This window comes from Pinus tabuliformis, chromosome 2_2 (assembly GCF_031772625.1).
Source record: "Pinus tabuliformis cultivar Carrire ecotype Pingquan chromosome 2_2, CPIR1, whole genome shotgun sequence".
In the NCBI taxonomy this organism is placed as follows: Eukaryota; Viridiplantae; Streptophyta; class Pinopsida; order Pinales; family Pinaceae; genus Pinus; species Pinus tabuliformis.
The window spans coordinates 1287734018-1288022375 of record NC_142300.1 but is presented as its reverse complement, the minus strand read 5'-3'; positions in this window follow the sequence as shown (position 1 = coordinate 1288022375).

Genomic DNA, 288358 nt, shown 5'->3' with positions numbered 1-288358 from the left:
GCAAATTGATATCCGGTATCACCATCTTCGAGACTGTGTGGTCAAGAGGATCATGTTGTTGTTGTATATTTCGACCAAGGAACATGATGCAGATATTTTGACTAAGGCATTGTCAAAATGCAAGTTCGAGTTCCACAGAGACAGGATTGGGATTACTGATAATCCCTTTCTTGTTGAGGGGGAGTGTTGAAAATAGCAACAAGAAATTCTAAATATAGAAGTGCTAAATTTAGTACTGCTATAAATAGCATTTCGGGATACCTTCCTATTTTAGTTAGTCCCTGAACTAAAATAAAGAAGTAAAAATTCGAATTTGATCTTAGCAGTTGTTTGTAAAATAATTAATTAATTCACCATGAGTTAATTACTTGTAGAAAATCAAACATGAAGTCTATGTGGGGACATGCAATAGTTTCTCCATTAATTGAGGAATTTATCCATCGGTTAAAGAGATAAGGATGAGTTGTAATTAGTTGGCTCAGTTAACTAAGTCAATTCAAGTTAGATTAATTCAAACAGTTTGTTGAATTAATTGTGAGTTCAGTTAGTTAATGCATGCATGCATGTAACTGCTGCACTTCAGATAACTGAATATTCTCTCATAAATAACTCATGCATGTTAGTTCAGACGAAGACCCAATTGAGATCAGATGGAGGGACAGTGTACTATCAGTTGCTAGAATACTCCATTGTGAATATCTCTTGCATGCAAAAGGAATTCTTTCCTTGAGGATTGCGCAGTTACTTCTTTAGTTTTTGTGAGTGTGATGAGGCCAATTCACACATGTAGCATCACTGGACCCCAAGAAAAATTGCGCAAGGAAATAGGAGGCTTGGAGGGCTGAGGAAAGGAATATATAGTGTCTACTCAGTTTGTGAGCTGTATTGTTTGATTGCAGAGAGAGCAGGGTAGCTTGAGAGCTGATTCTTTTTGTAACTCGAACATATTTCTACTTGTATGATAATACATAAATTGGGGTTTTAGGCTGAGGATTTCCCCGAGTTATTTCTTCTGTGTTATGTGTGATTGATTTCTCATTCTCAATTATATGTGTTCTAATTGATCTTGCTCATATTCGATTAAGCTTCCGCAAAGTTTGTTGTAGAAGTAGATCTTGTATTTTGCTTTAGTCTATTGCATAATATGTTGATCTACAGGGAGAATTTCTACAGACATTAATAAGTATCCATTCTCAACCTTAAAGGATGCCATGTTATCTGCTCTGCCTTATCAATGCCATATTACTCTAAGACCTTTGTCTTGGAATGTGATGCTTTAGGTACATAATTTAATGTGGTCTTGATGTAAGAACGAAATCTCTGGACATTCACTAATAAGTAGTTGTGTGATCACGATTTAGGAAAACTCACCCATGAGAAAGAGATGATGGCCATCCTCCATGCAATATAGAATTGGCAAATATTTCTTATCAAGAGGCATTTATAAATCAAATCCATCTATCATAATCTGAAATATTTTCTAGAAAAAATATTATCATCACTAGAGTAGCATAAGTCGGTCATTGAAATAGTTGGGTGTGATTATAATTTTATATATAACAAAGGTGAATACAATGTGTTCATTGATTATTTATCAAGGAATATGATGAGGAAGGATCTCCGTTTGCTTGATCCTTACACATTCTTGAATGATTAGAAGAATCTCATCAACAATGGCTAACAAAAGACATTATAACATCCAAAGGCTTCAAGAAAATACCAACCATCCTAAAGGTTATACATGGAAATAAGACACCTTGAAAGTATAAAGGGCATGATAGTATGGTAAAATATTTCTCCTTAAAGAAATCACTCTTAGAGGAGTTGCATTATTCTCATACAATATGTCAATTTGTCTTTCTTGATACCTATGAATGAAATAAGCACTCCCTTTGCGAAGGCTTGAAACCAAACATACATGATTTTTTAGCAACCTATGACACATGTAAAAGAAACAAGTGTGATTTAGTGAAGACAACTAAGGCATTACAACCACTACCAATTGTAATAAATGGTTTGGCTAACGTCTTTATGGATTTCATATAGGGTCTTCCATGGTGGTCGTCAACTACCTTTCCAAATATGCTCATTTTTGTGTTTTATCATACCTATTTACACCTTCCTTAGCTTCCTAAGTTTTTGTGGATCAAATTTTAAAGATAAATGGTATCCCTACCTCTATTGTATCAAATTGGTATCTCACATTCACTATTAAATTTTGGTATGAGTTGTGTAAAGTTTAGGATACCTAGTTGAATTTTAGCAATGTGTGCCATACTCAAAATGGAGTTCACACAAAAGTGATCAATAGGTGCCTAGAAACATATTTGCAATGCTTCGCTTCATCGAAGTAGCACTAATGGAAATAGTGTATACCCCTTGCAAAATTTTGTTATAATACCACTTATCATAGTACTACTAAAATGACTCCATATGAAGTTATCTATGGCTAAAATACTCTATCAATGACATTGTACTAATAGGCACCTCCAGAGTTCATGCAGTAGATAATATGCTTCATAATAGAGAACCATCCTATGGAAATTTAAGTAATGTTGAGTTTGTTGAGGAATATTCGGCGAAAATCACATAGAAAAACTTTTGTCGACGCGTTTCGAACCAACCAGTGTGGTTCATCGTCAGGACAAGTTGACAAAAGTTTTTCTATGTGATTTTCGCCGAAGATTCCTCAACAAATTGATATGGATCACAGAAGTCTCAATTCAATAATGTTGAGTTATGATTAAAAATAGAATGAAGCAACAAGTTGATCAACATTACTCCAAGCATTCTTACATAGAAATGGATTGGGTGTTTCTTCACCTTTAACCCTATAATCAAACCTCCACCATAAATAAAATCCGTAAGAAGCTAGAGCCAAAGTTTTGTGGACCTTCTAGGATCATACATATATTAGATAAGTAGCCTAAAAATTAGCTCTTACAGCCCACTCAAATATTCATCTAGTCTAGGCACGTGTCATGTTTGAAGAAGGTAGTGAGATCGAACTATAGGGTGCAAATTGACGTGTCAAAACTTGATGATGAAAGGTCCATTTGGCCCTACCAGAAAGAAATATTAGCCACCAGAATGTATCAATTGTGCCAATGCACAATTAAAGAGTTATTGATCCAATGGAAAAATATGTAACCCTAGATTCCACTTGGGAACTGACAATGATTTTGCAATAATTTCTAACGTCCAATCTTGAGGACAATGTTATTTTTTAAGAATAATGCATGTTAGGGTCCTACTTGATCCGGATTTAAACAGGAACATAACAAATTACAGAGATAACCATAAACACAAAGATGCAAAGGAAATAATACTTCATTTCATTAATGTAAAATACCGAGGTATGCTTACAAACAGAAAATGGAAATAAACAGCTAGGGCGTTGGTAGCTTATCTTTGAGAAGAGATGTGGTGGCGACATGCCTCTGAACTGTGTTACAACGAGGCGCGAAGGCCTATTTATTGTTGAGAAACAATAGAAAACCATTAACATCCCAAACCTAACCCTAGAAGTTGAAACGCCAAATTGTGGGCCCCGTTTGGGTAAATTGGTACATCAATTTCCCGGGGTCGTAACTTTGGCATACGATCTCCGTTTGACGCGTACAATAGCTCGTTAGAAAGATCTGTCCGATCACTACAACTTTGGGAAGGGAAACATCGGTCCATGGACCCATGTAGCCCCCATATTTCCCAAAAAACATCGTTTAGGGCCTCAAAATGGCTCCAGAAGTTCAGGACCCGAAAAACTGCTAAAAATAGTAAACTCTGCTACAATTTAGGAAACTGAAAAACTGAAAGAGACAGTTGTGTGGGTCCAAATGGGATAGGTTTGTGGCCACTAACATCCACCTAGATCACTACCCTTACCTCCCTAATTTAGGTTGCTTAGAAATTAGTCAAATAATGTATGCAACCATCTTCTTTGAATAAGGATCATTAGATAATAGTGGATAGTTTTTTATTGTAAAGGGATACATTTTATTGAACAATGTCCACTGGGTAGTTGGTACAAATTAATGAGAAGGCCACAAGTACTTAGGGTTTTGTTATGATAATCTATTGAAAGAGTTAGGAGGTTATTGAATATTTTTCGAGTCTTGTTGTATTGGTAGATTTGCTAATTGAAAGTTTACCCCACCTTAAGAGGCAAATGAGCACTATTGTCTTGCATCTAATAATTATTAGTATATGGGTATTTCGATATTTCATCCTATTTTTCTCTTGTATAAGGTTCTATATATTTATAATATATGTATACATAGTGGTCATGTTTCAAGTCAATGGTTAAGGAAAACTAGAAAGGGAGGAGAAAAAAGGTTCTATTATATGTAGAGATAACACAATAGTGAATCTATACCTTTCTTCTGTGATATGGATCCAAGCCTTTTCTTCATAGGGTTCATTTCTCATAAGACTCTTTCTATACAATTGCACTTTAAGTATTCCTCCCAATTCTTCACAATGGAATTGAGAAAATAGAGACAGTATTTTGTACCAAAGAAGATAATAATAATATCACAAGTTCAGTTCAATGTCAAACAAAAAAATCAAACATGGATGAGAATACTAGGTCCAATCCTCATTATGTCCAAATTCAAGATCAAGTCTCTTAACCTTATTTGGAGGAGGATTTTTCATGGGCTTCTTGTTCTTTCTATGGGTTTTCAATGAAAAATAACCCCATGTTAGAGAATTTTCCTAAAATAATTGTGCTCTAGGTGGTGCACCACATGAGATCAATATTGACCAAATCGACTTAATAAAATAAAATGATCATGTTTGACCCTGTGAGTAGGGGAAACACAAGCCCCAAGGGTTAGCTCAATTGGTCAAGCTCCCGTCGTTAAAATCACCTTGCTAATGGGAGGTCACGAGGTCAATTCTCCTCAATGCTCTTGGGGTTAGGCTCTGCTAATGATTCAACAAGAAGTGATCCCTTCAGGTGGATCTGCTCAGATATTTCCATGGACATAATGGCCACCAATCTCTGGTGTATGTGAATTACACTAAAAAAAAAGTAGGGGCAACACTTAATGCAAGAGTGTTATTAATTCTACTATAGGATATTAAGCACAAGCACAAGATCTAGTTGTGAAAAAATACTATATTAGCTATTGCAAGATAATAAGAGAGAAGAGAGAATGAAATAACACTTAAGTAGACTAAGTAATTGAAAGACCAATTCCAATTCACTTGTATTGCATTGCTTGACCTGGTTACAATTAAATAACACTCTCATAGAAAGGAATAATACACATTATGTGTCATTCCTTGTGCATACACAACCAATAGAAAAATAAATCTCCCTTAGTTCCAATTAATTAGGCCAAAAATGGACTTGTAAGGTCTAAGATAGTGTTAGAGTCAATAACAAAGTTGAATAAGGATATAATGAGGCATAAATAAGTGATAACTAAAAAAAATCACAAACTCCACTCCTAACTTTAGATATATAGAAACCCAGGAATATGACTAAAACTAAAAAGATAAGGTTTCCTAGAATAAAAGGATAAGTGAATAGAGTTTTGGATAAAGTTTGTCTCTAAAAATAAGAAGAAAGTCACATCTTTGAATCAGGTGATTAGAGATAAAGGATTCTACATTAACTGATAAGAAATAATAATGTCGATCACTTTTTCAATGCCTTATGGCCCACATATCATCTTACATAATAATCCCTCTTAGACTATTGATCCTTTGAAGATCATTTAAAAGGTAAAAATATAAAATAAATAAAGATAAGCTGAAAAGTAAAATAATATAAAATAAATAAAGATAAGCAACAATTTTCTAATCCCCTCTACTACTACTAATCCCCTCTGCTACTACTGATCCTTTGAATTTGTTTGTTGGCTTGGACCAACCATCATTAAGTCTCCATCCTCGGAAACCCTTCAGCTTAACCTACATTACATGGAGTCCATATATGTGGCTTTGAGTAGAAAATCAATTAAAAGGAAGCAATTTTCGAGATAGTTGCTTTGCATGTGAAGACATACAGAATTTGGGGAGCGGTTGGATGATGATAATATAAAACGATAATGCTTGTTTTTCTCTTTTTAATTTTAATTTTTCTATTAACTTAAACAAATCGAGAATCTATCCTGTCAACGATAATTTTTATTTTTCTCTTTTTAATATTTTTTAGTAATATTAAAATATTTGCACATGGGAATCCATCCCACTCTGTATTATAATTATTTTAAAACATTTATTTTATTACTATGTTTAAATTGAATCATGAACAATTTTATATGCACATGGTAAGCATGAACTCATTCAAATCTTGTTCACTACGAATTTTCAAGGCATGACATTGTTTATAATTACAAAGGGTTAGGTAATTAAATTCAAAGAAATTTAATGGTATGGGAAAATCAAATTCATTACCAATTATACCCTAATTGGTAATATGTTTTTAATTAATTAAAAGGGGATTGAATTCGGAAGTAAACATATGAGGATGTGAATCTAAATTTAAGTATTTGACCAAGTATTTATATTATTAGTAAAAATTCAACCTATCATATAGAATGTGAAATAGTGTAAATATAATAATTGTATGGTTCAAATTCCATATCAATGTGTGTAAGAATATGAAATTGTGTAATCTATAAGAATGGTACATGAGGCATTAATTGATTTAATTCAGAATTTTATTTTTATGGAACGAAAAAATATTTCTTAAATTTTCAAATTTATTATATATATATTTTTTAAATTATATATATATGGTTTTAATGGACGTTAACCATCATCTTCATTTTCATATATCATTTTGAAATTTTAAAATATTTGTATTATTATTTTTAAAAGTAAACTTAAATAAATTTATTGAGGTAGTTTAATTGGTGATTGTCCTGTTGTGAAGTATTATGTAAATCATGAAATTTATGGTTCAAATCCCTCATGGATCAAGTCAACAAAAATATAAAAAATAACTTTAAATAAATTTTCAAAAATAAATTTAAATAAAGCAAATAATACTAGCTTAAACTATTATATTAATCTATAATTGATTTAAAATGGATTTAAATAAGTAAATTGTAATAAGATTTAGATAAATTAAATAGAAAAGAAAAATAATAATAGGAGAGAAGACTAGGGAATGTAAAACCAAAGGTTATGCCCTTTAACATCCCCATTACCCAAACTCTTCTTATTTGTTGCTATACTTTCACTCTCTGTTATATACCTAGGGGGGATAAAATGGGGTACCTCCCTTGGTACCCCATATTATCCCCCTTAGGTATATAACATTCCACCCCCCTTAGCATGTTTCATCCCCGAAACATGGGAAGAACACAAATAATAAGATCTACTCAAAAGAGTAGTCCACTGGTACCATGCACGTGCATCTAACCATCCAAGAGAGAGGTGAACCCTCGGTCTCGTTGGTGCCTCGCTCGCTTGAGATGGAAGTTGACCGTGGTAGCTCTTCTGTGTTGATGTGTAGTAAGTGGATCTTCGATTCTCTCTATCTGTCCTGTGGGGGTTGTTGTTCGTGTGGCTAATTGGTTGCCATCTTGATGGTTGTCTTGCGGGGTGATGTGGGTGATGATATGTTGAAGTTTTAACCCACGATGGCTTTTTCTTTAATTCGCTCCTTACTGGAGCCTGACTGTTATGTTGTGGTGCCTTATCTTCCAATATTACTTCCACTACTGAGCCCTCATCTGATGTATCAGCACCTGTAACCTTTTCTGCTTCATCCTCTGTTTGTGTTTGATTGTCGACCATCAATTGCTCATCATCTGATATGTCAGTCCCTGGAACATCTTCTGCGTCAACTTGTTTATTGATGGAAATATCCTGTAATGTAATTTTCTTCTTTTTATACCAGAGCTTTAGGAATTTCTTTTGCACGTTAATATTTATAGTACCCACAGATTCCATCCAAGAATATCCTAAAACAACATCCATATTATCCATCTTTGAAGTATAAAAATCACCATGCAACACATACTTATCCATAGAAATCTTCAAATCCTTATACACTTGAACATCCTCATCATCCACCAATGTGTTTTCAATGTGTTTTGCAGGAACTTGCAATTTTTTTTCCAAATTAACATTGATGAAATTATGCTTGCAACTAGGATTTATAGAAACAATGATCTTCTCTTTCTGAATCAATCCATGAACCTGCAATAAGGAGATACCAGAAGAAAATAACCCTTTAGGTTCCTTGGTTTCCTTCTTTTCTATAAAATCTTTGTTAGGCTGTGTGTCTGGTGTGAGCTTATCCACAAGATTAGCTTTACGGTCAAAGTGGTCCATAAGATCTTTTGTGAATGTGTCCCAAGTCAAGGGCCTTCGATAGCAACATTGATGCCATTGCCACCATTGTCGTCTTTCATTGTCCAAGTACATTATTCCCACACTCAACTGAGTCTTATCATCCATGATGTAATTCAATCTAAAATATTTCTCCATTTGTGCTAGCCATTTGGCTGGATGAGAGCCATCAAATTTATACAAGTCCCTGAAATTCTGACCTAGGGCCGCCATCACAAAAAAAAATTTGGCGAAAATTTGAAATGGTCACAATTTAGTCAATATTGCTCAGAATTCGTATTATGACCTGTTTTTGGAAATGGAACAACCATTCTGCATCTGCCCATGTGATATAAATCCTGATCCAGACACTGGAATTTCAGATCTGCGCTGCTACTATCCCGTCGTCACCACAATTTCTACAAAAACGAACTGATTTTAAATTAGCGATATCTCCCTCATCCGGACTCCGATTCGACTGATTTTTTTTTTGAAATTGGGTATTTTTTCACAAAGAATCCAGATCTACAATTATATTTTGTAGATCTTGCACTAGGACATCCAGATATACGCTGAAAACGCGCTGCCCTGAAAAATTGTTTGCAACCCCACTGATTTTTAGATCAACGATATCTCCTTCATCCAGACTCCGATTCAACCGATTTGTTTTTTGAAGTCAGCTATTTTTTCACAAAGAATACAGATCTTCAATTATATTTTTTAGATCTTACACCAAAACATACATATCTGATTTTCAAAATCGCCGCCCCTGAAATCCTGCAAAAAATAAAAATAAAAAAAATTCCTCCACTTTTGCCCAAGAAAGTGCTCTGATACCACTTGTTATAGATCTAACCTGTAAATATTATAGATCTGATATGAAAATATAATACAATGCAAATAAATCCAGAAATAATATGAAATGATTCTTTATTGATCAAACCCTTAAGGTAGGGCAACACCATACATTCACTCCTTAAGGAAGGAGAGCACTCCATAAGCCATATGTCTATTCATACAATAATCCTTGACACAATTCCTTCACATGGAGTCTCTAGCCTCTATATAGACCTCATACATACAATACCATGGGTCATTACCATGGTTCCCTCATACCATCAACTAATACCATGGGCCCATTACATTATTACTAACTACTTGTGGTCCCTTACATGATATAGGTTAACCACCTTATTTATTACTATGGCCCATCCCATTATTACATTATTATCTTGGGTACCTCCCTTGGTACCCCATATTATCCCCCTTAGATATGTAACACTCTCAAATGGATTTTTCTTAGCAAAGAGAGGAGGAGGACTAGATAGAGCCACATACGACATTGTAAACTAGAAATTGTCGAAATAGGATAAGTAACCATTCAAAGTTGGTTTCCCCTTTGGATTTTCAAGGCTATATCCAAGAATATGCTATATAACCAATTTTGAAAAGATAATTTAGAGATCAAACTTCATTTATGTAAATAATTCACTTTGGTGAAGCGAGTGGGATATAAGTCCCTCATTTACAAATCATATGGTATCAAATCAGCTGAATCCTCAACCATGATGTAGCTATTAGTACTTTGAAGAAAAAGCATACTCAGATGAAAGTATCCTAGCGACCAAATGAAAAGGGAATTTACCAAAGGTGGAAATCATGGATGTGATTGCACTTGGAGACAATTTTGAATATTTGTTGAGAAATGTTGCAAGCCACTCTAGTATGTGCACCCAATATCACTCATTTTAACCCTCTTTTTACACCTTCACTAGTTCTTCTAGTGGATTCATGCCCTATTATTGAAATTTAAGCTATAGTTACATGTTGAGAGGAAGGACATTAGTTCTTTAGGATTGGTGATTTTATTTTTCATATTCACATTATGGTAAAATCCTTGTTATCAAAACAAATTAGATATAATTTTATCGCATTATTCCAATTTATTTCTACTTATTTTCTTTGAGTAGTCCATATTGATAAACTCTTTTGCAATTCCTCCCACTCACCACATATCTCCTAGAAAGTTGAGTAGCATAAGATATTCTCTAAGGCCTTGCCATTCTCGATGCTTTTAGGGTATCCCACCATTATTGGGAGTTGTTTATGGTATTAGTAGATCTCTTGTCATATCTCCTATGCAATCACCTCTAATGTAAGAACACACCCAATCCCCTTAAGGCATTTATGAGGGTACATAGAATAGAAACCCAACCTCCTAAGTCACTTTAAGGAAGTGGTTTTATCAAAATTTCTCTTCTTTTAATCACATTCAACCTCCTTTTTTATATCATCGTCGTTTTCTACTTGTCAATATCTTTCCAGTGATATACATTTCATCAAATCCTGAGATCTAGACTTAAAGCTATGTCCTTTAGAACATTCACCCATCTTAGAGCCACATTAGCATTTGTATCATTGGCATGTGGTAGTCCTCTAAAAAAATGTCACTGTATATTGCCACATCCACAATTGAACACGTCGACCTACCTAGCTCACATCTATATCCATATAAATTCATACGATTATGTCTACAAAAGTTCTGGATCATTGGATATCTAAATTTCCAACTTCTCCAAATTCATCTGGAAATACCAATTCTTACAAGTACATCTAGATCTAGGAAAAGTGTTAAGTCAATGGTCAACATATAGATATATAAATAATCATAAAACCCTTTATTTTCTAGAAGACTAGATCTTGAATTCCATGTCATCTTACCACTTCATATATGATGCAAGAGCATCCAGACTTAGCCACCAATGTGATTGTATGTTCACATGTTGTGGCTAACATGAGATGAATTTCATTGACCTGAGTGGTCAAAATCAGTTTTAGTAGAGAGGGTTGGATCTCTTGAATTGATCTTTACTTCAATTATTGTAATAATTAAATCATTGTATTATTTTTAGAATAGGAGATAAGTTTTAGGATAGGTGTGTATCAGAGCTTGAGAATAGGGATTTAATAGTTGAGCTGATAAAAATAGAGATTGAATTGTTAATGCTGTTAGGATATGATTTTATCCATAAAAGAAAGGAAAAAAAATGTAATGGGATATTTTTTTTGGATGGAATAGGAGAGTGAGTAAGCGAGAGATTGAGAGAGAGATAGGGTTTGCGAGTGAAACATAGGTCAGAAAAATTGTTGTAATCAAGTCGAGAGGGCCAAGACTTTGTAATTTCTATTTTATTGAAATAATTGATTAAGTGTGGTGTTGCATATTATTCTTGGTGTGAAATTCTCTCAAATTTGTGTATCAGCATTCTGGACCCTAATCGGGTATTATTTTCCATTTATGTGTTTCATTGATAATTATAGCCAAATAGCGTTAAGGGTTAATACCGAGATTAGGCGCTAAATCTTATTAAGTATATTTCTTAAAGGTTCTGTATTAAGCATGTGGGTAGTATTCAAAAAGCAGTAAGTGGTATATCGCGTGGAAAATAAATGGTAAATGGTATTTTTCCAAATTGCACGATTAACTTAAGCTAGTGACATGTAGCACAGGAAAACCACTTTTCTAGCATGCTCTCGACCTGATATCGATCGTGCTAGACAGTGCGCGATATTGCGGGGTAGCCATTGGATTAGACAGGATAGATCAACGGGGGAGATTGGTCAGGCTAGTTGGCACGCGATACATCGCGATATCCATAGGATTGGATAAACAAATCATCGATGCAGATTGAAGCGCTCGTGAGAGGAAAATTCAAAGGGGGACTAACAGTGATTGGTCAGCTTAGCATGACCCTCGGGAGGAAATACACATACATAATCTTATTAACGCGCAACTAATTGGTTTTTAAGTGAAGCATTAGTCTAATTGTAGACTACCACATCAATTTTGGTAACCATCCCCATCATTTGGTATCAGAGCGCAAGGATTAAGTCTGCTACAGTAAACATGCCACCTAAGAGAGGAGTTGGCATCGGTCGGGGGAGACCTATAGTGAATGCAGTTCTGTTGGAAGAGATTTGAAACCTGCGTACAAGGATGGAGACAATGAAAACTGCTCAAAGAAGAGCACCTGATGAAGGATCAGATGCCAGTGCTGCAGAAGAATCTTTTTGAGGAAGAAGAAGAGGATGAAAGTGAAGCTACCAAAGTTCTCAAAATGTTGGCCAAAGTAAGTGGAAAACCAAAGGGGGAAATACCTTTGTATGATGAGAATCTCAATGTAGAAGAGTTGATGGAATGGATCAGTTCATTGGACAAATATTTCGACTATGAGGAGGTTGATGACAAAGAAGGTGAAATTTGTTGTCACCATATTGAAGGGTCATGGAACTATCTGGTGGGATGAACTACAAACATCCAGAGAAAGAAAGGGGAAGCCCAAGATCAAACAATGGGATAAAATGGTGAGTAGGTTGAAAGGTAAATTCATGCCAAAAGATTATCAGTTAAATATTTTCAGACAGTTACAGAATTTGAGACAAAAGGGGATGACTGTCAAAGAATATATAGAAGAATTTTATAAGCTGAGCATTAGAGTAGGACATGCAGAGGATGACATAGAAAAGGTAGCCAGATACATCAATGGCTTGAGATATGACATACAGGATGAAATCAGCTTGCTGAGTCTGAAGACAATTGAAGATGCCTATCAAGCAATTTTGAAAGCAGAGGAGAAGATGTTGAGGAAGCAAAATTAGAGGAATAGAGGAAAAAGTTCAGCAACTACCCGATCAAGATTTCAAAACCCTCAGGGTGAAGCAAGAGGTTCAAGTAGTATACCACCACAGAGAGAGGACTTTAGTAGAGGAATATCTGTACCCAGAGGAAGAGGTCGATGAAGAGAAATTCAGTGTTATACATGTGGAGAATGGGGGCATGGATCATGGGACTATCCTCATAATAAAGCAACAAATCAACGGAATGTGAATGTGGCTGAGTCAAAGGAAGATAAACCTTAAATTGAAAATAAGGAAGAATCACCCGAAGTAGGAGAATCTTTGTTATTGAAAAGGGTATTGTTTAAAGCAGAGAAACAGACAGGAGATCCAACTCAGAGAAAGAGTTTATTCAGAACTACATGCAAGTTCAAAGGAAAATGTTGTAAACTGATAATTGGCAGTGGAAGCACTGATAACCTGGCTTCTATAGAAATGGTGGACACGTTGGGATTAGTGAAAACAGTACACCCTACTCCTTACAAAGTATCATGGTTGAAAAAGGGACATCAACTTATTGTGACAAAACAATGCAAAGTAGAAATCCAGATTGGTACTTATAAGGATGTGATATTATGTGATGTAATGTCAATGGATGTATGCGATGTATTGCTAGGAAGACCTTGGCGGTTTAATCAGAAAGCTATACATGATGGGAGAAGAAACACTTATACTCTAGAGAAGGATGGGAATAAACATACACTGCTTCCATTGAAGAATGAAGCAGACAAAGGAGCACCTGGAAATGGTGTTATGCTAATAAGTGGGAACGAATTGCTGCAAGAAGTCAAGAAGGATGAATAGATATATTTTTCTGTCATAAGGAGACCTAAGGTAATTTTGACTTCCACAAACTTAGATGATTTATCTGAAGAAATCAAAACTTTGTTGAATGATTTTGCTGATATTATTATGGATGAGCTACCAAATGCATTACCACCAATCAAGAGTATTAGTCATCACATTGATCTAATACCTAGAGCAAGTTTTCCAAATAAAGCAGCATATAGGTTAACTCAAGAAAATGCAAAATTTGGGAGACAAGTGCAAGAACTGATGGATAAGGGATTAATTAGAGAGAGTCTTAGTCCATGTGTTGTACCAACAATACTCAGTCCAAAGAAAGGAGGTGAATGGTGCATGTGTACTGATTCCAAAGCCATAAACAAGATTACTATCAGGTATAGATTTCCTTTACCATGCATGGATGATTTGATGGATTGTTTAAGTGGGTCAAAGTATTTTACTAAAATATATTTGAAGAGTGGATACCATCAAATAAGGATTAGAGAAGGAGATGAATGGAAGACTGCATTTAAAACAAACAGTGGGCTGTATGAGTGGTTAGTGATGCCTTTTGGACTCACTAATGCACCCAACACATTCATGAGATTGATGAACGAAGTCTTGAAGGAATATGCATGAAAGTTTGCCATTTTTTATCCTGATGATATTCTAGTTTTCAGTAGAAGCAATGAAAAACATCTGGATCATCTTAAGTTGGTTCTAAGAACTCTGCAGAAAGAGAAATTGCTGATAAATCTAAAGAAATGTAGTTTCATGAAAGAAGAATTAATATATGTAGGGTTTGTAGTCTCTAAAGAAGGTCTGAAAATGGATCCAGAGAAAGTCCAAGCGATTTCGAACTGGCCTATTCCAAGAAACATATTTGAGGTAAGAAGCTTTCATAGTCTTGCAAGTTTTTATAGAAAATTTATCAGAATTTTTAGTTAGATTTGTGCACCAATTATTGAAACAATCAAAGAGATTAATCAACCATTCAAGTGGATAGAAGCAGTAGACTGAAATTTTAAGTTGCTGAAGAAGAAAATTACAGAAAAACCAGTTTTAGCTTTGCCTGATTTTGGAAAAGTTTTCAAGTTGAAACTAATGCTAGTGGAGTTGCAATTGGAGCAGTTTTAAGTCAAGAACAGATACCAATAACATACTTTAGTAAGAAACTAAATGAAGCTAAGAAGAAATATTCTTCTTATGATAAAGAATTTTATGCTATTGTGCAAGATTTAAAAAAATGGAGACATTATTTACTACCAAAAGAGTTTGTATTGTATTATGATAATCATGCATTACATTTCATAAACAACCAACCAAAATTAAACCAGAAGCATGCCAAGTGGGTAGAATTTTTGTAGAGTTTCACTTTGGTGATAAAACATACAAGTGGTAAGTTGAACAAAGTTGCTGATGCTCTAAGCAGGGTAAATTTCATTGTGCAATAATTAAGAGTTGGTGTTGTAGGATTTGAAGAAATGGTTGATATGTATAAAGATGATGCAAAATTTAAAGATATTTATGCAGTTGTACAAAATCTAGTAGTTCATAATAGAAGCCAGTGGTTGGATTATCTTATCCAAGGAGGTTTACTGTTTAAAAGTAACAAACTATGCATTCCCAAATGTTCTATGAGGGAAAACATAATCAAGGAGAAACACAGTGGAGGGTTATCTGGACACTTTGGACAAGACAAAACCTTTGCTTAGGTAAATGCTTTTTACTACTGGCCAAAGATGCAAACTGATGTTAAGAAATTTGTTGAGAAGTGCAGGATCTGTCAGCATGCTAAGGGGAGAAGCCAAAATACAGGATTGTACCAGCCATTACCAATACCAGACCAACCATGGGATGCAGTTAGTATGGATTTTGTTTTGGGATTACCTAGAACTCAAAGAGGAAATGATTCCATTTATGTTGTGGTAGATAGATTTTCTAAAATGGCACATTTCATTGCATGTAAAAAGACTAGTGATGCAACACATATTGCTAATCTATTTTTTTCAGAAGTTGTAAGGTTACATGGATTGCCTATAAGTATTGTGTCTGATAGGGATACAAAGTTTATTGGGCATTTCTGGAGAACTCTTTGGAAGAAACTAGGTGCCAAACTTAGTTTCAGTTCAGCGTATCACCCTCAAACAAATGGATAGACCGAAGTGGTAAACAGAAGCTTGGGAAACATATTGAGAAGTTTAGTGTATCAAAATCCTAAGTAGTGGGATTTAGCACTTGCTCAAGTTGAGTTTTCTTATAATGACACTCCAAACTAAAGTACTGGGATGATTCCATTTCAGATTGTTTTTGGAATGAATCCAAGAGGTGTGTATGAGCTCAGAAATTTGGGCAAACATGATACAAGAGGTGCAAAGGCTGAAGAGTTTGAAGAGTTTGTCTGTGACGTTTCGAGGGTCGTAAAAAAACCCATTTGAGAAGAAATCGCACTGAACCTTGGGTCCGAATTTCAGAGCTTTTCGCGCGATATGTTCGGAGATATGATCTGAGGAAGTTGGCCTTTTTGCAGACTCCTGAATTACATTCAAAACAGGTGACCTGGGGAAAATCGTCATAACTTTCTCTCTGGGGATCGGATTGAAATTTTGTAAGAAGGTACATAAATCAGACGGACCTTAGTTTCTTGTGTGTGTGTTTCAGATTCAAAGGTTGAAACAGTGACTCGTGGCACGTCGTACAAGTTCGCTCTACTGAACCAGTCTAAAAACAAGTCACTGTGGGAGATTTCACATAACTCTTCCTTGGAGAATCCAATTTGGCTCAGACTTGTGGCATTGGAAAGAGGACGTAGAAGGCCACTACAGGTAGCAATTTCAGAATTGGATGATCTGAAAATACAGAGATACATCAGATTCAATATCAGGCTTCTATAAAGTGAAAAAAGGTGTGTAGTTTTTTTTAATTTTTGTGTAAGCTTGGTTTAACGGAATTCAAAGGGCATAGTAAAGCATTATTATCGGTAAATGATGCCCTGAGGAAATAAAATTCAAACACCCAGTAAGGAACCTGAAAGCTCTAGCATGACCCATGAAGAAGAGGAAGAAATGCTACATGATCTATCAAAATTAAAAGAACAAGTGCAACAAATGTCACGCTCACAAAAGCTAACAGAAGCTAAGATAAGTGGCGTGGAATCTAAGATAAATGGCATGGAATCTAAGATAAAGGGCATGGAAGCTAAGATGGATGATTCAAAGACAGATTTGAAGAGAGACATGGCAGATTTGAAGATAGATATGAAGACAGACATGGAAGAATTGAAGAAGTTGCTACAAGAAAGGATCACTAATGGTGAAAAGGTAGTAAAGGAAACTCATGATGAGAACAAAAGAAATGTTAATCATGATTCCATAGACGCTAATGTTGGATCGAAGAATCACCATATTCCAAAAATCGATATGAGGAAGTTTGATGCCAAGGATCCCGCCACATGGATATTACAGATGGAGCAATTCTTCGATCTCAATAATGTGCAAAACGCACAAAAGGTACGTATGGCAACTGTATATTTGGAACCAAATCAGTTTGTATGGTATCAATGGATTTTCTCTCGTAAACAATTTATCACTTGGGCAATTTTTACGGAAGAATTGATAGCACATTATGAAGATACAAAAAGCAACACTTTTTTTAGCCAATTGATAAGTCTCAAACAAAAGGGTTCAGTAATGGAGCACATTGAGGAGTTCCAAAAATTGAACATAAGGGTAAAAGATATTCCAGAGGAGCATAGGATTGATGTGTTCATAGGGTCTTTAAAGGATAATATCCAACATGATGTTCGCCTTTGGGAACCTGATTCATTAGAGAAGGCATTCAGGTTAGCAAGAAAAATGGAAAGCAAAATTATGGCAACCAGGAAGCATACCACTCACAACTATAAAGACGGAAGTGTTGTTGCCCCTAGTCTTCCACAACCTATAAGGTTGACACCACAACAATTGGAAGAAAAAAGAGCAAAAGGGCTTTGTTACAGTTGTGATAGCAAATACACAAAAGGTCATAAGTGTGCTGAGAAGAAATTATTCTACATAGATTGTGAAGAGGAAGAAGAAAAGGAGCAAGAAAGGTCAAAAGAAGAAGATATACTTCAAGAACAAAGCCTAGATGAAGAACAAATAAATCCCACCATATCTTGTAATGCATTGGCGGGAATTACCACTCCTCAAACCATCAAGATAGAAGGACAAATCAAGAAGAAAAAGGTAATAGTGTTGATTGATTCAGGAAGCACCCACAATTTTATTCATTGTAGGGTAGCAAAAGAATTGAATTGCTTCCTATATCCAGCACCAGAGTGTCAAGTGATGATTGCAAATGGAGGAACAATAAATTGCTCTGGAAAGTGCCATAATATCAAGCTATCCATGGGAGAATATGTATTGACTAGCCCAATGCTTTCCATTCCAATGGGAGGTGTGGATGTTGTACTAGGAGTCCAATGGCTACAATCCTTGGGTACAATAGCTTTTAATTTTCAAGAATTTTCATCAAATTTTCTACGGAAGGAAAGGAAGTTGAATTAAGGGGTATTGCAGGGAAACCAGGAAAGATAATCAGCTCTAATGGTATGACAAAGCTTCTAAAAAAGGAGCAAAGAGGTGTAATTGCACAATTATGTTCGCTAGATGTTTCCACATTGGAATCATCTATTTCTCCAGATCTCCAAAAAGTCCTGGACAATCATTCCAAGGTATTTGAGACTCCCAAGGGTCTCCCACCTATGCGTGATCATGATCATGCTATTCATCTGATTCCAGGAAGTGTTCCTCCAAACATCAGGCCGTACAGATATCCCTATGTCCAAAAAAGTGAAATTGAACGTATGGTTGCAGAAATGCTAGAGGCTGGTATAATTCAACCGAGTCAAAGTTCTTTCTCAGCTCCAGTAGTATTGGTGCACAAGAAGGATGGATCATGGTGCATGTGTCCGGATTATAGGGAGCTCAACAAGCTCACTATTAAAGATAAGTTCCCCATTCCTGTTATTGATGAATTACTGGATGAATTGCATGGATCAATTTACTTCACCAAGTTGGATCTTCGTTCGGGATATCATCAAATCAGAATGAAGATTGAAGACATTCCGAAAACGGCATTTAGAACTCATGAGGGTCATTATGAATTTTTGGTCATGCCTTTTGGCCTTACCAATGCACCTTCAACATTTCAAGGTTTGATGAATTCAATTTTCAAACCATTCCTTAGAAAATTTGTGTTAGTATTTTTTGATGATATACTAATCTACAGCAAGTCTTGGAAGGATCATGTTGAACATGTTGACAGGGTGCTACAACTATTGGAGGAGAAACAATTATATGCAAAAAGATCCAAATGTTTCTTTGGAGTCCAGGAGGTGGAATATTTGGGTCATATTGTATCTCATGAAGGAGTTAAGGTAGACCCTAGCAAAATTAAAGCCATTAAGGAATGGAAAATCCCCACATCCATAAAGCATCTGCGAGGATTTCTTGGGTTGACAGGGTATTATCGCAAGTTTGTTAAGAATTATGGGAGAATAGCAGCACCTCTAACAACATTATTGAAGAAAGATTCATTTTCATGGACTCCGGAAGCAACAAAGGCCTTTGAACATCTTAAAGAGGCAATGTGCCAAGCACCGGTCTTAGCTACACCGGACTTCACAAAAACCTTTATTGTGGAATGTGATGCTTCAGGAAATGGAATTGGTGCTGTTCTAATGCAAGATGAAAGACCCATTGCTTTTGAAAGTCGTCCAATCAAGGGAAAGTTTTTAAGCAAAGCTATTTATGAGAAGGAAATGTTGGCAATACTCCATGCACTTAAGAAATGGCGACCCTACCTAATGGGAAGACACTTCAAGGTAAAAAAGGATCATGATAGCCTTAAATACTTTTTAGAACAAAGATTATCCTCTGAAGAGCAACAAAAGTGGGTCACAAAGATGTTGGGTTATGACTTTGAAATCATCTACAAAAAAGGGAAGCAAAATGTGGTGGCAGATGCACTCTCAAGAAAGGATGAGGATGTGGAAGCATTGTTGTGTGCCATTTCTATTATCCAACCAGATTGGATAAACGAAGCAAGGGAGGAATGGAAGAATGACGAAGAAGTGTGGGCACTTATTCGAAAGCTACAACAAGATTCCAGTACTTCTGATACATTTAGCTGGCAAAATGATTCGTTATGGTACAAAGATCGCTTATACCTCTGTAAGAATTCCCAGCTAAAACAAAAGATTCTTATGGAATTGCACACTTCTCCCTTAGGAGGGCACTCAGGATTTTTAAAAACTTACCACAGGGTTAAGAAGGAATTTTTTTGGGATGGCCTTAAATCAGATATTCAAAAGTTTGTGGCGGAATGTTTGGTTTGCCAGCAAAATAAAGTTGAAACAATTAAGACACCGGGTCTATTACAACCTTTATCCATTCCAAGCCAACGTTGGGAGGAGGTTTCAATGGATTTTATCACAGGTTTACCCAAGTCTGAGGGAAAGAGTGTCATCATGGTGGTAGTTGACAGACTTACCAAGTATGCACACTTTTGTGCATTATCACATCCATTTAAAGCCAGTACAGTTTCTACTGCATTTATGGAAACAGTTCAAAAGCTACATGGAAACCCAAAGATTATTGTAAGTGACAGAGATCCCATTTTCACTGGAAATTTTTGGACAGAATTATTTTCTTGTCTTGGTACTCAGTTAGCTCATAGCTCATCTTATCATCCTCAATCTGATGGGAAAACTGAGATAGTAAAAAAATGTTTGGAAGGATATCTTCGTTGCTTTGTATCTGATAAACAGACACAATGGGTCAAATGGTTGCCTCTGGCTGAATGGTGGTATAACACTTCCTTCCATACAATAACAAAAATGACCCCATTTATGGCACTTTATGGGTATCAACCACCATCCATCACATCATATTTAAGAGAAAATTCTAAGGTTCAGGCAGTGGAACATCACATCGAACATCAACAACAAGTCCTCCAACTCTTAAAGGATAACCTCGTGTTGGCACAAAATAGAATGAAACAACAGGCAGATCAACATCGCAGTGAAAGAAGTTTTGATGTAGGTGATTGGGTATTCCTACGGCTACAACCATATAAGAAAATGTCCCTAAAGCAAGCTAAGAAGGATAATAAATTATCACCAAAGTATTATGGTCCGTACAAGGTGTTGCAAAAGATTGGTACTATGGCATACAAATTGGAGCTTCCTGCAGCTTCTCGATTGCACCCAGTTTTCCATGTTTCATGTTTAAAGAAGGTTATAGGTGACAAGCTCCCAATTCAAACAATATTGCCAGAACTTGACGAGGAAGGAAAAATTATATTGGAATCGGAAGCAGTCACAGAAACAAGAACTCGACAGCTACGAAATCGATCAATTTCAGAGTATCTTATCAAGTGGAAGAACTTATCCGCTGAAGATTCCACATGGGAGGATGAGAATTTTATGCAGAAGTATCCAGAACTACTCAAGCGTTGAGGACAACACTTTTTTGAAGGAGAGGGGCATGTTGGGTCCCTATAATACTAGTGATTACCCCATTACTATTGTATTTATACCCCTTATTTATATTGTTGTGCCCCTATTACCCCCATATTGTTATTTCTGTGCCCCATAGAATCCCTCTATTGTTATTTTGTGGCTTTATATTATTATTGTTAGGTCGACTGGATTATATTGTGACTCCCTAGACTCCTATATATAGAAAGGAGGTTTTGTCATTTTTATCATCCAAGAATTGTTCATTTATGTAATGTAAAGGAGGTTGCCCCCTCGAAGAGGCTGAATTCTAAGGCGTTGATCTATCTTTTCTATCTTTTCTTGAGCTGGTTTCATAACAATGTCAAAGACAGATTGCAGGAAAGTAGTGGAAAATACAAATAGAGAGTTGATATGAATAGGATAGAAAAATAATTCCAAGTGGGAGAACTAGTAATGGTACACTTGAGGAAAGAAAGATTTCCTATTGGGACTTATAATAAGCTAAAAATGAAAAATATAGGGCCATGCAGAATTGCGAGGAAGTTTTCAACTAATGCTTATGAAATTGAGTTGCCAGAAGGGATTGGAATATCACCTATCTTCAATGTTGAAGATTTATATTCATACAAGGAGATAGAGGCATAATTACAGAAGGAACCTACAGAAGATGAAATTCAGACTTTAAATTGGGAAGAACAAATACCAAAGACAGTCAAGAAAGAGGTGGAAGCTATTTTGGAGAAAAGAGTATCCAAAAGAACCAGAGGACAAGATTATTTTCAGTATCTAGTCAAATGGAAGGGACAACCAATGGAGGATGCCAGTTGGTTAACAACAGTAGAATTACAGAAGTACGGAGTCAATCCTGACACTTTGATGAATGATTCTTTTCTTCCTCGAAAGTCTGATGCAGGAGCATCTAGACTTAGCCAACAATGTCATTATATGTTCGCATGTTGTTGTGGCTAACATGAGATGAATATCATTGACCTGAGTGGTCAAAATTAGTTTTAGTAGAGAGAGTTGGATCTCTCGAATTGATCTTTACTTCAATTATTGTAATAATTAAATCATTGTATTATTTTTAGAATAGGAGATAAGTGTTAGGATAGGTGTGTATCAGAGCTTGAGAATAGGGATTTAATAGTTGAGTTGATAAAAATAGAGATTGAGTTGTCAATGTTGTTAGGATAGGATTTGATCCATAAAAGAAAGGAAAAAAATGTAATGGGAGATTTTTTGGATGGAATAGGAGAGTGAGTAAGCGAGATATTGAGAGAGAGATAGGGTTTGCGAGTGAAACAAAGGTCAGACAAATTGTTGTAATCAAGCCGAGAGGGCCAAGACTCTGTAATTTCTATTTTATTGAAATAATTGATTAAGTGTGGCGTTGCGTATTATTCCTGGTGTGAAATTCTCTCGAATCTGTGTATCGGCATTCTGGACCCTAATCAGGTATTATTTTCCATTTATGTGTTTCATTGATAATTACAACCAAATAGCATTAAGGGTTAATACCGAGATTAGGTGCTAAATCTTATTAAGTATATTTCTTAAAGGTTCTGTATTAAGAATATGGGTAGAATTCAGAAATCATTAAGTGGTATATCGCATGGAAAATAAATGGTAAATGGTATTTTTCCAAATTTCGCGATTAACCTAAGCTGGTGACACGTAGCACAGGAAAACCACTTTTCTCGCGCGTTCTCGACCTGATATCAATCGTGCTAGACAACACACGATATTGCGTGGTAGCTGTTGGATTAGACAAGATAGATCGACGGTGGAGATCGGCCAGGCTAGTTGGTACACGATACATCACGATATCCATAGGATTGGGTAAACAAATCAACGGTGCAGATTGAAGCACTCAGGAGAGAAAAAGTCAAAGTGGGACCGACGGTGATTGGTCAGCTTAGCGGGACCATTGGGAGGAAATACATGTACATAATCTTATTAACACGCAATTGATTGGTTTTTAAGTGAACCATTAGTCTAATTGTAGACTACCACATCAATTTTGGTAACCATCCCCTTCAATATACCACCTGGCCTCCACCTTAAATTTTCCATACTTAATTATACATCAGCAGTGTGCCATGCTAGGTAAATCAATGTAGTTCAATTTCCCCCTATCCGAACCATCTGAATCTGGAAAAACATAAAAGGATAATTTTTCAATTTTTTAGATCCCAAACATCTAGTCTCCATGTCACTTGCCATAGTGGTTGCCACATATTCCATTACCACACTACAATGCCACATCATTGAGACATATCCTTCTTGGTACATTAGTCTGACATGTTATCATGCCACATTATCAATGGCTTGGGTATCTTCCACAAGGACTCCATGTAACCACCATAGAGTATCATCCATCTCATTTCTAGATTTGGGTTTTCCACAAAAGACCATTTATTTCAAGTTTTGCATTCCTGGATATTCATATATCTAGATATATAGGATATCCAACTATCTTGAGTTTCCCACACTTGACAAAACTATGAATTCCAAAATATTTGTATATATAGTTATTAGAGACTTCCTAAATATATCGTACTTATGCCCTTTTTCCCCTTTCTTAGCTAGGCCAACATTCATGACCCCTATCAGCCCATATGTCTAGGGGTTTGGGCTAAAGACTCAAATCCCCAAAAGAACAAAATTACAGACTTGTGGATTTCTAAAGTGAATTGTGAGCTCTCTAATGGTTGAGTCCAACTCCAATAACATAGATACTTACCCAAAAGACTTTTGAAGATACATAATTCCTTCTCTACCTATAAGAGAATCCAAAATTCATTTACTACATAGTCATTAACCAAGTTTTTCCTCCAAATAGTGAAAAGGGAGGTCTAATGGCCAAATCCACCAAACTAAGTGAAATTCTTCTCACTCCTTTGAGCCTCAAAACACTAGGTTTATTACACTCAAAGTGGCCAATATTCTAGCTTATCTCTTAAAGAAACAAATTGTTCCCAAATCACTCTTATCAAAAAATAATTCAGATATACATGTGTACATGCATTTGTAAATTATATATTTAAGTAGAATTATGATATCCCATGGCTCTTATAAAATTTATAACAAAATTTAAACTAAAGTCAATAGGTGTCCAAACCAAGGAATTTACCAAAGCCTTTTAAGGTTTCAAATCAAGGGATAACCTCTAAGTCTTATCATCCCCAAACAGGGATAGAATACCATCGTTCAGACCCAAAGTTTGATTATTGTTGGGATGCACATGAGAAATAAATAACAAGTGTTGATTTAATTTCATTAAGATGATAGGCATATAAATAAAATAATCTTGACTATTGGACTCCTCTTCCAAGGTCCCTTGAAATCCTCATGATGGTTCATATTCCATACCATAACCCTTCTAGATTAGGTTTCTAACACTCCCCTCTTAATTCAAATGGGTGTATGTGAGAGATGAGGAAAATTGAAAAAGTTTAATATGGTCCCTAAATATATTAATTTAAGGAAGATCACAAACCAAATGGGTAGCAAAAGCTGAAGTCTTATATTGAATGTTGGTTTAAGGCTAACCAACAACTCTAGAGCTCAACTCCAATGCTCAGCATTGCTCGTAACATTCCAAATCATGTTATAATTTGATCCCTTGTGTTGATTAAAGGTGCTCACAAATGGTGATCTGAAGATGATCGCAAATTGTTGGAACTTGGCGCTAAGGCTCAGAAATTCCTAGAACATTTTCTAATTTATTAGAATTTGATGTCTTATACTAACTAGAAGTGCTCATGAATGGCGATTTGAAGATGGATGCAAAGTGAATCATGAGGCTTTAACTATAGCTACAACTCTCACTTTGGCTCAGGATTGAGGTTCTATTATCACTATGGATAAGACTTCCTTGTAAATGTTTAATTGATAGGGTTTCAAAACTAGAAGCCTCATTGTGTATCACTTATATTTTCCTCCCATTCTTGATTATAAAGTTAAATTGATATTTAAAATTATTAGGCTACACAATGATTCCAATACCATGGGATTCTACATCTAAATTTTATACAATAATAAGATAGTATTGTAAAGAAAATCATGGAAGATAACACAAAACACTAGCCTTCAACAAATTATCTTAGAGCTTTGATGAGACAATAGGAACTACAACACTCTAAAGGGAAGCATCAATTGTAGAAGAAGAAAATTCTAATTTACTACAATGTACTCCTGCATAATAATATAATGCAAAAAATCTCCAAATCATCTTCTAATGTGCATGTCTCTATGAGAGTTTTTGCCCCACAAATCAATATGTGATCCTCCTTATGCATATTATGGACCTCCATGTGCAGTATAGGCATAAAAGTAGAATCCTCCATTCTAATACTAAAATGCAAGAATCATATGGAGAATATGACCTTCAATAATGCCTTCTTAGAGAAACTGAGCCATCATGAGACTAAGAATGAGACTGAAAATGAGATCATTCATAATATGGAAAATGATGACAACCATATGTCAAGGTCATCATACTTGAGAAATGAATATTCCATTTGCATCGTGTATTTCTTCATGTGGGAATACAAGAAGGTGCCAAGAAAAGTTGTTTTTTATTTATGTTCATACTAAAACATTTAATGAGGATGAAAATTACCAAGATCTTGGCCGGAATACCATACATGAGACCACCCTAGCGTCAATAAAATTCGGCAAGTTAGAATTTGGTTTATATTTCTACAAATTGTTACTAATAACCATCTCCAACAAGAACCACATGATTATTGTATCATAACATCCTCCAACATGTGCATCAAGAAATGGATAGGCATGTGAGCATAGAGTGGGCATGCAAGAAAAATAAGAAGAAGGATCTCGATCTTCTTTCTTGCTGATTATTACAATTTCAAGCGTAAAATTCTCGAAGGTAATAACTCTAGTGATGAAATAATAATCTCCATATTGGTATGCATATTGACAATAAAGATTGCATCAAGATTGTGGAAGCACTTAATAGATGATATTATAATAGGGATCCTTACTAAATGTACTTAATTTGGAAGAATTGTAGATATAGCCCAATTGTTGTTGGAAATATTAAGGCGGGGGGGTGAATCAATATTTCGTTAATTTTAACAATTTTTCACTTAGTTAATATTGAAACTAAATTCACATCACATAATCAATCATTAACAATGTATGAACACAATGATCAAAGTTCAAGTCAAAACTTGAAAAAGAAACACTTCAAAACAATCTTCAATTTATTAAAACCATTCGAGAGGATACCATCCTCTATAAGCACCAACTTACAACATTTGCAAGCTCCAACTTGTCAAGGATATTAGATCACCAATCCTCAGTAATCACCAACTTACAACTTTTGTAGGCACCAACCCACAAAATATTTTAGTCCCTTATCTGGGCTCTAACTAAAAAACTTTGTAGGCACCAACCGATAGGAAACTCCAATATCCTTAGTTGAGAATCAACTCAGCAATTTGTAGGCACCAACGTACTCCTTCAATTTGTTCCTTGGACCTGTCAATAGAAATTATTGTTCCCTTTGTCCGATGTCTTGTTACCATGATTAAATATGTAGAACAATAGTCTTTGCACTACTCCTTAGTAGCTCCACAATACTATTATTCCACTTCACTGGTTACTCATTCCAACTGTCCACAAACTTATCCTATCTGCACATTGGTCTTCCACTCTTCCACCCTTTTAGACTTCAATATTTAATTACAAATGAATTCCAAATATACTTTCAAACTCCTCAAAAATAAATAACAAGTATTATTACAATGCTTAAAATGCTACTAAAACTTGGTCTCTAATCTCTCTTGGCTATGACCCTACATTTGCAAGGTGATCAATGTCATTACTAGAATCAGAATTCTTATACTTGGAAGTGTGTATGGTTACACATCGTATATGAATAGTGCAATCATCACTAGCAAATTCAAACATATGTGGATTCATAGGATTCACGACTAATAATAATAATTTGTATTTATTCATTATTTCCAGCTATTTATTAATTGTCTCTTTGTTATCTCTCTCTCTCTCTCTCTCTCTCTCTCTCTCTCTCTCTCTCTCTATATATATATATATATATATATATATATATATATATATATATAGATATATAATTCTTCAGTCAAAACTAGTCGTTTGTTCTAACTGCTAGTAAACATTTCTCTTCCTCTATTTAATTTGATGCCAAGATATGGTTCCTCATCTTTTCCTAAAGATCAACCACACTAGTTGGTTCAAAAAGCATCGACTAAAAGTCTCTTATGTGATTTTTACGGAAAGATATCTCAATATTCATGGATCACGAAAACCTAAATTCTAAGATTCACATAGATTACTACACTAGAGTGAATAGGAAAAAAAATAAGAAATCATCATTGCCTTAGTTCCAAATGTATATCTAGGAGTCTTCACAACATAATAGAAATTGGCCTCTTATAGGAATCAGCCTTGGTCTCCAAGATAGATATAATCCACCTTCAAATAGTTGCAACTTGGCCTAACCACGTCTATCACTGGGCCTAACTAGGTCTTTGACTTGTCTTAACTAGATCTGCAACCCACTCTAACCAATTATGCAATTACCTTAAAACGTGTGTTAGAAAAGGGGCCTCCAACATGGCTAGGGCACAATCTCCCTGACTACACTTGTCCTGAATAGTGTTATGCCTTAAGTAAGGCTGAAAACTCGACATGAAACTTAGCCTCAAAATAGAGTTGAACTCAACCTTTTATCACACCAAAACTTGACCTACTCTTCCTCCTAATTTCAATCTTCAACAAATTTTAAACTCAACCTCAAAAAAAATGAAACCTTTCCCAAACAAATATGCCAAAAACCCTCAACTTAGCTTCCTTCCTTAGTTCAGTTTTATGTCTATCTTAGAAATACACAAGTTTCGTTTCCTTCAAATAAGCCACAGTTGTGGTATATTATAATGTTTTGCATCATCTTTTAATGTACAATTTGTCTTGGGGCTAACTTGGTCTCTGGTAGGTAAATTAATATATGCATTTCAAAAATTCATATATCCTCAACAATGAGGAGTTAGAAGGCGCGTCATATTCCATTAGAAAGGTCTTGAAATGTACTATTTGATTATGTAATATTATCTTTCATTTGGATAACCTTTGGCATCAATAAAAACCATTTTCAACAATTGCTAATAACACTTACTATAAGATGTTATAGCTATTCAAAATCCCTATAATAAAAAATAAAAAATAAAAAATAAAAAATGTTATCAACAATAAAGAGGAGAGATGAAGGGGGACAAAATAAGAGAACATGTTGAAAAAAGAATATAAACACACTGGCATAAAAAAGAGGGTTTCAATTTATCATGAAAAGAAAAAACCTATTGAGACATGTCTAACATGCTTGGGACTACATAAGGAGTAGATCCTAGAGAGGCAGATAAGATTGGCTCAAAATGACAAAGGTGTTTCTAAGCCAAACCTACTCTAATACAATTTTTTGGATGAAAATGAGAAATAAAAAATAATATTTGATTTGATTTCATTAATATGATAGGCATATAAATACAATGTTCATGACCATTGGATTAATGTTCCAAAGTCTCTTGGACTCAGACGGCTCATATTCCACACCATGACCCTTTTAGATTAGATTTATAACACCTAGAAAAATTTGTTCCCAATTGTAGATGCAAGGAGCCTTAAATCCCAATTCAACTTATGAATTCTAACTCACAAAACAAAACATATCAATAATACTACTAGTAACATACTTTAGTAACCGCCTTTTTATATAGAGATCATTCTTATGAAAAATATAATCAATGACTATGCTCCAACTCATCATGACATACGTACTCAACAAATAGAAACAACATTCATGAAGCTAAGAATAAATAATGTCATTTCATTAAAGAGAATTAAATACACTTATGTGAATCACTTTAAGCTTTGCGAGAAACTAAATAAGGGAGATTCACTCTCCACCAAACCAGAGGTTCAATTACACTGTAGTTTTCTTGCAGGTAGCCAACCCTGATCTAGGTATAATGCCACAAGCGGAAGACTCACTTGAGCATTAAAAAATATCCAAATTGGATCATTATATTTTTTTCATCCATCTTGATGCATTTGGAGTGGGAAAAGTGGAGGAATCAGCTCACAAGATTGTTTTTACCGGCGGGACACAGTTTGGTGAAGTGGGGTATGAAACCTTCTGGGAGCGTTTTGAGGCATAAAATGACGTTTTTTGGGGGTAAAAATTTGTCTCTTAAGCACCACACTTTTTCATTCTATTCTACACACATATAGATTTCCAACAACATAAGAATCGCGTCAATCGGAGTCTGTATGAAAAAGTTATGCCACTCAGAAGTTGACCTTCCTGTTTTCACACCTATAGTTCAGGGGGATGCCACATCAGCACCCATTATTCATGGAAAAGGGGCTAGCCACATGTTTTTGATATAAAATACTCTAGATTATTCTATTTTGTAACTCTAGTTAAGAGTTGATGTATTCAAACTTAACCACTAGTAGGCTTTAGAGAAAGGTCTTCCGGATTAATCACATCGTAAGGATTGGGTCAACGTTTCGAACCAACTAATGTGGTTCATCCTCAGGACAAGGTGAGAAAGCAATCGATCTGAGAGAATAAATAGCATGGATGCATCATTGTCCAGTGTTAGCCATTTAAAATTAGCCGTTGGTGAAATAAAATCAATTGGTTAATTTTTAGTTGTTATGTAATAAATAATTATTTATTATCGAGAAAGTCACAACTTATTAATTAAATAATAATATAATCTAATAGAATAATATTAAAGGCAAGGGTTGACCTAGTCAATGGGACTTAGGAGGAAAACTAGCCGTTGAATAGTAATATTATGTAGGAAACTAGCCGTTATGATTAATTTATATAATAATAATATTAGGTAAAAACTCGTGTGATGAATAAGATGTTAAGTGATAAATATATTCAAGATTAAATTATAATATTAATAGTGAAAAACCATTGGTTATAATAAAAATAATTAATGTCTAAGGTAATAAAACTAGGTAGAAACTGGTTGTTATGTAAGGAATTAGATGTTGGGTAATAAATAAGTGGTGATAATATTACAATTAATTCATATAACAATTCAAATAATATACAAGGATAATTTATAATATTCATATTCATTTCAGATAATAATATTCAAGCATAATTTATAATATTAATAGTTAGAGACTAGTGGTTAGGATATAAATGGGTTATTGATTTATTAATTCAAATAGGTAATATACATTTTTTTATAATATTATGACCTAAACTAACTATTTAAAAAGATTAAAACCTATATTAGATCTAGATATATTTCATAACCTAAACTTTAAGAACTAAACTTTATCAAAACCACAAAGAGGGCTAAAAGTAAGAGGAAAGCTCCATTATTGAAGGGAGGAAAGCAAAGAAGGAAAAACCAACAGCAAGAGGAGAGAGAACACCAGAAACGAAGAAAGAAAAGGGGAAGGAGAGGGTGGAAGAGCTAAGGGGCGAGAGTTGGAATCCAGCTCCTACTTAATTTCCAGCCATCATCCCTATTAAGGTTTTTGGCATGCCTCTCAATCTCAATTGCTTCCCTGAGCTTCCTGTGGTGGAAATGACCAATTTTAGCAATGACCTTAGATTCTTCAATGCAGACATGGTGCTTTGATTTCTCAGCATGTTCTGCAAGGGCTGATGTGCGGGAGCGGTTGTGTCTGATGTCAGTTGCGTGCTCACTGATCCTTTGCTTAATAGATCTTCTAGTTTCTCCAATGTAGGGGATACCACAGGAGCAGGGAATGAGGTAGACCCCTTTTGAGTCTTTTGGGTCAATAGGGTCCTTAACTAATCTAAGAGAATTTTTAATGGTATTGAGAGGTTTGAAGGAAGAAGAGACATTAGTCTTCTTAAGAATATGGGCGATCCTATCAGTGGTTCCTTGGATATATGGGAGATAAACCTTAGAGATAGGATCAGAAAGGGCGTGTTTAACCCTAGGCTCTTTACTAGCTCTGAGAAAGGCCTTAAGGCTATGGGATCTGCTATACCCATTATTTTCAAAAACCTCAAGAAGATGAGATTTCTCCTGATCAAGATGGTCGTCATCGGAGATTCTTAGAGCACATGTAGTGAGAGTGCTAAGAACCCCGAATTTCTGAGCAGGGAAATGATGAGAGTTGGCATGGAGGTATTGTTCCATGTGAGTCTTCTTTCGAAAGACTTGGTGACAGACAGAACCATCCTCTCTCCTAGAAAGGAGGATGTCAAGAAAGGGAAGGCGACCATTCTCCTCAACTTCCATGGTGAATTTAATGGAATCTGATTGAGAATTTAGGTGCTTGAGAAACAAATCAAGTTTCTCTCGACCATGAGGCCAGATGACACAAGTGTCATCGACAAATCTCTTCCATTTTTTAGGATGGAATTTGGCAGTGGCAAGGGCCTTGGTCTCAAAATCTTCCATAAACAAGTTTGCGACAATGGGGGAGAGAGGGGAGCCCATCGCAACGCCACAGGTTTGTTCATAGAATTCACCTTGGAAACTAAAGAAAGTAGAGGTGAGGCAAAGTCCAACTAACTTGGCAGTGTCTTTATCAGTGACCTGATTAATGATATCAATGGCTTCTTGGATGGGGATTTTGGTGTATAAAGAGACGACATCAAAGCTCACTAATAAATCACCAAGATCTAGCTTGATATCTTTCCACTCTTGAATAAAGGAGGCAGAGTCTTTCACAAAAGAATCAGTGCAACCAACGAGAGGTTTGAGCTTCAATGCAAGGAACTTGGCAAGAGGGTAGGTTGGACTGCTTATGGTATTAATGATAGGTCTCAAGGGAGCACCAGATTTATGAATCTTCGGAAGGCCATAGATTCTGGGGGTAAGGGGGTTGCTCTCAATGAGTTTTCGAGACAGGGGATCTAGCTTGATATCTTTCCTTACATAACAACCAGTTTCTACCTAGTTTTATTACCTTAGACATTAATTATTTTTAATATAACCAATGGATTTTCACTATTAATATTATAATTTAATCTTGAATATATTTATCACTTAACATCTTATTCATCACACGAGTTTCTACCTAATATTATTATTACATAAATTAATCATAATGACTAGTTTTCCTCCTCAGTCCCATTGACTAGGTAAACCCTTGCCTTAAATTTTATTCTTTTAGATTATATTATTATTTAATTAATAAGTTGTGAATTTATCGATAATAAATAATTATTTATTACATAAAAGCTAAAAAAAATTAACCAATTGATTTTATTTCACCCACGGCTAATTTTAAATGGCTAACACTAGACAATGATGCATCTGTTGGCATTATGATGCATGTGTTGTACTTGATGGCAACCCACTTGTAGTAGAAAAACTCACTTGTATATGGTAACTAGATGAATCTACAGAAGAGATATCAGATGTGACAGAATGCATGGCAGTTGTGTTTACAGATGTGACAAAATGCAGGAATCAGTTCAGAAGTAATGTACAATGGCAACTCTCTCAGATGACAGTTCATAGTGCAACAGGTTAACAACAAAGAATTACATATCAGAATACAAAGAATGAAAAAATAGAGGTATACGCAGGTTCACCTTGACCAAGTTGTGTATACACGCAGGTTCACTGAACACAAGTAGTGTATTCGTACACACGCACTTTCATAGAAGGAAAAGCGCATATTTCTTGGAAAACTAACTTTTTGGTCTGAGGTATTTGGTCCATGGTATTTTGATCCATGCTATTGGTCCAAGGTATTTGGTCCGAGGTATTGACCCTAGGTATTTAGTCCAAGGTATTGGTCCGAAGTGGTTTTGGTCCAGGGTATTGAGAAAGGCCTAAAACTATAAAAGGAGGAGAAGATCATTAGGCCAAGTGTGTAAGTATCGAATATCTGATGAAGTGTGAGATCTAGTATGCAGGTTATTTGCTTATGGTGTTGTGCTTGATCTGAACCAAGGATGAACCTTAGCAATTGATGAAGGATAAGATCTAATGATGGTTTGGGATCTTAAGGCTTGAAATGAAGTATCATTATGTGGTTTGATCATGTATAGTCTAGATGTGAATACTGACGCATGTGTTATTCTATAAATATTATGATCTGGGTATAACTGAAGTTTGGAATAGCTGCATAATTATGAATTAATATTTACAGATGTATATGCTGGTTGGCTTTGAGAAAAGCACGTATACACGCAGGTTTGACACATGGAAGTAGCGTATACCTTATAAAGTATATTTCAATTGTTTCTGTTTGCTGTTGTAGAGTTCTGGGTTCTAGTTACTGTATTCTAGTGACAGTATTATGAATGATCAGATTGATTGTGGTTTAATGATGGGTTTTCAAAGTGATTACTTGATTCGGTTGTGGGTGATTCAGAAAGTGATGATTGAGTCTCAGTGATTGGTTGATTCAAATGTATTTGATGATTGAATTGCAGTTATGATGTAGTTGATGGATCCAGTCTGAAAATTTATGAAACGTGGTCCCTGGAGGAAGAAAGAAGGTCGTAGCCTTTGTAGGTCAGCTCCTACATACTAGTAAACATATCGGCTAGTACAGGAGCTAGGGGGTTCTAGCTCCCTTCCAATAGAAGTTGGAGAATGAGAGAAGGTTGTAACCTTCTGCAGGTAGAAGCCTGCGTACTGGTATGAGTTTGCCCAAGTACAATGTTGTGAATAGATTTTCTTATTATTAAAAGAAGACAGAGACGACAGCAGCAGGTGGTTTTCACCCACATTGGGTTTCCAAATTATATCTTGGTGTTCATGTGTGTTGCTTATGTGTGATGCTTTATTATGCCTTTACTGCACTGTCTAATAAATCTATGATATACTGGTTAAAGTTCGATGCATGATAAATAGGGTAAATCAAAAGTTCTCTGCATATATGCTGGTTGCTTTAAGTACAATCATGTATACACGCTACTTCACTTAGCTGAAGTAGCGCATACAAATCTGTTTGGGAAATTAAATTATTGATAATATTGATTCACCCTCCCTCTCAGTATTATTTCCAACAATTGGAATCAGAGCCGGTCCTTCAGAAGAAGCTTGATCACTTGAAGGGAGATCCATCATCATGAGTAATCAAGAAAGCGTGGGATCCATCAGACCGCCAATCTTTGATGGTAGTAACTTTGTTTATTGGAAGATAAGAACCACAACCTATCTACAATCACTTGGAACAGATGTCTGGGAAATCGTGGAAGGAGGATATATATTTCCATCAACAATTCCTACAGATACGGCAGGTAAAAAACAATATGAAACCAATGCCAGGGCTGTGAATACATTATTGGGAAGTCTGTCACAATCAGAGTTTGTCAAAGTTATGCAGCTCAAATCAGCCAAAGAAATATGGGGCAAAATCGTTCTAAGCTACTAAGGATACTCTCAGGTAAAATGTGCTAAACTGCAAACTCTCATAATTCAATATGAAACTCTTAAGATGCATAATGATGAAAGTATAGCTAGTTACTTCTTACGTATAGATGAGGTTGTTAATTGTATGAATAATCTAGGTGAAGAGATAAAGGAAGTTACCTTAGTTGAGAAAGTTTTAAGATCCTTGTCTGCTAAATTTGAATCAAAAGTATCTGCCATAGAAGAAAAACAGGATCTACAGACTATCACTATGACACAGCTGCACAGAATCTTAACTGCCTTTGAGATGAGAAAAGGAGGCCCATCAGATATGAGAGAAGCCACATTTAAAGCTTCAGCAAAAGGAAAGGAAGAACTCAATGAATCAGGACATATTTCAGAAGAAGAAGATGAAGTAAACTTTGTCAAGAAGCTTCAACGGGGTTCCAAAAGATTTAGAGGTAAACTACCCTTCAAATGTTTTGCCTGTGGTAGAGTCAGTCATTATGCTGCCAAATGTCCTCATAAAGATAAATATGATAAAGGGAAGGAATCTGCAAAATGGAATAGAAAACAAAGTGTAAGTAAAAAGAGTTACTATACTCATGAAGATAGCGATGGTTTATCAAATAGTGATGAAGATGAAAATAGTAATGATTATAGACTTCTAATGGCTTATGACGATGATAATTTTTGGGATGCTTTAGAGGAAGATGACCTTAATGAAGAAATATCTAAACTCAAAATCTATTTAGAAGAAAAGAATATGATTATAGATACCTTGACATACCAACTTGTTGAAAAAGAAAAACACAATGAAAAGCTAGAATGTGAAATTGTGGGTCTAAGAAAGGATCTTGAGAAAAAAAAAAAATCTCTCAATCTTAGATTTTCTAAAGGATCAGAAACCTTAAATGAAATTATCAAAGTGTAGCATTCTCCTCTGATTAAGACAGGTCTTGGATATACTAAAGAAGCATCTCAATCACAAAAGCCGTCAACCTCCACTAAAAGCTATCTTGATGCAATAAAGAACAATGAACAATATGACAATCGTCAGCAAAGGCATAAAGCAGATCACAGGATAAATCAAGCTCAATTTGCTTCAAGGATGAACAAAAGCCACAACCAACCTCAGGTAAATCATACTCAATTTTCTTCAAAGATGAATATCAATAGAAACTACAATCATCAGGTCAATAGATTCGATAATCGTAGGAACTTCTTTAATGGTCAATGTTTCTCATGTCATAATTTTGGACACAAAGCTGCTCAATGTGTTGCTTACAAAACCATCATGACTAGAGAAGCACGAAATCAAAGGAATGTGACAGGGATCAAGAAAAGTTCCTATAATAACTTTTCTCTTCTTGAAAATGAAATAGAATACTCAATCTCTAACAAATTTGGCCATGGAGAATCTGAATGCAAGAGAAAATTTCGGCAAACATCTCAAAAGGAGCAAACTCCATTAAATCCCAAGATATGGAGAAGGAAAGAACCTCAAACAAAAAGATGTGGTATAGCCTTGTATGTAGAAGGACAAGAAAATCAGTGGTACATCGACAATGGATGCTCAAAACGCATGACAAGTGACAAAGAAAAACTTCACTCATATAATTCCTTATAAAAGGAAAAGAATGTCTCATTTGGAAATGACACTCTTGTTGTCATAAAAGGTAAAGGCTCTGTTTTTTTGAAAGAAAAGGTTAAAGCTAGAAATGTAAGCATAACTTGTTGAGTGTCAGTCAAATGTGTGATCAAGGAAATGAAGTGGTGTTTCGATCAAATGGATGTGTTGTTCACGAGCTTGATACAGGAGAAACAATGATCAAAGGTACAAGAACTCCAAACAACTTATACATACTCAAGGGAGGACAACAACAGTTCTATCTAAGAAAAAATGATGAAAACTGGCTATGGCATAGAAGATTGGGACATCTAAGATTTTCTCAAATAAGAAAAGCATGCAAATTCCAGGCTGTTCGTGATATTCCAGATATTAGAATTCATGAAAATACAATATGCAAACCATGTCAATTCGTTAAGCAAACCTGATCTCACTTCATTGAAAAAGAAGGGTCAGCTAGTAAGCCCCTTGAACTTGTTCTATGTGGACCATCAAGGAAAAAGTCACCTCGTGGAGAAGAATACTTTATTTTGTTCATTGATGATTTTTCTAGAATTTGTTGGATAGGTCTTCTAAAGCATAAAGATGAAGCATTTGAAAATTTCATAGCCTTCAAAGCTTTGGTTGAAAATGAATCAGATCGCAAAATCAAATGCCTCAAATCTGATCGAGGAGGTGAATTCACCTCGAATGAATTCTTTGACTTTTGTGAACAACATGGAATAAAAAGGCTGTGCTCCACCACAAGGACTCCACAACAAAATGGAGTGGTAGAAAGAATGAACATAACTGTTCAACAAATGGCTGGAGCTATGCTAGATGAATTTGTAACTCCTGCAACCTTCTGGGGTGAAGCTGCATTCACCGCTGTAACTATTCTCAACCAAGCAAATGTTCAGGTAAACAGCACTCAAACTCCACATGAACTTTGGTATGGTAAGACTCCTACTGTAAAATACTTTAAATTTTTTGGAAGCAAATGTTATATCAAAAGGACTGATGAAAAACTTGGTAAGTTTGAGCCTAGAGAAAATGAAGGTATTCATCTTGGTTACTCTTCCCGAAGTAAAGGATATAAATGTTATAATAAAAGACTTGGGAAAATTGTTGAAAGTATTGATGTTGTAGTTGATGAAGCATGCAAAAATCCAAAACAAATAAAAACCGAAGATTATGACAATGAAGAAGATGGGGATTATTTTCCCACATCAAATCACAATGATTCTTATGAAGAAACCAATGAAGCACCAGAAGAAGAGATAACGGTAGAAGAAAATACTCCATCCAGGTATGTTCAGAAAAATCTTCCAGAAACTCAAATTTTAGGGGAAAAAGAGGAAGGTGTACAGACAAGAAGAACTATTACAGAAACCTTAAGCTATCTAGCATTACTGTCCTCCACTGAACCTGGAAATTTAAATGAAGCATGCAAAGATGAATGTTGGGTCAAGGCCATGAATGAAGAACTTGAACAAATTGAAAAGAATAATACTTGAGAATTAGTTCCTAGACCTCATGATAAAAATATCATAGGAACTAAATGGATATTCAAAAACAAGCTGAATGAAAATGGAGAAGTTATTAGAAATAAGGCTAGAATTGTTTGTAAAGGGTATGCTCAACAAGAAGGTATATATTTTGAAGAAACCTTTGCACCTGTTGCTAGACTTGAAGCCACAAGGATGCTTCTTGCTCTTTCTAGCTTTCAGAAATTCAAAGTATACCAAATGGATGTAAAATCTTCCTTCCTTAATGGAGATTTAGAAGAAGAAGTCTATATTGAACAACCAGAAGGATTCATTCTTGGAAATGATCCAAAACTTGTATGCAGACTCAGAAAGGCTGTCTATGGTCTAAAACAGGCTCCAAGAGCCTGGTATTACCACCTTGACAAATATCTACACCAATAGGGTTTTTCAAAAGGGTCAACAAATAGCAATCTATATACAAAGATTGACACGGATAAATTGCTAATAATTGTTGTTTATGTTGATGATATATCATTTTTGGTAGCAATGAAGAATCCATCAAGTTTACAAAAGATTCTTCGGCGAAGATCACATGAGACATCATTTGTCGATGCGTTTCGAACCAACCAGTGTGGTTCATCGTCAGGACAAGTTGAAGAAACAGATCCAGCTTAGCAGGTTAAATAGACAGAGCAAATCCTCCAACGACTAAAAAGACTAACAACTACTTTTGACTAGGTACCGGGATCAAAAACCTTATTTTATAAAAATGTTACCCTAGGGGGACCAGTCCTTTAAATAAAAATAATATTATGATAAAAAATATTAAAAATAATTAAACAGTTATGTTCAATTATTACCTAAAAATAATTCATGCTAATAGTTAGTTAAAGACAAATAATTAAAAGTTATATCTAAGGGGAAAAATTACCCTAGAGGGGGACCAGTCCTTTAAATAAAAATAATAATAAATAATTAAAATTTTTAAAAATAAATAAACAATTATGTTCAATTAGTAAAAATAATTCATGAAAATAGTTAGTTAGAGATAAATAATTAAATAAAATAAATAAAATAATTATGTGAAAATAATTATTTTTAATATTTTTTATCATAATATTATTTTTATTTAAAGGACTGGTCCCCCTAGGGTAACATTTTTATAAAATAAGGTTTTTGATCCTGGTACCTAGTCAAAAGTAGTTGTTAGTCTTTTTAGCCGTTGGAGGCTTTGCTCTGTCTATTTAACCTGCTAAGCTGGATCTGTTTCTTCAACTTGTCCTGACAATGAACCACACTGGTTGGTTCGAAACGCGTCGAAAAATGATGTCTCATGTGATCTTCGCCAAAAAATATTTTGTAAACTTGATATGGATCACAGAAGCCTAAACTCTACTAAAGAATCCATCAGTCATAATTTTCCTTCAGTAATGCAGCAAGATTTTGAAATGTCCTTGCTTGGTGAACTTACCTATTTTCTTGGTCTACAAGTTCAACAAAATAAAGATGGTATTTTTATTTCAAAAACCAAATATCTCAATCAGATCTTGAAAAAGTATGGCATGGAAGATTCTAAACCTGTATGTACCCCAATGGTAACATGATGCAGTCTCGGCTCAAATGATGAATCAACAGTACATCAACCAACTTACAGATCCATGATTGGCAGTCTGATTTATCTAACAGGTACCCGACCTGACATCATGCATGCAGTAGGAATAGTTGGAAGATTCCAAGCAAATCCAAAGGAATCACATCTTTAGGCGGTCAAAATGATTTTCAAATATCTTCAAGGAACACAAAAATTTGGTTTATGGTATCCTAGAGATACAGATCTTACTCTTCATGCATATACAGATGCAGATTGGGCAGGAAGTGTTGATGATATAAAAAGCACTAGTTGTGGTGCATTCTATATGGGTTCCAGGTTAGTGTCTTGGTTCAACAAGAAACAAAGTTCCATTGTGTTATCTACAGCTGAAGCAAAATATGTGGGTGCTACATCTTGCTGCACACAACTACTTTGGATGATGCAAACATTGCAAGACATTCATATCACATGCACTCCACCCATCTCCATTCTATGTGATAATACAAGTGTCATTAGTATTTCAAAGAATCCAGTCATGCACTCCAAGACCAAGCACATACCCATCAAATACCATTTTCTATGTGAACAAGTGCTTGAACAAAAGGTCAAATTGGAATATGTTCCCTCCAAAGAACAGGTTTCTGATATATTCACTAAACCACTGCCCAGAGAAACATTTGAATATCTCAGACAAAAGCTGGGAGTAGTTGCTACATCATCCTCCTATTAAATCAAACTTTTCAGAGAAATGTGATTATACGCATGTTTCCTAAAGTGAAGTCGCTTACACACGCGGGTTTTTGTGGGTCAATGAGAGTATATGTTTTTCAAGCAAGAAAAACAGTGGGACAGTCTCAGAAAAACTAATGTGATATGATTCAGACAATTATCAGTTATCTTTTCTGTCGTAGATGACTACAGTCTTGTAGCTTTTAACCATGTGCAGAAATTACTAGCATACGAATTCTAAAACATAGAAAATAAACAATGCGAGAGCATAACACATAAAACACATATACACAGAGATTTCCCCTGGATCCCAAAACCGGGACTACTAGCTTGATTTTTCATTATGTTCCTTTCAATGTTATAATACATATTTATACATGCCGAAGCATCCAATACCATGGACCGAAAACTATCGCGTCCAAAAACATGTGCGAAAATCATGCACAAAACCATAGGTGGGTCCTCCCAACCTAACATAAGGTCCAAAACCAAAATTTTCTAGGGCGCTGCCCCAGACACCATAAAGTGGGGTTGCGAGTATGCCTCAAACCCCTTGTGAACCCCCCCTGCTACACAATCATCACAACGAAGGGGGGCTCCCCCCTCTAACCCCCCGGTTAACTATTTGGGCTAGTCGTGGAAAGAATATAACAGAACCCAACATTCTCCCACTTGTTGTTTTCTTTCCATAGGGAGCCACAAGAGAGCTTAGTCATTTTTCCAGCCCTGAAATGCCCATTGTCTCTCTACACCAAGAGAACTTCTCAGAGCTCATAGATTTTGTCAATGCATCTGCAGTATTCTTCAAAGTGTCCACCTTTACTAGCAACACCTTTTTGTCTTCTATCATATCCCTCACAAAGTGATATTGAACATTAATGTTCTTTGTCTTTGAATGATATGCAGGGTTCTTTTCTAAGAAAATTGGCTGTCACAGTCTATCCTTATAGCTCCCTGTACTAACCCCATACTTGAACAAAATCTCTGCAACCAAACTGCTTCCTTGCTTGCATGAGTGGCTGCCATGTATTCTGCCTCTGTAGTTGATAGCCACTACATATTGTTTCTTACTCATCCAACTTACTACATCTCCAAATAGGTTAAACACATACCCACTTGTAGATCTTCTCTGATCCAGATCTCCAGCCTAGTCTGCATCAACAAAGCCATGAATATCCAACATTCTATCCATTCCTGATCTTCCTTGGTAGCACAAACCATAATCACTAGTGCCACGCAAATACCTGAAAACCTGCTTCACTACTGTCCAGTGCTCCTTCCTTGGTTTTGACATAAACCTGCTCAATACTCCCACTACATGTGCAATGTCTGGTCTCGTACAAACCATTGCATACATCAGGCTACTGACTGCACTTGTATATGGAACATGGGACACGTTCTCTTCCTCTTCTTGTGTCTTGGGACACTGTTCAACAAATAACCTCACACCTACAGGAATAGGAACCTTCACCGGTTTACTATCCTGCATATTAACCTCTGCAATATTGTCTCGACATACTTCCTCTAGTTTAACCAAAGCTTCCTCTTTGCTTGATCTCTTTTAATTTCCATGCCTAAAATATAGTTTGCAGCACCAAGATATTTCACGTCAAATTTGGAGGACAATTAGGTCTTCAAATCTTGGATAATTTCTTTGTCATTTCCAACCAGCAACATATCATCCACATACAAGACTAGATAAATAACACGATCACCAATTAATTTAAAATACACATAGTGATCTGCTTTGCTTCTAGTGAAGCCAAGTCCTCATATAAATGTATCAAAATTCTGATACCACATCCTTGGTGACTGTTTTAACCCATATAGAGACTTCTTTAATTTGCATACTAGTTCTTTCTTACCCTTCACCGTAAAGCCTTCAGGTTGCTTCATGTATATTTCCTCTTCCAGATCCCCGTGAAGAAATGTTGTCTTCACATCCATCTGTTCTACCTCAAAATCAAAAGCAGCAGCAATAGATAAAAGTAATCTAATAGAAGTTACCTTGGCAACAGGAGAAAAAATATCACCAAAATCAATTCTCGGCACCTGGGAATAACCTTTTGCTACCAACCGAGCTTTGTATTTTTCCACCTTTCCTTCTGCATTTGTCTTCTTCTTGAACACCCATTTGCTGCCAATGGGTTTCCTTCCAGCCGGCAACTCCACCAGATCCCAAGCGTCACTTTTGTGCAAAGATGCCATTGCATCAACCATGGCCTCTTTCCAGAGTTTGCCATCCTCTGAATCTACTGCTTCCTTCACAGTTCTGGGACCATCGTCAGTAATAGATAAGGCAAAATTTGAACAGAAAGCAGATGGACTATACCTTTCTGGCTGTCCTCTTTCTCGAACTGATCTTCTCGCACTCAAAGTTTGTGGCTCTTCATCTTCTGATTCCTCCTCTGCTGTAGAGTCTGATTCTTCCTCCTTTAGCTCAAAATCTATCTTCTCGGGTTCCTTTGGTTGGACTTCATGTTTAATAACATGTTTCACCTCTCTGAACACCACATCTCGGTTGTACACAACCTTCCTTGTTACTAGGTTCCAAAGCTTATAACCCTTTAAACCATCCTTATACACAATAAAGATGCACTTTTCAGATTTACTATCCAACTTAATTCATTTCTCCTTTGGAACATGTACATATGCATTACATCCAAATACCCTTAGATGTGAAAGAGAGGGTTTCTTACCAGTCCATACCTCTTATGGAGTCTTATCCTCCAACGCTGATGAAGGTGACCTGTTGACCAGGTAACATGCAGTATCCATCGCCTTTGCCCAGAATTCATGTCCTAACCCGACACCACTGAGCATGCTTCTTGCCCTTTCCATCAACGTCTTGTTCATTCTTTTTGTAACTCCATTTTGCTGAGGTGTATATGGAGTAGTCTTCTGCCGTGATATACCACACTTCTTACAGAATTCTTCAAATTCCTTGCTGTAAAACTCTCCACCATTATCTGTCCTCAATACCTTTATCTTCTTCTCTGTCTGATGTTCCACGAGAGCCTTAAATTCTTTAAACCTGTCAAAGACTTTAGATTTTTTCTTAAGGAAATATCTCCATGTATTCCTTGAGAAGTCATCTATAAATGATGCATAGTACACAGACTTACCCAGTGATGGAACCTTCACAGGTCCAAACACATCACTGTGCACAAGCTCTAATATTTGTTTCGTCCTTTTACCACCAGAGGGGAAACTCACCCGATTCTGCTTCCCATATACACAATTTTCACAGAAATCAAAATCCAGAGAGCTATTACTCATACCTTCTACCATACCTTTACCATGAAGTATTCGAAGGCCCTTCTCTCCAATATGTCCAAGCCTTTGATGCCACAACATGGTCTTCTCTCTAGAGACCACTAGATTTTCTACTCCACTTTCAGGAACCACAGAAATGTTGCACCTATCAATAACAATGCTATCTTGCAGCTTGTACAGAGTTCCAATCCAAACTCCCTGCATCAATACCAGTGCTCCCCAAACCATTTTTTAGGTATCCTTCTCGAACAATGTTTTTGCACCTGCATCATCCAGCTTGCTAACAGAAATCAGATTTTTGGCTAATGCAGGAATATGCAGAACACCTGGAAGTGTTGTAACCCTTCCACCATGCAGCTTCAACTTTACTTTTCCACGACCAATGATTCTAGCCTTCCTGTCATACCCTAAGAAGACATCACCACCATCATATTTCTCATACTCGCAGAACCACTCTCTATGGGGAGTGAAGTGAAAGGATGCACCTGAGTCAATAAACCATGCCTCATGATCTACATGTGTACTTGAAGAAGCCAAGTACACATCCCCACCTTCATCTGAGGTGGTTTTCGCCTCTGCAGAAGGAGCATCATCAGATCCCCTTCCTTTATCAGGAGCTTTAGATTTACAGTCCCTTTTGTAGTTTCCTTTCCGCATTTCCAGCACACCACCTTTACAGGTTTTCCTGGAGATTTAGATCTCCCTCTAGATTTAGATCTCCCACTTGATGACTTATTTTTGTTTCTGTTTTGGGACCGTCCTCGTACAGACAAGGCATCACCATTCTAGCTCTCCATATTTTTCCGTCTCATCTCCTCCGTTAGCAAGGATGAGACTATTTCATCAAACTGCAAGGTAGTTGCATTGCTACCTATTGCAATAACCATACTATCCCATGAATCTAGTAGAGAACACAACAAACTGATGCACTTATCTTCATCTAAAATTTCGATATCAACAGATGTTAACTGACTTACCACAGTATTAAACGTGTTCAGATGCTCTGTCACCGAGTCTCCATCTTTCATCCTCAGGTTATACAGCTTTTTCCTCAGGAACAGTTTATTCACCAGAGACTTAGATTGGTACAAAGTCCCTAACTTGTCCCACAAATCCTTCACCGTAGCTTCCCCTGATACATTCAGCAATACTAAACTTGAGACACACAACCATATTGTGCTCTTTGCCTTCCGATCCAACTTCTTCCATTCTTCATCGGACACTCCTGTTGGTTTAGTACCTAGATCTACCATGATCCACTAATATTTATCCACCAATAGATCCTCCATCTTGAGTTTCCACAACTCAAAACTCTGACCATTAAATTTCTCGATCTCTATCTTTCCACTGCTCGCCATCTTCTTTCACCACTAGAATCGATCTCGCAGATTTCCCACTAAACAGGGTCTACCACAGGCCTGAGCAAAACCCCTTAGCAACAAAGGCGTCCCCTTGAAGCCAAAACTGCTCTGATACCATATGTAGGTTTTAACCCTATGCAGAAATTACCTGCATACGAATTCTAAAACACAGAAAATAAACAATGCGAGAGCATAACACATAAAACACATATACATAGAGATTTTCCCCTAGATCCCAAAACCAGGACTACCGGCTTGATTTTTCATTATGTTCCTTTCAATGTTATAATACATATTTATACATTCCAAAGCATCCAATACCATGGACCGAAAACCATCGCGTCCAATGCCATGGACCAAAAACCATCACGTCCAAAAACATGTGCGAAAATCATGCACAAAACCATAGGTGGGTCTGCCCAACCTAACCTAGAGTCCAAAACCAAAATTTTCCAGGGCACTGACGTAGACCCCATAAAGTGGGGTTACAGGTACACCTCAAACCCCCTGTGAACCCCCCCCACTACATAATCAACGCAATGAAGGGGGGCTCCGCCCCCCTCTCTAATCCCCCGGTTAACTACGTGGGCTAGTCATGGAAAGAATATAACACAACCCAACAAGCCTGTGGATGTCATTTAGAAGTGTTTTGATCCTCACAAGTTATTGATAACTTGATGTATATCTAATTGATGATGATGCCTTGATACTTCTTACTGATATATGCAATGATCAGATCTAACAGTGAATAGGTGGAACAGGTTCAGGGGGAGAACATGCTATAAAAGCACTATTGGCATTATGATTAGAAGTCTTTGGTACCTAATCAATGATGATAATGCTTATATGGCTTGCTATGTTACAGTTATGAGTTTCCCATATAAAATCTCAGATGATATTTGGGATCACATAAGTTGGTATTCAGATCAAATTTATGGATGATTGTAAATGACTTTTGATGATACATATAGTGCATATATGTTGCTTACATGATTATCTTCATAAGGACAAGGAGAAGTACAAATATTGAGTACAAAACTTCATTATTTGATGATGAGCCATTTATTCAAAGATGCATAAAGTTCATATGGTGCAAATATGATGCAGGATTCCTATAGTTCTTGGCTCTCACATGGTTGAGGATTGTTGTTGTTGATGATATCAAAAAATCTTGACAAATGACCATGAGCTCATGATTTACTAGATACATATTGCTATATCTTTGATGGATATACAGTATGCTGGATACAAGGATGATTACTTAAGTTGCATATTTATAAATATTGTTGGTTGGCCAAGAGAATGGTGTTATCGTAGGTCACATGAAGACATAGCTATTTGAAGAATATTCAAAGACATGGCTTACCTAGACACATAATGATGATGAGTTCTTATCTTATGATGATAGGTTGATACTCACATATGTTGATTATCATGGTTGATGATGTGGGATGTTCCCCAGTGATGATATGATGAAGGTTCTTGTGGAAATATCATGTAGTTCTTGATAATGATGTTATGATCATAGATGATGTCTATGGTGTTTTCACATACATATGATATGATGTGAATGTTTTTGTGCTATCGCTTGGAGGCATGACATATGCTTAGTTGACTCATGGAAGGTTATGCCAAGGCTCTTTCTACTAAGGAAACGAAGCAAGTTGATCTTGATGAGATCAAGCGGATGAGTTGATATCTATATGCAGACATACTTTTTCACGGATTGATATCTTGGGAACTAATGATGGACATATATAGGTTGCTGGTCTGGATGCTGTTGACATATGCTTATGGAGCAGATCATACATGGTGTATGATAGTTACTGATGACTATCATGGTCTTGTTTAGATATTTGGTCTCTGTTATAAATGTCATATATATCATTCGATGTAAAGGTCATATAAAAACCCATGATGTAATAATTTGTCTTTGTCTGTTGTAGTCTTTTGATGAGTCCCTTTTTGATCATATGATGTAATTTGTAACCCCACTATGCATGGGAAGGATGATGTAATAATTGATATATTTCAGTCATGTATATCCCCACTTGGTTGGGAGGATGAGTCAAATTAAGTATATCCCCACTTGGTTGGGAGATTGATATATGTATGAGTCTTTGATGATAAGAAGGTCAAAGTCACTTAGTCAAGTGATAGAGTCATGTTATTCTTTTGAAAATATTTGCAAACTCTGCATGTGCTTAGGGGGAGCATGGATGATATAGTGCATCTCAACATGTACAAAGGGGGAGTTTAATCAGAAAATTCAGCATGTGCTTAGGGGGAGCATGATCAATGTTTATATTCAGTTGTTCAGATATGAAAATCTTATTTTTGGTCAGCCCTTTTCCCTTGATATCAAAGGGTGAGAATATCCTGGTCTGCCCTTTACCCTTGATGTCAAAGGGGGAGAGTATTTTGGTGTTGCTTGTTATCTCTAACAGTTTCTACAGCTTGCGGTAATCAACACCAACATGGTTGCCATCAAGTCCAAAGGGGGAGATTGTTGGCATTATGATGCATGTGTTGTACTTGATGGCAACCCACTTGTAGCAGAACAACTCACTTGTATATGGTAACTAGATGAATCTACAGAAGAGATATCAAATGTGACAGAATGCACGACAGCTGTGTTTACAAATGTGACAAAATGTAGGAATTAGTTCAGAAGTAATGTACAATGGCAACTCTCTCAGATGAAAGTTCATAGTGCAGTAGGTTAACAACAAAGAATTACAGATCAAACTACAAAGAATGAAGAAAGAGAGGTATACGCAGGTTCACCTTGACCAAGTTGTGTATACACACAGGTTCACTGAACACAAGTAGCGTATACATACACATGCACTTTCACAGAAGGAAAAGCGTGTATATCTTGGAAAACTAAGTTTTTGGTTTGAGGTATTTGGTCCATGGTATTTTGATCCATGATATTGATCCAAGGTATTTGGTCCGAGGTATTGACCCTAGGTATTTGGTCCAAGGTATTGGTCCAAAGTGGTTTTGGTCCATGGTATTGAAAAGGCCTAAAACTACAAAAGGAGGAGAAGATCATTAGGCCAAGTGTGTAAGTATCGAATATCTGATGAAGTGTGAGATCTAGTATGCAGGTTATTGGCTTATGGTGCTGTGCTTGATCTGAACCAAGGATGAACCTTAGCAGTTGATGAAGGATAACATCTAATGATGGTTCAGGATCTTAAGGCTTGAAATGAATTATCATTATGTGGTTTGATCATGTATAGTCTAGATTTGAATACTGACGCATGTGTTATGCTGTAAATATTATGATATGGGTATAACTGAAGTTTGGAATAGCTGCAGAATTATGAATTAATATTTACAAATGTATACACTGGTTGGATTTGAGAAAAGCGTGTATACACGCAGGTTCGACACATGGAAGTAGCTATACCTTATAAATTATGTTTCAGCTGTTTTTGTTTGTTGTTGCAGAGTTCTGTGTTCTGGTTACTGTATTCTGGTGACAGTATTCTGAATGATTAGATTGATTGTGGTTTAACGATGGGTTGTCAAAGTGATTGATTGATTCGGTTGTGGGTGATTTAGAAAGTGATGATTGAGTCTCAGTGATTGGTTGATGCAAATGTATTTGATGATTGAATTCCAGTTATGATGTAGTTGATGGATCCAGTCTGAAAATTTATGAAACGTGGTCCCTATAGGAAGAAATAAGGTCGTAGCCTTCTGTAGGTCAGCACCTACGTACTAGTAAACATATGGGTTAGTACAAGAGCTAGGGGGTTGTAGCTACCTTCTAGTAGAAGTTGGAGAATGAGAGAAGTTTGTAACCTTCTGCAGGTAGAAGCCTGCGTAATGGTATGAGTCTACACCAGTACAATGTTGTAAACAGATTTTCTTATTATTAAAAGAAGACAGAGATGACAATCGCAGGTGGTTTTCACCCACATTGGGTTTCCACCTTATATCTTGGTGTTCATGTGTGTTGCTTATGTGTGATGCTTTGTTCTACCTTTGCTGCACTGTCTAATAAATCTCTGATATACTAGTTAAAGTTCAATGCGTGATAATTTGGGTAAATCAAGATTTCTCTGCACATATGCTAGTTGCTTTAAGTACAGTCGCGTATACACGCTAGTTCACTTAGCTAAAGTAGTGTATACAAATCTGTTTGGGAAATTAAATTATTGATCTAATAATACTAATTCACCCCCCCTCTTAGTATTATTTCCAACAACATCCATGTTATTTATTCTCTCAGATTGATTGCTTTCTCACCTTGTCTTGAGGATGAACCACATTATTTAGTTCGAAACGTCGACCCAATCTTGACGATGTGATTAATCCGGAAGACCTTTCTCTAAATTGATGGATCACAAAAGTCTTAGATCTAACACTAGTAGACTATCGAGTTTTGTTATAACCGGGCCACTAGGAGGAAGAGGCATTCCATTCTTTCAAGAAAATATTGTTCCATAGCTGAGAAAAGATAGACAAAAGAGATAGGAGGTAGAGAAAACAGAGGGGAACTATTCACTATAGCAACCCACGGGCCACAGGCATTACCTCTTTGTATCTACAACCATATTTCCAGACAGAGAAAGAGAGCGAAGCAGCCTCACCTTCCAGTTGGGTTTTATCCCAAAAGGGTTTCCCAAAGAGCATATCTTGTGTATTATGTATGTGTGAGCTTATTTTTCATTCTCTAATTTTCTATTTGATTTAATTTTATATGCATGCACTAATTACAGTTAATTCTACAGATATAGAAATTAAATAAAATTGTAATAGTGTAGAATCTCATATTTTTAATATAATATTATCAGATTTGTTGTGACAAACTTTCTAGTGGAATATCCACAGCAGTTTACAAATCAAACAAGTTCAATTGTAGGGTAGAGACATGAAGGAAAATATCCTTCATACACATAAATATGTATATTTTCTTTCAACCTATTGATCTAAACCCTATTATCATTCATAGTTTGCCAAAATCGACTCACACAGAAATAAGGGAGACCTTCTCTAATACAATGGTCCCTCGTATGTCCCCTCTCTCATTGATTTTTCATCCTTAAAGAAAAACAATTATACAAAATATCTTTTCTCTCTAGCTCATTTGAATACTTCAACACTAAGTTCCATAATTGAAATAGGTAATTCATTGTTCAACATAGGTTGTTGTGTCTCTGAATATTTTTTGTCACCTTTTATTCTAATTCATAGCCTTAGAACCCTCACGTGTCTTAGTTTCAATTTCCATAAGTTTATCTTTGGTCCCAAGAAAAATTATCTCTATTCTCTATGATGTTTCCACAATAACAACACTTTGAAAAAATTACTATCCCTCACTCCCCCAACCAATTACTCTCCATGAGATTTTTGGAATGCCATACTTAGATTGCATGGTCAATTCCAGAGTCTCAATAATGGGAATGTTCACATACCTCTAGAGAATTTCTGTACCATTCCATTTCTTTCTCATAATTTCTCGCAGTTGATAATTCAACTATTAATCTGATTTTTGGTGATAAGGGAAACTACATTTAATTTAGGACAAGACAAAGAATTTCCAAATTCACCCTTGGAATTTACTCTTAGTCATCAGGATATGTGTAGGCTTATCTCTTCTTTAGCTTTTGGAAATACATTAAAATAAAATTCCTTACATTAAATAAAATTTTAGCAAGATATCCATGTTGCCCATTTCTAGCAATACAAGTCGTAATTATGATTACAAAATGTGGGATTGAAATGGATTGTTACAGCCCCATCCCCCTTGAAGGAACACCATCCTTAGTGTTTTGTTATCCATGGTAAGGAAAAAGTACAAAAAACAAAAACAGGTATGTCATTTTCATGGCATCCTCTAATTCCTATGTGGCCTCATCCACTCCAAGGTGCTTCCACTGCACCTTGTTTGTGCAATGGCTCAATTTTATAGTATTCCTTCTTTCCAAGTATGCATTTGGCTCAAATTATTCTTTGGGTTCCACCTACATCATTAGTATCATGTACATGTTTATTAAGAAAAGACACATGGAATACACTATGTTTGTTCATAGTAGGAGGTAAGACAAACCTATATGCCATTGGTCCCACCCTCTCTAAGATCTCTAAAGGTCCACAATATCATGTTGCCAACTTGGCACAAGCTCCCATTCTCAAACAAATTCTCTTAGTTTTGATCCTGAGATATGTATGTTCTCTTAATTCTAACTCCTTATGAGTTCTAGTCCTATTTGCGTAACATTTTTCATATCTTGTGCTACTTTTAAGTTTTTCTTGATTTTTTCCACTTCATGTTCCATCTCTTTTAGCATATCTAGGCTAGGTGTAATTAAATCCACTAGATTATCCCAACTAATTTGGACATTACATTTTTTCCATCTGATTCCTCAAAGGATCTCATCTTTAATAATTTTTTATGGCCATTATTGTTAAAATATTAAACCAAGGTTAAATAATCTTGCAAATTTTTAGGCTCATGCATAATATACATTCTTAACTATCTTCCATCACCTCATTTAATATTTTTTTTGTCTATGTGTTTGAGGATGATAGGTTGTACTAAAATCCAACTATGTTCCCAAGCATATAAACAAATGTTTCCAAAAAATTGAAGTGAATTAGCATCTCAATTTGATGTAATGGTCTTAGCCATACCATGCAATCTAAAAGTTTCTTTTGTGAAAATATTGGAAATGTCGATTGCGTTATAGGTGGACTTCACATGAGTAAAGGAAGCCACCTTGCTCAACTTATCCACCACTACCATGATTGCATCATGATAATTGGTTGTTCTTGGTAAAGCAATAATGAATACCATGGATATGAATTCCCATTTCCATTCTAGAATTTGTATTTGTTGCAATAATCCTAATGAATGCTTATGCTCAAATTTCACTTCTTAACATTATGAACATTTAGCAATGTAATATGCAATTTTTTTCTTCATTCTAAGCCAATAACATGACTTCCTTGTGGTTGTTATCATTTTCTGATAACCTCAGTGCCTTGACTAAATCCTCTTATGGATATCATCCATTTTTAACCTCTTTAAATCTTTTGAATCTAGTATGTACAATTTAGCCTTGCACATCAATAATATATCATATATCAACTAATAATTTGTACACCTTGGTCTCTTGGGATCTTGATACAATAAATATTTTACATATTTGAATTTTTCATCACTCAGTGGGGTATCTTTGTTCCTATCTTTTATATCTGGTTCACAAACACTAACCACTGCCATATGCATCACTTGCATACTTTAGTTGAGTGCATCTACTACTTGATTATTTTTCCTTTTAATGTGGCATATTTCAAAATCAAACTCATTGATGAGTGTTATCTATAGAGATTATCAAGCATTCAAATGAGGCTAATCAAGCAAATATCTCAGCCCATTGTGATTTTTCATGAATACAAATATCCTTCCCAACAAGTAGTTCCTCCAAATGTTCAAGGCATGTAAAATGGTTGCAATCTCTATATCATGTGTCACATAGTTCTTTTAATGCTCATTTAAATTTTTAGATTTTTAACTGAACATATGTCCCTCTTGCATGAGAAATCCTTGTTGGGTTTTCAATTTGACATTTTTTTTTCCATTTAAAACATATTTTCATGGTCATCTCACTGCATACTATCACCCACCCATTTCTCTTCTTACCAGGATTCTTCACGAATATCCTGCAATAACCTTACGAATGCTAAAGTAGTTTATTATCATTATTTTCCTTTATTTTTAATGAAAGAGAGAGGATTATTCTTAGTTTTAGTGATGATGGTTTTGTCTAGCTTTGTTTCAGTAGCTTTAATGCAGTTTTAGTAACCATCCTCCAAGGTTAGCATATCTATGTAGCTCCAAGGAAAATTCTAGAACATGGGTTTTCTTCCTAGAGTTGATGACATGGTTTCATGTTACCTATATTATACCCAATATGACTCCAATAGTCCCCAACTTACAATTTTAAAATTTGGAAAACTTTTTCCAAGAAGAATGCAATGACTAACTTCAGGAATGATTTACAAGGAAATGAAAAATATCACGAGAAATATGACACGTGGATTTTTTCTAGAACATCCTAAATTACATGTCTATTGAGAAATTTCCCCAAAATGTTTGTGATTTGGGAGCTAAGTGTGGTTCTTTGAAGGGTATCTTTCCAATTTTGTCTATTGCCAAACAGAGCAACCAGTTAGCAAAAAATACCAACTCCAACATATTATCAACTAATTTTATGTCAAATGAATCAAGTTTAATCATATCTTGAGTTTTGCTATAACCAAGATGTTCCAAAAAAAGGAAAATATAATATTTTGTAATATGTCCATAGTCTAGCAGTCCAAATAGTCAAGATAGTTAGATCTATTACAAACGTATGTTGCCAATGTTTATAAATACTCTTTTCCTACAACCTTTAGTTAAGACAACCTTGATGCTAGTGTGAGGGCCAAGTCAAAGTTTTAGCAAGAAGAAAGGAGAAGCCTTCAACAAATAGTCAATGTAATAAAACTTGGTTGATGTATTGCTTCTATTTATATCAATATAGATCTACAATATTTTCCCTTCCATTACCTTGTAAATTCAATTTTACATGAAAGTAGTTGGTATATTTGGTCACCCTTTAACAGATCAAATGATATCTAAATCACATTCCTATTGGTTGAGAGGGTTGAGGTTGGTATTATTATCCTTTTATGTGTAGGAAGAAAAAGTTAAGAGTTGGAGATGGATTTCTAGGGCTACATGAACTAGGATTACATAAAGAAAACTATTCGAAAACAGGTATGATCCATAATATACCTTCTCTTAGCATAAAATTGGATTAATTCATTATATCTAGAAGAACATTGTGTATTGGTCTATTCTACAATCTATCTCAGATCAATGGGCAGATTGGACGAAGTGCTCACCTATTCATAGGAGATATCTCTACAAAACACATGATGAGATCACTCTTGCATACCAGATAATCAATTAGTACAACTAATAGTAAAATTGATCCTTGCTAATTGTTGTGAGATTCAACTGAATAATGTATTGGAAACCTTTATATCATAGAACTACAACACTTTACATTATCTTATCTTTAGGACCTTTAAAACCCTAACTTATGTAGCTCATTAATGAAATTCTTGTATCTTTGAGTATAGAAGGAATTAGGGAATTTTGTCATCACAATAATATTCAACTAGGAGTAATTCTCCCACCATTGTTTGAAAAAAATTTAAGGTCTTATTGATACCATTGTAGGAGACCTATCTCAAAATATTTGGTGTGTCCTCTTATGTTGCTTGTCTAGGATACCACTTGAATATCCATTTTTCTGTGGACCTGCAATACACTTGTTAGTGGTACCTCTCAAAATACTTACTTAAAACTTTATACATATTTATATAAGTCAAGGAAAACACTTCTTGGGGTCTTAAGTGGTTCCATGGTCCATACTTACAACATGACAAACATGACAAATTCTAAATAAAGTATCAAAACCTTGTGTTATGTTCCTATACCAATATGTGTCATAATTTTTGAATGGATGAGGTCAAAACTGTAATATGTACATACCTTTGTTTTTTGCAAATGTTTTCCATATTCAAAAAATTAAAAAAAAATTAAAAAATGTAAAGAGGGTATGTCCTAAAAGAAAGATCAAAGGACAAAAAGAATGAAAAAGGTCAAAAAAGATGAAAAATGAACCCCAATGAAAAAGAAAAAGACCATGAAAGTGTGCAAGTCCAAATGCCACTACCATTTACTTTTTATGCATAATAATGATTGTGTGCAACTTGTTATTCATGCCACAATCCATGGTAATCAAACAATTTAATCTTGGTTATTCCATGCTTTGAATTTCATGTTTAGAGATAGAGAATAAAATCTGACTAAACAATGTAATTTTGGCAGATAAGTAGATAGGTAGAGTGAATAAAAGGAGCTCAACAGTTTAATTTGAGCCCTTGGATGTAATAAGGATAGACTTAGATAGATTTCCATTGTAAAAGAAAAGAAAAAGTTTTGATAAGGGTTTGCCAGCTTAAGTGCACCCTAATAAAGAGTAGAAAAAATGATAGGATGAGTAGATGGGTAAGTAGTTGAATGGTTGCAGAATTATGATGGATGGTTAGTTAAGATCATATTGTTTGCTTTCATCATCAAGTTACTAAAGCATGGATGATAATGGAGCAGTTACAAAAATCCAATTCATTGATTCCCCCCCATTCATTTTACCTTCAATTTTACTAATTTCCCATAAGTAAGGTTAGAAATACCTAAAACCTTAAGTTAAAGGGGCTCAGAGCATTTCTCTGACTTCTGGAGGGACGAAACCCTTGGCCCAATAACTTATAGGGTCTAAGTACTAAATCGCCTTGTCAGTATTCACTCCCTCCATAATTCATTCGTATCACCCAAAAAATCCCTTTTCCTAAGGTAAAATCACCATTTGCCTAGTGAAAATAATTACCCCCACACAAAAATCCATTTTTCACAAAAAACCCACAAAAAGCAGTTTAGCCTAAGTTATGATGTGTAAATGTGGATATATAAATAAATGTCAATACATTATACTTAGCGCATTTTTCCTTCCACCTTCATTTCATATTAACTTTAATTTCTGCTATATATATTTAACTCTTGGAAATAACCCTTTCCTGTATTATTTATTAAACCCATATGATAAATATCCCTCCCCCAAGGTTTGAAATATAAACCTTATTTAAATAAATTAATTAGGTGGGTTAATTCGTTGATCAACGGCTAATTAACAACCAAAACCCTCCGTTTAATAAAAGAGATTAATTAATCAACCTGTGGTTAATTAATAATCTATCCCCGCCAATCAAATCACCCCCGACATCATTAAGCCCTCCCTAATCTACAATTAACATCCTGTCGGGCCCCTCCATTAACTCCCCGGTCAAATCAATTCCCCGATCGCCGTGTGATCTGAACCCTTTAGATCCAATGGCTGACGCTCGTATCGGGCGGCCTCCGAAGGTCGACCTTTACTCGCCCGATGTGAGTGGTTTCACTGTTCACCCCGCTGCTATGTGGCATCCGATAAATGGCATCGGGCGACCTCCCCCCAAAACCATTTATCTTGAAAAGTGGTGCGATGGATCCCGCTTACGGCCTCCGCTTACCACCTTCACTACACAACAAAATGTCACATCCCCCGGTTGGTGCCAACTGTCGTTTTCCGATGTACCCGCCAATATCATTGAATTTATGCATAAAACTCATTGTTTTTCATTTTTTATTGTGAAAAGAACATTTTGACTCCATGCAAAACATAGAGTACGTTCACCTGCCAAACTGCTACCAACCATCAACTTTCTGAAGCTATTGAACTCCAGACTACCTTGCGGACCCGTGCGCTTCCTGCAAACAGTGCACTATCACCATTTCACTGTTCAAACAGCCAAAACCAGGTATTTACCCCATTTCCACTGAGAAACCCTATTTTCTTGCCAAACCTGAGCTGAATTGCTTTAAAAATTAAGTAATTTAGTAAATTAAGCTGCCTGGTAGTCCTGAAATACTCTGAAATAGACCAATTGTTCCCAATTTCCCTGAAACCCTTTGCCCCATCCTTGAATCCATCCCAATTTCCCTGAAACCCTTTGCCCTGTCCTTGAATCCACAAGAACCAAGGATGGAAGCCCCAATTGCACTGAATGTCATGCCCATTACAACTCCTCACAGGGATTTAGACCACCTTCCACTTGCAGACAAAGATTTCCAGATTAAAGACACCTCTGTCTCCAAATCCCCTTTGAAACTTTTCTGCAAATACAGAGACCAATACTTGAACCAAGCAGACTCCATTGGACTTTGGGAATCAGGTTTGCCTAAGTACCAGTTCCCCAGAGTGCATGTATTCCCAGAGATTGTACATTACTACCACATGAACTATGATCCTATCCAAAGGGCAGTAAGAACTCCTGACCAGTCTGTTCTGTTTACTATCACTGCTGAATCCATTAACCAGATGCTTCAATTATAGCCAAGCCAAAGTCTAACCCCCCTTTCCATTGGAGATATGCTGAACAGATACCCTACACTCACTTCAATCAGACTAGCCCAGTTATTCCAGACTTTTATCAGAGAAGAACAGTATATCCCAAAGGACCCTCCTCCTTATCTATGGACCATATTCTCTAGCCTTGGTCGAGATATTATAGATATGATTTCCAGTGTACTAGGCTGCACCACTAGTGAATTTGTTGATGAGATCATAATATCCATCACGTCAATCTACTCTCCTGGTGTTGTGGGGAAAAGTATCCGACTCGGAATGACCCTATCCCTACTCTAAGGGTGATAGTTCCTTAGCAACAACTGAAAGTAAAGCTTTGATATTTTTCCTTTATGAAAGTACAGAGAAGGAAGAAAAGATTGACCAACCGATATCCTTCGCTTTTGTCGATCTTGTCTTCTCTCTTCGTCCCTTGCTCCCAGCTCCTTGTCCCCTTGTCGGCCCAGCTACACAAAGATCCTGCACAAACAAGAGAGGGAAACTACAAGAAACATGTACTCATAACTGATGCATGGATTAGAGTGAATCAGATATACAAGTAAATACAATACATCAATGCAATACAAGTATATAGGAGAACATTCAAAGCTTTATTAATAGAAGTAAAAGGTTCTGAGAAGGTTACAACCATCAATGGCTCCAATCCAGCAGCACCTCCCCAGCAGCAAGAAATCTCCTCTTCACCTCTATAAAAGCAATCACCCAATAGCTCTAACTGTAAACCAACAGCACTTCCTTGCTTTGCACAAAATTCCAGCCTCCTTAGACCTCATATAAGAGCTCTATATATAGGATAGAAGAAGAAAGGATGAGTCAGCTTGAGACTGACATAAAGCTGCCTTGTGTCCTCTCCTTCTTCAGTTAAACTTCAGTTCTTGAGTCCACTTGGAGATCCTTGCTTACACATGGAGATCAAGTACCTCTTACTCATCACAGGGCGAATCCCTTGAACCAAGTGTCAGTTTGGAAGCTTCCTGGGCAGTTGACACCTTGCAGAATGACTGTGCCACTTGGCCAATCTCGCCCAGCGCAGGTAGCCTTCATTGGAGTTGACTTTCAGCGCAGGTACAAGGAGGAGCAGTTGACATTCAGCGCAGATGCTCAGTGGAGCAGCTGACATGATCCAAAAATAGCCTGTTTTTGAGTGTTTTCAGGTGGAGAACTGATAGGAAGTGCTGTGGTTTGCTGACCTTGTTCCTCTAGGGGTAAGAACAACATGTTTAGGGACTTTGGATCCCTGTAATTATCGACATTTCATGCTCCATGCTGCGAGGCACAAAAATTTCTATAACAGTTGCCCCCTAAAGTATGAGGCCGTTTATCGGGTGAAATGCTTTATCCAGAGGGTCCGAAGTTCATTCAAGTGCTGAGAGGTGCCCTGTAATACAATACAATACAATACATTATTTTTCCTTCTTTTTTCATGATCTAGCTGAGGCGGGCATTCCCATGCTCAGCTTTATAAATACATTTTGGTACATAGAACAGACGATCGTCTGATGGTAGACTGATAATTCTCTGCTGAAATTATCATCCTTTGAGTAGGATGATCATCTGCTGCAATGATGTACATGACAAATGCTTTTATATTTCCTGAATATGTATCGCAGCCCGGATGGATGAAACTAGATCCGGGGTCTTCAAACTCGTTCGATCTTCACTCTAAGTACAAGTCGATCCATGTGAGAATTTCGCTGAAGTCGAACATGGAAAGACATCGCTTGATTACCGGTCAATGATGAAAACCGTTAACAAGCGCGAGAGGAATCACTGATAATGATAATGACCCTCAAGGTACTGTAGTACAATTCACGTGGTGTGAATAAAGGACTTGGCATCGAACGCCACGCAAAATCTTCTGGTCGAAGGTCATTGATGTATACCTGTCGCCGGAAGTGAGAAACTTGCCATTGAGGCATGCAAGCTTCAAAGTACTGATGGGGTTGTTCCTAGATCAACTTCTTGGATAATGAGCTGAAGTCGACAAGAAGCGATCCGTCAAAGGAGGGCCTTAATGAATCCCACATCAATGACACGGAACGGAGCTAATGATTTTAGTGGAGGTGAAAACAAACTGTGATATATGATTCAGGGTGGCGATCATGAATGGATGAAGGATAATGTATGGCAGTGGATGGGACACGGTTGACACTTTCAGAATGACCTCTCTTGAACATATAACGACACTGATGCGATGGATCGGTAGCATTACCCCAAAATGTGGATGGTTTGGCGAAGACCATGGTGATGAGACCGGTGAATGAAACAACCCAACCCGATGTGGTACGGAAGAAAAGTGTCATGTTCAAGAGCGACTTGCTACCATTAAGCTTTGATGTTCTCCCAATTTTTCCCCAGTCATTTCTGACCAGTACCTCTTTATTTTTGTCAAGCTTGAGGAGGATAACATATGCTTGTTCTATAACCTGCCCTTCGGGCAAGCCCATCGCTATGATTTAACGAGCTTAGCGATAGGGAAACTCGTTCTCGTCTAAAGACAAGTTTGTCGCTATTTAATCATTTTAACGAGTCTAACGACAAGGAAAACTCGGTCCTTTTCATTTTTAGAGAGTCTGAAAAGGTACAGAAAGTTAACTCCATAATTCCTTTTTCGTCATCTAATCCCTTAAGTCCGAAAAAGTATAAAACAATACAGAAGGGATGGGTGTTCGGTACTTTTAACGAGCCGAACAAGACAAGCGCTCGATCTTTTTGTGTAATAATCCCTCAGATCCAAAAAGATTAAAGTCTAAAAGAGGGATAGCTCTTCCGGTCCCTTTAACGAGCTGGAAGGCCAGAACTCAGCAAACTTTTCATATTTTACGAGTCAGAAAAGAGCTCAAAGATGACTCGTCTTTTGAGGAACGAATGATAAACAGGGATAGCAACTGATTCCAGGTACAAATTGGAATTTTCCAATCACGGCAGTGTCACAAGGATGGCTAGGTGAAATCACTCTTCACAGATGTTCCTCAAAATGGGTAAACACACAAATGGAAGTGAATGATCGGCCAAATGACGGTGGAGGTGACGGTGCACAAACACGACCAAGGCTTTTATGGCTGATGAATTTACGATCTCAAAAGGGTATTTACCGGTTCATTTTTTCTGAATGAGCTTGAACTCTAAAGGAAAGCCTGCTCATAAACTTATGTTTATTTTTTAACGAGCATGAACTATGCGCTAAAACTGCTCGGATCTTGCGTTTATTTTTTAACGAGCATGAACTATGTGCTAAAACTGCTCGATATACCAGTCATAGAATAAGAACGCCTCCTGTGAGATAGCTATTTTTTAAGGAGCTTTATCTCACGAAGCTATGCTCCAATTTTGGCAAGTTTTACCTTTGCCCCACAGACTTTCTTCATGCAAGGTCGGAATCGGCTAATCCTACGAGTTTAAAGGGTTAGACCTACAGGTTTAAAGGGAGGACCTAAAAATTTAAAAAATAAATAGTCGTCCCTCGCTCACATTCCAAAAGTTTGCATGCCCCCAGGTATAAAGTATAATTTCGAGATACTTCCATCTCTTACTTATTATCCGAAGAGGGTTCTATTTGCTGCCGCAAATCAATCTCTTTCTTCGGCGATGTCTATCATTGGGTTACTCAAAGATGGTTACCCTCTGTCACAACAACAGAATCTCCTTCTTTGGAGGCTGCCCCTACTTATCCTTCAAAACATTTGTTTTGATGGGTGAGGCTTGCTTTTCCCCAAAGATGGTTACTGCTTGTTGCAATAAGGGAATTCCTACTTGGGCAGTGCCCACCTCTTTAGACAAAGGTGAATGACTCTTTCGCCAAACACATAACTTTAACAAAAGAATACTATTCCAGAACAACCCCTCTTCCATCCACGGACGGGGTACGGACTAGTCATATTCTTCTGCGGAAATTCTACCTTATACCCAGGGTTTCTTCTGCCCGAAGCAGACCAGGGTGCATGCCCCCTGGGTTCCAGTCTTTCTTTCCGAATCACTCGCACTCATCGGGAAGGAGGACTGGGGGTGGAGGCGAATCTTGTGTGAACAGACCATTTAGGAATGGTATTTGACTATTTGCGATGCGAGATCCCGGAAATGAAAGTTGGTCTACGAGCTTGACCATCCTTCCTTCGTGTGGAAAACACATTACTCTAAAGAGTGAGGAGACTATCGCTCCCATGCAATAAATATAGTCACGTCCAAGGAGTAGGTTATAATCCAAGGGTCCTTGGACAACCATCACGTTCAAATTAACGGTCTTCCCTTTCAATGTAACAGGCACATTGGGGAGGATTCCTAATGGTCGACTGGTTCCTTTATCAAAACCTGAGAGATTCCTTAACTCAGGTAAAAGCGCCGGGGAACCCAGTGCTTTCCAAGCAACAGAGGAAAGGATACTCACAGACGCCCCTTCATCAATGATAGTACCAGCCATGATCATTCTATAGATCTGGACAATGATTCTGAATGGTACACTGGCTGGTAACCGGGGTCTGTCTAGTTGATTCCAATCAAAGGATACAACCAGGTTGCTTGGTGGTGGGACCGAATATACGGCCGGATATCACCCTGATGATGTTCCTTCCTGCGATAAAGGAATGGGCGCATTGCCCTGACGCTCATCAGAGTCGGTGCTGATGAAAAGAACCTGGATGGTGTCATCCTTATTCTCTTCAGTGAGGGTGTCGCATGAAGATGACTCTTCGGCGACGGTGTCATTTGAAGATGAAACTTCTGAAGGTAGAACCGGGTCAACTGCCGTATCGACCTTTGGACTTTCATCCGGTCTGGATTCAGTAGGTTCATTTTCAGTGACTGACGCTTCAGCCGACCACTTGAGCGGGCCAGCTGTATTTTCAACTATCGAGGGATTAGGCACGAGTTTTTGGTATCCAGGAGGAAGTCGTAACGGTGATACCGGACGATCTTCCAAAACTCTCTTCGCCTCATCTAAGAATGGACATCAGTGAATGGCGTGATCGCCTTCACACAACATACAGGGTGATCTTGGTCTCCCTTTTCGTCCTTCACTCTCGCTAGTTGATGGACTGCAATCAACATGACTACCAGAGGTTGATGCTACCGGATTGTGCAACCTGGGGGACCAGTCCCTTAGTATCCGGGGAATACAGGGACAATCTCTGTGGAAATGGTCTCCTCTACATATGACACATGGCGATTTAGGCCCGGTCTGTGCAGTGGGTGGGTTTTCGTTAGATGTCTTTTGCTTGCCCCCAGTCGCCTTAGGCTCCTTCTTCTTCTTTTCTTTCTTCTTCTTTTCCTTCTTCTCCTTGGGAGGTTGACTTTTGCCAACTCTACCTTGCGAAGATGAAGGGTCAGAGGAAGTATTGTAAGAAGTGGAAGGCTGGTGGGTAGTTCTAGACTGTTCTGACTGTTGATTCGACTGCTCAGGATTAGTGGCGATCTGGACTACATTAGTTGAAAAGAGCCATATAGGGAGGCCGATTGTCAATCCTGGAAGTGACAATGTTGCCATATGAGGCGCACCAACATCTCCCCAAGAGGAGAAGGGATTTGGACTTCCGCCAAGGTTGCCTCCTTGGTTGGTGGGCTCCATACTTTTCAACTGAAAGATCAACGTGGGAATAACAGGTGATTTTGTTCCGCTTAAAATAAATTTTATTAACGACGCTTTCAGACACAAACTTGCTTTTTCATGTTTTAAGAGTCGAGAAAAAGCTAAAGATGACTCTAGTCGCCTTCGATGTTTTAACGAGCCCGAAGTGACAAATGCTCGGTTGGACTTTTTCAGTTATAGAGTTTGAAAAAGGCCAAAAGAAACTGCTCTGGAGATCTAGGCAGAGGGTGTGCCAAACCTTTCGCGAAACCACAGAATACGTTTTACGGTACGGGTGGTCGATCTTCGTGAATGCTGTGTTCACTGCATCGCGATCAGTAGGGCGGTCGACACGGCTTCCTATGGATAAAGGATAATTGCCTATAGGGGTCTCCCAATATATACGCGACGGTACGTGGGAGCACAAGTCCGTATTAGTGCCACCGACTCTCAGGAGGAATCACCCACCTTCGTAGAGATCGACAGTCACTATGTTTAACGACGCCGAAACACGTCTCTACCTAGACCTCTAGATGTTTGCGTTATGTTACAAAGCGTTGTTATGTAAATTGGATTTATTTTAATGTTGATCTTGCTTAGCAGTTTGCCTTTAAGGATCACCACGAGATGTATATATACAACTTCCTAAATGCAATCTAAGATGAGAAGCAAAACTTTTCAATCTTTCAACTTTGAAAACCTTAATCTACTGAGGGAAAAGAAAGACATCAACTTTTCACACAGATCATAGAACACACACTAAATGCACTTTTTCCTAAATCACGAGCACACAGTCAAATGCAAAATGCACAATGCAGATATTTCTTTTCTTTTTCCTTAATGTTGATGTAAGACAGAAAGGAAACTGTTGTATAACTTTGAATCTAATTTCAAGCGAAAGTAAACAAGCTTGTCCAAAATCAAAAGACACCTTAAGATCGACTTGTTTAGACACTGGAAATGTATAGATTCAAACCACAAAATGAAAAACAAACAAACTCAAACAGCCATGAACAATAACAAAACTAGCTCTTAAGATCACAAAGACACTTTTACAGTTTAGGATCTAAGAGGCCACAGCTATACTGGTTTGCTTTTCACAATGGGAAACTGTAACTGAAGTAAGAAATATTGAAAGAACAATCACAGTTTCATCACACAACTGAGGCGGAATAATGTCAAGGAAAGTTGGTTTACAGCAAGTACAAATGACAAGCAATCAGCAGCAAAATAACAGTGAAAACAGGGCCAAGACTCAGTAGGAAACCTCAGCAAGACACTGGCTAACTGGTCCAGCGCAGGCTCTGGTCTGTCAAACTGACTTTCAGCGTAGTTCCCGAAGGGAGTACCTGCGCTGAAATGCAGACTGCCTTTGGACAGCCTGCACTGAGACACGAGAGTTGCGTTTACAAGGATTTCCGGGTCATAAAAAGCTCAAAAATTCACTGTTTTTGCTGAAATAAAAAGCTATAGGTCAAGTACAAGCTAAGGGATGATCAAGAGGATGAAAAGCTATCACAAAGAGCACAAGAGTCTTTTGTAGATCAGCTCTTCAAATCATGAATCTGCTCAGAAAATGAGCAAGAGTAGCAGCCCCTCTACTTCGCTTTTGATATAGTCAAAAGCTTTTCGATTTGGTACTCTTTTGTTCAGGAAATGAATAGCAAAGATACTACAAACACCAACAAGATACTAGGCTCCCCAGCGGAGTCGCCAGTTTGTTGTGGGGAAAAGTATCCGACTCGGAATGACCCTATCCCTACTCTAAGGGTGATAGTTCCTTAGCAACAACTGAAAGTAAAGCTTTGATATTTTTCCTTTATGAAAGTACAGAGAAGGAAGAAAAGATTGACCAACCGATATCCTTCGCTTTTGTCGATCTTGTCTTCTCTCTTCGTCCCTTGCTCCCAGCTCCTTGTCCCCTTGCCGGCCCAGCTACACAAAGATCCTGCACAAACAAGAGAGGGAAACTACAAGAAACATGTACTCATAACTGATGCATGGATTAGAGTGAATCAGATATACAAGTAAATACAATACATCAATGCAATACAAGTATATAGGAGAACATTCAAAGCTTTATTGATAGAAGTAAAAGGTTCTGAGAAGGTTACAACCATCAATGGCTCCAATCCAGCAGCACCTCCCCAGCAGCAAGAAATCTCCTCTTCACCTCTATAAAAGCAATCACCCAATAGCTCTAACTGTAAACCAACAGCACTTCCTTGCTTTGCACAAAATTCCAGCCTCCTTAGACCTCATAGAAGAGCTCTATATATAGGATAGAAGAAGAAAGGATGAGTCAGCTTGAGACTGACATAAAGTTGCCTTGTGTCCTCTCCTTCTTCAGTTAAACTTCAGTTCTTGAGTCCACTTGGAGATCCTTGCTTACACATGGAGATCAAGTACCTCTTACTCATCACAGGGCGAATCCCTTGAACCAAGTGTCAGTTTGGAAGCTTCCTGGGAAGTTGACACCTTGCAGAATGACTGTGCCACTTGGCCAATCTCGCCCAGCGCAGGTAGCCTTCATTGGAGTTGACTTTCAGCGCAGGTACAAGGAGGAGCAGTTGACATTCAGCGCAGATGCTCAGTGGAGTAGCTGACATGATCCAAAAATAGCCTGTTTTTGAGTGTTTTCAGGTGGAGAACTGATAGGAAGTGTTGTGGTTTGCTGACCTTGTTCCTCTAGGGGTAAGAACAACATGTTTAGGGACTTTGGATCCCTGTAATTATCGACATTTCATGCTCCATGCTGCGAGGCACAAAAATGTCTATAACACCTGGCCAACCACCAGCCATCATATTTGACTATGAAAAGTTTGTTGCTGATAGAATGCATGATCAATTCATGAGGTTGGAAAATGAAACAGTGTTTAAGTATTCCTTAGTTTTGTATCATTTATTCTTGTACTACTAAGCTGATAGATTTCCAGTTGCCCTCCAAAATCTAGATACTAGAGGAAACCCCAAATCAGTGATCTTCTGGACTTCTTTGATTCATCAGTTTGATTCTCAATACTCCTATACAAACTTCATAGAACTCTTTGTTTACCCTATGACAACCATGCTACTAGGAAACCCTCCACCTAGAATCAGTGTAGACATCAGGAGGGTCCTACAGTTGTCAAAGCAGTATAAAGTGGGGGATTGGTACTTGTACCAAAACCACACTGAAATCAGAATTTATGGATGTGAATTGCCACCTTACAAATTGCCAAAATACCTCCCCATGAGATTATTTGCTCTAGAGTACTACAGACAAATGATCAATTCAGATGAGGTGCAATTTTTAAAAGCCAAGAAGAAAGCCCAACTTAGAATAAAAGATCAATTGGGCCCATTCATTTGTAACAATAGGGAAGCCGTAAAGGAGGTGAAATCCTCCAAAGGTTGAAATTGAAGCAGAGTTTCATGTGGACCTATGACCGCTTCATCTTCATTTGTAATTGGAGACAAAAGAATAAATTATCTCCTTACATACACCACAGGATCCCCAAAATTGAACAATATGCTAATCAATCTGAATGGGTGGAAGGCACTTTAATAGATCGAGATAGTATAGAGGTTGTTGTTGATAATGTATTAATGGACTTAGATAGAAGACTTGATGAGGATTTCTTTTTACAGGTTCCAGGAGAGTCTCAGTCTCAAAGACAAGCAGGGCCATCAGGGCAACCAGAGCTTTTAGAATAGCCAGAAGAATCTGAACAGCTTGAAATTTCAGAGGAACTTGCTCAACCTGAACAAATCATGAGCAATCCCCTTGTTTTGCAGACTCCTCTTAATGAGGAAAGGAACCTTAAAAGAGACAGAGAGGAGGCCACTCCTTCCAGTAGGCCTATTGACCAAACCTATGCTAAGAGGCAGAGGTTAAATCCATATGCGGAGCAAGAATACACTGAGGAAACAATAGAGATTTCAGGGGTAGAGAGGATAGAAAGTAGGCTCAACACTCCTTCAGGAGGGACACAAGAACCTTCCACCTCTCAAACTCAAATGTTGGAAAGGAAACAGAGTGTGGAAGTATCCTCCTTCAGGGCTCCCATAGGACAGAGCCAAGACATCAAAGAAAAATACAAGGAAATCAAGGCAAGGAATGAAAGGCTGAAGGTGCAAAGCTATGCACAGTATCTGAGGATGGCTCCAACCAACCAAACAAGGCTAATGTCAGCCTTTGATATAAAAGAAGGAAAGATGCAGATGAGCTTTCTCAAGCCAACCATACAGCAACCAAAATCAATGGCAGACTACCTTAAGACATATTTTGAGGTATTGGAAAAGGATATCCATCCTATTGACCAAATTGAGTTGCATAAACAAACTAGAGAAATGGTATATTCCACCTTGACTAGCAAGGCCATAGCAGCCCACCAACTTCAGAATTCACTGAATAACATCTCAGCACAATTTCAGTTGGAAAAAGCCTCTTCTCAGGCCAAAGACACTAGAATAAAGTCCTTAGAGGACTTGGTCATAGAGTTGGGACATGATCCCAAGGATGTTAAGGTAGCAGAGTAGCTGATAAAGAAGAAAAACGATGACATAGTTGCACTGAAGAAGCAGCTCAAGATTCCTCCTCTTCATCATCCTCAAACAGTTGAAGTCTTAGAAACACAGAAAGAGGAAGAACTTATGGACCTAGTCCTTAAGTTAAATGACCAATTGAAGGAAACTGAGAAAGAATTGGATAATTTGATACAGTCCAAGCAGAGTGAGTTGGCCACCACTCCTCAAACTGTAATACCTACAGTTTCCACAGCAGTACCCTCCACCTTGGCAGCTGCCTTGGCACCTACACTTCCTCCAACTACAACATTGCCAATAACAGGTACTACATCAGGCACAGGTACATCAACCAGCACAGAGACACCAACAGAGAAAACTGCAGAGTTGATCAAGGCCATGGAAGAAATGAGTATCCAAGCCACTGAGCTCAAGAAACTCAGAGAACAAGTGACAAGTTTAGAAACCAATTGTAAACTTGCACAAATACAGCACAAAGAAGAAACTCAGAGGAACCTAAGGATGGCAGAAAGGATAAAAGCCCTTGAGAAGGATTTAACACTACAAGAACCATTGGGGGACATGAAAGTAATCCTTTGGGCCAACATCATTGATTCCATCAATGATGTTTGACCTTCTATTCAGATTATATTTGAGCAAATAGAATTATTCAAAATAGCTACAGAGGCAATCCACAAGACAATGGAAGAATTGGGAAACAAACCTAAAGAAGCCAATCAGTTAATCACCTTTTTGAACGGAAAAAACAAATATCATCTTGATGAATTGGAAGTAGAGGACAGAATGGCAACAATCATAGACATCAAAAAGGTTCTTACCAAAAGGAACCTAATGCTTAATCTGGAGAAAAGATGTCAGAGCATCCAGACAGATATTGATAACTTTATGCTGAAGTATGGCATCTTAAGAGAAAAAGGACTCCCCAGTCCTATGGTGATCCATGATAAGTTGATGACCCAGGAAGATTACGTTGACAAGTTAGAAAATTTGGCTAAAATCCAAGCTAGTACTTCAAGGGTGAAATCTTTGCCCACTGGAAAGGTGCTTTATGATGGCCTTGAGAATATGTTCTACATAGAACATGAAGTTAAGCACTTGTTCACAAGCAAACCGAATTTTTCCAGGTACACAGAAGCTGATGAAGTTTACAGAAAAATGATAAGGATGAAGTTACTTAACAGTGAATGGTGGACCAGTTTGACTGATTTACTATAAGTTACTATAGTAAATCTATAAGATAAACGATAACTGCCAGGTAAAACAGGTAAAAAAGGATCAAAACAACACAGGTAAAGAGTATCAGTAGGTCAAAGATGAAAGTGATTCTAGCACATAATTACAAAGCAACTGTAAGAGCCAAATCTGAGTCATAACAACCAACACAGTCACAATAAAAGGGACAACTAGAAGATAGTTCTCCATCTGTCTCTATCTTCGTGTTGAAGATATTTTTTGTTTCCTAGAATAATTCTCATATAGTTATGAGATATTTTGTATTAATTTTTGTATAAATACTTCACAAATCAAAGTAATTAGTGTGGATTAAAATACATTTTTGTAGACATATTATTTTTTAGCCAAGGAGCTATTGTACTCAAGACTGGACTGGTTTTACTAGAAATGAAATAAAGTTGAGGACATTTCACTGGATTCTTGTGCACAATTGGAACAAATAAGTATCATTTTCTCATGTTTAAATACTGTATTCTCTTTATGTTATGAAATATTCATATGTGTTTCTTATACAATCTTAAAAGAAAACAAGGAATGATATCATCAGAATTAGCTTAAGTGCTCTCTGTTTTAACTATTTGTTTTATTTATGTTTTCTACTAAACTGCCTTGGTCTAGGGATTCTTAATTGCCCCCTTACTTCCGTAGTTTACCCCCCTTTGGCCCATAGTTGAGGATTCTTCATTTCCCTTTGCTATTGGCCATCCTTCCTTTCTTCATCCCAATCTCGGTTAAGGATTCTTCATTGCCCTTGGCCCTGGTTAGGACTTTCACCCATTTGAACCTGCAAATTTTCTCTCGTTGTGCTAGCCTGCCCTGTGGACTCTTACCTCAGTGATAGATCAAATCCAGTTAAGACTTTCTTGATTGACTCCATAGCCCAATGGCCTAAATATTTGCTCTACCCATTTGTCTTCTTACTTACACCACCCAATCAAAACAAACAATCCTAAACATTAAGAACTAGCCTGAAATCTTATTTAAACAAAGTTAAATTATAAAGAGAGAGCCCTCTTTGGACTTAGGTTGGCTAGAACTTGAGTCTAAAAGATTGGTTTGTGGTTACCTTGGACTATTCCTTCTTTGATAACTTCTAAGGAAAAAATCTGAGTGATAACACCTTGCATAAGTAATTATTCATCCTGAAGAAATGGTTCATCAACTAGGTATCAAATTTACCACCAATATTATCAACCAAATTAATTAACAAACACTGCAACAAATGACCCAACATATGGCCAATAAAATTGTTACTATTTAAAAATGGCTAGTCTAATTTTGGAATTTAGAAAGGACAAGGTGCCAAAAAACCACATGAATCCACCCACTAGTGAATATTCAAAACACAAAGATACACACCCCTAACACTCTCATTGTAGATAACCATAGTCATCACCCACATTTCAAGATCAAAATTCATGAAACTATTTGTCAAAAGTCATCATGAAAAATTTTGATGGTTCTAATCTAGAAAATCAAGTAACCCAAATAAAACACATTTCTCTCTTCATGGAACCACTTATGACTTAATGAAACTTAATATGAGTATATTATTTTGGATTCAAAACATTAGAAATCGTTGCAATTGTATAAATTTTTTTATGGATGCTATATTGCTTGGACCTAGTTTATGAAAATCCTTTATGCTCATTTTGAACACAGCAATCACCATATATAGAATAACTTGGAGTGTGAGTGAGATTTTCCTTTCAAACGTTGCACTTATTTCAACTGTGTGATCAAAAGGCTCTTATGATGAATCAATACTCTGTTTGTATGAAGAAATTATTGGTGTTTTCTTATTGTAGTGTTGATTACCTTGGTGTGTTAATTCCATCACAAATCTTCAATTACATGGAATTTATTTGGAATATCTTTGAGTTGAGACTTGTAACTTTCTAGCCATTATTGGTTTGGAGAGTGGAAGCACTTTTCCTCCTCTGTCACTATACAAACATTTAGTCTAGGACCCTCTAAAATATTATTGTTGCATTGCAATTTGGAGTTGTAAGAAGTTCAATAAGACCTCCAGGATATTTAACAAGTTGAATCTTGATTACAAAAACAAAATCCTAGTTATTAAAGGAACTCAGATTGTTGTTGAGCATAGTGTAAACTTTGGATACCTTTTGGTTTGCAGTGGAGAACAGTTGTAGCCCTAAAATATTTGTTGATATTCAAGTGAATATTTCACTTGATTCTATAGACCCTTTGTTTCCATACAAGTACATTTGTGAATCCAAGAAACTTTGTTGCTTGGATTGAAATCAAGGTTTAATAAGGCCTTCAGAATCTTGAAGTAAGTCAACAATTTTGATTAAGATTCAATCTAAAGCTCACTACAACAAAAATAACCCTAAGGCTGGAAAGTGAATTGGAATTTTCATTTAAAACAATTGAAATCTAGAGTAATACTTGGTTCATGATTGATTGACATTAAAACAGGGTATGTTCATTTGATTTGGCCATTTAATCTCTTAACAATCTTGTCTTTGGTCACTATAGATGATTTGACTTGTGCACTTAGATATTTCAACAAGTAATCTCTATTTGTGAGATCCTGCACTCATAGTGTAGGAACAAGAATCGAAAGAAGAAGATTTCTCCTTGTGATCTTGTTTGATAGTTTCACATTGGTTTGGTAAAGGATGATTCAATTTCTTTTGCATGAATATGGTCACTGTATATTCCAGTTCTTAAGTTGATTTGAAGAGATTGCATGTTGAAGTGTGTTCTAAGGTTCAAGAAAGCAATAGCTTGAAGCGAGGTTGATTTTTCTTATGCACACAGTAGCTACTTCTTTGATTGATACACTTGATTTGAACACAAGAATTATCTCTTTAGTTAATCTATTTGGTGTTATTTGAAGCAAATTCTAGTCACATGTGTTTTGTTTATATTTAGAGCAAAGTAATTTTGATTCTTTTTCTTACACATAGAATTGAGAGGAAATAACATTTAGTGCAGGAACTTGAATAGAGATTTCATTTTGATTTAAGAGTCTTGTTTGGAATTATTAGAGCTTGGATTGCTTAAGGTTTAGATAGTCTTTACATTTGCTTGGTTAATGCTCATGTTTCTAGTTAATTACTAGTTAGGGTTTTCTTTCTAGTTAGGATTTTCTTCCAATGTTGGTAGATTGTAAGATTTGCGTTTATGATCTCATTTCTAAGGATTTCTTTTGAGGGCAAGATTGAAGAAGAGATTAAAACAAGTGCAGGAAATCAATGTGTGATTAGTTTATAGAAAAACTAAGGTTTTGTTTTGCAGGTTGTTGAAGTCTCTCTCTGGTATTTCTAGTGTTGCATCTCAAATTCCACAGACCCCGGATTGACATTAAATGTTGGTTCATTAATCCACCATATACTACACCCAATAGTTTGGTTTCATTGCTAGGGAGGTGCTTAAGGGATTGACCTCGGTAACCTGTTGTAGTTTGATTTTCTCTTTACCTAGTTTTTCTTGCAAGTTTTTGTTTCTTTCCTATGCTTTTTTTTTTTCATTTTTAGGGTGCTATGATAACCCCACTATATATACATATCAATGTTCTGACAAAATATAATTCAAAATTGACTGCCAAGTATAACTCAAAACTTGTCATTTTTTAATACTCTAACTAACATTTATTTTCCGCACCAGGTTCCTCAGCAGATCTATAACTCTACAGTTCCATGGAAGACTTATAATCCTCTTCTAATTCAATACCCCACCTTATGGCCAGAGTGGTCTTCCGCCTTGATCTAAATATTCCCGTAGCCTCAAGGATGGTTTGGAGCCTCCTCTCTAGGTAAATTCCCCATGCAAACTCCATTACCTGAGCCACAACAACTAAATTTCCTATCTGATGCACCACCATGTTATCCTTCTCTATGGTCCTAGCCATTTGTGCAACCAAACCCTAATTTCAATAATCAAGTTGGACATCAATTTAAGACACCTATTTTTTCTACTCACTCCCCTATCGAATGTAATGTCATATCTTTTATAGAGGGGAGATAAGTGACTTCAAAAACGTTCCCTATTGCCACTTGACATTTACTTCTAGAAGAAAGCTTAATCCATAAACCATTAGAGAATAAATCTAATATTAGAACTTGTTCGAAAACTATTGAAGCTCACTAAGAATAAAACCATAGAATTTCCCTTAACCATCCTTGTCAATTTGAAGAGAGAAAACATCAAGCTGCGGAAGACTTGTACAAGTTGGAGAACCATGAATATGTGGGTTCTATAGAATCACGGTTCCAAACAATCATTGGCACACCTCACTCCTTCATCATTCTGTTATCACTCAGGTTGTTCCCCAAAAGTAGTGGGAAAAGGGAATACGACCGAGGTAACCACTAAGCAATCTTTAAGCTCCAGATTCTAGCCAATCTGCAACCAGAGAGGGCTCTCTCTTTATGATTTAGCTTTGTTTAGCTATATGTTAGGCTAGTTATGAAGCACAAGTATTTGTTTGAATTGTGGATGGTGACATTCAATAGAACAGGGCTGCAAAGTATGAGAAGTTCAGACCATTGGGTTAATGGAGTCAAATGAAAATAAACTTCTGGGTATGGTTTCTTTGGCAAAGGAGGAACTACAGAGCAAGATAATTAAACATGGAACAATCTTCAAGCTGGAATAGGATGAAATGGAGTCAGGGAATGAAAGGAAATTAAGGATCTTTCATTATGCTAACAGAGGGAAAATGAATAAATATTACCAAGGAGCAGTTAAGAATTCCTTAATTATATTCAGAGTGTAAGAACCAGGGAGACAAGAGTAGTCAAGAATTCCTGCCTATGCTAGTCCTGAAGAAAACATAAAAATGACAGGAATTGAACACAGAGTACAACAAAGTAAATTTTGGGCTATTCTTTTTTCCTGCAATTTAGAACATGATACTTAGATGATATATAAAACACAGATAAAGTAGAACAAGAGTTAAAAAGACTTATTGATCCATGAGATAATCCAAGAATTCTGCAACATGGGCTTCTGCCATCAATTCCATAACCAGAGAGTTCATCAGCAAAGCATTCCAGCAATCTTTATTCAGAAGAGTTCTCAAATTTACAGCGCAGGTCCAGAATGATATTCACCAACCCAAAATACATCTCTAGGGGAGGTATTTATACAAAAAGAGTTACAAAATATCTCATAGAGAAAATATCAAGCAATAACTTTATCCATCTACTTCTTCAAAGGAAGTAAATGACATTGAAAACAAAGCGCAATGAATGTAGGAGTAATTTCCACTGTACTGGCTATCTTAGGTGGTCAGATATATTTGAATTTTTAACTCAACAAGTCGGTTGGTAGTTGTCTCTTTAATTTGCATTCCTGTGTTGCTGTCCCGGCCCTTTCATCTGTGCCTGATTCCGCTTAAATGCATTTTGGTGTGACTTCCTTTCTCTGTTGTTTTCATTTTTATGATATGTGGCACGTGCATTGAATTTGATTAAATGCAGATGATCAAAAAGAGAATTAAAACTACATTGGTAAAACCTCTAACATGCTCTGCCACCATTGGTCTGTTGGCAACTGGTGTCTTTGTAGTTTTACCAATATTTCATCAACTTCGGTATACCTGTAGAAATAGGGCTGGATTTCAAAAAGATGTGTTATTTCATATTCAATATAGAACAGATTTTCCAACTTGTCATATAAGCTCTGTCCAGAGGGAGGTACTATGTCTTCTGAAGTGCTTGATGATGCTGTGATCTGATTGGTAACATATGTATTCACCCTGCGAGCATATTGTTCATGGGTCAACAGTCTTTGACTGCTGGTTAACAAACTGGGTAGACCCTTTTGCTGCAAGACTGTAAACTTTTCTGTAAAAGGATTTATTTCTATCTGCATTTCTTGACACTTTCTCTCTAGATTTTGTATAAAATTCTTCATAGTCAGCACCTTTTTAACTGTCAAAATGGCACCTGTTTTGTCCCTGACATCTAGAGCTGCTAATTGTTCTTTGGTATGAGTATTCAAAAAATGAATTAGTCTATTGGCTTGTTCGGGCGTGTTCTTTAATAATGCTCTGGCCCTTTGAATCTCTACTTGGGCCATTTCTATCAATTCAATTTGCTCATGGATAGTCTGTATTGATCCCCACTGATCAGTGATGGACTGGCCAATTTTAGTCCACAAAATTGTTTTGATTTCTGATATAGTTTTATGAAGAGTAAGATCTTTCTCCAATGATTTTACCTTATTTTCCAAGGCCTTTACCTCTCTTGTTTTTTCAGCCACAGTTATTTTAGATTTATCATAGCTTACCTCTAACTTGGCCAGTTTTTCTTTGGCTTCCTTCAGTTCTGCCATTTGTAGTTCTAATTGTTTTATTTCCTTCATCATTTTTTCCATGCTCATGCTGGTATCTCGTACTGTTGTTGTTGCTGCTGAAGTATCTGTGACTGATGTAGCTGTTTCTGGTGGCTGGGAGGTCGACACTCCCTGCTTCTCTTTCATTGCTTTCTCCAATGCCTGCTCTGTTTCTGTTAATCTCTCATTCATCCTCATTAGTAAACCCATCATGTCCTCCTCTACTTTCTGCTGTGCAACTTCTGTGGTTTGTGGATGCATTGTAATCGGCAGCTTTAATTGCTTTTTGAGGGCTGCAATGTCTTCCTCCTTCTTTCTTATTAATGCTTGGATGCCTTTGGGATCCTTGGGATCATGTCCCAGCTCTATGATAATTTCTTCTAAGGATTTAATTCTGTTATCCTTAGCCAAAGAAGAAGCCTTTTCCAATTCCAATTGGGCAGAAGTATTATGTAATTAATTTTGCAATTTGTGAGCTAATAATGTTTTATCTTCTAAGGTGGAGTACACCATTTCTCCGGTTTGTTTATGTAATTCAATCTGGTCCATTGGGTGGATGTCTTTAGATAGAACTTCCAGATTGGTCCTGATATAATCAGCAGCTGACTGTGGCTGCTGCATTGTGGGCTTGAAGTGACTAAGGGTCATTTTTCCTTCTTGTATATCGTATGCTACCATTAACCTTTGTTGATTTGTGGGGGCCATTCTCAGCAATTGATTATAAAGTTGAATCCTTATTGGCCCATTTCTAGCCTTTATTTCAGTAAATGCTTTCTTGATATCCAAGCCTTGCTTGCTCTGTTGTTTGCTTTGTGGCCTGGTGGATGTAACCTCCACACCATGCTGCTTCTCTAGCTCTTGTTGATATGAGCTAGTTGATGCTTCCAAAATTGGAGGAGTCCGATGTTCAGTTCTTCCCTCACCTCTTAGGTTGCCTGTTGTCTCTTCCAAGAGTTCCTCTTCAGAGTAAGGATTTAACCTTTGCCTCTTTTCCCCTTGCTGTTCTGCTGATCCACTTATATGTGTGTCTTCTTGCCTGTCTCTTTTCTTGCCTCTTTCCTCATTAAGAGGAGTTTGTAATACAGGGATTTCAGGTACCTTTGTTTGTGTTGAAGGACCTTGCCCTTGGCTTTGTTCCTTTGATGTATCTAGCTGGTCTTCCATTATATGTTGTTGCTTAGAATTCAGCACTTCTTTACCTTTGGATGTCACTGCAGGTGGAGTACTTTCATGGGCAGGTTGTTGTGAAGTTGTAGCAGATGAAGTGCCCGCTCCAATGTGTTGAGGCAATTTGAAAGGGACCTGTCCAAAAGAGTCCAGGTCAAGTGTTTTTTCAAGCTCTTTCATTTCTTTTTCCAATTTCTCTTCCACGGTAATCTCTTCTACTAATGTGCCTTCTACCCATTCTTGTTGGTTGGCATATTGTGAATTTCAGGGATTTTGTGGTGAACATATCCTGTAAGCTTGTTTTTTACTTTTCTATAACTTAAGAAATGTTCAGGGTCATATGGTGCCCAATAAAAGCTTTGTTTCAGCATAAGTTGATCCCTTAAAAGTTTATCTGCCTCCCCCCAGGATACCCTTTTGTTGAAGATAAAAGGGCCCAATTGATTTCTTATCTTGAGCTGTGCCTTTTTCCTAGCACCATAGAAATGAGTCAAATCTGAACTAATGAATTGCCTAAAGTATTCCAGGGCAAATAGTCTGATAGGGACATACTTTGGAAGCTTGTAGGGGTATAATTCACAACCATAAATCTTGATCACTATGTGATTCTGGTAACAGTACCAGTCACCAATACTATAGTCTTTTGAGAGATGCAAAACTTTCTCCATTTCAGTAGAGAGTCTGGCACGAGGAGTTATGAATAATAGAGAAGTAGCTGGATATATGAACAGGTCAATAAAATCACAATATGTATAAGGGGAGTTATGGACTTCATGGAATATTGCGGTCCAGAAAATTACAGACCTCCTTTCTCCCTTGAGATCCAACTTTCTAAGAGGAATTTGGAAACTATCAGGTTGATTGTACAACAAAAAATGATATATATAGGATGTGTATTTGAACTCTCTTTCTCTATCTAGGCTCATGAATTTCTCATGGATTTTATTGGCTATGAAGGTGGCATAACCATATTGGACAGCAGGGGGTTGTCCTAGAGTGAATATGGACATCAACACCAAGACAGTTTCATCAATATACTCACTAGTTTTGAAGCCCAAGATGTAGGAAATCATATCAGTAATGAATATACCAGCTTCATTGAACCAAACCTGATTCAAAGGAGGTGGCTACCTGGGATGGCGATCTGGTCTCATGAATAATTGAGCTATTGTGGTTATCTCTGTACTGGGCAGTTTGGCACCTTGGTCAAGCAAGAATTCCATGGTGAGAGGAGGCAGAGGCTGATTTGGCTTAAAATGCAGCATCTCATTTATGGATTGAGGAGTAATATAGAAGAGGACAGTCCCAGATGGAGCCATAACTGCTCTTTGTGTGGGGTCATAATTTGCACAGCACAAATGGATGAGATCAGGCAGCACATTTACTGAAGGGAGGTAGTAGATGGGCATGTTGGACTCCCAAATTCCAAAGACATCAGTATTGCTTCTGTAGCTATTCCTAATTTCACAAAAGGCTTGCAGGTGAGGCTTGTCACCCATCATATCCTTAATTTGGAAATCCCTGTCAGCAAGGGGCATCCATTCCAATTCTTTATGTGGTGCATTCAAGGGGGCAACATTCAGGGCCACTGGAGCCTCCATTTTCAAGTTATTTTATGACTTTCCAACTTGTAGTTAGGGCTTTTGCAACAACAGTATGGTAAAATGACAGTTTGTGGGATTTTATGTGGAAATTGCAGACGGAAATAAGCTTAAATACAGCTTGATGGGCGAATTTGCAGAGGGAAACATAGTTCACAGGATTTCTTTGGAAAAAATGGGTAAAGCAGTGACTATAATGCAGAGGTGTAGAGGCAACACTGTGATTTCAATTCGAATTCTGGTTATCCAGGTGATTTTTACAGAAAAACTTGGAAAAACAGGGTTTATGAGCGGGTTTCGGGTAAATACCTGTTTTATGGACGCCTGGTGCGAAATGTGGGTGGCGGACCGAGCTGAGGAGCCAAGCTGTGGAGCGAATTTCACTGGGTGGCGGACTGTTCAGCAAAAATGGCGTTTTGAATGTTAAAAATCATGCAAACATCGCGCAAAAGAAACAACGTGAAATAAATGAAAAACGACGTTTAACGACTTTTTAACAAAAATTTTGATTTTGGTGGGTTTCTGGGGCGCTTTGGTCGGGTGACATCAGCATGACGTCATCTTTGTCAGGTAGTGGGGGTACGGAAGCTAACTTGGCGCTGACGTGGCGGACACGGCGGATGATACAGTGGTGAGGTGGCAGCTGACGTGGGTGCTGACATAAGCGGTAGGAAAGGAGGGCGGTTTATGGTTTTATCGCACCGCTTATTGAACAGTGGCAGTTTTGGGCGGAGCGGACGCGATAAACCGTGGAGGCGACGCGTGGACTTTGTACGGCGGCAAAACCGCCAATCTCCTGGAGGTTAACTATTGGCTATCAGAGGGATTCTGATATCGACGTGGGCCGTTGGATCTGGTGGATCGGATCCAATGGTTGGCGGCATATAATCCCACCATGATATTTCAACGCTTTGTAAGGTTTGCGGGGTATTATAATGTATTTCAACTTTGGGTTTTGTGGGCTGGTTATTTAATCAACCAAATGTTAATTAAATCCCAAGGTTTATGTATGCGGAGGGGCTATTATAAGGTTCCAAGTGAACCTATAATTCCCGAAATACTATGGTTTATGGCTATAATTGCCGGGACGGGGAATATTTAAATATTTGGGGGTTTTTATGTATATTTTTATAAAATAGGGGCGGGGAAACATTATATAGGAGCTATACAATAAAGTTAATGTGTTAATATGGTTTTATGAATGGAGAACGCTAAGTTTATAAGGTAAAAACTTAGGTTTTTAGGGAAATGAAAGGGAAATGAAAGGATTTTGTTACACAAGAAATGTGGCTTGTTTTGGCTAAGTAAACACAGAGTTCCACTTAGTATTTTTCATGAAATGAAGTGAACTAGGACCACTGAGCAGATCCCAATGTCCTTGAGGGGATGTTAGTAAATGATTTTTGGGGAAATGAGAAGGGAAATTAGTCATGCTCCAAATGTTTTGCAGCCACTTTGCCATGGTACCTGTGATAGCCATGAGATAGATCATAAAAAAGACAAAACTGTTCATGAACTTGCTTCTGCAACATCCAACTGCCTACCCAGCCTAATACACCTAACATTTTTTCTTCTTTCTCCTTGGGTGCATTTGAGCTAGCAAACCCTTTCTCTCTTGTTTTCTTTTAACTGTCCTCCTATCTAAGTCTACCCTTATCTCTTCCAGGGGCTCAGATTTAGCTATTGAGCACCCTTGCTTCTCTACCTAACTACTGATCTGCCAAGCTTAAACTGTTTGAACAAACCTTATTCTCTAGTTCTAAAACAAAAAATTTAAAGATGGAGAGGCCAAGATTGAGCTGTTGGGCCATCCATCAAGTGTGACAGAAGTCACTGATTGCATAATTTGAACTTGTTTGCAAAAAATAGGACAGTAGTGGAATTTTGACTAGCACACTTTCCTGGTCTTTTCTTTGGGGTTCATTTTCTTTCTTTTTTGACCATTTCATTCTTTTGCCCTTTGATTTTTCTTTTAGGGCATACCCTCTTTACATTTTTTACATTTTTTTGTTTTTTGAAAATATGGAATCTTTGCAGCATGGAAAGGATGATCATATTTGACATTTCCGCAGTCAATCATGAAATATGACACCTATTGGTATAGGAACCTAACAGTGGCTCCACTTGGGGATGGATTTTCCAGGTGAAAAGCCAAGAATAGCAAGTCAGATGGCCTTATATTCATCTCTTGCTATAATCTGAAATTTCCTTTTGCTGAAGACAAACAAAACTATATCTCTGTAACATATATGCTTTTCCCATAAGCTGGTTTAAACAATTACAGCTTTGTATCTGACAATTTTTCTGAGTATTGTTATCATTTTTTATAGCTCCTAAGTTTTCTTCTTCACTTCTTCTAATAAACTCAAAATGGAATACAAAAAGGTGGCACAGATCCTTGCTTTTCCTTCAAATTTGCTGCATCTTATTTCTTATCTTAATGCTGTAATAAACTGCAGAAAATAGACACTATTATGTACAAAATACAGTCCTAACAGAAAATAGACACTGTTATGTACAAAATACAATCCTAATATGTTAACAAAGAGGATCAAAATAATGCTTGAGCATCCGCCCATTGACTGGCCCATCCTCTGCTTTTGTACCATCCAAACCTCTCAAAAAGTAGGTGCTGTTTCCTTGTACAGCCTGGATAGCATAAGGTCCTTTCCATAGGAAATCAAATTTGCCATGATTTCCTTTATCTTCCCTCCTAGAGTCCCACTTTAGCACTCTGTCTCCTATGAAAAAATCCTCTACCTTTGTCCTTTTGTCAAAAATCTTCTTCAGTTTCTCTTGTAGGATCTGAGATCTGTGATACACTTCTTCTCTGGTCTGCTGTAAATGAATTGTTTGATTAATTCTTCTTTGAATATCATTGGGTTTTGCCTGTATTTCTTGCAGCAATTTTATCATAAGGATTCCCAAAGAAGAAGGGAATACTGCCTCCATGCCATAAACCAACTCATAGGGGCTTGTCCCAATGGATCTCTTTGTAGTCAACCTGTCTGCCCAAAGTGCATTAACAAGCTTTTTGTGCCAATTCTTCTTGTTTTCTTCCAATACTTTCTTTATGATGTTGATCAAGCTCTTATTGGATGATTCAGCTAGACCATTACCTTGAGGGTAATAAGCTGTGGAATGGCCTAAGGTAATGTGGTACTTGTGGCAAAAATTGATCATTCTTTTGGATTTAAAGGCAGCAGCATTGTCAGTTATGATCTTTTCCGGACAGCCAAATCTAGATAGGATATTGGTTTCTAGGAATTGCATGATGATTGAGTCATTGGCTTGCCTACAAGGGATGGCCTCTATCCACTTGGTGAAGTAATCTGTGGCAGTTAAAATCCACTTATGTTGGCCAGAAGAGGAAGGGTGAATTTCTCCAATGAAATCTAAACCCCATTGTTGAAATGGTCTTTCAGTGGAAATGGGTTTTAGGGGTAAAGGTAAAAGTTTTCTCTTGCCTTCAAAGATTTGACATTTATGGCAAGAAACTACAAATTTCTTTACATCAGCAAACAGGGAGGGCCAATAAAAACCAGCTCTTAGGATTTTATCAGCTGTTGATTTCCAATACAAATGTCCACCACAGTCCCCTGCATGAAATTCTTTCAGCACTTTGTCAGTTTCATCCTTTGTTAAGAAATTTAGTAAAATGCCTTCATGATTTTTCCAAAACAAAGCATTATCTAGAATACAAAATCTTGAAGCTTTCATTTTCAAGAATCTTTTTTTAGTTCTGGATAACCCTGGAGGAGCCTGCAGGTTTAACAATACATAAATTACATTAGCATACCAAGGTGATTGAAAAAAGGCTTGATCAATCTGTGGAGTCGCCATCTCCTGTTCGTTATCCAGTTCATTGATGTCAAGGGCCTGAAAATTGGTTTCAGTCATTAATTTAGCTAATCCTTGTCCTTTTATCAGTTTTGTTGGCTTGATTTCAATGTCATATTCCAAAATGTTGGCTATCCATTTGCCTCTTTTGCCTTCAATTCCTTCTTGAGTTAGAATGTCTTTGACCACGACATTTGGGACATAAGCTATTACATGAGAGTATAGGATATAAACTCTGAAATCCTTGATAGCCTTTATAAGGGCATAAGCTTGTTTCCCCATTATTTGATATTTGAGTGGAGCATCTCTGAGTGCTTTACTGAAAAAAGCAATGGGCTTCTCACATCCTTGATCATCCTTTGGCAATAGGACAACAACAATAGTATGTTCTAAGGCAAAGGAAAAGATTATGAAATCCCTATCAAACTTTGGGCTTGTGAGGACTGGTGTTTTGGTTAAAGCTATTTTGATTTCCTCAAAGGCATGTTTAGCTTCTATTGTCCATTTGACTTTAGAATCTTTCTTCAGCATGTTATTCAACAATCTTATTAGTTCAGCCAAGTTGGGTATGAATCTTCTTAGGAAATTGATCTTTCCTAGGAAGGCTTGTAGTTCTTTGATGTTCCTTGGGTGAGGCACTTGGAGAATAGCTTGTATTCTGTCCGGGTCAATTCTGATGCCATCTTTTGAGATTATGTGACCTAAGAGTTTGCCTTCTTCTAGGCCAAACAACGATTTCTTTGGGTTAAGTGATATGCCATATTTTCTGCAAATTAGGAACACTTGTCTGAGATGTTCTAAATGTTCTTGATCTGATTTGGAAAAAGCAGTGAGATCATCAAGATATATGACTAGAAAATCATGGATCTCTTTTGCAAAGGCTATGTCCATTGCTCGTTGAAATGTGGCCCCTGCATTTTTAAGTCCAAAAGGCATTTTCACATATTTGAAGGTTCCCCAAGGTGTTGTAAAGGCAGTTTTATCTTGATCATCTCGATGAACTAAGATTTGGTTAAATCCTGAGAATCCATCTAATAGTGAAATGCTAGAAGCTCCCACTACCCTTTGTAAAATGTGATCCATCTTGGGTAAGGGGTAGTGATCTTTGAGAGAAACTTTATTCAGATTTCTTAAGTCAACACACAGTCTTATCTCTCCCGTTTTCTTCCTAGTGGGCACTAGATTTGAGATCCATACTGAGAATCTAATAGGTGCAATTATTCCAGCTTGGTACATTCTTTTGACTTCCTTTTGAATGAGAGGAAGGAGGACTGGATTAACCCTTCTAAGCTTTTGTTTAAAAGGTTTTTGATTTTCTTTTAAAGGTATTGTGTGTTAGATGACCGAAGTATCATAGGACTTGACGTCCTCATAGCTCCATGCAAAAACAACTTGAAATTCTCTAAACAACTCAATATATTTCAGTTTTTGGTCGGGAGGCAAGGCTTTGGACAATTTTACCATCTTAGGATTTTGTGCAGTTCCTATATTACAGTCCTCAATTTCTGCATTTAAAGGCTGCATTTTTTGCTTTCTTGGTATATCATTTGAATCAAAAATATCATCCAAAGGAGTCAAGCTTGTGGGCAAAAAATTATCCTTCAACTCAATTACTTCAGATTCTCCCTCAGCAATTTCATCAAGGTCCGTTTGTTTCAGCTCTTGTAAATTTTTGTTGGTAAAGTTTGTTGGATGCAAAATGTGATTTGTTGTTTCAGCGGATATAATTTTCTCAATTTTGTCTATTTGCTGTTCTTCACAAATGGTGCTTGTGTCTATGTTTGTGCTTGAAAATTCCTCTTTCAAAGTCAGGAAATTATTGATTTGAGTGTCATTTTCAAACACCTGCCAATTTTTAACATTGTCTGGAACAGTAGGTCTGTGTTTAATCTCAGCAGTAAAGTGATGGTTGGGCTCGAATGGCAGCTTACAAGTGCTGGAAAATGTTGCCAAACTGTGAGCATGTAAATTGTGGTTTCTCGGAATTTTGGTTAGCTGAGATTCTAAGAAGGTGTTGAGTATTTCAATTGCTGCCCCTCTATAAGCCCTTAGCCTGAGATCGTTTGTAACAAAGTTTCCCTTCATCTATTGGATAATCAAATCTGAGTCCCCTAGAATTGAAATCTTAGTTGCCCCTAGACTTCTAATCAGTTTGGGTCCCAACAAAAGGGCATCATATTCCGCCATATTGTTGGTACATCTCAAATTCAACCTATATGCATGTCCTTCAGCATGATCATTTTGCATATTGTGTATCCAAATCCCTGCCCCTGCTCCTAAATTATTCACTGACCCATCAAAATCTAAGTACCATAATATTTCTTGATTGTAACTCGCCTAGGAGTTTTGAAAACTTGCTCAGTGGGCAGATTTGGATTTTGTAACTCATATGGTTTTGCTTGTTTGTTTGTTGCATCAATCACTTCAATAATTTTTAGATCTTGAGTAGTGGATTGTTCATTTATGTTTCTTGCTTGTACTGATTCTAGAAACTTGTCATTAGTTTTGGGAGACATTTCAGCATTGTATAAGATGAACGAATCCATATTAGAATGCATGGAATAAATGGGGAAATTTTGGGGTTTCTCTTGACTGATGACCACATATTTCATCAATGTTTCCCAGTACAATCTCTTTGGCTGGCCAAAGACTGAAATGGTGGCATAGGACATGTCTAGCTACAAATATCCTTGGAGTTTTCCACCCCAATATCTGGACAAAAGCATTCCATACTTTGGTGGGATATCAGCGACCACTACATCCATTAAAATAGTCTTAGCAGGGTATTGTACTAGAGATACACACAAATCTTTGATTAGGCCTAGACACCTGACCTGGGTGGAATCAAATGAAAACAAGTCTTTATATGGCTGTGTGATATCTAGGTCCAATCTTTCCATCACAGACTTAGGCATTAGGTTATGGGAAGCTCGAGAATCAAACATTGCATTATGCAGTACTTTGTCATGAATGTTTAAGCTTACATAGAATGGAGGGACTCCTCCATCTAGTGTTTTACCATTTACCTCAGGACCAAAAATTAGTTCTGGTTGGTCATCTAAAACATTCATTGCATCTCTATTCTCTGATATTTGAAGTGACCTGCTGATTTGTTCCCTATAAACCTCATGTTTAGCCAATTCGGACAGTGGAATGGCTATTTTTAACTTGCCTATTTCTGTTTCTAGGTTGAAAGGTTTTTCCACTTGAATTTTTGTATTCCGGGCAGCAAGGTTTTCCTTTTCTGTTGTGTTTTCAGTGGTTTTTTCTTCATCAGGAGTGTTGTTATGAACTAACTCTACTTTGAAATTATTTTCAAGAGAGCTGTTTACATTCTTTTTTGGAGGAAAGGAGGTGGATGGCTGATCACTTGATGGCTGCAAGTCTGATATGTCCTCAACCGTGGGTTCTTTTAGGTTGAGGTTTGTTTTAGCAGGGAGTTCTGTCAGGGCAGTTTTATCCTTTTCTTTTTTAGGTTGCTTGGTATCTTTCAGCTTGCTGGGTTCAGGAACATCTATCGTTCTACTTCTCAATTTGTATTGTTTATGAACCTCATAGACAGCTGCATCATACCCCTCTCTAAAATCAAATGATTCTCCGGATTTGGTTTGAAATTGGTTGAAATTATGAGCTTCTTGGTCATCTTGTGTTAAAAAGATTTGTTGTTCACTGTTTAGACCCATTAGGTTGATTTGAGTATCCTTTGTTGGCTCACTAGAGGTTGAAGCTTCAGCATAGTTTTCTTGAAATGGAGGTCTAATGTTCTGGTCAGGACCAGCCTTCCCGGTGTTAAGAATTTGATTTTTTCTAAAGTTTGGATTTCTAGTGGTGTTACTTGGTTGACCTTCCCAAGAAGATTTTCTTTCAATGGTTTCTACCCTATCACCCAATCTATCCATCCCTTTGATGATTGCATCTAGTTTTTGCTCAAATGTAGAAGGCTCTTCTTTGAAGGTAGTCCTTCTTTCAGCTCTAGCTCGAGCTCTTTTAGAGATCAGATTGGCCTCTACACTAATAGCTATGCTCTGCATGTCTTCCAAGCTTGGAGGAGCTCTTTCCCTTAGTTGATATGCCATGTCGGAATCAAATCCATCAGGGAATTTGATCAAGGCTGTTAGGTGGAGGTCTAAGGTTCTGAGGGATAACGTTGTACACGTTATTGAATCTAGCACAGTAGTCTTGGACAATTTCTTGTGGGCCTCTTTTCAAGATTTCATATTCTGATAGGATATGCAATGGGTCCTTCTTCTTTTCCCATATATTCAAAAAGGTTTGGTACAGGGCATTTGGATCAACAATTGTGTTTACAACTAGTGCCCTAAACTAGGTCCTTACATCACTTGTTAAGCTTTGGACAAAAATTTTCATCCTGACATCGTTATCATCAATTTCATAGTTCTCAAAATAGTCCATCATTTTCTTAGTGTGTTGTTGAGCCGTGTAGGTTCCAGTACCATCAAAATAGGTGATTTTGCTTTGATAATCTTGAGGCATGGCCCCTGGATTTGCAGGCAACTGCAGAGGAGCATATCGGTTTGCCATATTTACAGGTATAAATGGGACAACTGGAAGCACAGGGATAACAACTGAGATAAACGGAGTGGATGGGGGAGTGGAAAAGGTGCTTTGAAGTGATGATGGTGAACTAGAAGAAGCTGCAGCAATAGTAGAAAGGACTACTGCTTTTCCAGGAGGCGATTGGGTAAGGTTTTGCTGAAGTATATCAAGATTTAAATCAGCAGAATTTTCTAGACTTTCTTGTCTTCTAAGGTTCTTAGAGATCAAGTTAGGATTTTCAAAAATAGCTAGAGGATTAGGATCTGGATTTGATCTAGTGTAACGAGTTTTCTTCTTTGGAGCCAGCTTCTAAATCTGTTTTTGGTATTTTCTGAAAGTATTTGAAGGACACTGCTTTTGACAATATCTTTCTAGGAAATTATAAATTGTGAGGGTCTTGAATTTTCTTGAAGATTTTTTGAAAATAAGAGGAAACTGATCAAATTTTTGAGACAGCTGTTTAAAGCCTAAAGCTATACTGGAGATAGACTGAAGCAACTTTTATTTACTCCTGTAATTGCACAACAAAGACAGTTTCAAAGGCTACCTGGCTAACTTCAGGCTCCATCTGTAGCTTTAGAAAGTAGACAACAGTAACAAACACAGTCATTCAGGTCCCTAGTGGAGTCGCCAATGATGTTATCACTCAAGTTGTTCCCCAAAAGCAGTGGGAAAAGGGAATACGGCCAAGCTAACCACTAACCAATATTTAAGCTACAAATTCTAGCCAATCTACAACCAGAGAGGGCTCTCTCTTTATGATTTAGCTTTGTTTAGCTATATGTTAGGCTAGTTATGAAGCATAAGTATTTGTTTGAATTGTGGATGGTGACATTCAATAGAATAGGGCTGCAAAGTATGAGAAGTTAAGAACATTGGGTTAATGGAGTCAAATGAAAATAAACTTCTGGGTATGGTTTCTTTGGCAAAGGAGGAACTACAGAGCAAGATAATTAAACATGGAACAATCTTCAAGCTGGAATAGGATGAAATGGAGTCAGGGATGTTGGCATTATGATTCAAGTGTTGTCCTTGATGGCAACTCACTCAGTGGATGGTACAGGTGCTCAGAGGTTAGTACAGGTGATGGCAACTTAATCAGAAGACAGATCTCAGTACAGCATGCCAAGGAAGCTCATACACGCTGCTTCGTTAAGCCCAAGTCGCGTGTACACGCTAGTTCGATTCAGAAAAAGCGCGTGTATATGGAAAGGTTCCTTTGGTTCATGGTGGTTAGTCCTTGGAAGTTGTGCCTATGATTTCGGACCATTATGTCTCGACGGGCGTGTCGATCCCTAGTTTTAAAGTTGATGGTATTGTGTTACTATGGTTTTGGCTCTTGGTATTGAGAAAGGCCTAAGGCTATATAAGGAGAAGAAGATCATTAGGCAAAATCATCTTTCGACAAGGCATGAATATCTAAGAAAGAAAGAGATCTGATATGCAGGTTCTGAGTTGCATGATCTAAGCCAAGGAGAGATCACATCGGTTAATGGAAGACTAGATCTAAGGATAGATCGGGATCTAATGGTTTGAAATGCACTATCATGATATGGTTGATTATGCGTATTTCTAGATCTGCATATTGTCGCAATGTTACGTTCTGAGTCTAACTAATGTCTGGTACAGCTGCAAATTGAGAAAGTTTATTTTTAGATCTGTACGCAGGTTGGCTTCGGTAAAAGAGCGTGTATACGCGGGTTCTGCTCATTAAAGTAGCGTATATCTTTTGAAGCTTGATTTGGGTTTACAGTGGGGTCTGACTGTTATTGCAGAGTTCTGTAGTCTGCTCTGTGTTCTGGTAACTGGTGATTGACAGGGTTCAGTGGTTCAGTGATTCAAAGTTTGGTTGTTTTATGCTTCAATGATCTGTTGTGGAAATTGAATGAATTGTGGTCTTCAGATTGTAATGTTGTGCTTCAGGAATATCCAAGTCTGAAAATGTATGAAAAGTGATACCTGGAAGAAGGAAGATTGTAGGTCAGCACCTACGTACTAGTATCTTGGCTAGTACAAGAGCAAAGGGGGTTGGAGCTCCCTTCCAAGGAAGTTTGGAGAACGAGAGAAGGTTGAAGCCTTCTGCAGGTTGTAGCCTGCGTACTGGTATAAGGCTGCACCAGTACAAAAGATTGAAAACTGAAGTTTCATATTAAGAAAGATAGAGACAACTTGCAGCAGGTGGTTTTCACCCACATTGGGTTTCCACCTTATATCTTGGTGTTCATGTGTGTGGCTTTTTATCTGTTCTGTTATACTGCACATGTTTACTGTTAATATGATGAATAATGTCCTGATGCACTTAATTGAAGAATAAGCTAACTAAATTGTGAGTTTTCTGCTTATACGCTGTTTTACTTCGTCACAGTAGCGTGTACACGCTGGTTCACTTAACTGAAGTAGCGTATATGTTTCTGGGCATTTGAAAAGTTTGATTAATCTGATAATACTGATTCACCCCCCCTCTCAGTATTATTTCCAACAATTGGTATCAGAGCAGGTCCTTCAGAGAAGCTTGATCGCTTGAAGGAAGATCATTCATCATGAGCAACTACGAGAAAGAAGCATCAATCAGGCCACCGGTTTTTGATGGAACAAATTTCAATTATTGGAAGGTAAGAGTTACTGCATATCTTCAATCTCTTGGTACAGAAGTTTGGGACATTGTAGAAACAGGCTATGCTTTTCCTTCAGCTACTCCTACAGATCCAGCTGAGAAAAAGGCATATGAAACAAATGCAAAAGCAGTCAGTACTCTATTAGGAAGTATATCTCAAACAGAATTCATGAAGGTCATGCACTTCAAATCAGCAAAAGAAATATGGGACAAAATGATCACTAGCTATGAAGGAGATGAACAGGTAAAGCAAGCTAAACTTCAAACACTCAGGATTCAATATGAGACTCTCAAGATGTATAATGATGAAAGTGTGGCTAATTATTTTCTTCGGGTAGATGAGATTGTTAATTGTATGAAAAATTTGGGTGAAGAAATAAGAGAAACTATAGTAGTTCAAAAGATTCTAAGATCTTTATCCCCCAAGTTTGAATCTAAAGTATCTGCAATAGAAGAAAAAGAAAATCTCCGTGTTCTCACTATGTCTCAGCTACATGGAATTCTAACCGCTTATGAAATGAGAAAGGGAGGTCCATCTGACAGAAGGGAAGCTGCTTTTAAGACATCAGGAAAAGAAGATTACTATGAAGCAAGCCATGTTCCAGAAGAAGAGGAAGAAGAATCAAATTTTGTCAGAAATCTTCAAAGGGGTTCTGGAAGGTTCAGAGGTAAGCTACCTTTCAAATGCTTTGCTTGTGGGAAAGTAGGTCATTATGCTGCAAAATGTCCTTATAAGGATAAAGGAAAAGAACCTGCTAGATGGAACAAGAAACAAAGTGCAAATAGGAAAAGCTACTACACCCATGAAGATAGTGATGGCTTATCAAACAGTGATGAAGATGAACAAGGTAATAAATATAAGCTGTTAATGGCATTTGAAGATGATGATTATGAGGATGCTATAGATGTGGATAATCTCTATAATGAAATCACTAGACTCAAGAGAGGCATAGAAGAAAAGAATGTGATCATTGATACTTTGCAATTTCAGATTGATGAAAAGGAAAAACATCTTGAAAAACTAGAAGGTGAAATTGTTGGTCTCAGAAAAGAAATTGAGAAAACAAAAGCTATTAATCTTAAATTTGTCAAAGGATCTGAAACTTTGGATGAGATTATCAGTGTGCAGCGGTCTCCTCTAAACAAGACAGGTTTGGGCTATAATGGAGAAACCTCTCAAGCATCCACCTCAAAAAGTTATCTTGATGCAGCAAGAGGAAATGAGCGGAAGAACAATGAAGATAATCAGGTAAAGCAGGGACGAGTTACAAACAGAAACTATCAGGGACAATCCTCCTTAAGGATGAACAAAAGCTACAACCAACCACAGGTAAAATCTTCTCAGTTTGGCTCAAGAATAGATGAAAATAGAAATTACAATCAGTTGGCTGGTAGATTCAATAACCGCAGAAGCTTCTTCAATGGACAATGCTTTTCTTGCCACAACTTTGGTCACAGAGCAGCTCAATGTGTTGCATATAAAACAATCATGACTAGGGAAGCTCAAAAACAAAGAAGTATGACAGGGATTACAAAAAGGACCTATAACAACTTTTCGGTGCTTGAAAATGAAGTTGAATGTTCTATTTGCAATAATTTTGGTCATAAAGACTCTGAATGCAGGAGCAGGTTTCAGGAGAAAAAGGAACAAGCCACAAGCACCAAAACATGGAGAATAAAGGAACCTCAAACAGAAAGATGTGGGATAGCATTTTATGCAGAAGGACAGGAAAATCTATGGTACATTGACAGTGGATGTTCGAAACATATGACAGGTGATAAAGAAAAACTTGAATCTTATTCTACTTTAGAAAAGGGAAAGAAAGTTTCTTTTGGAAATGATACTCCTGCAACTATAAAAGGAAAAGGTATTGCTCCTTTGAAAGAAAAGGTCAAGGCTGGAAATGTTTTGTATGTTGATGGATTGAAGCATAATCTTCTAAGTGTCAGCCAGATGTGTGATCAAAAAACAGAGGTTATTTTCAGATCGAATGGATGTCTTGTTCGTGATCTTGATACAGGTAAAACAGTTCTCAAAGGCAAAAGAACTCCAAATAATCTGTACATATTTGAAGAAGGACAACAACAATGCTATCTTAGCAAGGATGAAGAGCACTGGTTATGGCATCGAAGGTTGGGACATCTAAGCTTCTCACAAATAAGGAAAGCATGCAAATATCAGGCAGTTCGCGATCTTCCAGATATCAAAATTCCAGACAACACCATATGCAAATCTTGTCAGTTTGGAAAGCAGACCAGAACTAACTTTCCAGAGAAGGAAGGATCAGCTAGCTTGCCTCTTGAGCTAGTCCATACAGATGTATGTGGTCCATTTAGGAAAAGGACACCTCGAGGAGAAGAATATCTGATATTATTCATTGATGATTTCTCAAGGTTTGTTTGGTTAGGGCTTATGAAGCACAAAGATGAAGCATTCGAAAAATTCAAATCCTTCAAAGCATTGGCTGAAAATGAATCAGGACACAAAATCAAGTGCCTCAGATCTGACAGAGGTGGGGAGTTCACATCAAATGAATTTTTTGATTTCTGCGATGAACATGGGATAAGAAGAGAATTCTCTACAGCTAGAACTCCTCAGCAAAATGGGGTTGTGGAAAGAATGAACAGAACTATCCAACAAATGGCTCGTGCTATGCTCGATGAATCAGGTACTCCTGCAACCTTCTGGGGAGAAGCCGCACATGCTGCTGTTATCATTCTTAACAAAACAAATGTCCGAGTAAACAGCACTCAAACACCTCATGAGCTTTGGAGTGGTAAAACTCCTTCCGTGAAGCATTTCAAAATCTTTGGGAGCAAATGTTATATTAAGAATACTGATGAGCAACTTGGCAAACTTGAACCTAGAGCAGATGAGGGCATTCTTCTTGGTTATTCTCCACATAGCAAAGCATACAAGTGCTACAATAAAAGACTTGGCAGAATTGTTGACAGTATTGATATAGTGGTTGATGAGAAGGGATATATTCCTAGGCAAGTTCATCATGAAGAAGATGAAGGTTACTCTCAAAGGCGAAATGATGAAGAAGAAGAACCTCAAGAAGAAGAAGAATCTCAAGAAGAACCAGAGGAGCAGACAAGAATAGAAGAGAAGACTCCATCCAGATATGTCCAAAAGAATCATCCAGAAACTCAGATTGTGGGGCAGAAAGAAGCAGGAGTACAAACAAGAAGGACACTTGCAGAAGCTTCAAGCTACTTGGCTCTACTCTCCTCCATTGAACCACAAAATGTGAAAGAAGCATGCAAAGATGAATGTTGGGTCAAAGCAATGGATGAAGAACTTGAGCAAATCGAAAGGAACAACACTTGGGAATTAGTTCCTAGACCAAAAGATAAGAATGTAATAGGAACAAAATGGGTCTTCAAGAATAAGTTAAATGAAAATGGAGAAGTAATTAGAAACAAGGCCAGACTTGTTTGTAAAGGGTATGCACAGCAAGAAGGAATAGATTTTGAAGAGACCTTTGCTCCTGTGGCAAGACTAGAGGCCATCCGAATGTTCCTTGCTCTCTCAAGCTTTCAAAACTTCAAGGTATTTCAAATGGACGTGAAATCAGCCTTCCTGAATGGAGACTTAGAAGAAGAAGTATATATTGAGCAGCCAGATGGGTTCATTCTTGGGAATGATCCAAACCTTGTATGCAGATTGAAAAAGGCTCTCTATGGGCTCAAACAAGCTCCAAGGGCTTGGTACTATCGGTTGGACAAATATCTTCACCAACAAGGCTTTTCAAAAGGATCAGCAGATAGCAATCTCTATATAAAAGTTGAAAATAACAAATTGCTAATTCTTGTTGTTTATGTAGATGATATTATTTTTGGCAGCAATGAAGAGACTATGAGTCAAAACTTTGCCTTGGTTATGCAGAAAGAATTCGAAATGTCACTTCTTGGAGAATTGACATATTTTCTTGGATTGCAAATCCAACAAAATGAAGGAGGTATCTTCTTGTCTCAAACCAAATACCTCAAGCAGATCTTGAAGAAGTATGGCATGGAAGAGTCAAAACCAGTATGTACACCCATGGTTACAGGATGCAGCCTCAGTGCAAATGATGAATCAGCAGCAGTCCACCAACCCACTTATAGATCCATGATTGGGAGTTTGCTTTATTTGACAGGTACTCGACCAGATATTACACATGCAGTAGGAATGGTTGGAAGATTTCAAGCCAACCCAAAGGAAACTCATCTTCAGGCAGTCAAAAGAATCTTCAAATATCTTCAAGGGACCCAAAACTATGGCTTATGGTATCCTAGAAATACAGATCTCACTCTTCATGCTTACACAGATGCAGATTGGGCTGGAAGTGTGGATGATAGGAAAAGCACAAGTGGAGGTGCTTTCTTCATGGGTTCCAGATTAGTATCTTGGTTCAGCAAGAAACAAAGTTCGATTGCCTTATCTACAGCTGAAGCAGAATATGTGGCTGCAGCATCTTGTTGCACACAACTTCTTTGGATGATGCAGACCTTGCAGGACTTTCAAATCACTTGCACTCCACCTGTCTCTATCTTATGTGATAATACAAGTGCAATCAGCATTTCAAAGAATCCAGTCATGCACTCAAAGACCAAGCACATACCAATCAAGTACCATTTTCTTCGGGAACAAGTGCTTGAGCAGAAGGTCAAGTTGGAGTATGTTCCTTCTAAGGAGCAAGTTGCTGATATTCTCACAAAACCACTGCCCAGGGAAACTTTTGAATATCTCAGACAAAAGCTGGGAGTAGTTAATGCTTCATCCTGTTGTTGAAATTTGTTTGTTCTACAGAAAAGTTGGTATACGCAGGTTACGAAAGGGATATGAGCGTATACACGCGGATTCATGGTGGGTAAGTCGCGTGTATGCTGGACGCTTGTTGCAGAAAGAATATCCGCGTACATACGCTGTTTTATACAGGATAAAACGCGTATATGAAGTTCTGAACAGCAAGGGAAAACTCTGAAGTTCTGAACAGCAATAGGAATGTCAGAATTATTCAGGCACAGTTTCAGGGAGTGCAACAGGCACAGGTTCAGGGGGAGCAGCTCAAAAGTCTCATAAAGCATTGTTGGCATTCAGATGTTTTTGGTTGTTGGTTTCAGGAGAAGGAGCTCAGAAAGAAATTCTAGTTGCTGATCTAACAAGATGTTTATCAGATGCTGCTGATGTCTTTCCTAAGTCTTGGTCTAGATCTGTTGTCTCTATGTCATGTATCTCTCTTGTCTCTTTTATGGTGTCAAGGTCATGTAACGGCCTTTGTTGGTTTCCCCACTATGCCTGGGATGAATGCTGTCATATAATTGGTTGTTTCTGATATGTTATGGTTGTATGTATTGAGTCCTTTGGTCCCATATGGTGGATAAGTCTTGGTTCTTGTTGAAGAACATCTTTTGCAGATCTGGCCTACTGTCAGGGGGAGCACGAGTCAGCACAGCCAAGCAGAGGTATCAGCATGTCCTCAGGGGGAGCATAGCCCTTTGCCCTTGATGTCAAAGGGGGAGAGTGACTTGGTGTGGTGGTTGCCATCAAGTTCAAAGGGGGAGATTGTTGGCATTATGATTCAAGTGTTGTCCTTGATGGCAACTCACTCAGTGGATGGTACAGGTGCTCAGAGGTTAGTACAGGTGATGGCAACTTAATCAGAAGACAGATCTCAGTACAGCATGCCAAGGAAGCTCATACACGCTGCTTCGTTAAGCCCAAGTCGCGTGTACACGCTAGTTCGATTCAGAAAAAGCGCGTGTATATGGAAAGGTTCCTTTGGTTCATGGTGGTTAGTCCTTGGAAGTTGTGCCTATGATTTCGGACCATTATGTCTCGACGGGCGTGTCGATCCCTAGTTTTAAAGTTGATGGTATTGTGTTACTATGGTTTTGGCTCTTGGTATTGAGAAAGGCCTAAGGCTATATAAGGAGAAGAAGATCATTAGGCAAAATCATCTTTCGACAAGGCATGAATATCTAAGAAAGAAAGAGATCTGATATGCAGGTTCTGAGTTGCATGATCTAAGCCAAGGAGAGATCACATCGGTTAATGGAAGACTAGATCTAAGGATAGATCGGGATCTAATGGTTTGAAATGCACTATCATGATATGGTTGATTATGCGTATTTCTAGATCTGCATATTGTCGCAATGTTACGTTCTGAGTCTAACTAATGTCTGGTACAGCTGCAAATTGAGAAAGTTTATTTTTAGATCTGTACGCAGGTTGGCTTCGGTAAAAGAGCGTGTATACGCGGGTTCTGCTCATTAAAGTAGCGTATATCTTTTGAAGCTTGATTTGGGTTTACAGTGGGGTCTGACTGTTATTGCAGAGTTCTGTAGTCTGCTCTTTGTTCTGGTAACTGGTGATTGACAGGGTTCAGTGGTTCAGTGATTCAAAGTTTGGTTGTTTTATGCTTCAATGATCTGTTGTGGAAATTGAATGAATTGTGGTCTTCAGATTGTAATGTTGTGCTTCAGGAATATCCAAGTCTGAAAATGTATGAAAAGTGATACCTGGAAGAAGGAAGATTGTAGGTCAGCACCTACGTACTAGTATCTTGGCTAGTACAAGAGCAAAGGGGGTTGGAGCTCCCTTCCAAGGAAGTTTGGAGAACGAGAGAAGGTTGAAGCCTTCTGCAGGTTGTAGCCTGCGTACTGGTATAAGGCTGCACCAGTACAAAAGATTGAAAACTGAAGTTTCATATTAAGAAAGATAGAGACAACTTGCAGCAGGTGGTTTTCACCCACATTGGGTTTCCACCTTATATCTTGGTGTTCATGTGTGTGGCTTTTTATCTGTTCTGTTATACTGCACATGTTTACTGTTAATATGATGAATAATGTCCTGATGCACTTAATTGAAGAATAAGCTAACTAAATTGTGATTTTTCTGCTTATACGCTGTTTTACTTCGTCACAGTAGCGTGTACACGCTGGTTCACTTAACTGAAGTAGCGTATATGTTTCTGGGCATTTGAAAAGTTTGATTAATCTGATAATACTGATTCACCCCCCCCCTCAGTATTATTTCCAACAAGGGAATGAAAGGCAATTAAGGATCTTTCATTATGCTAACAGAGGGAAAATGAATAAATATTACCAAGGAGCAGTTAAGAATTCCTTAATTATATTCAGAGTGTAAGAACCAGGGAGACAGGAGCAGTCAAGAATTCCTGCCTATGCTAGTCCTAAAGAAAACATAAAAATGACAGGAATTGAACACAGAGTACAACAAAGTAAATTCTGGGCTATTCTTTTTTCCTGCAATTTAGAACATGATACTTAGATGATATATAAAACACAGATAAATTAGAACAAGAGTTAAAAAGACTTATTGATCCATGAGATAATCCAAGAATTCTACAACATGGGCTTCTGCCATCAATTCCATAACTAGAGAGTTCATCAGCAAAGCATTCCAACAATCTTTATTCAGAAGAGTTCTCAAATTTATAGTGCAAGTCTAGAATGATATTCACCAACCAACAATACATCTCTAGGGGAGGTATTTATACAAAAAGAGTTACAAAATATCTCATAGATAAAATATCAAGCAATAACTTTATCCATCTACTTTATTCAAAGGAAGTAAATGACATTGAAAACAGAGCGCAATGAATGTAGGAGTAATTTCCGTTGTACTGGCTGCCTTAGGTGGTCAGATATATTTGACTTTTTAACTCAAGAAGTCGGTTGGTAGCTGTCTCTTTAATTTGCGTTGTTGCGTTGCTGTCCCGGCCCTTTCATCTATGCCTGATTTCGCTTAAATGAGTTTTGGCGTGACTTCCTTCCTCTATTGTTTTCATTTTTATGATAAGTGGCACGTGCATTGAATTTGATTAAATGCAGATGATCAAAAAGAGAATTAAAGCTACATTGGTAAAACCTCTAACATGCTCTGCCACCATTGGTCTGTTGGCAACTGATGTCTTTGTAGTTTTACCAATATTTCATCAGCTTCGGTATACCTGTAGAAATTGGGCTGGATTTCAAAAAGATGTGTTTTTTCATGTTCAATATAGAACAGATTTTCCAACTTGTCATATAAGCTCTGTCCAGAGGGAGGTACTATGTCTTCTGAAGTGCTTGATGATGCTGTGATCTGATTGGTAACATATGTATTCACCCTGCGAGCATATTGTTCATGGGTCAACAGTCTTTGACTACTAGTTAACAAACCGGGTAGACCCTTTTGCTGCAAGACTGTAAACTTTTCTGTAAAAGCATTTATTTCTATCTGCATTTCTTGACACTTTCTCTCCATATTTTGTATAAAATTCTTCATAGTCAGCACCTTTTTAACTGTCAAAATGGCACCTGTTCTGTCCTTGATATCTAGAGCTGCTAATTTTTCTTTGGCATGAGTATTCAAAAAATGAATTAGCCTATTGGCCTGTTCGGGCATGTTCTTTAATAATGCTCTGGCCCTTTGAATCTCTACTTGGGCCATTTCTATCAATTCAATTTGCTCATGGATAGTCTGTATTGATATCCATTGATTAGTGATGGACTGGCCAATTTTAGTCCACAAAATTGTTTTGATTTCTGATAGAGTTTTATGAAGAGTAAGATCTTTCTCCAAGGATTTTACCTTATTTTCCAAGGCCTTTACCTCTCTTGTTTTTTCAGCCACAGTTATTTTAGATTTATCATAGCTTACCTCTAACTTGGCCATTTTTTCTTTGGCTTCCTTCAGTTTTGCCATTTGTAGTTCTAATTGTTTTATTTCCTTCATCATTTTTTCCATGCTCATGCTGGTATCTGGTACTGTTGTTGTTGCTTCTGAAGTATCTGTGACTGATGTACCTATTGCTAGGATAGTAGGAGGTACAGCTATTGTGGTTGTAGGAGGAGTTGTTTCTGTTAATCTCTCATTCATCCTCATCAGTAAACCCATCATGTCCTCCTCTGCTTTTTGCTGTGCAACTTCTATGGTTTGTGGATGCATCGTAATCAGCAGCTTTAATTTCTTTTTGAGGGTTGCAATGTCTTCCTCCTTCTTTCTTATTAATTCTTGGATGCCTTTGGGATCCTTGGGATCATGTCCCAGCTCTACGATAATTTCTTCTAAGGATTTAATTCTGTTATCCTTAGCCAAAGAAGAAGCCTTTTCCAATTCCAATTGGGCAGAAGTATTATGTAATGAATTTTGCAATTTGTGAGCTAATAATGCTTTGTCTGCCAAGGTGGAGTACACCATTTCTCTGGTTTGTTTATGTAATTCAATCTAGTCCATTGGGTGGATGTCTTTAGAGAGAACTTCTAGATTGGTCCTGATATAATCAGCAGCTGACTGTGGCTGCTGCATTGTGGGCTTGAAGTGACTAAGGGTCATTTTTCCTTCTTGTATATCGTATGCTGCCATTAACCTTTTTGGATTTGTGGGGGACATTCTCAGCCATTGATTATAAATTTGAATCCTTATTCGCTCATTTCTAGCCTTTATTTTAGTAAATGCTTTCTTGATATCCGAGCCTTGCTTGCTCTGTTGTTTTCTTTGTGGCCTGGTGGATGTAACCTCCACACCATGCTGCCTCTCTAGCTCTTGCTGATATGAGCTAGTTGATGTTTCCAAAATTGGAGGAGTCTGTTGTTCAGTTCTTCCCTCACCTCTCAGGTTGCCTGTTGTCTCTTCCAAGAGTTCCTCTTCAGAGTAAGGATTTAACCTTTGCCTCTTTTCCCCTTGCTGTTATGCTAATCCACTTATAGGTGTGTCTTCTTGCCTGTCTCTTTTCTTGCCTCTTTCCTCATTAAGAGGAGTTTGTAATACAGGGATTTCAGGTACCTTTGTTTGTGTTGAAGGACCTTGCCCTTGGCTTTGTTCCTTTGATGTATCTGGCTGGTCTTCCATTATATCTTGCTGCTCAGAATGCAACACTTCTTTGCCTTTGGATGTCATTGCAGGTGGAGTACTTTCATGGGCAGGTTGTTGTGAAGTTGTAGCAGATGATGTGCCCGCTCCAATGTGTTGAGGCAATTTGAAAGGGACCTGTCCAAAAGAGTCCAGGTCAAGTGTTTTTTCAAGATCTTTCATTTATTTTTCCAATTTCTCTTCCACAGTAATCTCTTCTACTAATGTGCCTTCTACCCATTCTTGTTGGTTGGCATATTGTTGAATTTCAGGGATTTTGTGGTGAACATATCCTGTAAGCTTGTTTTTGACTTTTCTATAACTTATGAAATGTTCAGGGTCATATGGTGCCTAATAAAAGCTTTGTTGCAGCATAAGTCGATCCCTTAAAATTTTATCTGCCTCCTCCCAGGCTTCCCTTTTCTTGAAGATAAAAGGGCCCAATTGATTTCTTATCTCGAGCTGTGCCTTTTTCCTAGCACCATAGAAATGACTCAAATATGAACTAATGAATTGCCTAAAGTATTCCAGGGAAAATAGTCTCATAGGGACATACTTTGGTAGCTTGTAGGGGGATAATTCAAAACCATAAATCGTGATCATTGTGTGATTCTGGTAACAGTACCAGTCACCAATACTGTAGTCTTTTGAGAGATGCAAAAATTTCTGCATTTCAGTAGAGAGTCTGGCAGGAGGAGTTATCAATAATAGAGAAGTAGCTGGATATATGAACAGGTCAATAAACTCACAATATGTATAAGGGGAGTTATGGACTTCATGGAATACTGCGGTCCAGAAAATTACAAACCTCCTTTCTCCCTTGAGATCCAACTTTCTAAGAGGAATTTGGAAACTATCAGGTTGATTGTACAACAACAAATGATATATGTAGGATGTGTATTTGAACACTCTTTCTCTGTCCAGGCTCATGAATTGCTCATGGATTTTATTGGCTATGAAGGTGGCATAACCATATTGGACAGCAGGGGGTTATCCTGGAGTGAATATGGACATCAACACTAAGACAGTTTCATCAATATACTCACTGGTTTTGAAGCCCAAGATGTAGGAAATCATGTCAATAATGAATATACCAACTTCATTGAACCAGACCTGATTGGAAGGAGGTGCCTGCCTAGGCTGGCAATCTGGTCTCATGAATAATTGAGCTATTCTGGTTATCTCTGTACTGGGCAGTTTGGCACCTTGGTCAAGCAAGAATTCCATGGTGAGAGGAGGCAGAGGCTGAGTTGGCTTAAAATGCAACATCTCACTTATGGATTGAGGAGTAATATATTAGAGGACAGTCCCAGATGGAGGCATAACTACTCTTTGTGTGGGGTCATAATTTGCACAGCACAAATGGATGAGATCAAGCAACACATTTACTGAAGGGAGGTAGTAGATGGGCATGTTGGACTCCCAAATTCCAAATACATCAGTATTGCTTCTGTAGCTATTCCTAATTTCACAAAAGGCTTGTAGGTGAGGCTTGTCACCCATCATATCCTTAATTTGGAAATCCCTGTCAGCAAGGGGCATCCTTTCAAATTCTTTATGTGGTGCATTCAAGGGGGCAACATTCAGGGCCACTGGAGCCTCCATTTTCAAGTTATTTTATGACTTTCCAACTTGTAGTTAGGGCTTTTGCAGCAACAGTATGGTAAAATGATAGTTTGTGGGTTTTTCTGTGGAAATTTCAGACGGAAATAAGCTTAAATTCAGCTTGATGAGCGAATTTGCAGAGGGAAACATAGTTCCCAGGATTTCTTTGGAAAAAATGGGTAAAGCAGTGACTATAATGCAGAGGTGTAGAGGCAGCACTGCGATTTCAATTCGAATTCTGGTTATTTGGGCAATTTTTATAGAAAAACTTGGAAAAACAGGGTTTATGAGCAGGTTTCGGGTACCTACCTGTTTTATGGACACCTAGTGTGAAATGTGGGTGGCGGACCGAGCTGAGGAGCCAAGCTGTGGAGCGAATTTCACTGGGTGGCAGAATATTCAACGAAAATGGTGTTTTGAACGTTAAAAACCATGCAAACATCGCGCAGAAGAAACAATGCGAAATAAATGAAAAATGACGTTTAACGGCTTTTCAACAAAATTTTTGATTTTGGTGGGTTTTTGGCGCACTTTGGTCGGGTGACATCAGCTTGACGTCATCTTTGTAGGGTAGCGGGGGTATGGAAGCTGACTTGGCGCTAACATGGCAGACACAGCAGATGATACAGTGGTGAGGTGGCAGCTGACGTGGGTGCCGACGTTAGCGGCAAGAAAGGAGGGCGGTTTATGGTTTTATCGCACCGCTTATTGAGCAGTGGTGGTTATGGGCGGAGCAGACGCGATAAACCGTGGAGGCGACGCGTGGACTTTGTACGGCGGAAAAACCGCTGATTTCCCGAAGGCTAACTATCGGTTATCGGAGGGGTTCCGATATCGACGTGGGCTGTTGGATCTGGAGGATCGGATCCAATGGTTGGCGGCATATAATCCCGCCATGATATTTCATCGCTTTGTAAGGTTTGTGGGGTATTATAATGTATTTCAACTTTGGGTTTTGCAGGCTGGTTATTTAATCAACCAAATGTTAATTAAATCCTAAGGTTTATGTATGCGGAGGGGCTATTATAAGGTTCCAAGTGAACCTATAATTCCTGAAATACTATGGTTTATGGCTATAATTGCCGGGACGGAGAATATTTAAATATTTGGGGGTTTTTATGTATATTTTTATAAAATAGGGGCGGGGAAACATTGTATAGGAGCTATACAATAAAGTTAATGTGTTAATATGGTTTTATGAATGTAGAATGCTAAGTTTATAAGGTAAAAACTTAGGTTTTTAGGGAAATGAAAGGATTTTGTTACACAAGAAATGTGGCTTGTTTTGGCTAAGTAAACACAGAGTTCCACTTAGTATTTTTCATGAAATGAAGTGAACTAGGACCACTAAGCAGATCCTAATTTCCTTGAGGGGATGTTAGTAATTGATTTTTGGGAAGATGAGAAGGGAAATTAGTCATGCTCCAAATGTTTTGCAGCCGCTTTGCCATGGTACCTGTGATAGCCATGAGATAGATCATAAAAAAGACAAAACTGTTCATGAACTTGCTTCTGCAACATCCAACTGCCTACCCAGCCTAATACACCTAACATTTTTTCTTCTTTCTCCTTGGGTGCATTTCAGCTAGCAAACCCTTTCTCTCTTGTTTTCTTTTAACTGTCCTCCTATCTAAGTCTGCCCTTATCTCTTCCAGGGGCTCAGATTTAGCTATTGAGCACCCTTGCTTCTCTACCTAACTACTGATCTGCCAAGCTTAAACTGTTTGAACAGACCTTATTCTCTAGTTCTAAAACAAGAAATTTAAACATGGAGAGGCCAAGATTGAGCTGTTGGGCCATCCATCAAGTGTGACAGAAGTCACTGATTGCATAATTTGAACTTGTTTGCAAAAAATAGGACAGTAGTGGCATTTTGACCAGCACACTTTCTTGGTCTTTTCTTTGGGGTTCATTTTCTTTCTTTTTTAACCATTTCATTCTTTTGCCCTTTGATTTTTCTTTTAGGGCATACCCTCTTTACATCTTTTAAATTTTTTGGTTTTTTGAAAATATGGAATCTTTGCAGCATGGAAAGGATGATCATATTTGGCATTTCCACAGTCAATCATGAAATATGACACCTATTGGTATAGGAACGTAACACATTCGACAACTCTTGGTACCATATCAAGTAAAGATTTGTTTTATCATACTCTATTATGTATTGAAGTTTACATCTTGAACCTGAGTGTGAGTATGTTTAGTAATATGTTGCGCACATGGTTACACTGGAAGTACTCCTACACTTGAAGGAGATATTCGTTTCTTTAAATTATGGTAGGAAAGTATAGAAGAAATAAATAAAAAATCCATTTGGTATAAAATTGTTATAGTAGCACTCTTGAAATTACAATTCCCTAAGGAACAACTCTTGAAATGTCCATTATTATGCACTCTTGTGGTGAGCCTTGTAAGAAGCAATTCATTCTTAATGCCTCATTATTTTGTAAAGCGACATTGATCATTGATTGGTTGGCTCTTCTTCATATTGTTTGGTCATCCATGGAGTCACTCAAGGGGACTTGTCATTGTTATGCTTAATACTTCCCATTCACAAGCCAAAATCCTAACCCTGACCTAGTCATTCTAACAAGTTGTTGTCCAAGAAATATTTTCAAGTAGCACTGGATACTGATTGATTCAATTGGATGGAAAACATATTTGAGGGTCCTCTTAGAAGGTATTATTGAAAAACCTCCCATGGCATAACACTCATGTAAAACCCTAACGAGCTCGGATGATAACCCTAACATGATTAACTCAATGAATCTTTTAGTCATTATCTAAGATGCTTTCTTTAAAATGAGTCTTTGGGGTAATGGGGCCAACCAGTAAAGATTAGTAATTAAAAAAAAATTGCCCCATCTCGTGCTCTTAAGGAGAAGATTTTCCTCCCCACCTATTAAGTAACCTATTTAAAGTTTATCATAATCTAATTTTATTTGAACATAAAAGGATTAATTGAGGGATAAGATATCTCATTTCGAGCCGATCTATCATGATCATGGGTCCTAATGAGAATGACATTACCACTACTGGTCACCAAGCCAGGGTAATGGCTTTCAGTTGAAAATTTGGAAGATAATAGGTCTCATCACGAGCAAACTTGTTCATTTTTTTTGGTTTTTGTCAATGGCACTGTCATTACATGGTTACCAAGTTAGGACAATTCCCTTCAGTTAATTTCTAAACCAAAGTAAATACTTTTAACTAACTCTGAATCTATATATATTAGATGGGACACAAACATTTCAATGATTTAAAAGGAATCCCTGTCAAGGCTATAGATGCCTGCTGGTAGCAAATCCATGCACGTGGTATTAAAGTTAGTTTTACACTATGATTTACTTGGTCATTTTTATCTTTCCCTGAACTCACTATCGTATCTCTATGAGAATGGATTTAATATCCTTTCAGAAATGTGTTTTTTAGTTCTATATTTCGTAAATATTAAGGTTTTCATGGATGTGGGACCCTTAGTGTAGGTGATTCACTTTGCTTGACCAAGCCTCAGCTATATGCTTGGGTAATGGTAAGATGGTCATCCTGGGAAGGTATTTTCTTAACACCATTGCATCTCAGGTCACAAGTCTCTCTTATCTTATTGATGCAAAGGAAGTCAACATCATATGACACTTAACTACATTCTCTTACCCAATTAGCCCTATAGTTTAATTCAATGTAGCATTATCTAATAGAGAAACACTAGCCCTATAATTTTGATTAACTTTTGTCTTTGTTAGAGGTTTTGCTTGCATGAGGACATGCAAGATGATAAACATGGGGGGATGTTGGGCCTTAGTTTTTTTGAATTATGTACATCCTTTTTCCCTTTGTTTACTCATGATTTTATCTAATTTAATATCATTTTTCATAATTAATGACCTATTATTTTCAACTAGGAGCATGACAAGGTAATAATTTATTCTTTAGCATATTCCCTTTGCTTCGATAAAAATTATATCAAAATTGTTATTAATGATGTTTTTTGTGTTATTTCAGGTTCTCAAAAAGGTGCATGAAACTCCGGTCAAAGATATACATGAATTAACAGTTGATTTCTATGTGCGCCAAGTTTTGCCCTATGCCTGCACTAGCAATGTTCTTGCACTAAGTGTTGTGCTCACACCAAGTATGTGGACCACTTCATCATCCAAGATTTCCATGAAGGAAAATGTTAATTAGAAGTATGAGGATTTATTCGATACTATTTTGGAGTGAGTTCACATTTAAAGGCACGCTCATCATTCAATAATATGTTCCTGCACTAGTCCTGGGTTCCTGCACCAATCTGGGGCTTCGACATATCGACATAGTTTCGGGGAAAACTAGAGATCATTTTTATCCAAAATGATTTTTTGACACGTCCACATTAGTAAAAATGCACCCAGATCATACGTATCAATTTTCATAAAATAATTAATCATTCAGCCAAAAATTTCCCACAGTTTTCAAACTTCCATATTCCTCCTCGAGTTTCATACATATGAAAGCGAATCTCAAAATTATGGAACACTTTTTTTGTTCCTAGTATAACAAATTGATTAAGCCTCAAATGGTTTTCCAAAATTTTTCACGTTTTGGGAGATATGAATGGATATTTAAGGAATATTTGTAAACAAATCATGTTAAACCCACAATTGTAAACGTATCTAAACAGTCAACTTGGGGAACGATTTATGAGGAAATTAAATTGAATTAGAAAATTCAAAGAGAGGTTGTTTTTTAAAACATGGAAATTTAGGTTCCCTCGAAACATTTTTTCAAAATACATTAGGGTTTGAGAGTTATACATGACTCTTTTAGGCCAATTTGTTACAAATGCAAAATTTTCCAGAATTGAGAAATTGGGTTGTTAGGGCCAAAGTTCACCTTATATCCTTCATAAAAAGCCTAAGCATGGTCTATGAGAGAGGAGGATCTTATTATAACCTTACATCACTGGTCTAGACATGGAGCATATGGCTTGGCATGTAAAAGACTTATTCAATTTTAATAAAAATATTGTTGATGCCAGGTTTTTCTTATCATTTCTAGTGTGTTTCATCATTATCTCAATTCTGTAATTTAAGCTCTTAAAGGAGGGTGAGAGATGGACTGGTAGGGCCCACCAGACTAGCTCAACATCCCTCTGGTTTTATATTCTATGTGTGAATTTGTATATCTTCCATGTTAGTGTGTTTTTCATTGTAACTATAGTGTGTTAACAACAAGGTTATTTTGATGGTTTGATATATTCATGGTTGTATTTCTCATACTTGTTTTTCTTTATATATGCTTGTTATTTTTATGTGAGGTTGATTGGATAAACATATATAGAAGAACTTGGAGTGTGAGTGAGAGTTTCCTTTCAAACATTGCACTTATTTCAATTGTGTGATCAAAAGACTCTTATGATGAATCGATACCCTATTTGTATGAAGAAATGATTGGGATTTTCTTATTGTAGTGTTGATTACCTTGGTGTGTTAATTCCATCACAAATCTGGCATTACATGAAATTCATTTGGAATATATTTGAGTTGAGACTTGTAACTTTCTAGGCATTATTTGTTTGGAGAGTGGAAGTGACTTTCCTCCTCTGTCACTATACAAACATTCAATCCAAGTCCCTCTGAAATATTATTGTTGCATTGAAATTTGGATTTGTAAGAATTTTAGTAAGACCTCCAAGATATTTAACAAGTTGAAGCTTCATTACAAAAACAAAATCCTAGTTATTGAAAGAACTTGGGATTGTTGTGAAGCATAGTGTATGTAGAATTCCTTGTAGATTCAAACTTATTATGTTATTTTCTAAAACAAAAGACTTGAATCTACTCTACTCATCAGCGGAAATAATTAATCGATCGATAAATCATGAAGCATACAAGAGATAGAATTCGATCAACACATTATACAATGATTTCCTGGGGAAAGCCATAGCTAAAAACCCCTGTTATTTGTATATTGCATTAGTTAGAAAATATGAGAAGATTACAATGCTTTTCTCAAGCCCAAGAAACCTCAGCACTTTCTCAATCTATCTCACAAATTCCTAGACAAGCCTAGGCCAATAATTAACCAATTTTTTGCTTGCCTGGGCCCCCATTTCCTTTTGTTTTTTCCTTGGGAATTATCCCCTATTAATTAGAAAAATTACTCAATTGGAATTGCACAATCCTCATAGGCCTTCCTCTAACTGAATGCACCACCTATACAATTTGGATGATTATACAATTGATAGTGCACTTCCCTTGAAATCCAATCTCAACTGAGTAACTCTCAAATCTAACATGCACGAGTTATTTATGAGTGAATCATCAGTTAAGTGGTTGAACACATGAAGCATCCTCCACTGTTTGACCTCCTACTAGTTCCTCCATCAATTGGAACTAGTTTAACTGACTTTAACTTAGTTAAATGGAATATAAAGTATGATACACTCTACGTGACTCTAGTCTGACCTTTAACTTGAATTAACTGAGCCAACTAAGTCAAATTAGCTTATTTAACTCCTACAAGTTGTCTTGTGATGTGAAATTACAATTTTCTCCTAATTTAATTCAAGGGAAAATTAAATCAAGATTTTTCGTGTTTCATTTTCAACACTCCCTCTCAACAAGAAAGAGATTATAAGATACCCCAATCCTGCCTCTATAGAACTCGAATTTTCCTCTTGATAGTGCCTTAGTCAAGATGTCTGCATCTTGTTCCTCTGTAGGAATGTACTCCAACAGTATGATTCTCCTCTACACATAATCTCATAGATGGTGATATCGGATGTCAATATGCTTGTACCGATCATGAAAAACTAGATTCTCAGAGAGTTTGATACAACTCTCATTGTCACAGTAAATCACTGCATGAAAACTCTGCTGACAAAATAACCCAAAAAGGATCTTCCTCATCTAGATAGCCTCACAAGATGCTTGACTAGTAGCCATGTACTCTTCTTCTGCTTAACTGAGTGCAACTGATATTTTCTTCTTGATGTACCAAGAAATTATTGTTGACCCAATATTGAAGATTCCCCCTAATGTGCTCTTGCTTTTTGATTGACTCCCTTCCCAATCTGCATCTGTGAAGCCTTGAAGCTTCACTCCCTCTTTCTATCTATACCAAAGACCAAACTAAGTGGTAGCTATGAGGTATCTCAACACATGTTTAGCTGCCTTCCAATAGAGTTTGGTTGGCTTAACCATTACTTGACTAAACTAGTTAGCTGCAAAACACATATTTGGTTGTATGTTCACCAAGTACATGAGTGAACCCACAAGCTGCCTATAAATAGCAGCCTCTACTACTTCACCTAAAGTAGCATCTTCCTTCCTCCAATTTCCTGCTATAGGAATCCACATGGGTTTACTGCTCTCCATGTGGAACTTCTTTAGTATCCCATTGGCATACTTTCCCTGAGAGACAAACAATTCCCCATCTCCTTTCCATACTTCCATACCAAGGAAATAATGCATGAGCCCCATGCCCTTCATCCCAAATTATATTTCAAGATCCTCTTTTGAAGATTTAAGTAGCTTCTCATCACCTATTAGAATTAAATGATCGAAATATAATATTATAATCAATAATTTACCTTCAACCACAATATGGTAAAGGTTTGCATCTGCTTCACTTTTGGTGAAGCCCAACCTAGTGAAATAGTTGTTGATCTTAGTGTACCAAACATAGGGTTCTTGCTTCAATCCATGCAACGTTCACTTGAGGTTTCACACATGTGACTCTTTGTTGAAGGTCTCAAATCTTTCTGGCTACTCAATGTACACCTCTTCCTCAATCACTCTATTGAGAAAAGTTTTCCTCACATCCATATGATGTGTGCTTCATCCCATCTGCACTGAAATTGATAGAATAGATATGATTGAAGAGTACCCTACTACTGGAGCAAAGGTCTCCTCATAATCAATTCCCTCCACTTGAGAGAACCCCTTGGCCACAAATCTAGCCTTGTGTTTCTTGACACTCCCATTTTCTACTTGCTTCACCTTGTAGATCCACCTGGAACCTACCACTGACTTGTCCTCTAACCTTGGGACAAATTCCTAAGCACTATTCTTGATAATGGAGTCATACTCCTCTACCATGGAATCAACCCATACTAGTTGTTTCACTGCTTCCTTGAATGAGGATGGCTCAGTCTCTACACTCTCGCTCTTCAGAGACATGTAGCTAGTGTACCGATCTGGTGACCTCCTATTCCTACATTGTGATGTGGGTTCTCCCACATTCTCTCTAGCATCAACCATCAATTTGTCAGCTTCTATGGTGTGCTTCCTTCCATCCCTGGATGTCTCTGCATGAGTGGGTGCTTCCACTCTCTTCTCTTATACATGTGTTTGCTCCACATCATCTTGAGGTTCTTCCTTTGGAGCTAAAATCTCCTCATCTTCATGTAACTGAAGCTCCCTCTCAAATGAACATCTCATGGAACATCCCGTGAGATTGTAGGTACTACCGATAGTTGTGAAGTGTATCAGTGTACCCCACAAATATGCCCAACTCAATTGTCGGCTCTAGCTGTTTCCTTGCATCCGTAGTAACATGAGAGTAAACAGATGAACCAAATATCCTAAACTGTTACACATCTGGTTTCTTCCCTAAAAAATCTTCTTCTAGTGTATTGATTCCAAGAATCTGATGAGGACTCTTGTTCTACACATATACAATTGTGTTGCATGCTTCATCCCACAAGTGTAACGATAGGCCCTGATCATGTAACATCGTTCATACAACTCTCACAATAATTTTGCTCTTCCTTTCAGCCACCCCATTCTTCTGTGGTTTATGGGGTGCTATTAACTCTAGTCGAATGAATTCCAATGCAAGAAAATTTATTGAATTCATTTGACGCACATTCTCCACCATTATCAGTCCTAAGATCCTTCACTTCCTTTCCAATGTCTTTCTCAACAAGTTCTTTAAATTCACAAAATTTATAGAGCATCTGATCTTTCTTCTTCACGAAGAAAATTCAACACTTACATGAGAAATCATCTACAAATATTACATAATACATGTGCTTGGCCATGGAGGCTATCGAGAACGATCCACACACATTTGAGTGAACTCTTTCAAGGATTGTTTACGCTTGACTTTCCTTATCATGAAAGGTGACTTTGGTGCACTTCCCCAGTGTATACCCTTTTCATGTATCTCACTACTCTAGTGCACCTTTGGGAAGTCTTGTATAAATATGTTATGTGATCTTCAAGGATCCATGGTGCATATGGCCAAGTCTCCTATGCATAATTCACTGATATCTCAGCTCTACACCTTCTCTGCTTTTGTGATCAATCTAGCACAGTCTTCTAAATCCAACTTGTGGAGATTCTTCATCTGAACCCCTATCTACTTCACGTGTCCTATGGATATGTGAAAAAGGAAAACCTTTCCTTTGCTAAATATTACATCGTATCTGTATTCTTCCAACATAGCAACTGAAACTAAATTATTCTTCAAACCTAGAATATACATGACATCTTTTAATGTGAGAGGGGAACCAGACTCCCTTTGAAAGGTAATTGTACCAATGTCGGTCACATTATACCTTCTATCATCTCCCATCTCGAGGTGCATATGGAGGTCCTTCTACACCAAAACACGGTAAAATTCTTTTTTCCCATCATATGGAATGAGCCTCCACTATCCATCTACCACACACTACCCATCACTGGTTTCACCATGCATGCAATGACGGTGAAATACAAATTGAATAGTGAAGAAAGAGCTTCACCTTCCTCTCCTCATAAGGGCTTCTTGTCTACCTTTTTGTGTGGACACTTCGTGGCATAGTGTCACAGCTCATGATGGTGAAAAAATTCAATCTTCCACAAGTCATTCTTTTTCCGCCCTGACTAAAATCCCCTTTGGATTGGGATTTCTTCCCTTTTCCTTTCTTTGCTTTTCCATTTAAGCTGCAGTTCTCCTCATCATCATGCTTGGATGAGGTTCCATCTCTGGTGCTCCGCCTTGTCTCTTATTGCACCAAGACAAACCACAAATGCTCCCACTTTTACATTCTCCCTCCAATTTGCTGAATCCTAGTAGTTGTGCCAGTTCTTGGGAAGGCCTAGAAGTGTTAGGCTAACTAGATCATCTTCAAAAACTATAATACCAATGCTCCCAATATCATCCCAACATTGGGTGAACCTACTCAAGTATTGTGGTATTGTGTTGCCCTTATCCATATTAATGATCCAAATCTTGTCCTATAGTGCTAGCTTATTGTGGTCACCATTGTTCTGAAACAATTCTATCAAGGCTTGCCACATTGCATATGGTGTATCCTTCCCATGGAGATTTGAGACAATATTATGTTGAACTCCATCTAGTATGATCCTCCTCTCCTTTTCCACTCATTTCTTCCACTATGCTAGACCTTGAGCATCAGTTGTTGGAGGATTAGGAATATCATTGTCTATGAATACCTTTGGCTCGTTGTCTTCCAACACTGCATCCATCCTACCCTTCCAAGAAATATAATTTGAACTACCCTCAAGGGAATATTCGAGTCTCAATTCATTGAATGATATCCTTTTGGATATAAATAATGATCCTTCAAATACAAACTCGCATTCTTCTCTTCTAGTGTGATTTATTCTTTGATACCATGTAGAAATTCCTTGTAGATTCAAACTGCTTATGTAATTTCCTAAAACAAAAGACTGGAATATACTCTACTCATCAATGGAAACAATTAATTGATTGATAAATCACAAATCATACAAGAGAAAGAATTCAATCAAGACATTACATAATGATTTCCTAGGGAAATCCATAGCTAAAAACCCCTGCTATATGTATATTTCATTAGTCAAAAAATATGAGAAGTTTACAATGCTTAACTCAAGCCCAAGCAACCTCTGCATTATCTCTATATGTCTCACAACTTCCTACACAAGCCTAGACCAATACTTAACCAATTTTATGCTCTCCCAAGTCCCTATTTCCTTACGTCATTTCCTTAGGAATTAGCCCCTATTAATTAGGGAAATTCCTCAATTGGAATTGTGCAATCCTCATAGGCCGTCCTCTAACTTCATGCACCACCAATACAATTTGGATGATTATACAATTGATATTACATTTCCCTTTAACTCTAATCTCAACCGGGAAACTCTCATATTTGGCATGCATGAATTATTTATGAGTGAATCATCACTTAACTAGTTGAACACATGAATCAACGCCCCATTGTCTAACCTCCTACTAGTTCCTCCATCAGTTGGAGCTAGTTTAACTGAATTTAACTCATTTAAACTTAATTAATTAATTACAACTCAAAATAAACTCAACCATGTCTCCTATAAAGTAGGAAATGTTAGGGTCCTATAATATAGGTAATCAAAGTTTGTCTGTCTAGTTATTTATTTGGGAATATGCTGGTAAAGTCTAGCCTGTAAATTCACCAGGTATTATAGTCTAAATTATCTTTGTACTAAGCTCTAAAATTTCTCAAGTCATTGAAAATATGTGTGTCCAAAGAGGTCCATTAGTCTTGATTAGAATTGTAAGTTCCCTAAGGGGTCATTAGTGAGTTGTCATGAGTGTCTTGTCACGAATGAATGTTGGAAAATTGATGGTGGTTATGCTAGTGTTGTACATGAATGTTGGCACTAATGTCAACCAGACTGGTAAGAATGTGTGCTTCATTGCATGGCTTAGAAGGATTCCTATCGTAGTTGTAGACTTCATGTAGAGGATCATCATGGTAGGTGTGATTTCAACTATCCAAAGAGAAAATGAGTAGATACATTTGCAGTCATTTTCCAAGAATCAAAAGGACTCAAAGCCTACATTGGACCCTCTCCATTGGAAAGTGATTTGAACAAGCTTTTGAATGGTATGTGGAAGTCAAAAAATGGACTCTTGGATCAAAAGATATGGCCCATTGAAGTTTAAGGGTTTGAAAGCTTTTGAAAGGAAGGAATATTGGAGATCCAGGGCACATCGATGATCGCGTATCGTCAAACCAGAGAAATTTTAGTGATCGACGCATCATAGGTCCAGGGCATATCGCATATTGGCAATCAACGAAACGGAAATTGACACTTTAAAGCACATAGTATATCGTCCATCACATATCGGAGGGGTGACAACTTTAAAAACTTGCAATATGTGAGTTTCAATAGTGTTAAAACTATTGGGAAGGCACTGGTAGTATTAAAACCATCAGGAAAGCGCTGAAAGTGTTAAACCATCGGGGAACACTGAAATAGGTTAACAAAGGATTTTCATCGCAAAACCAAAGGTGGAAGAGCCTTTTTTCTCTCCTCTAGTGGGACGCGTGGCACAATATGATTGATTCTGATAAGGGACACATGGAAAAATATGATTGGTTATGATAACATACACATGGCATAATATGATTGGTTTCGATAAAGCTATGTGGCATCTTACATTAGCATGACGTGGCAATACGGAAGGACACTTGGTAGGCAGTTTTGGCATTTTGAGGGGTCCTAAGGTGCCATGTGCAATGATGACATCATATCAGATGTCAGCATATCGAAGGTTGAGGATATCGACGCTTTGTAACACTTTCCACTTGAAAAAGTTCCGATGAGGTATTCATCCACAACACTAGCACAATGACCATCAATTGTCCAACATTCACTCATGACAAGACACTCATGACAACTCATTGATGATCCCTTAGGGACCTTACAATTCAAATAAATACTAATGGACCTCTTTTGACACACATATTTTCAGTGACTTGAGAAATTTGAGACCTTAGTACAAACATAATTTAGACTATAATACCTAGTGAATTTATATGCTAGACTTTACCAGTAGACTCCCAAAATAAAAAAATGGACAAACATACTTTGATTACCTTTATCATAGGACCCTAACAATTGCTCCAATTGGGATAATATAATCCTTGTGAGGTGTCAAGAACACTCTAGATAAGTAGCCTTCTCCCTTGGCCAATGGAATCAAAGCCAAAAAGACTAAAACTAAACTGACTAAAAACTGATAACAAAGATGAAAACTTTAAGGAAATAAGAAATTTGATAACACATCACCAAAGTCTTAGGGCCTTCTCCTCGGGCTTCAAATGTTGATGATGGTTTTCCGTGCCTGCTAAAAGTAAATACACTAGGTGATCTCTTCTCTCCAATGTAACCAAACAATCAAATGGCTACTTGACTGAGTTCTGCTCACAATTGCCTTGAGAAAATAGAAGAAGAAAGAGAATGGAAACTCAAGATTCAACTAATTCTGAAAACCAACATTGGTAAATAGTACAAGCTTCCATAAATATGTTGTGAAGGAAAATCCCCTCTACTGATCAGGTGCTCATGTCCTAAATGTCGTAAAATTCTCAAAATTTAAAGTGCTCAGAACTGGTTCAAAGTTGAACGACTGGAAATTTCTTGTCTTCCCGATTCCAGCACCGCAAACGGTTCGAAAAACAGTTGCCGTATGAGGAAGTTATGGAAAAAAGAAGAATTTGTCAATAACATTGGAAATTTTAATTTTTGAAAAAAAATTTTAAAAAGGAATATTCCACAGAATACTCCTTGGAATATTCTAGGGAATATTCTCTTTTCGGAAACCAATCATAGGCTGCCATGTGGCAGGCCTGGAGGCCGCCATGTGGCCCCCAGATGACGTCAGCAAGCATTGGGCGCATATTCAAAATTTTTGTGAGTTCAAAGTTTTGAACCCACGACCTATGGGTCAACAGTCTAGCACCTTACCGATAGGCCACGGGCTCATGTGCTGTTAGAAGGGCGAAAAGAATTGTATATGAAGTCTAAACTTCAGTTGGGCAGAAACCAAAGGGGGCCAGCCCCTAAGGGCCAGCGCCCCATACCATATGACCGCGGGCCCAGAACCAAGGGCTTAAGCCCCAACTACCAGCACTAACCACCAGCGCGCAATCCAAGGCAAACGGTCACATGCGCTGTTAATGCAACTGCAGTCAGACTGGCGGTGGAACCAAATTTGGCGGACACCCAGATTTGGCGGAGCTAACTGGACATTAACTAAAGTTAGCTGGAGTTCTTTTAGGCTAAACTGGAGGGGATCATTAAATGGCCATAACTTTGGCTAGGAAAGGCGGTTTTGGACGAATTGTTTTTTGATTTTGGGTATTTTCGACCTTCTGAAGCCATTGGTGGAGGTCTTACAACAATCTGAGGTCATTTGCAGAGGTTTTGGAGCCGTGAAAGTTGTAGGAGCCACCAGGGCCCAGGATTGTGCAGACTGTATAGGGTTGCAGGTATCCATTGGAGGTGATCCAATAGTCAATCCTCAAGGATTCAAGTGTTCTGAATCCATTTTTACCATCTATTTCACCTGTAGATGCTTCTATTCAGCTGTATATTCAATTTGAGAATTTAATGAAAACAAGGACAAGCCCATTTGGGAGCTTTGGACCCAGCAGACGTAGCCCAGGAGGGGTGAACTGCTTTATCAACTTCTTTTGCATCTGTGGTTGATTTATTTTGCAGAACAAATTCATTTTAGTGTGTTAAACAGTAAAAGGAAATAAATCTACTATGCTTAAATGGGTCATGAACAGCTGAAAATTTCATTTGTTTCCTTTCTGCAAGACATGGAAATCTTTTAAACATGTATATTTATGAATTGAATACCTTGCAAACAAATTACAAGTAGTTTCAAATTCAGATCAAGTGGTATCAGAGCTCAGGGTTTTGTGCAAAGATCTTCTAACTGTCTTGCAAAGTATTGATGCTTACCAGGTTGAAACTTAAAAGAGGGGAAGGTCAGTTGACTAGAGAACGAGAGAATCCTCAGTCAAGGAAGGCCAGAGAGCCATCACCTCCACCTTCAATTTCACCCTCAAGAGTCTCAGCAGAAGCTTCAAGAATGTCTGCACATGAAGGAGAAATTCCTACAGACATGGATCCAAAAGAAGAAGAAAGAGTCTTCAAAAAGGCTTTCTTGGACCTCACTGAAATGGTGAGGATATTGTACCAAGAAAGAAATGAGAAATTGGCTGGAGAAGGGTCCAAACATCCACATGAAGGAGAGGGCTCTTCAGGAGGTAAGAAGGATGATGATCATTCCAAGAAAGGATATGGAGGAAATGGTGATCCACCACCCCCATTGTCACCTTCTTCCTCTTCATCCTCGTCTTCTTCTTCTGTGCATAAGCATAGATCCTCTGGAAAAATTCCTTTTTTGAAGCTTGATGTAAAATTCAAATTACCTATGTTTAATGGTGAAGTGAATGCAGAAAATCTTGACAACTGGATTAGGCAGTTGGAAGTTTACTTGAGGATCCAAAATATGCATGATGATGCCAAAAATATTCAGTTGGCTTCTTTGAGAATGGATGGAGCAGCATTGGTCTGGTGGGAGGCCAAGACTAAAGAGGAGATCAAGAAATTTGGTAAGGTTACCTTAACATGGCCTGAATTTTTGTTAGCCATTAAAAAACAGTTTTATCCTCTTGCTCACATGCAGAAAGCCATCATGAACTGGAAAAATTTCAGACAACTTAAGGGTCAGAGTGTCCAAGACTACACCCAAGAATTCAGGAGAATAGTTCTCTTGTTAGGCGTAGATTTATAGACCCAGGAAACCTTGCTGAAATACATTGGTGGCTTGCATAGCTACCTTAGACACACCATCTTGATGTTTAACCCTACTAGCCTGGACGAGGTTTGTGTCCAAGCTACCCATTTAGAGGCAAGGGGAAAAAACACATTTGAAGAGGGTAGAAACAAGCCCCCCAAGGGAAAAAACAAAGAGAAAACTGCCAAGGGAAAGGGCAAAAAGAATGCATCTGTCAAATAGGAGAGTGAGAAAGTGATCTATAACACTGTTCTAAACCAGGCCATGAGGAGAAAAACTGTTGGAAATTACATCCTGAAAAAAGACCTCAATCTAACAAATCCAAAGGGAAACAGAAAACTGTTGCTACTACATCTACACCACAAGATTTAGGGGAAAATTCAGGTGATGAAACCAAAATTGCAGCCATGGGTTTGAAAAACTTGAAGGGAAAAGAAATTGAAACTCAAGCCAGCACTAGTACCTCAAACTGCCATGTACAAGCTCCTAATGAGGAAGAAAGAATTGAATTGTTTCATGTGAGGGTGATTTCAAAACATACTAAAATTGACACACTTTTTGATAGTGGGTCACAAGCAAACCTTATATCAGAGGACTTGGTCAAGCAGCTTAAACTTGAGACCGTTCCACATCTGAAGCCATATCCACTTGGATGGATTTGCAAGGATGCAAATTTACAAGTTTCAAGAAAGTGCACATTGCGCTTTGCAATTACTGCACATTTTATTGACACAGTTGAACTTGATGTGGTACCTTTTGATATAGCAGGAATTGTTTTGGGAAGTCCTTACTTGTTTGACAGGAAAGCTATCTTTCATCGCCATGAAAACAAATATCATCTTTTCAAAGATGGCAAGGAGTTCATTGTTAGAGCTCATCGCAAGAAGACAAATATAGAGATGGTGAATGTAGGACAGGTAAAAGGGTTGGTCAATTCAAGTAAGAATTTTGTTCTTCTTATGATTAAGCCCAAGGTTGATGTGAATCATGAGTCATTTGACAATTTTGATCCAAAAATTAAATAAGATATGTATGATGTAGTTGATGCATATCATGAGATGTTTCAGGAGCCAACAGGTTTGCCTCCTAAGAGGGAGATTCAACATGAAATCCATTTGCATCCAGATTGTCCTCTTCCAAACATAGGCATGTACCGCATGTCTAATATGCAGAATGCTGAAATAAAGAAGCAAATCAAGGACTTGTTGGACAAGGGTTTCATAAGGCTAAGTACTTCGCCATGTGGGTCATCGATTGTATTGATTCCAAAGAAAGATGGCACTTGGCGTATGTGTGTTGATTTCAGGGCCTTGAACAAGATAACGGTAAAGAATCGTTACCCACACCCAAGGATAGATGATTTGCTAGACTAGCTGAAAGATGCTCGATATTTCACTAAGCTAGACTTGCGCAGTGGATATCATCAAGTAAGAATTGAAGAAAGTGACATTTGGAAGACAGCCTTTAAAACCAAACAAGGACTCTTTGAGTGGCTTGTGATGCCGTTTGGTTTGTGCAATGCACCTGCAACTTTCATGTGGGTAATGGATGATGTCTTGCATCCTTTTCTTGATGATTTTGTTATTGTCTACTTAGATGACATCTTAATTTTCAGCAAGTCTAGAGAAGATCATGTCATGCATGTTAGGAAAGTACTTGATGTTTTGAAGAAGAATCAGTTATTTCTTAAAATGTCAAAGTGTGAATTTGGAAAGACTTCTTTGGTTTATTTGGCACACATAGTAGGAGGAGGTGCTTTCAGAATTGATCCTGCTAAGATTGAGGCTATTGTGAAGTGGCCTACTACCAAATCCATAACAGAGGTAAGAAGTTTTTTGGGTGCAGCTCAATATTGGAGGAAGTTTATCTCTAACTTCTCTTCTATAGCAGCTCCTATGCATGCAGTGACAAGTGTGAAGCATGCTTTCCAATGGGGAGGCAAGTAGCAAAAAGCTTTCAAATCTTTGAAAGAGAAGATTAGTTCAGCTCCAGTCCTTGCATTACTGGATTTGAGACAACCATTTGAGATACAAACTGATGCTAGTGATTATGCTATGGGTGCAGTTCTTCTACAGCATGGTAAGCCTATTGCTTTTCATTCTGAAACTTTTAATGGTGCTGTTGTAAATTATCCTACATATGATAAGGAGTTGTATGCATTCGTACAAAGCGTCAAAAAGTGGAAACACTACTTGATGGGCAAAGAAACTGTTATACATACCGACCATCAGCCCTTACAGTACTTGCAATCACAAAGCAAGTTACAACAGTCATGACACTTCAGATGGATGGGCTTCTTGCAATAGTTCCATTTGGTAATAAGGTACAAGAAAGGTACTTTGAATAAGGTTGCTGATATGCTTTCAAGGCCTATTATTGGTGTTGTTACTTTACTTAAGAATGATTCCATTGTACATGATAGTTACATAGAACAATATGCATCTGATGATGACTTTAATGATGTGTATGCTAACTTGAGTAAAGGGAATCATGTAGAGGAAAATGACTATCACATGCATAAAAATTTGTTGTTTCATTTGGGCAAGATGTGCATACCACAGGGGGAGAGGATAAATGTCATAAGAGAAGCTCATTCTTCTCTTATTGCTGGCCCTTTTGGTGTGAGCAAAACAGTGGCTCATCTACAGAGGTATTGCTATTGGCCTCGCATGGTAGATTCTGTTTCAAGGTTCATAAGAGGTTGTTCATTATGTGCTACAAGAAAGCCTAGCAATAGGAAGCTTGGTTTGTATACTCCTTTACCGGTACCTTCTAGACCATGGGAGAGCATCTCTATGGATTTTGTAGGAGGTTTGCCGAAATCTAGAAAGCAGCATGATTATTTATATGTAGTAGTTGATCGTTTCAGCAAAATGTGTATACTTATGCCTTGTAAGAAAACTATAACTGCTGAACAAATTGCTGAATTATTTTTTCATCATGTATGGATTCACTTTGGTTTTCCTACTTCCATTATTAGTGACAGGGATTTCAGATTTGTGGGGAATTTTTGGTCCAACCTATGGGAGATGATGGACACAAAGTTGAAGAAAAGTACTGCTTTCCATCCACAAACAGATGGAAAAACTGAAGTTGTGAATAGAACCATTGTGCACCTCTTGAGACGTTATTGCAGCAAGCATCCCAAGCTTTGGGATGAACATTTGCACTACATACAACATGCTTACAATCGTGCCAAGCACTCTTCCACAAACACCTCACCGTTTGAAGCTTGTTTTGGTTACTTGCCAAAATCACCTCTTGATTTCATTCTTGAGAAAGATGTCGCCATTGAGGGACATAGTGATATTGACAAAGCTCGTTCATTCATTGAAAGAATTCAGCAAATACATCAACAAATTCAAGAACAACTTGAGAAGAGTCAAGGCAAGTACAAGGAAAGACACGACAAGCATAGAGTCGATCACAAGTTTCAAGAAGGGGATGAGGTATGGCTGTACATTAGTAAGGAAAGGATGCAAGGAGAAGGTAAAAAGCTGAAACCTATTCGTTATGGTCCATTCAAAATCCTCAAGAAGGTTGGAAATAATGCTTTTCAATTAGATTTACCTTCCTACATGCAAATGTATTCTGTTGTCAATGTGGAGAACTTACGTTTGTATGAACCTCCTTTGATTGCTGATCATGAAAGTGTTGTTCAGCTGCCATCTATAGAAGATTTCTCGCCAGAATTCTTAGATGAGCTGAAAGAAGATACAATCCTTGACAGAAGGACACGCACTTCAAGAAGGGGCAGTGTAGATTATGTTCGGGTTGGTTTCAAAGGCAGCAAACCGAACAAGGCAAAGTGGATGGAGGTGGACAGAGTGAGGGAGCTGTACCCTCACCTCTTTAACAGGTAGTTGAAGGCTTTTGGGATCCAAAAGCTTCCCAATGGGGAGGCGTGATCAGGTGCTCATGTCCTAAGTGTTGTAAAATGCTCAAAATTTAAAGTGCTCAGAACTGGTTCAAAGTTGAACAACTGGAAAGTGCTCGTCTTCCCGATTCCGGCACCACAAACGGTTCGAAAAACGGTCGCCGTATGAGGAAGTTATGGCAAAAAGAAGAATTTGTCAATAACATTGGAAATTTTAATTTTTGAAAAAAAAATTAAAAAAGGAATATTCCGTAGAATATTCCTTGAAATATTCTAGGGAATATTCATTTTTCGGCAACCAATCACAGCCTGCCATGTGGCAGGCCCGGAGGCCGCCACGTGGCCCCCAGATGACGTCAGCAAGCATTGGACGCATATTCAAAATTTTTGTGAGTTCAGAGTTTTGAACCCACAACCTATGGGTCAACAATCTAGTGCCTTACCGTTAGGCCACGGGCTCATGTGTTGTTAGAAGGGCGAAAAGAATTGTATATGAAGTCTAAACTTCAGTTGGGCGGAAACCAAAGGGGGCCATACCATATGACTGCGGGCCCAGAACCAAGGGCTTAAGCCCCAACTGCCAGCGCGCAATCCAAGGCAAACGGTCACATACGCTATTAATGCAACTGCAGTTAGACTGGCGGCAGATTTGGCAGTGGCGCCAAATTTGTCAGACGCCCAGATTTGGTGGAGCTAACTAGACATTAACTAAAGTTAGCTGGAGTTCTTTTAGGCTAAACTGGAGGGGATCATTAAATGGCCATAACTTTGGTCAGGAAAGGTGGTTTTGGATGATTTTTTTTTTTATTTTGGGTATTTTCGACCTTTTGAAGCCATTGGTGGAGGTCTTACAGCCATCTGAGGTCATTTACAGAGATTTTGGAGCCGTGAAAGTTCTAGGAGCCACCAGGGCCCAAGATTGTGCAGACTGTATAGGGTTGCAGGTATCCATTGGAGGTGATCCAATAGTCAATCCTCAAGGATTCAAGTGTTCTGAATCCATTTTTACCATCTATTTCACCTGTAGATGCTTCTATTCAGCTGTATATTCAATTTGAGCATTTAATGAAAACAAGGACAAGCCCATTTGGGAGCTTTGGACCCAGCAGACGTAGCCCAGGAGGGGTGAACTGCTTTATCAACTTCTTTTGCATCTGTGGTTGATTTATTTTGCAGAAAAAATTCATTTTAGTGTGTTAAATAGTAAAAGGAAATAAATCTGCTATGCTTAAATGGGTCATGAACAGCTGAAAATTTCATTTGTTTTCTTTCTGCAAGACATGGAAATCTTTTAAACATGTATATTTCTGAATTGAATACCTTGCAAACAAATTACAAGTAGTTTCAAATTCAGATCATCTACGGATAGAGGTAATCCCTCTAGCCCAATGAGTGGGTCTAGCAACAATCTAAACAAACTAATATATGCTTTCCTAGTTTATGTTTAACTGATGCAAAGAGAAGGAGAAACCTACCTCGTTCTGATGCTAATCACTCAATCCTTTGAAGATTACTTTGAATCTTTCGCTCCAGGCCTTGCTCCTTACTTTTTCTTCACATCCGAGTACCTGCAAGGAAGATCAAAGAGCTATGCAAGATACAAGAGCATATATGGCATACATCAAACATAAACTACTTAATAGATCAAGGAGTATTACGTTAAATGCATAAACATTTGCACAATTATGGAAACTGAACATTAGATGTATATATTAATAAGCTAAAAACGGAAGCATACAACCTATGCCTTGATGTTGGAGACCTCATTTTGGTGGATGTCCAAGTCCAAGCAAAGAATCTTTAAGCACTCCTTCTCCAAGTTAGAATGGGTAGCATGTAAGCATAATCTCAACATAGGGATGCAACAATCAATGACGAGCCATTTGGGGATGGAAGGGAGTGAATTTATAGGAAGGGAGAGGGAGTTAGGGATCCACAAAAGAGGAAGGAATGTCCACATCTCAAGGGGAAATCCCATGATGATAATATCAAGAGGTCCAAATCGAAGAGCTCGACCATATAAACAACAACCAATATCCATCTCGATGTTCCCGAAGGTTCTAATGCACAAATTTTCTCCTGTAGTTTGGGAAATCCTACCAGAAGAGGTTCATCGTGGGTTTTCCTATGAAAACCTACATTGTAAATACTAGTGTATAACTATGCAACCTGCCATCAACACGGGAAGGCAGTGGAGAAAAACGCGCTAATGCTAAAACTTGGTTTTTAGTCAACCTTTTTTAGAATGGATTCGGGGCAGTTTTCCTTTGATTCTTGAGGGAGGTTTTGGTCTGTATTTCATGATGGATATGTTGCACAATATTCAATGTTTTGTCACTTCGAGATATGGGATAGGAAGTGAACAGGAGGTGTGAAAAATAATGAGTAAAAGATTGCTCCTAAAGCATGAAGGCAGAACAGGGAGTGATGGTTGAGATGCTTTACAAGTTAGTGCAAGGACGATAATGACACTGCCAAGAGACTCACAAATCAAGAATATACACATACATATCTAACATCTCTTGTGGTCATTCCAAATGATACATGAATAAGCATCTAATAATACATGAATCTGCGGTATGGACGCAGCCATCCGAATAGGAGGGATCATGTGCAAATATCCTCGGTATGGTCGCAGCCATCCGAATAAAAAGGATCATGAATATGGACCCATGGTATGGTCGCAACCATCTGAATAAAAAGGATCATGAATGTGGACCCACGTTATGGTCACAACCTTCCGTACAGAAGATACATGTGTACAATCATGAATAACTGATAACTCCACACAACCTGGAATTTATCAGACAAATCCAGGGTCTTGCGCTCCATCTCAACCCAATCAAAGTACAAATTCTAACATGTGAATAGATGTGTCGAAGTCGAACATGATAGAAAACCATCTTATTACCAGTCAATGATGTAAATCGTTAACAGGCATGAGAGAAACCACCAATAATCTCAATGGCTCTCAAGGTACAATTAGCACGAATGTGAATAATGAAGTTGAAGTAAAAAATCCATGGAATCATCCAATTGAAGGTCAATGATGTAAACATGTCATCGAATGTGAAGAACTTGCCATTGAGGCATGCAAGCTCTAAGGTACTGGAAGGGAGTTTCTAGATCATCTTCCCAGATAATGAGTTGAAGTCGACAGGAAGTGATCCATCAAAGGAGGGCCATAATGAATCCCACATCATCGACATGAAACAAAAGGATGTAGTAGAGTAGATAAGTGTGATCCAGGACTGTGGCAGAAAGTCAGATAATGTATAGGCGGTAAAGAACTATAGATATGACTTCTCTTGAACATATCAGTGACATGACTCTGGATTTTGGCAGCATTTGAATCAACATAGGATTAGAGGTCATGTTGATGAAGTGGTATAATGGGATGAGAGGCATAATGGATTTCCCAAACCCATATGAGATTGTTTTGTTTTTTTATGTAAATTTTACAATACAAAATTACATTACAAAATATATACAGTAATTAATTTATGTATTTATAATGTTAATGATCCAACTCTTTTCTGCAATACAAAAATCAAGCCAAGTGGGGCATATAAACAACCAATGCGACCAAACATGAAATGTGAGGTGATGTGCCAAATTATCTAGAGGGAATGCCAACAAGTGAAACCGAATTCCAGATGTAAGGTGATGTAGCAGCCTCATGACCCACATGAAAATTATTTCATGAACTCAAAATATAGTGAAGCGGTGTCCAAAACCCAAAAGCGTCAATCGTAATGGCCAAAATGAAGGATGTACAAAAATATGATCTAAACCAACATGATCGAAAAAACCTCAGGAAAACAATAAGGATCAAAAAATTCAAAATTTGCCAAACCCCAGTAAAGAAGGTGATTGGAAACAGAAGAAGGGTCCCCATAATTTTTCTAGAAAAACTATAAGGGGGGTTGTGGCAAACAACACCTCCCTAAATGATCACTTTAGTAGTAGGATGTATGTAAAGGATGTACCTTAGGGAAGTATGAAAAATCCACATTCCATGATCGAGAAAACAAAGCACATGCAGTCTTGGAAAGGATCCACTTTGATGTTTGTGGACCTTTCTTGACAGCCTCCACTACCAGACACAAATATTTTGTCATTTTTATTGATGACTTCTCAAGGAAGTGTTGGATCTTCTTCATGCGGAAGAAATATGAGACATTCTCCAAGTTCATAGAATTCAAGGCACTGGTTGAGAAAGAAATCGGCAAGAAGGTGAAGTCTCTCAGGAGTGATAATGGAGGTGAGTATTTTTCCAATGTATTCAAAAAAAATTAGTGTGGAATAAGGCATTCGAAGAGAGATGATAACACCCACAACCCACAGGGGGTATTTGAGAGGAAGAATGAGAGCATTGTTGGAGTAGCGAGAGCTATGCTACATGACCAAGGCCTACCTATGCATTTGTGGGATGAGGAATGAAAAACAACAGTCTATTTGCAGAGCCAGAGTCCTCGTCAAATTCTTGGTATGATTACATCAGAGGAGGATTTCCTGGCGAGAAAGATGGACGTGTCACACTTCAAGATTTTTGGAGCCTATGTTTATTGTCATATCTCCAAATAATCAAGGAAGAAGCTTGAGCCGACGGTAGAGATGGGGGTATTTTTGGGTTACACAAAGTCTCCTCAAAACTACTATGTGTACTTACCTACCCTCATAATGAAAGTTGCATGAAGGGATGTAAATTTTTATGAGGAGAAAGTGATGCGGTGCTCTCTTGAGAGGGAGATTTAGATCCCATGGAAGAGAATTTTTTATCTCCAAAGGAGGAGCCTCAGGAAGTTGTGGGGTAGCCAAAAATTGAGGAGAAGAGAGTGGAGACTGTTAGTGTCAGTGTCTTCACACTGCCATCAATGATCAAAATCTTCTCTTTTGCATTTCATAGTAGGAGTCCCATACTAATGATTTTGCATTCCATTAGGTCATGGATTCATTGATGCTAGGGTTTTCTTCAAATTTTTCCCTCATGATCTATACTTGCTGATCCTCTTCCATATATTTCAGGCATGGCTCATGTTCACTTTGCAATTCATTTCATTAGGTATTAGGGTTTGGTCTCATTAGGTTTTAGGGTCCCACCATGGTCAAAATTCAGTGATTATTGCTAATAATGGTCAGTAAATACATGAGGAGGTCAATAATGATAAGAAAAGACATAATTTGTTAATTTGTAAGCTTAATGAAGGTCTCACCTTAAAACTAGTTTTAAGGTGAAAATAGAGCATTTCTATTTTATCTTTAAATTTGATGTAATTTTAATGTTCTCATATGTAATAATGGTTCCATGTTGCTCCTGGAAATCTGGTGATGTTGCCAAAGTACTGCCACTGCAAAAAATCAAAATAATTTGAGCATCAGTCCACCTATCAAAGCAAAGAAACCAAGCATAAAAAAATAGAGTATTGGAAAAAGCAGATAGACATTATAAAAGTGAGTTTTCACCAACAAAAAAATCAAAAAGTGAAATTATAAAGCCATCCTTCTATTTCATGGTGTTAGTGTTGAAGTTCAAAGTTCCAAAAGGAGAGCTAAGGATCGATTTCAAGCATTATTGGGCAAATACAAGTGAGTCGTTTCGCTTTTAGAGTGGCATTGCGCACTTGTGTGAGGCACTGCGCTTCTGCCCAGCCAAGCCCCAAATCGCCCAAATCGTTCCAAAACTGCCAAATTCACCTCAAAACCTTCAATTTATCTCTCTTACAAGTAAGTGCATTTATCATATCTTATGTTTTAGGGTTTTGTTTGCTAAGTTTGGTGTTTTTCATTCTTAAATCTAAAACCCTAGCTTCTAGGGTGAAACCATAGTTTCCTCATTTCACTAGTATTTTATTTACCCTATCTACTTGCCATTATTCCCTAAACCCCATTCCCACATACCATATTTCCTAAATCCCATTCCCCTCATACATTTTCCCTAAATTCCTACTTACACTCTCCATCAACCCTACAAACCCTACCCACTCTCCCTAAAACCCTACTCATCCCTAAAAACCTGTTCACACATCATACTCTCACATATTCCTTCATCTTCACTCTGTTCATTTCATTCCTCCACCCTATCCCATCATTGTCCATATAAAACCATAAGTGTTCACAACCACAGAAAAACAATGGAAAGAGACAGTGAATATGACTATGAGGAAGAGACACTCAGTGATAGTTCCATGGAGAGACATAAGCAGCAGAGGAAGCCTCATAAAGGAGGAAGAATTATTAGAGAAGAGCCCACTAGTTTGAGGGAGTTACAAGCTTGCCCACTTGCCATTTCTTGCTTTAAACACCAGGCATGCTTTAATTTTTGTGAAATGATAGAAAGAGTCAGTTTTCATCATGAGTTGGCTAGGCTATTTGTGACTCATTTGCACAATAATGAAGTAACCCTTGCCAGAATAACCTTCACCATATCACCAGCTGTCATCTCAGAGGCTACAGGAATTCTAGATGTGGGTGAAAATTGGTACAAAGGTCAGGATATTGATAAGGAGTACTATGAGCCTTACATCAAGGCTAGATATAGAGACCAAATGAAGAGAGTATTCCCCTTCAAGTTTTTGGAAGACAGGTATGCCCCATTGATGAAAATCATTATCAAGTACTTCACTTGTGAAGGTAGGTTCTCCCGGTTGTATGCCTATCACATTATACTTCTCATGCATTTCACTAGAGTAAAGATGATGAATCTCCCTTACTTCATGTTTAGAAACATTGAGAAGATGGCACATATTGTACAGTGGAAGCCATACCCCCAGAAGTTGAATAGCATTTACCATTACTCTTTGATCAAAACCATTGTTCTTCACCACCACAAATCTTTTCATCAGTACATCATGAAGAAGGTGGACCTTCAAGCCATGAAAAAGTCAAAGAGACTAAAACTATTGGAGTGCCAATGTTTTTGACATTTAATAGGGGTACTAGGAAACCGTTTGCAGCTATTAGGCAAGTATTATCTCCACAAGGTGTGGAAGGGGTCTTGCCTTCGTCATCAAGCCACCGACAAATGTTATCTCCAAAAGGTGTGGAAGGGGCTTTGCCTTCATCATCAACAAAATAGGTACAGGTTGAGCAAGGGCAAGGAAAAGGTGCAAGAAGAGGATCTTGGTGATGAGCAGGAAATAGATTTTGATCTCATTGAGCATGAGGAGCCACAACAACACTTTTCTCATCATGGAGTTGACATTATTGACTTGGAAGCTTAGGATCCGGAAACTGTCAAAGACATTATCATAAAGGAACAAGAAGCTGAAATACAATCCTTGGCAGATAACTTAGAGAGAGCTAAGTTCATCATTAGATATTTAGAGCAGGAAAACAAACAATTGAGTGACAATAAAGTCCTCATGGAGCTGCAAATGATCAAAGAAAACAGGAAAAAGGCCAAGCAGGGTCATGTTAAGTTGACTTCTATTGAGCAAGAGATTGAGAATGATAGCGAAACATGGCTTGCGAAGGTCAAAAAACATCTCTAAGGGCTGATTGAGAAGGCGAACAGGGATAAGAAGATGCTTTGCCACATGGCCTACCATTACATGACCCGCAACAAAATCTGTAACATGAGGATCAGGAAGCTTAAAGCTAGGTTGAGGAAGGTTTTAAAGAGGAAAAGGGAGCAAGATAAGTTGAAGATATTAGCTGAAGCATCACTAGCCCATCAAAGCAGTTGATGGTGGTGTCCCATGCCAAAATTGGGCAAGTTTTGATGATTTTTTTGCATTTTTCAAATTTTGCAATTTTCAACACAGAAAATTGGCCCAGAAGCGCAGCACCACAGGTGCTACGCTTTTTCCTAGAGCATTTGTTGGAGGAAAATCTTACATATTTGGATTCAGCATGATGAGAGCATCTAGCCTAGAATATTTTAGAAGTTTTGGAGAAAAACGGGGCCACCAAAAGGTACAAAAACTATCAAAAAAATGTTCTTTCTACCTCTATTTGGACACACAGAAGCTGCCTTGGGATATTTCCGTTTGGAGGGAGAAAATGACCTCCAAATGAAAAAATTCAAGTTTTTCCAGAAACTAGACTGAAATACCTTTCTAATGAGCCATCTTGGGCTAAATTTGGCTAAGGGCAAGGCCTCCAAAAGTGGGTGGAAAGTTGCACTACGCTTTTGGCTAATGGCGCTGCGCTTTTGGTCAGTGTGCCTGAAAAATCAAATTTCGGCTGTCTTCTCTGTAAATTCACTTTCTCTCTCCTCATGGATTATTTTGATGATGTAATTAATGACTTGGCATGTAAATGTAATAGTTAAATGATCTTAGAGGGTAGATTCATTAGTTAGAGGTGGTTTTGGGGTCAATGAATCAATTTCCATGCTTATAGAGGCAAGTTGTTCCACTACCTATATTCCTGGTCCCTATTTGGAAATGGTTGTAACAGCTCCTCTTCTCTTGGTTTCGACCCCTGATGGCTAGCATAGGTGGTTTGATGTCTATATTATGTATTTTTTTCTATCATTAGCAAGGGTTGGATACACTTGGATGCTCTGAACAATATTGTACATCATTTGTAAGCAGTTGGCAAGGAAATTAATAGGAGTTGCAGCTATTTTTATGGGATACTTGTGGTATGGTGCTTTTGCATAGTTTCTTCTTATGTTGTCAATTTTTCACATGTTTTATGTATGCCACAATCTAATTCGTTGCTTCTAGCTGAACGATATCAAGATAGATAGGTGGAATTCATTGTTTACAGTACTCTGCCTTGGGAAGCCATTTGAAATTCTATGTTTTCTACTGTTTGAGAAGGATACATCTTTACATGCCCTCCTCAGCTCCTCACTAGTCTTAGACCTCTCACCTCACTCAATTTCAAGTGTAAAAGCCTATACCTACCTTGCCCCATAGAACACCCTGTACTCTAACCTAATTTCCCAGACCCAAATTGCCTAGCTCCATCTAATCTAGCACAGAAACCAACAAATTCAACCAAAACCCCCTGAGCTACTATACCTAGCATAAAATCTTGATTCATGATTCAGTCATCTTTACTGAGATTCATAAGGAGAGAGCCCTCTCCTGACCTGGTAGGGCTAGCTACCAGGTTAAGCTTAGTTTGTGGTTATCCTAGGATTTCCCTTCTTTAGCCTAAGGTCAATCTAGGCTCTAACAGAGACATCCAATCAAACAAACCATATAGAGAAGGTAGAAAAAGAACCAGGAAAGTTGACAGACTTGTGCAGGGTGTGAGCGAGAATGTGGGAGTTTCTTCAAATTTGCACAAGAAGAGGAGGACACCTGATAGGTACACTGGCTACATGGATCTATTGACTGAACTTGTAGAGACTAATTCATCCTCTTTATAGGAAGTTGTAGAGAAACCTATATGGGTTGATGAAATGGTGTAAAAGTATGAATCCATTGTAAAGAACAATATTTGGGAAGTGGTCCCAAGACCAGCAGATAAATTAGTTGTGAGTTTGAGATGGATCTTCAAAGTAAATCATGCAACAGACGAAATTTATTGATGGTGTTGGAAATCCATCAACCAAGGGGGTCTCTCTGATGTGAATTCCCAACTAGACCTCATATCATTTGGAATGGGAGCCCCATCTGGCCTATCGTCCTAGCTACCATATATTATTACAAATTTTCCTTGCCTCTAACTGTTAGCAAGACAAAGGAGTGCAAATGTGCCTTCAAAAAGCAAAGGGGTGTGCTTGGTGAGTGTTCAGTCGTATGTGTGTCAAATTTATTTTATTGCGAAGGGGGAAGAGAAGTGAGCCTCTAAGTGAAAGGTAATAGTACCACTGTGGTAGAGAAACACATAAACAAGAAGAATCCATTGAACATCCAGTGGAATAGTCCACAACGATGCGATGGTCATTGCAACCATTACAACAAGAAAGATTTTTCTAATATATAGTGGAATAGTCCATGAGGATGTGACAGTGATAATTACCATTACAAAACATTCACGAAAATAGTTCAAGTACTTTAGCACAAATGAAAGAAACATGAATTACAAACATTCACATAATATTTTTACAAATATTCATAATCCATGCATGAAATACATGTTGGCCATAAGGCTTCTGATATTAAGTAAAATTTCCAAGACACATGTATACAATGAACACCACTAGCTCCAATAGTGGAGTGTTAGAGCCACTCCTTGCTCCCCATAAGAACTAGTTTGTCTCTCTAATTCCTTGAAGGAGGAGCCAAGGTGGAAACTTCTTTACTCATACATTGAGGGTGTATATATAACCAAGAGGTGATACTTAACCTTCCTTGTGACTCTTTGACTACCCCTGTTAGTGTCGGTATCTTCATCCCTCCATCAGTGATCAAAACTTCTCTTTTTGCATGCATATTAGGTGTCTCATCTGATCAGCTGCACTCCATTAGGTCATGGATCATCTGCTGGTAGTGGTTCTTTGTCAATTTCCCTCATCCCTTTCATCTTCTGACCTATTTTCACATGCACAAGTCATCTGTTGTCATTTTTATTTCATTTCATTTGTAGAAGTCATTTTAGGGTTTTCAGGTCTCATTAGGTCTAGGGTTTTGTCACCATGGTCTTCAAAAGCTCAATAAGAGGTCATAAGGCACATGAGGATGTTTAATAAGTTCATAAAATCACAAATTCTACTGATGATTTGCTCCATAAAGGGTTTTTATCTCAAAACTCTGTTTTGAGGTGAAAACAGGGTTTTTCCATTCCATGTAAAAATTTCATGTAATTTTAATGTTTTCATATGTAATAAAGCATCATTTGCAGCCCTGGGTCACCTTGCCAAACTCCAACACTCCAGCTACTACAAAGAGACAAGAAAATCCAAGCATTAGTCCATCAAATGACAAAACAGAGAGCCAAACTGCAAAAATAGGGTTTTTAAAAGCAAAGTGAAAAGCAACTTTAGAAAGTGGGTTTTCTAAATGAAAAATTAAAGTCAGTTGTATATAAAGGGATCATTTGTGATTGAAAACTTCATTTGTACAAGTGAGAGAAAGCAAGAGGCAAAATCGTGTTTTGAGGCAAATAGAGGAAAATTGCAGCAGAGTTTAGAGTTTTCTCCTGGTGTGGTGCATCTGGGCATAGGCGCGGTGCACTTGCTCAGTGCAGCGCACCGGGTGCAGAAATTACATAGCAGTTTGAACGGGCACGGCGCACCTGGGTGTTGGCGCGGCACACTAGTCTGCCAAGCCAAAAACTCTTTCAATCGACCTTCTCAAGCTCCAAAATCTTTAAATACCATCCCTCCAAGTAAGTAAACCCTACAGATTTGTCATAAAAAGAGATTTGGTCATCATTGATAGTGTTTTGATAGGTGAAAAATCAAACCCTAATTGCTGCACAGTTGCATTGCAAAACTGCCTAGGGTTTGCAGTTTTTTGTCATTCTTACTGTTAATTCTACTCCTTTGCCTAATTTTCTCTCCACTACATTTCCTTAAATTTTCTTCCCCTGTCCCTCTCTCATTGACACTTATCCTACCATCTATCCCCAAACCCTAAAACCCTGACACTTAATTCCCACTATTCCCCAAACCCTAATCCTCATTCCCAAAAACCCTATCACTCCCTAATAACCCTACAGCCAACATCAAAACCTTCCACTCATCAGTCCCATTCATCAAATCCCAAAGAATAAAACAACAGTCACCTACTCTTGAAATAAAATCTCTTCATACTCATCATTATACACTCCACATTTGAAAGCATGGAAATAGATTTAGCATATGAGAGGGATGATGAAACTGTCAGTGATTCTTCCCAAGAGGTTCATGTCACCATTCAGCTGAGTGTACCATCATTCAGAGGGTTTTCATCATCATGTCAGGTTCCAAAGGGTCATTTTACACCTTGTTCATGCTTTAGTTGTGCTTAGGTAAGGTTCATTTCCCTCTCCTAGGGTTTTGAAGGTAATTTATCTTGGATGGTCAAATAATCAACAAAAATTGTGTCTTGATGTTCATACACCTTCCCCTATCCTTAATGTACCTTATTAAACACTTCCCATCACTGATATCCCTTAAATTCCTCATTTTCCCACAAACCCTAGTTTCTTGCTACAATTTGGCAATTTTCTAGGCTAGGCATGTGTTTTTCCCTTTTGAACCCCTTCCCCTCTCTCAATATTTTAAATTCCACTTTCTCCTGTTTCCTAACATCCCTCCCTACTTCCCAAAATTAACTCAAGAATTTACAAGCCCCTTATCCCTTTCATTTCACTTCATTTCGACAATTCTCCTGTTCCACACATCAGGATAGGTTTTCTCAAATGATGTTTCTGAGCAAGAAAACATAAATTTGGAAAAAACGAGAGAGGTTCTTTTCCAAAATAGTCCAAGGAATAAAAACCTCCTTCACATTTTACACAGGTGTCATGGTTTTAGAGAAATGTCAAAAATACAGTTGCCTCAGGAGAATTGATGCACCTCTAAAGTGACTTTGGGAAAATCAAGATTTCTCCTAGCTTTATTGGCCAAATGACTTTCTTGATGAGTTAAATAATAACTAGACACAAATATATTTCCTATGAACTATCATGAGCTCAATTTGGAGTTTAGGAAGACCTTCAAAAGTTGATTGCAAAAGCACTCTGCATTTAGGCAGCTTCATTTTGCACATTTTGACTAGTCTTGGGAGATTTCACTTTTGACAAGGCAAATGAACTCCAAATTGAAAAATTCAAGTTGTGTTGGAAATTATAATCAATAATCTTTCCAAAAAGATATCCTTCACCCAATTTTGACACCAGAAAGGCCTCCAAAACGTGATCTGAAAACGATGCTACACATAGAATTAGTGGCGCTACGAATAGAAATTTTTAACACAGGCTTTTCTGGCATGTGCGTAGCACCACCTGGCGCTCGCTTTTGATAGGGATATCCTCTAGAGGAAAAATTTGCATTTTTTTATTCTTCATGAAAAATTATGCATGCCCAAAAATTACTAAGAATTTTTGACAAGTTTTGGGTCACCAAAAGGGCCAAAAACACCTCAAAAATGCCCTCTCTGCCACTTTTTGGCCACACAGGAAGAAGTGTTGGGAGAATTGATTTTTGGAGGGGAAAATGGGCACAAAATTCAAAAATTCCACTTGTCCTAGAAAGTAGACAGACAAAAATTTCCAACAAGCCAACTTGAAGCAAATTTTGTGAAGGGGAAGGCCTCCAAATGCAGATAGGAAAAAGCACTACGCACAGAAAAAGTGGCACTACGCACAGGATGAAAAAGTGCTAATTTTGCCTAAAAACTCTATATTTCGCCTAGTTTTCTTCTAGTTTGACTTTTTCTCTCTTATGGTCAAATTCATGAGCTGACATGATGTAAATTGATGTAATATGATGTAAAAATGATAAAAATTGACTTGATAAGGTAGATACATCAGTTGTAGGTGGTTTGGAGTTGAATGAATCAGTTTCCTAGGTTTTAGAGGCAAGCTGTTCCACTGCCTATTTTTGTATTCCTAGTTTAGAAATGGTTGAAACCACCCATCTTCTCATGGATTCGACCCCTGATGGATAGAACAGGTGGTTTGGAGGTCTATATCATGTGTTTTTTCAGTCATTTTCAAAGGTTGGACTCTTGTGAATGCTTTGAGCATTATTGTACTTTCATCTCTGCAGTTTGGCAAGGAAATAGACTAGGGTTTGCAGCATTTTGTGGGATTCTTGTGGCAAGGTGATTTTGTATTGTTTTTCCTTCTGTGTTTCATGTTATCATGTGTTTATGTGTGCCATCATCTCTCTCTTTTAAGCTTAACTAAATGAATCAAGTATAAAGGTGGAATTCATTGATGTTGTAGTGCTCTACCTTAGGGTTTATTTGGTTTTACATGTTTTGAACTATTTGAAGAGGATTCCTGATACTTTCATGCCCTCTTCAACTCCTCACCAGTATTAAGACCTTCCATTTCAATTATTTCAAAGTACTAAAGCATTTGCCTACCTCGCCCCACAGAAATCTCTACAAGACTGAGTTCATTCCTCGGGCCCCAAACTACCTTTCACATTTGATCCAACAAACCACCATAAAATTCAATCAAAATCCTCTGAGCATATACCTAGCCTAAAATTAGTCTTTATATCAGTCATCTCAAGCCTCATTTTCTATATTTTCCTGATATTGACAAGGAGAGAGCCCTCTCCCGACCTGGTAGGGCTACCTACCAGGTTAAGCGTGGTTTGATGTTACCCTAGACCTGCCTTTCTCAGCATATGGTAGATTTAGGCACTAACATAGTGGCGACCATACTGGGGAAGAAAAGTTTGTTGTTTTCTTTATAAACTACAGACGGAGTCTGAAGCTAGCCAGGTAGCCTTCAAACTACTCTTGCTCTGCAAGTTCATAGTAGATGAATGCTGCTTCAGTCAATCTCCAATTTAGTTTATGAAATGAACATCTGGTTTCCTCAGCAAAATGTAATCAAGTTCAGATCTGATTGTTGATGGTGGAAAACGATCAGACACCGCAAGGCTGAAATCATTCACCTGGCAACTCCAAATCAGTTTTGACATCAGATCCAAGGACTCCGCTGGAGGATGAACCTGACCAGCATAAGCATGAAAGGACAATATGGAAAGATCAGGTATTCAAGTTGGAATTTCATTCAAGACATTTTGTTCTTTGTTATAAATTATTTCTTCTCTTTTCCCGAGAATGTCAAGAAGGCTTTGCAACGTATATTGTATTTGAGAAAAGATCCTCGGCCTGCATTTGATTCCTTCCCTTTGAAGATTGTGAATACCAAAGATTTGCATGCCTTTGAGCTTGATCAACACCCTTTTTCTGAAGCTTATGAGGACCGTCTTCAGACTGATGAACCTCAAGAGACCAAGACTAATTTTACACCTTCTGTACATACCCTACTACCTTGTAAAATTCCAAATCGATACAAACCTCTGATTTTACCTCCTATATCCCATGCTTTCCCTAAAAATCATGACCTATATCTACCAAGATTTGATGGTGACTGTAACAACATCACTGCTGAGAGACATGTATTGAATTTTGAGTCTTTTCTCAACCTTTTTGAATTTGATGAAGAAGATGTCAGTATTAGGCTTTTTTCTCTTTCTTTGCAAGGCAAATTCAATAGTTGGTTCAAAACCCTGCCTGATGCGAGCATCTCAGATTTCCAGTAGTTCGTCAAAGATTTCCTCGACAGGTGGGTGGTAAGACAAAACCCTTTCTTGATTATAGAAGAGTATAGCCAACTGAATAGACAACCAGGGGAGACAATACAACAGTTTTCTACCAGATTTAATCAAGTCTACTTTTCGATGTCGATTAATATAAGACCTCCTCCTGGATCCTCTCTCTTGCACTACCCAGGTGCCTTTGATCCGAAAATGGAGTTTTAGCTGAGGGAAAGGAACCCTGCAACACTTGAAGAGATGCAGAACAGTACAGTAGATGTAGAGGCTAATTTGTTGATCAAAAGGGCAAAGTTGAAGGAAGAAGAAAGGAAGAACTTAGATCTAGAGGAATCATCATCTTTAGAGGTAAAGCTCGACATTTTGGTAAGTGCAGTGGAAGAGATGATGCAGAAGATCACCACAAGGAACGAGTATGATGTTCAAGACCTTGGCTCGCTGATTGAAGAAGAACAAGTGGCTGATCCAAAACATTTTCTTTCTTATCCGAGTTGTCATAGATCTGATAATGATCGTTTTATAGATCTTCTTGGAGAAGAGAGATCTGTTGATATGACATGTATGCTTGATGATGTGTTTTATACTGATTATTTGCCTCAGTTTGATCAGTATGATGATGATTATGTTCTCCAAACAGAAGCTAATCTTGCAGACAAACTAGAAGCTAGTTTGTGGAAGGAGGAAGTTCACTTTTAGCAGCTTGAATACGGTGATCAACCGATCCATATCAGCTATGGAAGTGAGGAGGAAAGTGCAGCAAATTTTGAAGTAAGTGACAGATCTTTGCCTTTTTGTTTTTCTTCGTTTCAGTTCATCATAGACAACTTGCATGCAATCAGAAATCAACCGTTGATAAGTTTCGATCTTGACCATCTTGAAGGCAATGAAATCCTTGTTCAAGACTTCTCATATCGAGATTTGCAGCCACCAAATGACATTGATTGTCAAGTTGTAGATGAAGACCTGGAAGCCGGACCATATGATCAAATGATGCAAGATAATTCCATACCATTTTGTTTTGAATCATTTTAGTTTTTGAAGGGAAAATTGCATAGTATATCTTCAAATGAGTAGCCCGTAGGAAATCATGTAATCTCATCGGAACCAATAGAAAATGGGTTGCAGCAGTCTTTTCAAGTATTTCACGATACAATAGCTGATGTGTTGGATGATTTCTGCAGTCAAAGTCCTTCTCCATTAGCTACCTGTGAGCTTGAAATGTGTACTAATACAAACTTGATCCAGCAGCTGGTTTCTTTGTCATTTTCAGCAAGAGTCTCGTCACAAAACTCAAATGAAAGTTTGCATTCATGGTACGAGGAGAAGAAAAATGAGATAAGTCCCAGTGTGCATGAATTTCAAGATCCTTATGCAGTGTTTTTGGAGTCAGATAAAGAATCCATATCCTTTAACAGATCTATTTACAAGTTTTCATGGGAGTTGCCTTCCAGTAGTTCTCTCTTGTTGATCATAAGCAAGCACTTGCGAAGAATTCAAACAGTAGCCGGAATACTTACTTGGTTACATTGGTTGTTTCATTTCACTTGATCAGATGATGAATGGAACAACTAGAGTAGGTTTTATTGAATAAGCTCCATTTTGAGTATATTTTCCAGTTTGTCGGTTGTGTTTAAGTATCGAGTCAGTTTTCAGTCTTTATAATTGAGTTAGTTTTGAGTCAACATATTGGTTTTAGTTTGTGGAAGTTATTGACTCCATTGCCCAATGGAAGAAGGCACTGATTTTCTTTCCAGAGATCTATGGTTCTTGGCACCTCCCAGGAGCTACCATCCCCATTTGAGCCAATTTTAGTGTCGGTATCTTCATCCCTCCATCAGTGATCAAAATTTCTCTTTTTGCATGCATATTAGGTGTCTCATCTGATCAACTGCACTCCATTAGGTCATGGATCATCTGATGGTAGTGGTTCTTTGTCAATTTCCCTCATGCCTTTCATCTACTGGCCTATTTTCACATGCACAAGTCATCTGCTGTCATTTTTATTTCATTTCATTTGCAGAAGTCATTTTAGGGTTTTCAGGTCTCATTAGGTCTAGGGTTTTGTCACCATGGTCTTCAAAAGCTCAATAGGAGGTCAGTAGGCACATGAGGATGTTTAATAAGTTCATAAAATCACAAATTCTACTGATGATTTTCTCCATAAAGGGTTTTTACCTCAAAACTCTGTTTTGAGGTGAAAACAGGGTTTTTCCATTCCATGTAAAAATTTCATGTAATTTTAATGTTTTCATATGTAATAAAGCATTATCTGCAGCCCTGGGTCACCTTGCCAAACTCCAGCACTAAAGCTACTACAAAGAGACAAGAAAATTCAAGCATTAGTCCATCAAATGACAAAACAGAGAGCCAAACTGCAAAAACAGGGTTTTTAAAAGCAAAGTGAAAAGCAACGTTAGAAAGTGGGTTTTTTAAATGAAAATTTAAAGTCAGTTGTATATAAAGGGAACATTTTTGTTTGAAAACTTCATTTGTACAAGTGACAAAAAGCAAGAGGCAAAATCGTGTTTTGAGGAAAATAGAGGAAAATTGCAGTAGAGTTTAGACTTTTCTCCTAGTGCGGTGCACCTGGGCATAGGCACGGCACACCTACTCGACGCGGCGCACCAGGTGCAGAAATTACATAGCAGTTTGAATGGGCGCGGCGCACCAGTCTGCCAAGCCAAAAACTCTTTCAATTGACCTTCTCAAGCTCCAAAATCTTTAAATACCATCCCTCCAAGTAAGTAAACCCTCCAGATTTTCCATAAAAAGAGATTTGATCATCATTGATAGTGTTCTAATAGGTGAAAAATCAAACCCTAATTATTGCACAGTTGCATTGAAAAACTGCCTAGGTTTTGTAGTTTTTTGTCATTCTTTCTATTAATTCTACTCCTTTGCATAATTTTCTCTCCACTACATTTCCTTAAATTTTCTTCCCTTGTCCCTCTCTCATTGCCACTTGTCCTACCCTCTATCCCCAAACCCTAAAACCCTAACACTTAATTTCCACTATTCCCCAAACCCTAATCCTCATTCCCCAAAACCCTATCACTCCCTAATAACCCTACAACTAGCATCAAAACCTTACACTCATCAGTCCCATTCATCAAATCCCACAGAAGAAAACAACAGTCACCTACTCTTGAAATAAAATCTCTTCATACTCATCATTCTACACTCCACATTTGCAAGCATGGAAACAGATTCAGCATATGAGAGGGATGATGAAATTGTTAGTGATTCTTCCCAAGAGGTTCATGCCACCATTCAGGTGAGTGTACCATCATTTATAGGGTTTTCATCATCATGTCAGGTTCCAATGGGTCATTTTACACCTTGTTCATGCTTCAGTTGTGCCTAGGTAAGGTTCATTTCCCTCTCCTAGGGTTTTGAAGGTGATTTCTCTTGGATGGTAAAATCATCAACAAAAATTGTGTCCTAATGTTCATACACCTTCCCCTCTCCTTAATGTACCTTATTAAACACTTCCCATCACTGATATCCCTTAAATTCCTCATTTTCCCACAAACCCTAGTTTCTTGCTACAATTTGGCAATTTTCTAGGATAGGCCTATATTTTGCCCATTTCGACCCCTTCCCCTAACTCAATCTTTGAAATTCCAATTTCTACTATTTTCTAACATCCCTCCCTACCTTCAAAAATTTTCTCGAGAATTTAGAAGCCCTTTATCCCCTTCATTTCACTTCATTTCCACAAATCATTTATTCCACACATCGGGATAGGTTTTACTCAAATAATGTTTCTGAGCAAGAAAACATGAATTTGGAAAACCTGAGAGAGGTTTTTGTCCAAACTATTCCAAGGAATAAAAACCTCCTTCACGTTTTACACAGGTGTTATGGTTTTAGAGAAATGTCAAAAATACAGTTGCCTCAGGAGAATTGATGCACCTCTGAAGTGACCTTGGAAAAATCAAGATTTCTCCTAGCTTGGCTGGACAAATGACTTTATAGATGATTTAAGTGCTAACTAGACACAAATTTCTTTCCCATGAGCTATCATGAGCTCAATTTGGAGTTGAGTAAGACCTTCAAAAGTTGACTGCAACACCACTCTGCCTTTAGGCAACCTCATTTTACACATTTTGACCAATCTTGGGAGATTTGACTTTTGATAGGGCAAATAAAATCCAAATTGAAAAATTCAAGTTGTGTTGGAAATTAGACTCAATAAGCATTCTAAAAATCTATCGTGCACCCAATTTTGACACCGGAAAGGCCTCCAAAACGTGATCTGAAAACAGCGCTATGCATAGAAATTTTTAACACAGGCTTTTCTGGCAGGGCGTAGCGCCACCTGGTGCACGCTTTTGATAGGGAGCTCTTCTGGAGGAAAAGTTTGCATTTTTGGATTCCTCATGAAAAATTATGCATGCCTAGAAATTACTAAGAATTTTGGACAAGCTTTGGGTCACCAAAAGGGCCAAAAACACCTTCAAAATGCCCTCTCTGCCACTTTTTGGCCACACAGGAAGTAGTGTTGGGAGAATTGATTTTTGGAGGGGAAAATGGGCACCAAATTAAAAAATTCCACTTGTCCTAAAAATTAGACAGATAGAAATTTCCAACAAGCCAACTTGGAGAAAATTTAGTGAAGGGGAAGACCTCCAAATGCAGCTGGGAAAAAGCACTACGCATAGAAAAAGTGGCACTACGCACAGGATGAAAAAGTGTCAATTTTGCCTAAAAACTTTGCTTTTCACCTAGTTTTCTTCTAGTTTGACTTTTCTCTCTTATGGTCAAATTCATGAGCTGAAATGATTTAATATGATGTAATATGATGTAAAAATTATAAAAATTGACTTGATAAGGTAGATACATTAGTTGTAGGTGGTTTGGAGTTGAATGAATTAGTTTCCTAAGTTTTAGAGGCAAGCTGTTCCACTGCCTATTTTTGTGTTCCTAGTTTAGAAGTAGTTGAAACCACCCCTCTTCTCATGGATTCGACCCCTGATGGATAGCACAGGAGGTTTGGAGGTCTATATCATGTGTTTTTTCAGTCATTTTCAAGGGTTGGACTCTTGTGAATGCTTTGAGCATTATTGTACATTCATCTCTCCAGTTTGGCAAGGAAATAGACCAAGGATTGTAGCATTTTGTGGGATTCTTGTGGCAAGGTGATTTAGTATTGTTTTTCCTTTTGTGTTTCATGTTATCATGTGTTTATGTGTGCCATCATCTCTCTCATTTCAGTTTAACTAAATGAATCAAGCATAAAGGTGGAATTCATTGATGTTGCAGTGCTCTACCTTAGGGTTTATTTGGTTTTACATGTTTTTAACTGTTTGAAGAGGATTCCTAATACTTTCATGCCCTCTTCAACTCCTCACCAGTCTTAAGACTTTCCATTTCACTTATTTCAAAGTACTTAAGCATTTTCCTACCTCACCCCACAGAAATCTCTGCAAGATTGAGTTCATTCCTCGGACCCAAAACTGCCTTTCACATTTGATCCAGCAAACCACCATAAAATTCATCAAAATCCTCTGAGCATATACCTAGCCTAAAATTAGTCTTTACATCAGTCAAGCCTCATTTGCTATATTTTCCTGATATTGACAAGGAGAGAGCCCTCTCCCGATCTGGTACGGCTAGCTACCAGGTTAAGCATGGTTTGATGTTACCCTAGACCTGCGTTTCTCAACCTGAGGTAGATTTAGGCACTAACAACCCACATGACTGTTTGACTGCTTATGACTTTTTGACTTTAAATGACTCTTCATATTCTAAATGTTTCCTTTTGACTTCCACTTTACAATAGATTTTCCAATATAGAATTACATAATCCACAAATGATGTGGCTCAAGATGACTCATGATAGGATATGACATGACATTGATGACATGGGCTAAATGATGATGTGGCAGTGCCAAGATGTCCTTCTTGCTACTTCTTTCTTTTTTCTTCAATAAGAGATGTGCCCAATGCTTCATCTTCATGAGAAATATGCATTGTTCTTCATATATACCCTCCAAATGGTTGTAAATCAGATGGATTATTCATGCGGTCTTGATCTTTGGTCTTTCGTTGTAGCCCAATGTTCCTTCATCTTCTTTTCTGATGATATTCTTATCCCTTCAGCTCCATATGTGTCTTCTAGAATTTCATCCTTCTCCATCTAATTATTTATCATCTTTCCATAACATGATAGAGTTCCTACATTTGCAATCCACTCATGACCATACGACATCTATCTAATAAACCCCTAGTCTAAGATGTTGCATGATAATCCACTAACTGAGCCAGGAATGGGTGGCAGACTAATGGAGAGGCTCAATGACTATGCAATTTCACAGCTCAGGCAGTCAAGGGTTAGCCTTGAGCCTTGATACAATGAGTAGTTCACGCTTGGACATAGCAAAATATTGCGCAGTTTAAGAGCTCAGTGAGGCAGGCTGAGGGGTTGGGCACTGATTCAGCTAACTACACATATCTAGAAGGAAGAGGAGGCTAGGTGACTACACATTTGTGCATATAAGGAGCTCAAAGGCTAGGCTTGATGTCTGAGATTTCCCAATGTGTAGTTCAGGATTGGATCGAGGTCAAGATTGCACAGTTTTCGAAGCCAAGGTTCAGGCTTGAGCACTGAAATTGAAAAATGCACAATACTGGAGGGACAAGAGGCTAGATAATTGCGTAGTTTCATAGTTCAGGAGATCAATATTGAGGCTTGAGGACTAAGATTGCATAATGCGTAGTGATAGCTTAGTCAGAGCGAATGATTGTGCAGTTTTGGGACTCAAGGGTTGGGCTTGAGCACTAAGGTTTCGAAATGCACATTTTTGGGAGGTAGACACTACACATTTCACACTTCCAAGAGAAATTGTTGTGACTTGAGGACTAAGACTGCACAGTGCGTAGGTTAGGAGGGTTGGATGAGGTTAAGTGGACCGTTCGAGAGTTTTCCCAATTTTGACTAAGTGTTGGATCAATGAGAGGAAGTTGAGTAAAAGAAAGACTTGGACATGATCACACACTTAGTTCACTTGAAAACACAAGGTGAAACACTCAGAACACATGAACAACATAATGCGACAACCCATTCCAAGTGTGACACTAAAGATACACTTTGCGATGACAATGACAACACTTGTATGACAGTGTGTGAAACTTTGGAAATGAGTGTGGAACATGTTTGCATGATAAGAACTAATCATTATCACAAATATTTCATTTGAAACAAACAAAAACTCCACTTTACAGGATAAGCGGTAATTCCTACGCCAAAAGACGACACTTGCTATATGAAAATAAAAGTGCGAGCGACACATGCAATATGCAAACGATAATGAAAGAAAAACATGCCAGAATGAAGATAACATGAAAACGAAACTAATTAGAGTGAAATCAAGAAAAAATGATAGCTGAAAACATGAAAACGACACTCACAAAAACAAAGATACGTGAAAGCAACAGTTTGTAAAACTCACCAAAATAGAAGTACAAACGCAGTTAGAAGTGAGAAATTTTTTATGTCAGTGCGCCCTAACTATTGAACTGTATTAGATATTGCATGAGAATAGCCTTGATGGACCATGTTATGATTGTTAAAGCTTGCATAAAATAATGCGCTCATGACCTTGTTGCAGACTGAGAATGTGTGAGAAAGTACCCTCGACACTTCTAATCCAAGAAGGGATCTCAAAAGCATCCACTAACCAAGAAGTGAATATGGAATGGCTGATCACAAGATCTTTAGTACACTCCAAAATTTGAGTGTAGGCAAAATTTTGGATGGTGTTTGTCACAACGACAACACTTGATGACACTGGTAGGACTGCAACTTCTCTGCCTTGGTCAATTCTTTCATACAGGGTATAGTTCTTCAGGAAGTATTGATTAATCATTCATATTACCATGGCTTCCCCACTTACCCCATGCATAAACATAGTACCCTTCATTCCTTTACTTGGTTAAACACAAACATAAGATTAGAGATCACATAATGTTTCGAATCAAGATAGGGTAATGAAGTTCACGAGCTTTTCAAAGTATAGTTTTTCATCTCTAGTGTTGCTCCACTGCCAGTAGGTCTAGATAGTACCCTAGCGGAGTCACTTTAGGAACACAAACATTGCTTCATTACTAGTGTGCCTAGACAGTACCCTGGCAGAGTTTCTTGCTTCGCCTCTTTGCGCAGGAATATTTTCTCTTATTCCACCTTTATTTATTTATTTAAAGAAGACTATGAATTGGAACTTATTTATTTATGGGCAGAAGAGGGATCCCAACTTATTGAGAGCGAGAGAGTTTGTTCCTTCATAGAAGCATATAGATACTTCTGATTTAGTTTTTCTCGTTTATATTTTTCCCTTTTCCTTCTCTGCTTGATTGGATCATCCTGAAAACACTGAAACATAAGAACCAACATAGGCATGAGGTTTCCAAAATAGACATGGAGATCATGGTTTGACACTAGGATTTCTTAACACAAGGATTTTATTTTCCATCGGAACATCATCGACCAAAATATGTAACCAAGACAAGGAAGGACATAGAGTTCGCCAAATGTTGCAGTGTCACAAAGTCATTTTCTATTTTTCCTCATTTCCTTTTGAGCCTATTGACACCTAATCCTTGTGATTGGGTAAATATATGAAAATAAATAAATGAGAAATGTGAACAGTCATCAGGAGATGAACTGAACAATCTCTCCCTCATGTATATAACAGACCTACCTGATTGAATGAAGAATACGAATCAGTTTTTGCTTTGTGGAGTTACTACCTGGCCTGACATGGTATCAGAGCCAGCTCCTTTTTAGCTCTTGTGCCTTGTAACTCCCTTGTTGGCTCTTCTACTCTCCATATAATTCAGTGACTGAGTGCTGTAAGCCTGTCTGATACTGCCTGCGTTCTGCCATATTCTATTTATAAGACCTGTGCCCTGTTCATCTGAATACGTTTAGAATCCATACGTTTCATAATTTTTGAACGTTATCTATCAGTCACATAAATTTTCCATAATTTTTTAGTGTCTGCCATTACCTGCGCTCTGCTCCATACGTTTGTTGTAATTATGACTATTGGTTTGCTATAATTATGTTGCGTTTGTTGTAATTATGAATGGTCCATGAAAAGCGTATGCATTGGCTCCGTTGATTGCTGGAGGAAAAATCACTGTCACGTTGAACTCTGCTCCTGATTTGAATGTTGCTCCATATAGTTGAACACTGGTTACAATTAATACGCATATAGTTGAACGCTGCTCCTGAGTTGAATGGTAACCCTGTATTGAATGCTGCTCTATTCTGAAGAACACTGGTATATTTATGTTGAATATGTTTTGGCTATACACTGTCTTTTTGCATATGTGCCAATTCTACCTACGGATCTTGGTATTTGTTGTTATTACCCGCGGTTTTGATATTAATACAGTCACAGTTTTATTAATACGCATATAGTGTTCTCATCTGCCCCGAAAGCTTCCATATGTTTTGCCGCTCCTGCGCGTGAATATTTAGGGAGACAGCATGGCTATGCGTGGATATGGATGGGATACACGCTTTGCTTTGGCCATATTTCCGTAATTTTTCACCACAGTTTTTATGATTGTATCAGTGCAGAAGGTTAAAGGAGTAATAGTTTATTTTTGTGTGGTAGATGTTAAGACTGTGAAGGTGTTTGCAGTATCTTGGTAAACGCTGATATATACGCCGTTGACATAATGCTGGTCTGTTGTTTTATGAGGATGAGTTGTGCCAAGCCGTAGCTCAAAATACACTCCGCTGAACAGAAACGTATTTTGTTTCAAGGGCCTTAGTGCTTCTCACTCCTTGTGAGAGTTTCTTTTGTATATTTACAAGCATAGACAACAAATTCTCTTTGTTAGCATTTTATACATAGATTGTATTCTATGGTAAGCCGAGATTTTGCTATAACTATAGTTTTTGGCTGCTAAAGTAATAATAATGCTCTCTATATTGACTAACTAGATTGCGCCTTTTCTGATGCCCTGAGCTAGAAGAAGATTCAGCTCACATGAATCATTCCTTCATCGAAGAAAACAAAAAAAAAGAGGCTTTTAATTTAGTAAATCTGTTGGTCAAACTGCAAAAGAAGCCATGACTCATTCCTACATCGCAGTTTTGAATGGATGAAGTTGTATGAAATAATGGCATTAGGGCTTATGTTTTTTGTTGATGACATAAAATATATTGCAGTTGATTCCATTTTTTGGAAAGTCATAGCAAATTATTGTTAGTGTTTTTCTACGAATACTATAATTATTTTTGAATTCAAATTTTTATAATGGAGAAGTTTGTTGAAAAAGTGAAGGGTTTGGAAAAGAAGACAACTCTTCTTGCACACAGAGAGGATAATCTTGATCAAGATTCTTCTAGAGCAAGAGGTAGAAGAGATTTTAGAGGCAGGGGGGGCAGAGACTCTCAAGGAGAAAAGGCAGATTTGCACTACATACGCTGCAAAAGAAATGGATCACATGATGCCTCTACATGCAAGCTACCATGGGACAAAATTGAGAAGAAAAGAAACCAATAGAAATGTAAAATTGATGATACAGACAAAGGTAAAGCACCTGAATCTGCTCACTATGTTGTGGCACAATGTAACATTGGAGTAAATGAAGATCTATTTAATGCTTCACTTGATTCTTGGAAAAATGATTGGTTGCTTGATTCAGGAGCAACCTGCCACATGACTCATAGAAAAGATTTTTTTGAAGATTTCACTGACAATGTTGATGGAGCAGTATACTTTGCAGATCAATCAAAATCAAGCCATCATGGCTTGGCACAATCAGGCTTAAACTGCCTGGTCTTCCAGACTTTCTTTTGGATCATGTTCTATATCTCCCACAGCTCAAGAGAAACTTGTTGTCCTTGGTCCACATCCGTCAGCAAGGTCATTCCATTCATATGTTTGATGGCAAGCTTGAGGTAAGAAAAGCATCTGACCACTCACTTGTCATGAGGGGAATAGAAGAAGAAAGGCTTCTCAAACTGCAAGGAACCTCTGCTCATGCACAACATTTCTCATACAATGCTCATCATGAAGAAGGTACACTTCCATCAAGTTTATTATGGCATGCTAGATTTTGAAATTTGAACTATGACAGCCTCCGCTTGTTGAAGAAAAAGGGTGTTGCTGGTTTGCCTACAATTCCTAGGAAACTTAAGGAATGTGATGCTTGCATTCTAGGAAAGCATAGCAAACAGTCTTTTCATGATTCACATTCAAGAGAACATAGGAAACTTGAACTCATTCATTTAGATTTATGTGGTCCAATGCCCGTTCCTTCTGCAAATGGAAATAAATATATCATGACATTTATTGATGACTACACCAGAATGTGTTGGGTTTATTTATTGAAGAACAAATCTGATGCTTTTCAAACATTCAAGAATTTTCATAAATGGATTGAAAATGATGCACAATCTCATATTGGGTATATTCGCACTGATAATGGAAACGAATACACATCAAATGAATTTGAAAACTATCTTCACCAACATGGGATCAAACATCAAACAACTATGCCTTATAATCCCCAACAGAATGGTGTAGCTGAAAGAATGAATAGAACAATCTTAAATATGGTACGATCCATGCTCTTCTTCAAAAATGTAAAGATAATGTTTTGGGCTGATGCTGTTCTATGTGCTGCATATATAAAGAATAGATGTCCATCTAATGCTATAAGAAACAAGACTCCATATGAAATGTGGTATGGACATGTTCCTTCGGTAAAGCATCTCAGGGTCTTTGGTTCCACCTGTTATGCCTTGATACCAAAGGTACATACAAACAAACTTGGTGCTAGAAGTCGTAAGTGTATCTTCCTGGGGTACTCAAACACCTCAAAAGCATACCATCTCTATGATGAAGTAACTAAGAAGTTTGTTGTATCTAGAGATGTAATTTTTCTTGAAGCATCCAAAACTGACAATGTTGTTGAGCGACAACTTGATCGCTTGGATAGATTCACAAAAGCAAAATTATTTCAAGAATTTGATAATAAAATTCCACATCTTGAAGGGGGAATTCCTATACTAGATCAACATGTGGAATCTTCTTCTGAAGAACACTCTCCCCCACATGAAACTCCAACAACGGATGATGCTTTAAGTGATGTAATTGATAGAATTGGGAGACTCAATCTTGATTCAATCCCAACTCAATCAACGGAGCAGCTTGGACCATCTGAGAAAGGTCCCCCAAAGTGGCTGACAAAGACACTTGAAAGTGTTCATCCTGATGAAGTTGGAAAGATAGGAACCAGAAATTCAAACCGGCAAAATGGAGGTGATGTAGATGACTCTAATTCACCTGTTGATATGGATGTTTCTTATGATTGTGAATTGAACTTGTCTACATATTTTGAAACGAATTCCTTCAAAGAAGTTGCTTCTCATGATGAATGGAAAGAATCGATGCAAAAGGAGTATGATTCCCTCATAAAGAATGGAACTTGGAAGCTGGTGGATCCTCCATTAGGAACCAAACCAATTGGCTGCAAGTGGGTCTACAAAAACAAGTATAAAGCTGATGGCTCACTTGACAAGCACAAAGCTAGGATTGTGGAAAAAGGTTTTGCACAGAAGGAAGGGGTCTATTATGAGGAGATTTTTTCCCCCACAGCAAAATGGGCTACCATCCGGACACTCTTTGCACTAGCAGCTCAGAACAGTTGGAAAGTCCATCAAATGGATGTAAAAACTGCTTTCTTGAATGGAGATCTAAAAGAGAATGTTTTTATGTCCCAGCCTGAAGGATTTGTTGTGAAAGGACATGAACATGAAGTATGCAAACTTGTGAAGTCCCTGTATGGCCTCAAACAAGCACCGCGAGCCTGGTATGAAAAACTAACTGAGCATCTTCTGAAACTCAATTTCAAACATTTTGATCTTGATGATGCAACTTTATTTGTCAAGAAAGTTGGAAAAACAGTTGTATATCTTGTGGTATATGTAGATGATCTTTTAATGACAGGGAACAATGAAAGCTACATTGCATCCATAAAGAAGGAATTGGGAAAAAGTTTTGAAATGACTGATTTGGGCTATGTTCATTACTATCTTGGCATTGAAGTAACCCAACATCTGAAGTCCATATTTCTTTCTCAAAAGAAATACATTGGAGATTTGTTGAACAGGTTTGGCATGACAGAGTGCAATCCTCTTACTACTCCAATGGAACAAAACTTAAAGCTCACATCTATTGAAGGAAAAGAATTTGAGGATGCAACAAAGTATAGACAGCTTGTAGGAAGTCTCAACTACCTAACTACTATCAAACCAGACATTTCATTTGCTGTTGGAATCCTCTCCAAGTTTATGCAAAATCCTTGTGAGGGACATTGGTTTGCTGCAAAAAAATTTCTAACGTACTTGAAGGGAACTCAAGACTTTGGAATCAAGTATACACAGGTGGATGAATTCAGCTTGATTGGATACTTTGATTCAGACTTCGATGGAGACAAAGAAACTGGAGTATCTACTTCAGGATATGCTATGAGTCTTGGATCAAGAGTTGTCTCCTGGAGATCACGCAAACAATCAGTTCTAGCAGATTCCACAATAGAAGCAAAATACGTGGCAGCAACTGAAGCAACAAAAGAAATTGTGTGGCTCAGGAAAATTCTTGAATATTTGCAGGTAAAACAAGTACAATCAACTCCACTCATGATTGACAATACCTCTGCAATAAATTTGGCCAAGAAACCAAAGTTCCATGATCGAACGAAGCACATCAATACTAAATATCATTTGATTCGACATCATGTTGAGGCCAAAACAATCCATCTCCGTCATTGTTCCACAAATGAGCAAATTGCAGACATCTTCACCAAAGCGCTTGGAAGAGAAAAGCTTGAACAATTCAGAACGATGCTTGGACTCACCAACATCCCTTCAGATTAAGGGGGGAATGTTGACACCTAATCCTTGTGATTGGGTAAATATATGTAAATAAATAAATGAGAAATGTGAACAGTCATCAGGAGATGAATTGAACAATCTCTCCCTCATGTATAAAACAGACCTACCTGATTGAATGAAGAATACGAATCAGTTTTTGCTTTGTGGAGTTACTACTTGGCTGTTACAGGGAAAAGTGTCTATTTAGAACTGCTCTATCCCACTAAGGTGTGACAGCTGCCTTAGAAACAAACAGAGAAAAACTAATTTTGTTTTTCCTTTATGAATTATAGATAGAGAGGAACAGAAAGACCAACCTCTGTCTTGCGCTAATCCTTCGATTCGATCCCTCTCTTCTTTGATAGTCCCCAGCTACCTGCTCCCTTGCACGTCCAGCTTCACAAGGTACCTGTAAGATCACAGAAGCATAACACTATACAAAGACATGGATCTATAATCATAAACAATCTAGGATCATATGTAAATTGACCATACAAATGTAACAAGCATCAATGATACAAAAGCATGGAGGAAAACTCAAATAGCTTTTATTGATAAACAAGAAAAGATCCAGGAGGAGTTACAACCAGTTGTTCTGACCCAGCATCAACCTCCCAGCAAAGAAGCCCCTCTTCACCTTAAACAAAGCTTAGATCACCCAACAATCTGATGTTTGTCTCTAGAAACTAACAACAATTCCTTACAATATCCAAAATTCCAGCCTCTAGATCTTTGGGATGAGGGATCCATATATAGATATCTGTAAGGGGGATGAGTCAGCTTTTGATTTGATTAGTGTCTTCTCTCTGATAGTTCTTGCTTCCACTTGGAGACTGAGGGCCTCTTACTCATCCTTGGTCGAATTCAGTGAGGCAAGTGTCACAGGAGAAGATTTTGGAAGCTTCCATTGCCTCTCCACCTCGCGGAATGACACTGCCATTTTTCATTTCTCGCCCATCGCACCCCACAGAAGGGACTTTTGAAATGCAATGCACCCTCACAGTGTATTTAGGTGAGATGCAACGCACTTAGCCAGTGGAGCAGCTACAATGATCCTGTTTTGACCAATTCTGAGTAGTTTCTCATGGAGAACTTCTGGGAGAAGCTGTAATCTGTTGACCTTGTTCCTTTAGGGGTTAGAACAACACTTTTAGGGACTTAGGAGCCCTTGGTTTATGGACATTTCATGCTTGGGGTTGTAGGGCACAAAAATGTCTATAGCAGTTGCCCCCTAAAGTATGAGGCCGTTAACCTTTTGGTGTCGGGTGAAATGCTTTATTATGAGGATCTGAAGTTCTTTCAATGCTGGGAGGAGACCTGTAATAAGATACAATACAATACATTATCTTCATAATATTTTCATGATATAGTTGAGGCGGGCATTCCCATGCTCAGCTTTATAAATTCATTTTCATGTACATAGGATAGACAATCGTCTGAGTGTAGACTGATGATTCTGATAGAGCCATCATCCTTTTGAGTGGATGATTATCTGTGCGGCAATGATGTACATTTAATGTCTTTATTTCCCTGAATATATATCGCAGCCCAGATGGATGAAACTATATTCGGAGTCTTCAATCTCGTCCGATCTTCACTCGAGGTACAAGTCGATCCATGTGAGAAATGTTCTGAAGTCGAACATGGAAAGACATCGCTTGATTACCAGTCAATGATGTAAACTGTTAACAAGCGCGAGAGGAATCACCGATAATGATAATGACCCTCAAGGTACTGCAATACAATTCACGTGGTGTGAATAAAGGACTTGGCGTCGAACACCACGCAAAATCTTTCGGTCGAAGGCCATTGATGTAAACCTGTCGCCGGAAGTGAGAAACTTTCCATTGAGGCATGCAAGCTTCAAAGTACTGAATGGGGTGTTCCTAGATCAACTTCTTGGATAATGAGCTGATGTCGACAAGAAGTGATCCGTCACAAGAGGGCCGTAATGAATCCCACATCAATGACACGGAACGGAGAAAATGATTTTAATGGAGGTGAAAATGATCTGGTGATATAAGGTTCAAGGTGGCGGTCATGAAAGAATGGAGTATAATGTATGGTAGTGGGTGAGACAAAGGTGAATTCTCTAAATGACTTCTCTTGAACATATTGGCGAAACTGATGTGATGGATTGGTAGCATTAACCCGAAATGTGGATGGTATGGCGTGACCATGGTGATGTGACCGGTGAATGAAACAACCCAACCCGACTCGGGCATGGAGTGGAAGTGTCATGTTCAAGAGTGACTTGCTACCAACAAAGTTTCTTTGAGTTTTCTTCCCAATTTTTCCCCAGTCATTGCTGACCAGTACCTCTTTATTTTTGTCAAGCTTGAGGAGGATAACATATGCTTGTTCTATAATTTTCCCTTTGGGCAAATCCATCGCTATGTTTTAACGAGCCTAGCGATAGTGAAACTTGTTCTCGTCTATAGACAAGTTTGTCGCTATTAATCTTTTTAACAAGTTTAACGACAAAGATAACTCGGTCCTTTTCAATTTTAGAGAGTCTAAAAAAGGTAACTCCAAAATTCCTTTTTCGTCATCTAATCCCTTAAGTCCAAAAAAGTATAAAACAATACAGAAGGGATGAATTTTTGATACTTTTAACGAGCCGAACAAAACAAGCACTCAATCTTTTTGTGTAATAATCCCTCAGGTCCAAAAAGATTAAAATCTAGAGGAGGGATAGCACTTCCTATCCATTTAACGAGCTGGAGAGGCCAATGGCTCGGCAATCTTTTCATATTTTACAAGTCAGTTGAAAAGAGCTTAAAGGAGACTCGGCTTTTGATGAACGAGTGATAAACGGGTAGCAGCTGATTCCAGGTAAGGTTTGGAATTTTCCAATCACGGCAGTGTCACAAGGATGGCTAGTGAAATCACTCTTCGCAGCTGTTCCTCAAAATGGGTAAACAATCAAATGGAGGTGAATGATCGGCCAATGAAAAAGTGGAGGTGACGGTGCAAACACGACCAAGGCTTTAACGGCTGAAGTACTACATTCACGATGGTTATTTACCGGGGAATAGTTCATTTTTTAACGAGCTTAAACGCAGGGGGGAACATTTTCTCATGTCTTATGTTTATTTGTTAACGAGCTTGAACTATGTGCTAAAACTGCTCGATTGATCCAGTCGTGTGATAAGAATGTCTCATATAAAATGGCAACTTATAGAGTTTTTCCCCACATCCTTTCTTTATGCAAGTTAGGAAACGACTAATCCTACGAGTTTAAAGGGTTAGAGGTCCTACAAATTTAAAAAATAAATAGTCGCTCTTCGCTTGCATGCCAAAAGGCTTGCATGCCCCCAGGTATAAAGCAGAGTTTCAAGGTCACCTTCTATTCGAGCTGAAAAAACATTTGTTTTATCAGGAAAGGTATACCTCTTTCAGGCTACCCAAAGATTGCTCTATTCACAGCGCAAACAAAACACTTCTTCAGCGATGTCTATCGAAATAGACAAAGGTGAGTGGAGGAGGTTACTCCACTCACGTAACTTTGACAAGAGAATCTTGTTCTAGAATAACCCCCTCTTCCAATCACGGACAGGAGTACAGACTAGTCATATTTTCTCGCAGAAACCTACCCTATAGCCGAAGTTTTCCTGCCGAAGCAAACCAGGGTGCATGCCCCCTGGGTTTCAGTCATGTCCCCTCGAATCACTCGCGCTCATTGGGTGGACGGACTGGAGATTGAGACATTTCTTGCGTGAAAAGACCATTTAGGGATGGTATATGACTATTTGCTATGCGTGATCCGAGAAATGAAAGCTGGTCTACGAGCTTGACCACTCTTCCTTCATGCGGAAAACACATTACTCTAAAGAGTGAGGAGACAATTGCTCCCATGCAATAAATATAGTCTCGTCCAAGGAGTAGATTGTAATCCAGGGGTCCTCGAACTACCATTACGTTCATGTGAACGGTTTTCCCTCTCAATGTTATGGGCACATTGGGAAGGATCCCTAACGGTCGACTGGTTCCTTTATCAAAGCCTGTTAGATTTCTCATCTCAGGCAAAAGCGATGGCGAACCAAGTGCTTTCCAAGCAGTTGAGGAAAGGATACTCACAGAAGCCCCCTCATCTATGATGGTACCAGCCATAACCATTCTATATATTTGAACAATGATTCGAAATGGTACACTAGCTGGTAAACGGGGTCTACCTAGTTGATTCCAGTCGAAGGAGACAACTAGGTTGCTTGGAGGTGGGACCGAATAGACGGCCGGGTACGACTCTGACGAACTTCCTTCCTGCGGTAAAGGAACGGGTAAATTTCCCCCATGTTCGTTGGAGTCTGTGCTTATGAAAAGAATTTGGACGGTGTCATCCTTGTTCTCTTCAATGATTGTATCATCTGAAGATGGAACCTCTGAAGGCAAGATCGGGTCAACTGCCGCCTCGACCTTTTGACTTTTGTCTGGTATGGGTTCAGATGGTTTATCTTCAATGATAGATGCTTCGGTCGACCACCTGAGCGGGCCAGCCGGATTTTAAACTAGTGATGGACTCGCCAAGAGTTTTTAATATCCAAGAGGAAGTCGTAACGGTGAAACCGGACGATCGTCCAAAACTCTTTTAGCTTCGTCTAAGAAGGGACAACAGTGGACGGCATGATCGCCTTCGCACAGTTTACAAGGAAATCTATTTTTTCCTTTTTTTCCTGGGGCTTCACTTTCACTAGTTGACGGTGTGTTTTCAACATGATCATCAGAGGTTGACGAAACCGGGTTGTGTAAATGAGGAGACCAGTCCCTTAAGATCCGAGGGATGCAAGGACAATCTCTGTGATAGTGGTCTCCTTTGCAAATGACACATGGCGATTTAGGCATGGTTGGTGCAGTGTGTGGATTTTCGCTAGACGACACTCGTTTGCCCCCATTTTCTTTTGTCTCCTTCTTCTTCTTCTCTTTCTTCTTCTTTTCCTTCTTCTCCTTAGGTACTTGATTTTTGGCTTTACCAGCCCCATCAAGCGAAGAGGAAGGAGGAGAGGAAGAATTAGAGGAAGTAGAAGGTTGGTGGGTAACTCTGGACTCGTCTAATTGCTGATTCGATTGTTCAGGAATTGTGGTGTTCTAAACGACAGAGGTTGAGAAGAGCCATACAGGTAAACCAATTGTCAGTCCTGGAAGCGAAAATGTGGCCATATGGGGTGCACCAACATCTCCCCAAGAGGAGAAGGGACTAGGATTTCCTCCAAGGGGAATCCCTTGGTTGGTGGATTCCATTTTCTCAACCCAAGATCAACGTAGGAAAGGGTAATGAATATTCCGTTTAAAATAAATTTTAGACGCTTTGACACAACTTGTTTTTTCAGTTTTTAAGAGTCGAGAAAAAACAAAAGATGACTCTAGTCTCCTTCGATTTTTAATGAGCCTGAAGTGACAAGTGCTCATATGGACCTTTTCCGTTAAGGAATCTAAAAAGGAACAAAAGGGACTACTCTGGAAGTCTAGGTAGAGGGAGTACCAAACCAATCGCAAAACTGCAGAATACTTTTTACGGTACGAAAATCAATCTTCCTGAATGTTGTGTTCAGTGCATTGCGATCGATAGGGTGGCAGACACGACTTCCTATGGAAAAAGGATTAAGCCTATTGGGGTCTCCCAAAATATACTCGATGGTACGTGGGAGCACAAGTCCGTACTGGCACTTATCGTCTCAAAGTGGAGGAATCACCCAAACATCAGTGAGAACAACAGTTACCAGGCTTTACGACGCCGGAATACATCTCTAGCCTAGACTTCTAAATGTTGTGCGTTAAGTTCCAAAGCGTTGTTAGATTCATTGAATTTATTTTAAGTTGATCTTGTTTATGAAGTTTGCCTTTAGGGTTCACCACAAGATGTAGATGTAATTCCTAAAATGCAATCTAAGATGATAAACAAACTTTTTATCTTCTTTATGCAATGAAAATCCTAGCTACTAGGGAAAAGAAAGACAGAATATTTTCACAAAGAGAAAAGAGCACACTCTAAATGCACTTTCCTAAATCAAGCCAATCAGATTGTTTATATGCAAATGCACATGCATGTATTTTTTTTCGACTTTCTTAGTATATGGATGCTAAAAAGAAATTTGATGCACAAATCTGAATTTCTTTTCAAGCGACAAATATAAACAAGCTTCTTTTCGAAATAAAAAATGGAGATGATTATGACACCTTACGATTTTGAAATGAATACTTGTTTTTGACACTAGAAAATTACAAATTCAGACCAAAAGCAATAGTAACAGGATAATCGACCATCAATAGCAATCAAACTCTTTCCTAGGACTGAAATTGACACTTGCGACAGTTTCAAATCAAAGGGCGACAGTACGATTATGCTACTTTTGCAAAGGAGAACTGTAAATGACTCAACAAACACACAAAAACATCTACAGTTCTTTTGTACAAAGGAGGTGGAATAACAGTAAGGAAAAGGGGTTTCAAATAGACATATACTGATCACAGGCAGCAAAATTCAGGAATAGAACTGGAAAGAATGAATCACAGAAGCCACAAATGCACAGAGCTAGTCTGATCAGCGCACCTGTAACACAGAGAATCTGAAATGCAGCACAGGTTGTCCACTCAGGAAGTGCACTGAAATTTAGAACCTCTGAACAGTACCTGTGCTGGGCCAGAAACGAGACTCTGTTCGGGTTCCCGGTCACAGTTTGCAGTTCAGTTCTTGGGTTTTGGCCGAGTAAAAAGCAATCAGTAATGCAACAATCAGGGGTAGATCTAAGGAGGATCTAAGAGTTATCACAAGGGCAATCAGATAGTTTGTGAATCAGTTGTTTAAATCATAAACAGATCCAGTAGACGGATTGAAGTAGCAGTTGTCTACTTTGCATTTGTTATGGCAAATGCAGTTCGAATGCTACTTGTAAGTTTATGAAACAAACAACAAAGAATGATAAACAAACAAACTAATTAGTTCCCCAGTGGAGTCGCCATTTTGTTACAGGGAAAAGTGTCTATTTAGAACTGCTCTATCCCACTAAGGTGTGACAGCTGCCTTAGAAACAAACAGAGAAAAACTACTTTTGTTTTTCCTTTATGAATTATAGATAGAGAGGAACAGAAAGACCAACCTCTGTCTTGCGCTAATCCTTCGATTCGATCCCTCTCTTCTTTGATAGTCCCCAGCTACCTGCTCCCTTGCACGTCCAGCTTCACAAGGTACATGTAAGATCACAAAAGCATAACACTATACAAAGACATGGATCTATAATCATAAACAATCTAGGATCAGATGTAAATTGACCATACAAATGTAACAAGCATCAATGATACAAAAGAATGGAGGAAAAATCAAATAGCTTTTATTGATAAACAAGAGAAGATCCAGGAGGAGTTACAACCAGTTGTTCCAACCCAGCATCAACCTCCCAGCAAAGAAGCCCCTCTTCACCTCAAACAAAGCTTAGATCACCCAACAATCTGATGTTTGTCTCTAGAAACTAACAGCAATTCCTTACAATATCCAAAATTCCAGCCTCTGGATCTCTGGGATGAGGGATCCATATATAGATATCTGTAAGGGGGATGAGTCAGCTTGTGATTTGATTAGTGTCTTCTCTCTGACAGTTCTTGCTTCCACTTGGAGACTGAGGGCCTCTTACTCATCCTTGGTCGAATTCAGTGAGGCAAGTGTCACAGGAGAAGATTCTGGAAGCTTCCATTGCCTCTCCACCTCGCGGAATGACACTGCCATTTTTCATTTCTCGCCCATCGCACCCCATAGAAGGGACTTTTGAAATGCAACGCACCATCACAGTGTATTTAGGTGAGATGCAACGCACTTAGCCAGTGGAGCAGCTGCAATGATCCTGTTTTGACCAATTCTGAGTAGTTTCTCATGGAGAACTTCTGGGAGAAGCTGTAATCTGTTGACCTTGTTCCTTTAGGGGTTAGAACAACACTTTTAGGGACTTAGGAGCCCTTGGTTTATGTACATTTCATGCTTGGGGTTGTAGGGCAAAAAAATGTCTATAACACTAGCTTGACAGAGCCAATAGGGCATCTTCATGTAAGATCTCGCCAAATGAAAGGAAACACATAACAAGGGAAAAAAAACCAGAAAACAAGACAGAAAGTGGCTAAACCAAAACATGATGTGAAACCAAAATCAGAAAACACAAGACAAACTATAGGAAATGAACACAATATGAATGTGCAGATAAACTCAAATGCAACTAGACCTACTCCTAACCTAGCCAGCTAGAAGATTGGGGGCATGTATAATGTCATTTCCAATGTAGCCACCGTAATTTTTCCTGACCTACAAACATAAATATGCGATCGATTAAAAAAATGTAAAATGGAATAGATAAGAGCTTGTACAACTTGCACAAAAAGCTGAAGGTTTTTCCCTTCAGCAGAAAGATATGTCGTAGTTATTGCTTTTAACCAATTCACATTCTTACCCTTTTGACAAGAACCATCATTAAACAAACCTCAGAATTTTCTCGTGTATGTGTCTCCATATACACTGAACTCCTTAGCGAGAGTGAGGAAAGCTTGAAACTTTTTATTTGCGACAAAGCTTGCCAAGGAATTTTTTTCACGAGTTCAGTGATTGGATTGTAAAATTCATGATAATTCTCTTGAAAATACTGAAATATTTGAAAAGATGAATTTTTAATTAGAGGCAAGGGATTGCGATGAGAATCTTGTGAGGGAAAATAGATATAATCATATTCAACAAGCATACCAAGACAATGAGGATCTGACATAACCATCAGCGAAGGCTGAAGTGCCTCAACTGCTCGACAAATATCTGAATAGTGAAATGTTGAACCATAAATATCAAAGGATGTAAAACAACTGTCATTGGATGTGTTGGTGGGAAAATGATAAGTTGAATGACAGTCATCAAAGACAGAATAATGATTAGATGGGTTGATTAAAGCATCAAATTCCAAGTTTGTAATTAACAAAGATAAATCAATTTGAACAGCTCTACAAATGCTCTAAACAATCAAACCAACTTCCTCACAGGCCGAATGTGACAAACCATTTTCCTGTAACTGGTGACAAATTGTACAAGAATCATAATCATCGAAAGAATTTAAAAGGGATGCCAGCACAACAAACACATGAGACTAGTTAGGACATAGTGAATAGAGAAGAATTATTCGTGCAATAACTCATGCATTCATTATCTCTCAAGAGAATTTTAGGTGCGATGAAGAGAAAAATTTGCCATATAACATTCACAAGAAAAACTAGGAGCTAACGATTAAAAAATGAATATGATAGACATGATTCCTTTAGCCAAATATTGTCTTTGAAATGACCAAATTTTCAATTCCATGACTTTATCAGAGATACCAAAACCAAACCCAAGTTTGATGCGAGATATTTGCATGAAGGTGGATCAACTGAAGAAGATTCCTGAATCCGATCAGAAACCAAATTTTGAAATTTTGAAAGATTAAATTTGAAATACCAAATATCTTTTGGAAAGAGATTTACATCGAGTGAAATCATTCAAAGAGAAGAATCGTGAGAAAGAAACCAAATATGATTTAGTCTGGGGGGCTTACCAGAGTCACGAGAACCTAACATAACCATCAACAGAAGTTGAAGTGCTTTGAATTCCTGAAAAGTCTAGAAACTTTCAAGGATTGTAAAATCGCATCCTAAAGATTAAACCAGTTTGCGCATGGTGTGAAGATAGCTGCTACCACTGGTTTCAATAAGACCACTATTCACCAGATGGCATCCATCTCTGTCAGTGATTCAACCATATTTTTCAACTTCAACAACTAGATTACTCAAATCAAAAGATTCTTCTTATCGCAAATTCAAAGATAAATGAATCAAGGAAGTTTTGTGAGCAAGCTATTTTGAAGAGTTGCATTTAAGAAAGAGAAGAGATGATGGGGGATGGAAAGAGTACTCAATTATTTGATTGTTTTCATTTTCATCATGGATAATCTCATTGCCTTGTGTCAATTGAGAAAATAACTCATCGGATGAAGAACTTGAAGAGCATGGAGTATCTTTGTCGCAATTAGATGCATCACAAACAACAAAACACAAGGGATAGTGAGATGAAGAAGAATTTTTTGATAAGAACATATTCTTTTACCGAATCATATTTTAGATCTAAATGAAAATCTTCATGATAATTTGAAATATTAGTTGATGCACTTGGGCATTCATCATCGCATACATCAGCAAAACCATCATCATCAGAATGATTGTTTCCCAAGATTGCGAATCTAAATAATTTTTTTCATTAGATTCACTACTGAGTTTAACATATTTGAGATCAACCAAGAATGAGGAGACACCATCTTCACATGGATTATTTTAAAAAATATTGAAAGACCCCTCACCTTCCTACTCCTCTACCTGTGTAATGTGACTACCTTGAACCTGATCGTAATTTGGACCAACCGCTTGAAAATCAAAAGAGTGTGAGCAACTAGTTGGTGGAACAAATTGCTCAAGTGGATCATGGTACAAAGAGTCATGGCATGTAGATAGAAGGGGATAAGAAAAATCCAAATAAGATTTGAGACTAGATTTATGAACAGTAACATCAGATTGCAGAATGGAGGAATTAGTGTTCATCGTAGGCTTCATGAGCCATTCTGGAATTTCCTCCATTGAGTCTGAATCATGAAATGCAGAAGAAGAATGAGAAAATGGATCAGGAATTTGATTTGTGGATTTCCCAACTTTACAATCGTCACTAGGAGGCATCCACATCGAGACAGGAAAAATAAGAGGACATGGAATAAAATGAGTAATAGGTTCCTCCTCTTAAATTAGAGGTGCCTCATGGTTTACAATATTTGGGGGAGTAAAAACATTAGGAGGTTTATTTTCAAACTAATTCAAATAAATCTGAACCAAATGTTCAAATTTTTTCTTACAGAAATTTTGATTCATTAGGCTCCATTCTAAGTTGATTGATTCTTTTTTGAACATCTCAATAATCATACCAATTGAAATTTTGGCGAAGCTCCTTAGTAAATTGATGAAAAGAGTGAATGGAAACAAATGGTAAGGTATGACACCATCGATCAACATGACCTTCAAGAGTGAGGGTGAATAAAATACACATAACATATTCATTGTCAATTTCGAGAGATTTACAAAACCTAATAAAATCATTTATGTGTCTAGATAAAAACATACCACCCTTGCCATTAAACTTTAATTGAGACAATGCATGAACAAGTTCCGTAGATATTGAAAGTTTACCAAGAGATAGCTTAGAAAAACACTCTGGGATTATGATTTTGGAAAGATCCATTTAAGATAGCAGATTAGAAACAAACTCAATGGGCACATCTCATCATTTGGCCCTCCTTTTAGTGCCATTTTGTTGATGGTGTTGGAAATCCGTCAACGAAGGGGGTCTCCCCAATGTGAAGTCCCAATTAGACCTCACATTGTTTTGAATAGGAGCCCCATCTAGGGTATCGGCCCAACTGTCCTATATTCTTACAAATTTGCCTTGCCTCTAATTGTCAACAAGAGAGAGGAGTACAAATTTACCTTTGAAAATCAAGGGGGTGTGCCTGGTAAGTGTTTGGTTGTATGTGTTTTAAATTTATTTTTCTACATAGAGGGGAGAGAATTGATCCTCTAAGAGAGAGGTAATAGTACCACCCTAATAGAGACACACATAAACAAGAATAATTTGTTCAACATCCAATGGAATAGTCCACAAAGATGTGATGGTCATTGCAATCATTACAACGAGAAATATCTTTCTAATATCCAGTATAATAGTCCATGAGGATGTGACAACAATAATTACCATTACAACACATTCTCAATATGATAAGTACCAAAATAACTGAAATAGTTCAACTACTTTAGCACAGATGAAAGAAAACATGAATTAAAAACATTCACAGAATAGTCTTACAAATATTCATAATCCATGCATGAAGAACGTGCTAACCATATGGATTTTGATATTAAGTAAAAGTTCCAAGACACATGTATACAATGAACACCACTGACTCCAATAGTGGAGTGTTGGAGCCACTCCTTGCTCCCCAAAAGAACTAGTTTGTCTCTCTAATTCCTTGCGAGAGGAACCAAGCTAAAAAGTCCTTTGCTCATACAATGAGGGTATATATATAACTGTTATCTCCCCAAGAAACTCTCCTAGGTTGTATCTCAGAGATGCTCGGGAACATTACAAACTCAACAAAAATGTTGGAAAATGGTGGATGAATGGAAGGAATGATGCATATTCAAGCTAGATAACCACTTCTACTATGCTTAACCCCAGACATGGGTGAACACCTCCAGACTACAAGGCTTTAGACCACCAATTACTCACAGTTTAAGGAATAGGTGAACATGGAGAATACTGACCACACTAGCAGATGCACAGGACCCTGTGGCTGACTGCAACCAGTTAAAAGGTATGTAAATCTATTGCCTAATGCACAGACAGGATGATAGCTTTTTGGCACCAAGAAAACAGAAACCTGCATACACCTTCAATAATACATACTAGATTCTAACACAAAGGTGGGATGACAACCCCTCTAATGCTAAACATTAAGAGCACATGAAAAATGCATAACAGGCACAACCTGGAACAAAGAATAAGTGGAAAGTGAGCAATTAACAACAAAAGAAGCTTGCATTAGCTGAAAATGAAGACCAGACGCTGCAGGTATCACAGTAGTTACAGTCTCCAGAAGTTGAACTTTACATCAAAACAATATCCATCAACCCTCATTACATCTTGATCCTGGGTATATATGGAGGTCGATTACAAAAATATCTACTATCCTATACATGGAGGGGTCATAATAGACCACCAACCACATTAACTGTCTAATATGGGTCTTTGATACAATCAGCTGCTTCAAATGAGCGAATTTCACACTCTCTGGTCCTCGGTTGTCCTTCCTAAACAGGTGGAGTGTTGTATGAAACATGCTCCAAAACTGATAAATGCTTGATTTACTCGATATTCTCATGTTTCCTTCTTCGGCCATACTGCTCTTGAATTCATCTGTTGAAGGATAAATGCACAGGGTACTGGTAGATGACCGCGATTTTCCTTCAAAAGCATGGCTCAGTCAAAGGTGGTGAAGACTTCATGGCGGGTGTATGAGTGGGTGGAAGACGAACATCAACCGTTGGATCGCAGTGCTCAACGATGGAGGGCGCTAGATAAGGAGTATTGGGAGGACACGTGGATGGACAAACGAGGGTCGTCGCATCATGGTCGAGCAGATCCGACGGCTGACGGGTGACTAACAAGCGCGGGCATTAGCGAGCGGGAACAAGCAGGGAGGGCAGTAAGTGGTTTTCCCTACACCACTTTGGGAGGGTAGGCAGTATCCATATGCGGGGGCACGACGCAATAAAATTACGATGCGTGGCAGATGTGACAAGGTATAAACCACTTTTCCCATAGGTTATTGCGTGCGCAGCTTGCAGGATCATGATCAGCGAATGCCGTCGAATCATATGGCAGGCACGATCGGACTGTGGGGTCTAACATATATGTTTATTGATTGATGTGACAGGGGAGGGCCTCGGCAGTAGCGCTTTTTTCGTATACGCGCGGTTAAATGACCACTGTCTCATGGGTTTACTTTGTGCCCGGGACCCGAGGGAAAACGGGTTTATACGGGGTTTATAAAGGATTATAGAGGAAAACATAAATAACGGGGTTAAGGGAGAATATGGAGAATGAAGGGCGAGGAGGAAATGGAGGTAGTGGGAGTTATAGAGTTATTAAAATAATGAAGGAGGGAAGGCAAACCAACTGCTGCAACCCCCTTTTTGATAATCAACAACCCAATCAGGCCTGCATTTGTCCTTAAAATGTTGAAAGTAATAACAGAGCTAAAAATAACCAAGAGGTGATGCTTCACCTTCCTTGTGACTCTTTGACTACCCCCATGATTGTTTGACTTGCTATGACTTTTCGACTTTATATGACTTCATATTTTTAATGTGTCCTTTTGACTTCCACTTTACAATATATTTTATAATATAGAATTACATAATCCACAAATGATATGGCATAAGATGACTCATGACAGGACATGACTTGACACTGATGACATGGACTACATGATGATGTGGCAGTGCCAAGCTATCCTTATTTCTACTTCTTTCTTTGTATATTTAATAATAGATGTGTCCAATGGTTCATCTTCATGAGAGATATGCTTTGTTCATCATATCTACCCTCCAAAGGTTTGTAAATTAGATGGAGTCTTCATGTGGTCCTAATCTTCGGTATTTTGTTGTATCAAAGTGTTCTTCATCTTCTTGTCTGATGATCTTCTTATCTCTTTAGCTCCATATGTTTCTTCTAACATTCCCTCCTTATCCATCTCCTTCTTCATCATCTTTCAATAGCATGATAGAGTTCCTGCATCTACAATCCACTCATGACAAGATGACATTAGTCTGATAAAGCCCTAGTCTAAGATGTTGCATGATAATCCATTGACTGAGCTAGAACTAGGTGGCAGGCTAAGGGAGATGCTCAATAACTACGTAATTGTGCAACTTATGAAGTCAAGGGTCAAGATTGAGCCTTGAGACTATGTGATATGCAATTTAGGCTTGGAATGAGCAAAAATATTGCGTAGTTTGGGAGCTTAGTGAGGAAAGCTCAGGGGTCGGGCACTGATTCAGTCAACTGTGCATTTCTAGAAGGTATAGGAGGCTAGGTGACTATGTAGATGTGCATCTCAGGAGATCAAGGGATGGGCTTGAGGTCTAATATTACGCAATGTCCAGTTCAAGCCTAGTTGGAGGTCATGATTGCACAGTTTTGGAGGCCAAGGCTCGAGATTAAGCACTAAAATTGAGAAATGCATAGTAGTGGAGGGAAAATAAGCCAGGTTATTGTGAATTTATGCAGTTTAGGAGTTGATCAAGACTGAGGCTTGAGGACTGATACTACGCAATGTGTTGTGTTGGCTTAGATGGAGAGAAATATTTTGCATTTCTGGGACTCTAAGGTTGGGCTTGAGCAATGAGGTTGCAAAATTTGTAGTTCTGGGAGGCAGAGACTGCACATTGCATCATGCCAAGAAACAAAGTTTCTACTTGAGGACTGACACTACACAGTGCTTGGTTCAGGAGGGTTGGATGACGCTAAGTGGCTCGTTTAGGATTTTTTCCAATTTTGACTAAGTGTTGGATTAGTGAGAGGAAGTTGAATAAAAGAAAGACTTGAACATGATCACACACTTATTTCACTTGAAAACACAACATGGAACACTCAGAACACATGAACAACATACTTTCCTTAATGCAACAACATTGTGACAACCCATTCCAAGTGCGACACTAAAGATACACTTTGCGACGACAATGATGACACTTGTGTGACAGTGTGTGAAACTTTGGAAATGAGTGTGGAACATGTCTACATGATAATAACAACTCATTATCACAAATATTTCCCTTTTAAAAAAAACAAAACTCCACTTTACACGATAAGTGGAAATTCCCACGCCAAAAGACGAAACTTGCTATATGAAAATAAAATTGTGAAAGACACTTGCAATATGCAAATGATGGTGAAAGAAACACATGCCAGAGAAAATATAACATGAAAATGAGAATAATTAGAGTGAAAGAAAGAAAAAGTGACGACCGAAAACATGAAAATGACACTCGCGAAAAGAAAAAAAGATGTGTGAAAGTGACAGTTTGCAAAACTCACCAAAATAAAAGTAAAAACGTAGCTAGAAGTGAGAAATATTCAATGTCACTGCACACTAACTGTTGACATGGATTGGAAATTGCACATGCACAGTCTTGATGGACCGTGCTATGCTTGTTCAAGCTTATGAAAAAGAATGCGCTCATGAACTTGTTGTAGACTAAGCATGTGTGAGAAGATACCCTCGAAACTTTCAATCCAAGAAGGGAGCTCAAAAGCATCAACTAACCAAGAAGTGATTATGAAACTACCGATCGCGAGATTTGTAGTAGGCTCCAAAATTCAAGTGTAGTAAAAATTTTGGAGGGTGTTTGTCGTAGCAACAAAAGAAGAATAGAGAATTATATTGCTAGATTTATGGCCAAAGGATTCTCTCACGTTGAGGGAACTTATTATGAGGAGACCTTTTCTCTTGTAGCAAGGTATTCATCCATTAGAGCAATTCTTTCTTTCGCTACGTAGCTAGGGTGGAAGATCCACCATATGGATGTAAAAACAACATTTCTCAATGGGGTTATTGAAGAGGAGGTGTACATCGAGCAACTAGAAGGCTTTGAGACATTTGATCATGATTCTCATGTGTGTAGACTTAAGCAAGCATTGTACGGTCTCAAACAAGCACCCCGTGCTTGGTACACCATGATCAAAAGCTATCGCACTGCCTTGGGCTTCAAAAAAATTAAAGTGGATGTAAACCTCTATCACATCTTGGTAGAGGGTAAATTGCTTATTATTCTTCTATATTTTAATGATTTGATTTTAATTGGTAATGAGTAGTTGGTTAGATTTTGCAAGGAGGACCTTGCAAGGGAATTTTAAATGGGTATGGGTCTCATGCACTACTTTCTCGGGTTGGAAGTATGGCAAGGTGATGAGGAACTATTTGTGTCTCAAGGAAAGTATGGAATGAGACATTGCATAGATTCTTCAAGGATAGTTGTAAACACATGGACAAACCTCTAGTGACCAACTGAGGAAAGAGGATGCCACTTTAGGTGAAGAAGTAGATGCTACCATTTATCAGTAGCTAGTGGGTTCACTGATGTATCTTGTGAACACACAACCAGATATGTGCTATGTAGTAAACCAATTGAGCCAAGCTATGATCAGGCCAACCAAATTGTATTGGAAGGCAGCTAATCATGTTTTATGGTACCTTAGAGACACTACCTAGTTTGGACTATGGTACATACAAACAGAGGGAGTGAAGTTGTGAGGCTTCACAATATTGATATAGAATTATGCAAGAATGAAACATAATACAAATATAAACATAAAAACAAACACAAAGATGTAGCATAACTAAATCTTCATTTCATTTATATCAAAGAACTGAAATATGCTTACATACATAATGGAAATAAACTAGCCTAGGCGATGGTAACTTATCTCTGAAAAGAGATGTGGCGGCTACATGCCTCTAAAATGTGTTATAATGAATCTCGAAGGCCTATTTATTATTGAGAAATAATGGAAAACCCTAAACATCCAAAAACCTAACCCTACGAGATGAAGCGCCAAAACTATGGGCCCCGTTGGGGTAAATTAGTACATCAACTTAGCAGGGTCGTAACTTTGGCATACAATCTTCATTTGACGCACACAATACCTCGTTAGAAATATCTATCTGATGACTACAACTTTCGACTACAACTGTGAATCAAAGACTCGTGTTTGCCTGTTTTCCAAAAATAAATGTCGTTTAGGGCCTCAAAACAGCGTCAGAAGTTCAAGACCTGAAAAACTGCCAAAAATAGTAAACCTTGCTAAAATTTAAGGAAACTTAAAGAAACAATGGTGGGAGTCTAAGTGGAATAAACAGGTGGCCACTAATATCCACCCAGAGCATTCCTCCCCCCTTAGGAAGCAATGGTCTCCATTGCATTGAGTGCCTCCATGAGATGGGGAACTTTTGTTGAACTTGGTCCCTGGTGAGCCATTTGCCTTGGTGCGAGAGTTGGCCAGTGTTGAAAAACTTATACAGTTATATCTTCTACTAGAGATTGGTCTTGATCTGCATGTCCATGATCCAATCAGTTGTGGCCTATTCCATGCATTTTGGGATTCTCTGTTGGTGTGAGTTGTTCTAAAAAATCTTATGTGGTCAATAATAGTGGAAAGTATGGTTGAAGGTGGTCCACATTGAACATTAGGTGCAGGAAAAGGAATGGTGGAATGTTGACTCGAAATAATTATCTCCTAAAACCTTAGTTATGGTGTAAGTCCCATATCACAGTGGGTGAAGCTTGCGTTGGGCCCTAGTGAGGCGCTCCTTCTGTAAATGTAACCAAACTTTGTCTCCCACCTTGAACTTGTGTGGAACCATATGTTGATCATGACATTGTTTGTACTTGCATTTACTCTATCCAATATGTCATGGACCTATTGGTGGATATGTTGAATGTGCTCAATGAATTTGTTAACTATATCAACTTCAGATAGGACATGAGTTGAATCTGCCTGAGTAGTTATGAGTGGTATGGAAACATCAATGGGACATAGTGGCTGGAATCCAAATCCCACCAAAAAAGGGGTTGTGGCCAGTTGAGATATGGATATATATTTTGTATTTGTGCTGGACTTAGGGGAGGCTTTCATCCCATGTGAATGGATGCTTCGAGTTTTACATGCGCAGGATGTGCACGATCATCTTGTTGTCAACCTCTGTCTACCCATCAGTTTGGGGGTGGAAGGTAGGGGACATAGTGAGCTTGGTATCCAACAACAACTAGAGGTTTGACCATAATGTACTTAGGAACTTGTTGTCCTGATCTGAGATAATGGACTGTGGAATCCCAAAGTGTACCCATACTTGTTCAAAGAAGAGTTTGATAGTGGCTTCTGTTGTGATGCTCTTCTTGCAGGCCTCTAGAATGGCTTAGTAGAAGGAAGGCTTGACATGTAATCCATAGAGATGGATTCCCAGGGCCGGCTAGGAGTAGGTAGAGGAGTATACAGGCCTCGATTCTTGATTGCAGTATGGCAATGGCATAGGGAGTGTAGGATTTGATGTACTTCTAAACATCTTGTCAAAGGTTCAGCTAATAAAAATAATTTTGAAGCACTGCCATTGTCTTTTATACCCCAAAATGTCCAATGACCCAACTATAGTGCACCTCCCAAATCATCTTGGCACGCTCGCTTGAAGGAACACAGAGGTGTCCCAGGTGGCATAACAGTGCATCCTAGAAGTGAAACTCTAGAACTTTCTTACCTTCCGGAAGCATCTGGTATATGGTGCTGAATTTTGAATCACTCTTGTAAAGATGTGGTCATCCTGAATTCTCTTGTTCAGAAGAGTTGAGCATAGTGGTTAGCACCATAAATGGAGGTAGGCTGAGGAAGTCTACAACATTATTCATGTTTCCCTTCTTATACTTAATGTTCAAATGGAACTGTTGCAAATATGTGGGCCATTTATAATGGTGATCATTCTGAAACTTTCATTGTGTTTGTGTGAACTACAAGGATTGGTGGTTGGTGTGGATGATCGTTTCCTTCCCTAGAATGCAATGCTTCCATTATCTATAGGCCTGCATAATGGAATACATCTCTTTGTCATAGGTGGGAACTTTTGGACTATATATGAAAGTGTCTAATTGTGTTTGCCATCAGATGCCCCTCCTGGGTAAGAACTGCACCAACAGCATAGTCGAAGGAATCTATCTCAATTTCAAATGGTTCTTGCAAATCTGGTAATGTGAGCACTAGTGTCGAGCAAAGGCGATGCTTCAACTTGATAAATGCCTTGTATTGGGATTTAGACCAAAATAACTTTTTTTTCACTTTGCCCTTGGTGACTTGACTTAAAGGCGAAGTGATATGAGAGAATCCCAACACGAACCTCCAATAGAAATTGGCAAGACCCAGAAAGTTGCGGAGCTATGTTAGAGTGGTTGGGGCTAGCCAATCCTAAAATACTTGTATCTTGGTAGGTTCCACATGCACACCCCTCTCATCAATGATGTACCCCATATATTGAACCTGGGTGATACCAAAAGTTCATTTCTCCAAAATTGGTACATAATTTGTGTTGTCGCAGGGTTTGGAGGACCTATTGAATATGTTGTATATTATTTTTCCAACTTTGGTTGAAAATTAGGATGTTGTCTAGAGATACTACCGCGGACAACCTGTTGAAGGGTTGTAAGATGTCATCCATCAGTCGCATGAAGGTTGTGGGGGTGTTCATCAACCTGAAAGGCATTACCAGCCATTCGAAAAGGCTCTCCTTAGATTTGAATGCAGTATTCCACACATTGGAGGGTTTGATTGGTACTGGTGATAACCAGACTTCAAGTCAATCTTGCTGAAATATTTGGCCCCCTTGAGCTGGACCAGAAGGTCATCAATCCATGGGATTGGATACCTGTTCCCAACAGTGATCTTATTCAACGCCCGATAGTCAACACAGAGTCTCTAGGTTCCATCCTTCTTCTATACCAACACAATCGAGCTCCCACAGGGTGATGAACTTAGCCTGATGTGCCCTTTCTTTAACAGCTCTTGAATCTGCCTCTTGATTTCCTCCTTCTCTATAACAGAGCATTGGTAGATTGGTCCATTGCATAGCGGCACGCTCGAGGTGATATTGATCTAGGTGTATATTGGTGGCCACCCGCCTATTCCACCTAGACCTTCGAGTCAGTTTCATCTATTTCCTTAATTGTAGCACAATTTACTATTTTTGGCAGTTTTCGGGCCTTGAACTTTTGGAGCCATTTTGAGGCCCTAAACGACGTTTTTTTTGGAAACATAGATTCAATCATTACAAATGCAATCATGTTTCTAGATGTATTCCTCGAAGAGATCTTTCCAACGAGGTATTATATACATCAAACGGAGATAATATGACCAAGTTATGACCCCGGGAAGTTGGCTGCCCAACTAACCCCAACAGGGCCCATAAATGCTTGGTGTTATATCTCCTTGGGTTAGGGTTTTGGTTGTTTAGGGTTTTATCTTATTTTTCAATATTTGATATTAATGAAATGAAGTGTTATTTCTGCTACATCTTTGTATTTATGGTTATATCTCTAATTTGTTTCGTTCCTGTTTAAATTCGGATCACAGATCAATGGAGTGCTTGACTTGACAGTGTAGGGGTACCCCTGTGGGTGAGGTGATGTCCCTATACTCCTCCATGACCTTATCCATCTGTTGTTGTCATGTGGAGGACCCCTGTATTGAGGCTGTGGATGTGTCCACAATCTTCCTCTTGGTTTAAGGGCGAATCATAAGGAATACAAATTCCTAGGTCTGGGAAATGATGTTACCACATTGTTTAGTAGAGATCAAAGAAAAGGTAGTAGGTGGTGCTACCTCTGGTATCCTGTACAATTTTTTACTCAAAGTAATAATGACATAACGAGGTCTAAATTCATATACAACATGACTCTTCCATAGGTATGACTAACCTAATAAAATGTCATAGAATTCCAGAGGGGAAACATCACACAATACCTCATCCGTAAAGGGTTTTATGTTATAAGGCAGGTGACACTGCTAGTTGACATGGAGATCTTTCCCTTGGTGGAGCCACCTAATGGTGTATGGTTATGGATGCAGTGTAATTAGTAGCTTCACTCACTTAGCGATATCAACTAAGACCAGGTGCTTCTAGCTCTCGCTGTCAACAATGAACTGCACCGACGAACCATTTATCCACATCTGCGAGTGGAAGAGGTGCTCCCCCTCCTCTGGATCCTTATATTCTGACTTTTGGAGATTAGTGGTGGCTACCATTGTAGTGGGTTCAACGTCATTGATTTGCTTTCCCTTGTCTAGTTTCGGCTCAAAATCAGATCATGCATCTGTCTCTGAGTCTTTTAGCTCTGCCACCAATGCCTGCTTCTCGTGACATTCGTTCATGTTGTGAGTCGGATTTTTATGGAACTCACACCACTTGTTGGTGTCTTTCTTCACCTTCCCATTATTCTTAGCTTGTGGCTTCAAGGAGTTGTCCTGGTGGGTCGTGGCCTAACCCTTCCCTTTTCTTTATGGCTTGGAGGCACCTTTGCTCTGCTTCAGGTTCGCAGATATAAATTCTTGCTTCTTCTGCTTGAATTTATGCTCAATCTTGGCAACATATCAATATGCTACACCAAGCGACGAGATGTCCAAGAACTCCATTTCCTCCTGAATGTATTTGTGAAAACAAATGCATTACTTGATCACCAAATGTTTCTCAGAATCTTTGATACCCAATTTTGTGTGTAGGGTATGGAAAAGATTCATCGACTCATGCACATATTGATCCCTTTGCTACCACAACGTAGTCCATTATATGTACTTATCTCCATAGCTCTCCGCAGGGTATTATTGTTCCTTGATGCCATATCGGAAATAATTCCAAGTGGGTGCAGCTGAAAACAATGAGGGTTCTCTCTCATCCATTTTTTCACAGTAGGTTTCCCACTAGTCCTTGACATGGGGGGTAGATTTGAGGAGTGCAAAAGTAATATTTTCCCTACTGGAAATATCATCAACTGAAAAATATCCTTCCAACAAATTTAACCATCTATCTACGATGTTTGCATCTATCTCGCCTTCAAATATGGGAATGTCAACGTTGACTTGTACCTTGAAGGGAGTGGCACCTCCAGAGCAGTTCTCGGATGAAGATGCATCATCTATGGGCATCCGCTGAAGGATCGGGGTTAAGTTGTCCATCATCGCATTCCTTTGTCACTCGAGGGCTTCTTTGATAAATATTTCGAAAGAATCCACTTCTCCCTCATCTTTTTCTTCCACCATGGGAGCTTTTCAGGGTTTGTGAGGCCGACCTTGTAAAGTTTCAACCATTTCAAGCCCTAACGCCTTATAGCCCGATCTCGTTGGGTACATCCAAAGAAAAATAGAGAGAGTAGATTTCTCTGATACCACTAATTCGTACTTATGCAGGAATGAAACATATTACATATATAAACATAAACATAGAGATGTAGCACAATATCAAAGAACTGAAAGATGCTTCCATACATAATGGGAATAAACTAGCTCGGGGAATGGTAGCTTATCTCTAAGAAGAGATGTGGTGGCTACATGCCTCTGAACTATGTTACAATGAGGCTTGAAGGCTTATTTATTATTAAGGAAAAATAGAAAACCCTAAACATCCAAAAACCTAACCCTGGGAGATGAAGAGCCAAAACTATGGGCCTGTTGGGGTAAATTGGTACATCAACTTCCCCGGGTCATAACTTTGGCATACGAACTCTGTTTGACACTCACAATACCTCATTATAAATATATATCTGAGGACTACAAATTTTGACTTCAAATGTTAGCCATAGACCCACATTTTCCCGTTTTTCAAAAAAACATCATTTAGGTCCTCGAAACGGCTCAAGAAGTTCAAGACCCAAAAAACTACCAAAAAAATTAAACTTTGTTAAAATTAAGGAAACTGAAATATTGGGGTTCCAAGTGGAAAAGGTAGGTGGCTACCAATATCCACCCGAATCAAATGTAGATTGGGTAGGGAGTCCATCCGACCGAAAGAGTACATCAGGTGGAATTTTCAGTGTTGGGTTTGCAACAGTTTCCTGCTACTGCAGGAAGCAAATATTTGTGGTGCTCAGCTTAGCATAAGCAGGATACATGGTTGCAATTTAAGTAGCATGTGAGGTGATCTCGATGAAAAAGATACTTGTGGGACTGCTTGATCAGATGATGGATCCAACTGTGATCTATTGTGATAATCATAGTTGCATTAAGTTCTCTAAGAATTCTATATTTCAGATTTATCCAAGCATATAGATATATGCTATCACCATTTACGGGATTGTTTGTTGAGGCGAATAATGTTGCTACAACACATACCGACAGAGGAAGAAGATGCTGACATTTTGATAAAGTCTTTGTCAAGAGGGAATTTCGAGTTCCATAGGTGGAGGATAGGGGTGGTTGATAATCCCTTTCTTTCTAAGAGGGAGTGTTGAAAAATGTAGCAAGAAAGTCTCAATTTGATTTTTCCTTGGTCAAATTGAGAAAATTCAAATTTCCACATCAACAAACAACTTGGATGCAGTTAACTTGTGTGACATGGATCTTGTCACTCAATTAGCTCAGTAAATTCGAGTTAGAGGAGTTGGAGTTCAATTAAGCATGTGTGATTGCTAATTTGTAGCAATCAAGGTTAGTTATTTCAAGTTGTTTTCAGTTAAACTAGTTCTAACTATTGGAGGAACTAGTGGAAGGTCAGTTATGCAGTGGGACTTCAGTCTAACTTAGTGATCATCCAGTTAACTGATCAATCAACCCAAAATATCTAGTGCATGTAGAGAATTTGAGTTCCCCAGTTGTGGTGGAGATTCCAAGGCAGTGTAACATCAGTTGTAGACTAGTCTTGAGTGTACAAGTGTTGCATGCAGTCAGATGATCAACCTTGGGAATTGCACAATCATTTTGGAGGAAATTCCTAAATAATAGGGGCCTAATTTCCTCAGGAATTGTGCAAGGAAATAGGGGCTCAAGCATAGCTATAAATTGACTAAGTCTAGGTTAGATATTCTTAGTGAGAAAAGAGATAGGTTATTCACTTACAGGTTGAGCTCAAATTGAGCTAGCAATTGTAATACATATATATTCATCAAATTAATGCAAGTAGGCAAAGGGGTTTTTAGCAGATTGGTTTCCCTTGGAAAAACACTGTGTACATGTGTGTTATTTTTCATTGCATGTTTGTGATTGATGTTCTAAATTGTGAATTGAATTTCACAAAGTAGTAGAGTAGGGTTATGTCTTGTGATTTCGATTAAAATTTCATGAGTATTTACAAGTCTACATCATAATTTCTACACTTGGTAGATCTACAACCATAATATACATCCAACCTCACACCTAACATGTGTCACATCCAAGAATATAAGCCATATATCTTGGAACCATTGAGAGGTCCACAACCTGAACCTAAGATTCATTATTAGGTCACTGCCATTAAAGAGTCTAGGTCAACCTTTCTTTATTAAAAATAAAATGAGAGATAAAATAATTAATAACTATAAATCATAACAAACATAGTAATAAAACATGTGATTTATCTTTGAAAACTGAAACCAAGAAAAAATAGCTAATAAATCTAGCAATCCCTTGACCAAACCCTGCAAAACTAGCCAAGTGAGCCTTCACCATTGACCTCTACGCATATTACAATGGAATATCTTCACACCTTTTTAAGGCTTCATTACACGTAATTCACAAGCTCAATACTATGGGTCACCAATACCATTTGTCTGAAACTAGTATTGTTGACCTAACAATTTTGACCCTTTCACCGAGTCAAGTTTAACCTAACAACTCCAAGTCCTCTCTCGTTGGGGTTCATTTCTCTCAAGACTCTCTCTAGGAAAATGCACTTTGTGGATTCCTCTTAATTCTCTACAACAAAATTGGGCAAGTAGAGCCAAAGTGAAAATCAGGGATTCATTTGTTTCAAAAGAAGATAACAATAGTGTCATGAGTTCAATTCAATGTCAAAAGAAATGAGACATGGATGAGAATACTAGGAAAATCCTAGATTATATCCAAAGTTAATATCAAGTCTTAACCTTATGTAAAGGAGACCTTTTGCATGAGATTCTTGTTTCTCTTAGCATTTTCTAGGAAGTAAGACTCATGTTAGAGAATTTTCCTAAAGGAATTATGCTATAGGTGCCCCACATGAAATCATTATTAACCACATTAATTTATGAAAACAATAGGTGCCCCACATGAAATTATTATTAACCACAATAATTTATGAAAACAATATGATCATGTTTATCTCTATCAATAATACCAACACTTAAAATAATCTAGTAAAAATATTATTAATATTAAAGATGTGTTAATATAAACATTGTTCATAATTTCCATCACAATAAAATACATTTATAAGAAAACAACAACAACAAAAACATTTATAAAAACATCGTAAATTTTTTTAAATGTGGTAACAAATTGTTAAAATTTAAATTTATTTTATTTTTTAAGTAGGTTTAGCCCATCTATTGGATGGAAGAACAATCTACCCACTAGTGGGTGTTATGCAACCAAGCCACAAAATATAAGAAAAGATAGATCAACGACTTAAAAATTAGTCTCTTCGAGGGGGAAACCTCCTTTGTATTACATAAATGAACAATTTTGTGATGATACAAATGATAAGACCTCCTTGGTATACATAGGAGTCTAAGGGGTCACAATATAATCAAAGTCTACATAACAATACTAATGTAAGGGCACAACAATAACAACAGTGGACTTTTATGGGGCACGACAATAATAATAGGGGGTTACACTAACAATAAAAATAAGGGGAATACACTAGTATGATAGAGACCTAACATGCCCCTCTCCTTCAAAAATTGTTGTCCTCAACGCTTGAGTAGTTTTGGATGTTTCTGTGTAAAATTCTGATCTTGCCATTTGGAATCTTCAGCAGGTAAGTTATTCCACTTAATGAGATACTTGAAATTAATCGATTTTGGACTTGTCGGGTTCTTGTTTCTGTGATTGCTTCAAGCTCAAATATGATTTTTCCTTCTTCATCAAGTTCTAGAAACATTGTTTGAACTGGGAGTTTGTCATCAATAAACTTCTTTAAGAATGAAGGTGTACTTCAAAAGATGTAGGAAACTCCAATTTGTATGCCATAGTACCAATCTTTTGCAACACCTTGTAAGGACCATAGTACTTGGGTGATAATTTATTATCCTTCTTAGCTTGCTTGAGGGGCATTTGTTTGGATGGTTGTAGCCGTAAAAATACCCAATCATCTACATCAAAACTTCTTTCACGGTGATGTTGATCTACCTGTTGTTTCATTCAATTATGCATCAGTGTGAGGTTATCCTTTAAGTGTTGGAGAACTTGTTGTTGATGCTCAATGTGATCTTCCACTGCTTGAACCTTATAATCTTCTCTTAAATACAATGTGATGGATGGTGGATGATATCCATAAAGTGTCATAAATGGGATCAATTTTGTTGTAGTATGGAAGGAAGTGTTATACCACCATTCAACTAGAGGTAACCACTTGACCCATTGTGTTTGTTTATCAGATACAAAGCGACGAAGATATCCTTCCAAACATGTGTTCACTATCTCAGTTTACCCATCAAATTGAAGATAATAAGATGAGCTATGAGCTAATTGAGCACCAAGATAAGAAAATAATTTCGTCCAAAAATTTCCAGTGAAAATGGGATCTTTGTCACTTACAATAATCTTTGGGTTCCATGTAGCTTTTGAATTGTTTCCATAAATGCAGTATCAATTGTATTGGCTTTAAAAGGATGAGATAATGCACAAAAATGTGCATACTTGGTAAGTCCGTCAACTACCACCATGATGACACTCTTTCCTTTAGACTTGGGTAAACCTACGATAAAATCCATTGAGACCTTCTCCCAACGCTGACTTGGAATGGCTAAAGGTTGTAACAGACCTGGGGTCTTAATTGTCTCAACTTTATTTTGTTAGCAAACCAAACATTCTGCCACAAACTTATGAATATCATATTTAAGGCTAGCCCAAAAAATTCCTTCTTGACCTTGTGGTAAGTTTTTAAAATCTCGAGTGACCTCCTAAGGGGGAGTTGTGAAATTCCAAAAGAATATTTTGCTTGAGTTGGGAATTCTTACAAAGATATAAATGATCTTTGTACCATAATGAATCATTTTTCTAGCTAAATGTATCAAATGTATTGGGATCTTGCTGCAATTTTTGAATGAGTGCCCACACCTCTTTGTCATAACGGGGATACATAGTTTTTTATAGGGACCTAATAGTGGGATGCTATCATCCTGATTGTGCAAAGTTTGGTCAAACTTGGACACCCCTTAAGATAGTTTAATTCCCCTAAAAGTGGCTTCCATCTTCAAGCCCTTCCCCATGAAGTTTGAACCCAAGACTTGATGAACATTGAACCCCATTCAAACCAACAAATCTATAGCTCATGAATAAAAATATAACAATACATTACTTTCATAATATTTAAATCCCTCTCCTATGCATTGTTCCTTGTACCCACCCTCATTAGGTCTCCATCCTTGCAACAATGGAAATACTTGAAATATGTTGCATTACATAAATTACATGGAATCCATAAGTGTAGCTTTGACTGAAAAATTGTTAGAATGAAGCATATTTTGAGATAGTTGGTTTGCATGTGAAGATGAAAGTATTTGGGAAGCGGGTTGGTGATGATAATATAAACAACATTGTCTACCAAGGTGGCAAATTTCAGATATCCAAAAATCGCCAAAATCTGATAATTAATTTATTTTTTACTCTAGCAATAAGAGTGTTTGAATCATGGTTTTATGGTGGAAATGGGTTCAACACTATTAAAAACCCTTAAAGCACCCAAAATCTTAAAGCTTAATAACTATAACTTAAATTGACAAAAATTCTACTAAATTTAATCAAAATTGTGTTGAAGTTTCCATACTTTTATGAATATATTTAAAAACAAATTTGGAACCTAAATTAAACTATCACTAATATATAACGATAATTTTTGTTATCTTAAACAAATCGAGAATCAATTATATCAACATCAGCGAAGAACATTTCATGTCAATATTAAAGAGTCACGTACTGGAATCCATCCGAACACCAACTATAATTATTTTAAAACATTTATTTTATTATAGATATTTCAATTACATGATAAACAATTCTACATGCACATGGTAAGCATGAACTCATTTTAAAATCTTGTCCACCACGAATTTCCAAGACACTTATCGATAATAACATTGCTAATAATTATAAAGTGTCACATAACTAAATCGATAGGAAATCCAATTCCTGTATTTTAATTGTGAGATGCTTTTGGCAATATTTTTTAATCGATTTAGCTGAAAATTTGATCAAAGTTTATGTTTTTTAAAGTGTTTTAATGATGCGAAGAGTTGTATTTATTATCATATTCAAAAATATATTTTAAATAATAAAACTGGGTAAAAAATTATTATTAAATTTATGAAAAAAAAAAAAATTGATAGTTTGATTTCTTAAATTCAAATTACTAATTTTTTTATTAAAAATAGATTGAATTTAGAATCAATTATCATAAACAAAGTTTGTTATTATATAAATATTCAGAATATTTTTAAACATAGGATAAATAAATTTATAAATAAATGTTTTGAGTACAAAAATGATGACATTTTACACACTTTTTAATTTTTTTGGATAATTTTCTCTACATAAAAAAAATGATAACTTATTATTCATATAAAGAGATATTTACATTTTTTTTATTTTTCTTTATTTTGCAAATACCATGGTTTGCTACAGGGTTTTAAATCACTTAAAAATTAATAAAAAATCAAGATTATCTTATCTATTCTTATTTGGAAATATATATATTTTTTAACTTTTACATGCTTTTAACAAAATATATATATATAATGAATAGAATTCCATTATAATAATATGAATTCCATTATCATTAATTTTATATATATATATATATATATATATATATATATATATATATATATATAATTATAATAATACTAATAATAATATAGTAATATACACTTTTAACTCTATATATAAGATAGTAATATATATAGATATATATAATAATGAATTATTGGAAAGTATTGTTTATGAAGACATAGTTTAATTTAAATAATGAATTTTTAAAAAAATCTGGTGTATTTAAATCGTTAGTATATTTAAATCATTTTTTAATAGTAAAAATAAATTCAACTTAAACTTAACCACTATAACCTAAATTTTTAAAAAAAAATTCTGTTATTTTATGAGCAAAATTATAAACAGTATAAACTACCCGTAATTGAAATATTTGACAAAGTATCTATAATAAAAATTCAAGATACGTGAAACTATGCAATGTATAGGAATTTCACGTGGGATGAAATTCGAAATCAATAATTTATGGATACATATTCGTATCAAGGACCTTTGATAAGTTAGTTATATTATTGGACATTTGATAAGTTAGTTTATTATTAGTAGAGTTGTATATGGGGTTGTAGATATGCATATACATTATGAGAGTATCAAATATACATGATATTAAGTGTTTATATTATTTGTAGAAATTTGAGTATATATATATAGATATAGTTTTTTACAAATGATGTAACACTTAATATTATGTATATTTGATATTAAGTGTTTATATCATTTATAGAAATTTGAGTATATATATGAAATTTTTTAGAATAATATGTCAAAAAATTTCATATGGAATGAAATTTAAAATTAATAATTTATGAATATATATTTTTAACAGAAACATCATATTAAGGATATGAGATAAATTAGTTATATTATTGGTAGAGTTGTATAGATAATATGTAGAAGGTGTTTGATGTAATTCTTACTTGTTTTAGTTGTGATTCTTTTTAATTAGAGGAGTCTGTTCCTATTTTGTTTCCTAGATTTGTGTGTGGTTGAGATATTCTCTCAACCAACAAATTGTGTGTCCAAGATAGTTTCCCTATCTTGAGACAACACCTCACGTATTTATTTGTAACATTATTTGATTAATGAGGATATAGATTTCCTTATGGAAATTTAACATGGTATCAAGCCCCTGAGGGCTTGGCCCCTCCTTGGCTGAGGGAAATAAGAGAGAGTATATTTGTATATTAAGTATTTTTTATTGTCCATCAAATTATTAAAGTCATTTTGAAGTTGTTGAAGAGTACAGACCATAGCTACACTATGAGGGATGACATATCTGCGTGCGGTGAGTGAAATAAAGTTATGTTGCATGGTTAAATTTGAAGTGGGTGCACAACGGGCTTTTGTGGATCAGTGTGCCTCTCGCTAGTGGATCGCTGGTGTGGCAACAATATTTCAATAGGTGTGTTTTTTAGCAGTGCAGATAGATGAGAATCTAGCGTGAATATTCTTTTGAGGTATGTGTTCAATTAATGGTGGACGAGGGCTCCTGCTCTGTCGAAGCGAGTTGTGACTGTGATTAAAAATGTTTGTGGATCTATTTTCGCTGATTAAGAAGACCTACGGCTATGTTGAGCGAGATGGACTTAGCTCAGCTCAACTGACATTGTCAGATCAACTCGTCGACTCATGAAGATTATGGTGACCTGCTAGAGGGAATTCACTGCAACATAGAATTTTTTTTGATTTGGAGCTGATCTGACATAGGCACAAAGGAGATCCTGTGACTAGGCAGCTACAATCAGAGCCTGGTAAGGCCGAAGTGGAGCAGCGAAGGTCGAGATCGATTCGGCTGCATGGAGGTTGGGCACTAGAGCCGTCGTTTTCTGTCAAGGTCAAGTTGTGGAGGGTGAAGCTTCCTAAGTGTTTTTAATAGATGTGTGCATGAAGATCATTACATATTGGGTTAGTGACTTGCGTGGAGAGTTGACCTAGCACGTGAGTCAATTGTGGAAGTGTTGAGGAGCTGTGGAATGTTGCCATGGAATGAACGGAGCTGAGGAATGCTGTCGTGGAATGAAAACGAAGTTGTGGAGAGCTGTTCTCTTGCTCACCAGTAGTGCTCTGCTAGACCGTCCACCAACAGTGCTCTGCTATAAAGAATGCACGAGGTTGAGTTGTTGCTTCTTACTACACCGAGTCATTGGAAATTGGTTTCAGAAAGGCTCTCAATTTGGAAAAGCCTGAGAAGAGCTTGATCGTTTTCTTTGGGGAGAGGCCCATCGATTTTTTCCCCACGGCCTAGGATGTTTCGTTAGCTGAAGCGCCCAAATTTCAAAAGGTTGTGGGTGGTGCACCAGCTAATGTGGATGTATGCATTTCGAGGCTCGGTTGCCCATCCGCATTTGTTGACAAGGTTGGGGATGATGAGTTTGGGCAAACATTTGTTTACTATCTCAATTTTCCTATTAGATTGAGGATGATAAGATGAGCTATGAGCTAACTGAGTACCAAGATAAGAAAATAATTTTGTCCAAAGATTTCTAGTGAAAATGGGATCTCTGTCGCTTACAATAATCTTTGGATTTCCATTTAGCTTTTGAATTGTTTCCATAAATATAGTAGAAACTGTACTGGCTTTAAATGGATGAGATAATGCACAAAAGTGTGCATAATTGGTAAGTCTATCAACTACCACCATGATGACACTCTTTCCTTCGGACTTGGGTAAACCTATGATAAAATCCATTGAAACCTCTTCCCAGCGTTGGCTTGGAATGGATAAACGTTGTAATAGACAAGAGGTCTTAATTGTTTCAACTTTATTTTGTTGGCAAACCAAACATTCCGCAACAAACTTTTGAATATCCAATTTAAGGCCATCACAAAAAACTTCCTTCTTAACCCTGGGGTAAGTTTTTAAAAATCTTGAGTGCCCTCCTAAGGGAGAGGTGTGCAATTCCATAAGAATCTTTTGTTTGAGTTGGGAACTATTACATAGGTATAAGCGATCTTTGTACCATAACGAATCATTTTTCCATCTAAATGTATCATATGTACAGGGATCTTGTTGTAACTTTTGAATGAGTTCCCACACTTCTTGGTCATTCTTCCATTCATCCCTTGCTTCGTTTATCCAATATGGTAGGATAATAGAAATGGTGCAAAGCAATGCTTCCACATCCTCATCCTTTCTTGAGAGTGCATATGCCACAACATTTTGCTTCCCTTTTTCGTAGATAATTTCAAAGTCATAACCCAACATCTTTGTGACCCATTTTTGTTGCGCTTCTGAAAATAGTCTTTGTTCTAAAAAGCATTTAAGGCTATCATGATCCTTTTTTACCTTGAAGTGTCTTCCCATTAGGTAGGGTTGCCATTTCTTAAGTGCATGTAGTATTGTCAACGTTTCCTTCTCATAAATAGCTTTGTGTAAAGACTTTCCTTCGATTGGACGACTTTCAAAAGAAATGGGTCTTTCTTCTTGCATTAAAACAACACCAATTCCATTTCATGAGGCATCAGATTCCATAATAAAGGTTTTTGTGAAGTCCAGCGTAGCTAAGACCGATGCTTGGCACATTTCCTCTTTAAGATGTTCAAAGGCTTTTGTTGCTTCTGGAGTCCATGAAAATGCATCTTTGTTCAATAATGTTGTTAGAGGTGTTGTTATTCTCTCATAATTCTTAACAAACTTGCGATAATACCCTGTCAACCCGAGAAATCGTCATAGATGCTTTATGGATGTGGAGATTTTCCATTCCTTAATGGATTTAATTTTAGATTTAAGGCTTCTGTGGGAGTTTTTTGATTCATGATCCGGATTGACCACAGTCTTCAGTTCATTTTGCCAACGTTTCAAACCCCAAAGGGGGTCCATCATCAGGACAAATAAACATTTGGAGCTTTTTGCATATAATTGTTTCTCCTCCAATAGTTTGAGCACCCTATCAACATGTTGAACATGATCCTTCCAAGACACGTTGTAGATTAGTATATCATCAAAAAATACTAACACAAATTTGTTAGAAAATTATATATTACAGAGAAATGGAACACATAAAATATATTGTAGAAATATAAACACATAAAACAAGAGAGATAAAGATATACGTGGTTCACTCAATTTGGGCTACGTCCACAGAGAAACAGTTAGTCCTTCCTTTTATATTATCCAGCAAAATGAAGAGATGCAACCTACATCAGATCCGTTGTAATACCCTCTTCGCTATCACACAATCTCCTCTCTCTTTCTCACTCAGAATACAGATTTACATAGATGCAATAAAATTCCCTCATATATAGCGAGGGGTTGCCTTCTGGGGCAAAAAACCCTAAATTAAACATAACTTCTACTGTCAGATATCCACCTAATGAATGGCCCAGATTGACTACGAAATTACAACATTTTACAAGGCAATTTTACATCTATTTTTAGCTTCGGGGACATGGCCCCCGATCCCCTGCCAAGCGCGGCTCCCAAATATCACAACCGCCCCACTGGACCCCCCTTGCAGTGCAAATATTACAGGCAGCATTGCCACCACATTATGAAATGGGGTCCAATGCGGTGATACCTCTAAATAAAGAAGATAATCAGGCTCCACACCCAACAATCTCCCACTTGGAGATTGATTATAGCAACTCCACCGCTGCTTCATTTTTTGGACAATGACTCCACTTTGGACCTAGTTGTTTCTCATCTTCATCATCATACTTGAAGACCAATTGAAATCGAGAAAAATCTCAGTTTCTCCCTGGTTACAACTTTTGTTAACATATTAGCAGGATTCTAGCTAGTGTGTATCTTTTCGAGCTTCAACTGTCCATCTTCCAACACTCCCTGTATGAAATGATAATTGAGTTGTATACGTTTTTCTTGGAATGAAATGTAGAGTTCTTTGCAAGATGTATGGCACTTTGGCTATCATTGTATAACCTGCCAAACTCCTGCTTCTTACCCAATTCATCAAGAAACCTTTGTAACCAAATCATTTCTTTATTAGCCTCTGTAGCAGCAACATACTCTGCTTCCGTTGTTGAGAGTGCAATAACACTTTGCAGTTTTGAAACCCAACTGGCAGTTGTTCCACCTATAGTAAACACATACCCTATTGTGCTCCTCATGTTATCTCTATCACCCACCACATCTGTATCAACATATCCCTGTAGAGCAATGTTTGAACCACCAAAGCATAATGCTTGGTTTGTGGTATCTCTCAAATACCTGAGAATCCACTTCGCCGCCATCCAATGTTCTTTTCCTGGATTGTTCATGTACCTTCTTACATCTCCCACTGCATGTGCAATATCAGGCCTTGTGCAAACCATTGCATACATTAAGCTTCCAACTATTGACGCATATGGAACTTTAGACATATAAGCCATTTCTTCCTGAGTCCTAGGAAACACCTCCTTACTTAGTTTTAAATGGCTAGCCAAAGGTATACTAACTGGTTTTTCATTCTGCATATTAAATCTTTTCAACACCTTTTCTATGTACTCACTCTGAGACAATGCTAATTTTCAATTCTTCCTCTCTCTAGTTATTCTCATACTAAGGATTTGTTTTGCAACACCCAAATCCTTCATTGCAAATGAGTTTGCCAATTTTCTTTTGAGCACATCTATCTCCTACATGTTAGAACCTACAACAAGCATGTCATCTACATACAATAACAATATAATATAACTGCCATCATTTTTCCTTTTGAGATAAACACAATGATCAGAGTGACATCTAGTATAACCTTGTCCAGACATAAAACTATCAAATTTTAGATACCACTGCCTTGGAGCCTGTTTTAAGCCATACAAACTCTTCTTCAACCTACACACTAGTTTCTCCTTCCCTTTTACCTCATATTGTTGTGGCAGTTGCATATATATATCTTCCTCCAAATCCCCATGGAGAAAGGTTGTCTTTACATCTAGCTGCTCAAGATGCAAATCTTCAGCTGCTACTAGACTTAAAATAGTTTTGATTGAAGTCATTTTAACAACAAGAGAAAATATCTCATCAAAATCTATACCCTTTTTCTGTGCAAACCCCTTCACCACAAGTCTGGCTTTATACCTTTTTCTGCCTCCATCTTCTTCCTTCAACCTGTAAACCCATTTATTCTACAATGTTGTTTTACTTGCAGGCAACCTGACTAAGTCCCAAGTCTAGTTATGAGGATTCCCAGCTGAAATACACCTAACAAGTAAAGACTGTGTGAAACCATAAACTCGATTATAAAAGTGTCCTCTTCAGATGTTGATCCTGCTTTGAGACAGGCCACCTAGCCAAAAATTGCCCAAAAGCCTCTCAAAAAAAAATTCTACTAGAAAAAATCACCACAGATCTATATGGTGGGTGTTGACACCTAATCATCAGGATTGGGTGAATGTAATTAATGTAAATAAATAATAAGAAATATGAACATTCATCGGGAGATGAAGTGAACAGTCTCTCCCTCTTGTATATAAAAAAGATCAACCTGAAGGAATAATATACGAATTGATTTGGTGGAGTTACTACCTGGTCTGACATGGTATCAGAGCTAGCTCCCGAAATTAGTTGTAACTCCTTGTATCAGTTTTCTCTGCCATAATTATTGCCTGCGCCCTCTGCGCTCCCTGAGCTGTTCATAATTGTCCTCTCTGCGCTCTCTGGGCTCTCTGCCATAATCATTGTTGGCACGGTTTTTCTATATGGGTGTAACGTTTCCTTTACCCACTTTCGTCTCTCAGTTTTCCAGAAGAGGAGCATTGAATCTCTACATCTTTGTGCGTTGAAACTCCTGGTTGGTTTCTCTGTGCATTGAGTTTTGAAGGTCGTGCACTAGAATATGTTGAATGCTGGTCTGTTGGTCATTGCTGCATTTGCGATTTGAAGATTTGAAGGTTGAAGGATAATGCTGGTTCGAATGTACACTGGTTGTGAAAGCCGACTTGTGAAAGTTGTGGAAAATTGTTGAGAATTGTGTGAAGTTGAAGCCCAAGAAATGCATTGAAGCATGAAGTCTATATGTGCGCAGTCTCCATGCATAATTCCTGGTATGAGCATTGATTTTTTTGAAGTTTGTGCTGCATAGATTAAAGGTTGGTGTTGGCATATGCGTTGATGCCTGACATTGCCTCCCTTCACTGCACGCGCTATCATGCACAATAATCCCACCACTACATAAAACAGAACATTACTCCGTCCAGATGCCATATTCTGATAGAAATGGTACTTGTGCCTTTTTGAATCTGTGAGGAGTTCCTCTGTTTGGCGTTCATCATCCCGCATACATTATTCATATGGTTGCTTACCTATACCGCCATCACCATACCCTGCATACTTTAACGTTGCCCGATTACATTAAAGTTGTCCAGTTTGAATACACAGTTCCTGTCTTCACCAGTTTCTTTGTTGTTTTCGGGAGTTTGGAGATTTGGTGTCAGAGCGCTGTGGTATGGAGCGTTGTGAATGCTATCTTGCATCAGAACGTTGTATGGTATAATGCTGTATGGTATATACCTCTGTTGGAGTGCTGTATATACCTCTGTTGGAGCGTTGTATTATGTTGATACACATTTTGATACACAGTTTTTGTGTATTACCTTAATACACAGTTACACTGCCATATATTTACACTGCTACCCGGCCCATATATATTCTATACTTTAACTCTGTCCAATTGAATTGAATTTGTTGTCCTGTCATATCAGAATTTTATTTTTTTCCCATTAGGAGTAAATTTTTGCAGCAAAAGTTTTTGTTACAGTATGCATTCAATCATATCCATTGTGGGAATAGTTCTCACTAGCAAAGAGAACTATCCTGAGTGGTCTCGAATGATAAAACACACCCTCATATTCAATGATTTGTGGAAAGGAGTGTGCATTCGAGACAAATACAAAGAGCCAGAATAGCCTAACTCAGACAAAAAGCTTGTCATTTGGGAAAATAAGAACAACAAAGCTTATGCATTAATCATAGCATCTGTAAATGAAGAGGTGAGTCGCCATATTTGACCATTTTCAACTACTTTCAAAGCCTTACAAAAGCTGAAAGAACTCTATGACTCACATTCTGCACTTGAAGTTGTTCAACTCATGATTAAACTCTTCACTCTTGACTTGCAAAATAATAATCCTCTTGCTCTTGCATCCGAAGTAAAATCTATAATGCATGATATCAAATCCATTAAGGTTGAATTGGATATTCCTCTTATCACTTTTCTCAAGGCACTTTATCCTACTTACTCCAATTATCTTGAGTCATTGCAAGCAAATGGAAATCTCAAAGATATTACCTTTGACTCTCTTGTAAAAAAAATTGTTGAAAGAGAGAAAGCTTTTGGAAAGAAGACAACCCCTGAATCTTCTGAAGAGGCTGTGTGCCTTGCTCATAAAGAAAAGAATCCTACTCAAGATTCTTCCAGAGGAAGAGGTGATCAAAGAGGAAGAGGAAGATATTTCAGAGGCAAGGGGGTAGACAATCTCAAGGAGAAAAGGTAGATTTGCACTAAATACGCTGCAAAAGAAATGGATCACATGATGCCTCTACATGCAAGTTACCATGGGAAAAAATTGAGCAGCAAAGAAACCAACAGAAAGGTAAAACTAATGACACAAACAAAGGTAAAGCACCTGAATCCACTCACTATGTTGTGGCACAATGTAATATTGGAGTAAATGAAGATTTATTTAATGCTTCACTTGCTTCTTGGAAAAATGATTGGTTGCTTGATTCAGGAGCAACTCGCCACATGACTCATAGAAAAGATTTTTTTGAAGAATTTACTAACAATGTTGATGGGGTAGTATACTTTGCAGATAAATCAAAAGTCAAGCCATCAGGGCTTGGCACAATCAGGCTTAAATTGCCTGGTCTTCCAGACTTTCTTCTGCATCATGTTCTATATCTCCCACAGCTGAAGAGAAACTTGTTGTCCTTGGTCCACATCCGCCAACAAGGTCACTCCATTCATATGTTTGATGGCAAGCTTGAAGTGAGAAAAGCATCTGACCACTCCCTTGTCATGAGGGGAATAGAAGAAGAAAGGCTCCTCAAGCTGCAAGGTACCTCTGCTCGTGCACAACATTTCTCATACAATTCTCATTATGAAGAAGGTACACTTCCATCAAGTTTATTATGGCATTCTAGATTTGGACATTTGAACTATGATAGCCTCCGCTTGTTGAAGAAAAATGGTGTTTCTGGTTTTCCTACAATTCATAGGAAATTTAAGCAATGTGATGCTTGCATTCTAGGAAAGCATATCAAACAGTCTTTTCATGATTCACATTCAAGAGCACATCGAAAACTTGAACACATTCATTCATATTTATGTGGTTCAATGCATGTTCCTTCTGCAAATGGAAATAAATATATGATGACATTTATTGATGACTACACTAGAATGTGTTGGGTTTATTTATTGAAGAACAAATCTGATGCTTTTCAAGCATTCAAGAACTTTCATAAATGGATTGAAAATGATGCACAATCTCATAATGGGTCTATTCGCACTGATAATGGAAAAGAATACACATCAAATGAATTTGAAAACTATCTTCGCCGACATGGGATCAAACATCAAACAACTGTGCCTTATAATCCCCAACAGAATGGCATAGTTGAAAGAATGAATAGGACAATCTTAAATCCTGTACGCCCCATGCTCTTCTTCAAAAATGTAAAGATAATGTTTTGGGCTGATGCTCTTCTATGTGCTGCATATATAAAGAATAGATTTCCATCTAATGCTATTAGAAACAAGACTCCATATGAAATGTGGTATGGGCACATTCCTTCGGTAAAGCATCTCAGGGTCTTTGGTTCCACCTGTTATGCCTTAATACCAAAGGTACATAGAAACAAACTTGGTGCAAGAAGTTGTAATTTTATCTTCCTGGGGTATTCAAACACCTCCAAAGCATATCGTCTCTATGATGAAGTCAATAAAAATTTTGTTGTATCTAGAGATGTAATTTTTCTTGAATCATCCAAAACTAACAATGTTGTTGAGTAGAAACTTGATCGCTTGGATAGATTCGCAAATGTAAAATCATTTCAAGAATTTGATAATCAGATTCCACATCTTGAAGGGGGGATTCCTATACTAGATCAACATGTGGAATATTCTTCTGAAGAACCCTCTCCCCTGCATGAAACTCCAACAACGTATGATGCTTTAAGTGATGTGATTGATAGAATTTGGAGACTTAATCTTGATTCAGTCCCAACTCAATCAACGGAGCAGCCTGGACCATCTGAGAAAGGTCCTCCAAAGTGGTTGATAAAGACACTTGAAAGTGTTCATCCTGATGAGGTTGGAAAGACAAGAACTAGAAATTCAAACAGGTAAAATGGAGGTGATGTAGATGACTCTAATTCACCTATTGATATGGATGTTTCTTATGATTGTGAATTGAATTTGTCTACAAATTTGAACCAACTCCCTTCAAAGAAGTTGCTTCTCATGATGAATGGAAAGAAGCAATGAAAAAGGAGTATGATGCCCTCATAAAAAATGGCACTTGGAAGCTGGTTGATCCTCCATTAGGAACCAAACCAATTGGCCGCAAGTGGGTCTACAAGAACAAGTATAAAGTTGATGGCTCAATTGACAAGCACAAAGCCAGACTTGTGGAAAATGGTTTTTCACAGAAGGAAGGGGTCGATTATGAGGAAACTTTTGCCGCCACAGCAAAATGGGCTACCATCCAGACACTCTTTGCCCTAGTAGCTCAGAATGGTTGGAAAGTCCATCAAATGGATGTAAAAACTACTTTCTTGAATGGAGATCTAAAAGAGAATGTTTTTATGTCTCAGTCTGAAGGATTTGCTATGAAAGGACATGAACATAAAGTATGCAAACTTGTAAAGTCCTTATATGGCCTCAAACAAGCACCACAAGCTTGGTATGAAAAACCAATTGAGCATCTTCTGAAACTCAATTTCAAACATTATGATCTTGATGATGCAACTTTATCTGTCAAGAAAGTTGGAAAAACAGTTGGGTGTGGAGCCTGATTATCTTCTATATTCAAAGGTATCGCCACATAGGACCCCAGTTCGAAATGGGGGCGGCAACGCCGCCCATAAAATATTCGCTGCAGGGGGGGTCCAGGGGGGGGCGGCTGCGACCTTTGGGAGCCCCCCCCCTGGTGGGGGGTTTCGGGGGCAGCGCCCCCGAAGCTAAAAACAGCTGTAAAATTGCCTTGTAAAAGTATAGTAATTTCTAGTCAATCTGGGCTGTTCATTAGGCGGATGATCTGACGGTAGAACTTATGTTTAGTTTAGGGTTTTTTTCCCTAGAAGGCAACCCCTCTCTTTGTATGAGGGTATTGTATTTGAGGCTGTGTGATAGATGTGTATTCTGTGAGCGAGAAATAGAGAGGTGAGACTGTGAGAGAAAACAGAGGATATTACAGCGGATTTGTTGTAGGTTGTGTCTCTTCATTTTGCTGGATAATAGAAAGGAAGGACTGGCTGTTCGGGGTGGACGTAGCCCAAACTGGGTGAACCACGTATATCTGTGTCTCTCTTGTTTTGTGCGTTTTCTGTGTTTATATTTCTGCAATATTTTATGTGTTCCATTGCTCCGTAATATATAATTTTCTAACATATATCTTGTGGTATATGTAGATGATCTTTTGATGACAGGGAACAATGAAAGCTACATTGCATTCATAAAGAAGGAATTGGGGAAAAGTTTTGAAATGACTGATTTGGGCTATGTTCATTACTATCTTGGTATTGAAGTAACTCAACATCCAAAGTCCATATTTCTTTATCAAAAGAAGTACATTGGAGATCTATTGAATAGATTTGGCATGACAGAATGCAATCCTCTTACTACTCCAATGGAACAAAACTTAAAGCTCACATCTATTGAAGGAAAAGAATTTGAGGATGCAACAAAGTATAGACAGCTTGTAGGAAGTCTCAACTACCTAACTACTACTAGACCAGACATTTCGTTTGCTGTTGGAATCCTCTCCAGGTTTATGCAAAAGCCTTGTGAGGGACATTGGTCTGCTGCAAAAAGAGTTCTAAGGTACTTGAAGGGAACTCAAGACTTTGGAATCAAGTATACATAGGTGGAAAACTTCAGCTTGATTAGATACTTTGATTCAGACTTTGATGGAGACAAAGAAACTGGGGTATCTACTGCAGGATATGCTATGAGTCTTGGATCAGGAGATGTCTCCTGGAGATCATGCAAACAATCAGTTCCCGCAGATTCCACAACAGAAGCAGAATATGTGGCAGCTGCTGAGGCAACAAAAGAAATTGTGTGGCTCAGGAAAATTCTTGAATATTTGCAGGTAAAACAAGTACAATCAATTCCACTCATGATTGACAATACTGTTAGTTCCAGTCTTTGTAGCTTGTCACCAAGGATCAACATGAGCTCTTACGATGTCTGGTTTTGTTAGATGTTTTGCACATGATGTTCAATACAAAACATGTCACAAGTGTGTCCATTAGAAGAAGCTCAGAAAAATCTTTCCAACAGTATATCACACCCCGTAATGGCTCCCAGATTAGAAGATATGATTGAAATGAATGAGTGATTCTTGGTTATGCATGTTTTGAGGTCAGTTGCTGCACACAATGACAAGTTTAGTACAAAATTAGTTTCTGAGATAATGGTAAGGAATTTTTCAAAAGTGAAAGAGGTTTCTTTTCATCACATACCAAGTAACAAAAACCTCCTTCAGTTTATGCACGGGTGCTACTATGTGGGAGATATACAATGATATTTGGAGCCTACATTAAAACAAAGCAATTTTTTCATATTTTTTACTGTTTTAGTCATTTTAGTGCGGTGCCATTTAACAATAGATGGAAAGTAATTTTGCAAAACCCAAGGATGTTTTTGTTAATAAAGAGACATATAAAAAAATCCCCTTTCAGTTTATTCACAGGTGTCATGAAGGGACATTTTACTAGATCTTTACAGCTCATTTTCATAGATTTAAATTTCTAATGATTTTCTGTTTTAGAGATGATTTTGTAGCATATATTACGAGCAACAGGAAACAAATTTCCAAACTTTGAGAGAGTTTTTTCTCCAACGTGACATTATCTACAAAAACCTCTTTAATTTTTGTAACAGGTGCTATGGTTTAGGAGATACGAGTTCATCTTCAACACCTATTTTCAGAAATTCAATCCAAGTTTAATGTAACTAATTCTATTTTGAAGAAAATGGTTGAGCTCAATTCCCTTAATACAAGGATGAGAAAATGTATATATTTTATGAATTTCATAGTGTAGGGGTTGGACTTTGGCAGAAGGTTGGACTCTTGTGGATGCATTGAGCACTATTGTACATCACTTCTACAGTTTGGCAAGGAAATAAACCAGGGTTTTACAGCATTTTGTGGGATTCTTGTGGTAATGTGCTTTAGCATTGTGTTCTTCTTTGTAATTCAGTTGATTTATGTTTATATGTGCCATCATCTCTCTCTTTCAGTATAACTAAATTAATCAAGTTTAAAGGTGGAATTCATTGGCGTTTCAGTGCTCTACCTTGGGGTTTATTTAGTTCTACATGTTTTCTACTATTTGAAGAGGCCTCATGACATTTGCATGCCCTCTCCAGCTCCTCACCAGTCTTTAGACTCATCATTACACTCATTTCAAAGTTTTAAAACACTTTCCTACCTCGCTCCACAGAAACCTCTGCAAATCTGTGTTGATTTCCCGGACCCAAAGCTACCTTCCCCAATGGATCCAACAACCAGCCATTAAAATCAAACAAATTCCTCTGAACAAGCATACCTAGCCTAAAATTAGTTTTCAACTCAGTCATCTCAAGCCTTCCTTGATAAATTTTCATTGAGATTGACAAGGAGAGAGCCCTCTCCCGACCTGGTAGGGCTAGCTACCAGGTTAAGTGTGGTTTTATGTTACCCTAGACCTGCCTTTCTCAGCCTGAGGTAGATTTAGGCCCGAACAGGTCACATGGAAATATAACGATGACCCAAAAATCCTGAAGTGACCAACATTTGAGCTCTTACTGGAATAAACATCCTTTGGTGTCTTCATCTCAAGCATCTGATGTGGGATACAGTTCTGAACATAAATGGCAGTGTTGCATGCCTCAACCCGGAAGTGTAGTGGTAGGCCCTGATCATGCAATATCACCCTCACTACCCCTACTATGCTTATGTTCTTCCTCTCAGCCACCCCATTCTTTTGAGGGTTATGGGGTGTTGTCAACTCTCGTTTAATCCCTTCTATTGCATAGAAGTTCTTCAACTTGTTTGATACATACCCACCATCGTTATCACTCCGTAGACATTTAACCTTCTTGTCTGACTCTTTCTCCACCAATTCTTTAAATTCACAAAGATTTGTGAAAGTTTGATCCCTTTTCTACAAGAAAAGTATCCAACATTTACAAGAATAGTCATCAACAAATATAACATAATACTTGTGTTTGGCCATGGATGATGTCGAGAATGGTACACACAAATCTAAATGGACTCGCTCTAGAATAGCCTCTGCTCGACTGTCTCTATTGTGAAAGGAAGACTTGGTGTATTTTCCCAAAGTACACCTCTTGAATGTATTAACTTTCTCAAGCGTACCTTTGGGAAGATCGGTAGAGATCTACTGCAATATATGCAAAGCCCCATGATGCAAGTGGCCCAGTCGCCTGTGCCACAACTTGCCAACATCTCAGCTCTACACTTTCTAGTTTTGTGCTCAAAGTAGCAAACTCATCTACCTCTAACTTATAGAGATTCTTCACCTAAATCCCTATCGTCTTTACTTGACCCATGGCTATTTGTCGAAGGAACTCATTTCCTTTCAAGAAGATCACATCATAGCCTCTATCCTCAAGCATGGAAACAGATACCAAGTTCTTCTTCAGCGCGTGCACATACATAACATTCTTCTAGTGATCCAGGAGGATCTCGTCAGATCAAGTACACAGGTCATGTCAGTGTTCAGTGTCATCATCAATTTAGCTCAGTGTCATCAAATTCGAAAGTGTTGGTTATGGATCAGGTTGTTTAGGTAATGTTTATGGTTTTTCATGGTGTTAAGTTGATATGGGTTTGTACCTGGCTGTCAACTTGTGTTCATCAATAGTTCCGCCAAGATTGGTCGTCGACATGTTTATCTTCGCCTCACAGGATTTGGTCATCGACATGTGATTGTCGTTCACCTCGCAGGATTTGGTGTCAACATGGGTGTCATCCATTGTAGAGGTTCGATATGGTTCGTCGTTAGGTTGTCATTGCAAATTCCATTTGTGTCGACTATGTGTATATAGTTTTATGTCACATTGTGACAATATGTTGTACATGGTTTTTTGAAAAGAAAAATGTAACCCTAAAACCTAATACACATAATCCTAAACCTAAACCTAAATCTATGCAACAATGCAAACATAAAACCTAAGTCTAAAACCCTCTTTATAACTCTCGGCATAATCTTTATTACAAAAAAAAACATTAAAAATACAAATACACAAGCCTAACCATCAACCTAACCGCAGCGGAACCGCGAAGGGGACAGGCCATGTGAACATGCTGTAATGGATGACCATTGGAGTTAAGCCATCAGGTAACAATAAGTTGACCGCGTCGAAGAAAGGCCGAACATGTGAATAGTCATGTGTAAACAGTCGGGGTCTTTGTAACCACAGTCCCTAAACCGCTTACCTGACCGCGTAGGGAACCATCAGTGAAATTGTGTGCATGTGACCGAAGACAGGGTTAGCCGGAGGTTTAGCCGCAACATTCAACAGTCATCGGGAAATGGTTAACATGTGATAGTTTGGAGTTCACCGTCTACGAAACCGTCGCTGGAACCATCGAGGGAGACCATAGAGGTGGCATCTGGTGGTTAGACTGCCGACACTCACATGCAATGGTTTCAACTTCCACCTGGTTATCCTGACCGCCAGCGGTTTCAGGCTTATCCTATGGTTATTTTTGGTTTTTTTAAATAGTTTTGTCAACAAACTAATTCAATGACCATGCCAACCAGCCAGGTGTCAATCGCCAACAAGACCGAGCTCTAAAACTCATCTTGAGGTAACCAATTCATCTGCAATTCATCCAAATAGGTTTTTATGTGCCTACAGGCCTATAAGAGGTTGTTTTCCTTCATTGATCAGGAGGAGAGTGATTTTTACTTTTGTTTGCAGATTCTGGAGGTCATATGCAGTTTTTCTTTCAGTGCAACAGGAGCATCCAGAGTCGGAATTGGGAACCGTGACAGTCGTTGGAAAGTTGGTTCAGAGAGATTCCTTTTGACAGTGATCAGAAGTTCTAGCATGCACATTCAGTCTGATCAAATCTCTGTGTAATCAAACTCTCTTGTTTCAATCCTAATAAAGTGGTTGCCCATCTTGAAAGCGGACCTGGAGACGTAGTCCATCAGGGACGAACTCTGTAATCAAATTTGTTGTCTGGTATCACTGTGTTTTTATTGTTTTCACTTTCGTTATGCATCTTTCTTATGTTTAATCAACTATCATAAAGTCTTCTTCTCAAGCATTTTTCCTCGATTTCTGCACTTTCAACTAACATTCAATTCGTTAATGGTTAATCAATTCTACATCAGTTTAGTGTATGATAATTTCAGATCTTATAATTTGGTATCAGATCAGGTTGTGTTTGTAGAATTTTCCATTGAACGTTAACCAGGTCAAAGTCGCAACAAGGCGAAGGAATCCTTGAGCAAATCGATCCATAGATTGGAAAGCAACGAGTAGTTCATACATCGACCATGACAGGATCTGATGTAGGTGAAAACACTGAAACTAAGATGAGTGATGACCAGTTTCAACAAGCATTCTTGACTATGCAGCAGATGTTGGGAGAACTGTATGTTAGATGATTATATGTTACGGAGCAATGGAACACATAAAATATTGCAGAAATATAAACACAAAAAACGCATAAAACAAGAGAGACACAGATATATGTGGTTCACCCAATTTGGCCTACGTCCACCCTGAACAACCAGTCCTTCCTTTCTATTATCCAGCAAAATGAAGAGACACAACCTACAGCAGATCCGTTGTAATATCCTCTATTTTCTCTCACAGTCTCACCTCTATGTTTCTCGCTCGGAGAATACACGTCTATATTACATAGACTCAATACAATGCCCTCATACAAAGAGAGGGCTTTCCTTCTAGGGAAAAAAACCCTAAACTAAACATAAGTTCTACTGTCAAATCATCTGCCTAATGAACGGTGAAGATTGACTAGAAATTACTATACTTTTACAAGGCAATTTTACATCCGTTTTTAGCTTCGGGGGCGGTAACCCGGAACCCCTGCCGGGGGACTGCTAGCCCCCAGACCCCCCAGCCGGGGGGGATCGGCCCCCTCGAACCCCTGCAGGGGGGACAAGTCCCCCCCGCGTGGAGGGGTTTACAAACTTCCTGGGGTATACATCCAACTGAAACAAAGACCTCTAAACAATCATGCTCCATACTCAACAATCTCCCACTTGGAGAATGATTGTAGCAACTCCACCACTGCTTCATTTGCTGGACAATGACTCCTCTTTGGACCTGGCTGTTTCTCATCTTCATCGTCATCCTTGAAGACCAATTGAAACTGAGCATATTCTCAGTTTCTCCCTGGTTACAACTTTTGTTTGCATATCTGCAGGATTTTGGCTAGTGTGTATCTTTTCCAGTGGTTTCAGGCTTATCCTATGGTTATTTTTGGTTTTTTCAACAATTTTGTCAACAAACTAATTCGCTGACCATGCCAACTAGCCTAAGTGTCAATTGCTAACAAGACCAAGCTCTAAAACTCATCCCGAGGCAACCAATTCATCTGGAATTCATCCAAAGAGGTTTTTATGTACCTGCAGGCCTATAAGAGGTGGTTTTCCTTCATTGATCAGGAGGAGAGTCGTTTTGAGTTTTGTTTACAGATTCGGGAGGTCATAGGCAGTTTTGTTTTCAGTGTAACAGGAGAATCCGGAGTCAGAATTGGGAAAAGTGATAGGTGTTGGAAAGTTGGTTCAGAGAGCTTCCTTTTGACAATGATTAGAAGTGCCTGTGTGCACATTCAGTCTAATCAAATCTCTGTGTAATCGACCTCTCATGTTTCAATCCTCATAAAGTGGTCGCCCATCTTGAAAGCGGACCCGGAGACGTAGTCCATCAAGGATGAACTCCGTAATCAAATTTTTTGTCTGGTATCATTGTGTTTTTACTATTTTCACTTCTTTTATGCATCTTTATTGTGTTTAATCAGCTATCGTAAAGTCTTCTTCTCAAGCAGTTTTCCTCGATTTCCGCACTTTCAGCTAACATTTAATTCATTAATGGTTAATCAATTCTACCTCAGTTTTAGTCTATGATCATTTCAAATCATTAAGGTGAGTGGAGCCCCATGTTCCCTTTAAAAAGTAATCGTGCCCAATCTAGTAACGTTATACTTCTTGTCGTCACCTATATGGATATGCATTTGGAGATCTATCTCCTCCAGGTCACTGAATAACTCTTTGTTTCCAGTCATGTGGAATGAAGCTCCACTGTCTAAGTACCATACACTTCCCATCATTGATGACACCATGCATGTAATCAAGGAAAAGTCCAATTCGAATTGGGAGGCCAAAGCCTCACCCGTCACTCCTCCTAAGGACTTCTTCTTGGACTTCTTGAGTGGACAATTTGTAGAAAAATGGCCCAGCTCATGACAATGAAAGCACTTAACTTTCATCATGTCTTTCTTCTTACCTCCATGATAAGAATCTGATTTGGAATGGGAAGCTTTCCCTTTCCCCTTCTTCACCTTAATTGCTAAGGCACAGTTCTCTTCATCATCAATCTTTGATGAAGAGCCATCCCTGGTGTTCCTCCTGATCTCCTCCTACATCAAATCTGACCACAGTCGTTCCCAATCCAACAGCTTCTCCCGACCATTCACAGAGTCTTAATAACTATGCCAACTCTTTTAGAGTCCTAAAAGAGCAAGACTCGCCATATCATCCATGGCAACTATGATTCCAACACTTCCAAGTTCATCACAACATTGAGTGAACTTGGTCAAGTATTTTGCAATAGTCTCGCCTTTCTCCATTTTGAATTTTCGAAGTTTATCCTTTAGCACCAATTTCCTTTGGTCACTATTTTTCTGATACAAGTCTACCAATGTTTTCCACATAGCATACAGAGTTTCCTTGCCATGGAGACTCAAGAGAATGTGGTCTCGAACTGCCTCAAGGATTATCCACCTTGTCTTCGCCACACACGTCTTCCGTTCGGCCAAATTCTGTGCATCTGATGCTTTTCTCTTAGGAATTTATTCATCAACGAATTCCTTCAATCCATTATCCTCTAGTATAGCCTCCATTATGTCCCTGTAGGCTATAAAATTCAAGTTTCCTTCCAAGGCATACTCGAGTCGAAAACCGTAGAACGCCATCTGTCGATCCTGAAGTATGTATTGCAAATTTGAATTTCACCTGTAACCCAAAACTCAAAACTTAGAAATCTCCTCTAGTATACTATTCTCAGCTCCAATATCATGTATAATTTCCTGTAGATTCATAATCTCATGCAATGTACTAAAACACTGGACAAGAATCTACTTCTACTTTTAGCCAATAGATCGATGAAAACAATATGAGCAAGAAGAAGATAAATCAATGGCACATAACACTATATGTATGTGGGGAAAAACATTGCTCAAAACCCCGCTATCTGTATTTCATATATCATAAATATGAGTGAAGATACAAATCTTGTTCTCACTAAAACAATTCCACACAAGTATGCTCAACTCTCTTAGCTAACAAGCTAGCTCTTGGCCAACACTTAGCCAATTTTGTAGCTCTCCAAGATCCTAATCTCTTTCATAATTCTAGGATGAATAGCCCATATTTAAAGGGAATTCATGCTTCAAAAACTACACAATACAAACATAGGATCAATCTCTAATGCATGCTTGATATTTACACTCCAATAATTAATACCACTGACAGTATAATGTCCCTGCACTCTAGTCTCAATTGGGTCTTTCTCTGAACTAACATGCATGAGTTTCTCATGAGAGAATCTTCAATTAATTGGAGTAGCACTAGTGGATGCATTAGTGCACCAACTGACTTTTAGTCCTCTATTAGTTCCTAAAACAATTTATAACTAATTTAAGTGAACTTATCTCAGTAAACTGAGTGATCTAATTTCCAACTCAATTTAAACTCATACTGGACCCCTAAAACTTAGGGAGAACATATACATGAATTCCAAAAGACTTCTAACTCAAAATTCCGAAGCTAATTAAGTTAATTAAACTTAATTAACTATTTAGAAGTTGCTATGAGAATATAACTCGAGTTTAATTCAAGGAAAAATTAAACTGGAATTTCTTGTTGCCATTTCTCAACATTTGAATAATGTAAAAAGGTTTAGTATTGAGTGAAATATGAATTATGGAACCTCCACAACATGTTGGCTTAAGAGAAGATAAAGTCGGTCTAAGGACCCATTCGACCCCACAAGAAGCCTATAAAAGGAAGGTCTACGAATTCATTTGGAGCGTCACTTGTCATTCTCTCTCTTCAGGGCAGAAGTGCAAGTGGGAAGCTGGGAAAGTTTGTTGTTGAGAAGCCGAAGTGAATGCAAGTTTGGGGAAGTCTAAGGAGTAAAGTAAAATTGAAATTTTAGTGGTGGTCTCTCTCTGTTTCGTGCTCTCGATTGGGAGAACGAAGTCTCCCAAGTTGGACTGGTGCCGAAAGCCGCAAGCTGCTGCAAGTTCCTGCATAGTCAAAGTTGTTGGAAGAGATCAGTCTTCTAGAGGCTGACTTGGTGTGGAGGGAAGGTTTTTTAAAGTTCTAGGGTGAAGAGTCTCAAGGAATACTATTTAAAAGAAGAATTAATTTTATTGGGTCTGCCCCTCAAGGGGGGTTTTTCCCTGGCATGTGCCTACATCTTGTGTCCATTGTTTTATGTGCTGCTGCTTTTTGCAATTGCTTGATGAACTAAAGAAAGAAGATGTCAAGAATCCTAATAATAAGTAACATCTCAAGTAATTATCAATATCAAGAAAATCTTTAATTCCTTTATGATTTTCCAACATGGTATCAAAGCTTTGGTGAAGAAAGAAGAAAAATGAAAATACATTCATAGGCACTATCTCAAGGAAGGAATCTATCATATTCAAGGAAGATGTCTAACTCTATCAAGGGTGAGAGAAAGCTTGAAGGAGCATCTAACTTCAGATCCTGAAAGAAGAGGTTTGACCTAATCCTCGATAAAAACAAGGTATTAGATCTTGTAAAAGGAAATGTAAAGAAGCCTACCGAAGAAGATAGTGATGCCGACAAAGCGAAATTCAGGGATCTAGAATTGGTGACTATGACTTTGATAGTAGAAGGGATAAAATACCATATTTTCCCATTCATATCTAAAATCAATCATGCTCAATAAATGTATGAAGCCTTTTCGAATTTTTTCACTATTAATAACATCGGTCAAGTGGAAAGTTTGAAGAATGAGCTAAGGAATATAAAGATGACAAAGGAAGATATTGTGGCAACCTTCTTTGTGAAAATAGCTATATTCAGGGATGATCTTTTGGCCATTGATGAGATTATTCCAGACAAAGAATTGGTGATCACTGCTATATTAGGATTTCCACCCTCTTGGAGTGCATTTTCTTCAGGTCTCAACAGTTGGAAAGTAGCTCCCACCTTTGAAGAATTGTGGACCACATGTAGTCAAGAAGAATTAAGGATCTCTATGGCTGTCAATCTAGAATAAGTATCAAACACTTATGTTTCTCAACATAAAGGATAGATATTAAAGGGTCCAAGGAAGAAATTTTACATGTCTAAGATAGAGTGTTATCAATGTCATAAAAAGGGTCACTATAAAAGTGATTGTCCTGAGAATCTGAGAAACTAGATGAGAGGAAGAGATCAAACCAAATTTGCTTAAGAAGAAGACTGAAAGAAAGCCAAACTTGAAGAACTCGACACTAGGTACTTACACTATTAATTCCTTTGCCTATAGTTTTATATGTTTTAGAATTTATAGGAAAAATACATGTTTTTTATTATTTTTGTAAGTTTGAAGGTATCCCTCTAGATTTGGAGCGAGCTTCCAACAAATACCTATGATAAGTATTCTATGTCGTTTCAATTTTGGGTTCATATGCTTAGTTAGTTTTGATTATATTAAAGTACTAATCACATTTCTCCATATGTTGTCTTGATTAGGAAAAACACCCGCAAGAAGGAGGATCTCTCAAGACAAGGTTAGTCTAGAAACAAAGATATGCTTTGAATTCATTGATTGATTACTCATTTGATGATCTGTTACTAACCTTGTTATGACTAGCAATATTGAATCCTAATGATTCTTGTTTGGGTGATTCACCTCTTGGTAAATCTACCCACCCCACTCTTATTTGATTTGATAGAATCGTAGGCAGGTTCTGGAAAACCCTAACTGAAGGGTATGCTATTGTGAATGTTTGAAACCTTAAGATGATTAGGGATATTGTGAAATGCTAGTATTTATTGATAATTTCATGTTTGGCATTTTGGTATGATCAGTAAATCCTAACTTGTTAGGATGGAATGATAAGATCTAAATTCCTGAAACCTTTGAAGTTATGGTAATATAGGGTTTTCTATTGGAACCCTAGTTCATTGGGGTTTGGTGGAATATGTGTTCTACATTGGAACTCTAATTAATTAGGGTTTGGTGGAATGTGTGAGAAGGACCCTTATATTGTCTTAGAATTGATTTAGTTTGTATGTGTATATTGTCTGGTCAAACCCTAGTATAATCAAATGATTATGTGTCTAACTCTTATTTGACATTGTTAAAAATTTGGGTTTGACTAACACATGATATGAAATGTATTTTCCTAATAATGAAATCTAGGCATATATAGATACCTAGCCTGGTCTAGGTTAGATGTATTTATGTTATTGACATATGATATGCTTATGCATGGTTATGAATTCCTAGATATGTGTGATGAGGTTATTCATTGATCGTCATGAGTCTTAGGATTTAATGAAGTCCTTGTCATAGATTTTAGGATGTTGATGTTTGGAAATCTAGGGTGTTATAACTAAACCCTAGTGAAGTAACATTGTCTAATGTGAAATGTAACAATATGAGATTTAGGCATGAAATTATTGTTGAGATTTAAAATCTAAGGTTTTGGAATTAAACCTTAGTCAAAGTAAAATCTCTGGAAAATGATGATTTGAGATTTGTATAAGATTGTTGAATTTGTGAAAAATTGAGATCTAGGGTTTGCAAGTAACCTTAGTAGTAGTTTGTCATGTTAAAGACTGATTGATGGTTGATTGAAAATATAGGGGCTTGGAACTAACCCTAGTGGAAGTTGGTTAGGTAGATGACTAAGTTGTGATTTATTTGATTGATTTGTTTGTATGAAATCTAGGATTTATATGAATCCCTAGTGAAAAATCTAACGTATGTATTTTGAAAGGTTGTTAGGTGCATTGAAGATCTATATTTTCTTTGAATTGTTTCTAGGGTTTGATATATGTTGTAGCAAGGTATGTTATACCTTTGGAAGACATATTGAAACCCTATATGGAATGAAAGTTGAAGTATTCTAGGGTGTATGACAAAGTCCCTAACAAGATGTTGAAGAGTATATGTCTCTTGTTTATAATTAAGTCTGGGTATCTAATATGACTAAATGCTTCCGTGATTCTCATATGGCTAACATCATGCTTCTATAGTTTTGGTTATACTTGTTATTTAAGTTGTGCAGGTACACAGTCTTCAACTTAGTGAAGATGCTCGATGTGACAAGAAAGTTGTGCAGGTACACAATCTTTAACTTAGTGAAGATCCTCTATCTAACAAGAAAGTTGTGCTGGTACACAATCTTCAACTTGGTGAAGATGTGATGAGCATGATGAGGATAATGATAACTCTGATGAAATGGTTGGAAGCCATGAAATATTCTTCGATGTCGAAAAGAAGAAGACGATCTCTCGAACGAAGCATGAATAGAAGAGATCTCCCTAAAATTAAGAGGGAGTCTGGATAAAGAGGTTCTTCTTGGTTGAGAGGGAGTGATAGATTTGGTTCTCTGCTTCATGTGTCATGCATTAGATTAGGACTAATAGTCGTAAGTCTGAGTGAAGGCCATGAGAAGGAAAAGGAAATTGGAGAATGCATTTTGTAGTGTTGTTGAAAGAAGGAAAGCAGGATCTAATTGAAGAATATGTTGTTGCATCTGAAATAGGAAGGAAAACATACGATTAAGGAATCTTCTTTCAAAGATTTGGTCGATAGTGCTACTATGAAAATATGAGAAGCAACATCTGTTGTCTGTAAGACCCCGTAGGTTTGTACTTGATTATGTACATGTGAAAGTATATTATTGATTAGGGTTGTGTTTGTACAAGTGAATCTCTCGAAGGATTTGATAGCATGTTGGATACCAATAGGTTTGATTGGGAGAGATTGGACATTCTTGATCTGTTGGATCAAGGGGTGTTGAGGATTTGCGAGTCAAGCATTGCCTGGGGAGACATCTAGCTAACACTTTGTGTTGATGCATGAGTCCCTGAAGTTGGAAAGGTAGTGTTGATTATTGAGCTCTGTTACACACCTGGATTTTTGGGTTGGTGGTTAGCAAGTAACCCTGATGGTACCTAGAGGGGCTGAAAGCTTCAGTTCACCTTAGTCCCAACTAGATAGGTCACCTTTGTCATAAATCTAGTCCATGGAATTGTGGTGCCCAAATTGTTGAGTGATTGGTTGGATAGATTGCCCTGGTCAAGAATCTAGTCCATGGCATTGTGGTGCCTAAAGTTCTTCATGGTTCATATAGTTTGAGATCTTCCATTGTATATGTACATTTTGAATACCTCCCTAGTTAAGAGGGAGTGTTGGAAAAAGTAACTATGTTCGTTCTTCAATAATGTACTTGAATCATTATGTAATGTACTTGTCAAAATAATAAAGAAAAGAATTTATTATTATTATTGTGACTTATTAAAGCATGGGTTTCATGCTTGGGTCCATGGAAAATTTTAGGGGTTAATATTCATAGGTGGGCTAATTTTCCATGATTTTTCCAAAAGAAAGATTCTCTAATTTCCATTTTTTCTAAAAAAGATTCACCCAAATTTCACAATATAAAATTATTTTACGTTAAAAATCGCTAACATTATATAGAGAATATTAATAAAATAATTATAAATTTAAATAAATTTACAAATATATCAATAAACATTTTATATTTTTGAGAGGGTTTTCGGCGGAAATCACATCATAATTCGTTTGTCGACGTGTTTCGAACCAACCAGTGTGGTTCATCATCAGGACAAGTTGAAGAACCAGATCATAGCTGCAGTATAAATAGAGAGAGAAGGTTATCTAACGACTATAATTGACCAGGAATGGCTATATTTGACCAGGAAATGACTATAATTGACCAGGAAATGGCTACATTAGATTAGGTAATCAGACATGACCAAGAGATAAGGAAAGGGACCTAAAATAAGTTAATTCAATAATTAATTAATTAGTTTTAATTATTTTGCAACAACTTGCATTCAACTAAGAAACAATAATAAATGAGAATTTATGTTGAAAAACTAACTAACTAATTTGATTATTCTCATTTATTATTGTTTCTTAGTTGAATGCAAGTCGTCGCAAAAAATTAAAACTAATGAATTAATTATTGAATTAACTTATTTTAGGTCCCTTTCCTTATCTCTTGGTCCTGTCCGATTACCCAGTCTAATGTAGTCGTTTCCTGGTCAATTATAGCCGTTTCCTGGTCAAATATAGTCATTCCTGGTCAATTATAGTCATTAGATAACCTACTCTCTCTATTTATACTGCAGTTATGATTTGGTTCTTCAACTTGTCCTAACGATGAACCACACTGGTTGGTTCAAAACGCGTCGACAAACGAATTATGATGTGATTTCTGCTGAAAACCCTCTCAAAAATATTGATATGGATCATAGAAGCCTAAATTCAACAAACATTTTATAGTTTGCATAATAGGGATTAGTGAGATTCGCCAATGTTTTTAAACTTCAAGATAATTTTTCGTCCTTAAAATTTTGCCTTGCTTGGGTCACCATGTTTTAGGTCAAAGTCCCCATTGAGGACTTCTAGGACTTATTCTGGGTCTATAGAATTATTGTACATTTAAAGAGACCCTTCTTGGGCTTTTGAATCATGTAAAAAGGTTTAGTTGAGTCAAATATGAATTATGGAACCTCCACGCCATGTCGGCCTAAGAGAAGATCAAGTCGGCCTAAGGACTCATTTGACCCCACAAGAAGCCTATAAAAGGAAGGACTACGAATTCATTTGGAGCATCGCTTGTCATTCTCCCTCTTATGGGCAGAAGTGCGAAAATCTATTTGTCGGGTAGAACTGTGAAGTAGGAAGCTAGGAAAGTTTGTTGTCGGGAAGTCAATGTGTATGCGAGTTTGGGGGAGTCTAAGGAGTCAAGGAAAATTGAAATTTTGGTGGTGGTCTCTCTCTGTTTCATGCTTTGGATTGGGAGAACAAAGTATCCCAAGTTAGACTGTTGTCAGAAGCCGTGAGTTGCTGCAAGTTGCTGCATAGTCAAAGTTGTTGGGAAGAGATAAATCTTTTGGAGGCTGACTTGGTGTGGAGAGGAGGTCTGGTCAAGGTCTAGGGTGAAGAGTCTCAAGGAATACTGTTGAAAGGAAGAATTTTCTTTGACTGGGTTTTCCCCTCGAGGGGGGTTTTTCCCTGGCATGTGCCTACATCTTGTTTCCATTGTTTTATAGGTTGTTGCTTTGGTAATTGCTTGATGAACTAAAGAAATAATATATAAAGAATCCTAATAATAAGTGACATCACAAGTAATTATCAAGATTGAGAAAATATTTACTTCCTTTCTGATTTTCCAACATTTTATTGGGTAAGCGAGGGTCTAGATAGAGCTACATTGTAGACTAGAAATTAATGATATAGACTAAGAAACTATTCAAAGCTAGTTTTTCCATTTTGTTTTGCAAGGTTATATACAAGCTATATAATTACCAATCATAAAAAGAGATTTTAGAGATCAAATTTATTTTCTACAAAGCATCCATGTTGGTGAAGTTAGTGGGCTATGATTCCCTCATTTACAGATCATATGGTATCATATCAATTGAATCCTTGATCGTGATGTAACAATTAGTGCTTCAAAAATAAAGAAAAATCAATATGGATAAAGAAAAAAAAAAGAAAATTTGGAAGAATTAAGGGCCACCAATTCTCAACTTCAAGGAGAGAATAAGCACTTGAAGAAACATGTCAAAAGTTTAACTAGAGGGTGATAGAGACTTCAACAACACTGCTATCATTTGTAAAGAAGTCATTTTTTTAACATTAAGAATTCCTTGCTATTATCATGGTAGATTAGGAAAAGTAAAAATTATATCTTATACACTTGGGAGAGAAGGTCATCGAAGTGGATAACTAGTAGGAGCACAAGTTTGCTTGGATGAATACTTAACTGCAACAAGGGTTGACATAAAAGGAGGAATTGGTGGAGCTCCAAGTAGTCATCCAAGAGCATCGAGAAGCAAGGCCACCTTTTGTTACCATTATTAAAGCCAACATCATGACTAATATGACTATATTAAGCTTACATCTATTATACATTTCTCAAGAGTACTAAGGTGATTTTGAAATGCATACTAGAGGCATTGGTTTGAAACTATTAAGGAAAACTGGCTACAATGTGTAAGAGATAGGTAAGAGAAGGAAAGGCATCCTAAGACTTATTGTAGCTACATTGAGTGTCAAGAATAAAGGTAGAGGTTTTCAATGATAGAGGGAAAATCCCTTGACTATGAATACCACTTTTATGAAGGAAAAAGACATGAAAGTATTGGCTTACTCATCGAAAGAAAGAGTAATAATATGTGAAGGTGGTAGCCCACTACCACCTCTACCTTCTTTTCATGGATTAGAAAAGGGAAATGATGAAAAGAACTCAAAGACTTACCTTACACCATCACTAGAAATAAGCAGATCAACTAGAAGAAAAATTAAGAACTATGCAATAGGAGAATTTTGAGGTGAATTATGAATTTTTAAAAGAAAAAATAGTTTTTGTTGTACTTTTTATTTATATCCTTGCATGTTTAATCGAATGCCAAGTGTAGCCCTACACCTACCTAACATTTGAGTTAACCTATAAGGAGACAAGCAAAAAATACAATAATTTTTTTCCTTTAATCATTCATACCTCTTATTTTATTATTTTTCTTAGGAGGCACATCTTAGACCTAAAAATTCCCCTAATGCATGGTTCTTTGTTTTCCTCTAGATGACACCATGGGATACAAGAGACTTGCACCTTTATGACACTAAGAGGGCTAAAAACACTTTCCATTAGATTGTACAACCTATAATCAGATTAAATCTAAATTTCAAAATATTTATCACATCACCAACCTTCTTAACTTTTTAACTCAACAAAACTACGGTGATCTTGGAAATCTTATCTTAATACCTTTTGAATATATAAATAATATTCTAAACATTTCCAAGTGATCTCTTGGTTTCATCTTTGAAGAGGTTTTTTGGACTCCTTATGATTCTTCACGTATAACCTCTAAATATTAGATTTCCAACATTCCCCACCTTTATCCGAAGGGGTTTATGTGAGTCCAAGAAGAGGGCTGAGATACAGAGGTGGATAGTAGCCAATAGTTGGATGTTCTCTTGAAATATGATGGTTTAAGGAAGACCACAAACCAAATGGGTAGCAAAATTCGAAGTCTTGTACTTGTGGCAGTTTAAGGTTGACCACTAACTTTGGAACTTGTCTCTAAGTAGCTCTTGGAACAATTCCAAATATTACTAAAATCTGACGTCTTATGAAAAATGGAAGTACTCTATGATGGTGGTTTAAAGATAACCACAAACTATTGATATAGTGGTTTGGAGATGACCACAAACTGCAATCTAGTAGAAGAAATAAGATGACTACATGATCTGAAATCACTCGTAAATGACCTCAGAGAAATAATGAAGGTATTACAGACTCAAGTGCTGGGGTGTGCCTATGTTATTTTATGCAACGGATCGATAAGATTGCGAAATACATAGACACTGAAATAGTAAGAGAAACACAGTAAGCAAACACATAAACACAACAAATTTAATAAGGAGTTCACCCAATCATCGTGGGCTACGTCTCTCGGTCCAGCCTTCAGTGGTGGCCTTTCTATTTTGTCTTAAAGCAGAGTTTTTACAATAAGGAGCTCAATTTGAGTCTCACTTAACAGATGATGATCAGTAGGATTGTACTTGGATTCCCCAAGTCTCTAGAGTACACAGACTCCCCTTATTGAATCTCGACCTCAACTGGTCTCAGTGGTATGAGTCCAATTGGTACTCAATACCTGACAGGTATACACAGAAGAGTTTCTTTAACCTCTCAAGCCTTCTCTGGAGTTCACAGACTCTCGAACTCTCTATGTCTCTATCTTCTCGATGTTGCCTTTGCTCTGCAGGTCAGCTCGGCTTCTCTCTTCTCTGCAATTCACTTATTTCTTGCCTTTCGGATTTCTACTTCTCTTTCTGCTCCCTTTGCTCTCTGTCTATTCATGGCTTAAAGCCAATCTGCTCCCTGACTGTTCATTTCCGCTTCCTAGCTCTCTGGATCTCCTACCTCTATCCGCTTGAATTCGCCTGCTCTACGTCATCATCACTGTGTAATGCTTCAAAGAGAGGTGGCCACTTGTTTCCTCATGAACTGAGTGTCAGTTCTCTTTGAATGGTTGATATTTCCATTGCTCCAAGATTGCCCGCGAAATTGATTCCTCTGCCAACTCATCGGTCATGCTGGACCTCAAATCTTATATGACTTAGGCTATTTCCCCATCAAATCCGGTCATCCATTAGATCATTTCTTTGTCGTTGATCTGGAGCCTTCAGATCTTACGGTCTCCGTCCATATCGTGTGGTTAAGTAGCATGACCTTTACCCACGTGATGTGAGTGGTTTTCTCTCTCATCCACTGGACGCGTGTCACCTAGTGTATGGCATCGGGCGAGACTCGGTCGAACCCGCTTACCACTTGAAACCCTTCCGATATCCTGTTGGTTTTAGCACGGGACCCGCCTTCTGACGGAATTGCCGATTCCCGTACGATTTTATGCTTTTCCTCGTGACCGAGCGCTTGGGGCTTTTCCTTCACTTAGCACTAATCGCATATCAGAAACTGCCTCTGTTTTTGGATTTGACCTCCCGTTTGTCAATTTGTGCCAGTGCACAGTCACCATGGGCCAACAGTGTGCGTGCTTTGACCGAGGGTCCTCGTTGTTCCGTGTTGACCACAAATTGCCATTGTTTAGAGGTTATTTCTGATAAGCTCGATATCCAAATTTTGAAGCTTGACATAATTTGAAGCAGTCATGAAAACTTTAGAGAATGTTTAAGGATCTAATTTGGATCACGGCCTTCCCACTGAAAAAGCTTTTGGACCACCAAAATTTGGTTTTCAAGCATCGACTAAGTGAGGGTATAGTTGTCTCACTTGTCCAATCTCTATCCATTTTGCATTGCTTTGCTTTGAACCCTTGAGTCCAATCCTGAGGTACTCAACATCTCCCCTACGCGTCGTCCTCACCTTCCTGTCCAGAAATGTGTCTTCCTTCAATTCATTGAGATATTCAGGTAAGAGATAATCAATAGAAGGCAATTGACTCTGCTCTTCGAGATATTCAATTAATGAAGGTTCAAATAGTCTCAAGCTGTCTGCATTAATGACTGAGTAGATGTGCATGTAAGCTGGTAAATCAAGGTGAAAAGCATTCTCACCAATTTTCTCAAGTATCTTGAAAGGTCCATACCTTATTGGCTTTAGCTTTTTACCTTCACCTTGTTAGGTTCCTATACCAATAGGTGTCATATATCATGATTGACTTAGTTGTCTCTGAAATATGTACATACCTTTGCTTCTGCAAATGTTTTCCATATTTGTAAAAAATCAAAAAAATTAAAAATGTAAAGAGGGTATGCCCTAAAAGAAAAATCAAAGGGCAAAAAGAATGAAAAGGTCAGAAAAAATAAAAAATGAACCCCAAGAAAAATAAAAAGACCATGAAAGTGTGCAAGCCCAAATGCCACTACTATTTCACTTTTTGTATAAATAATTGTGTGCAACATTGTTACTTATGCCACAATCCATGGTAACCAAATAGTTTAATCTTGGTTATTCCATGTTTTGAATTTCTATAGAGAATAAAATCTAACCAAACTATTTAATCTTGGCAGATAAGTAGATAGGTAGAGTAAAGAATAAAAGGATCTCAACAGTTTAATCTGAGCCCTTCGATGTAATAAGGATAGACTTAGACAGATTTCCATTGTAAAAGAAAAGAAAAGGTTTTGATAAGGGTTTGCCAGTTTAAGTGCACCCTAAATAAAAGAAGAAAAAATGGTAGGATAAGTAGGTAGGGTAAGTAGATGAATGGTTGTAGAATTATGTATGATGAATGATTATCCAGATATCAAGTCATATACTTTCATCATCAAAATCACTTAAAGATATGGATGGCAATGAAGACATTTACATCATGGACAAAAGTCAAACTAATTAACTTTCTCACCATTTTTTCCCTAAATTTTACTAATTTCATATAAGTACTAAAGGCACCAACAACCTGAAAGTTAAAGGGGCTCAGAGCATTTCTCTGACTTTTGGAGGGACCAGGCCCTCGACCCAATAACTTGTAAGGCCTAAGTGCTAAAGCCCCTTCATCAAAATTCACCCCATCCATAATTCATTCATTCCCTTCAAATCTTTTTCCCAGGGTAAAATCACTCTTTTACTTAGGAAAAATAAATGGTTCTTCATAAAAACCCCCCAAACACATTTTAGCCTAAGTCATAATGTTGGATGATGAATGTATTTTCGGAAACATTTACTTAGTGCATTTTCTTTTCCCATGGTCATATTAACTTTTAATTCTTATTATTTATTTAACTCCTAAAACAAATTACCCTTTCCCGTATGTATTATTAATAAAAATCCCAAAATAAATAAATATCCCACCCCCAAGGTTTGAAAAATAAACCATAATAAAGTTAATTAAGTGGGATTAATTAATTGAACCATGATTAATTAAGAGCCAAAACCCCCGACGTGTTAAAAAGGGATTAATTAGTCACCTGGATTAATTAATACCCTCTCCGCAAATACAATCATCCCCCATATAATTCATTTAATTATGTTGATTATGCCATCAGGCCCACTCCATTAAATCCCTAACACTTTCCGCTACCGACTGCCATTTGATCTGCCTTCCCGCATCCAACAACTCTCGCTCATATTGCACGAGCTTTTCGATCAAACGTTAACCACCCGTTATAAGTTGTTTTGACTTTTCGCCGATGCTACGTGCCATTCAATTTGTGGCATCGCGCGACCCTCTACCAAAACCACCAACCTCCCAAAAGTGGTGCGATAGAGTCCACTTACCACCCTCGCTTCTCACTCTCCGCATATGACAAATTGTCCACTGTTCATTCAAAACTTACCCGCGAATATCAACCATTTACCCGTTTAAACAAGAAAACCCCAGTTTTGCTCGTTTTTCACCTCATTGTGTAGTAAAACCCTATGTAATCCATTTGCATGACCTAAAGTCTCTATTAATCGATTCGAGCATGGTTTACCTCCCAAAAAGCACTATGGAATCACTCCACAGACCTCTCAAGCTCAGCTCAAATGAAACCTTTTCGACCTCCCCTGCAAACCAATGCTTTCTTAACAGTTTGTTTTGTTTTACAGGTGATCAGAAGACCACAGCCTTGGATAAACAGTCTTAATACTAGTCATAAGACCTTTTTACTCCAATATTGTTATCAAATCTATTCAAACAGAGATGGAAAATAAAACATACAGTTAAAAGACGAGCAGAGGAAACATGAAATTAAAAGATTTCCTGTTGAAATAAATAGTGAAAAACCTAAAATATACAATAAAGGTAAAAGGACACAACAAAGAACAGTCAAAGTGTATCATGGTTAAAGAGTATAAGATTGAATACCAAGTCAAGTAAATCAGCTAGCATGAAGATAAACAGTAGGGAAGACAGTTACAAAGTAGAGCATACAAATTCATATAAAAGTGAAGACAGATGAAAAACAGAGTGGTAAAAGTAAACATGGATGCAGTAAGGGTTAAACAGAGATGAAAACATATTCACCAGCAACAACAAATTTTATCCAAAGTAAAAGTGAAAAACAATTAAAAGAAATTCAAGGTTAAAAGATGAAATCAGAGCAAAAATGGTACATTCTTCATAAATTTCTTGTTTAAGTCATAGTTTTGCAGAAACTATTGTGACCCATCCAAGATGTATTTTGAAAAACTGGAGGAGGTTTTCGTTCCTAAAAGGCTATTCCACAAAAATCTCTCTCACTTTCTACACAGGTATTACCAAAAGGGAGATAAGCGCATGTCTTCATAGCCTATTTTTCAGTTTGTGCAAAGTCCTGTTTTTGACATCTTTTTGCATAGAATATTGTGAACGGTTGGAGCTGAAGTTTGGGAAACTGAGAGAGGTTTATCTCAAAAATATTCTTATATACAATAACATTTTTCACTATTTACATATCTATCACAGATTGAGATATAAAATCGTATCATTGGACCCTAAGTTTGCAGAATTTCTGGGGCAGAATGCACAAAGGAAGGAAGCAGTTAGTGACTGGGATGCCTCATCATCACTTAAGAGCTGCTATCAAATTTGAATTTCTCTTCTTTGTCACCATATATCCATAAACATAGTGCCAAATAGATTCATTAGTTTTTAGTGTCCTTTATTTAATTTCTATTAATGTAAAACAGTTTTAGATATTTGTAAAACCAATCTTGATATTTCTTCAAGATATTTCAGTTTAGAATTAGTATAAATACTTATTCATTTGAAGTATTTTGGGGTGGATTCTATAACATCTCTATAACTCTATGCTATCAAGCTAAGAAAGCTTTTGTACTCAAATCTGAATTTTTGTTGGAAAAGGAATGAAAGTTTAGGACATTTCATCAAATTCTCATGCAGTATAATTGCAAATAAGTATTCTATCCTTGTGATTTTATGTGTTTTCTATATGTTTCAATGTTTCATGCATCTGAAATATAAATGGTAAAATAGTCATCAGAATTAGCTTTATTTCTCTCTGCTATCAATAGTCTAACATTTATATGTTTTCTTCTAAACTATCTCGATAAAGGAATTCTTAACTGCTCCTCTATCCCTGTAGTTTTCTCTAATAAGTCCCTGGTATAGGATTCTTAATTGCCCTCTACTAGTTGACGTATCTTCCTTTCTTCTTTCTAATCCTAACTTGAGGATTCTTAATTGCCCTCTAGTTTTGAGAAGAAATATCATCCATTCAAGCCCCAAAGTTTGTTTTTTATTCTACTATCCTGCCTGTTGAAATCCTACCTCAGCAATTTGAGTAGATCCAGTGAATTATCCCTGATTGACTCCATAGCCCAATGGCCTAAAATCCTAGTTTGCCCATTTGTTTCAGAACTCCACCACTCTCAAATAAAACAACCTCACTGAAAAATTAATAGCTAGCCTAAAATCTTTTCAAACATAGCTAAATCATAAAGAGAGAGCCCTCTCTGAGTGTAGATTGGCTAGAATCTATACTTAAAAGATTGGTTTGTGGTTATCTTGGATCCTTTCCTTCTTTTGATAACTTATAAGGAAAATCTGAGTGATAACACACCTTGCATTCTATATTTACTGATATACAACCAGACTTGATCACCAACTTGGAAACTATGCTCCATCTGATGCTTGTCATGCCTTGCCTTGTACTTGGCTTGGCTCTTTCCCAGTTGTTCCTGTACTGCCTTGTGAATCTCTTGGATTTGTTCAATGAACTTGGTTGCTTTGTCCACATCACTATGTCCATCAACTGTTATGTCTTTAACAAAGACAAAATCCAAGAGAGACCTTGGTGTGAAACCAAAACAGATCTCAAAAGGAGATCTTTGTGTAGAAGAATGTTTTGCTCGGTTGTAAGCATGTTGCACATAACACAAATGTTCATCCCAAAGTTTGGAATGCTTGCTGCAATAGCGTCTGAGAAACTGGATCACTATCCTATTGACCACTTATGTTTGGCTATCTATTTGTTGATGAAAGGCTATGCTTTTCTTCAGTTTGGTGTCCATCAATTCCCACAGAATCGACCAAAACTTCCCAACAAATCAGGTGTCTCGATCAGATATAATGGAAGTGGGTAATCCAAAGTGAACCCATGCATGCTTAAGGAACAACTTTGCAGTTTGTTCAACTGTAATCTATTTGTTACAAGGTATCAAAACACACATTTTGTTGAACCTATCCACAACAACATATAAATAGTCATGACCTTTCCTAGATTTAGGCAGTCCTCCAACAAAGTCCATGGAAACACTTTCCCAAGGATGAGAAGGAACTGGTAGTGGAGTGTACAAGCCTAGTTTTCTATTGTTGGGCTTGCTTTTAGCACACATGGTACACCCTCTTACATATCTAGAAACTGTCTCATTCATTTTTGGCCAATAACAAAATCTTTGTAGCTGTGCAACCGTTTTACTTACCCCAAAGTGACATGATATTAGGGAAGTGTGTGCTTCTCGAATTATGTTTACTCTTTCAGTTTGTGGAATGCATAGCTTCCTACAAAGATACAAGAGTTGGTCCTTAATGTGATAATCCAATTCTTCTACTCGTTTGCCTTGACTTAAAGTTGCATATACATCCTTAAAATCTATATCTTGAGCATATTGTTCAATGTAGCTCTCATGCAATACTGAGCTATGCTTAAGTATAGTAGATTCGTTTATAATTGGTCTAGATAACATATCTACAACTTTATTGTGTATGCCCCTTTTATATCTGATGACTAAATGAAACTATTGTAGAAAACTCATCCATCTGTAGTGTCTTGATTGCTACAACTTAGTTTGGGAGTGTAGATATTGAAGTGGTTGATGATCAGTATGTATAACTGTTTCTTTGCCCATTAAGTAATGTTTCCACTTTTTCACACTTTGTACTAATGCGTACAATTCTTTACCATATGTGGGATAGTTAACTACTACAGAATTAAATGTCTCAAAATGATAACATATGGGTTTACCGTGTTGTATCAACACTGCTCCCATGGCATAGTCACTGGCATCCGTTTGGATCTCAAATGGTCTTTGAAGATCGAGCAGTGCTAGTACTGGTGCTGTACTAATCTTTTCTTTCAAGGTGTCAAAGGCTTTCTGCTGTTTGCCTCCCCACTGAAACACCTTGTTCAATCCTGTTAAAGCATGTAAGGGAGCTGCAATTAAGGAAAAGTTAGAAATGAACTTTCTCCAATATTGTGCTGCTCCTAAGAAGCTTCTCAATTCTATAGCAGATTTGGGTTTAGGCTAGTTTACAATGACTACCACCTTAGAGGGATCTATCTTCAATTCACCACCCCCTACTATATGTCCCAAATAATTCAAAGATGTTTTGCCAAATTCGCATTTTGAGAGTTTAACATAAAGGTTTTCTCTTTTCAAAACGTCTAGTGTCTGCTTAACATGCTTTAAATGTTCTTCCCACGTTTTGCTAAATATAAGAATGTCATCTAGATATACAATAACAAAATCATCAAGAAAAGGTCTGAGTACATCATTCATTACTCTCATGAAAGTAGCAGGAGCATTAGTTAATCTAAAAGGCATAACCAATGACTCATACAATCCCTGCTTTGTTTTGAAAGCAGTCTTCCATGCATCTTGTTCTGCAACTCTGACCTGATGATATCCACTATGCAAGTCTAACTTGGAAAAATAAACAACTTCCTTTAACTAATCTAATAGATCATCTATGCCAGGAAGGGGATAACTATTTTTTATTGTTATCTTATTCAGTGCTCTGTAATCAATGCACATTCTCCACGAGCCATCTTTCTTTTTCACCAAAATGATTGGAGACCCACATGGTGATGTGCTAGGTTTGATGAACCCCTTCTCGAGAAACTCCTGCACCTGCTTCTTGATTTCTGCATTCTCTAAAGCAGACAACCTATACATTCCGATGTTAGGCAATGGAGCATCTTGCTGCAAGTTAATACCATGCACTATTTCCTTTTTGGGTGGCAGACCTTTAGGTTCTTGAAACAAGATATCATATTCTAAAACAACTTTTTCTAAATTAGCTCATTGTTTAGCATCACAGTCCTCAAATACATTGGTTTTATCAGGTCTCTTTTCCTTTACAACCATCAGTAAAAATTGTTTGCATGAATTTACAATTCATTTCATCTGCCCTGAGTTTATGAGAGTATAATTATTCTTCAGCTTATGAGCTCTTACAATATATTCGATTCCATCTTTAACGAGGAGATACTTGTTCTAAACTCTATAGAAAATAGCTTTTCTATCATACAAGTAGGGACTTCCTAAAACAATTCCACATATATCCAAAGGAACTATATCTAACTCAACCTCATCTACAAATACTGACCCAAAAGAAAACTTAAGTTTACATTGTCTAGTCACTTGTAGTTGTGCTTTATCACTTAACCAACCTAATGGGTATGGTTTCTTGTGAGGTGTAGTCAATAATCCCAACTTCTTTACAATTGCTTCAAAAATTAAATTTACTTGTGAGCCACTATCAAACAAAGTATCAATCTTTTGATGCTTGGAAATAACGTGAATATGGAAAAGCTCATGTCTTTTTCTCTCATTTTCTTAATTATTAGTAGATTGTGCAGAATTACTAGTAGATGCTTCATAATTTTTACCTTTTATACCTGTGGCTGCAATGGTTGTTTCATCTCCTGAGTCTGACCCCAAATGTTTTTGAATAGCTGCAGCAATCTTCTTCTTCTTGCCCTTGAACTTCTTAGGTCTCAGCTCCGAATGCAGAATCCAACAGTGCTCATCATCATGCCCATCCTTCTTACAGTGAGTGCATGAAGACTTGCTTTTCTGTGTAGTTTTGGCCTTCCTCTCTTTGTATTTTTGTTTTCTTTTCTCCTTATTCTTGCTTTCAATGGGCTTGGATGATCCCCCAACTTCTGGGTTCTCATTCTTTCCTTTAGCTTCTAGATGCGTAGCTTGAACAGATACCTCATCTATACTAGTGGGACTAAACATGAGGATAGTGTGCCTCATGTAGCTGTGCAAACCTCCTATGTACTTCAACAGAGTTTCAGGTGAGTCTAATGAAATTCCTAATATCAAAGCTCTTTTCATAAATTCTTAGGTGTAACCTTGTACACTTTGCCGTTTCAATTGGCAAAGAGTTTGCCAGCTCATCATGGCTTGCTGCATGTAAGCTAGTGGATAGAACTTCTTTTTTATTGTAGAAACAAATTCACTCCAGACAGAAAGAATCTTACCATGTTTCTTCATGTCAGCTTGTGTCCTGCCTTCCCACCATACCAAGGCAGTGCCTCCGAGGCGTAGGCTGGCCAGCTGAATCTTACTCTTGTCTGAGTCAATACTCTGCACTTTGCAATAAACATCAATTTGTCTGATCCAATTATCCATCTTCTCTGCATTCAACTCTCCATCATATATTGGTAAATCAAATTTAACATCTAATTTAATCAAAGATGTCTTCTTTTTATGTTCAGGGCTATTAGGAGGTGTGAGAAAGTTTTCTTCTTTCCCTTTGCCTTTTGAGTGGTCATGGAGGAGAGACTCTTCTTCTCCTTTATCTTGTTTGGAGCCTGATGAATCTTCATCTTTATGTTTCCTAAAGTCCCTATACATTTCCTCTACCATGGACCTCATGGCCAGGAAACTATCTATAAATTGGGGGTCTGGTCCCAAGGGACTTTCTTCTGACATTTTCTTCTAAGGATAGACTCTTCCAATTTCCGAGTTAGTTTCGACCAACTCTCCTTCTCCTAATTTAAGCTTTGATCTAGTTAGCATTCAACAACAAAAATCCAGCACAAGCTTGTCTAACCTTAACAACCACGAGCTCTGATACCACTTGATCTGAAATCACCTGTAAATGACCTCAGAGAAATAATGAAGGTATTACAGACTCAAGTGCTGGGGTGTGCCTATGTTATTTTATGCAACAGATCGATAAGATTGCAAAATGCACAGACACTAAATCAATAAGAGAAACACACTAAGCAAACACATAATCACAAAAAATTTAATAAGGAGTTCACCCAATCCTCCTGGGCTACGTCTCCTAGTCCAGCCTTCAGTGGTGGCCTTTCTATTGTGTCTTAAAGCAGAGTTTTTACAATAAGGAGCTCAATTTGAGTCTCACTTAACAGATGATGATCAGTAGGATTGTACTTGGATTCCCCAAGTCTCTAGAGTACACAGACTCCCCTTACTGAATCTCGACCTCAACTGGTCTCAGTGGTATGAGTCCAATTTGGTACTCAATACCTGACAGGTATACACAAAAGAGTTGCTTGAACCTCTCAAGCCTTCTCTAGAGTTCACAGACTCTCGGACTCTCTCTGTCTCTGTCTGCTCGATGCTACCTTTGCTCTACAGGTCAGCTCGGCTTCTCTGTTCTCTGCAATTCACTTCTTTCTTGCCTTTCGGCTTTCTGCTTCTCTTTCTACTCCCTTTTCTCTTTGTCTATTTGTGGCTTAAAGCCAATCTGCTCCCTGACTATTCGTTTCCGCTTCCCGACTCTCTGGATCTCCTGCCACTGTCCACTGGAATTCCCTTGCTCTTCATCATCATCACTGCGTAACGCTTCAGAGAGAGGTGGCCACTTGTTTCCTCACGAATTGAGTGTCAATTCTCTTTGAACGGTCGTTATTTCCGTTGCTCCAAGATTGCCCACGAAACTGATTCCTCTGCCAACTCATCAGTCATGTCGGACCTCAAATCTTATATGACTTAGCCTATTTCCCCATCGAATCCGATCATCCATCGGATCATTTCTCTGCCATTGATCTAGAGCCCCCAGATCCTACGGTCTCCGTCCATATCATGTGGTTAAGTAGCATGACCTTTACTCGCATGATGTGAGCAGTTTTCTCTCTCATCTGCTGGACACGTGTCACCCAGTGTATGGAATCGGGCAGGACTCGGTCAAACCTGCTTACCGTTTGAAGCCCTTCCGATATCCTATCGTTTTTAGCACGGGACCCGCCTTCTGATGGAATCGGCGATCCCTGTACGATTTTATGCTTTTCCTCGTGACCGAGTGCTTGGGGCTTTTCCTTCACTGAGGGGGACGCCCTATGATACGTGATTAGCGCTTTAGCGCTAATCCCCTATCATAAACTGCGTCTGTTTTTGGATTTGACCTCATGTTTATCAATTTGTGCTAGTGCACGATCACCATGGGCCAACGGTCTGCGCACTTTGACCGAGGGCCCTCATTATTCTGTGCTGACCACAAATTTCCATTGTTTAGAGGTTATTTCTGATAAGCTCAATATCCATAAGATTGTGAAGCTTGACATAATTTGAAACAGTTATGAAAACTTTAGAGAATGTTTAAGGATCCAATTCGGATCACTACAAAACAAATGGTGCTCATGGAACATGAGTCTCCCCTTGGATACAACTTTGACTTTGGCTCTAGTTGACTTTGGCACTAGCCTCTAGTTGTTGTCTCTGGTTCTAGCATTGGTTCAGGCCCACTTGATATGACTTCAAAACTAGTACCTGACTATCAATTATGTGGCCAACTCAATGATGGTGTCCAAGTCCCCAAGAAAATGAGTGGTCATTTTATTCTATTGGGTATATGAGCTCTCTAATTGCTTAAGGCTTCTTATTTCAACTTAAGGTGGATGAGGATCTATTGATTTTTTTTTTAATTGATGGCCTAGATTGATTCTCAAGGAAATATGTTGAGAATATGCTTAGTCTGAATGCTTATCAAGGGTTGTAGTGTTTAGAGAGTTTGTTAAGTTGCATTGACTTTTAATAAATTTAAAAAATTAGATTCGTGCCAAGTGGCTACCCGCCCACCAATTTCCTAGGGATTTGAGTTTATTTTAATTATAATAAGTTCCTCCATGATAAGTTCTTCATTATTATTTATAACGTTCATTTATATATAAGAAACTTTTATTTAGCAAAATTGTCCATTACTTTTAATAAATTTAAAAAGCAAGTGGCTCTTCGCCCACCAATTTACTAAGTATTTGAGATTATTCCAATTCTAATATGTTCCTTCATGATAAGTTCCTCATTATTATATATAGCATTCATTTATATATAAGCAAATTTTATTTAGCAAAATGGTCCATTTTACAATAAGATTTGTAATTCCTTTTTTTTTTTTCTCAAGTTAAAGTTGACTCATAGCCTTTTTATACGTGGTTAATTAGATAAATGTGTGCATTGGTAAGACATTATTCTTGTTGCAATAATTTTTTTTGTTATATTTATGAAGCCTTGGATTGTATCAACCACACTAATATTTTTAATATGATTGTACATTTATTACAAACATCTCTCACAAATTTTCCCTATTTATTATTAAATATATATCAAAACAAATATAATTACTAAACAATAATATAACATATTACAATGAAAGAAGACTAACGTTTTCCCAATAATAAAAATGATTCTCACTCCACCTTTACCCTTACGAAAACCCTAAAATTATTTCAATTCTTTTAATACAAGTTGCTCTAATATCTATCTAACATAAATCAATGGAAGCACCTACCACTTTTCAAAATGAAAAGATAAATTTGAGATAACCTCACTTACAAAAAGGCACAGGAAAATCCCAAATCAAAGCAAAAAGGGAAATATTCCTCGAATAAATGCCTAAAATAGGGAAATCTAAACAACTAAGAGAGGAGAAGGCGGAATATCACACGAAATAACAGGGGAATCCCCAACCAAGAGCAAAAAGGAAAAATCTTCACAGAGCAGACGAAATATCACATAAGATTAAAAAAAAAGATAAAAGAGGAAAAGAAAAGACAGGAAAAACAAAAATTCCCTAATCAAGTAATATGGAATAATTATATTTGAGAACCTTATAGGAAAGCTAATCTATAGAGTGAATGTAGTAAGAATGTGCAAAAAATTTTAAAACAAATTATTATTATTTATTAAAGTATTTTTTTGGTTTTGTTTATATTATGATTAATTACATTGTAAGGCATTTCCTTTTGAAAATAACTTCCTTTCAACCCACATGTCATCCCTATAAGCCTTTAGGTTATATGTTAGATGATGGGAAGATGTTCAACCATTGGATTGTCCCTAATGAAGGTAGTTGAAAATAACAGTCTAGAGATGTACACATATGGTTTCTTAAAACTTCCTTTTTCCTTCAAATTATGCAATTTCCCTCAGTAGAGAACCAAAACCCTGCCGAAAGTAATTTGCAGGATCTTCCTTCTGGCACACACTTAAAGATATCTGCGAAATCTCTCTTTACAAAGGATAACATTATGGAATAATGTCACTTCAAAGATACCCAAAGGTCAGCAATGGTGGAATATCGAACACCAGAAGGCCAAACCATTCCAAAAAAAATTAACATGGGTTCCGCAAAAGAAACATCGAAAGACGGTAATGGTGCATGGAAAATGTGTTCCTGAATGAGAATAAGAACAATTCATTCAACTGCAAAATGCAACATTAATCTTTGAGAAATTCAATAACGCATTTTCGGTTGCAAGATTCATTTGGAAGAAAAACCTCAGAATTCAGAAGCAAGGGTTTGGGTAAAGCCATGGGTCTAACAAGAGTGAGCGATTGGGTCTCTGAAAATCTGATGTTGTTGTTATTGGAATGCTTTGAGTGAGTGCCTTCGGAAACTGAAGAGAAGAGATTCCAATGGAGCCATCTACATGAAATAGGTTTCCTAAGGAGATATTGAAGCTGGTCTTAGCCAGATTGCCACTGAAGAGTATCCTGAAATTGAGAGCAGTCTGTCACAAGTGGAACATATTTCCATTGAGAAAGAGGTTTGCCAAACTTCATTCCATTTTCCAGCATTTCAGTCCTGGATTTGTTATGTGTGCAAGGAGAAGTTTCATGAGATCAGAGGACTTGGAGAGAAGTGGGTCTAATTTGGGTCACAGGATTGGTATTACTAAGTGGCTTCGTCTGCCCTTCAAGATTGGGTTTAAATTGTCCATTCCACCTGGTTTTATCCGCTTGGAGGCCTCTATTGGTAATTTACTGTGCTTTTCGGAGTTTAAGCAATGGAGAAGTGGTCCTGTCAATTACTATGTGTGTAATCATGTGACAAGGTGTTGCAAGAGTTTGCCTGAGAGAGTTGAGAAGGGGACAACCCAATTGGCAGGTATGACAATTGATGTAGATTTTGGGCATTATAAGGTTCTAATAGCAGTATTTGTTGGTGGGCAAACATCAAATGATCAGCCCCTACAGAAATTGTTTGCTGATGTGCATGATTCAAGGACTGATCAATGGAAGAGAGTCGAAAATATGTCTCCTCTCGCCAAGCTCGTTCCTGGATCTTTGGCTATGTTTTGCAAAGGTGAGTTCTTTTGGTTGGTTTCAAGCCAAAGTGGGATTGGGTTGCTCATTTTCAATATGGAAGGAGCGGATTGGGGGTCAGGGGAGGGGAGGGGAGACCCTGTGGAGATATGATGGTGATAGGTGTGAGTTGGTGCTTAGGAGCCTAGAAGATCAAGGAAGATGTTTTTCCTTTGTTGAATCATACATCAAGCAAGAGATTGTGGGAGTTGATCATGGCTAAGGGTTCATGGACAGAGATTACTTTGCCAACAAAGGAGCCTAGTTTGAAACCTAAAGATTTGATTCTATGCTCCAAGCCCCGAGTTTCAAGAAATGTGTTCTTGTTTGATGTCCTTGATGGTGAATGCAGGCTTTCTACAGATTGTAGTTTTGGGATGCTGGAGCAGCAGGCTCCCATTCCTCTGAATTTGGGGTTGGCTACTATATCCTAGTCATGGCAGGTTAGGAAGTTGGCCTAATGTTTCCCCTGCAAGAAATCGTTATGGTAAGCTTCAGCAGCATTTTTACAGAAGTTTGGTTACCGAATATAAAATAAATGCACAAATGTAAGACAAATCTGTTTAATTTAAGGATAATTTAACTAGATAGTTGTTGATGTGTATGGCATGTTTTTTCGAGCTCTTGAAATTGAGCTATCACTATGTTGATTAGAAAAAGTTTGTGGTGACTGAGATTATATATTACTTCAGTGTTGAGATTATGGAAAGGAGGAAAATGTAAAGACACTAGTTTTTCTACCAGGAAATCATTCTTATGGTACCGCATTTGAAGAATGGGATGTCATTGCTTCGTTACATAATTTGCAAATTGAGGTTTCTACTAGGAAATCATTCTTATGGTACTGTATTTGAAGAATGGGATGTCATTGCTTGGTGTTGTAGCGGCTACAACCACCCTCCAAAATTTTTCCTTAACCTCGTTTTGGAGCCTCCCTTCCAACCTTCACAGCAGCTTGCCTTGCTTTGTCAAGTTCACAAGCTTCAATGTCTTTCTTGCACAAAGGCAGCCTATCGATCACAGCTTGATCCATTCCCCTCACAAGTTGTTCACTCGGACTCGGTCTAGTTGCAGATTAAGCAGCTTCCCCTTGAAAACTGTGTATTTCTAGAGGGCAACCAGCCTTCCCTCCAGAAATTGCGCAATCCTCTCTGGCAGCCTGCTGGGCTCTAGGATTGCGCAATCCTACCTGCCAACACTCCCAGCAGGTTTTGCACAAATTTCCCCAGCAAGACTACTCAACCCAAAATTTGCACAAAACTGGGTAGCAAACAGCTGCTCTACCCAAAAATTTTGCAAATCTGCCAGGAAGCTAGCCCACCTCCCAGCCAGAAGTGCACATTTTTCTCCAACAGTCGAGCAGTCTCTTGCATGTGCAACTGAGTTAACTGGTTCCCTCTGGGACTAAGCAAAATAGACTTGCACGCATGGGTTGCTTCTCCCAAGGAAGCATGCAAAGGCATCCCTTATTTTAGGGATCTATGTTTAGCAGTTGGAGGTTACATGCAAGTAGCAATTAGGAAACCTCACACCAAGTGTTGCTTCCCCTAGATTCGTGGCATGCACGTCACAACCCCGATGTTATAAAAACTCATCAATCGGATGCTGCAAAGCTCATTCCTCACATCAACCTTGCAACTCTAACATCCCACATCACATCTAGGAGCAGTGGGCACATTCACCTTAGTTGTTTTGGGGCAAGCCTGCTTCCCATGCCTTGTGCTACATTTCTATCGCTTTTTATGTTTTCGCTTGTGGGAGCATTGTTTGCTAGATTTCTTTGAATGCTTTCTATCATTTACATATATACTAGCTTGTCTTAGCTCTGTTTCAGTTTTCTTTACTATCTCACTGCTATCGCATGCATGAAACTATTTTTCACGGATGTTCGCCCAACTGGCGAACTGCCTCACCCACATGCATGTTGATCTATTTATTGAATCTTTCATTCATGTTTTGCATGCACTGTCAATCACTTGTGCTATCACTAAGTGTCAACATGCATTTACTGTCTTAGTTGCTTTCAGTTGCCCGTTGGCGAGTGAGGCCAACCTTGGCCCGGACTCTGCCTTCACCAAGGCTGCATTGCGCAATCTGGGGAAGGAAGGCTCACCTTCCTCTCCATATTTGTGCATTCCTACCCAGCACTAGCCTCCAGGACTATTTTGCGCATTTCTAGAGGATAGTGGTTGCTTGGCCCAAGAAATTGCACAAATCTGTCCCTAGGCCAGTAATCCTTCCCAGCTGGAATTGCGCATTGCGCAATCCCAGCAGTCAGTAGCCAGACTAGACTGTGCATTGTGCAGTTCTAGTAGTCAACCAGTCTCCCAACAACCTAGACTGTGCCTTGTGCAATCTTAGCAGTCGGTCTCCCGACCTCCCGGTCGAAATTACGCAACCTTCATGATCATGCACCCAGGTATGCTGCAAGTCAGTTCTAATGTTCATTTTGGTTTTCGACTGGCCGATTGCTTGCCATGAGTGTTGCCATGTCTCCAATTATCCCAAGTGTTCATCTGCCCCTCGGCATTACAGGTACAATGGTTTCTAGGACAGTAGAGACGAAGACACCGTTCAGAGAAAAGTTGGGGATGCAGTCGATCAAGTGTCCATGGACTTGCCTACCCACGAAGACATCAAGTTGTTCATAGACAAGGACATCAAGATATGACAATAGTAGCATCATAACGAGCAGCATCATGAAAAATAGCTAAAGACAGCATACCAAATGCAACGAATGCAAGAGGAGGGTTGTTGACAACATGGAGGCAGAACAAGGTTACAAGCTCAACTAGGTCCTTTGATGATGAAAGCAACTTTGGAGACTTTAACTGTGAAGTGATGGTGCGACATGAAGATCGCACGAAGGAAGAAGATGGAACAAAGAAGGAGTTGCATGTGCTGAAGCAGCAACTCAAGAAGAAAATGAAGTTGTACAGACAGACAAATGAGTTGCAACAGGAACAAGAACAACAGTGGTTGCAACATTCACTCACGGATGAAACTGCACCCATACAAGTTAAGGATCCATCCCATGCAACTAAAACAGAGCAGACATGGTGAGAAATGTTGTTGATCACATGCAAGGGATTCAGTAGCATGCGTGTCATTGAGCGCACGCATGCAATCCAACCCATTCAACACACTCACCAAGGTGAAGACAAGAAGCAAGCCCAACTAGTGTTGAACATGTACTTCAGAAATTTGATGCACATGACCACCAGCACACACTTGAAGATCATCACGGACACTATGCATCAGTGTGTTTATGGTTCAACCATACCCAAGAAGACCATGTGCATGTTAGTGTCTAGTCAATTTAATGTCTTAAATTTCTCTACATAAATTATCAATCCGGGTATCGTAAACTGATGAAGTGTGGTGCACCATATGTGCTTAGTTAACCTTTTTCTTACCTCGTTGTTTTATAGATTTTATTTTATTTTGGGGTTTTGTTTTTTTTTGGTTTCCTAAAGTGTCTAATGCAAATGGAAATCCTATTCTAAGGTATTAAGAATACTTTTAAAGGCCAAGTATGGATAGAGATTTCAAGACAAGGCCTATGTCCCTAATGGTAACTTCCAAAACTTAGCACTTCAAAAGATCTCAAAACATGTTATTGATGGAATTAGTACTTAAACAAAAGTGTAAATATGCAACTACTTTAATCAAAATAGAATGCAACAACCAATCAATGAGCTAGTGACTATGAAACCCAGTATCCTTGCTGCTGTATAAAAAGAAAACTGAACTTAAAGCAATTCAAAAACTGTAAGCAAAGTAAACTAAATCATATTACATCAACCCATATTCTGACCCCTCACCTTTCGACTCGCTCTGGCTATAGGAGGCAATCATAAAAAAATTGAGTAATCTGATATCTAAATTGCATAAAATGAAACTAAGATCAAACTACGCATTCATACTTCAATCCCTCACCATTTGACTCGCTCTGGCTATAGGAGGTAACCGAAAATGACATGAGTAATCTAATTACTAACTTGCAGAAAAGTAAACTAAATCATATTACATCAAATAATATTCTGATTCCTCACTATTTGAGTCGCTTGGCTATAGGAAGGTAATCATAAACAAATGGAGTAATATGATATCTAAATTGCATGAAATTAAATTGCATAAAATGAAACTAAATCATACTACATCAAATAATATTCTGATTCCTCACTATTTGAGTTGCTTGGCTATATGAAGGTAATCATAAACAAATGGAGTAATATGATATCTAAATTTGCATGAATGTAAATGAACAAAACAAAACTTAAAGAAATAACAATGCTCGAATTAGAACTCAGAAAATAAATCAGCAGAAGGACAAGATGATTCCATCATGTCATTAGTCATTGAAAAGCTATGTGAATTACTAATCTACAATCAACCGGTTGAACACACTTGCATGAATTAAAATTGCATGAATGAAAAATCTAATCTATCAAACTTGAAAGCAATCAAATGACATAATGAAATCAAAGCAAAATTACAAAATGAAATCTACTCTACCTTACATTCTAATATGCTCCATGACATCTACTTCACATCTCCTTCCATGTTGAGGACATCAAAGCTTTATTCAAATTCTTCAAAATTACAAAGTACAACAAATTTCTCCAAAGCTTTCAAAAGCCATCAAGGAAGAACTACAAACTCCAAGATAAAGAACTCACAAGCTAAAAGACTTAAGAACTAAGAAATCTAAGCTAACAAATGAAGGAGAGAGATCTCCTATTTATACAAAAAGATGAGAAGCCATCTCATTAATGAGAGTCCATGAATCTCTCCCTCTACCTCTAGAGTCCTAATCAAAATAGGAACTGATAAGACACATGTCTTCTTAGAGTTACAATACAATTAGGAGATGTGACACATATCCTCATGATCCCATGATTCTTTCCACTCAAATTCGAATTTGGCCTTAGAGTGCCACATAAGGGTCTTCTAGAAGCCTCCTTTCAACCTACACATGTCAACAATCTCAACCCATTTGTTAGGTATAAGAATATGCACATTATTTTCTAATTTTTAACCACAAATTCACTTAAAATGCTTAGAATTAATAAAGATTGGAAAAACATAAATGTGGCCCAATGATAATGAAAGTGGGATGAATGTGGTGACATAGTAGTGAAATGGAGGTGAAATGGAGGTGATATAATGGACATAATAGTGAAAGTGTAATGGAAATGAATGACATTTTCAAGACTCAACAGTTAGCAGACAAGTTGGATGAAGGGGCCAAACCAATGCACCAGTTGCAACAGAGGCAAGAGTTCGCTTAAGAAAGATGTCACCATGAGGTGCATGTATGCCATCACGGACGACCAAGCTTGTCATTAGCTCACCACCTTCACCATCACAAGCATGTGAAAGAGTTGGTCTCATCACAACAGACCAAGTGTCAGTGATGTCTTGCAAGGCTTGCTCAAGCCATGTTGTCTCACATGAGTACATGTGCATTGTAATGTTGAGTCATGTCAAGTGTAAGTCAAGTGTGAATGGTTGGATCTAACAGTCATAGAGTAGGTGAAGAGTCATGAGAGTAGTTGAATTGTCACAAAGGGGAATGTGAAGGGTCACCCCACCCTTTGTTATAAATAGTCCCTCATAACTCATTGTAAGGGCTTTTTGGTCAACCAAGCTTCTGATAAGACTATCTTGGATAAAGCTTGGATAGTATCATTGGCTTCTCCACTGCACGAAGCTAGTTCATCTCTTTGGAGGAGCAGGTGGATGTGATTGTAACGCCCCACTATTGGGGCTAGCAGGTTTACATGGATGTGTTGTATGATTGTGACTTACACTTATTTATATAATAAGAGCCAACACATTTTCATGCATATGTTGTTATTGTAGTTGGACTGCTCTGGTTGCCTTAGTTTTATATGTTGTTTAACTTACGTATTTTTGTATGAACTGATTCACATGCAATTTTATGAAACTTTTTACAAATGTGTTGTATATGCTGTTAATGTTGTCACCGTCCATATCGACTGCTCTCCCAGACGCCAGAAAGACCTTTCACATGAACCTTGTTGTAACAACCATTGCACTCATTCGGACTAATCCGTGAGTGTTGTACGTGTTATCTTACCTTGTATGTTGTGACTACTGCATCCGAGTGGACTGCTCCGCTGGAAGCTGTGTATGTCCTTTTGTGTTGTGTATTCCTAGCCAAGTTGGGACTGATCCCTTTCAACCTGGAACTCACCTTCACCCTTTTCTCCCCCTTATGTGTTTGAACCTCTCATATACCTTCCTTGACTCAGTGCAGCGGTCACACACTTGCTACTGACAGAGTTATCTTACTTGCCTCTGTGCGACATCGCGGTCAAGGCATTACCTTACGACCCAATGTTGGGACTCTTACACCAAATGGTCTAAGGTAAAATTGGGAATTCTTACCGGGGAGATCCCCTTGACATGTTGGTGGGTCCAGCACTGTCAACATTTCTGGTGCTAGAAGGAAGGTATGATGACAAGTTGTGTCCTCTCATCCAGTTTTGAACCTTTGCACATCTTTCATGGAGTCTTGCACTCTTCTTCCCCCGTGGTGTTTTTCGAATCGTGAAGATGTCTCCATCACAGGGGAAGCTTTTCAATATCTTTTCCACTCACATGTATGATGGTGAAGGCGAAGTGGTTTTCCCTATGCACATACATAACTTTCTTTCCATGATTCATGAGGAAGATTATTTTTCTGATGAACAGGCCGGTTTTCTTCTTGCATACACACTTTGTGAATCTCCATTTCGTTGGGTGCTCAACCTACTGGCTAACACTGTGCACTCATTTGAGCACTTCTATGATCTTATTGAAGACATGTTCTATCATTTTGATCCAGGCCATCTTGACCAAAAACTGGTACAACAACAGAGGGCTCCGCATGAATCCATTATTGATTTTTGGCAGCATTTCCGTGACTTGCAATTTCAAGCTCCGAGGAGCCAGATGAAATTTGCTTATCTTTGGGACCAGTTCGAGTAATTCCTTAAGAAATATGCTCGTCCCAAGAGAAAGGTTGAGATCAAGCCTCATTCAACATTCTTCGTTGATGGAGCTGTGCAATCTCATGTGGAAGCGGGCATTGTCTCAACTGATTGTCTGCCTTCCTCTTATTCAACATCTCCATCACTACCCAGTGATGTTGAGGTCATGCTCACACACATGTTCATCCTTCACACCCTCCCAACATCACTTCACTCAATTTTCGTGAAGATTTGGTTGTGAGTCCTTTTAGTCCGCATATGCATTCTTTTCTACGACCTCCATCTTCGCACTTGGGTGTTCCTCCAGATGATGTTTTCTTGTGTTCATCAATTCCATACTCTTCACTTGTTGTGAACGAGGAAAAACCCACTGACGGAGTTGGTGTTGCACAACCAACATGCGCTGTCATTCATGAAGAGTATGAGTGGGATCTTGAGCACCAACACTCGATGAAGGATGACTCCCTTCCATCTGAGACCCCTCCGTTCTTTCCTAACATCGTTGGTGAACCTACCATCCATGATTTTGCATGTGTGTCTTCATCCACAGATGCAGCCATTGTTGACTTTCACAAGACACACCATATGTTAGCCCATCATCCAACAATAGAGAGGACCAATCATTCATTGGAAATCCACTTGATCTTTCATATTCTTTTTCAGGAAACGAAGAGGGTGAACATCCTTCCTCTTCATCTACCCCTCTATGTGATTCATCAACCATGAGGATGCTGACCAACATCCTGAATTTTCTGATCTTGGTTGTCATGATCTCTTCACCTCATCATCTTATCATGATGTTGATTCACTCATTGTTAATCCGTCTAAGCCACTGGTCTACGAAGATCCATCTGTCAACGAAGTCGAAACCCCACGGACTGTCAAGGCACTTCAGCTCGAGCTGATGGTTATGTTAGGCCCTTGTTCTCCTGAGGTTGGTTTTGCTTCCGATCAATAAATTGTTCAAACACTCAATGATCCTCATCACTCATTTGTATACACTCAAGATCAATCTAACACTCAGATTTTACTTCCTCCACTCGAACTACACAATCCCATTGCTCATGCATTGGAGGAGTCTTACATTGCAAGCACTCGTGCGTGACACAAGTTATCTTTGTTTTTTTCCGTTTTCTTGCATATCATAATCAAGAGTGTGCTTATGCTTCAAAGTTGCACATAGTGTCACACAGCACCATGATAAGTCTGCGTACTGCCCATCATGCACATGCACTCACTTATGTCCTGTGGGCACTTTGAATCACGAAGTGTGGTTGTCTTCATTGTTATATCTTTCTTGCTTGTTGGTTCGCACAACTGGGTTACTCGCGGACCAAGCCTTCACCAACATGGGTCTACCAATGCGCCGGTGGCTACATTGGAAATATCACTTCATGTGATCAGGCCCATGTACCGTTAGTGTAGGAGTAGGAGTAGTGTTTGCTTTCAGTTGTTTGCTTGCATGCTTGTTTGCTTACGTTCTTTATTTGCTTGTTTTTTTGCTTGCTTGTTTGTTTACTTGCTTTGCTTTCATTTTTGCTTCTGCTCTTGCTTTTCTTTTTTGATTGTTAGTTCATTCGCTTGTTTCGTTCATAGGTTAGTTTTGCATGAAACCATGTATGAAACCATGCATGAAACCTTCTCTAGTCGATTATTTTTGGGTTAACCTTTGTGAGCTCAGTCAAGTAGAGTAAGGTAAGGGGGGAATCTTAACAGGCACGTCAGAGATACAATAAACTACTTCTCTGCTGGAACAAACTCTTTTGCTCTCAATAAGTCGGGATCCCTCTTCCGCCTCTAAAATGAATAAGTGTTATGCATAGTGAAAATGAAAAAATGAAAAGTCAAAAATTCAAAATGAAAAATGAATAAGGAAAAAGAAGAGAAAGGCTTCCTACGCAGGGAGGTGATGCAAGTAACTTCGCCGGGGTACTAACCAGGCTCGCTGGCAGTGGAGCCATGCTTGTGTTCCTATGTGACTCCACCAGGGTACTATCCAGGCCTGCTGGCAGTGGAGCAACACCAGAGATGAAACTAAGACTCTGACGACTATACTACTTGTGCACCTATATACCCCTCAACCCCAATCGAAACAACTGTGTTGCCTTGGCTTGGAATGTGTGTCAATCGACCAAGGGTTTGGCAGATGCTACATATTACAATCAAGTTAGTGTGAAACCAAGATGAGCTGAAAACTGAACAATACTTCTGGAGGTGTTAGACTTGCTTTTCACGAACAAGGTCCATTCAGAGAGCTGGAGTTCTACCAGTGTGTCGCCAAGTGTTGTAGCGGCTACAACCATCTTCCAAAATTTTTCCTTAGCCTCATTTTGGAGCCTCCCTTCCAACCTTCATAGCATCTTGCCTTGCTTTGTCAAGTTCACAAGCTTCAGTGTCTTTCTTGCACAAATGCAACCTCTCGATCACAGCTTGATCCATTCCCCACATAGGTTGCTCACCTGGACTTGGTCCAGCTACAGGCTAAGTAGCTTCCCCTTGAAAATTGTGCATTTCTAGAGGGTGACCAGCCTTCCCTCCAAAAATTGCGCAATCCTCTCTAGAAGCTTGTTGGGCTCCAAGATTGTGCAATCCTGCCTGCCAACACTCCTAGCAGGATTTGCGCAAATTTCCCCAGCAAGGCTGCTCAGCCCAGAATTTGCACAAATCTGGGTAGCAGTCAGCTCCTCTACCCAAAAATTGTGCAAATCTCCTGGGTAGCCAGCCCAGCTCCCAGCCAAAATTGTGCATTTTTCTGCAGCAATCTCTTGCATGTGCAGCTAAGTTGAAAAATTCCCTCTGGGATTGAGCAAAACAAACTTGCATGCATGGGTTGCTTATCCCAAGGCAGCATGCAAAGGCATCCCATGTTTCAGGGATCTATGTTTAGCAGTTGGAGGTTACATGCAAGGAGCAATTCTGAAACCTCCCACCAAGTGTCACTTCCCCTAGATTCGTGGCATGCGCATCACAACCTTGATGCTATCAAAACTCATCAATCGGAAGCTACAAATCTCATTCCTCACATCAACCTTGTAGCTCTGACATCCCACATCACATCTAGGAGTAGCCGGCACATTCATCTCAGTTGTTTTGGGGTAAGCCTACTTCCCATGCCTTGTGCTGCATTTCGGTCGCTTTTTGTGTTTTCGCTTGTGGGAGTACTATTTTCTTGATTTCTTTGAACGCTTGCTTTCGCTTAATTATATACTAGCATGTCCTAGCTCTATTTCAGTTTTCATTGCTATCTCACTACTGTCACATGCATGAAACTATTTTGTAAAGCCGTTCACCCAACTGGAAAACTGCCTCACCCACATGCATGTTGATCGGTTTGTTGAATCTTTCATTCATGTTTTTCATGCACTGTCAATCACTTCTATTATCATTTAGTTTCGACATGCATTTACTGTCTTAGTTGCTTTTAGTTGCCTGTTAGCGAGTCCGGCCAACCTTGGCCTGGACTCTGCCTTCACTAAGGCTACATTGCCCAATCTGGGGAAGGAAGGCTCACCTTCCTCTCTAGATTTTCACATTCCTTCCTAGCACTAGCCTCCAGGATTTTTTTGTGCATTTTTGGAGGACAGTGGCTGCTTGGCCCAAGAAATTACGCAAATATGTCCCTAGGCCAGCAGTCCTTCCTAGCTGGAATTGTGCAATCCCAGCAGTCAGCAGCCAGACTGGACTATGCATTGCGTAGTTCCAATAGTCATCTTGTCTCCCAATAGCCCATACTATGCCTTGTGCAGTCTTGGCAGTCGGTCTCCCGAACTCCCGGCTGAAATTGTGCAACCTTCATGATCATGCACCCAGTTATATTACAAGTCAGTTCTCATGTTCATTTTGGTTTTCAACTAACAGATTGCTTTCCATGAGTGTTTCCATGTCTCCAGTTATCTGAGGTGTTCATATACCTGTCAGCAGTATAGGTACAATGGTTTCCAGGAGAGCGGAGATGAAGACACCGTTCAGAGCACACTTGAGGATGCAATCGATCAAGTGTCCATGGACTTTCCTACCCACGAAGACATCAAATTGTTTGTAGACAAGGACATCAAGATATGACAACAGTAGCATCACAACAAGCAGCATCATGAATAGCAGCTGAAGCCAACATACCAAATGCAACGAATGCAAGAGGAGGGTTTTTGACAACATGGAGGCGGAACAAGGTTGCAAGCTCAAGCAGGTTCGTTGATGATGAAAGAAACTTTGGAGACTCCGGCTATGAAGTGATGGTGGGACATGAAGACCGCACAAAGGCAAAAGATGGAGTAAAGAAGGAGTTGCATGTGCTGAAGCAGCAACTCAGGAAGAACATGAAGCTGCACAAACAGATGAATGAGTTGCAACAGAAACATGAACAGCAGTGGGGACAACATGCACTCACGGATGAAATTGCGCTCGTACAAGTTAAGGATCTATCCCATGCAGCTGACGCAGAGCAAACATGGTGAGGAGTGTTATTGATCACATGCAAGGGATTCAGCAACATGCATGTCGTTGAGCGCATGCATGAAATCCAACCCATTCAACACACTCACCAAGGTGAAGACAAGAAGCAAATCCAACTGGGGTTGAACATGTACTTCGACAAGTTGATGCACATGACCACCAGCACACACTTGAAGATCAGCATGGACACTATGCATCATTGTGTTGTCAGTTCAATCGTACCCAAGAAGACCATGCTCATGTTAGCAGATGAGTTGTATGAAGGGGCCGAACCAATGCACCAGTTGCAACGGAGGCAAGAGTTCTCTTCAGCAAGATGTCACCATGAGGTGCATGCACACCATCACAGACGACCAAGATTGGCATCAGCTCACCACCTTCACCATCGTAAGCATGTAAAAGAGTTGGTCTCATCACAACGAAACGAGTGTTAGTGATGTCTTGTAAGGCTTACTCAAGCCATGTTGTCTCACATGAGTACATGTGCATTGTAATGTTGAGTCATGTCAAGTGTAAGTCAAGTGTCAATGGTTGGATATAACAGTCATAGAGTATGTGAAGAGTCATGAGGGTATTTGAACTGTCAAAAAGGGGAATGTAAAGGGTCACCCCATCCTTTGCTATAAATAGTCCCTCATAACTCATTGTAAGGGCTTTTTTGTCAGCTAAGCTTCTGAGAAGACTATCTTGGATAAAGCTTGGATAGTATCATTGGCTTCTCCACTGCACAGAGCTAGTTCATCTCTTTGGAGGAGCAGGCAGATGTGGCTGTAATGTCCCACTGTTGGGGCTAGCAAGTTTACTTGGATGTATTTTGTGATTATGACTTACACTTCTTTATATAATAAGAGCCAACACATTTTCATGCATATGTTGTTATTGTAGTTGGACTACTCCGATTGCCTTAATGATATATGTTGTTTAACTTACATATTTGTGTATGAACTGATTCACATGCAATTATATGAATCTTGTTGAAAATGTGTTGTATATGTTGTTAATGTTGTCACCATCTGTGTCAATTTCTCTGTCAAACACCAAAAAGACCTTTCACTTGAACCTTATTGTAACAACTGTTGCACTCGTTCAGACTAATCCATGAGTGTTGTACGTGTTATCTTACCTTGTATGTTGTGACTACCGCATCCGAGTGGACTGCTCCACCGGAAGCTATGTATCTCCTTTTGTGTTGTGTGTTCCTAGCCGAGTTTGGACTGATCCCTTTCAAACTAGAACTCACCTTCACCCTTTTCTTCCCCTTATGTGTTAGAACCTCTCATACACCTTCCTTGACTCACTGTAGCGGTCACACCCTTGCTACTTACATAGTTATCTTACTTGCCTGTGTGCGACATCGCGGTCAAGGAATTACCATACGACCCACTGCTAGGACTCCTACACCAAATGGTCTAAGGTCTAATTGGGACTTCTTACCGAGGAGATCCCCTTGACATGTTGGTGGGTCCAGCACCGTCAACACTTAGTTACATAATTTGGAAATTGAGGATTATCTATTTTGGAGTGTTATGAACATTTTTTTGTCAAACAAATCATGGATTTTGAGATCTAAACTACTTTAACTAGCTAATGCATGTATCCTCAGACCATCTATTATGCTTGCTTCTATGAATTAAATTTTTAAAATCTATGAGAACCAAGTAGCCACCAAGGTTTTGATGTAAAACTTCTAACGAGCTGGCCAAGCAGATCGACAAGTGACAGTTACCCACAGTACCATGCTTTTTCATCTTTTATCTTCCTTCCACGTAGTACTAACTCATATGCAAAGGCACCAGCTCAGCTGGTTATGTAATATCTACCGTCATGTAGGTTTATTTTTAATCTACGGGATATTAGAGGGGTGCTCCATTTTATATTTCCTCTGCACTGTGGAGCCACCCATAGCTTGTTTCCTTTGTATATAGAAACTAAGCTGGTCTCTCTGCCTAGATTCTTAATGACTGGGTATAAAAATAATCATATTTTCCTTCATTGTTGCATATATGTAATATGACAGAATCCAGATTCTCTACACAATATCGCAGATTTAATGAATAAAGGCGTTTAACTTACTTACATTTTTCATGAGCCTCTGTATAAATTGATGTTTTAATTTTTGTTTTTTTTTTTCACTTATGCAGACCTTAGTGTTTGTATTGAAATAAAAACTTAATAATCTGGAGTTGAATTGAAACGAAATGGTGTTTTTCTAATTATTCTAAGTCTTAATTATTAAATGGTGGTGTCTAATTATTCTGAGCCTTTACTATTGTAAGTTTGGGAGTGTTTTTGGAAAAATAGTTGATATCCTCTGGTTAATTGATGCATCTCTTGAGCGTGTTTTTGGAAAAACAGTTGATATCCTCTGGTTAATTGATGTATTTCTTGAGCTCTAATGTTTGCATACGAAATCCATAGCTTCACGCATCTCATTTGGTCTTTAATGTTTTTGATTTATTTATGTTAATGTTTGCATACGAAATCTCTGGCTTTCTATATTTTGATTGGTCTTTTATGCTTTTGATTTATTTACGTTAAATATTACTCAATGCTAAATTTCAACATGTTATATTGGAATTAAATTATTCCAAGAGGCATTCAAGCTCAATCTAGCTTGGCATAATTCTTGTGATATTATTTCCTGGAAATGTTTAGCTAAATGGTTTCTTTGGGGTTTCAATGTTTTTGGGTTAGAAACATATCACTAATGAACATTCTCATACCTTTGATGAAGACATATATCATATACCTTTGTGGTAATGTACTCAGTGGTTGGAAAGATGGCTTTTAATATACATCTTCTCCACGCATTTTTGTGAGCCTCTCCAAATGAGGGCTTTTATGTATAATTCTAATGTCACTAACAAAAAATATGCTTCCGTGGGTATGTAAGACCTGGTTTGATTTTTTGGCTATGCACACCTCACACTTGTTTGATCCCTTGGTTAATTATTCATACATATGTTGTGGAAGAGCTTGTTAGCTTCCACAAAGTTTGTTTCTTTTTTACTATTCCAATAAAATATAAATACTATCATAACTACATAAAATTGAGTTGATATATTGCTTATACCTAATAGTATTAACTAGACTTTTACAAAACATTTTAAACACTCATTACCTTTGCAAAGCTTGAAAACATAGAACTCAAAAAGCTCAAAAATCTCATTGGTAAAGTGGTTAACAAAGTACTCTAAAGCAGTGATAGAGGATATTGAGAATTCGTAGCAAGCTCATCAATTACTATCAAAGAATTTATATGTAATAAGTCCACTATTTTGACTTTTTTTCATTGAAACTGTTTCGGTGCAACTTTTGAACAAAAATAAGAAGAGGTTAAAGAATACATCAGTTTTATTTTTTCAATTCAATAACTAAATTTGAATTGTAGAGATATGATTACAACTGTGATATCTGAAAATTGTGCAAAATTGGCATGATGAATCAATGTGGCAAGCTTATTACCTTAACATTCCTTTCCCCATTGAAAAAGCACCCACAAAAGAGCCTCTCGTATGTTAGTTGAATCAGTGAAAATAAGGATTCATTGTTGCCTTAAAAATGTCATTTTTTAAGATAAATGCATATGACACAACCGAAGCTTGTTAATATAGGCATTTTATTGAACAATATCACTTCCATTCCCAGTAAGGACAAGGAAAATGTTCACTGAGCTATTCGTCCATTTTTCCAAAGATACATTTGTATGAAAATTCAGTAAAGAGAAAGCAATCATTGGAAATCATTAGGAGTATTCATGGGAGAGGATGTACAAGGTATTAAAAAGATGGGGAAAATGTTCACTGAGCTCTTCGTCCATTTTTCCAAAGATACATTTGTATGAAAATTCAGTAAAGAGAAAGAAATCATATGAAATCATTACGAGTATTCATGGGAGAGGATGTATAGGGTATTAAAAAAGACAGTATCAGGTGAAGCAAAACAAAGCCACATTGACGGGTTGCAAGTACAATGTTGAAACTACTAAGCATTCCCTTGACATATTACAACTCAAGTGAATAGGATAACGAAAGAGGAGTTCACTTTACTTTTAACACCATGTTATTTCTCTTACTCATATTGTAACATATCACATTTGTCTTCATCCCTGCTCTTTATCCATATGTTATCTCCTTTCGACATTTCCATTGCAACATTTGTTGCAATTGCTAGTTTAAAAGTTTAGAAAATTATAGTTTGAAATTGTACAATTTAAATGTTATAATTTTTTCTAGAAAACCAAATCTATTTTTAGATTAAAAATTCAATTTACTTGAAAAATATTATAACCCACCAAACATTTCCCAAATTAAAAAATAAATAAAATAAAATAAAATAAAAATACTTAGTTAAAATAACGTTTTTCTATAAAATCTTAAAGCTTTAGTGATTGGTACGCTACTTTTTATTATAGAAGCTTAAAGATTTGGAGATTCGTACAATGTTTTTTATTTCGATAAAAATACTGACCTTAACTCTGAAGAGATGCCTGGGAAGAGACCTAAAGGTTTATAGTAAAAAACAAGGGGGTATTCTAGGAGCTACAAATTTGCCTGGATAGCCAAAAATGTCAAGTAACTTTTTTTTTCAAATGAGTCTCTGAATAGTGTTTTTGATGGTGAAATAGATTCAGCACTATCAAAAATTTATGGCACCATCAAAAACCTTTGTGGCACTCAAAATCTTGAATTGGTTTTTATGGTGAAATACATGTTGGAAATAGCAACAAGAAATGCTAAAAATAACATTGCTATAATTATCATTTCAGGTACCAACGTTGGACATAGCAACAAGGAATGAAAAATGGAAGTGCTAAAAATAACATTGCTATAAATAGCATTTTGGGATAGATTCCAATTTTAGTTAGTCCCTGAACTAAAATTGAGAAGTAAAATTCGAATTTGATCTTAGCAGTTGTTCGTAAAATAATTAATTAATTCATCTTGAGTTAATTAGTTATAGGAAATCAAACATGAAGTCTATGTGAAGACATGCAACAGTTTCTCTATTGATTGAGGAAGTTACCCCTTGATTAAAGGAGATCAGGATGAGTTGTACTTTGAGTTGTAATCAGTTAGCTCAATTAATTGAGTTAAGTCCAATTAGATTAGTTCAAATAGTTTGTTGAACTAATTGTGAGTTCAGTTAGTTAATGCATGCATGCATGTAACTCCTGCACTTCAAATAACTGAATATTCTCTCATAAATAACTCATGCATGTCAATTCAGTTAGAGACCCAGTTGAGATCAGAGGATGGGATAGTGTAATATTAGTTGGAGGATTTTTCCTATATAGGAAACTCATCCATGCAGAAGGAATTATCTCCTTGAGGATTGTGCAGTTACTTCTAAGTTTAGTGAGCAGTGTGAGAGACCAATTCACACAGGTGGCAGCATTGGACCCCGAGAGAAACTACGCAAGGAAATAGGAGGCTTGGATGGTAGAGGAGAAAGTTTGTGAGAAACCTTTGACTGTCTATGAGAAGCAGAGGGATTCTACTGAGAGCTGGATAGCTTTTGAGCTAAAGCTTTGTGTAATCCGGACATATTTCCACTTATATGTTAATACAGAGATCAAGGTTTTTAGCTGAGGCTTTCCCCAGAGTATTCTTCTGTGTTCATGTGTGATTGCTTTCTCATTCTCAGTTACATGTGTTCTATTTGATATTGCTCAAAATCAATTAAGCTTCCGCAAGTTTGTTGTTGAAGTAGATCTTGTATTTTGCTTTAGTATATTGCATAATCTGTTGATCTACAGTGGGAAATTCTACAATACATTATAGCACTCAAAATCTTGAAATTATTTTTATGGTGAAATACATTCAGCACCATCAAAAACATTTGTGACACCCAAAACCTTCAAGTTTCAAAATCTTGAAGTTTGACAATTATAACTTGTATTTATAAAAAAAATTGCCAGGTAATTTCCATGATTTTTTGGGAAAATTTGAAGCCTACAACAAAACAAGGTACTGGATAGAAAATAGAAGCCTACGACAAAACAAGATACTAGATAGAAAATATAAGTGCTGGCAAAAAAAGGTGGTTAGTACTAGATAGAAAATAGAACCGCTTGTAGGAAAAGTGATTATTCTTATGGGAATCTTATGACAATGGAAGCAATCAAACTAAGTCAATCCACAATGCAAATTGTGAAGGAGAAAGGTTCAAAGTAGGAGTCTGAAAATTGAACCTTCAGGAATATAGTTATCAGAGCTGAGCCTTCAAGAATATAGTTATCAGAGCTCAGGATGAAGCCTTGTCCAAAATATGCATTAGGGGAATTTTGAGGTCTAAAATGAGTCTCCCAAGAAAAATGTACAACCAAAATAAACTTTATAAGAACCAATAGGATTGAAGATAATGATTCCAACCATGGGGGGTTATTCACCATTTTTGGAGTAAAAAATTAAAAAGATTAAAAAATAATAAAATAAAAAAACTACCTTTTCAACTCGTATTTTCAACTTATCTCCCTAAGGTTTTACTCAAATTTCGAGTGGGGGTACTCACTGGATGCAAAATTTAATTCCTCATCCAGGGAGTACCCATGTTGCATACTTTTGATGGACCCTGCTACATGAAAAATGAGAAATACATGAAAAAATGTGGTTTCAATCACGTTTTTCATGTTTTTATCGTTTTTCGTGTAGTAGGGTCCATCGAAAGTATGCAACATGTGTACTCCTTGGATGAGGAATCAAATTTTGCATCCAACAAGTGTTGTTGCTCGAAATTTGAGTAAACCCATAGGGAGATAAGTTGAAAATACGAGTTGAAAAAATAGTTTTTTTTTTCATCTAAAATTTGATGATGTAATATAATCTTATTTTATTATTTTCACTATTATTTTATAATTTCCTTAGGAGGCCCATTTTAGACCTCAAAATTCCCTTAATGATAGACAAAATAAAAATTAAAGCACCCTAGCAATTCAACCTAGCACATTTTTGGTTGCTTTAAAGCGCCAGCATTCAAGAAAAGTTCAACTACCCTATTTGGACATCAGAGCACCCAAAAAGTTGTCATCGATGAGAGGGTTTTATCTCAATTTCCCTATGGAACATGCCATCTATGTAGTTAAAGTTGCATAAGAAAATCAAAAGAATATCTGAGTTCCTATGGATACATGAAAAAAGATAAGGATTTTTCTCACCCTATATGAAAAATGTCCATGAAACAACCCAGTGATACCTTGCCCAGGAAAATTCAAAAATGTCCAAGAAACAACCCAGTGATGCATTACCCAGGAAAATTCAAAAATGTCCAAGAAACAACCTAGTGATGCATTGCCCAGAAAAATTTAGCTCTCTTGTGGGATTTATGTTGAAAGTATGAATACTATGGGTGCCCTTGAAGAGTGAAAAACTAGATCAAGACTTTGCATTTGGCCACATTTGGGAGTGATAAACTCGTTGCAGAGAAAGAATCCAAGAAGCAGAGAATACAAGAAGAAAACAAAGGAGTTAAAGACAATTTTCCTCCTCGAATTAGAAGACGAAATGTAGATTTCCATGGAAAATATTATGATTCTATTTCCAAGCGCCCTTTGTCGGAATTAGATGAAAGGATCCTCAGCTTTTCAGTGAAATGGGTAAAGAAAAATTGTATCAGTATGGGAATTTAATGGCTTTCGTATTCAAGATGCGTGTCATTGAACATTTTTTATACTTCCTATTGTTAACATAAATTGTAGAAGGAACTCTATAAATTGTACATCCTCAAAAACAAACCCAAAATGGTATACAAACATATTCAATGAACTCAAATCTTAACACATGCAACTAAATGCAAAGGAAGCAACGAATTCCATAATTTTGTATCATATATTAATGAGTGAATTGAATTGAGGAATATCCCACTCTGATATGTACACAACAAGATACTTGCATTTACACCCATTAATGCAGTAACAAACTTTGTGTTTCTTTTGTGTAATACACATATCAATAGAACACAACACAACACAATATGTAATAACGTGATCATTCTATCTGATCAATAATTGATTTGTATTTCAATGTTTAGCTAACAAAACTGTTCAATATTCAACAACATCAGATCCTGAAGCTTTGGTCGGAACTCGTTAACGGTCTCTAGCTTTGGCTTCCAAGATCTGCATGTCCTCAATATTAGTTGTGCAAGTGTGATTGAGAGCTCTGGAACGTCCTCCAAATTTAGCTTCGACAACATAGACTCCTCCTCCTAGTGCCTCCTCACTAATTTGTTTATCCTTCTTTTGTACAAGTACAATCAAGCTCCCACAAGGCGAGGAATTTGGTTGGATGTTCCCTTTTTGCAACAACTCCTGGATTTACTGCGTGATCTCTTCATTTTCCATATTCGAGCAGTGATATATCAAGCCATTTGGTAGAGGTTCTCCAGGAGTCAAATATATTGAATGCTTGACCTAACAGTGTGAGGGTATCCCTGTCGATGAGGAGAAGATGCCCTGTATTCTTCCATGACCATATCCACCTACTTCTGCTGTGTGGAGGAACCCTTCCCAGGGTTCATGGATCTAGCTATGATATTCCCCTTACTTTGAGAGCGAATCAGAAAGAAAACAAATTTTCCAATTTGGGAGATGATCTTACTACATTTCTTAGAATAGATCAAAGAGATGGAAGTAGGCGGGGCTACGTCCAGTATCTTGTATAACTTATTACCCAAATAAATAATAACAGAGTGAGGTCTAGACTCATATACAACATGTCACTTCCACAAGAATGGTTGTCCTAATAATACGTCACAAACTTCAAGAGGAGAAACATCACACAGTACCCCATCCATGAAGGGCTTAATGTTTTAGGGAAGGCAGCACTACTAGCTGACGCAGATATCTCGTCCTTGGTTAAGCCACCCGATGGTGTATGGTTGTGGATGTGTTGTAATCGATAGGCCCAGCCACTTAACAACCTCTGTTGAAATGAGCTTATTTTGGCTCCCATTGTCGACAATGAACTGTAGTGGAGAACCCTTCACCCACATATGTGAGTGGAAGAGGCATTCCCCCCTCCTCTAGATCTTCAAGCTCAATCTTCTGGATCTTGGTGGTGGCCACAGTGGCACTGGGCTTCACGCAAATGATATGCTTCTCTTTGTCATTCCCCTTGTCATTTTTTGACTCAGAGTCGAAACATGCGTCTGATTTAAAGGCCTTTCGCTCGGCTACAAGTGACTGCTTGGCCCGACACTCACTTGTGTTTTGAGTGGAGCTCTTATGGAACTCACACCACTCTCTCATGTCCTTCTTTGTCTTCATGGTGTTGTTCTTTGCTTGTAGATTTGGCGGGCTATCCTAGGTCGCCCCGCCTTGGCTTTGTCCTTTTGTCTATGGTTTGGGGGCACCTTTCCATTGCTTTGTATTCATAAATTCAAAGTCTCACTTTTTCTGTTTAAACTTCTACTCAATATTGACAACATATCGGTATGTCGTGTTGAGTGACGAGATGTCCAGGATCTCCATCTCATCTTGGATGTATCTGTGTAGACATTTGTGGTACTTGAGTACCAAATTTCGGTTATAATCCTTGATACCCAACTTCATGCGAAGGGTATGAAAAACATCGGTAAACTTTGGAACATCTTGGTACCTTCCTTACCACGCATGGTCCAATTTATGTATTTATCCTCATAGCTCCCGATAGGGTAGTACTGCTCCTTGATGGCATCTCAAAACGAATTCCAAGTGGGTGTGACTGAAAATAATGAGGGTGCACTTTCATCCTTCATCTCACAGTAGGTTTCCCACTAGTCCTTGACATGGGGGTGGCTTTGAGAAGTGAAAAAGTAATATTTTCTTGACTGGAAAAAACATGAACAAAAAAATATCCTTCTAGCATATTTAACCATTTATATACGATGTTCGCATCTATCTGACCTTCAAATATGTGGATGTCAAATTTAACTTGTACCTTAAAGGGGGTGGAAATTCTAGAGTGGTCACTGGAAGGATATGCATCGCCTTTGGTAGTCGTTGAAGGATCTAGACAAAGTTGTCCATGATCGTGTTCCTTTTTCGCTTGAGGGCTTCTTCGAGAAATATTTTGAGAGGATCTCCTACCCCCTCGTCTTTCTTCTCTTCTGCCATGGGTGGCCGTCGGGGTTTGTGAGGTTGGTCTTGCAAAGGTTTGACCAATTCATGTAACACCCTCCTCCCACATCTACCCAAGTAACTAGCCAACCGGGGTAAACATGAGACAAGAGGCTACTATGATTGGATTCGACCTCCTATGTGACCTTAAGGAAGTGGAATCAACGGAAACATCACACACAGTCATCCAACATCAGCTTCAGAATCCTCAAAAGACATTTTATCCACTCAAACAGCTTGTCCCTGGGTCCCACTGATGTTCTGGACATCTTAGGCCTCAGTCGCTCCCATGCTATGGGAAAGAGAGTGTCCAGAAACTCAAATTTTCTCTCACAGGCTTGCTTGTCAGTGACCAGAGACTAAAATTTCTAGTTTTGTGCTAGTGACCCCAAGATTTAAGCCACTTTTTCAAGCCCAGATCCCAGGTCACTGCCCAAAATGGAGTGATAGCTTAAAATCAGTAAAAATACATGGAAACAATGATGCAAAAGCAATAAGTTGAACAAGACCTTAACCATACCCCTACTAGCCATGACAGGCATTTCGTCAAACATATCATCAACATGTAACCTACAGGTATAAACAAAAGAATTTAGTGTGGGGATCTCATACTTGTCTGAGAATATCTATGAACCATTATTCCCTCATGTCATTTATCGCATTATCATCTATTATCCCATAGACACATTATCCATCCATATACAAGTAAAAACATGTTGAGAGCCATACATAGTTGCTCTCATAAAACATACATATAACCAGCATAATAGGAACAGAGATATCATAAACATATCATCCATAAAATCCACATATACATTAATACATTTACACATGAAAATCAAGGGAATGGATTTCTCATTAATGAATGTAATAAACCAACTGGAGATGGGACTACCATGTTCCACCCATCCATAGATTGGTTGAGCCAAGTCTCTCCTCATCCAATCACCCCTGTGTCATATTCCAAGCATGAATGTGGGACTCATAAAACACACCAACAAACATGGATGACACCGGAGTTCTCAGCCTACACCGTGAGGAATTTGAGTTCCTCCTATTCTCTTGGGATTTACTGCAATCCACAGTCCAGTCAAGGGATCACTAGGCCCTACACCAAGACATACTCTCCAAGTTTTACCGTACATCCCATCGCGGGACTACTAGGTCCAACGGAAAGAAAATCCACCTCTTGGCTTTACTTTATATCCAGCCATTCACCAACAAGGATTCTTAGACCCACCGAGGCACACAATCTAGCTTTACCGTAACCCATAATCTGGTTCAGGGGTTACTAGGCCAGCGGCTTTACCGTGATCCACAATCTAGTTCAAGGATCACTAGGCCATGTGTTTCTCAATTCGGATATCCATGCCACTCAGCTTCGAATCCAATCTGACCATCCCACATTAACCAAATGTGAGAACCCATCTCATCAAAGCTAACAGGAAATGGCAAGGCTAGGCTAAAGAACATTATCACACCTAGAAAAACCCATTCCTTGATAGAAAATAACCACATGCAATCCCATGCATGCCAAATCTAGCAAGGAAAATAAACATGAAAGTCGATACCTCCAATGAAGCCTGATATAGTTGCTTGATCATGCCTTTTCCTGCTTGATCTTTGCTTCCTCTTGCCCTCTTTTCCTTTCTTTCTCAAATGCCAAAGTGCTCCAAGAAACTCTAAGTGTCCAAGAGTGAGAGAGAGAGAGAATAATGAGAGAGCTCCAAAGCTAAAACTGGAAAAAGGTTACCAACTGATCCTCATAAGCCTTTTTATGAATGAGGCCTCTATTTTCTTCATTTTCCATTATTTTCCTTCAATTTCATCCTCGCATGCAACCTATGACCTTTCACCTCCTGTTTCTCCTAATTTCCATTATTTTCATAAATAATTGTGCCAAAAATGCTATTTTTCCATTCCAAAGCCTTAGCCATTGCCTTTGTCAATTTCCATAGCCATAAACAACCAAATGAACACCCCCTAGGATGTCTTGCCCAACATTCAACTTGGAATAAGTGTCCCATCGACTGTGGTTATTGTTTTTAACTTTTATTACATGGAATTTTCACCAGGGTTGTTACAGAACCCTCCCCCTTGGGGGACACCATCCTCAGTGTTCAATCACACATATACCTCAACAACCCATTGAAAGAAGACATACTACTCATGGAGCTTTATAACATAGCTCAATGCAGTATTTACAATGAAAGACGTTCTCAAAATAAAACATCATGACAAAATATTATATATTGGATGATCCAAATGGATCCTAGAAAACCCTCTAAGTCTTCAAACACTCGAAAATATCGCGAAAGAAGAACTTGAAGAAATAGCGGGTAACACTATCATAGGGAAAAAAGAGTGAGAAACAGTTGAAAAACAAGTTATAGGCAATGATGCATAGGAGCTGTTGGATCTGGCCAATCAATGGTCCAGATCCGATCGGCACATTGCAATCGGCGGTGACAGGCATAAGCTATCGAGGGCAACCATATAACAGTTGCGATCGCGATCAGCTAGGTCAATGAGGATCATCGATCAAGCGCGTAGATCGACGGCCCAAGTTGAACCCCGATATCACAATCAAAAAACACAGAAGAGTGCTTACCCAACGGTCCAGGCTCATGCGATTGCGACAAGTCGCATCGCAAATTCGCATCGGAGCTACACAGAAGCATATATATATATATATATATATGTATGTATGTATGTATGTATGTATGTATGTATGTATGTATGTATGTATGTATATACATATATAAATATATGTATGTATGTATGTATGTATATGTATGTATAGATATATATATATATAGATATATATACATACATACATACATACATATATACATATATGTATATACATATATACATATATGTATATACATATATACATATATATATATAGATATATGTATATATATATATATATAGATATATAGATATATATATATATATATATATATATATATATATATATATATATATACGCGACACGATGGCCAGACCCGATAACAATATAAACGATATTCCATATGTTTTGAGATCCGCCCAACAAACAGTTTGTGTGTATTTTCTCATATTTCATTTATTAAATGAAATGCGAAAGGATAAAGCGCCAATGCAATGTTATGAACCCGAAAGGGTTTATTAATGCTGTTGAATATTATTTCAAATCCGACTAAAGCCATTTTCACGGGGTTTTAATGTTTTTAATGCAAAGGAAATCCACGGAACAGGTGGGATTTCGAGAGGAACACAAGCGGTAAGTGGTTTAGGCCGAGCTCTGCCCGAGCCCATACGCTGGCTGCCACGTGTCCAGGCTGAGGAGAGAGAAAACCACCCTCATCGGGCAATTAACCCCCATATGAAAGGGCCGCCCGAAATGAACCACAGTCGTTGGATCTAGATCTCCCATATCAAGGGTGCAGATGTGACGTCGACAAAAAGGCAGATCCGATAGGAGTATAAGGCTGACTTATGGATATTTGAAGTCTAATAAATAGTGTTTGGTGGAATTTTTTTGTGTTTGAATGCATTTCTCTGTGTAAACATAGAACAATGATTTCGAAGGATTTCAAAGGGTTGATGATCCATTCCGTTACAGTATAGGTGGCCACCATCCCTGAAAGCGTTTAGCAATGATTGCTAACGCTCAGAGGGGGATCTGAGCGGACAGAGGTCGGGAAGCTAGAGAGCCGAGAAAGTGAAACGAATAGACAGTGCTGATTGGCTTTAGAGCCATAGGCAGAGAACAAATAGAGCAAGCAGTGTTGAGACAGAGATCAAACAGAGATAGAGAGTCAGTGAGGAGAGTCTGTGTACTCAGAGAGGCTTGAGGGGTTCAAGCAAGACTCTTGTTGTTGTATCTATTGTGTGAGGCTCAATTTGAGCTCACTGTTGTAAAACTCTACTTCTGAAGACATAATAGAGAGGCCACCACTAAAGGCTGGACCAGGAGATGTAGCCCAGGAGTTTTGGGTGAACTCCATATTAAACTTGTTGTGTTTATGTGTGTTGTCTAATATGTTTTCTTTAACTACTTCATTGTCTATGTATTTCGCAATATTATCGATCCATTGCACAAAGTAGCATGGGCATATCCATGCAGATGAGTCTGTAATACCTTAATAAATGTCTTAGATCTCATTTACAGATCAAGTGGTATCAGAGCTTTAGGTTTGCTATGGTTAGACAAGCTTTTGCTGGATTGTTGAATGCTAACTAGGTCAAAGCTCAAATTAGGAGAAGGAGAATTGGTTGAGACTAACCCAGAAATAGGAAGAGTCTATCCTAGGAGGGAAATGGCAGAAGAAATTCCCTCAGAATCAGACTCTCAGTTCATGGACAGTTTCATGACCATGAGAGCCATGATAGAAGAGATGTATCAAGAATTTAAGAAAGGTAGAGGTGAAGATACTTCAACTTCCAAACAAGATAAAGGAATGGAAGAACCTCTTCTAGATGGCCATTCTGAAGGCAAAGGGAAAGGAAAAGAGCCTCCTCTAATAACACCTCCCTCTAGCCCTTTGATTAAATTAGATGTAAAATTTGATTTGCCAATATATGATGGAGAATTAAATGCAGAAAAGCTAGATAACTAGATTAGACAAATTGATGTATATTGCAGAGTGTAGAACATCGATTCAAAAAGGAGAAAGATTCAGCTGGCCAACCTTTGCCTTGGAGGAACTGCCCTGGTGTGGTGGGAAGGCAGGACCCAAGCTGATTTGAAGAAGCATGGTAACATTCTTTCTACCTAGAGTGAATTTGTTTTTGCCATTAAAAAACAATTATATCCACTAGCTTATATGCAACAAGCCATGATGAGTTGGAAAACTCTTCTCCAATTAAAGGGGCAAAGTGTACAAAGCTATACCCAGGAATTTAGAAAAAGAGCTTTAATTCTAAGAATTTCTCTAGACTCGCCTGAAACTTTGCTGAAGTATATAGGTGGTCTACACAGCTATTTGAGGCACACCATTTTCATGTTTAACCCTACTAGCATAGATGAGGTATCCGTTCAGGCTACACATATAGAGGCTAGAGGCAAGAATGTGAACCCAGAGATTGGGGGATAATCAAAACCCACTGCAAACAAGAACAAGTAAAAGAGGAAGCAGAAATGGAAAGAGAGGAAGACAAACGACGTACAGAAAGACAAACCTTCATGCACTCACTGCAAGAAGGATGGACATGATGATGAACATTGCTGGTCTTTGCATCCAGAGCTGAAACAAAAGAAGTTCGATGGCAAGAAAAAGAAGATTGCTGCTGCTATTCAAAATGATTTGGGGTCAGACTTAGGTGATGAAACAACAATCACAGCTACAGGTGTAAAAGGTAAAAATTCTGAAGCATCTACTAGTAATTCTGCACAATCTAATGATAATGAAGAAAATGAGAGGAAAAGACATGAGCTTTTTCATATTAGAGTTATTTCCAAGTATCAAAAGACTGATACTTTATTTGATAGTGGTTCACTAGTAAACTTGATTTCTGAAGCAATTGTAAAGAAGTTGGGACTACTAACCACACCTCACAACAAGCCATATCCATTAGGTTGGGTATGTGATAAAGCAAAGCTGCAAGTGACTAGACAATGTAAACTTAGGTTTGCTTTTGGGTCAGCATTTGTAGATGAGGTTGAGTTAGATATAGTTCCCTTGGATATATGTGGTATTGTTTTAGGAAGTCTCTACTTGTATGATAGAAAAGCCATTTTCTATAGAGCTGAAAATAAGTATCAAATCACAAAAGATGGAGTAGAATATATTGTGAGAGCTCATCAGCTTAAAAATAACTACACTCTCATAAACTCAGGGCAGGTGAAAAGAATTGTAAATTCATGCAAGAAAATTTTCCTAATGGTTGTAAAGGAAAATACCCTTGATAAAACCAATGTATTTGAGGGTTGTGATGCTAAACAGAAAGCTGATTTATAAAAAGTTGTTTTAGAATATGATATCTTATTTCAAGAACCTAAAGGTCTGCCACCTAAAAGGGAAATTGTACATGATATTAATTTGTAGCAAGATGCTCCATTTCCTAACATTGGAATCTACAGGTTATCCGCTTTAGAGAATGCAGAGATAAGAAGCAGGTACAGGAGCTGCTCGAGAAAGGGTTCAAAAGGCCAAGCACATCACCATGTGGATCTCCAATCGTGTTGGTGAGAAAGAAAGATGGTTTGTGGAGGATGTGCATTGATTACAGAGCGTTGAATAAAATAACGATCAAGAATCATTATCCTCTTCCTCGCATACATGATCTATTATATCAGTTGAAAGAAGTTGTTTACTTTTCCAAGTTGGACTCGCGTAGTGGCTACCATCAGGTCAGAGTTGCAGAGCAAGATGCATGGAAGACTGCTTTAAAAACAAAGCAAGGGTTGTATGAATTGCTAGTTTTGCCTTTTGGCTTAACTAATGCTCCTGCCACTTTCATGAGAGTTATGAATGATGTACTCGAGCCTTTTATTGATGATTTTGTAATTGTATATTTAGATGACATTCTTGTTTTCAGTAAAACATGGGAAGAACATTTGAAGCATGTAAAGTAGACTCTAGATGTTTTGAAAAAAGAAAATCTCTATGTTAAGTTATCAAAATGTGAATTTGGCAAAACATCTTTGAATTATTTGGGTCATATTGTAGGGGGTGGTGAATTGAAGATAGATCCCTCTAAGGTTGAAGTCATTGTGAACTAGCCTAAACCCAAATCTGCTACAGAAGTTAGAAGCTTCCTAGGAGCAGCACAATATTGGAGAAAGTTTATTGCTAACTTTTCCTTGATTGCAGCTCCCTTACATGCTTTAACAGGATTGAACAAGGTGTTTCAGTGGGGAGGAAAACAACAGAAAGCCTTCAACACCTTGAAAGAAAAGATTAGTATAGCACTAGTACTAGCATTTCCAGATCTTCAAAGACCATTTGAGATTGAAACAGATGCCAGTGACTATGCCATGGGAGCAGTGTTGATGCAACATGGTAAACCCATATGTTATCATTCTAAGACATTTAATTCTGCAGTAGTTAATTATCCCACATATGATAAAGAATTGTATGCATTAGTACAGAGTGTGAAAAAGTGGAAACATTACCTATTGGGCAAAGAAACAGTTATACATACTGATCATCAACCACTTCAATATTTACACTCACAAACTAAGTTGCAGCAATCAAGACACTATAGGTGGATGGGTTTTCTACAACAGTTTCATCTAGTCATCAGATATAAGAAAGGCATACACAATAAAGTTGCAGATATGTTGTCTAGACCAATCATAAATGCATCTACTATACTTAAGCATAATTTAGTATTGCATGAAAGCTACATTGAACAATATGCTCAAGATGTAGATTTTAAAGATGTATATGCAACTTAAGTCATGGCAAACAAGTAGAAGAATTGGATTATTATATTAAGGACCAGCTCTTGTATCATTTGGGAAAGTTATGCATTCCTCAAACTAAAAGAGTTAATATAATCCGAGAAGCACACACTTCTCTAATATCAGGTCATTTTGGTGTAAGTAAAACAGTTGCACAGCTGCAAAGATTCTGCTATTGGCCAAGAATGCATGAAACAGTTTCTAGATATATTAAAGGGTGTACCATGTGTGCTAAAAGAAAGCCCAGCAATAGAAAATTAGGCTTGTACACTCCACTACCAGTTCCTTCTCATCCTTGGGAAAGTGTTTCCATGGACTTTGTTGGGGGATTGCCAAAATCTAGAAAAGGTCATGACTATTTATATGTTATTGTGGACAGGTTCAGCAAAATGTGTATTTTAATACCTTGTAACAAACAGATTACAGCTGAACAAACAACGAAGTTGTTCTTTCAGCATGTCTGGGTGCATTTTGGGTTACCCACTTCCATAGTATCTGATCGAGATTCCCAATTTGTTGGGAAGTTTTGGTCAAGTCTGTGGGAATTGATGGACACCAGACTGAAGAAGAGCACAGCCTTTCATCCACAAACAGATGGCCGAAATGAGGTAGTCAACAGGACAGTGATCCAGTTGCTCAGGGGCCATTGCAGCAAGCATCCCAAGCTTTGAGATGAACATTTATGTTATGTGCAACATGCTTACAACCGTGCTAAACATTCTTCTACACAAATATCTCCTTTTGAGACTTGTTTTGGTTTCATACCAAGTTCTCACTTAGATTTTGTCTTTAGTAAAGACATAATAGTTGATGGACATAGTGATCTGGACAAAGCAACTAAGTTCATTGAACAGATCCAAGAAATTCACCAGGCAGTGCAGGAACAGCTGGAAAGGAGCCAAGCCAAGTACAAGGCAAGGCATGATAAGCATCGAATTGAGCATAGCTTCCAAGTTGGTGATCAAGTTTGGCTGTACATCAACAAAGACAGAATGCAAGGTGAAGGAAAGAAGCTGAAGCCAATAAGGTATGGGCCTTTCAAGATACTTGAGAAAATTGGTGAGAATGCTTTTCGCCTTGATTTTCCAGCTTACATGCACATCTATTCAGTATTTAATGCAAAGAACTTGAGACTATTTGAACCTTCATTGATTGAAGATCCTGAAGAGCAAAGTCAGTTGCCTTCTATTGATGATCTGTTCCCTGAATATCTCAATGACTTGCAGGAAGATACAGTTCTAGACAGGAAGGTGAGAACTACTCGCAGAGGGGAAGTTGAGTACCTTAGAATCGGACTCAAAGGTTCAAAACCAAGCAGTGCAAAATTGATAGAGATTGGGCAAGTGAGGAAGCTATATCCTCGCCTGATTGATGCTTGAAAACCAACTTCTGGTGGTCCAAAAACCCTTTCAGTGGGAAGGCGTGATCCAAATGGATCCTAGAAAACCCTCTAAGTCTTCAAACACTCGAAAATATCATGAAAGAAGAACTTGAGGAAATAGCGGGTAACATTATCAAAGGGCAAAAACAGTGAGAAACAGTTGAAAAACAAGTTATCGGTAGCGATGCACAAGAGCCGTCAGATCTAGCCGATCAACGGTCCAGATCCGATCAGCACATCACAATCGGTAGTGACAGGTGTAAGCTATCGAGGGGCGACCATATAACAGTTTCGATCATGATCAGCGGGGTCAATGAGGACCGTCGATCAAGTGCACAGATCAACAGCCCAAGTTGAACCCCAATATCGCAATCGGCAAACACAGAGGAGCACTTACCCAATGGTCCGGGCTCATGCGACATGTGATTGTGATAAGTCGCATTGCAAATTCTCATTAGAGCTACACAGAAGCAGACATATATATATATATATATACATATATATATATGTATATATATCTCTATATATATATATATATATATATCTATATATCTATATATATATATATATATATATATATAGATAGATAGATAGATAGATATATATATATATATATATATATATATATATATATATATATATATATATATATATATATATATATATATATACGAGACGCGATGGCCGGAACCGATAACAATATAAATGATATTCTATATGTTTTGAGATCCACCCAACAAACAGTTTGTGTGTATTTTCTCGTATTTCATTTATTAAATCAAATGCGAAGGGATAAAGCGTCGATGCAATGTTATGGACCCGAAAGGGTTTAATAATGTTTTTGAATATTATTTCAAATCCGACTAAAGCCATTTTCACGGGGTTTTAATGTATTTAATGTATTTTTTTAATGCAAAGGAAATCCACGAAACAGGTGGGATTTTGAGAGGAACAAAAGCGGTAAGTGGTTTACGTCGGGCTCCGCCCGAGCCCATACACTGGATGTCATGTGTCCAGGCTTAGGAGAGAGAAAACCAACCTCATCGGGTGGTTAACCCCCATAAGAAAGGGCCACCCGAAATGAACCACAGCCATTGGATCTGGATCTCCTAGATCAACACTGCAGATGCGATGTCGACAAAAAGGCGGATACGATAGGAGTATAAGGCAGACTTATGGATATCTGAAGTCTGATAAACAGTGTTTGGTGGACTTTTTCTGTGTTTGAACGCATTTCTCTATGTAAACAAAGAACGACGATTTCGAAGGATTTCAAAGGGCCGATGACCCATTCCGTTACAGTACAGGTGGTCGCCATCCCTGAAAGCGTTTGGCAATTATTGCTAATTCTCAGTGGGGGATTTGAGTGGATAGAGGTCGGGAAGCCAGAGAGCCAAGAAGGTGAAACGAACAGACAACACCGATTGGCTTTAAAGCCACAGAAAGAGAACAAACAGAGCAAGCAGTGCTGAGACATAGATCAAATAGAGACAAAGAGTCAGTGAGAAGAGTCTGTGTACTCAGAGAGGCTTAAGGGGTTCAAGAAAAACTCTTGCTATTGTATCTGTTGTGTGAGGCTCAATTTGAGCTCACTGTTTTAAAACTCTGCTTCTGAAGACATAATAGAGAGGCCACCACTAAACGCTGGACCACGAGATGTAGCCCAGGAGTTTTGGGTGAACTCCATATTAAACTTGTTGTGTTTATGTGTGTTGTCTATTATGTTTTCTTTAACTGCTTCATTGTCTATGTATTTCGAAACCTTATCGATCCATTGCACAAAGTAACGTAGGCATATCCAAGCACATGAGTCTGTAATACCTTAATAAATGTCTTAGATCTCATCTACAGATCATTGGAGCTTTATAACATAGCTCATTACAGTATTTGCAATGATCATCCTACTGAGTGCCAACCCACATGACATCATAACATCATGATAACATAACCACATGATAGCATAGTAACATGACAACATAATCATAATGTCATGACACCCATACTGCATAGTGGAGCCTTATAACATAGCTCATGGTGGTATTTACATCCATATACATATGTACATATAGAAATATTGCCAAAAATATATACCAAATCATATACCAAGCACCATATCTAAGCATATACTAAAACACCATATCAAAGCATATACCAAACCACCATATCGAAGTTGCTTTGCCTCAACCAGTAAACAAGTAAGGAAACATAGCCCACATCTGATTCCCCATCTCCCATGTAGCTTCATCGAGCCCAAAGTGTTTCCATTAAACTTTAACTTGCTCGATTTCTCTATTCCAGAGCATGAGCACCTTTTTCAGCAATATACACTGAGGCTCCGAGTGGAATTCTCCATTTGGTTCCACCTGCAATACAAACCATTCAATCACATGATCAACATCCTTAATATACTTCTTAAGCAAATATACATGGAAAACATCATGGACTTTCACTATCGAACGCAGTGCAAGTCGATAGGCTACTGGCCCAATCCTCTCAATGATACTAAAGTGTTATATACCTAGGGGGGATAATATGGGGTACCAAGGGAGGTACCCAAGGTAATAATGTAATAATGGGATGGGCCATAGTAATAAATAAGGTGGTTAACCCATGTCATGTAAGGGACCACAAGTAGTTAATAATAATGTAATGGGCCCATGGTATTAGTTGATGGTATGAGGAAACCATGGTAATGATGCATGGTATTGTATGTATGAGGCCTATATAGAGGCTAGAGACTCCACATGGAGGAATATGAAGAGAAGTATTCTTGTATGAACAGGCATATGGCTTGTGGAGTGTTCTCCTTCCTTAAGGAGTGAATGTATGGTGTTGCCCTACCTTAAGGGTTTGATAATAAAGAAGCATTTATATCTATTTCTATCTTGTTATTCTTGGGTTATTTATATTATCCTAATATATTTGGGTTAGATCTACAACAAGTGGTATCAGAGCTCTTTCTTGGGCAAACCATGGGGAAACTTTTTTTTCATTTTTGCAGGGTTTCTGGGGTGGCGAATTTGCAGATCATATCTGTACGTTTTGGTGCTAGATCTACAAAATCTAATTGCAGATATGTATTCCTTGTGAAAAAATACCCAAATTCAAAAAAAAAATCATTTGAATCGGAGTCAGGATGAAGGAGATATCGCTGATTTAAAAATCAGTGGGGTTGTAGACAATTTTCAGGACAGTGAGTTGCGGCGCAGATCTAGAAGTCCTGGTGCCAGATCTGCAAGATCTAATTGTAGATCTGGAATCTTTGTGAAAAAACACATGATTTCAAAAAAAAATCAGTCGAATCGGAGTCCGGATGAGGGAGATATCGCTGATTTAAAATCAGCTCTTTTTGCAGAAATTTTGGGTGACGGCGGGAGAGTAGCAGCGTAGATCTGAAATTTCAAGTGCCTGGATCAAGATTTCTACCACATGGACAGATGCAGAGTGGTTGTTCCATTTCTAAAAACAGGTTATAATAGAGATTCTGAGCAATATTGACGGATCTGTGACCATTTCAATTTTTCACCAATATTTTTGTGATGGCGGGCCTAGATCGGAGTTCGAGGGACTTGTATAAATTTGACGGTTCTCACACGTCAACATGGCTAGCACAAATGGATCAGTATTTCAGATTGAATCATATCCTAGATGATTGGACTAAGCTTATGGAGGGGACCAGGTACCTGGACAATGAACGATGGCAATGGGCGGAATGGCATCAGCGTTGCAATGGACCTTTTCAGAATTGGGATGCCTTCAAAAAAGCTCTTATAGAGCGCTTTGACCGTAAATCTAATCTTGTGGATAAGCTCACACAGACAGACACACAACCTAGCAAAGCTTTTATTTTTACAGGAAAGAAGGAAACCAAGGAACCAAAAGGGTTATTTTTGGCGGGTATCTCTGTATTGCAGGTTCATGGATTGATTCAAAAGGAGAAAATCATTGTGTCTATCAATCTGAGTTGGAAACAAAATCTTATAAATGTCAACTTGGCAAAAAATTTGCAAGTCCCGGCAAAACAAATTGAACATACACAGGTTGATGATAAGGATGTTCAAATCTATAAGGATTTGAAGCTTTCTATGGACAGGTATGTGTTTCATGGTGATTTTTATGCTTCAGATATGGATAACATGGATGTTGTTTTGGGATATCCTTGGATGGAATCCTTGGGTACTATCAATATTAATGTGCAGAAGAAATTCCTGAAGCTATGGTATAAAAAGAAGAAAATTACATTACAGGATATTTCCATCCATAAACAGGTAGAGCACATGGAGGCTGAAGCGGAAGAGGTTCAAGGGACTGACATATCAGATGATGAGCCTTTGATGATCGACAATCAAACACAAACAGAGGCTGCAGAAGAAAAGGTTACAGGTGATGATACATCAGAGGAGGGCTCAGTGGTTGAAGTCATATTGAAAAAGAAGACACCACAACAGGCACCACAGCAGGGTGAAGTCAAGCAAAAGCCATCGTGGGTTAAAACTTCAACATATCATCACCCACATCACCTCGCAAGACAACCATCATGGAAACCAAGTAGTCAAATGATGGATAGAAAGGAGAGACGATCCACCTACTACACATCAACACAGAAGAGCGGCCACGGTCAACTTCCATCTCAAGCGAGCGAGGCACCAGCAAGATCGAGGGTTCACCTTTCTCTTGGATGGCTAGATGCACGTGCATGGTATCAGTGGACTACTCTTTTGAGTAGATCTTATTATTTGTGTTCTTCCCATGTTTCGGGGACGAAACATGCTTAGGGGGTGGAATGTTATATACCTAGGGGGGATAATATGGGGTACCAAGGGAGGTACCCAAGGTAATAATGTAATAATGGGATGGGCCATAGTAATAAATAAGGTAGTTAACCCATGTCATGTAAGGGACCACAAGTAGTTAATAATAATGTAAAGGGCCCATGGTATTAGTTGATGGTATGAGGAAACCATGGTAATGATGCATGATATTGTATGTATGAGGCCTATATAGAGGCTAGAGACTCCACATGGAGGGATATGAAGAGAAGTATTATTGTATGAACAAGCATATGGCTTGTGGAGTGTTCTCCTTCCTTAAGGAGTGAATGTATGGTGTTGCCCTACCTTAAGGGTCTTGATATCAATAAAGAATCATTTCATCTTATTTCTGGGTTATTTGCATTATCTCATATTTTTATATTAGATCTATAGTATTTCTGGGTTATATCTATAACATAAAGGGTCCACAAAACTGTGGTTCCGTCTTGGCACATGATCTAATCCACAAGGAGCTCTTCTTCGGTTTGATACACAAGTACACTTATTCCCTAACCTAGAACTCATTGAGCAACATGTTCCTATCTGCATAACGCTTATGCCTATCCTGTGTTGCCTTTAGATTCTTCTTGATCACCTGCATTTCCTATTCCATGTCTGCCAACATATATGGTTCAGTCAATACCTTACTAACCGGATCACTCCAACTAGTAGGAGTGTTATAACTCCGCTCATACAATGCCTCAAAAGGACTCATCGTCAATGAATCATGATAATCGTTATTGTATGCAAACTCTACCAAAGGGAGATACTCTTCCCACTTTTGCTATTGATGCATCACATACATCCTCAACATGTCCTCCAATATCCTGATGACCCTCTTTGTCTATCCATCTATATGTGGATGATAAGTTTTGTTGAAAGCTAAATTTTTGCCCAAGCCTACAAATAACTCCTTCCAAAACTTGGAAGTGAACTTCGCATCCCTATCTGACACAATATTATTTGGAACACCATGCAATCTAACCACATCTCTGATGAATACCTGTGCCACATCACTAGCTCAAAATGTAGACTTCACTGGAATGAAGTGTACAACCTTTGTTAACCTGTCCACAATGACCATGATGGAAACATGTTGCTTCACTGTCTTAGGAAACCTTGTGATTAAATCCAGGGAAATAATCTCCCATTTCCATTTTGGAATCGTAATCGGCTGTAGCAGTCCACCTAGATGTTTACACTCTATGTTCACTCGTTGACAATCGAAACACCTCGCCACAAACTCTGCTACATACCTCTTCAAATTCAACCAATAGTAAAATCTTTTCACCACTGTTAGTGTCTTATGATAAACTGGGTGACTTGAATAAGGTTTCGCATAAAGCTCCCTCAAGGTCACCTTCTTTATCTCACTATTATCTGATACATATATCATGTCTTAGAACCTGACCAATCCATCCATTGTAAGACAATAATCCATACTCTGTGCACCTGCACATGTACTTGTACTGCCACCTGTACCTGTACAACTACTTGTACATGTACCTATACCTACACCTGTACCAATACCCTGCTGCAACCTGTGCACAATCTCCATATACCTAACATCTCGCTGACATGCCTGCGAGATCATATCCTGTAAGTATGTCCCATAGGAGCTCATAGCTTCCAAGTGATGTACCTATACACGTCTACTGAGAGCATCTACCACCCTGTTCGTTTTACCTTTGATGTACCTAATCTCGAAATCAAACTCATTGAACGTGGTCAACCATCTAGCTTTCCTAGCATTTAGGTTCAATTGGTCAAGTAAATACCTCAACCCAATGTGATCGCTCATAAGTACAAACCACCTTCCAAGAAGATAGTGTCTCCACATATTCAATGCATGTATAATCATTGCTAACTCAAGATCATGTTTCGAGTACTTCTGCTCATGCTCATTTAGTTTTCAAGACTCACAACATACCACTTGTCCATCCTACATAACGACTCCACCAAGCCCTCTCTTCCAAGAATTTGTGCATACCACAAACTCTTTGTCTGAATCTGCAATCTGTAGCACTAGTGCATGTGTCAACAACTTCTTGAGCTACTCAAAGATAGCGTCACACTCCTCTGTCCATTCAAACTTCTTACCTTTCCTTTGCAATGATGTGATAGGATAATAAATCTACGAGAAGTTCTTGATGAACCGAGTCCTATAATATCTTGCCATACCCATGAAAGATATCACCTCATCCACACTCTTAGGAGCTACCCACTCCATGATGGCCATTATCTTCTCTGTATCTACTGCAATGCCCTCATTGGAGAAAACATTCCCCAAGTAATGTACCTCATCTAAAAGAAACTACACTTGATGAGCTTAGCATACAATTGATGCTCTCTCAACTGTAGGTTTCAGAAATTACCTGCATACGAATTCTAAAACAAAGAAAATAAACAATAGCGATAGCATAACACATAAAACACATATACACAGAGATTTTCCCATGGATCCCAAAACTGGGACTACTAGCTTGATTTTCATTATGTTCCTTTCATATGTCACAATACATATATATACATGCCGAAGCATCCAATACCATGGACCAAAAACCATAGCGCACAAAACCATGTGTGAAAACCATGCACAAAACCATAGGTAGGTTCGCCCAAATAATATAGGGTCCCAAAAAAATTTCCCCATGTCTCTGCCTCGGACCCTGTAGAGGGGGGTTACCCGCCCCCCCTCAAACCCCCTGTGACCACCTCGCTGCACAATCGGCGCAACAAAGGGGGGGCTCCGCCCCCCCTCTAACCCCCCGGTTAACTAGGGGAGCTAGTCGTGGAAAGAATATAACACAACCCAACATTATCCCACTTGTTGTTTTCTTTCCACTGGAGAGCTTAGTCATTTATCCAGCTCTGCAATGCCCATTGTTTCTCTACACCAAGAGAACTTCTCAGAGCTCACAGATTTTGTCAATGCATCTGCAGTATTCTTCAAAGTGTCCACCTTTACCAGCAACACCTTTTTGTCTTCTATCATATCCCTCACAAAGTGATAATGAACATTAATGTGCTTTGTCTTTGAATGGTAAGCAAGGTTCTTTGCCAAGAAAATTGCACTTTGGTTATCATAGTCTATCCTTATAGCTCCCTGTACTAACCCCATACATGAACACAATCTCTGCAACCAAACTACTTCCTTGCTTGCATGAGTGGCTGCCATGTATTCTGCCTCTTTAGTTGATAGTGCCACTGCAAATTGTTTCTTACTTATCCAATTGACTACACCTCCAAATAGGTTAAACACATACCCACTTGTAGATCTTCTCTAATCCAGATCTCCAGCCCAGTTTACATCAATAAAGCCATGAATATCCAAAACTCTGTCCAATCCTGGTCTTCCTTGGTAGCACAAACCATAATCACTAATGCCACAAAAATACTTGAAAACCCACTTCACTACTGTTCAATGATCCTTCCCTGGTTTTCACATAAACTTGCTCAATACTCCCACTGCATGTGCAATGTCTGGTCTAGTACAGACCAACGCATACATCAGGCTACGGACTGCACTTGCATATGGAACACGGGACATGTCCTCCTCCTCTTCTTGTGTCTTGGGACACTATTCAGCAAATAACTTCACACCTATGGGAATAGGAACCTTCACCGGTTTACTATCCTGCATATTAAACCTATGCAGTATTGTCTTGAAATACTTCGTCTGGTTTAACCAGAGCTTCCTCTTTGCCCGGTCTCTCTTAATTTCCATGCCCAAAATATAGTTTGCAGCACCAAGATCTTTCATGTCAAATTTGGATGACAATTGGGTCTTCAAATCATGGATAATTTCTTTGTCATTTCCAACCAACAACATGTCTTCCACATACAAGACCAAATAAATAACACGGTCAAAAATGAATTTAAAATACACACAGTGATCTGCTTTGCTTTTGGTGAAGCCAAGTCCCTGTATAAATGTATCAAATTTCTGATACCACATCCTTGGTGACTATTTTAGCCCATACAGAGACTTCTTTAATTTGCATACCAATTCTTTATTACCCTTCATCACAAAGCCTTTAGGTTGCTTCATGTAGATCTCCTCTTCCAAATCCCCGTGGAGAAATGTTGCCTTCACATCCATTTGTTCTACCTCAAAATAAAAAGTAGCAACAATAGATAAAAGTAATCTAATAGAAGCTACCTTGGCAACAGGAGAAAAAATATCACCAAAACCAATTCCCGGCACCTGGGAATAACCTTTTGCTACCAACCGAGATTTGTATTTCTCCACCTTTTCTTTTTCATTTGTCTTCTTCTTGAACACCCATTTCCTACCAATGGGTTTCCTTCCAGTCGGCAACTCCACCAGATTCCAAGCCTCATTTTTGTACAAAGATACCATTTCATCAACCATGGCCTCTTTCAAGAGTTCAACATCCTCTGAATCTACTGCTTCCTTCATAGTTCTGGGATCATCATTAGTAATAGATAAAGCAAAATTTGAACAAAAAGCAGATGGACTATACCTTTCTGGCTGCCTTCTTTCTCGAACTGATCTTCTCACAACCGGAGTTTGTGACTCTTCATCTTTTGATTCCTCTTCTGCTGTAGAGTCTGACTCTTCCTCCTTTATCTCAAACTCTATCTTCTCAAATTCCTTTGATGGGACTTCATGTTTAACACCACATCTCGGTTGTACACAACCTTCCTTAGTATTGGGTTCCAAAGCTTATAACTCTTTAAACCATCCTTATACCTAATAAAGATGCACTTTTCAAATTTACTATCCAACTTTGTTCTTTTCTCCTTTGGAACATGTACATATGCATCACATCCAAATACCCTCATATGTGAAAGAGAGAGTTTCTTACTAGTCCATACCTCTTGTGGAGTCTTATCCTCCAACGCTGATGAAGGTGATCTGTTGACCAGGTAACATGCTATCTCCACCGCCTCTACCTAGAATTCTTGTCCTAACCTGGCACCACTGAGCATGCTTCTTGCCCTTTCCATCAATGTCTTGTTCATTCTTTCTACAACTCCATTTTTCTCAAGTGTGTATGGAGTAGTATTCTGTCGTGCTATACCACACTTCTTACAGAATTCTTCAAATTCCTCGTTGCAAACCGCTCCACCATTATCTGTCCTCAACACCTTTGTCTTCTTCTCTGTCTAGTTTTCCACCAGAGCCTTAAATTCTTTAAACCTGTCAAAGCCTTCAGATTTCTTCTTCAAGAAATATATCCATGTATTCCTTGAGAAGTCATCTATAAATGATACATAGTACACAGACTTACCCAATGATGGAATCTTCACAGGTCCAAACACATCACTGTGCACAAGCTCTAATATATGTTTCGCCCTCTTACCACCAAACGGGAAACTCACCTGATTTTGCTTCCGATATACACAATTTTCATAGAAATCAAAATCCAGATAGCTATTAGTCATACCTTCTACCATACCTTTACCATGAAGTATTTGAAGGCCCTTCTCTCCAATATGTCCAAGCCTTTGATGCCATAGCATGGTCTTTTCTCTAGAGACCACTAGATTTTCTGCTCCACTTTCAGGAACCACAGAACTGTTTCACCCATCAATAACAGTGATACCTTGCAGCTTTTACAGAGTTCCAATCCAAACTCCCCGCATCAATACCAGTGCTCCCCAAACCATCTTGCAGGTATCTTTCTCAAACACTGTTTTTACACCTGCATCATCCAGTTTGCTTACAAAAATCAAATTTCTGGCCAATGCAAGAATATGCAGAACACCTGGAAGTGTTCTAACCCTTCCACCTTGCAACTTCAACTTTACTTTTCGCAATCAATACTTCTAGCCTTCCTATCATCCCCTAAGAAGACATCACCACCATCATATTTCCCATACTCGCAGAACCACTCTCTATGGGGAGTGAAGTGAAAGGATGCACCTGAGTCAATCAACCATGCCTCATGATCTACATGTGTACTTGAAGAAGCCAAGTATACATCCCCACCTTCATCTGAGGTGGTTTTTCTCTGCAAAAGGAGAATCATCAAATCCCTTTCCTTTGTCAGGAGCTTTAGATTTACATTCCCTTTCGTAGTGCCCTTCCTTTCCGCATTTCCAGCACACCACCTTTACAAGTTTTCCTGGAGATTTAGATCTCCCTCTAGATATAGATCTCCCACTCGATGACTTATTTTTGTTTATGTTCTAGGATTGTCCTCGTATAGACAAGGCATCACCATTCTGGCTCTCCATATTTTTCCATCTCATATCCTCCATCAGCAAGGATGAGACTATTTCATCAAACTGCAAGGCGGTTGCATTGCTACCTATTGAAATAACCAAACTATCCCATGAATCTGGTAGAGAACAAACAAATTGATGCACTTATCTTCATCTGAAATTTTAATATCAACAGATAATAAGTGACTTACCATAGTATTAAATGCGTTTAGATGCTCTGTCACTGAGTCTCCATCTTTCATCCTCGTGTTATACAGCTTTTTCCATAGGAATAGTTTATTCACCAGAGACTTAGATTGGTACAAAGTCCCTAACTTGTCCCACAAAGCCTTCACCGTAGCATCCCCTAATACATTCAACAATACTGAATCTGAGACACACAATCATATTGTGCTCTTTGCCTTCTGATCCAACTTCTTCCATTCTTCATCGGACACTCCTGTTGGTTTAGTACCCAGATCTACCGCGATTTACTAATCTTTATCCACCAACATATCCTCCATCTTGAGTTTCCACAACTCAAAACTCTAACCATTAAATTTCTCGATCTCTATCTTTCCACTGCTCACCATCTTCTTTAACCACCAGAATCAATCCTGCAGATCTCCCACTGAATAGGGTCTACCACAGGCCCGAGCGAAACCCTTCAGCATCAAAGGCGTCCCCTTGAAGCCAAAACAGCTCTGATACCAAATGTAGGTTTTAACCTCGTACAAAAATTATCTGCATACGAATTCTAAAACACAGAAAATAAGCAATAGCGATAGCATAACACATAAAACACATACACAGAGATTTTCCCCTAGATCCCAAAACCGGGACTACCAGCTTGATTTTTCATTATGTTCCTTTCATATGTCATAATACATATATATACATGCTGAAGCATCCAATACCATGGACCAAAAACCATCGTGCCCAAAACCATGTGCAAAAACCATGCACAAAACCATAGGTAGGTTCGCCCACCTAATATAGGGTCCCAAAAAAATTTCCACGAGGTGCTACCCCATACCCCGTAGAGGGGGGCCACCCACCCCCCTCAAATCCCCTGTGACCCCCCTGCTGCACAATCAGCGGAACGAAGAGGGGGATCCGGCCCCCCTCTAACCCCCCGGTTAACTAGGGGAGCTAGTCGTGGAAAGAATATAACACAACCCAACATCAACAACCTCAACACCACTGCTAAATGCTCAGCATGCTCTTCCTCATTTTTAGAATATACCAATATATCATCATTGAATAAAATAACAAACTTATCCATATATGGACAGAACACACTATTCATCAAGCACATGAATGTAGTTGGAGCATTAGTTAATCCAAATGGAACAACAACAAGATCATAATGCCCATACATAGTCCTGAACACAGTCTTGTAAATCTACTCTTCTTTGATGCATACCTGATAGTATCTGGATCTCAAGTCAATCTTCAAGAACACTATTGCTCCCTTCAGCTGATCGAATAAGTCTTCAATCCTCGGCAAAGGGTACCTGTTCTTGATAGTCAATTTGTTCAACTGCATGTAGACAATGCATAGTCTAAGTGTTCCATCTTTCTTCTTCACAAGCAATACCAGTGCACCCCAAGGTGATACACTTGGCCTAATGTATCCCTTGTCCAAAATTTCCTTCAACTGTAGCTTTAACTCAACTAACTCAGGTGTGCTCATCCTGTAAGGTGCTTTTGATGTTGGAGCTGCCCCTGGCACTAACTCAATAGAAAATTCTACCTCCCTGTGAGGTGGAAACTCTATAATGTCCTCAGGAAATACATCCTGAAACTGCTGCAAAACTGGGTACCTATTCAACACATTTGCATCCTCAACCTCCTTACCCTTATCACTATAAATGTGTACTGCAAATAACATACACCCTTTCCTGCGGCTACACTTTTCTTGCATAACTATCACCATCCTAACTAATGTGGCTTTCTTCTTACCTTGTAAGACTCTTGGTTCCCCGTTGTCATCAACACACTCAAGAGCTTCATCATAGCAGTCTATCTTGGTTCTATGAATATATAACCAATCCATGCCCAGCAACATACTGTATGATCCCAATGGTAATACATTCAAATGTGTTGCGATAGGCATAACATTCAAGTCAAATGCGTAAGATTTTACCCAATGATGAATTGTTTCTTTGTACCTATAGCCAACTGCACTAACTAAGACTCTGCATGCAACTTCTTACTCAAACCACACTTATCCACCAAATCAGGACTAACATAGCTATAATTAGATCGAGGGTCAATCAAAATAGAAATAACTTGATCACAAAGCTTACTGTCCATCTCAATGATAGATTCTGGTGTTATGCATGCTTGTTGTCCACAACCGCATAAATACAAGGAATACTCTGGCCAACATCCCCAATAGTCTGTGCTCCTGTGCACTGTATACCTTAGGCCTACCATCCTGATGCTACAAACAATCTCTCCTAAGGTGCTCCTCACCACATGTCCAACACTCCAACCAACCAGTTCTCTCACCTCTATGTTTTTGTTGTTGTGAACTGTGTCCCTGTTTAGTTGCAATAGACTTGTTCTGCAGTGCCATATTTTCCTTCCTATTTGAATCCTAAGGCATTTTTCTCTTAGGCTGAAATTTACCTCTGCCTTCATATTTTCCCTTCCATCCATGCTGAGACTCATTCTTATGTTGACTATTCATAGAAATGCTTAAATTTCCCAATAACTTCCTCAAGCGGCCAAGGATCATCATACTCAATCCAATCTCTAAATGCTAATGGAAAACCACTGAAAAATCTTTGAACTTTATCCTTCTCATCAGTAAGATACGGTACATACCTCAATAGCTCTAGAAACTTGGTCATGTACTCTTCATCTATCATTGATCCCATCTTTAGCTCATAGAATTCTTTAGCCTTACTATCGTAGTACCTCTCTGACAAGTACTTCTTCCTGAAAATCCTCTTGAACTCTCGCCAACTCAAGTCATTTGTCCTGATGTCTCTGACCCGCTTAACATCTTCCCACCAGATGTCTGCTTTACCTTTCAAACTGAAGATAACTATTATGGCCTTCATGTTATCTGTGTACTCATGCAACTCAAAGAATTTGTTCATCCCAAGTATCCAAGCCTCTGCCTCTTCCAACTTCTTCACATCTCCATCAAAATTAGGTGGTTTTTCTTTCTTGAATTCATCTGGAAAGTATCCCCTATCATTCCTCTTGTAAGGATGATAGCGATGACGATCATGATGTCTATCAGAACCAGAACTAGAATAGTACCTATACTCATCACCCCTCCTATCTGGAGTGTCCATCAACCTGCCATCTCTCACTGTGTCAGATCTATATGACCTATGTCTACTAGGAGACCTACTGCCATATGCCCCATTAGTTCCATCCCCATGTCCATGGCTGATCTGGAGTGGCCCTTATCGCTACAAGTCTGACAAACTCTGAAGAAGTATAGCATTAACCTTTTCTTGCTTCTCTTGTGCATGTATGATCCAGTCATTATCTGCCTTACAACTCCCTATCTCTTCCTTTAAACTTGTCAATGTAACTATCAAATCGGAAGAGTTCCCAACACCATATTACTCTTCTGATTCATAGGGAGATTCTTTGTAGTCAACCATCTTGCTAGCCATTTGATCTCTTTTGTGCAATTCATATATGCCAAATAAACCAAATCACAATAAATCAACATACCTTAGTATATCTCAGGGAGGATACCTTGTCCTACAAGATCACCAAATCATCTTGATACATATATGACATAAACATAACAACATATATACATTCACAAATAAATGTATCAACGTACAAACATCACTCTAGTTAAGGTCCAGTAATCAATGCAAGGCCATATCAACAATGCATGCTATGACCTCATGCATGACAACAACCATTACTCCATTGTACACATTGCCACATGCAACCAATAATATGCATAAGCAATTCCTAACCAACTAAACATACAAATAAATTCATGTAGTCGAAAATGAACGATCAATTCTTGTAATCAACCTACAAGACTGGTACATGAAATCAACACATACATGAGTGTAACCTAACATACAAGGATGTAAGTAGGAGACTTAAAAATCAACATGTAAGCGACATATAAGCATATGCAACTAGTCACATACTCATGACAAATACATTCCACAAAATTAGCATCAAATTATCCATGACAACATTACTACAACCATAATCAATCATCAAGCAAAGAAACAAACACATGAAATGAAAGTGTAAGAGACACACATTAAACATGACATGCATGCATGACCAACACATACCATCCATCCAGTCCGAGGGGCAAACCATGCCCTAATACCACTCTGTAACACCCTCCTCCCACATCTACCCAAGTAACTAGCCACCCAGGTAAACATGAGACAAGAGGCTACTATGATTGGATTCGACCTCCTATGTGACCTTAAGGAAGTGGAATCAACAGAAACATCACACACAGTCATCTAAAATCAGCTTTAGAATCCTAAGGAGACATGTCAGCCACTCAGATAGCCTGTGCCTGGGTCCCACTGATGTTCTGGATATCTTAGGCTTTAGTCGCTCCCATGCTATGGGCAAAAGATCATCCAGAAAACTAAAGTCTCTCTCACAGGCTTGCCTGCCAGCGACTAGAGACTAAAATTGCCAGTTCTATGCCAGCGAACCCAGGATTTAAGCCACTTTTTTAGTCCCAGAGCCCAAGACACTTCCCAGAATGGAGTGATAGCTTAAAATCAGTAAAAATACAAGGAAACAATGATGCAAAAGAAATAAGTTAAACAAGACCTTAACCAAACCCCTACTATCCATGACATACATTTCGTCAAACATATCATAAACATGTAACCTACAAGTGTAAACAACAGAATTTAGTGTAGGGATCTCATACTTATCTGAGAATCTCTATGAACCATTGTTCCCTCATGTCATTTGTTGCATTATCATCTATTACACCATAGACACATTATCCATCCATATACAAGTAGAAACATGTTGAGATCCATACATAAATGTTGTCATAAAACATACATATAACCAGCATAATAGGAATAGAGGTATCATAAACATATCAGCCATAAAATCCACATATACATCAGTACATTTACACATGAAAATCAAGGGAATGGATTTATCATTAATGAATGCAATAAACCAACCGGAGATGGGACTACCACGTTCCACCCAACAGTAGATTGGCTGAGATAAGTCTCTCTTCATCCAATCACCCTCGTGCCATATTCCAAACATGAATGTGAGACTCACAGAACGCACCAAAAACACCAACAAGCATGGATGCCACCGGAGTTCTCAGCCTACACCGTGAGTAATTTGAGTCCCTCCTAGTCTCTCAGGCTTTACCACAATCCACAGTTTGGTCTAGGGATCACTAGGCCCTACACCGAGACATACTCTCTAGGCTTTACCATACATCCCATCCCAGGACTACTAGGCCCAATGGAGGGAAAATCCACCTCTTGTCTTTACTGTATATTCAGCCATTCACCGATAAGAAGTCTTAGGCCCAACGAGGCACACAATCTGACTTTACCGCAACCCACAGTCCAGTTCAGGGGTTACTAGGCCAGTGGCTTTATGATGATCCACAATCTGGTTTAGGGACCACTAGGCCATGTGTTTGTCAATTCTAATATCCACGCCACTCAACTTTGAATCAAATCCAGTCATCCCACATTAACTGAATGTGGGAACCCATCTCATCAAAGCTATCAGGAAATGGCAAGGCTAGGCTGAAGAACATTGTCACACCTGGAAAAATCCATGCCATGATAGAAAAGAACCACATGCAATCTCATGCATGCCAAATATAGAAAGTAAAATATACATTCAAGTCGATACCTCCAATGAAGCCTTCTATAACTGCTTAATCATGCCTTTCCCTTCTTTATCTTTGCTTCCTCTTACCTTCTTTTCCTTTCTTGTTCCAATGCCAAAGTGCTCCAAGAAACTCTGTGACCAAGAGTGAGAGAGAGAGACAAAATAATGAGAGAGCTCCAAAGCAAAAATAGACAAAAGGTTACCAACTGATCCTTAAAAGCATTTTTCTGAATGAGGCCTCTATTTTCTTCATTTTCCATTATTTTCCTTCAATTTCCTCCTCACATGCAACCTGTGACCTTTCACCTCCTTTTTCTCTTAATTTCAATTATTTTCATAAATAATTGTGCCAAAAATGTCATTTTGCCTTTCCAAATCCTTAGCCATTGCCTTTTCCAATTTCCTTAGCCATAAACAACCAAATGAACATCCCCTAAGATGTCTTGCCCAACATTAAGCTTGTAATAAGTGTCCCATCAACGGTGGTTATTGTTTTTAGCTTTTATTACATGGAATTTTCACCAAGGTTGTTACAATTCGAGCCCTAACTCCTTATATCCCGACCTCGTTGGGGACATGCAAAGAAAAATCAAGAAAGAGAAGATTGCTCTGATACCACTGATCCAAACTTAAACAGGAATGAAATAAATTACAAATATAACCATAAATACAGAGATGCAACAGAAATAACAATTCATTTCATTAATATCAAATACTGAAATAATCTTACAAAAAGAATGGAAATAAACGAGCTCAGGTGATGGTAACTTATCTCTGAGAAGAGATGTAATAGATACTTTCCTTTGAACTATGTTACAATGAGGTACGAATGCCTATTTATTATTTAGAAACAATGAAAAACCCTAAACATCCAAAAACCTAACCCTAGGAGATGAACGCAAAAACTATGGGCCTCGTTTGGGTAAACTGGTACATCAACTTCTAAGGGTCATACCTTTGGCATACAATCTTCGTTTGACAGGCACAATACCTCGTTAGAAATGTTGGAAATACTGAGAGGGGGATGAATCAATATTTCTTTTCAATTGTTATCATTACCAGTTTAGATTCTTTACAATTTGAAGCAAAGAAATGATTTTATTAAATATAGAAAAAGATCGAATACAATATCTGATCAATTTTTCCAAGCACCAACTTGGACTTTGATGAGGCTCCAACGTCTAGGGCTCCGACCCTATCTTGTCAAGGCACCAACCTTGGATTTAGGAGCACCAACTCCAACGACACCAATCCTTCCAATTTTGAGGCACCAACCCCAAGGGCTCCAAACTTATATTTTTTTTTTGTCAAGAAATGTTTTTTATTGTATTACACTGCTCCCTGTCCTTGTGATCTTTGTAACAGATCGTGGGTTGTGCTTCTACGGATTCATTCTAGGTCCGGTCCTTTCAATGAATAACCCAGTCAACAGAATGCTCGACCTTTGGATTCCTTCTTCTTCCATTGGACCTTCGGCTTCTGTCTTCGACCTTCAACTCTATCTGTTTCTTCAAGTTCATGAGTTGTGAACTATCAATTCTTCTATGTTCCTGATGCCTGAGATCAATGCTTGAGGTGAGGCTTTTTAACTTGTATTTATACGGGTTTCACTAATACCAAAAGGACATGTTCATTGGGAGTAGGTCGACTTGTATATTAAAATATATCAAAGATTATTTCATCCATGGACTTGACTATTCACAGAAACCATATAAGAGAGGTTATACCCACAGGGAGGTCCCACATGCCACGTCACGACTTAAATCCCGCAATCACAACTTTATGAAAATCCGGCAATCAAAACCCTTTGTCTTTACGATATAATATTTTTGATACCTCTAATGTCTATGGAGTAAATGCGATTCAATGAGTTGTCTTTAATAAATCTTCGGGTCCACATATTTATCGCAATCGACGATCCGTCCGGTCCACAAGTCTTATCACAATCGACAGTCTATCGTATCTACTCTAGCACTATCGACGGTCTGCCATCGTGACATCCCTTAGAAACTTGCGATTCAACAGATGCGATATCATATTGTGTTATGTTATAATGGTGCAGTGGGTCTATATTATTATCGCAATCCGAGGTTTTATGAGTGTAACATTCTTTGCGATACGTAACTTTCAATAGGCAGGTGTGATATTGCATTAGGGTTGTTACCATAAACTGTTTCGGGTCTGCATATTATATTGAAATCGCAATTTTAGTGTGATATTCCTTTAAGACTTGTGATGTGAAGGTTCTGATACAGCAACTGCGATATTACAATAGGGCATGTTATAATGCAAAAATCCGGTCCGCAACTCAAATCGCAATTGGAGATTTCAATGTGACAAAGCTTTAAAAACTTGTGGTATGGAGGATGTAATATTTCTTTAGGGCGTGTTGTAATGGGACCATTAGGTCTGCAACTTATACCGCAATCAGGGATTTCAGTGTAACAAGGCTTCAATACTTACGACAAAACGGATGCGATATGGTATTGAGGCATGTTGTTTTTGAGCGATCTGGTCTGCAATGCTCCTCTGATATCATTGTTTTCTTCCTTTCAACTCTTACTCTTGGCTTCACGATGGCTTTCGATATTTTTTAGATGGATTCTCCTCTTTACTCTTTCTCTTTCTCTTCTGATGGCTTCCGATATCTTTCCTCCTTGGGTTCACTGCTTCTATTATTTTTGTATTCAATCCTCTGGTCCTCATATCTTATCGTATCATCATTTAGTATCCTAGAATATTTCCATATTGACATCAATGAAAATCTATATCAACAATCTCCCCCTTTGTCATTGATGGAAATATTCTTCTTCTCTCCCCCTTTGACATCAATGGTAAAGGAGTGCACAAGGACTCCTCCTGTCGAAATGCTCCCCCTGTCAAACTGCTCCCCCCTGTCATGTGGCATCTTAAGAATCGGTTTAGTGTGATGCTAAAGAAATAACCCCCATCTTTTGACAGGGATGTTTAAATGCTTCTTGAGGAACAGGTTTGGTGAAAGTATCTACAATTTGTTCCTTAGTATTGATATATTCCAAGTTGATGTTTTTCTCAGCCACCTATTCACAGATAAAAATAATACTTGATTGGTATATGTTTGGTGTTTGAGTGCATCACTCGATTTTTACTGAGACTGATAACACTTGTGTTGTCACAATAGATGGTGATTGGTTTGTTTAGTTTATATGTCGACATCCTTCAAAGCTTCCTTCATCCATAGTATTTGTGTACAACAGTCAGCTGCAACTATATATTCATATTCAGCTGTAGAGAGAGATATAGATGATTTTTTTTTGCTGAGCCAAGCTACCAAGCAATCTCCCATAAAAAATTCATTTCCACTGGTTCTTTTATGATCATCTATGCTTCCAACCCAATCAGCATTGGTATAAGTTGTCACTGTAATATTTGTGCTTTTGGGTTACCAAAGACCAAATTCAGGAGTTCCTTTCAAGTATCTAAGAATTCTTTTCATAGCCAACATGTGGGATTGCTTAGGAGCTGATTGAAATCTTCCCACCATTCCCAATGCTTGCATAATGTCGAGTCTTGTAGCAATTAAGTATAAGAGAGCTCCAATTATTGGCCTATCAAGGGTTGCATCTACCGAGGGGGATCATCATCTTTCCTTAATTTGCAGTTTGTGGTCATCGGTATACTCATAGGTGCACATTCTTCCATTCCATATCTTTTAAACATGTCTTTGAGATATTTTGTTTGAGAGATAAACATACCTGTTGTGGTTTGCGATACTTGTAATCCAAGGAAGTAGGATAGTTCACCAATCATTAACATTTCCAATTGTTTTGACATATTTTGAGCAAACTCATGGCTCATTTCATTATTATTGCTAGCAAAAATCATATCATCAACATATGCAAGGCTGATTACTAATTTATCTGTATCCATCTTCATGTAGAGATTACTTCCTACCATCCCCTTTTTGAAGCTTTGTTGTTGTAGATAGTGATCCAATCCTGCGTACCACGCTCTAGGAGCTTGTTTCAAACTGTACAATGCCCTTTTCAACTTACATACAAAGTCTTTTCCTTCTGCTAGATCAAAATCTTCTGGTTGCTCCATGTAGACTTCTTCGTTGAGTTCCCCATTCAGAAATGCTGATTTTATGTCCATTTGGTAAACTTTGAATCCTTTTGAGCAAGAAAATGTCAAGAACATCCTTATAGCTTCCATACGAGCTACTGGTGCAAAAGTTTCTTCAAAATCGATTCCTTCAATTTGTGAATAACCCTTACAGACAAGTCTTGCCTTAATTTTTATTATTTGTCCATCTTCATTCATTTTTTTTTGAACACCCACTTAGTTCCAATTATATTTTTATCCTTTGGACGAGGTCCCAGCTCCCATGTCTCATTTTTCTTGATTTGAGACATTTCTTCTTCCATGGCTTCCACCCAATGAGGATCCTTACTTGCTTGAGTAAAAGTTTCTAGTTCTATCATAGATAAGAGAGCAACATCATTTTTCTTTGGTGTACTTGTCATCCGTATTCGGGGTTGTATTCCTTCATCTACATTGCCAATAATTTTCTCTTCCGGGTGACATTTTTGGAGGAATTTCACTTTTGAAGGATTTTGAGATGGTTCTTTTTGTTTTTGTTTTTCTTGATCTTTTTCCTCCTTTTCAAGTTCTTCTTCGCTTTCTTCAATAAAGGGGTCAACTTCAGGATCTTTAATTTTCTTTTCTGGAATGCCTTCATCAATCTTTACATCAATACTTTCCACTATTTTCTGTAATCGATTATTGTAGCACTTGTAAGCTTTGATTCTGGTAGAATATCCAAGAAATATTCCTTCGTCAACATGAGAATCAAACTTTCCTGGTGAGTCATCATTGAAATTTATGAAGCATTTGCTCACCTCTCTATTTCTCGCTCTGAGGATACACATCTATTCCACAGCCTCAATACAATGCCCTCATACAAAGAGAGGGGTTTCCTTCTAGGGCAAAAAAAACCCTAAACTAAACATAAATTCTACCGTTAGATCATCTGCCTAATGAATGGCCCAGATTGACTAGAAATTACTATACTTTTACAAGGCAATTTTACATATGTTTTTAGCTTCGGGGGCACTGCCCCCGAAACCCCCGCCGGGGGACCGCTGGCCCCCGGACCCCCCAGCCAGGGGGGATGCCCCCCCCCCCCCCCCCCGAACCCCCGCGGGGGGGACAAGTCCCCCCCCCGCACCACCCCCCCGCATGGAGGGGTGTACAATCTTCCTAGGGTATACATCCGGCTGAAACAAAGACCTCTAAATTAGGATGATAATCATGCTCCACACCCAACAGATTTGTATTTTATGAAATATACCCACATCATTCTAGTATATTCATCAACAAATAAATAAAAGTAACTTTCTTCCTAGAGTGCTGGAGTTCTAGTTGGCCCACATAAATCTGCATGAATGATCTCTAGAGGTTTTGATGTGGAGAATTCCTTAGTCTTGTGGTTGGTTCTAGTTTGCTTGCCATGTTGACATGGGCCACATACAACTTGATCTGGTGGAACATCTTTGGAATGTCTGTTACTACATTGATTTTGTTGATATTGATCAAGTTATCAAAACTTGTATGTCCCAGTTGCTTATGCCACAACCATCTTTCATCTGTTTGACTTAGATAACATTTATCTTCTTGAATTTTATTGAGAATGTAGACGTTATCTGATGTTCTAACTCTTTTCGCCACAAGTTCTCCTGAGGAATAGTTCCTTATTTCAAAAAATCTAGTTTTGAAGACAACATTATGTCCTTGATCACAGATTTGGCTAACACTCAAGAGATTGTGTTTGAGCCCATCTACCAAAAAATCATTTTGAGCCTTTCATTTTCCATTAATAAGAGTAACGGTTCCTTTTCCAACAGTTATGGCAGATCCACTCCCAAAGGATACATTTCCTTCCTTTTTGTTTAATGAGGAAAACTTCCTTTTGTCACATGTCATATGTCTGGAGCACCCACTATCCACAAACCAAAGATTTTCCTCATTGTGAGCACATAGAGCTAGACCACATTTATCCATATTGGGATTTTCATCTTTTGCTTCTCTTCTTTTGAGGGGGAAATTTTGTTCGCTATGTCCATTATCATTACATAATGAGCAAATTGGATCAAATTTGGCCAAAGGATCAAAAGAGTTGAAGGTCTTGATTTGTCCTTGCCCTTTGAGACTACATGGTTTGTTTGTCTGATCCTTCAATCTTGGTGCTTCATTCTTACGAGCCATGCAATGTTTAGCTTGATGACCAAAATTTTTACAATAATAACAATGCCCAAGAAAGATAGTTTGGTACCTGTTATAATAGCCACGATTTGAATAAACCTTCTTTCTTGGAGTTTCTCTTTCTTCATTCTTTGGATTTGAGATGGGCCTCTGATGAGATGATTTTTCCTCTTTTGGATTGTTGCAAAGTACGTCGGCATAACTTCTTGCATTATCCTTAGTACTTGATGATTCTTCTTTAAAACCAATCCCAGACATGTAACTTTGAGATTTCTGAGCGTTGAGAATGTGATCAAGTGTTTGAGAACTTTTCCAACTTCTTTTTATTTGTTCCAATTCTTTCTTGAGAGATACTATTTCAGCTTCATGTCTTTCATATATGACATCCTCCCTTCTTTTATCTTCCTATTTATCTGTTTTAAGTGAGATGACCCTTTTTCGTAACATTTCATTTTCTTCAATGGAACTTATTAGTAATTCGTTTGTATCTTCTTCATTTTCCTGTCTTGATTCATCATCTTTAGTGAATGCCATAAATAGTACTTCCTTGCTTCCAGCATAGTCATTTTCTTCATCTGATTCATCATTACTTCCTTTGGATGATTTCTTTTTGATGACCACATATTCATCCTCATCAGATTCATCTTGTTTAGAGAGGAAATTCTTCTTAGTAAATCCTTTATTTTTGTATATCCTCCTTTTTGAATCTTCCTCGTCATCATGGTCACGCTTATGAGGAAATTTTGCAGCATAATGACCTATTCTTCCACAATTGAAACAATAAGAGGGTGATTACCTTTTAGCTTGGATTTTTTCTTTAGTCTTCGTACAAATTGCACCAATTCGGACTCAACATCAGAGTCATCACTATTGGTATTCCATCCTTTCACCTTTTTTGATTTTGAGGCCTTGAATGCTGCATCTTTGGAACTTGGGATTCCTTTTCTCATCTCATAGGCAATGAGGATTCCATGAATTTCATCCATCTTGAGAGTGTCTATTTCCTTCATTTCTTCTATAGAACTTACTTTGGAGTCAAATATGTTTAGGAGAGATCTTAAGACTTTTTGAACAACAGTGCTTTATTCAATCTTTTCTCCCAATCCTTTAAGATAGTTTACTACCTCAGCTACTCAGAGGAAGTATGATGCAATATCTTCTTCATCATCCATATTCAGACTTTTGAACTGCCTCCTATGAGTTTTAAGTTTCGCCTTCTTAACTTTGGAGTCCCCATCATATAACCTAACCAGCTTATCCCATACTTCTTTGGCCGAGTCACAATTCAAGACTTTCGTAAACTCAGAATCAATAATTCCATTGGTAATGGAATTTAGAGCTTTGGCATTGGAAATGTACACTTTCCTTTCATCTTGATCATTAGGAAAAGTGGGAGGGGCATTGTACCCATTCAAAACAACATTCCAAACTTTAGGTCCAAGGGACATTAAGTAGTAAGACATTCTCTTTTTCCAAAAACCAGATTTAGTACCATAGAACAAGGGAAGCCTTCCTGTCATTTCTTGATTCTTCATTGTAACTAAGAATCCTTCTTCCAGCTGTTAGGTTGATTTTGAAGAAGCTGGCTTTGATACCAATTGTTGGAAACAGTGAGAGGGGGGTGAATCAATATCCCTTTTACAATTGTTATTATTACTAGTTTAGATTCTTTACAATTTTAATCAAGGAAATGATTTTATTAAATATAGAAAAAGATTGAATACAATATCTGATGAATTTTTCCAAGCACCAACTTGGACTTTGATGAGGCTCCAACTTCTAGGGATCCGACCCTATCTTATCAAGGCACCAACCTTGGATTTAGGAGCACCAACTCCAAGGACACCAATCCTTCCAATTTTGAGGCACCAACCCTAAGGGCTCCGACCCTATAGTTTTGTTTTGTCAAGAAATGTTTTTGATTGTATTACACTGGTCCCTTTCCTTGTGATATTTGTAACATATCATGGGTTGTGCTTCTACGGATTCATTCTAGGTATGATCCTTTCAATGAATAACCCAGTGACCAGAATGCTCGACCTTTGGCTTCCTTCTTCTTGTTGGGTGTGGAGCATGATTATCATCCTAATTTAGAGGTCTTTGTTTCAGCTGGATGTATACCCCAGGAAGATTGTACACCCCTCAACGCGGGGGGGTGCGGGGGGGACTTGATCCCCCCCAGTTGGGGGGTCCGAGGGCCAGCGGTCCCCTGGCGGGGGTTTCGGGGGCGTCGCCCCCGAAGCTAAAAACATTTGTAAAATTACCTCGTAAAAGTATAGTAATTTCTAGTTAATCTGGGCCATTCATTAGGCGGATGATATGACGGTAGAACTTATGTTTAGTTTAGGGTTTTTTCCCTTGAAGGGTTTTTTCCCTTGAAGGCAACGCCTCTCTTTCTCTAAGGGCATTGTATTGAGGCTGTGTAATAGATGTGTATTCTCAGAGCGAGAAACAGATAGTTGAGACTGTGAGAGAAAACAGAGGATATTATAGTGGATCTGCTATAGGTTGTGTCTCTTCATTTTGCTGGATAATAGAAAGGAAGGACTGGCCATTTGAGGTGGACGTAGCCCAAACTGGGTGAACTACGTATATCTATGTCTCTCTGGTTTTATGTGTTTATGTTTTTCCGCATATTATGTGTCTTGCATTTCTCTGTCATATATAATTTTTCTAACAACTGGTATCAAAGTCGAAGGTCTATTTGGCTGATAAACTTGCAAGAAAGAAGGGTTCCTCGTTCGAGTGGGAGAAATGGTGGAAGATGGTAAGTTCAGGGTCGAGAAATTTAATGGCCAAAACTTCCCACTGTGGAAGATGCAGATGGAAGATTATCTGTATCAGAAAGATCTGTACCTACCATTGAGCGGAAAAGAAAAGAAGCCGACGGCTATGACAGATGCAGAATGGAACATTCTCGATAGAAAGGCACTTGGAACAGTACGGTTGTGCCTCGCAGCATCAGTCGCCTTCAACATTTCAAAGGAAACAACGACAGAGGGTTTGATTCAGGCGTTGGCGAAACTATATGAAAAACCCTTGGCCTCAAACAAGGTATTTCTTATGAAACGGTTATTTAATATGAAGATGTCGGAAGGTGGATCTGTTGCAGACCATTTAAATGATTTTAATACAATTACAAGTTAGTTAAGTTCTGTAGGGGTAAACTTTGATGATGAAGTTAGAGCTCTGTTATTCTTGTGCTCATTGCCAGAAAATTGGAATGGTTTAGTAATGGCCATTAGTAACTCTGTCTAGTACTTTAAAGTTTGATGATGTAGTCGGTGCTATCCTTAGCGAGGAAATGTGACAAAAAAGCTCTGATAAGACATCGGGTAATGCTTTGAGTGCAGAGTCTAGGGGAAGAAGAAAGGAAAGAGGAAAGAACTCAGGATATCGCAGTAAATCAAGGAAAGGCAGATCCAAGTCCAGATCAGGAATAGTGTGCTGGAAATGCAGAAAGAAAGGACACCTAAAGAAAGACTGTAGATCTCGGAAGGGAAAAGAAGGAGATGCACAGCAAGAAAACAATCATGAAGCAAATGTGACAGGTGAGGTGTTACAAGATGCTTTGATTCTTTCTTTCGAAAATATCACTGATTCCTGGGTGGTAGATTCAGGGGCCTCATTCCATGCCACACCTGATAAGAAATATTTTCATGACTATGTTCAAGGAGATTTTGGACAAGTCCGTTTGGGTGATGATAAACCCTATAAAATTGTTGGAATGGGTAAGGTTCTTGTAAAACAGCAAAATGGAAACCAATGGCTACTAAAGGAGGTAAGGCATGTTCCAAATATGAAGAAAAAACTGATTTAAACAAGGCAGTTGGGAGGTGAAGGTTGCGTAACTACTTTCACATATAAAACCTGGAAGCTCACTAAAGGATCCTTGGTAATAGCGAAAGGCGAAAAGGTTGGTACATTGTATTTATGCAATGGTATTTCTAACTTCGTTAATGCTTTAACTTCCATAGGAGCAGATGCAGCATTATGGCATCATAGGCTCGGACACATGAGTGAGAAGGGGATGAAGATTCTCACTCAAGGAATTTGTTACAGGTTTGAAGAATGTTGATTTGGACTTCTGTGAGAATTGAATTTATGGAAAACAGAAGAGAGACATATTTCTCAGAGTTGGGAAAGAAAAGAAGAGCGAAAAATTAGAGCTTGTGCATACAGATGTATGGGGACCTGCTCAGGTATCATCTCTCAGTGGCTCTCATTATTATGTTACTTTTATTGATGATGTAACTAGAAAAACTTGGATTTATTGTATTTAGAATAAATATAATGTATTTGATACTTTCAAGAAATGGAAAGCTTTGGTTGAGATTGAAACAGGAAAGAAATTGAAGTGTCTCAGATCAGACAATGGAGGTGAATATTGCAACAAAGAGTTTGACAGGTACTGTTCAGAGCATGGAATTCGTAGAGAGAAGACAGTTCCAAGAACACCACAAGAAAATGGTGTGTCAGAAAGGATGAACAGAACAATAATGAAGCGTGCAAGGTGCATGAAATTACATGCAAGATTGTCTTTACAATTTTGGGTAGATGTTGTAGATACTGTTGTTTATCTAATAAACAGAGGGCCTTCAAGTTCTTGGATGGTGGTATTCCAGAGGAAAAATGGACAGGTAAAAAGGTAAACTACTCTTTTTTAAAGCCTTTTGGTTGTGAGGCTTTTGTCCATATTAATAAAGAAAATAGAACAAAGCTTGAGGCAAAATCAAAGAAATGTACCTTTATTGGATATGGTGTTAATGATTTTGGTTATCACTTATATGATTATGAAAATCACAAAATCATTAAGATCAGAGATGTAATATTCAATGAAAAGGTCTTGTCTAAGAATCAGTTGCAGGAAAAGAAACAGGAAAAGGAAAACAAGGAATACACAGTTCTTGATGAGATCACTTATAAAGTAAAGGTGCCTGAAATAATAATAATCAACAACAGAAACCACCACAACAACAATAGGCACCCCAAACACATGAAAGTGGTGTTAGAAGATCTACCAGGATAAGTATACCCCCTGAACGATACTCTCCTTCATCATATTATTTATTGTTGACTGATTCTGGTGAACCCAAATGTTATGAAGAAGCAATGCAGGTTGAAATCAAGAAGAAGTGGGAGCTAGCCATGGAAGAAGAGATGGACTCCTTAATGCATAACTAGACTTGGGACTTAGTCAAGTTGCTTGCAGGTAAAACTACATTGTAGAATAAATGGGTTTACAGGCTGAAGGAAGAAGATGGAGGAAAACAGAGGTACAAATCTAGACTTGTGGTGAAGGGGTTTGCACAGAAAAAGGGTATAGACTTTGATGAGATATTTTCTCCTGTTGTGAAAATGACTTCAATCAGAACTATTAGAAGTCTAGTAGCAGTTGAAGATTTGCATCTTGAGCAGTTAGATGTAAAAACAGCCTTTCTCCATGGGGATTTGGAGGAAGAGATATATATGCAGCAGCCACAAGGATATGAGGTAAAAGGGAAGGAGAAACTAGTGTGCAGGTTGAAGAAGAGCTTGTATGGCTTAAAACAGGCTCCAAGGTAGTGGTATCTAAAATTTGACAAGTTTAGGTCTGAACAAGGTTATACTAGATGTCACTTTGATCATTGTGTTTATCTCAAAAGGCAAAATGATGGCAGCTATATTATATTGTTATTGTATGTAGATGACATGCTTGTTGTAGGGTCTAATATGCAGGAAATAAATGTGCTCAAAAGAAAATTGGAAAATTCATTTGCAATGAAGGATTTGGGGGCTACAAAACAAATCCTTGGTATGAGAATAACTAGAGACAGGAAAAATCGCAAATTAACATTGTCTCAGAATGAGTACATACAAACGGTGTTGAAAAGATTTAATATGCACAATGCAAAACTAGTTAGTACACCTTTTGCTATCCATTTCAAACTCAGTAAGGAGATGTGCCCAAAGACCCAAGAAGACATGGATTATATGTCTAAAGTTCCATATGCATCAGCGATTGGAAGCTTAATGTATGCAATGGTCTGCACAAGGCCTGATATTGCACATGCAGTGGGAGTTGTAAGCAGGTACATGAACAATCCAGGAAAAGAACATTGGATGGCAGTGAAATGGATTCTCAAATATTTGAGAGGTACCACAAATCAAGCATTATGCTTTGGTGGTTCAAACATTTCTCTACAGGGATATGTTGATGCATATATGGCAGGTGACAAAGATAACAGGAGGAGCACTACAAGATATGTATTTACTGTAGGTGGAACAACTGTCAGTTTGGTTTCAAAAATCCAAAGTGTTGTTGCACTTTCAACAACAGAAGCAGAGTATGTTGCTGCTACAGAGGCTAGTAAAGAAATGATTTGTTTACAAAGGTTTATGAATGAATTGGGTAAGAAGCATGATATGGGCATGTTATACAGTGATAGCCAAAGTGCCATTCATCTTGCAAAGAACTCAACATTTCATTCCAAGACTAAACACATACAACTCAAGTACCATTTCATACGATTAGTGTTGGAAGATGGAGAGTTGAAGCTAGAAAAGATACACACTAGCCAGAATCATGCAGATATGCTAACAAAAGTTGTAACCAGGGAGAAACTAAGAATATGCTCAGTTTCAATTGGTCTTCAAGGATGACGATGAAGATGAGAAACAGCGAAGTCCAAAGAGGAGTCATTGTCCAACAAAATGAAGCAGCAGTGGAGTTGCTACAATCATTCTCCAAGTGGGAGATTGTTGGGTGTGGAGCGTGATTATCATCCTAATTTAGAGGTCTTTGTTTCAGATGGATGTATACCCTAGGAAGATTGTACACCCCTCAACGCGGGGGGGGTACAGGGGGGACTTGATCCCTCCTGGCTGGGGGGTCCGGGGCCAGCAGTCCCCCAGTGGGGGTTTCAGGGGCAGCGCCCCTGAAGCTAAAAACAAATGTAAAATTTCCTTGTAAAAGTATAGTAATTTCTAGTCAATCTGGGTCGTTCATTAAGCGGATGATCTAACGCTAGAACTTATGTTTAGTTTAGGGTTTTTTTCCCTAGAAGGAAACCCCTCTCTTTGTATGAGGGCATTGTATTGAGGCTGTGTAATAGATGTGTATTCTCAGAGCGAGAAACAAATAGGTGAGACTGTGAGAGAAAACAGAGGATATTACAGCGGATCTGCTGTAGGTTGTGTCTCTTCATTTTGCTAGATAATAGAAAGGAAGGACTGGCTTTTCGAGGTGGATGTAGCCCAAACTGGGTGAACCACGTATATCTATGTCTCTCTGGTTTTATGTGTTTGTGTTTTTCTACATATTATGTGTCTTGCATTTCTTTGTCATATATAATTTTTCTAACACTTCTTCCGCTGAACCTTTGGCTTCCGTCTTCAACCTTCGACTCTCTCTATTTCTTCAAGTTCATAAGTTGTGAATTATCAATTCTTCTAGGTGCCCAATGCCCAAGATCGATGCTTGAGGTGAGGCTTTTTAACTTGTATTTATACGGGTTTCACTAATACCCAAAGGACACGTTCATTGGGAGGAGGTCGACTTGTATATTAAAATATATTGAAGAGTCCTTCATCCATACACTTGATTATTCACGAAAACCATATAAGAGAGGCTATACCCACAGGGAGGTCCCACATGCCACGTCACGGCTTAAATCCCGCAATCGCAACTTTATGAAAATCTTACAATCGCAACCCTTTGGCTTTACGATATAATATTTTTGATACTTCTACTGTCGATAGAGCAGATACGATATTTGATAAGATGTCTTTAATAAATCTGCGGGTCCACACCTTTATCGCAATCGATGATCCGTCGGGTCCACAAGTCCTATCGCAATCAGCAATTTGTTGGATCAACTCTATCGCAATCGGCGGTCTGCCATCATGACATCCTTAGAAACTAGTGATTCAATAGACGTGATATCATATTGTGTTATACTATAATGTTGCAGTGGGTCCGTATTACTATCGCAATCCGAGGTTTTATGAGTGTAACATTCTTTGCGATACGTAACTTTCAATAGGTGGATGCGATATTGCATTAGGGTTGTTACCATAAATTGTTTCAGGTTCACATATTATATCGCAATCGCAGTTTTAGTGTGACATTCCTTTAAGACTCATGATGTGAAGGTTCTGATACAGCAAATGCGATATTACAATAGGGTGTGTTATAATGGAGCAATTGGGTCCACAACTCAAATCACAATTAAAGATTTCAACATGACAAGGCTTTAAAAACTTGCGGTATGGCGAGTGCGATCTTTCTTTAGGGCATGTTGTAATGGGACCATCGGGTCCACAACTTATATCACAATTGGGGATTTCATTGTAATAGGGCTTCAATACTTGCGATGCAATAGATGCGATATTTTATTGAGGCATGTTGTATTTGAGCGATTGGATCTGCAATGCTCCTTCGATGTCATTGTTTTCTTCCTTTCAACTCTTACTCTTGGCTTCACGATGGCTTCCGATAGTTTTTCGATGGCTTCTCCTCTTTACTCTTTCTCTTTCTCTTCCAATGGCTTCGGATATCTTTCCTCCTCGGGTCCACTACTTCTATTATGTTTGTATTCAATCCTTGGGTCCTCATATCTCAGCATATCATCATTTAGTATCCCAGAATATTGCCATATTGACATCAATGACAATCTAGATCAATAAGAAAGATATATCTGAGGGCTACAACATTAGAATAACACATATTAGTTAAAGACTCATCTTTGCCTCGGTTTTCCCAAAAAAATGTTGTTTAGGGCCTCAAAATGGCTCTGGAAGTTCACAACCCGAAAAGCTGCCAAAAATAGTAAATCATGCCACAACTAAGGAAACTGAAAAACTGAAAGAGACAGTGGTGGGGGTCCAAGTGGAATAGCCGGGTGGTCACCAACATCCACCTATATCACTTCTTGCATTAAAACATCACCAATTCCATTTCCTGAGACATCACATTCTACAATAAATGTTTTTGTGAAGTTTGGCATAGCTAAGCTCTGATACCAAATGTTATGCAATCAAATCACAAAATAGAAGAAAAGATAAATCAATCACTTAAAAATTAGCCTCTACGAGGGGGAAACCTCCTTTGTAATACATAAATGAACAATTCTTGGATGATACAAATGACATATAATAAGAGTCTAAGGGGTCAAAATATAATAAGAGCCTACATAACAATAATAATGTAAGGGCACAACAATAACAATAGTGGGCTTCTATGGGGCATAGCAATAACAACATGGAGGATACATGGACACAACAATAACAATAGGGGGGTACACTAACAATAACAATAAGGGGAATACACTAGTATTATAGGGACCTAACAGTGGGATGCTATCATCATGATATTGCAAAGTTTGGTCAAACTTGAACACCCCTTAAGATAATTTAATTCCCCTAAAAGTGACTTCCATCCTCAAGCCCTTCCAACAAAGTTTGAACCCAAGACCTGGTGAACATTGAACCCCATTCAAACCAACGAATCTATATCTCATATATAAAAATATAACAATACATTACTTTCATAATACTTAAATCCCTCTCCTACGCATTGCTCCTTGTACCAACCATATTTAAGTCTCCATCCTTGCAACAATGGAAAGACTTGAAATATGTAGCGTTACATAAATTACATGGAGTCCATATATGTAGTTTTGACTAAAAATTTGTTAGAATGAAGCATATGTTTAGATAGTTGGTTTTCATTTGAAGACTGAAAGAATTTGGGAAGCAGGTTGGTGATGATAATATAAACGACATTGTCTACCAAGGGCGAAAAATTGCTCACATCCAAAAAACGTCAAAATCTGATAATTTTTTATTTTTACTCTGACACTAAGAGTATTTGAATCATATTTTTATGTTGAAAGTGGATTCAATGCCATAAAAAAACCCTAGAACCCCAAAATCTTAAAATTTTACAAACTTTTATCAAAATTGTGCTAAAATTTCTATACTTTTCCAAGCAAATTTGAACCTAAATTAAACTACCCCTAATATAAAACAATAACACTGGTTTTCCTCTTTTTCTTTTTTATTTTTCTGTTATCTTAAACAAATCGAGAATCAATTATATCAACATCAGCGAAGAACATTTTATGTCAATATTAATTAGTCACGTAGTGGAATCCATCCGAACACTAACTATAATTATTTTAAAACATTTATTTTATTATAGATATTTCAATTGCATGAAAACCAATTCTACGTGCACATGGGAAGCATGAACTCATCTTAAAATCTTGTCCACCACGAATTTCCAAGACATTTCATAATTATAAAGTGTCACGTAACTAAATCGAATTTCCAAGACATTTCTCAATTATAAAGTGTCACGTAACTAAATCGAACGAATTTCCAAGACATTTCATAATTATAAAGTGTCACGTAACTAAATCGATAGGAAATCCCATTCGTGTATTCAATGATCCAAATCGTGTATTTTAATTCTGAGATGTTTTTGGCAATAATTTATTTTTATCGATTTAACCGAAAATTTGATGGGCTTTAAGTTTTTGTAATCTTAACGTTTGGAAGTGTTTCAAGGTATTTGAAGACGTTGTATCATTTTTGGTAAGCAGAATTGACGATGTGGGATAAATTGAAATTTGTGTTACGGTATTAAATTGTGTGTTAATTTAGATTTTATGAAGGGTGTTGGTTGATTAAGACAGTGGGACGGTGGTTAGGGAAGCCGAAATCCGTTAAGGAGTATGTAACAACACACTTGCGGAATTAATTAGCTACGAAAATGGATGGCGTTGAAGTACGCCATCTAAGTCGAAATCTATTAAGGAGTGTGTAACAACACATTTACGGAATCAACTAGCTTCGAAAATAGATGGCGTTGAAGCACACAATCTATACTCGATCGTCAGAGAAATTGCTTAGTTTTTGATGAGCAGGAGGAGGCGGGCATGGGTGTATCATTTTCTTCTTTTTCCTTTTTATTTTTTTAATGTTCACTTTTGTTCACCTCGGATTACATTTTTTAACCAAGGGAGGACTTGACCCTGGGACCTCGGAGGATCAACACCCTCACTCACTGGAGTGTCACCCACAAGGATGCTTCACGTTGGTTGAAGACCTTGTATCTATTAATGCATTAAAGACACATTTTAAATAACAATGTAATTTATGGGGGCAAAAAAAAAGTTAAAAAGGCTTGATAATTGGATTGCTCCAATTCAAATTACAAATTTTTTTAATTAAAAGGAGATTGAATTTCATTGAATTCGGAATCAATTATGATAAACAAAGTTTGTTATCATATAAATATTATTTGTAAAACATATGATAAATCATATCTATAAATAAATGTCTTGAGTACAAAAGTGATGACGTCCATTTACACACCTTTTAACTATTTGGATAATTTTTTCTACATAAAAAAATACAACTTTTTTTTTACATGGTGGGAAAACCTAACATAACTCAGTTATCAAACCAACAATGAGGACAACCATCTCTGGCTGCTAACCGGGAATGCAGACTGACTCATCACCCGTTTTCAACGAAAACCATGTCACGTGGAATAACCCGTTGGTAGTCCGTAATGGGGCAGGCTTTCACTCAGATGCTTCTGGGTCTTGGGTCGTTAACTTGTTTCCTTACATCTGAGGAAGATGAGCTCTTAGCCAAGCAAAAGTAATTTTAGGGGATACTCCAATGCCCATATATATATATATATAGATAACCCACATAAAGATATATTTACTTTTTTTTTTTTTAATTTGCGAATACCATGAGTTGCCAGGGTTTTAAATCAAGATTATCTTATCTACTCTTATTTGGAAATATTTTTTTTTACTTTTACATGCCCTTTATATATATATGAAAAACTTCACTAATTTTATTGAATGGCTAAAAACTGTATATGATTAAAGACCATAATCATAAAATAAAACTCTATTATATATATATATATGATGAATAATTGAAAAACTTTGGCTACAATTTAATTTTGATAATGAAACTCTTGTAGGAATCATTTTTTCATGGTGGAAATGGATTCAACACCATCAAGAACTTGCGTTGTCTACAATGAAACTCTTGTAGGAATCGGTTTTTTCATGGTGGAAATGGATTCAACACCACCAAGAACCTCTAGGCACCCCAAATCTTGAAACTTGACAGTTATAACCATAATTTTCAAATGTGTTTGTTGAGATCACAAAGCACCAAAAGAGATAATAGTGTCTAAAAATACCATTACTTGTTCTTAATAGTCACCAAAAACATTTGCCTTTGATCTTTCTAGGTTTTAAATAGTTTTCATCAGAAATGAATATCATAAGTAAAAATCATGAATGTTTATATAAGTGGAACCATAATACCACCAATATTTTAACGGAACCAAATTTACAAAAACAACTCTAACAAATTATACAAGAATTTTTATTGTTTTACGAGCAAAATTGTGTATTGTATAGATTACCCGTTGTGTAGATTACTCGTAATTGAAATATTTGACAAAATATCCATATGAGTAAAAATTCAAGATATGTGAAACTATCCCATGTATAGGAATTTCACACGGGATGAAATTCAAAAACAATAATTTATGGATACATATTCTCAACCGAAACCTGTGATAAGTTAGATATAGTATTGGTAGAGTTGTATATGAGGTTGTAGAGATGCATATACATTAGGAGAGTATTAAATTTCAGACCAATTTCTTGACGATATAAAGACTTAATTAGCAAAGTGTTTACATTATTTGTAAAAATTCAGTAGGTATAAAAATCAACTCTTGGAATAATATGTGGAACTATGCAATTGGAGACTTATTTTCAACCTAAACACCATACCAAGGGTATTTGATAAATTAGTTATATTATTGGTAAAGTCGTGTATGGGTTGTATAGATGTATATGCATTGTGAGAGTATTAAATTTTAAACCAATTTTTCCTATAATGTGAAGTTTTAATTAACAAAGCGTCTTTCACCTCTTCTTTTTATTCTCGTGATGAACTCCCTCAGCTCTCAGATTAATTTGGCCATTGCAGAAGGGAGATGTAGGCTGATCAAGATCTGCAAGGACATTTCCCTCTCTCATAACCTTTTTGTAGATGATATTCTCCTTTTCGCGATGTTATGTAAATCATCATGGATTTGCCTATATGTGATATTCCAGAAATTTCAATCCGCATCGGGCCTCTCTATTAATAAAGACAAGTCCACGCTGTATCATAATGAATCAAATCCGGACTTAGCTCAATGGATTGCTGCACGTTTTGGCATAAAACTTGCTTTGATTAAGGATGGGTTTAAATATCTTGGATTCCACTTAAAAGCAAAAGTTTATCGCGCACGGGACTGGCAGTGGCTGATCGAGCGCTTTTATAACAAAATCTCATGTTGGGAGATGCGTTTTTTATCCCTGGCGGGCAGATATATATTGGTCCAGTCCGTTCTTTCTCAACTGGCGGTTTATTGGGGCCACCTCTTCTTACTTCCTGCATCCATTACAAGTAAAATGGCTTCTCTGGCAGCCACTTTTTTATGGGGCGGCAGATCATATCAGTCTAAGATCCATCTCGTAAAGCTGGATTCCATTGCAAGGCCGAAGGTTATGGGCGGTTGGGGCCTTCTACACATGCCGACTTTCGGCAAAGCACTTCTATGCAAATCCCTTCTCAGAGGAATATATGGGAAATGTCAATGGAGCACTATCATTAATCAAAAATACCTCAAAGGAAAAAGTATGGTTTTTTGGTACAGAAGACGCTCTTTGGGCATCAAAAGAGGCTCCCCCATATGGCAAAGTTTTAGAAAGATCCAGTCTCTCTTCCTGATGAATTTAAGATGGAAATTTTTCTCGGGATCCAGCATTTTTATTGGCATTGATTCAACTGTGCACAATCTGGAATCGATGATTCCCCCTGCTTTGCTATCTTTCTTCTTCTCAAGGGGCTTTTTCACATGGAATAAATTAATAAAAACTTGGTCATCTCAGTCCCCTGTATGGAAGGATGCGGCCGAATTATCACTGCCCCTCTCTCTTCGTCCCTTATGGTCATCGGCTATCATCGGTTTTTCCAGCAAAGGCTTCTCTCAATCGGGATCCAAGGATGAACTCATCTGGTCACTTCAGAAATCATCACAGTCTATTGGCGTCAGAGATCTTTATGCTGCATTCTTATCTGGACAGTCGCCCTCCTCTCCCATCTTCCCCCTCAAATTTTGGAAAGCTTCCTGTCCGCTCAAGATGATTCTCTTCTCATGGCTTCTCTTCTCGGACAGGAATCTCACCTGGCAGGTTCTCCAAAGAAAGGGATGGCAGGGTCCGGGCAGATGCCAAATGTGCCTTTCGGAAGCTGAATCCAACTCTCACATGTTCTTCAACTGTGC